General features: G+C 38.5%; 1 protein-coding gene and 1 pseudogene across 1 annotated transcript; one reads left to right on the top strand and one right to left on the bottom strand.

Annotated features, from left to right (window-relative positions):
- Positions 1–11,436: 11,436 nt before the first annotated feature.
- EPHA4 (EPH receptor A4) lies at positions 11,437–216,130 on the bottom strand. The gene is made up of 18 exons (XM_070753287.1): positions 216,040–216,130; positions 212,630–212,697; positions 207,878–208,541; positions 144,504–144,659; positions 109,500–109,838; positions 66,590–66,714; positions 63,949–64,108; positions 60,513–60,624; positions 50,352–50,410; positions 47,888–48,001; positions 46,981–47,166; positions 41,522–41,583; positions 40,502–40,711; positions 30,853–31,002; positions 23,550–23,743; positions 21,321–21,476; positions 19,219–20,088; positions 11,437–13,846 (listed from the first exon to the last, which is right to left on the bottom strand). The coding sequence occupies exons 1-17, from the start codon at positions 216,128–216,130 to the stop codon at positions 19,974–19,976; spliced, it is 2,961 nt and encodes a 986-aa protein (XP_070609388.1). The 3' UTR covers positions 11,437–13,846; positions 19,219–19,973.
- Positions 65,252–66,331, top strand: LOC139168022 (protein cornichon homolog 4-like; annotated as a pseudogene).
- Positions 216,131–288,358: the final 72,228 nt, after the last annotated feature.

The raw sequence follows: 288,358 nt of genomic DNA on the forward strand, positions 1-288,358 counted from the left end.
TGAATAAACGGAACCATCTTGTACTCCTGTCTGAGTCTCATTCATTTCACTGGCGACGAGAGAACGAAGAATCCACGAGTCAAGCATGAATCACATCCAGATCGGCCGGGCTCCCGACTACTTCGACCCCGAGAAGTCGTCTTGGGACGCCTACATGGCGAAATTTGGAATCTTCCTGGAAGCGGCAGGAATGGGAGAAGCTGAAGACGACAGGAAGCGGGCGATCTTCTTGAACTATTGCGGGACTGAGATTTTCGACCTCGTCCAAACGCTTACCGACCCGCTTCCAGCTAAATCCGTTCCGTGGGACGACCTCCAAGCAAGACTGGCAAACCACTTCAAGCCAACGAAGCCTGCCGTAGTCTACAGACATCTATTTTCCAGGATGACCCAGCGTGAGTCTGAGACAATCAATCAATTCGCCACGAGACTTCGCACGGTGCTGTCAAAGTGCAAATTTGACAGCCCAGAAGCTCGCCTCACAGACGCTCTGATCTTCGGGATGAAGAATGCGACCGTCCGGAACAAAATCCTAACAGAGGACGACCCAACGCTTCAGTCAGTCATCAAGCTGGCTCAAACAGCCGAAGTAGCTGACGCGGCCGCCAAAGAACTCAAGGAACACGAAAAGAAAGACACCGTCTCCAAAATCTCCATTGCTGTTTCCCGCGCCGAAACCACAGATGACCTCAGCCCAGCTGCCACGGACGACGACACCTGTCTCCTGCTGCCTTCCGAGCAAGCCAGACAACCCAGATACCAACGCCCCTCCAACCCATGCCCCGGTTGCCGAGGAAATCACCCACGACAGCGTTGCCCCTTCAGAGACGCCGTTTGCCGCCGCTGCAATCGACGCGGGCACATCGCCGAGGCTTGCAGAGCGCCCCTTCCAGAGGAGTCCTTCTCTACACCCCGCCAACAACGTTTCAACAACCAGGCACAACAACCGCGAGACAACAAATTTTTCAGAGGCTTCAATCGCAGAAACGACTCTACCGCTAACCGTGACTACGCACGAGGTAAAGCACAAACTTACGTAAATTGCGCAACTGCTAAAGGAGGGAACAAGATTATCATCTCACTACTTTTAAATGACAAGCCTTGTAACCTAGAATTAGATACAGGCTCTAAGCATTCTATTATGCCTTGGGACAAATTCAAAATGTATATGCCAAATTTTCTTAAAACTGATTTTGTTAACTCAACTTTAATAATAAGGGATTTTCAAGGTAATGTCATACCTGTTTTGGGGAAAGTAGATGTGCCTGTGAAATTTAAAAATTGTGAATATTTTCTTCCTCTGATTGTGGTTGAGGGAGCCAAACACTCCCTCCTGGGGTTAACATGGATGTCTCCTTTGGGAATTGAAATACTGGGTCTTTGTCATGTAAATGCTGAACCTGATATTCCTAACTTTATCCAAGAATTTCCTGAGGTTTTCAGCCCTACTTTGGGCACCTATAATGGGGCCCCTATCTCCTTCTCTCTAGATCCCAAGGTACCCCCAGTCAGACTTAAGCCTCGCAGGGTGCCCCTACCACTATTGCCTAAACTAGATATCCAATTGGACAAATTGATTGCCCAGGGCATCTTAGTCCCTGTTGAACAAGCGCCATGGGAAACCCCCATTGTCACTCCAGTTAAACCTGATGGCTCCTTAAGGGTCTGTGCAGACTACAAAGCCACTATCAACAAGGCCCTTCAACACCATCCATACCCGATCCCAGTGGTCCAACAATTGCTTCATTCTTTGGGGGAAGGGAGAGTATTTTCGAAAATCGACCTGGCACAGGCATACCAACAGCTCCCGGTCGATGAGGCCACATCCCTGGCCCAGACCATAGTGACCCATAGGGGTGCTTTTAGGTGCACCCGCCTGCAATTTGGGGTCAGTACCGCCCCAGGTATTTTCCAAAGCTTCATGGAACGATTATTAGCTGGTATAAAAGGAACCTCCCCATATTTTGACGATATATTTATATCAGGAAAAAACCAAGCAGAATTAAACATGCGCATCAGAGAAGTGTTGGCTAGACTGCAAGCTAAGGGGTTAAAAGTAAAACCAGACAAGTGTGTGTGGGGAGCAAGTAGCATAGAATTTCTGGGCTATAGAATAGACAGTGAGGGAATACACCCCACAGCAGACAAACTAGAGGCCATAACCAAAGCACCCGAGCCAAATAATAAGACAGAACTCCAAGCATTTCTGGGCCTCCTTAATTTTTATTCTGTCTTCCTTAAACAGAAGGCAACGGCAGCAGAACCACTACACCGACTGCTGCAGAAGGGAGTTCCCTGGACCTGGGGCACAATGGAACACGAAGCTTTTCATAAAATAAAACAGTTATTGACCTCTAAAAGCGTAGTGGTTCAATATAGCTCAACTTTGCCAATAAGGCTCACGTGCGATGCTTCGGCGTATGGGGTTGGTGGGGTATTAGCTCACATAATGCCAAACAATACAGAGGCCCCCATCGCCTTCTTTTCTAAAACATTGTCCATGGCAGAGAGAAACTACAGCCAATTAGACAAAGAGGCATTGGCCCTAGTCTCTAGCGTTAAGAAATTCCATTATTATCTCTGTGGGAGGAGTTTTGAACTAATAACAGATCACAAACCCCTGCTTGGTCTTCTAGCTGCCAATAAACCAACTCCTCCCTTCATGTCCCCCAGATTAATAAGATGGGCCCTTTTCCTGTCAGGATACCAATACCATCTAACACATAAGGGGGGAAAATCAATAAATCATGCTGACGGGTTAAGTAGATGCCCCATGCCCGAGTTAGTCTCAGATCCAACCCCCACAGAGGATGTCTTACTAATTGACCTTGAGGAAAACTGCCTGACCACTGCCAAAGAGGTGGCTGAGCACACCAAGAAGGATTTACTATTGTTAAAAGTAATCAATTGTATTCTAAAAGGATGGTTGGGAGACTCTGAGGAAACTGGGCTGTCAGAATTCAAATCTAAAAGGTTGGAATTATCCTACTTGAAGGGATGCGTGTTATGGGGTGACAGGGTGGTCATTCCCAATACCTTAAAACAGAAGGTACTAAGTATGTTGCATGCAGGCCACCCAGGCATTGTCAGAATGAAAGGGTTGGCCAGGGGCTATTTGTGGTGGCCAGGTTTAGATAGGGACATTGAGCAATGGGTAGCAAACTGTGACCCTTGCCAGGAGTCACGGCCCAATCCCCCGAAAACAACACCTCTGGAATGGGAAAGACCCACTGGGCCATGGTCCCGCATTCATATTGACTTCGCAGGGCCTATTGGAAACCAAAACTTTCTAATTGTGGTAGACGCGTTCTCCAGATGGGTGGAGATCATTGCTATGCAAAACATTACTACTTGTGCCACCATCAAGGCACTATACCATTTGTTTGCCACACATGGGTGCCCAGACATCCTAGTTTCAGATAACGGGCCACAATTGACTGCCAGACAATTTGAGTGTTTTTTGAGCAACTTGGGGGTCAGACACGCACTCACATCCCCTTACTCGCCATGGGTTAATGGTCTTGCAGAACGTTATGTACGTGTGGCCAAAGAAGCCTTGCGCAGGGCAGGCCCAGGGGAAATACAACACAAATTAGATCAGTTTTTATTAATGCAGCACATCACCCCAAATTCTGTCACAAATAAAAGCCCAGCAGAGATTTTAATGGGTCGAAAAATAAGGTCCCCCCTGGACAGGTTGCACCCTCGATATTGTACTCAAAATGTAAATAATGAAACATGTATAACACCTGAAAGAAATATGTACTTAGGGCAACTTGTTTTTGCTAGAAATTTTGATGGGGGGTTGAGTTGGCTGAAAGGAAAAATATTGCAACAAACAGCCCCAAAGTCTTATGTGGTACAACTGGAAGATGGCCGCACATGGAGGCGGCACATCGATCATTTAAGGGGGCGCATAACATCAAATGAAGTGCCGGCCGCTAACGGAAATTCTTCCCAAGCAGACATTAATTCGCAACTCGAACTTTTGGAATTACAAAAGGACTTACCACGGCCAGATGCCTCCTCCAGCGACGCCGAGCCTTCCTCCTCTTCTGGGCACGGTGCACCATCAGCATACTTATCTCCGCAGGCCAGAGCCCCAACTTGGGCCCAGCCGCGGACAGGAGACAACGACGAGCCAACCTCCACCATAGACATACCAGCCGGTAATGATCTGCGCAGGTCTGAGCGCACGTCACGCCGGCCCAATCGATTGGAGGACTACGTCACTTGGCTCACTGAGTGACAGTTGTCTCAACTAATGAGGGAGGGGTGTTAAGTCTGTATATAACCAATGTAAAATCTGTAAAAGAAAATGCCTTGTAAATACTGTTTAAACTATGAATAACCTTGGCCGCGTCTGATTGGCTAAGACGCACGGCCGTTTCTTTTAGGCGCGAGCCTTAAAGGTATAAAAAGGGCTGTTCTGACACTGACAGCTCAGATGCGTTCCTTGCTGAAGTCACTTTCGAGAGAGCTGAATAAACGGAACCATCTTGTACTCCTGTCTGAGTCTCATTCATTTCAGATTCCTATGGGAAAAATTGCTTCTTCTAACAAACGTTTCTACTTAAGAACTTGGTCATGGAATGAATTAAGTTCGTAAGTAGAGGTACCACTGTATAGTAAATTTCATAATTACAAATTTCATAATTATTAATCTGGAGATTTTACAAGTGTTTATATTTTGTTATCTTCTTCAGTTCTTTCTTTTCTTGTCTGCTGTCTAAAGGCATTGCTACATCCACCATCCAGACATTTCTGTCTTTCTTATCAACAATTTTTAAGTCTGTGATGTTTTGCAGCTAAGGACAACACCACAGGATAATTAGGAGGTTGAAGGCTAAAATATATGAAGAATGGTTGTTGGAATCAGCTTTGTCTTGCCCTCTGGTGTTTAGGAGGACCTCTTCTTCTTTATTGAAACATTCAATATTATTCAGTGTTTCAATAGTTGAATAATATTGAATGTTTCAATAAAGAAGAGGAGGTCCTCCTAAACACCAGAGGGCAAGACAAGAAGCAATGGATGGAAAGTAATCAAAGAGAGAAGCACCCTAGAAACTTCCTGACAGAACAATTAATCAGTAGAATGTAGTTGTGGGTCCTCCAACACTTAAAATTTTTAAGAAGAGATTGGACAACCATTTATTAGAAATGATATGGATTCCTGCTTAAGCAGGAGGTTGAACTAGAAGATCCCCCAAGGTCTCTTTCAGTTCTATTATTCTGTTGGTTGCTGTCCTCTGGTTTCTGGATTTGTATGCATTTTTTAAAGGCTTAGTCCTCCTTAAAGAAACAATGTATTTTTCTGAGTTTTTCTAACTATGCAAATCCAGGAAAATACCTATTGGCATTACAAAAGCTTTAAGGGAGAAGCAGCAGGCTAAGATGATCATAGTGGTCCCTTTTTAATTTGAATGAACAAATGTCACAGTTTGTTTCAGCAGTACAGACAAATGCATCAAGCACATAATTTCACACTTTGAAGCATCCTTCTTGCTTTGAACCTGAATAATTGCATATATCTATGCAAACTCTTTATTCTTTGCCTCCTGATACAAAAAGAATTAATTTAGATATCAACAAAAAACAATATTACAATCCACTATTATAAATCAAGTATAATTTTCTCCTTTCTCTTTGTGCAATTATTTTCATTCTTCTATCAAACAAAATTCTTGACATTTGAAAATTCAAATATTGGAGATATAACCAAAAAGTATATATGTATCTTTAGCATAATGATTTATTCAGAATCATACTGCAATTCTATCTCAAATGTATCAGTTGGATAAGATCAAAAGACATGAATTAATATACCATCTCCTGAGTTGTATCTCCAAAAACAAGATGACTATAAACAACCCTTATTAAGTATTCTTTAAGATATTCTATATACACAAAGCAACTCATCATTCTAATCTCATTTTAACATTTTAGGAAATGAAATTCCATATTGTTTATAGTGATCTGCCATCAGCTGTTCAGGACAGGACATTCAAGTTTATTATTCCAAAATTTGTAAAAATAACTAAAATACTTTAATCAATTTATAATAAAAAAGGATTATTGGCTTAGGAGGTATAGCTACCCTCTCTAGAACTCCTGTGGTTTCTGGACTAAATAAACTAAATATTAAATGTTTCAGTTGAATAAATTGCTGAAGCACTATGTAAATCAAATATTTTTTTTAATTTGTCAGAAGTTTTAAAAATATTTTCTCAAAACCCATTTAAAAAGAAGCCAAATTCACCTTCTGTGTGTAAGAGAGAGAGAACAAGAGAGAAAGGAGGCTGGGGAGTGTAGATGCTATTTTTAAAAAATTGTGAATATCTCATAGTAGTCAAAAAGTAAAAAAAATACAGTGGTACCTCGGTTCTCGACCACAGTTTGTTCTGGAAGTGTGGTCGAGAACCGATTTGGTCGAGAACCAAATTAATTTATCCCATAGGAAATAATGGAAATGGATTTAATTGGTTCCCAGCCCATTGACTTGCTGGGAACCAATTAAATCTATTTCCTCTATTTCCTATGGGATAAAGATCTGAGGGGACGGGGTGGGAGGGAATGGGAGTCGGGATCTGAAACGCCCCTCCTAGCCGCCCTCTTAACAGCCTCCCAGTCTCTACCATGTAACTGCTCCAAGCTGCAGGAAGGATACGGCTGGCTGCAATACCGGTAGCTTCGGGGGGCTCCATTCCTCAGCGCTTCGGTTTGTTACCTCCAGGCAGCTGCACCAACTTTTTCTTTCCCGGTGGCGGCAGCTCCAGCAGCTTCCCTTTGAGGAGCAGCAACAGTGTCGGGAACGTCACGTGATGAAGGGAAGCTGCCGGAGCCGCCACCGCCGGGAAAGAAAAAGTTGGTGCAGCTGCCTGGAGGTAACAAACTGAACCGCTGAGGAAAGGAGCCCCCCGAAGCTGCCAGTATTGCAACCAGCCCTATCCTTCCTGCAGCTTGGAGCAGTTAGACGGTAGAGACTGGGAGGCTGTTAAGAGGGTGGCCAGGAGGGGCGTTTCAGATCCCGACTCCCATTCCCTCTCATCCCATCCCCTCAGCTGCTTTGCAAAGATGCCCTGGTCACACATTTCAGATAGTAAACAAAATTTTATGTTCAGTATCCGAATTTTTTTCGGATACCGAAGCAAATTTTTGCAGAAAATTTTGTTCGGTATCCGAAATGTACGAAAACCAAGGCGTTCGAGAACCGAGGTATCACTGTATATCCAGTGTTGTCCACATTTGTTTTTCAGCACTGAAATGTATTCCAGCACAAACACATCCCAAGATTTCCCAAAAATTTTATGGCCTCAAGGTGAGACCGAAGAACAGCTGAATTCTGAAGTTTCATTTACTTGTAGAAATGTGTTCCTTCTGACAAATATTTCCCATATAATAAATATTTGATTTTAATAATTTCTGCTGCCATCATCCTATTCATAATATTATGGAAGAATGTCATAGGTTTTCTCACAAAATGACTGCAATGAGATGATTAGAAGTCACAAAGCATCTGTGTAATGTTCTCTTTGACCTAATCTTTGCCGTTCCAGCTGCTATTTTCTGTCTTTTGTGTGTAAATAGCCTTGCTTTCAAAGAAACTGATCTGCAACCACTGATTTTTTTTAATTTTCAGAAGCTTATAGAAGAAAAAAAAATGTGGAAAGTCAATTTGGAAAAGGATTCCAAGATTCCAAGAGAATTAATTGTGTATTTATTGATCACAGATCTTGAGTAGAAGCAGATGTTTACAAAAACAATATGATTTCCACTTATGACTAATTTGTTTACAATCACCTGAATATATTTCTAATCTAGACTGGAATATAGTTTATAGATAAGACATGATCGCCTATATTTCTCATTTATGGTATCGTTGTGCCATTACCTCCGGAACCGCCTGCTACTGCAAGAATCCCAGCGACTGATAAGGTCCCACAGAGTTGGCCTTCTCTGGGTCCCATCGACTAAACAATGTTGTTTGGCGGTCCCCAGGGGAAGAGCCTTCTCTGTGGTGGCCCTGGCCCTCTGGAATCAACTCCCCCCGGAGATTAGAACTGCCCCCACCCTCCTTGTCTTTCGTAAAGTACTCAAGACCCACCTATACCGCCAGGCATGGGGAAGTTAAGACACCTTTCCCCCAGGCTCTTTATATTTTATGTTTGGTATGTATGTGTTGTTTGGTTTTTTAAATATGCTTCTTTTAAAATATTAGATTTGTTTCGCTATAATATTGTTTTTTATTATTGTTGTGAGCTGCCCCGAGTCTTCGGAGAGGGGCGGCATACAAATCTAAATTATTATTATTATTATTATTATTATTATTATTATTATTATTACTACTACTACTACTATTATTATTATTATTGCTTTAGATATTACTTTACAAAAAATGATTAGAAGCAATGTGATTTAGTGTTCCATCTTCTTTAATTTACTTTTTAAAAAGAACTACATTAACATATTCATAGAAATCTCTTGGCACTGGCTGTAAACAATGAATTATGTTCACGACTGCAGCCAGAAATAAGATATGTCAGAGGTCTATTACCCATTCAATGGAGAATCAGTAAATTGCCCTAGGGCATTTCCTTAAATGAGAAAGGGTAAAATAACTGAAACTGAGTCCCCAAATATATCTGGAACTCAATCATATTGTTGATTTAGAATATACCAGGCATTTTTTTTGGGAGTTGTCAGACTTAATTTAGCTTTTGCTGACATGTACGGACTGGCTTAAGATTTCAAGATAACAAAGGTTTTCTTTTCCCCAAATTTTTCACCTACATGCAGCAAGTAGTGTGATTTTTAGGATAACTAGCATAAACATTTGGATTTCTGTTAAACTGTACAACTATAAAGCTGATCCCTGGACTGAGGGAACTTGTTTTTAGGCTTTAAGAGCTAATCCAGATCTGAGATAAGACCTTATGCTTTGATAGTGTCGTTGTTCCAGTCCAATAGAAAATAGGAAAATATAAATGTTCTGACATATCATATTCTGCCCTTTTAACTCAGTAGACCACCTGGGTTGGGTTGAGACCCAGGAGAAATATTTAAGTTACTTCATGGATTTGACCTATTATTATTATTATTTTATTGACATTCTAGGATTCTGTGTCTTGTTAGACAACATTAGTTCTTTAGAAAAATTCTAGGGAAGAGAGAGATGGGGTTGAGGTTCTGACAAATACTGCATGGGCTAGAGCTTCTGTAACATTAATTTTCTAATTTTGAGCTACATTTATTTCTACAAAGAGGTACAGTGATACCTCGTCTTACAAACCCCTCATCATACAAACTTTTTGAGATACAAACCCGGGGTTTAAGATTTTTTTTGCCTCTTCTTCCAAACTATTTTCACCTTACAAACCCAAGCCGCTGCCAGTGGGATGCCCCGCCTCCGGACTTCTGTTGCCAGCGAAGTGCTAGTGGGATTCCCCTGAGGCTCCCCTCTATGGGAAACACCACCTCTGGACGTCCGTGTTTTTGCGATGCTGCAGGGAAATCCCAGCAGCGCAAAAAAGGGCGCTTCGGCTGGCAAAAGGGGTGGGTTTTGGTCTTGCACGCATTAATCACTTTTCCATTGATTCCTATGGGAAACATTGTTTTGTCTTACAAACTTTTCACCTTACAAACCTCGTCCTGGAACCAATTCAGTTCATAAGGCGAGGTATCACTGTACATTCATTTCTTCTGTGTGCCATGTACTTGTACAACATAGAATCTTAAAATCTTGACATGTATCACAATTTTACTTTTGAGACCAAAAATTATATTTAATAGTTTTTGGGGAAACTAAGGTAGATATAAGGAAAAGCAATAATACAATAAGTAGGCTAAAGTCATACACGTGGGTATAATTTTTCTTTTTTCCTTTCCTCATTTCTAAAACATTTGAATACGTTTATTTTAAAAAACCGCCCCACCTTTCACAAGAAAAATAAATGCTGGAAATCATAGTGCAAAATTTGTTAGGAAGAATTAGAAAAATTCTGATCGGTAAGGCTCCAGAAACTGTAAAATACGGCTTACAAAGTCCCAGTATTGCAGGTTGTCCACTTCTATAATCTGTACCTTCCAAATACCTTAAAATAATGAAATGTATTTTTAATATTCTGATATTTACCACATTATTGTGTATATTCAAGCTGTTTTGGAAATTATGTGCATCATATTGAGAACAGTGACATGGTAGGATGATGAAAGAATGGTATAATAATGCACAATTACCAATGATTATATTTTACTATGTGCATAAAGTGACATTTTTGTTACTGCAAATTCTGATGTTTGGTTTTCCTTGAACAAACCCAACCTTAATGAATTAAAGTTTCAGAGATTCTAATATATATCTTAAATTACATTAGATTATGTTTGTTATTTAAAATGTTTAGATGCATATAAAGGTTGACCATATGTTCAGTCCCATTAATTCATTTATATAACTTTTAAAAATGTATATATATCCTCCAGCAGGACTAGATAACCTAAAATTAATGGCTGCTTATGGACCATGATCTTAATATAATTATTATTATTAACACATGGCATTGTTGTATTAGCCAGGACATCACATTATTAATGCAGAATAGTAGTGTGGTTTCCAATTTACTAGCTCTGTTGGGATACATGCTCACACATTTTCCATTTGCCACAGGAGGATGAGATAGCTTCACGCCAGAAACATGAGTGACTCTTCCTGCAATGTCATTCAGGCATCACAACTGGGAAGACACAGAGGAAACAGGAATCTGACTGCCTGTACGAAGAACCAGCTTGTTGTTCAAAGAGGAACCTATTTATCTACTCCCATAGAACATGCTCCAGCATAGAAACTGCTAGGTGGGCATTGGCTAAGGCAAGTGATAGGAGCACATCTTTCCACATAGCACCAGAATCATTAAGACACTATCTTCACAGAAGGAAGTGGAAGATGTAAATCTGTCAATGAAGCAGGATGAATAGATGTGATTTCCTGTTGTTTCTTAACAGTAAACAACAATAATATATACAAAAGCAGAGGATAAATAGGATAACCACTTCCTTTCCCCTAAAAGATAGAAAAGGGAGGAAAAAACAAACAAATAACCAGGTCTAATCTTCAGTCTAATTTTTTTAGGAGAGACAAGTTAACATTTTTTCCAGACTTGTAATGCTAAAATATGGAATGGTTTGTTCCTCAATATTATTTATAGTTTGGCCATTCCTTTTATGCAGAAATTCTCAGCTGTGCTAATTCTCACCTGCAAACTAAGGTGGTGAAAGAGTTTATCATATCTTAACTAATTAATTGAATTGGGACAATGTTAATTCAGACAAATTGTTTAATAAAATTTTCTAGATGGAAACACATATAATAATGAGAAATATATATCTGTAAATAACCAAGTTAAAGCTTACTATATTTAATATCATGAATCACAAGTGAGATTTGTACAGCAACTACTTTATTATTTTCAAATGCAAACTTTTGCATTTAGTTTGCTATTTTACAATTTTACAAACTAGGTATAAAAGACCATAAATAAATGACATAAGTTATGTGTACCTAACATTGATGGAGAGGGAAAATTACAAATTAAAATAAAATAGAAAATCTATATTTCTATCTGAGATATTGTTCAAATCTGCAAACCCAAGCAATGCACTGTTAAGATTTCTTTTCCCCTCAGTATGGACTAAAGTATCATATGCCTCATACATTCTAATTTTTTAAAACAGTCCTTGCATATTCCAACATATTTGCAGTGATACAAAAAATAAACACACTCTCTTTTTTTTTTTACTTCTTAATCTGTCTAATTAATATTCAGGATGCTTTCTTTCTGGTTATGAAAATGCATGTAAAAGAAAAATACTGCTTTGAAGTTCTGGTTACTGGCTAGAACCAGCTTTTTTTGTTTTATACATATATATATTTATATATTTAATACACAAATCCATCACAAATTTAATACAGCAAGAAACCTGGACAAACATTAACCAGTGAGGTTGTAAGCAGATATTTCCTTAATGTATAGAGGTTTGCTGTCTTAAAATAGTCCTGTTGATGTCTCTTCTGTAACCCGGAAGAAATGAAGGCCAGTTCTATACAATATTCTGGCTTTTACTGGGCAATGTGTATTGTTTGTATATTTGATTGCAATTGTGTCCTGGCTTTGCAGTCCATGCAGCTCATGGCTCCTTAATAGTGTTTCATGCCTCTTTATTGCCAACAGCACAAATACCTGAGCCCCAAAAATTGGTTTTAGACTTTGCATCCATGAATACAACAAAAATGGGGGAGGGTAGAGAGAACTGTAGGAATGGAGAGAGAAAAGGCAAAGACGTTTTCGTAAAAAATCCCAAAAATGCTAGAAAATTTTAATGCAAAATTTACACATTCTTTTATTTTTCCTCGCTCAGAAACGTTGGTTTGACTGTTCTGTTTGACTTGTTGTAATGCACTGTATTTCAGCAGAGAAAAGTATTCTGCAGCCAGAAAACAGATCAAACACATCAATGGCTGAGCTCAAAATATGGAATGGCAGTATAGTCTCCAGGTTGTCTCCATTCACTTGCTTATTACCCTGGTCACTTTTTTTTCATATTTAAGTGTGTTTTGATCATTTTAAATGTTTTCATATTATTCAGCTGGGTGGGGATTGGGGTGGGAATGAATAATTTGCTCCACAATCAGTTTATAAGCCCAGAAATTCTTGCAAATGGTACATGGGAAAGTTCATTTATGTAAATGGTTAAAGATTGCATATTTCTGTTCGTGTTCCACAAGCCTTTTCAATACTGTTTTTCCAGGAAAAGAAAAATAGTTCAGTTCAAAGCAATCTGCTGATGGGTGAAGACTTATATTCTCTATCTACTTTACCTTAAGGTATCACTGATTCAATAATGAACAACCTTGGCAAGACTAATGTTTATCAATGCTGTTCTTTAGCCATTATGGAACTCATGATGGATCACTCCACAGCCAAAGTGAAAGTGTCCCTGCTCTAGGCTAGAGGACTAATTTTTAAGGTTAGTGTGGCAGCTACATAATATATCTATAGATACAGAACTGGAACATTCAGGAGTATGCGTGTTTTCTCCCTACTGTTGCATAGCTCACCTACTGGCCCGGTAACTCAACAGCCCAGCCACAAACTGTCAAATTATCTTGAGATGCTATCTGCATATTTACAGGTGGCCCTGTGCAACAGGCAACAAGCTTATTCCATGTGCATGCGTGCATGCACATACATGTACACACGCACGCACACAATTTAATGTCATTCATATCCTCACACAATCTTGGAAGAAATAAGTTACTTTCCATTCTATTAAAAAATATTGACATTTTAGCATTGGCACACTTTCTATAAAGTATCGCTGGACTAACATATGTAGTTTCAGCTTTTGTTAACCAAATTCTGCACAGGGGTATGTTGCCCTGGTATCCTTATGGCTCCGACACTGACATTTGAAGAGACATAGCAACAACATGCAATGGGGAAAAAAATACACAGCATGTAGGGGTTTGTGTGTGTGTGTGTGTATGTGTGGTGCATATGTATATATCGTATGTCTGTAGGGCTTTTATACCGTACATTCCTTAAGTGGAAATAAAAGAACTTTATCTGGATCTTATATTTGCTTTTTGTTGCTGACGAAACCTTTTCAAAAGGAAGAAATCCAAAGAGATACTCTTCAGGAAATAAAAGCTGCTTATTCACGGTCCATTTTCTCTATAGTCAGTGTTGAATAAACTGAGACAATTGAAAGTGCTTGTCTCTAGTCTGTTATCATCCAGGGTTCAGATGATCACCAGAAAGGCCTGATTCCAAGAAAGCAGGGTCCATTTTGCCTATCAAAGGAAACAAACAAATTCCAATTGATATTTTTAATATTAAAAGGAGAAATAAAATGCATATTTTATCATAGACATAACGTACATTGGCTATTTTACTATTCTCCAAATAGTTTTTCCTATAACAGTTACAATAAATGTATCATTTCAGACACTGAAAACATTGGATGCTTTCCAATGGAAAAGAATCCATTATCTAATTAAAAAGGTATCTGATGTGAGTTTGCCTAGCTTAATCTACTACTTTCTGTATTTTAGGAACTTTGTGATCCACTTACAAGTCCGTTCAGGTATTGATAGCTGATTTAGTTAGAAGAATGTCCGGTATGATGGCATTGAATGCTTAAAAAATAGAGCAATATTTGATCTAGAAAATATGCAGTCAATATGTAAGATTAATGTAACGAGTAGTATGAGATACATACGTGAAAGAAAGGATGGAAAGAGAAGTTGTGAAAACCAAAGAGGGAAAATATTCATAAAATGTGGGGGGGGGAAAACCTTCATCTAATTCATGGCTTCTTGGACAATGAAATCCATGTGTAGGGAAAGCAAGTAGGATGCTTGGCTGCATAGCTAGAGGTATAACAAGCAGGAAGAGGGAGATTATGATCCTGCTATATAGAATGCTGGTGAGACCACATTTGGAATACTGTGTTCAGTTCTGGAGACCTCACCTACAAAAAGATATTGACAAAATTGAACGGGTCCAAAGATGGGCTACAAGAATGGTGGAGGGTCTTAAGCATAAAACGTATCAGGAAAGACTTCATGAACTCAATCTGTATAGTCTGGAGGACAGAAGGAAAAGGGGGGACATGATCGAAACATTTAAATATATTAAAGGGTTAAATAAGGTCCAGGAGGGAAGTGTTTTTAATAGGAAAGTGAACACAAGAACAAGGGGACACAATCTGAAGTTAGTTGGGGGAAAGATCAAAAGCAACATGAGAAAATATTATTTTACTGAAAGAGTAGTAGATCCTTGGAACAAACTTCCAGCAGACGTGGTAGATAAATCCACAGTAACTGAATTTAAACATGCCTGGGATAAACATATATCCATCCTAAGATAAAATACAGAAAATAGTATAAGGGCAGACTAGATGGACCATGAGGTCTTTTTCTGCCGTCAGACTTCTATGTTTCTATGTAGAAAGGCTTTCTGGATAATGAAAGCAATGGTTGATGACTTCCATTATCAAGAAAGGATAAGGAAAACTGTCTGAAAGGAATGAGATAACTAGGGGTGACAGGGAAATCAAAACAATTATATTTATCACATTTTAAATCACACAACAATATCTAAAAGTTAGATATTCTTCTAAAGAAGTTTTAGAATTGGAGAAATAGTAGTGATCAGAATAAAAATGAGGCGAAGATGTAAATTCTCCCTGGAACTGTTTTATCTGAAATACTAAATATGAGAATGGAGGAGGTGATGGCAGAAATCAAAATAAGAGGCTGAATTATTAACAACTTGAGATGTGCTCCTTATAATACTTTGTCTATTTAAAATGAACACTAAGAAAAGGTCATTATTGAAAATAAAATCTGTTAAATGAAAAATCTGAGTTATGCCAAAGACAAATATGTTGTTTTCCTTTCTATACTTTTTATGCTAAGAAGACCAAGTTAGTGTTTATTAGTATTAGCTACTGAGTTCATAACTGATAGTAAGGTACTGACAGTAGTAATACCAAATATTAAAGTATGTCATCATAATAATTTGCCTTATTTACAAAATGTGACATCATTTGCATATTTTAAAATCTTATGGAAAATTGCCCAACTGTTTGCAAACACCATTGCTTCCAGTTCTGCTATATCAAAGGTTTTGGGTTTTCTTATTCTTGGGCTTATAGATAGATAAAGATGGACCTGGTGATTTTTTTGACAAAAAGACCAAAAGCAGTGATTTTCCACTGGTAATATGTGGCTATGAAAAGAAGACAAATGGAAACAAAGGAGACACACACCTTCAGATTATGGATTGGAGATGACAACTAAAGTATGATGGGCTGCAAGAACAATCAGTGAATTCCTGACCAAACAAGACTGATTTCTCCACTCAGAAATGATTGTGAAGCAGAAAATAGGCACATTATGTTAGATGGCAAAGATACCAGAAAGAAGACTACTATGCTTGGCAATGAAGTAGTACAAGTAAGGTGGTGGAATGTATAAAAGAGATTATAGAAATTGTCCCTGAAACAGCTACTAAATTGAAACAACAAATGTTCGTCCATGTAATCACCAGAAATAGAACAAGTTGATGAAACAGATAGCCCTTGAATTATGACGTTCTTCTTATAGATCTTGTCTCATATGCCATGCAAAAAGCCATTTTGATCTAGTGAACATATGTGGTATTATGCAAATTGAAAGCCAAATTAGCGTGGTGATTAAAGTGATGGTCAAAAGCCATGGCTTTAATTAAGTTTCTAGCATTCAGCTTTGATTTTAATATTTTGCGGACCCTCCACATGTATTCCTTTTGTGTTGATTCTTTGACTTTTCCATTCAAGATGTTATCTGCTTCCAATATGCCTAGGTATCTGTAACCATCATCCTTTGCTAATGTTTTCATTATGCATCCATTTTCTGGTTCTATTCCTTTTCTCCTCCTCCGCCCCACTGAATGGATAATATAGCACATTTTTCAAGTCCAAAATTCATTTTGATGTCACTGTTGAACAGTTGATCTGTGTTGAGTATGGATTTAAGTTCAGTGGGACTTTTTGTATACATTTTTAAGTCATACATGTAGAGTTAGATGGTTTATCGTGCCATGTCTGCGGAGAGGGGCGGCATACAAATCTAAATAATAAATAAATAAATAAAATAAATGTTGGCTTGAGATTTGGTATTCCACTTTTGTGTTTCATAAGATTATTGTCAGTGGAATTAATGCAATATTGAACAGTAGTGGTGAAAGTGAGTCCCCCTGGAAGATTCGTCATCTGATGTTGACTTTACCAATGTTCTTCCCATTTGCTGTTAGAATTGTTTTTTCATTATTGCATATTTGCTTTAAAAAATGTAGAGATATTTTTGCTGATTTCAAAGTTTTCCAGGCAGGTGTTAATCCAGCTTTGGGTAAAGAGTCAAACACCTTCTTGTAATCAATCCATGCCATATTTAAATTCTTTTTTTTAATTTTGTGTTTTTAGTATCATTTTGTCAATGAGCAACTGATCTTTTGTTCCTATTTTATAATTTTATTTTTGTTCTACTGGATACAAATGGTTTTCTATCAGATTATTGAATACTGAATTTGCCAGTATTCTTCTAAAAACTTTAAACATTGTTGGCAGACAAATAATTGGGCAATAGTTGCTTGGTTCTGTGTCCTTTTCTAGATCTTTCATTATCAAGTATGTTTGGACAGCTGTTAGCCATTCTTCCCTTGTTGCATTTTGAAGCATTTTGTCAAATTCAGTGGCCATGCAATGATGGTGGTTGGTCAACTGTTTTAGCCAGTATTCATGCAATATGTAAAGTTTTAAAGATCTTCCTCTGCCAGCAGGCTTGGGGTAATTGAAATGTTAATATCCTACCCTGCTCAATACATGATGTATGAATCTGTTTGTTTGATTTGTAACTATGGGAATTTTTAGTTTGTAATTTTCTTGTGGTGTGAGTGTGTGTGTGTTTGTGTGTGTGTATTCGCCCTAACACAAGGACAGAAGCACCAGCCTGAAGATGACGAGTGAGCTTGGATGATTTATATATATATATAAATCATCCATTTATATACATATAAATCATCCATTTATATATATATATAAATCATCCAGGCCAATATTTTCCATTTTGTTTTGTACTGTTTGCTATTGAATATCTTTGATATTGTCCACTTCCTTAAGAGCTACAAACTCACTACAGACAATCTTACAAGGCTACTCCAAATAATTCCAAATGACAAATAGATAAATTTAGACAATCTAGGAATATTTAGTACTTTCTCTACTCCCAGTAATGTTAAGATAAAGTCATCAACACTTTTTCATATTCATGTATCCCATTCTTTTATATGCAAGTAATGAATTTTAACATTTGAATTTATGATTTTTCTAGATTGTTTTGACACTGATAGTCCAGGACAGTGATGGCAAACCTTTTTTTCCTCTGTTGCCGAAAGCGCATATGTGTGTGTCATCGTGCATTCCCGAGTGCCCACACCCATAATTCAATGCCTGGGTAGGGCTAAAACAGTCGTCCCCCCACCCCCGGAAGCCCTCTGGAGGCTAGAAATTGCCTGTTTCCCAACTTCTGGTGGTTCCAGTAGGCTTGTGTTTCACTCTCCACAAGCTCTGAAGGCTCCCCTAGAATCAGGGGTAAAAACGCCTTCCCCTATGCCCCTGGAGGCTCTCTGGAAGCCAAAAATGCCCTCCCAGAGCTTGTGTGAGCCAAAAATCAGCTGGTTGGCACACACATGCACATTGGAGCTGAGCTAGGGCAACATGCCAGCAGGTATGGCTCTAAATGCCACCTGTGGCACCCGTGCTATAGGTTCGCCAAGGCCCAGGACATACTCCTTATTATTTTGGTTCTACAATTCTGCAATAAGTCATTTAAGATAAATTGACTGAATTGGTTAATAAAGCAAAATTAATAATTTAAAATGCTTTGCAGGTATTCATTGTCTTAAGACTGGTTGTTCAACAACGTTTTGGAAATATAATAGTTTCAATTGATGATGGCCGTCTAAAGGTGGCATACGGCCTAGAGCATTTCCAAATATTATGCACTGCCCCATTAGTGGTCATGTGAATACATTTCAGGTGTTTTAGATACTGGCTAACTGTTTTTACCTGTTGTATCATCTTGTGGTCACCTAGCCATGATTTTCAACATTTTCTGCTGCTTTCCAGCATTATTTCCCAATGTAAATTTGGGATATGGATTCAGACTTATGACCATGCGATTCACTTTAGAAACATTGTAAAATTGTTTAACTTATGCTTAATCTAGAAAACTAAAATAGAAAAATGACATTTTATATATATGTAAACGGCTCCAAATTGAAAGAATATGGATATATATATTTAAATCCATGTTCACCCTGTAAATTATTTACTATGCACATGCTTAAATTTCCAATGGAATCATTCCATGCTTTCTAACAAATCAATAAGTATAAAAGTGAGAAATCCAAGGCCCAATTTGCACAAAGTGATAATCATTACAAATATGTCAACAAATTATTAAGGGGAAATGGAGCCAATTGGTAATATCACAATGTCCTATTAAGCATGGAAAAAAGTATAATAAACATTTTTTTAATGATTTCCCCTTCATAAATGCATTGTTTTATTATCATTAATGAAAATTGAAACAACAGGGAGTAGAAGACGTCAACTGACCTTTTCAATATTGCACTGCCAGTGGCCTCTTGAAGGATGGTTAGATGCAGATTTGGAAAATCCATCATAAAGAATGGCTGACTAGTAAGATGATTTCTAGATCCATGATAGATATATTCAATATAATGCAACAGCAACCAACATTCTTCCCTCGATAAAAGAATATAAATAAATCCAGTAATCCATGAAGGTTGCTCCATGTCTTAGACTGCAAGTGGATAAATCTTGAGGAGGCACTGATCACCCAAACATTTTCCTTTAAGCTTTCTGCAGAGTACCATGGAGGCCTAGAATATGCCAACATTTTCTGGTTCAGAAGATTTTTTTTTGTTCCAATAAAAGATGAAGGGGAAAAAAATGGTTTATCCACAGATCAAACACAATAATTGTAATCCCATGGCTGCTGGGGAGAACAACAGTATTTCCTTTGTTTAAGCACAGTATCTGGCAGGAAACACAGCTTCAGAACTTGAATGGATGTTTTATAGATACAAGTATATTACATAATGCTGATCCACATATAAGTATATTCCAGGAAACAATTTGTTCCAGGTTTGTTCTCAAACGACGACCTGTCATTATTATAGGTTCCCTCCTTGCAGCACTATTAGCAATTTTTATATATCAAACAGTGCTGCAAATCATTATTACTGTTATTTCAATGGCAAGGAGAAGTAAAAAAGTGCAGTTCTTCAATTAAAGTGCATGGATGAGGTAAACTAATTTCAAGAGTTTAGAGTTTATTCAGTACTGTCTCAAACTGGAACCATTCTGCCGTGCATTTGTTGCATTTGGGTCCTCATTGCTTGGACGCTGGTCAAAATCTTATTCTGATGTGCAATGGTAGTAATTCCGATTCTTGCCAGATCACTACAGATAAAGAAATAAGCCAATAAATAAGATCTTTATGCCAAATACGTATCTATCATTATCAACAAATAATAATAATAATAATAATAATAATAATAATAATAATAATAATAATAATAATAATGTGTTGGTTATGACCTATAAAGCCCTACATGGCATTGGACCAGGATATCTGCGAGACTGCCTTCTGCCGCATGAATCCCAGCGACCGGTTAGGTCCCACAGAGTTGGCCTTCTCCAGGTCCCGTCGACTAAACAATGTTTTCTGGCGGGACCCAGGGGAAGAGCCTTCTCTGTGGTGGCTCTGACCCGCTGGAACCAGCTCTCCCAGAGATTGAGATTGCCCCCACCCTCCTTGCCTTTCGTAAACTCCTTAAAACCCACTTCTGCTGTCAGGCATGGGAGAATTGAAACATCTCCCCCTTGCCCATGTAGTTTTTGTGTATAATTCGATTGTGTGCTTGTTTTTTATATATTGGGGTTTCCTTTTTTGGACTTTTTAACTTAAAACTGTAATTTAGATTGCTAAATATTAGATTTGTTACTATGTACTGTTTTTTACCATTGTTGTGAACCGCCCTGAGTCTGCGGAGAGGGGCGGCATATAAATCCAATAAATCTAAATCTAATAATAATAATAATAATAATAATAATAATAATAATAATAATAATAATAATAAAAGTTAAGTTTATATAAATTCTTAATTAAATGTCCAAATGTGTTGTATTTTGCATGTTTTATTGAGGTTTATTATAACATAAAATACAATGAAAATAAAGACTAAGAAAAAAAGGGGGGAATGCAGGATTTTTTAAAAATAGTGGTTAACTTCCAATCTAATTACCTATAATTTGCAACATGGTAAAATGTTAATATTGCTTACATTTTTTTCATTACCTATGATTATTAAAAGCTTATTCTATTATGACACAATCCGAGTCTACGGAGAGGGGCGGCATACAAATCTAATAAATAAATAAATAAATAAATAAATAAATAAATAAAATCTTTAAACTAAATTCTAAAATTATTTCAAGCATAAAAACCAGAAGCAATCTGCCAATAGAATATCTGAGTGACTATAGGAGATATTTTCAGATTCAATATTCCACTTCCATTATTCCATTTCAATATTCCATTATTAAAGGTATATCAACATTCTAATAACTAATTAAATGTAATCTTATTAAATACAGTTTTATTGTTTTTGTTAATACTCCTGAGTACTTACTCCTGGTTCATATGCACCACAGCCTCTAAGGTAGTGTAGCTGGCAGCTGTGAAGTTATCCTTATATCGTTCCATTTTAATAGCCTGAAGCCAATCACCAACAGAAACTACATTTGAGAATTCAGGAGAACTTGGATCCAGCAAAGCAGTATTAGGCCTAGGACCAAATACAAACACATTGTTTTAATTAACAAGAAAATGTCTAGATTTTAAACTTTTCAGTTATTTTGTATAATTAGAAGAATAAGCTTTATGCATATTTTCAGGGGAGGGGGGTTGTCTGTATTTTGTATTGATTGAAAAGAATTTAAATTTGTGAACAGCTGAAATACACACAATTCTTATTTTTAAAGCAATCTTTAACACATTACAAACAAATAGAATCTGATCCTGTGTCAAAGCTGTCAGAGGTTTTGATGCCTAATGGAGGACAGAAACCTTCAATGGGTACAGAGAACAGCACACACTGTGCTAGGGAGACGTTTTCTGAGGCTCAAGAATAGATCCAAAAGTTCAAAAGACAAAACTTCTAGTCTTGATGACCAACTAAGATTGAATCCTGCAAAGAAAAATCTTCATTAATAGTATTCATGAGATTCTAAGGATGATGGTGAACTATGAATTAATTACATCCTCTCCCATATATCAACAACAACAACAATAATAAAAACCTTTACCACACACACACAAATGTTAATTTAATACATCTGAAACATCAGCGATGAAAAGGATTGCCTTTCATAAAATGTGGAAGTATAGAACTTAGAAAAGGCTTCCACCAGGCCTCTTCCTGGACAGATATAGTTAAATATTTCCATAGAAAGCAAGTACAATGAGGAATTAATCTCTTTCAATCAATTTCACACACACACACACACACACAAATGCTACGACTGAGCACTCATGATTCAATTTTTATATTATCAAATGCAATTTCTTTTTAATGTATGTAACTTTTTACAAAATATTTTAATATGAAAAGACCATATAGTAATAGAAACCTTTAGATATTGTACACCATTTTTAAATAAACCACAACAGGTATTTATTATGATTAAAATAAACAAAAGTTTAGTGCTCTGATTTATTTCAGATGTGAGTAATCAAAGATTGCAAGCATCGTGTATGAGAAAAATATTCTTTTTAATCTTTATCTTTGCCAATTCTTTTCAATAGCCTTAAAAGAACACTTCTTTGGTAGTCTGCATTGTTCAAAGCTGTATCTAAATATACACACACATTCTTTTCAGGATATTTGATGCTGCTGTTAAAAGGAACTTCATAACAATATGCACTGAGGATCAGATTCTACCTGACAGGAAAAGCTAAAATAGTGTAAGATATATGCTTATTAGAAAATTAGAATTAAACATTTCTGGTAGAAATTAAACAATTATAATATACAGGCCTTCCTTCTTAAATAATTAAAAAATTGCAGATGAATACACTTGTCATAGTACAGGTGCAGTTTGAACAAACTAGTAGAAACATGAAAATAACTGAGTGATTTTATCTGATAGAAATTGAGTAAACTCCTCAACTCTACCCCACAAGGGCTCCTCCGTTCCCCCTACATTAAGGAGGAAACAAATTACCCTAAATGGGCATGAATCAGTGGGTGCAATAAGTGTGGAAAATGTGAGCGTTTTGCCACCTGTATTGCCACTAAATAAGTCCTAATAAAGGCTCTTAAAAGTGTGGTCAGACTTGGAGTTACTAGTCCTCCAGCATCGCTCTATATGTGAATAACTATGTATTTCATTCTGCTTTATGTATTTTTCATTCCACTGAAAGTATTACATATTATTCTGTGCATGCATGTTTGTGTTGGCTGGAACCAGAAGTCTTTCTATACAGAGAATACAGCCATCTATTATATACTTTCTATAATTTTTAAAAAAATGTTCAGGCGCAGCTGGCCAAGGCAGCTACTTAGATTTACCTTGACATAATCATTAGACTCCTGCCAGGACCTTGAGTATAGAAAGAACCATCAGAACAGGATATAATTAAAATATTTATTTTAATATTGTGAAAATGTAAATGGTAAATATATAAAGTAAGGTTATTTTGGAAAGTATATCTACTATTTTATACTGGTAAAATATCAGTAGTCTGGTCAGAACTGTGAAACATAATTCAGTTTAGCACAACTATTGAGCTGAATTACAGGTGGCTGTCACTACCAATACTTTCTCTCATCTATTACCATTAGAAAAATACAACTGACCTGGAGTTTTCTGAGCCTGTCCTCTTCAAGCTATTGGGATTGCGGATGAGTTTGTCTAACATGTTGACAATCTGTCCAAATTTAGGTCTGTCACTACGTTCTTTCTGCCAGCAATCCAGCATCAACTGATGTAGAGCGATTGGGCAGTCCATTGGGGGTGGAAGTCGATAGCCTTCTTCAATGGCTTTAATAACCTAAGAAACAAAAAAAACAATGCTTTAGGACAGAGGTCCCCAACCGCCGGTCCGCGGACCGGGAGCGGGCCGCTGGGGTTTTCCAGCCGGTCCGTGGCGCCGCTGCCTATCTGCTGGATACGGGCGATGAGTGGGACAGAGCGGTGCGGCTTCCCACTCCTCGCCCGTATCCAGCAGATAGGCTTTGAGTTTTTGGCTGGGGGGGGGAGAAGTAGGACCTTCCTAAGTCCCCCCCCCAGCCAAAAACTCAAAGCCGATCTGCTGGATACGGGCGAAAAGTGGGACAGAGCGATGCGGAAGCCTCTTCGGCGCCGCTCGTCCCGCTTATTCTCCGTGTCTGGCAGAAGCTGCTGCCCGAGTGCTCTTGGCCGGCGGGATTCAAAGGGGAGAATAAGGAGGCTCCTTATTCTCCCCTTTGAATCCCGCCGGCCAAGAGCACTCGGGCAGCAGCTTCTGCCAGACACGGAGAATAAGCGGGACGAGCGGCGCCGAAGAGGCTTCCGCACCGCTCTGTCCCACTTATCGCCCGTATCCAGCAGATCGGCTTTGAGTTTTTGGCTGGGGGGGGGGACTTAGGAAGGTCCTACTTCTCCCCCCCCCAGCCAAAAACTCAAAGCCTATCTGAGAAAGAGATAGCAAGAAAGGGAGAGAGAGAAAGAGAGAGAGGGGGGGAGAGAAAGAGATAGCAAGAGAGGGAGAGAGAGAAAGAGAGAGGGAGAGAGGGGGAGAGAGAGAGAGAGAGAAAGAGAGGGAGAAAGAGAGAGGGAGAGAGGGGGGAGAAAGAGAGAGAAAGAGATAGCAAGAGAGGGAGAGAGAGGGAGAGAGGGGGAGAGAGAGAGAAAGAGAGGGAGAGGGAGAAAGAGAGATGGAGAGAGGGGGGAGAAAGAGAAAGAGAGGGAGAAAGAGAGAGGGAGAGAGGGGGAGAAAGAGAGAGAGGGAGAGAGAAAGAGAGAGGGGGGAGAGATAGCAAGAGAGGGAGAGAGGGAAAGAGGGGGGGAGAGAGGGGGGAGAGAAAGAGAGAGGGAGAGAGAGAGAGAGGAGATAAAGGAAGAGGAGAGATAGAAAGGAAGAGAGAGAAAGAAAGAGGGATAGAAAGAGAGTGAGAGATGCTCAGTGAGCCTTTCTTTGAAGTTGCCTTTCTTTCTTTCTTTCTCTCTTTCTTTTGCTCTCTTGCTCTCTTGCTCTTTCATTCTTTTCTCTCTCTCTTGCTTTCTTTCTTTCTCTTGCTTTCTCTCCTTCCTTCCCTCCTTCCATTTCTTTCATTCCCCCTCTCTATTTTTATTTCTCTTTCATTCTCTTTCTTTCTTTCTTTCTTTCTTTCTTGCTCTTTTTCTTTCTCTCTTTTACCTTCCCTTCCTCTATTTCTTCTTTTCTTTCTCCTTCCTACCTTCTTCCCTCCCTCCCTTCCTTCAGTCTTTCCTCTCTTACTCTCCCCTTTCATAAGTTTCCTTGCTTCCTTCCTCTGTTCCTGTCCCTTCCCCCTTTCTTTCTTTCTTTCTTTCTTTCTTTCTTTCTTTCCTTCCTTTCCTCCCTCCATTTCTTGCTTTCCTTTTCCTTCCTCCCTTCTTTCCTCCCTCATTCCCTTCTTTCACTCCTTCCTCTCTTACTCTCCCCTTTCACCCCTCCCCAAAGAAGGTAAATTTCATACATAATTGGTATGTCGCAAAATAAAGTAGTTTTAAAATGGCAGGGAGGGGGGCCCCCAGACACTTAGGCTGTATGGGGCCCCAAAATTCCTGATGGCGGCCCTGGCTCCACCCCTCCATAACCCCACCCCCATATGACCAAAGCCCCCCCCCCCCCCACCGGGCCATGGAAAACTGGTCTAGCTTAAAGCCGGTCCCTGGTGCAAAAAAGGTTGGGGACCTCTGCTTTAGGAGACAGAAGATAAACAAAGCAAATTTCATTCAGTTTTGGCATGAATCAAAAATTATGTTTATATAAGAAATCCGTCAATATATTTTTATTTAGCTACTTATAGTATTAAAATAATGTCATAGGAAACATACAGATAATACACATAAGCGAAAATACACACCTTAACATACAGATAATACACATAAGCGAAAATACACACCTTAAAATTGGAATTAGAGGAAAAAAAGGTTAGATAACAGTAATAATGCCAGAGTATTTTTAAAAAGTTGTTAGATTTTGATAGAGATTTAACTGTTGTGTTGCATGCTGCCTAGAATTATATATTTATGAGAAGGGTGGCTATATAAATTTGACAGATAAGGCAAATATCGTTTTAACTACAAAAAAGTAAAATAAAGGAGCTGTGTAACTACATTCTAGTTACCTTGGTATTGTTATTGGGCAAAATGTCTATTAAACAACGTACAGTATTTTAGAGGTGGGATTCAGCAGGTTGTGACCAGTTCTGGAGAACCAATAGTGGAAATTTTGAGTAGTTCAGAGAACCAGTAAATACCACCTCTGATTGACCCACCCCTATCTATTCTCTACCTCCTGAGTCCCAGCTGATCAGGAAGAAATGGGGATTTTGCAGTAACCTTCCCCTGGAGTGCGGTGGGAATGGAGATTTTAAAGTATCCTTCCCCTGCCATGCCCACCAAACCACACCCACCAAGCCACACCATGCCCACCAAGCCACGCCTACAGAACCTGTAGTAAAAAACTTTGAATCCCACCACTGGTATATTTGTAAAAAATTATAAAATAGTATACATCTTGATAGGATGAAAATAAACTATATGACTATTAGGTCCAGAGATGCCCGATGCATTCTACTCAAGGGTTGTTTGTATATAAAGGCAGGATGTCAAATGAGGAATTCAGGATTTCATTCTAGCCCTGATATCATTCAAAATATCTATAAATGTCTTTGTAAAATTTAAGAAATAGCTTTATCTTCCAATTTGTGGATGATATAAAAATTGTAGATATAGCAAATGCTAGAGACCAGGAGGATATTGACAAATTAGAACAATGAAATTAACAAGATATTTTCTACAAGAAAAATATAAAATATTTCATTTAGGCAAGTAAAATCAAAGACATGATTGTAACATTGGACGGAGATACAGCATCAAGGTCAAGAGAAGCCATTGTCCCTCTCTATTCAGTTATTGTCAGAGTATGAAGAGAATAACTGGTCTAGTACATTTTAGGAAGGAGATTGATGAATGGAAGCATTTTCAGAGGTCAGTTTCCAAGATGATAGGGGACTAGGGAAAAAAAAGTTTATGAAACTCACTGGAAATGTTTTATATGTTTACTGCGGGCAAGAATATGGAATGCATGACAGCTACATTCAAATATCCAAAGGGCAGTCATGTAAAATAGAGGGCAAAATATAATGGACTTAGGTTACAAGGAAATTCATTATTTTGGGGCATCAGAAATAATTTCCAAATAGTCAGAGTTTTCAACAATAGAACAATCCTGATGTAATGTGGATTCTTATTTGCTAAAATATTGGATCACAGGCTGGTGGCCATCTGCTTAGGATACCATCATTGAGAATTTGATGAGATACTCTCCAAAGTATTTTTTTTTTTTAATCTATCTCATATTCTATGATTTTATCATGGATTTTTCTTCTAAATCTCAAATACTCCCTCTCCTTCAAGAAAGAACAATGGAAATGTACTTTAAGGAGTATAGATATTAAATGTTTTCAGCGGCTGTATCAAAAATTTTGTTGTTCCAGGGATCATTGATCTTCTGGCTACCAGTGAAACCCTGAAGAGATCAACATATAGCCATATATATTCCAGGAACCAGACTACAGTTAGACTGTTATATGATTTTTTGTGTCAGTCTCACTGTTAATAACACCTGGCTCTTTTTAACTCACCCAAATCTGTCTGTCGTGAAGTGTAGGACTGGTGCAATTGTTCACTACCCTATACCCAAAAAGGCCAGCTGCAAATTTTCCTATTGTGGAGTGTGGAATGTTATATGTGTGCAGTGATGAATTATGGCAATATGATCTCAAACCAGTTTGAATGCAAATCATATAAACTCTTCCATACATGCATCTCATTATCACATTTGCCTATTTGGCAAAGCTACTGAGAATAAGCTCATGCATAATTGAGACCCAGCTCCCAACTGCTGGGCATGCCTAGTTCACAATACTTCATGCCATCACAGCTGGCACTAATGGGCACTTTTGCTGGCAATCTTTACAGGCTGAAGAAAGATTAATTGGCCACACACATTGATTCACACAATCATACAATTAGTAGTTCAGGTACAACGGCTAGCAATGTGGGTTCATACTTCTAGAGTACCACTACACATTAAGAGAAACAGAGAAGAGCATTGTCTTCCAGGCTTCTAGAAACCGTACTTTATTCACGAAAATAAAATTAATAATTTTACAAGTCTTATTTACATTTAAACAGAAAGAAAAAAAAATGGATATTTTCTCATCCCCGTTGTCACTAGTAAGCATTTTCTCCATCTAAGTGACTATTTGAATTCTGTGAGAATTTTTTAACATCTTTTCTGATAAAGGCCTTATTTTTAAAAATCAACTTTTATTATGATCATGGACCAGCACACAAAAAATGCAAAAATTAAAATAAAACAAAACTGTACCAAGTGAAACAGCACAAGGCATAATAATATATTACACTTTAGAGTGAAATCAAGGGGTGACCAAAGTTTGCCTAATTTTACAGGCAATTCTGGTAAAATGCATCAGAACTGCACCACAGTCCAATTAATCTTGACATTCTTTTAATATGAACAAAAGGATAGCACTAAATCTAATTTTCTTGTGGATAAGAATGTATGTTTATAAGATTCCTCTGATACTTCTTCTTTCCACATTAAATCTTAGTGACCTTGTTTATTCTGAGTTAAAAGCACAGGATGTTCCAATACTGTCTACTCTGAATAGGCCTACTCTTTTAATTCTGCTACTTAAAATCCCTTATCTTCAAAGTATGTGCATGATCTTATACAGTTATTTTATGTTTTATATCAGTAAGATAAAATTTGTCCCTTTCTATATTTCACTTCTGAAGGGTATTAAAAAGACATCTGACTGATGTGATAAAACACATTTGTAAACATTAGCAACTTTTAACTTCAATTAATGGGTGAAGGTCTTAAAATTAGTGTACTTCCACTTGATAACCAAAGGCTTTTTTGTTTTATATTTTAGGAGTTAATTCAGCAAGAAATGTTGAGCTGTTTATAAATCAATCTGATAATGCCTATTTCTTATCTCACTGGATTGTCTTCCTTTTAAGATTGTTCTGTCATATTGCAGTTGCATTCAGTCTTGTTTAGAAAAACAGAAATTTTATTAACTCCCACTTGGAATGAAGTATTCCAGATGGTAGAGTAAAAAGAAGTTATATAATGTACATGGGGTCATTGACTAAAGCTCATTTATTAACGTACTCCAAGGAGATATCTTCTGATGTTGTTATTCTTCAAACTTTCACACAATAAATAATAATAAAGACATCACTAAAATTGTCAGCTCAAAATAGGAATTAAACTCACATTTGGTTCAAAATATCAACAGAAAACTTGCTTTATAGATATAATAAAATATTTTCAAATGAAAAAGGTGATGCTGAATCAATATCAGCAATTTTGTCTCCACAGTTTGAAATGCTTTATAAATGGAAACATTTTTTCTTGAGATAATGCATGCCTTCATTCTTATGCTGTGATTAAAATATGTAAATTGATATTGAAACTTAACTACCTATATGTAGACCTATATAATATGTTGCAGAAATAAATTTTCTCACTTATTTCTATGTCTTGTCAACATTTATCCTCCCTGTGCATTTGCTATAAGAAGTAAGATATTTTTAAAGGGTATATGTATGGGTGAAATGAATGATTCCCTTTCTAACCAACAACAACAGAAACAAAGCTCATGAGCAGTCCCTTTAATCATTCCCTTAATCATGCCATTCTCTAATCAAATTCATGAACTTTGGAAAATCTGCAGAAAGTTAAGCACTTCCAGTTAATTTTTCACCATGACTTTTTTCTTGCTTTGTATAATTTGTAAGAAACTTTTTAGTAAAATTATATTTTATCTCAACAGAAAATATGCTTCATTTACTTCAACTATAGAGTGATAAAAAAAATAAAAAATATAGCATTGTTTCTGAGATCCTAGAAGATTGCCCTATGGGCCACTGAAACTAAGAAAAATATCCAAGTGAGGTAGCATGTTATCAACATCTCTTGCAGGGGTTCTGGCACCTTTCTGTTGTGGTTAGCTCTGGCCCAGCTCCTGCCCCAAGGACTGTGGATGTGGGGGAGACATCCACATGCTGCAGGCCTGTTTTGCCCCCGGTGGAATCTGCTGATGAAGGCTCCTCTGACCAAGAAGACATGAGTGACAGGGAGGAGGAGAGTGTGGCAGGCAGCTCAGAAGGAGATCAATTATTTAGCTCCTCCTTGGATTCAGAACAAGAGTTAATGATACAGCCACGCATGCGGAGAGCGATGCGTAGGCAGCAACAACTGAGAGATTATTATCAAAGAAAATGAGGCCACCTGTGGTTGGGTGGGGCTGTGGGTTTGGCCATAGTGGAGGATTATCTGATCCTTGTGTTTCGTGACTGCTTTACTGACTTTGACTTTTTGTGTGCTGATTTCTCCCCGCTTTGAAACTAAACCAGAGCAAAGTGTGTTTCACTTTGTGAAAGAAGAAGGACTGTGAATTGCCTCACAGCTGCAAGATAAGTATCACAGTACTGATAAGGGACTTGTACAAATTACCAGTTTGGTTGGAGACGAGTGCTGTTTGCTATACCAAAAGAGGACTTAGGCTAAGTGAATTTTCATTATAAAGAACATTGTTTTGAATTTTCAAATATGTGTGTGTCTGAAATTTGTACCTGTGAATTTTTGGGAGGAGTCTACAGAGAGCCCGACAGAACACTTTCGCACCCATTTAAAGTCATTTAGATCCATGCCAAGCTCACCTTTCTAATTTTTCATAAAGGGTGGTGTGTTTCTCTCTTTCTCTCTGCCTCTCCCCCTCCCCCCCCTCTCTCATGATACTGAATAAAATGACTATCTATAGTCTCACTCATGTTCAATTCCATGGCAACGTATCACAAAAAGCCGTTCCCATGAAGGTGACAGACACTTACATCTTGATTGGACATATCCCAATAAGGCCTCTCTCCATATGACATCACTTCCCACATGACAATTCCATAGCTCCAGACGTCACTAGCAGATGTAAATTTACGATAGGCAATTGCTTCTGGTGCAGTCCATCTGATAGGAATTTTACCACCCTACAAATAAATCAACAGAAGCATTTATACAACTGCAAATGTTTAAGGTTTGCTTATTCATTTATGCAGGCTTACAATTATATATATAATGTTCATAATTACTTATATAAAGAAATAGTATATTTATGAAAAGATAATAGAACAATCTCCCTTTCCCCACAACTCCTCCAAAAGACATACTTTTTCTGTAAGAAAAAGAAATTTGTAAGCAAGCAGACTTAAGAAGGAAAAGTTCAATCTCTTCATCAGAAAGAAAATAAATACTTTTCTCATCTTTGTGCTTAACTCAAATAGTATTTAAAATATGAGATAAGTATATAGGCGAGAACATATAATACAGGTAGTTGTCAATTTATGATCACAATTCAGCCCAAAATGTCTGTTGCTGAATGAGATATTTTTAAGCGAATTTTGCCCCATTTTATGACTTTTCTTGCCCCAGTTGTTAAGTTAATCACTGTAATAGTTAAATTAGTGACATGGTTGTAAAGTGAATCTGGCTTCCCGACTTTGCCTGTCAGATGGTCACAAAAGATAATCACATGATCCTAGGACATTGCATAAATCTGAGTTTGCCACGTTTCTGAATTTTGATCATGGGACACTTTACCGGTTGTGCAAAAAATGGTTTTTTATGTGTCGTTGTAACTTCAAATAGCTATCAAATGAGCTGTTGTAAGTTGAGGACCACCTGTAAACATTTCAGTGCTTTGAATGGGTTTTCCGGGTCCTTATAAGGAAAGGAAAGCATAAGAGCTCACATTGTTATTTTAATTATGATCATGGCTTGCAGATTATTAAGCATTAGTGTTGGGCGAACCGAACCTCCAAAGTTCGGGTTCGTGTCGAACTTTGCAGTGTTCGTCATGCCGAACCCGAGCCCGAACTTTTTCAAAAGTTCGGGTAAAGTTCGGGTTCAGGTTCAGCTGAACACTGCGAAACGCCGCTCACCCCGGTAGGAGAGTGGGGAATCCCATCGTGGGATTTGCCGCCTTCTTTTGCTTGTGGCGCTGCAAGCAAAAGGAGGTGGGAAATCCAACGAAGGGATTCCAGGGGCGGGCTCTGACGTCACAGAGACTACTTCCTGGCCGCTTGAAACAGGGAGGAAGGAGTCTCTGTGATGTCAAAGTCCCGCCCCGGGAATCCCTTCATGGGATTTCTCACCTCCTTTTGCTTGAAGCACTGCTGCGGCATCTTTTTCTGTAAAAATAAAAGGAAGCAAAAGGAGGTGGGGAATTCCCCACCTCCTTGTTCATCTTTACAGAAAAGGACGCTGCAGCGGCTTGCTGCAAGCAAAAGTTCAGTTCACAGCAAAGTTCGGGTGAGTTCGCCGAACCCGAACCTCGTTGGGTTCACCCAACACTATTAGGCATACATTTGCTATTTAAATGACACAAAACTATTTGCTCCTTTTAAGGAAAATGCTGATGGAGTTTAAGATTTCTGCATTTTATAAAATTCTGCTTTTCTACTGAGCTCTCTCTTTTATTTATTTATTTTATTTACAATCCCACCTAGATTGGCTACACTCTAACTACTGTGCCTATGGGGGCCCCAGTAGACTCCCAGAGGAGGAGCAATCACTCACTCATAACAGAGAGAACTCAAGCCGAGCAAGACTTACCTAGCAACACTCATGCTGGGGGGGGGGGATGAGGTTCGAGCGAACCATTCCTTGAAATTCCAAGCACACCCTGGGCCAAAATCCAGGGACTTCCATTGGCCAAGGCTGAGAGCAACAGAAGCTCATCTAACCTGACTGATCACCTAGCTCCGATTGAACTGTGCAGGTCTGAAAGACCAACTTAATGCCTTGCCTATCTGCATGACTGCATCATATGTTAAATTAGCCCATTCTGGAGGAAAAAATACTGACTGCTGATTGGCTAGACTGTCTGGCAGCTCCCTATAAAAGGGCTATCCTGCTGGGTTGTAGATAGTTGCCAAATAAAGAGCTGTTGTTTTGAAGCCACGTCTGTCTGTCTCTTCCATTCACCCTATCTAACACCCACAAAATATGGTTTTATAAGATTAGCATTACGTTCCTATCATTTAGATGGTTGCTAAGAGGAGTAACAGGAGTTCTGTTACTATAGCCTTTCTTGTGTACTGTTCCTGCCAGGCCTGTTTTTCATGAACTTATCACATTTATCAAGCCACTCGATGGCTTGTTCACAGTCAACAAATCAGTTCAGGAATACCATTTTGGAATGCTTCAGAACATGAATACTGTTCTAAAACTGAATAAAACATGTTTCTATTACAATTCTAATGTGTGCTTTCTTATTACCAAATGTGGCAAAAATAATGGCTTGAAAACAGTACCATTCCTATTATTTGCTTTAGCCTCTCTAGATTAAACATGACCGTAAAAAACCTAAATTTTATTTGCTTAAAAACAGACAGAATCACTTTTCATTTTTAAAATCTGATCTGGTACAATACAACACATGTTTGTTTATGAGTAGCATATTTTTACCACTGGTTAAGTTGACAAATGCAAAAATAAAAATATTAATGCAAACTAAGAATATAAAAAAATAGTAAAAAAAAGAAAATTTTATTTTAGAAACGATTTCTTTTTTCCCCAAATAAGTACAAACAACTTCAGGAATTTATGACATTTTCTTATATTATAATAAAATATTTGTACTTTCCATCACTCATCTCTTATTAATTGATAAATTACATAATTTCACCATATACTCTGAATCAGTAAAAGTCCATTAAGAGCTATAATAATAACATATATACATGTGTGTGTGTGTAGATACAGTACACACACACACACACGGTACCTACAGGTATTAATCTTGATAAAATAAGTCTACTTATATTGTTTTTTAAATCTACTTTTAAAAGCTTGATCTTTAATACCTTAAAATAATGGCCCACGACAGAGATTCTCAATCATCCACAGCATGGTTGTCTCAAAGGTGCGCCTTTTTTTCTCTTCAAAAGGCAACTGGACTTTCTGGGTTTTGTTTATGGTTTGAAAATCTTTTGCTTCTCATGCAAGGAGCCCAAGAAAGTCCATTTGCTTTTTGAGAGAAAAATTAAAAAGTATCATTTGGACATTGTCCCACAAGTTGATTTATTATTTTCTCTTTGTCTCATGTCAGAAACCCCTTCACTAGGAGTTTAAAACGTCTTTAAATCCAAGATAATAAAGCTACCCAAGTCATTCTTATGATTCATTCTTTGTATGTTCCCTTTTATTATTGTTTTTTAATGATTAAAAGTTTAGTCAGTTCATTTGTAAATCCAGAGTAGCATCAATTCTGAATATCATTCTTGTGGGCTGGCATTTTTAGATCCAGTTTCAGATCCACATAGAAATTAGCTCAATCTCTGTTTTGTCCACTAAAGTTTGTTTCTTTTCTGTAATATCTTTTATATCCATTATTATAGTAGCAGATGATCTTAAAGACAAATTTCTGAGTAGATGGGTTCTCAAATATCCTTGAGTTCTTCGATGGTGAAATAATATTGTTCCATATATTTACATGAAATCCGCAACAAGATTTTTTTAGAATTATTTTCAAAATCTTCCTATATATTTTTGCAAAATTTTAAACAACTCTCAGGAAATATTCTTTGAAGACCATATGGCCTGTTTATAACTTTCCAAAATCAACTTGTCACCTTTATGCTGTTTAATCAAAAATAAGTTAAAAAATAAAATTATTTTTTATTCTTTTATTGTCCTTATTTTGTAAAAATATATATTTAAAGATAAAAGGAAATTCAGTTGGTATAATGAAAATTAGCCTTCTGAAGATTCTTAACATCCAAAAAAATCATTAACAAGCAATATGCTAAGGTAGTTAAACGGGAAAGTGGGCGGGTATCTCCACTTGGAGACAAGGAACAAAGAGGAGTGGCACCACGAGCAGGCCCCTTATATAGGGCGCCTCCCTGGCCGCTCCTCGACCAATCGGTGCCCCGCGAACTGCAATGACATTACTGCGGCCCCTGTCGATGACGGTGGGCCGCAGGCTCCGCCCCCAAAATAGAAGCCTCCTTCCACGCCCACGCCACAAACACTGCCGGCTCAGTAAGAGGCCGACGGCCCTTGCGGCAAAGGTGGAGTAACACTCGGACACAGAAAGTTTGGGTATAACGGGGTCACTTTATTAATTCATTATCAATTAATTAATTAACCAATTAAATTGCGTGACCTGCAGGGGTGCATAAATCAAAATGGGGGTGGAGTCAACTGTCACAAACCTTTTCTGAGCAACTCTCGGGTGAAAGCTCCTTGCCTGGTTGTAGGGGAGTGGTATCCTTACACCTGCCCCCTACTCCATGCCACGCCCCCATGGCGTGTGGAATGGCTCGCCGCTGGTCTCTGGGAAGCCCCAGCCATCGAGCCCCAGGTGCAGCCCCCTTCCCATACCAAAGCCGGTCGAGCCCTGTAATACGAGAAGGAGGTCGTCCCTCACCTCACTAGAGGTGCCCCTAAAGGAGATCACACAGTTGCTGCTTACGCCCATTGAGGAGTTATATGAACCTAGTAACAATTTAAAGACATAGAACCATGGTTTAAGCGAGATGTCATTCACCCAGGTCCCAGAGCTCTAATACAGTCTTATAGTCTCTTAATGGGAAACCTCTGCATGGAGCATTGTGAGCAAACCAGGCTTTTCCTTATCTGTAGAGGAACGTGGAAGAACCAGAGGATTCACTGAATTTCTTTTCTCTCATAGCATCAGCTCTGTCCTTCCCAGTACTGACTCTTCCATTACTTCTCCATAAATTTGATTTTTATGAATAACACATTAAGTTGCATTATAACCACTGCTATCAAAACCAAATACAGTTTTTTTTATATAACTTGTTTGTAAATCTTGGGATGATTTTCATGATGCTTTATATTATTTCATGATGCTTTATGATAGCAACGGAGGATGAGGGTGGTTGGGGAAATCCAAACTTGGAGTATTATAGGGACGCATATCATATTGATAGGCTAATGGAATTACAATTATTAGAGGAAAAACCATGGGTAGAATTAGAGAAAGAAATTAATGATATTAAGAATCAGGAATTAATATTTAGGAAATGGAATAAGGTAGAAATAAACAGACTATTAGATCCTACTAAAGCGATAATAGAGAGTTGGATGAAATGGCAAGATAAATTGAAAATGACAAACTCTAAATTAGCAACGCTGCATGTGATAAATACAAAGAAAGAAAGTAACCTCACAAAGATAATATGGGAATTAAGGAGGAAAGGGTTACAGAGAATAGAACAGTTATATGAAAGGGACGGAAGAATCAATAAAAATGAAATAGAGAGGTGCCTGGGACAACAAAACTGGTTACAAATTAATGCGATAAGTACATATTTAAGTAAAAGGGAAAACAAAGAAATATTTATGAGACAAGAAACAAATTTAGAAAAGATACTAAGGGATAAGTGCAAGAATATAAAAGCACAAACAGGTAATATATAGAGAGAATTATTACAAGTGGAAGAACAAGTAGTAAAAGGATTGACGAGATATTGGCAGGATAAATTTGATTTTTATGAATAACACATTAAGTTGCATTATAACCACTGCTATCAAAACCAAATACAGGTTTTTTTATATAACTTGTTTGTAAATCTTGGGATGATTTTCATGATGCTTTATATTACTTGCCCCTTTAAACAATAAGAATTTATGGCTATATGGGATTTTTATAATAAACACATGAAAAACTGGGATAATGGCCCAATGCCAATTAAGCAGCAGTCTATATTTATCACAGAGCAAGATACAATTGACAAAGAAACTCAGGCCACTATCTAATTTTAATCACAAACTCAAGGATTAAGCCATATGTTAAAATGATGTGGGAAGTAAAATACAATGGTATTTCCTGTGCCTGCCACATCGGCGGATTAGAAGAAAATCGTTGAAACACTGTAAGAACTGAGGGTGAGGTCCTGGCTTAGCTTCTATCCCAAGAAAATGATGGAAAACGGGATTAAACTAGATTTACTGTATTTAAAGAAATTGGAAAAAAATACCTTGCTTTCAATAAGGTGAAATTCTGTGTAACCAACATTACTTGCAATTTAAGAACATACGAACACAAGAAGACCTTTACTGTATCAGGTCAAGAGCGTATCTAGTGCAGTAATCTGTCAAGCACAAGGTTAGGCAAAGTTGGCTCTTCTATGACTTGTGGACTTTAACTCCCAGAATTCCTGAGCCAATCATGCTAGCTCAGGAATTCTGGGAGTTGAAGTCCACATGTCCTAGAAGAGCCAACTTTGCCTACCCCTGGTCAAGCACATCAGGTGCATGAAGGGGATAATTCTCTTCCACTGCTGCTCCTTAACAACTTTTGAATATGCATAAAAGACATTTTCTATGTTCCAAGACTGCGTTGCGTCACTTTTAAAATAATCAAAATTGGTGACCATTTTATCTGACATTACAACTTCAACTATATGTTGCATTGGCCCTGATTTTCTCCACATTTTCCTTTGGTTAATAAATGAGAGGAGAAAACCTTCTCTCCATATTTACAAGTTATGTATGGTTTTATAAACCTATAAAAATTAGAGAGCCAGTTTGATCTAATGATTAAGTTACCAAATTAGAAACCAGGTGATTGTGGATTATAGTCCTGCTTTAGGCTTGAAAGCCAACTGGGTCACTGAGCAAATCCCTGTCTCTCAGCATAGCCCAGCCCATTCCACAGGTTTGGCAGAAGAGGAGAAAGGAGTATTAGGTTCATTGGCTAGCTTGAACTATGTATAAAAATAATTAAAAAGGATATAAATAAAAAAAAAACCCTTCCAGAACATTTTTGGAACATAAAAAACTTGTCGCATTATGCTGTTACATAGCATTAATTTAATTACTGTAACTAGTCACCATACCAGATCCTCTAGCCCACATGCAGGTATTTATATTATTATTAGAGTTGGAAGGGATCTTGTAGGTCACCTAGTCCAACTCCCCGCTCAAGCGGGAGTACTACACTATTTCGAACAAATGGCAGTCCAATATCCCTTTGAAAGTCTCAAGTGTTGGAGCTCTGCGGTATTTAGCCTCTGTCTTTTTCTCTCCTCTTTTGGTAAATGGGCAGATGTTTACCCAAGACATAGGATTAAAGCAACCAATCCCTTTTATTTTTTAGAAAAAATTCACAGGGTCTTTATGGGTCTAGAATAATTCTTTAAAGTAAAGTGATGGTCTGCTTTACTGAATTTCTAAAGATATTCTTTTTTCTTCTTTTTTTCTGGGAACAATAACTGAAAGCAAAACATTACAATGCCATAGGCTCTTTTTTCTGTTTAATTCACTTAATTGTTGTGCATCTGGTATATCTATGTCTACAGATATATTTCATTTTTAGTATCACCTGCACCAACTCCTGGAATTGAAAACGTTCAATGACTGGTGATTGGAACACAGTCTTGCACTTTAGGGTTGGCAGCTGCTCATAGAAATGATGAGAAAGACACAAAGCACGTGAGCTGATTTCTTGCACTCATGGTATTTGATACTTTGGATGATAGCCAAGTTAAAGCTTTCTTTTTCGTTTATTATGGTAATGAGAAAAAAAATACTTTTTATCCCTACAACCCATATGGTTATCTTGGCTTGTATCAGTAGCATTAAAAAAAAACTATAATAATTTGAAATTAATTGTGGTTACTATGGAACTTATCCAAACTGTCCTGAATAGTGATATCAAAAGAAGACAATATACTGTGATGCAAATTATATATATGTATTGCTGTTCCATTGGAAGGGAAAACCCTTCACTATATTTGCATTGCTGAATTGCAAGAAAAGCTTTTCAATCATTTCCTCCTGACCTTCTGTTTGAACACAGCTCTCTAGAAATCTGTCTTGGCTCAAAACCTCACTGCCCTTGTTAGTGGGAAATTACAGGGCTGGACAGCATTAAAATACTCAGAAGGCAGATTGCAATTTTCTCTCCCCTCCCCTGTCTTTTTAATGAACTGCATGCTCATTATAGGGGAAGTCTGAAAATTAAACAGCACAAACTAGATTTTTCTAACAATCTCTGTACTTGGGAAAACAGATGGAGAACTGCTGGCATTTAAAAGCGAAACATCTAACAAAATTATACTTCTTCATGATAAACCTTGCACCACCTTTTATCCTAATGCGTATAAGCTTCAAGGATGTTTATTATCACCAGGATAGTGCTGTATAAACTGTGATTTTTGCCTCATTAGACTTTTATGCAGTCAACAAAAACTCATGAAGCCACTAAAGTAAGTATTGTTCTACCAGTTATAAACATACTCATGTTCATGAAAATGTCACTGATCTCCATAAATAAGCAAACAGCATATGAAAACATAAGTCCCCCCCCCTTTGCTTATTAACTATAGTTTGAATGCTGCTCAGTACCAAATGGCTCTGGGCCACTTATATCAAGCAACACAGCAATAAAATCCTGAAAATAGAACAATAATCAAAATAATATCAATCACTTCTTAATCATAAGATAATTAAAATAGTATAAACTACCAAAACCTGTTTAACAGAAACAAATCATCTTTACTGTCTCTCAATGTTTTCATTAAAGTTGTATTTTTTCAAGATCCCAATGAGGAGGGATATTATATAAATATTGTTCTGTCTGGGTCCCCCCAGACGCCAACACCAACCAAAAAGAGTATCCAGACACACTGGTAAAAAGCAAAGGCAGTTTATATACTGGAAAGCAAACACAGGTAACAAAAACTATTCTCACAGACAGGAACACGATGAAGCTTCACAGAGGTTTCACGAAGGCCAGGCAATAAAACAGGATTCTTGCTGGCAAAAACAACACTGGAGAAAATAAAACCCACGCCTCCCCCAAATCTTTCAGCCTTCTAGGCCACAAGCCAAGATCAGAGACGCCAAGAATCGAAGCAAGGTCACAGGACTCCCAATTGATAACTCTCCACGAGACTGTAACGGCGGGCCGGCTTTTTAACCCTGCTGGGGAGAACCACACCCAAACCCAGCTGTTGCCAATTCAGGGATGGAAATATCTTTCTAATTGGCCCCTTCTTTGAGCTGCACGTCTCTGCCTCATGTCTATTATAGCCTGTGCGTCTTCATCCAATGAATCCAGGCTACTAGCCTGGGGGGTCTCAGGATGCTCTCCCTCCTCCTCCTCCAGACGTTCCTCTCCCCCGTCTGCCTGGTCCTCCCCCTCCTGGTCACTGTCCTCCTCCTCTGGGCATGGATCCGGCAGAGCTCCAGCCGGTCCCTGAGGAGCCTCAGGCTGAATCACAACAAATATTAACCAGGAAAGGAGATTTACAGGTATCTGTCTTTAGATAATATTACATATTTTGTAAGTATATATATCACTGAGAGCATATGCATCAAGGCAAATTTCTTGTGTGTTAAATCACACTTGGCCAATAAAGAATAAAGAATTCTATCTTTATTAAGTTGGAAGACATATACGACAGATAGCCAGACTGACAGATAGAGATGTTCAGACAGATTTTGACTTACCCTAGTTGTGTAGGCTGCTTCTGGATCATCTTCTAGAACCCGGGACATACCAAAATCAGAAACTTTACAGACTAAGTTGCTGTTAACTAGTATGTTTCGAGCAGCTAGATCTCTATGAACATAGCTCATGTCAGACAAATACTTCATTCCAGAACCAATTCCTCGGAGCATTCCTACCAACTGGATTACAGTAAATCTGCCATCATTCTTCTGAAGGGAATGAATAAGGAAGATAAAGAAAAAAAACATATTTGTAATCAATTATAAGTTCTCTTTCCAACTTTTTGGTGTCTCCCTGAACACACCATCAGAATTATATTTTAAAAGTGTATAAATAGCGGTCTTTATGAGAAGTTGTGCTAATGTCTGTACTGACTAAGAAAATTCTAGTAGGCATTAGATAACAAATTGGTGCTTTCTTATCCTTTCCCTAAGCTACTTATAGGAAAAGATGAATATATCATACTAAACATGCTGACTTTGTTGATAACTTATTTAAAAAGTGAGGTAATAAGGGTGAACAATTTCTAAAAATCCAGCAGCGAGTATTCAAACTTTATTGGTGAGAAAAGTGATTTATTCTACACTTGAGGATTGCATTCCCCCTTGGGAATAAAACCTCCTGTTGCTCAGTTCTCAAGAGATGATGCATCTTTTAAAAACTCTTGTACTGTACTACATTACTTTTTTTCTTGCCATTGAGACCTATAATTAACTGGCAAAATATAATCCTGTGCTTTTTGCACTAGCTTCCTGGGATATGTGGAATGTTCCCATTTTAATTAACCAACAACAATGTGAGACTTTTAATAAGCATTTTAATCAAACCTGCTTCTGAGTAAACATGGATTATTTAGAGCTGATTTTATGGTTCATTTACCCTCCCAGCAATAGAAATAGGAAAAAATAACCTAGTAAGCATTTCCAAACATAATTCTATTTCATCTTGAAACCCCAATAGATAAACAAAGATATTAAAGTGTTTCTCTCTTTAGGTTTTATAAAACGCCAAGTACCTACCCTGAGAAAGGCATCCAAAGAACCATTCTCCATGTACTCAGTTATAATCATGACGGGCTTACCTAGAAGTTGGAGATAAAAAAACCCAGAGTTCATAGATGCAGACAATTGTGTCAATGGATAGGGGTTGTTGTTTTTTTTAAACTTTTTAAAAAAAACTTACAGAACAACTTCCAACCTATAGAATGAGCCAGAAAACAAATAATGTAAAAGTGTAAGTGAGTTCCAGCCAGAAAGTTAGCACTTAAGCTAACCCACTGATAGAGTCTTTAACTATAGTACACATCATAATCTCCAGAGAGTATGAGAATCCATAATTGCTCACTAAAGAGAAATGGAGATGGAGTAATAGACCAAATAGGCCTATTTGCACTTGGAGTAATGTAAAGATAATTGCATCATTTTACTAGACAATTTGTATGTTTGGCTGGGGAAAAAATCAAAGTTATGGTTTGAGAGATGCAGACTGACAGCTGTAAGCAAAGATCCAGGTATGGCATTCAAGAGTAATTTTCTTCCTCTTTTATTTAATTTATGATTTTTAATGTTTTAGTCTTAATAACAATAATAACAACAACAGAGTTGGAAGGGACCTTCCAACCCCCTGCTTAGGCAGGAAGTCCTACACTACTAGTCTTCTAGTCCAACCCCCTGCTTAGGCAGGAAACCCTACAATACTTCAGACAGATGGTTATCCAACATCTTCTTAAAAACTTCCAGTGTTGGAACATTCACAATTTCTGGAGGCAAGTTGTTCCACTGATTAATTGTTCTAACTGTCAGGAAATGTCTCTATAGTTCTAAGTTACTTCTCTCCTTGTTTCTACCCATTGCTTCTTGTTCTACCCTCAGATGCTTTGGAGAATAGGCTGACTCCTTCTTTGTGGTAAACCGGGAAATATTGGAACACTGCTATCATGTCTCCCCTGGTCCTTCTTTTAGAAACATAGAAACATAGAAGATTGACGGCAGAAAAAGACCTCATGGTCCATCTACTCTGCCCTTTTACTATTTCCTGTATTTTATCTTGCAATGGATATATGTTTATCCCAGGCATGTTTAAATTCAGTTACTGTGGATTTCCCAACCACGTCTGCTGGAAGTTTGTTCCAAGGATCTACTACTCTTTCAGTAAAATAATATTTTCTCAAGTTGCCTTTGATCTTTCCCCCAACTAACTTCAGATTGTGTCCCCTTGTTCTTGTGTTTTCATTAAACTAGCCATGCCCAGTTCCTGCAACCTTTCTTCATATATTTTAGCTTCCTGTCCCCCAATCCTCTTCGTTGCTCTTCTCTTTATTTGTTATCTATTTGTTATTTATGTGTTGTTTATTTGTTGCTTTATCCATTTATTCTATCCTGAAAAGGCATGGCAAATTAATGATCAAACTCTACTCCAGAAAAGGCTAACTTTAATACAAAACTAAAAACTAACCATGGGTTGCCCATAAGTGATGCCACGCTAACCATTATGTTTTGAATCCATTTTTATCCAATTTCAGCCATTGGTGTATTTATTCATAGACTATCTAAACACTGTTTAATTCTTAAAGTGTCTTTTATGCATATTCAATTTTTTTTAGAATCATTTGAGTACCCAGTTGTGTCTACCTATTTTTTTTATATATAGATACATGCTCCTTTGTAGATAGACTTTCTAAGTTAAGTGCATCAACCTGGGAGGGATACAAGTAACTTTTCTTTTTAAGAAAGATCATGAACTGGGATAAAATTCAGAGGGAGGAAGGAAGGAAGGAAGGAAGGAAGGAAGGAAGGAAGGAAGGAAGGAAGGAAGGAAGGACCCCAGTAAAATCTGTTGAAACATTTGTCTGTGAAAATTGGGTCCTGGAAAACATTTTCATACTGAAAAACTGCTATAATTATTTCTAGATTAGCATATATTTCACCCAGTATGTTATCTCAGCATGTTGCAATTCTAGTCAGATTCCTCTTTAGAAATATTTTTATTAGAAAACAACAGAACATTAATAAGCTGAAGCTTTTTTTATCATTTTAAGAGAGGGACACCTGATTTAATGCCAGTTTTTTTGACATGTGAACATTCATAGCCCTTCACACTTCATCCATTGCCAAAACATTCTATCCCTGATCTTTTTTCAAAAAATGTTTTGTAAGAAACATTTTTGTATGAATTACAAATCAGACATCTATGATACTTAACTATCTTATTTGCACAAGCAATGATTTCTTTTTCACCTTATATGCAGAAATCAAAGACAGGCATATTAGTATGAATTTAGACATTCTGACTAGGAATTCAATTATTTAAAGACAAAGGCTAAGCAAAGTCATTTGTCTTTATGTGTGAACATTCAGCTCCCCCCACATTCATCATTGAAAATTGAATCTACTTAGTGCCAATCTAGGTATATCCGTGACACAGGCTCTTTGTAATATGTCTAAAGTCATGTAACAAATATATTTAAAGGAATTTTAATTAAGTTTCTTCAATTAAAAGACATTTTATAAACTTAAAGAAGTATCATAACTTTTCACAGGACTCTAATAACTAATGGCTCTACTATACCTAAACAGAGGGTAGCTGATACAAGAATAAGGCTGGAGACAAGGATGACATGAAAATATTGTCTAATTCTATTGAGCTTTGATTTCTGCTTCAACATATGATATAACCTGTAGGGAAATAGGTGGTCTAAAGCAGTGTTTCCCAACCTTGGCAATTTGAAGATATCTGGACTTCAACTCCCAGAATTCCCCAGCCAGCATTTGCTGGCTGGGGAATTCTGGGAGTTGAAGTCCAAATATATTCAAGTTGCCAAGGTTGGGAAACACTGGTCTAAAGGACTATATTCCTGGCTAAGTTTGATTTCAAGTCTGGGCAGTAATTGCAAAATGTAATATACATTATAGGAGGTTAACGACATTCTTAAATTTCAGAGCAAGTAGAAAGTATGCTGAAAACATAGCTGTCATAGGAGATTTATATATTCACAAAATAGCTAATCACATTTTTCCCCCAAAAGGCAAACATTTCAGTAAAAGCTCTGTGAATCTTTCTTCTTTCATTAACAAATTTTTAAAAGGTGATACGAAAAACACAGTAGGCATCAGCATAAGGAATATAGTAGGTATCGAGGGAGGAATTTGAAAGTCTGATAGTATTTTGTTACCTGCTGTATTAAACATGATGATGATCTACTAGACATAGATAACCATATAATATCCTCATCATTTATCCATAGAATATAAAATGAAAAAAAAGAAAGAAATAGAGTCTGGTCTGCAGGCTTTTGGTAAATATGGTAAATATGGAACACTAGGTATAGCCAGAGGTTCTGATACCATTTTACTTTATAGGTAGGAGATGGAAACGGGACAGAATTATGTTAAACTCAGCAAAAATGTTACTGTTTATTTTCACTATAAAAAGGGGTGGGCTCCTGCCTGAATGGTGGGGAACGCAGTGGGGTAGCGAAAATGGAGCTCCACCCCAGAGCACCCAATCTGCACTGAAAGATGTTGAAAGAAAATGCAGGGCGTTCAGCATAAGCCAAGCCCACAGTGTGGTAGTAAAAATTTTGGTAGCCCTTCACTGACTGTAAACCAGGAAAATTGTTTATTTACAGAATGCTACTAAAATTCAGCAGCATGTTTCTTGAGTCAACTCCCAATCCAAAAGAACAAGTTTAAAATTGAAATGTAAAATTTAAATTTACCACTAGTGGTGCATCTGTAATACCTTGTTCTTTCTCCTATCATTTTGATCACAAACATTAAAGACATTCCAACAATCTATATTATATTATAATTTCAGGATTCATAAATGAACTATATGGCAACCAACTCCTAATAATTCTACAGAGAAAATTGATATGGGTCTATTTACTAAAACATGGATATGTTTATAAAGAAAATCAGGCTTCAAAATTCACTTGTTTTGGCCTACAACCTTCTGTTGGGAATTTTAAATCATTTTAATGCAGTGACAAGTACATTATGCAAATACTATCTAGTCATTTATAACTGTTACAGCTGTAATAGCTTGGAGGTTAAAAGCCTCAGTGGGGTTTCAGTATAAATATTCCCCTGTTGATTGTCTGGTTTATTAAGGTGATATAAAAATCACTATAGCAAACATGCTGTGGACCAAGCAGAAATGTCTTCTTTAATGAAAAATACTTCTAAAACCATTTAAATTGTTTATATTTTAATTGAAAATACTGTAGAAACTGGGAATCTGTTTCTTACAAACACTAGAAATTTGCTGCAAAGAAATTTAAGAACTTCTTCAAAATGCTAAAACTCTAACCAGTCTATCACTACCGGTATATGTTTTTAAATACATTTTAAATGTTTAAAGTAGGCAAAGTTTATAAAGAAGAATCAGCAAGATATAAAGTAAACACTGATTTCAAGATAATATGTTCAAAAACGTACTTATATATCTTGCTTAGAAAACATATTACAGCTTTAGACTCAGAAAGTAAAAAGCGGCCATTTTGGTCATGTACTTCCTGCTAAAGTCCAATCTAAAGAAAATTTCTAAAATTATAATTTGGGGAGCTGATTAACAGTCTGTGTTGGAGAAATTTGAGTATTTTTAAATCTTTCCATTCATCATTATGGTTTACAGAATTATATTGATTCGCTGATGGTAACTTTCTGTCTTAAAAGCAAGAAAAAGAAAGGGAATACTGTATATATTTAACTAAGTTTTGTCTATGGGAGAAAATGCATAAATCAGCAAATGCCTACAAAATATGTGTAATATTATGGGCAAAGATGATTTTTTTTGGGAAAAGCTTCCTGTCTTCTTCACAGCTGAATCTAAAATCTTTTTAAAGTTTTCAAGTGAGCCAGCCTCAGGAAGGGTGAGGAGACATACTACATTCGCGTCTTTTAATTTTTTGTCTGTATTGTACTCAATGTACTGTAAGTTGTTATTGTTTATTTGTTTAATTGTTTATATGTAAATAAAAATCATTTTTTAAAAAATAAAATAAAATCTGTTTAAAGTTTTCAACATGGCACTGTGCTTCAACTTTTATGAAGTAAGAGACAGGATGGGGGGGCCAGGTTATTTTCCTTCCTCCCTCAATTTCACTTTTAAAAATAATGGGTAACTTTTTTAACCGTTCACAATTTCTAAATCAAACAATCCTTCTACCATTTTCTTGCTGTTCTTTTAAAAGTTGTGGTATTATGTTCCTTGTTAAATTATGCATCAGTTGCTTCAAGATAAGGTATCAGCTGCAATGATAAAACCATTTACTGCTGACAACAAGATGAATGACTAGTCCTGCACTGATTTCCTACTATTAGCACTCAGTGGATCTATTCCATCTGTCATTTTACAAAAAGAAATGAGAGGAGAGGGGGAAGAACCTCTGCGCTGATTTAATGGCATAGAAACTTTCAGTTTGTAATGCTTAAGATATGGCCTAATACACATTAGTGACAGATCATGGCCAACATACATTTAGTGACTACTCCTTCCAAATGGATGATGTTGGGATGATCAAATTGTCCCATTATGCTGGCCTCACTCAAAAAGTCCCTTCTTTGCTTGTCTGTGTAGCCAGCTTTCAGAGTTTTGATAGCCACACAGATCTCCCTCTTCCCTGGAACCTTGAGACGGCCACTGCAAACTTCACCAAATTCACCTGCAGAAAAAGAAGCACAATCAAAAGGGATCTGCTGACATTCATACATTGTTTTAATGCAATTAAGACCTGTCTGTATTCCTTCCATTAAGCACAAAGAAGCTTTTGTCTGACATAGGCTGCAAATAATCCCAAAGTCCCTTTGCAACTTCCAACTGTGCAGTTCCTGTAGCTTTCATTTAGCATCGTTTAAAACATGGTGTGCCATTAAAAATGGAAAATTCAATATCCAATTGTATTTATGACCTAGAGCTATATATTTTACAGCACTGTTATGTTTATTGCATTCGTTTTTCCTACTTCTCCTCTCCAAAATTTAGGCATAATCTGTGGGCACACAAAGACTGTCCATCTTTATTCAAATGAGTATAATATATAATTTGGTTTATGGTATGCCAACTTCACTTGGATTTATTCTATTATTTGCTCTTTTTGTTTATTTGGAAAAAAAATACTATAGAAGTTATATTGCATAACAGAAATATAATAGACTTATTCCAGTCATCTAAATTCATGTGAATTTAGATCACTGAAAACTTAAAAACTGGGTCTTCTTAGAAACACTAAAATATTTTATTCAAAAGCTTTTGAAAATTTCATGAAGACTGACAACATAAAGATGGAACAGAATGTTTAAATTTAAAAAACCCCCAATAATTCAACACTCTAGTAAGCCTTCCACCATTATAAATTCAGTGCGAACATGATGTCTTGAGCTTACCGACACCTATGACTTTTTCAATCTTTATGCATGAAGCATCGATTTCTTTGGCAAATTCCCGCACAGCTTGGTTGGGATCCTCATAGGTAAAGGGATCTACATAGGTTCTGACACCTAGAATGCAAACATGATTTTCTGAAAATTTTAGGATTATATACAAGATAGGAAAATAGATAGGGAAGAAACATTGCTGCGTGTGTGGACCTGAGGCTTTTTGAGCATATTATTTTCTTATAGTTTTTATAATCCTATGATTATAAAACCCACAGAGGATTATAAAAACTACGTAAAGAAAATAATATGCTCAAAAAGCCTAATGAATACATTATACAGATGGATGGAATATATGAAAGTCAGATCCTATAACAAAGACAATACCTTTGCGGGAGGTGGAAGATGTTTTCTTGAGTTCCAACAAGTTTGAGTTTTTAGCAGCTTACATCAAGTCAGCTGCTGAAAACAATAAGTATGCACATCCTTAAATTTTCTATTGATTCCTCTGCCCATGTAGAAAGGACTCCAATGAGATTTACAGAAAGGAACAATTCCTATTAGTTTTACATTTTAGAAACCTTTTCATGTATTAATCATTTAAAATCATATCTTTAAAAAGAAAAATGTTCAGGAACATGGGAAAGCGAAAAGGTGAAGGGTAATTTTCTTTCTGTGTTCAAATACTATACTAAGTCATATTTGCTTAAACTGTATTTTGACAATCTTAAATGGCATGAATTAACCCAACTCATTAGGCCATAAATCATGTTATATATTTTTTTAATAGTTTGGGCCATACTATGTGTTAACAGGCAAACCACTTTATATCTGAAGGATTTATTTATTTATTTATTTGCTTGTTTGTTTGTTTGTTTATACCTCTATGCCGCCCAATCCCAAAGTATTCAGGGCAGCTAAGGATGCAACATGTAATTCCAGGTTATATATCCCAAGCCTAAAAATGTTTTTTTCCCCCAAATGGTATACTTTACTTAAAAGAAGTAATATTTTTTAAAGTAACATCTGAATAAATTAATTCAACTCCTACCTTCAAAATGATGCTTTAGAGCAGTGTTTTTCAACCAGTGTGCCGCGAGACATGGTCAGGTGTGCCACGAAGCTCAGAGAGAGAAAGAAAACAAGAGAGAGAGAAAGAAAGAAAGAGAAAGAGAGAAAGAAAGAAAGAGCAAGAGAGAGAGAAAGCAGGCAAGAGAGAGAGAAAGAAAACAAGAGAGAAAGCAAGCAAGAGAAAGAAAGAAAGAAAGAAAGAGAGAAAGAGAACAAGAGGGGAAGAAAGCAAGAGAGAGAGCAAGAGAGAGAAAGAAAGAGAGGGAGGGAAGGTGGGAGAGAGAAAAACATAGAGGGAAGTAGGGAGGGAGAGAGAACGAGAGCAAAAAAGAGGAAAGAAGGAAGAGAGAAAGAAAGAGGGATGGAGACAGAAAAAAAGAGGGAGAGAAAGAGGGAGAGAGAAATAGAGCGAAAGGGAGGAAGAGAGAGAATTTTTTTGTCCAAACTTTTTTTAGCCCCCCCCCCCCTCAATGTGCCCCATCGTTTTGTAAATGTAAAAAATGTGCCGCGGCTCAAAAAAGGTTGAAAATCACTGCTTTAGAGCACTGAATACTAAGACAACTAGACACAAGAATAAAATTTTATTGACCAAATGTGACTGGACACACAAGGAATTTGTCTTGGTGCATATGCTCTCTGTGTACATAAAGTAAAAGTTCATCAACAATCATAAGGTACAACACTTAATGATAGTCCAAGTCAGGGGTGAACTATTGCCCAGACAGGGGGGAACTCAGTGGGGTAGCGAAAATGGTCCACTCATTACTTGTATCCTTACAATTAATATTAATATTGTTTCCTGATTGCTATTTGTACCCTATGACAATCATTAAGTGTTGTACCTCATGATTCTTGACGAATGTATCTTGTTTTTTTATGTACACTGCTACTATATGCACCAAAGACAAATTCCTTGTGTGTCCAGTCCAATAACAGTTATTTATTTATTCGATTTTTATGTCGCCCTTTTCCTTAGACTCAGGGCGGCTTACAACATGTTAGCAATAGCACTTTTTAACAGAGCCAGCATATTGCAATCCGGGTTCTCATTTTACCCACCTCGGAAGGCTGAGTCAACCTTGAGCCGTTGATGGGATTTGAACTGCTGACCTGCAGATCTACCGTCAGCTTCAGTGGCCTGCAGTACAGCACTCTACCTGCTGCGCCACCTCGCCACTTGGTCAATAAAGAATTCTATTCTATTCTATTCTGTATGCATATACATTTTCTGCAACAATTATGAGATTAATAGAAATATAAATTAAGTTTGAATGAAAAAAAAAGCTCCAAGTGAAGAAAACTAAGCCATAGAACTTGAAAAAAAGGGGGGGAGAGTTGCTCAATATAGACTAACTTTAAAAATTCATGCAACAGAAGAAAATCAAGCACTACTAATTTTTACCTTGATTTAAATGTTTCTCTTCATCTGCTTCTTGCTTAGCTTTACTGTATTTGCTCCTTCTGTAGAAATGGGGTTGGGGTGGGGAAGAAGCATTAGGGATTAAAAGAATCATCTGACTAGTGAATTATCATGCAGAGAGATTTCTGAATTCCTTTTTACAGCATGTGACAAATTTTATTCTGTCAATTATTACAGGTTTGGGTTAATTTAAGGCCTACATGAAATACGACATTGCTATATAGTTTGCAGTGTACTCTTATTATCAACATCTATGATACATATAATCAATGGATATTTGGAGAAAACGATATGCACCAGTACCTTGCTATAAAACAATATACTTCTATGATCAGACTCATTTCTTTTGATTTCTGCTAATCAAAGAGTATAGTGGTACATCACATCTGTGAGCTGCATTTGTTGCCAGCTGGTTTATAAATATTATTCAAGGTGCTGATTATCCCGTACAAAATCTTTTGTGGCATAGTGCCTAGTTACTTAACGACTGCTTATCTCCATATTTTTCACATCTAGCAAGCTATGGCAGACTGGATGTAGTTCACGTCCTCTCAATTAAACAATGTCAAGTGTGCCTTTTTCATTGCAACCCTTGCCCTCTGTAATAGTAGTGCTCCATAAGATGTTGGAAAACTGCTTATTCTCTCACACTATGAGATAAGATGGTGGTGACCCTTCTAATATTTGGTTTTGCTTGGCATACTTTTTAAGACAAATGAGCGGCGTGGTGGCCTGATGGCGAAGATCCTCGCCTTCCACTTGGAAGGTTGAGAGTTCAATCCTAGGTAGCGGCAGATGTTTCCTAGGGTGCAAAGAAAAAATATCTGCTGCAAACTCTGCATGATGTCAGGAAGGACATCCGGACAGTTAAATGCTCAGTTCCATCCAGTCATCCCCAACTCTACCCTGAATTAAGAATTATAGGGTCATAAATGGAAGGGTTTAATAAAAAAAGCAGCAATAGAAAGCGCTCAGGCAGTAATAGTCTTTGGTTGGAAGGATGCGACAAAATGGACAATGCAAAATTGGTATAGGTACATGGTAGACCATATTCAATTTGAAATTATGGATAAAAGGATAAATTCGGAAAATGAAACTGAGTTGGGACAACTGATGGGACGGTGGGACAAGGTAAGACGATATATAACAAGCAGAATCCGAGACCAAGCTACAAGAAATAAATTGGAATCACTCTATAATATGTAAATAGATATATTGCTCTTGGGTCAAGTGGACTATACACCCCCGATTTGGGGTGGTGGGGAATGTGTGAGTGTCTGGGTGGGGGGCACATTTCACTATGCACTGTTTTATGTTGTGTGTAATATGAATTCGTTAAAAATTAATAAAAAAATGTATTAAAAAAAATAAAAATAAATGGAAGGGTTTATTTTTTACTTTTTAAGACAAATCTTTGTTCTTTTACTTTATTATTCTGGCTTTTAACTATGTAATGTATCCAGAGTCCCTGGGGAAGGCAGGGTTTCCTAGCATTTTTTAAAAATGTAAATAAGTGTAGGAAAGACTAGAACTAATTATTATAGCCATCAGATTTGCAAACAGAATAGCTAGTTGTCGGCTGATATTTGGGTAGCATTTCAATGGCAACTGCTAACATGTACTTGATTAAGCTGCACAGTGAAGTCTCCAGACTATTCATTGTAATATGTGGTGTATCTTTAATCTTCAAAGAATCTTCAGCGAAGATTAAACAATAAACAAAAGCAGCAAAGAGACAGAAATGTAATATTTAAGGAAAGGATTTCCACATAGTTAGAAAGAAATGACCATGTGATCTTAACATACATCTCTATAAATTATGAGAGTCTCAAGAATCATTTCAGGGAATGTTCTTTAAATACAAATCTCATTAGATATAATTCAAAACATTCTTATTCTGACATTATGGTGTCTTTTTCCTCTTTTTGCTCTTTTGGGATCTATTAATATTTCCCAGCATCAGGACATCCAGTTATCCTAAGGAATAGTTTGGAATATATGGGATACATTTGCAGATAACAATGAAAGTAACAATCACTTGTAGCCAATTATAATATTCTTTCAAAAGTGTTAAGCCAGCTAGTCAGCCATGGGACTTTGGAATTCCAGGACTTTACACATTTCAAAGAATCAAAATGGCTATAAAGTTGATTAAACTATATTAATTATTACTAAACAGATATTTTCAAAATAAAATACTAAAAAGATATCACAGGAAGACACAAAGTAATACCAAATTTGATGTCTCTAAAAATGACATGAACAAATTCATTCTGCTCCTGAGGCTGTGGACTCCTGCATCATAACCATGCCAAACTTTCACAAGTACATGACAGATTTAACATTATATCAACATTTCAACATCAGAATCTTGACACAAACCCATAGACTTGTTCAAATGTGGAAGAGAAAGGTTTACCATGCAAACATAAAGTATAATATGTATTTAGTCATAGTAAACAGGCTTCTGACTTTAATACATTCCTATTATACCTATACCTATTATATCCTATAATGATTGGAATAAACATTTTGATATACAGTGGAACCCCGACATAAGAGCTGCTCTACTTAAGAGCAACTCGAGATAAGAGCTGGGAGGGGAGAGATATTTTTGTTCTACTTACAAGCCCAAATTCGAGATACAAGCGCCAAGGAGCTGTCTCCTGAAGCCAAACGCTAACTTCCGCGTTCGGCTTCAGGAGACAGCGGCGAAGCGGCGCGCGTGTTTTAAAAGGTTGCAGCCGGCCTGGGGGGCTCGGGGGGGGGGCTTGCAGCTTTCTTTCTTGCTCTTTTTCTTTCTCTCTTTTACCTTCCCTTCCTCTATTTCTTCTTTTCTTTCTCCTTCCCACCTTCTTCCCTCCCTCCCTCCCTTCACTCATTCCTCTCTTACTCTCCCCTTTCATAAGTTTCCTTGCTTCCTTCCTCTGTTCCTGTCCCTTCCCCCTTTCTTTCTTTCTTTCTTTCTTGCTCTTTTTCTTTCTCTCTTTTACCTTCCCTTCCTCTATTTCTTCTTTTCTTTCTCCTTCCCACCTTCTTCCCTCCCTCCCTCCCTTCACTCATTCCTCTCTTACTCTCCCCTTTCATAAGTTTCCTTGCTTCCTTCCTCTGTTCCTGTCCCTTCCCTCTTTCCTTCCTTCCTTCCCACCCTCCGTCCATTCATTCACCCATTCCTCTCTTGATCGCTTAAAGCCGGTCCCTGGTGCAAAAAGGGTTGGGGACCTCTGTCCTACAGGATTGGGTGGCAGAGAAGTTGAACATATGTAAATTTAAAAGTTTAAGAAAGTTTACAAGTTAAGTGAAAGAAACTTCATTATTCATTTATATGTACATGTACATTTCTTCATTAAAAACATGTCTTTCTGCATAATTTAGACTAACTTTGTGAGTTTTTTGAGGGCTGGAACCAATTAAAATTATTTACATTAATTCCTATGGGGAAAAGTCGTTCGAGATAAGAGCTGCTCGACTTAAGAGCCCAGGTCCGGAACGAATTAAACTCGTATCTCGAGGTACCACTGTATTTATGAATGATACATTGTTCAGAGGAAATAAATCTAATACTTTTTAGCTTCAATTAACAAGAACATCTAAAAAAACAAACTCTAAAAATAAAAGAGGGCAAGGACTGATTGTCAGTCCATTAATTATACTCTATTAAGGTCTAACAGACCCACTCTTTACTTATGTTCTATCTTTATAATCTGTTGAGCTTTTACCCAGAATTGGAGACTACTGGGGCTTTTTGTTTAGAAAAGATACTCCTTCCTTCTTTCCTTCCTTCATTCCTTCCTTCCTTCCTTCCTTCCTTCTTTTTCTCCCTTTTCCTTGTTTAATCATCAAGAGGTTTAGAAAATGCTCAGGATAGATGCCTGAGGAATTCTGGACACAAACTGACATTTGTAGACAGCTTACCTGAATGACAGCAAAGGAGGCTTTTGTCATATTCAGTTCTATAATTATAGGGATTTGGGTGACAGTGATTAAATGAAAGGCAGGGTTCAGGAAGGGAATACAAGCACTATGAAAAAACCCTAGGGGTCAGAGATTCAGGCAAGTCTACAGGTGGGATTTAGGGATAAAGAAAAGGTGGGTCTTAAAGCTGGCAGGCACAATACAGCACAAGACAAAAAGTAAGTGCCAAGGGTATTAGCAGGTATTGTAAAGAAGCAGCATGCTATCTACATTATTCTTGCCTAGTCAATGCATCAGTTTGTAATGTCAGCATTCACAGAGCAAAGTGGAAACACAAAGGCCAACAAAAAGCTTAAAGAAGCTTGGATACTCTGTTGAATTAGAAGAGTGTGACCATACAGGTTTTCCCAAATTATCACTACAAGGCAATGGAACTCTTGGTTACTGAATCTTAAAGTATTTGATTTAGTGATTATAATAAATAGCCTTCAGCAATACGTCACCTATTAAATAAAATTTAAAAAAACATTGAACTATTCAATTTACTTTTAGAAAGCAAAAACAATGAAAAGCACTTACTGAAAAGTTTTCTATTTCTTTTTTTTTAACCAAACTACCTTTTATTTATTTATTGAAAATTTTATATCCTGCTTTCCAGGGGCAATATAATAGCAATAGCACTTAGACTTATATATTGCTTCACAGTGTTTTACAGCCTTCTCTAAGTGATTTACAGAGTCATCATATGATTCCCAGCTGCTGGAATTTAAAGCATGCTATCCAGTATTCAGGCAATATAGGTACTGTATTTAGGTAAACAGGCATTGGTGGTTTTCTGAAATCTTTTTTTCCCCAAATACCTAAATTTAAGGTTAGCACAATTTATTGTGGAAATACATTCTATAATATAACTTAAGTACGAATCTGTGTATTATACACAATTTTTCAAACCTACATGGCATAGAGGTCCAGAATGTGCAAATGTGAAATAGGTAAGTATTGATTACATACAGTAATCATCATCATCAATAAACTGTTTGTATGACACAAATAAGTATAATTACGTTACATATAAACTAGTTCATATGTAAGGTAACAAAGAAGTAAGCTATTTATTAACTCTGAATACTTCATGTTTCAAAAGAGTTGACTTCCAGGTAATTTCTTCCTCCTGCAGATTATCAACACTTTCAAATATGATATCATTGACAACCTATTAGATGATGAACTCCATATGTCTAACATACTCTATATAGAATCATATGCATCAAATCAAGCACCTATTTGATTCAGAATTTTGTGTCCATCTACTGATGTCTTTGGTAAGCTATGAGCAGCACAAAAGTGTATCAACACATTTCAGTTCCTGCCAGTGACAGACATGTTACATTTGATACTGTAACTATCATGATCAATACTCATAAGCTCAGTTAAAAAAAAATTCTGCCACACTAGGGGTGTTTGTGTATGTGTGTGTGTAAGAAGACTGTAAGCAATTTAGCTTACAAGTACATTTGTATTAAAGCAACAAGAGAGGGTAGTGTATTAAATCTAGTTTCAGGAAATAATTGTTTTCGCTTCAACATAGAATGTGAAAATCTTATGTAGAAACTCTTTTGTCTTTAATAGTTTTTAACAGCACTCAGCACAACTTTAAATATCGGTAACATGCCATTATATTTGTGTTTCAATTTCAGAGGAATACAGTTCAATCCAATGGCCATTAGAATATTTTCATAATAAATTCACGAGTGGTTGGGCCAAGCATCCAAGCTTTTTATGAACCACTTATTTGTTTTTGTCTAATAAGGGAGAAACATATACGGTACATATCAAATCAGTTATCTGGTTTCAGCTTTATGCTGCTATCAAAGAGAATCAATAGGAGGGCAAGGGGCTGACATTTCATTTTCTAAGAAGTGATCCATTGAAGTCCAATTACTAGAGTATGTTTATCTGACTTCAGAGGGGATAATTTAAATAAAATAAAAATGAGGAAGTAGGATGGGAATTATCTTAGAGAAACTCAACAGGGACAATTCTCTAAGGTGCTGACTTGTAATTAGAAATCCAAAGCATCTAAGTATCAATCCTGTCTTAAATAATAAGGCAATCAATAAAAGCAGGAGGGAATTCAAGTTACCAGGCTCAGCAACACTATTTTCTGTTTGGAATAGCTTTCACTAAAGCTATTTTCTCTGTGCTGTATTTTCATAAATTATTTTTCTCTTATTAGCATGGAAGCTGGGGAAACAGCTAAACATCTACTGAAATCTATTACAGTGAAGACCAGTGCTCGGTTTTTATAACTGCATGAATTATATAACTGCTTTTGTTTTTTTAAAAAAAAGCTGGGGGGAAAACAAATAGAAAGTATATAAGAATGCGTTAGAAAATATATGATCTTATTCACATAATCCTGGATTACATCATTCAGTTTAGATTCTTATTTTCAGCTGACTTTATGAGAAGACTAGAAGCAGATCATGTTTAGTATCTTAGTGTTCCAACAGAACATATTCAGAAATAAAGCTTGAGTCATAGAACATATGGATCAGGAAATGCTATGTTAACTAGACTTAGATATTGACCTTTCTCAATACAGTATGAATAATATAACCTTCTGTTTTATTTACTGACTTTGGAACAACATTTCACCATCACCACCACCCCAAGAAAAGAAATAACCAATGCCAAGCACTAAAACTTAAAATTTGTCATCCAGGGTACTTTTATGGTCATTAGAATAGCAATACAATCTTAGAAATCCTTCAGTAGTATGGAGCCAAACATATTCATTCAATCTAGGAAAGCATTATATATGCATACTCTATTACTATTATTATTTTGAAGGAGGGGGGAAGTGATGGATTTATCAATCCTTTTCATTGAAATGAAAACAGGACATCTGTTGGAATTAATATCCTCTAATGAACAATGGAACACATGGGGCAGTGGAAGGCTGCTATTGGAAATTACTTCTGCAGTACAGTATAGCATAGTAATCTTTAGGGGTATGCAAAATGTTTTGAATTTGAACCATTTCAAATTTGAAACAATTCATCTTGACTTCAAAATGTCCTGCTTCAAAGAGAAACAGCTGCTTCAAGTGTGAAATGGGCTGTTTCCCTTAGAAGTGTTCTGAATTTGAAACAGAATGTTTTACTTCTGGAACAGAGATGTCTTCTTGAAACATTTCTACAATGGTTCAGAGCAGCCTAGTCTGCATTGGAAAATAGTAGTTTTGCACTCGTAGCAGGGTGTTTCCAATTTAAGCCAGAGTGAATTTCAAGCACTATGCACACCTCCAATTTTTATTTCTACAGTTTATGCATCATATATCACAGTTCTAAAACCTCATATATTTTCTCTCTCTGTGTTCAGTGGACTACTGGGAAAAGGGCAGGAAAATCTTGCCAGAGGTAGAATAGCTTCGTAAGCACTTTTAAAATGAGGGCAAGAACTACATAAAATTCAGTAAAAGGCTATCCAACCTTGTTTTAATCATATCTGAATTCATATTTGATATCCCTACATTAAATAAGAGAATATCAGCAGATTAGTACCACACTATGAATTATTTCAGGTATCTTTACATTTTATTTGATCGGTTAGTATTTATCGTTAATTCTTGCATGTATTCTTACAAACCACTAAATAATTTCTATTCAGCCATGGAATGGGAAGAAAAGGAAGGAAAAAATAAAACCTGGTAATTTGAGAAATCACTATTGGTATAATCTGAATACAGTAGATTGCCTAAATGATACATTCCAATAACTTGGTGCTAAAAGAATAAATGCTATACATTTCCTTATTAACATAGCATATATTATTATTATTATTATTATTATTATTATTATTATTATTATTATTATTCATCTTCATCTTCATCATGCGGCTCTTTCACCCCTCTTCTGCAGCTCCCTGTGGCCCTGTCACAGCAGAGGGATGAAAGAGCTGTCGCCCTGTCATGGTGGCGGCGATGGGCAGAATCTTAGTACAGGAGCAAAGTGCCTCTGTATTTGCCTTTGCACTGCAACAGCATTCCACCTTCTTCAGGATACACTTGTTGTTCTCATCTGCTAAGAGGGTTGGCAGAGAATGGCGGGGCAGATCTTGTGGGGTGGGGGCCATCTGCCAAGCCTGGCCTTCCTCTCTCATTGGCGAGGCCAAGAAAAAGAAGGGGGCAGCATGGGGAAGTGTTCCCCTTCCCCAGCTGAGTGCCGGGAACAAAAGATGGGGGGAGGGGGGCTGGGCTGGGCTGGCAGTATTGCCCCATTGGCAAGCCAGATGATAGAGAGGCCTGGCCCGGTTCTCGCAGCTGTCCAACTTAAGCTGTCACCTTTGAAATGCACCTTGCCTCTGAGGCAGCAATGGCTAGGACTGGGGAAGGGGCAGCAGAAACATCAGGGGTGCTCCATTCCTCCTCAGCAAGCCTGGCCTGGAGGAGCGTGGAGAGTTGCAGGCCAAGCACCAGAGGGTCAGAAGATGCTGTCCCACATCATCCCAACATGCATGCTGCTCCTGAATTAGATTTGAGTGGAGGAAGGAAGCAGGGGGCAGGGGGAAGGGTAGGGGGATTCCTTTGGTGTGGGGCACGGGGAAGACCCAATACCCCCTCCAAGCCCTGTCTACTGTTCTCAAAGCAGCACAGTGAAAGCACACTTCACAATGGGGAGACTGCGTCCCATCCTCCTCCTGGAGTCCATTTCCTTCCCCACTCACCTCTGGCAACTCTCTCAAGGAGGAGAGCATCCAGCACCAACAAAACTGGAAATAGCCACCTGCCATTTCCTGTTGCAGCCCAGCAGCAAGAAAGAAACAGATTTGGCTCAATTCGGCTCCATCTACTCCCCTCTCCCTGCCTTTGCACAGTTTTGCAAGGATTCAAGCAGATGCTGCATTTGTGATGGGAAGTGGGGGTGTCATCCCATACTTTGCCTGCCAAGCGTCTTTGGAGGTGCCCAAGGACTATATTTTCCAGTCACTTTGGACTGAATTTCCAGATGCATATGCATGCCTGTGTGATTGTGTAGCTGCTTGGGAGGATGTTTCTCTGAAGTGCGTAAAGCAATCTAAGGCATCAATCTCTTGGTGCTGTGATATAATAGCCTGTCACTTCTTTTGCAAAGCAAGATTTACTTTTGTATCTTTCCAGAGACAGAGAGAACATGGCCTAATTTCCTTACAGTTATTTCCTGGGTGTGGGGGTTGGGAAGAGGGAGGTTGGAAGGTAGGGAGAGAGTGAGAGAAAAAGAAAGAAAGAAAAATAAAGAGAGAAAAAGAGATAGATAAGAGAAACAGAGATGAGAAAGCGAGGGTGATGGAGATAAGATAGAGAAAGAAAGAGAGAAATGAGAAAAAGAGATGGAATCAGAGAGAGGGAGATAGAGAGAGAAAGAGAGATGAGAAAGAAAGAGATAAGAAAAAGACGAGAGAGATGAGAGAGAAAGGGTGGGAGGGAGAGAAGGAGAAAGAGAGAGATAAGAAAGAAAAAGATGAGAGAGATGAGAGAGAAAGGGTGGGAGGGAGAGAAGGAAAAAGAGAGAAATAGGAAAGGAAAAGAGGGAGAGAGAGAAGGAGGGAGGGAGAAATAGAAAAAAAGATAAAAAGATTTGCCCAAGAAGAAAGCAAGATAATTTATGCTATGGGAAAAGTATGAGTAAAAGCTTTCTTTTCCTGGACTTTTAATTTATCCTGGCTGGTATACCCACTATGGAATATAAAAGTGTTTCTCACAGCTAACAACAACTGATGTGGCCAAATGCAGAAGTGATTAGAAAATCAAAAAAGGCATTCCTTTTTCCGGGTATAAGCTCAAACACAGGAGCTTGTTTCATTCCATCTCCCCAGAACCCCTCCTTTGATCTGGCACTCTTAGCACAGAACTCATCAACCCAGAATACTGCATTCATTAAATTCTACATCAAATTACAGTCTCTCTCTTCAGGTCTCATGTTGCTGGCTTGCATCTTAAAACTTCCCACCACCACCCCGGTCGCTAAAACTGGTTTTGCATCTGAACAGCAAATAATTCTAGAACAGTTACCATTACATTACATGCTGCGGTGGTACTGATGCTGAGAGGATCAAAGCAGCCCAGGAGAAGTTTGTGATGCAAATGCAGTGTTTACGATGCCAATCAAAGAATTTAGCTTTGTTTCAAGGTGGTAAAAACTCCCACATGAAAGAAAAAGGGGAAAGAACGGGAGCTTAAACCCTTACCTCCTACTGATGACAAAGGCAGCAATGAGAATGACCACAAGGACAACACTGCCAGCCACTGAGACCAGAAGGACGGTGGGGTTGGTGCCTTCCCCAATGATGGGAGAAGGAACTAGGAAAAAAAACAACACACCAATATTTGTTAAGTTTCCACAGTTATGTCACAGATAAAAATATCACAGGAACAGCAATATTGACAATGCAGTTTATGTGAAGATGAAGACAGTTCATCTTTGTCAAACTTTGTCAAGAATTATTTTATCACCTTTTCAGTAGAGATATTCATTTGTAATTCTTTTCCAGGAAAGCCCTAATTAGTATAAGACATTATGCTCCATAATGAATTTTGGGAAAACTCTTCAGTTTTCTCCCCTCACTTTTAACTTTTTAGAATATAATGCCTGATTTAGTGCCTGCTGAGATGTTTCCCTTTTTATTTAATTTAAAAAGGACCAGATGCTCATTCCTTGACTATGAGCATAGGAAGACTCAAGCAGAACAAGATGTTTTCCACTGTCTTTAGTGACATAGAGCACTTCAAATCCTCACATGCTCTGCCTGAGGGTTGTTAACACTGAACAGCACAACCTGAAATGATTAAAATTTCTCCATGCAATGAACATTAAACATCTAATCTCTCCTATTATTTCAAGAAGCAACTTTGTTTTTTTAACATTTCCCAACAGAAACACACATGCAATATTGACATTTTATTTATCAAATGAATCAAAGAAGAGAAAAGAATAGTTAGATCTATTATATTGAACAAAGTTTTCCTCTTTGGCCAAGAAAGATGGCAGAATGACATGATTGTCTGATTGTTTGGCAGATGAACTGGAATAGGAAGGAAGTGAAGATTCAAAGTTGTTAGCTACTGGCGTATCCAGCATGATCACTTCATGGGACAAAGTTATCTAGGATTCCATATACTGTATTCTCATTCCTAAATGTGCTCTATACCAGAGAAAATGCAAGGTATATTGAGTCCTGAAGTCAAGCACAAATTGACATCTATCAAAAATGTATGCAAATTAACTGGACTGACAATTAAATTAAAATATATGCAAATTAACTGGACTGACAATTATTAGTGTTTTAGGGTGTTGTACATATGCACAGTATACCAAAAGTCAGGAATGTTCAAAGATTCTGTGTTAAGCAAGCACGGAACTATTTAGAAAAAAACTCCAATTCTTACATTAATATAATTTAAAATAGTCTATGGGGCCTAACTTTTAGTATACTTTTAGTATACTTTGCAAATCTACCAATAGTCAATAAATTGAATAGCAAAAATAATATATGTTTTCTCCTTAAAATATTAATGAGAATATTTAACTATTGAGGGTACAGATAATGATTATCTGGGCCCTCAATAGTCCAGTTTCAGACCCGGCTACAGCATGGAAACTGTTTGTTTCTGTCGCACTGACTGGTGATCTCTGGCGGGTCCGGGACAGGGGTCAATCTTCTATCCTGAGGCTTCTTGATCTTTCAGCGGCTTTGGATACTGTTGTGATTCCGTCTGAGGCCCCTCAGGGAACGGCTGATCCTCTGCCGGCTTCCTGCTCAGAGGGGGAGGATGAGGAACAGGAGGTTCAGGCAGACGGGGAGGAGGAATCTCAGGCTGAGGGAGAGGGAGGACAGCCAGAGTCCCCCGAGAGGGAGCTCTCCCCAGCAAGCAGCCTGGATTCCTTAGATGAAAATGCACAAGCAATAATCGATCTCCGGCAGAGAAGAGCAACACAACGAAGGGGACAATTAGCCAGGTACTTTCAGCACTAAAGAGGCAACAGCTGGGTTTGGGTGTGGTGCTCTCTGGAAAGGCTGAAAAGGCAGACCCACCCTTCCTGGCTTGTGGAGTATTATCTTTGGAAGTCCTGGGACCTGGCTGTGATCTTTGGCGTCTTGGAATTCTGGTTTGTGACTTTGAATACTGAAACCTTGGGGGAAAAAGGTGTGGGTCTTATTCTCTACAGTGGTGGGTGTGCCAGCAAGAAGTCTGCTGTATTGTCTGGCCATCAGGACTCTGCTGTGAAGTCTCATAGCCTGCCTGTTGGGAAGAACAGGTTTTTCTCTGTGTTTATTTTTCAAACTATAAAGTGCTTTTGCTTTTACCAGCGTGTCTGGATGCTTTTTCCAGTTGGTGTTGAAGTCTGGGGGCACCCAGACAGAACAGATACCATCGACCCTGGTATCCTTCTGTGCTGGCTGGAGAGGTTGGGAGTGGGAGGCACTGTCTTATGGTGGTTTACATCCTACCTCTCAGGTTATTTGCATTTGGTGTTGGCAGACCCCCCTTTGTGGGGTTTTTCAGGAGCCAGTCCTTTCCCCCCTGCTGTTAAATATCTAGATGAAACCACTGGGTGAGATCATGGGTTGAGTTACCATCAATATGCTGATGATACTCAGTTATATATCTCCACCCCATGTCCACTCAGTGAAGCAGTGGAAGTAATGTGCTGGTGTCTGGAGGCTGTGGGTGTTAAAAGGCTCAGACTCAATGGAGTGGCTGTGAGTTTTGATTCCCAAGGACAATCTCATCTGTCCGTCCATTCCCGGGGGGGGGGGGGGAGGGAAATGCATTCTGTAAAGTTTTAAAGACCCACCTCTGCCATAAGGCTTGGTGCTACTGAAATTTTAATATATTTTCCCGTCCAATAAATGAAGGTAGGCTGTATAATGTATGAATCTGTTTAATTTTAACTATGGGGAGTTTTAGACTGTAAGTTTATTTAGATTTCTAATATGTGTATATTATTTTTGTTGTAAGCCGCCTTGAGTCTCATGAGAAGGGTGGCATAGAAATGAAATAAATAAATAAATATAAACAAACAAACAAATAAATAAAAACAGTTTTCCTGTAACATAAAGATAACAATAAATGTAAGCAGAGGGATTATGCTGTTATTTTATTTTTTCTCTTTTGCTTATGGCATTCTAAATCTATGAACTGAAGTTTATACTTATGTTTCGAAGTCTGAAATACTGAAAATTTCCAAACACAAATGACTCAATATAATCCAAGGACCTATTTCTTTTTTCATAAACATGTATGAGGATGTTAAAATTGAAGATCCCTATTTTCATCTCTGATAATGTTAGTAACATGTTTCTTTCTCTCTCTCTCTTTTTTTTCATCACTGGAAAAGGTTTGTTGAGTATAATGTGGACAGAGCAAAGGAAACAACATCCTTGCACTTCAGGTGAACACAAAAGATCACGCTTCCAATTGGACTCTTGGTAAAAGCAATAAAAACAACAAAAACACATGAACACAGCATCCTTTTGTTTTCTTAGTCAAAGCTTGGTAATGAATTCCAAACCACCACCTTACAAATCATTCATATTCAACTCAAGTACCTACAATATGCTTTTGAAATAGTGACAAGGGAAAATGCCTCCATTACCCCAGTGAGAGATCTATTGTTATTACCTGTGTTGGTTGTGAATTCAAACGGTCCACTGAAGTCTCCATATCCAGCTGCTGTCCTTGCTCGCACATGAAAGACATATGAAGTCAAAGGATTCAAGCCCTTGATATCGGTATTTCTGGTTGCTGTTTTCACAATGCGATAGCTACGCTCGTTTTGGTCCTAGCAAAGAGACAGAAAAATAAAAAGGAGGAGGAAAGTGAGTAAGGAGGTCCCCTGAAGGTCTTGGATCTTTGTATTTTACTTATTAGAAAATGTAGATAATGACACATTTAGATAATGAATGTGATTTTTCTTTTAGTGTTTCTATTATGGGATTTAATGACATGAGTGTTATGGACTTTTATATTTTGTCACAGGATTTTTCTTGCCTGAAAAAGCAAAAAAAAAAAAGGATATCTATAATTTAAGCTCTGCTGAGAAAAGAAAGGCAAGAAAGAAATTTTTGGTAAAATAACAAAGAAGTTGTCATCCTCCTCTTGATGAACTAACAATGTTTTATTTCTAGTAGACTTTTCCTTTGCAGTATAGAACTATAAGACCTAAAATAGCTGAAGGGATGGCTGCCAATCTTCTCCAACTTTATTCTGCTTTTCTGCCTGGCAAATACCTCAGGAAAAAAAAAGCTGCAATCTTGTCCAGGGAAAAATCTAAAAGTCATTTTTGATACAATTAGGAAAGGAAATAAAGGGATTATATTACAAGAAATATAAAGAGAAACCAAAGGAAAAAATAATTGTTCATTTTGCAGACAATCTTGAGAGGAAATAGATCTTTTTATAGTTCTGAAATGAAGGAACAACAAATTATATTATAGAAATAACAATTCTGCACAATTTAGAAGAGGTGAAGAATGTAATTTTCTTTTCCCTGCTTCCTATTAAAATTTATTAAACCCCCACTATAATTCTGGGCAAAAGCTATCAGCTCATACAGAGTTCATTATTATTACTATGTTATATACTTCATTATTACACATTTCTCTCTGTTGTAAGGCTAATGTTGTACTGCTTCTCTGTTCTATCAATTCTCATTACTAATAGCCTTATTAGAATCAGACAGTTCCTAGCAAAAGAAAAAATGCCACCATTATCACCCAGTAGGGAAAAAAATATGTGTAAGTTGTTATTCAGTTCAATTTCTTAGATATAGAAACAGTCAAAATGAGTATGATTATAAAACCATTTTTTTCTTAATAAAGCCCTTTTATGTGATGTGGGCTTTGAAGAGAAGGAAGCGCTGCAAATAGTTTAGAGAGGTGGGCACTATATGGTGGCTGACAGGGGCAACTGCTTCTGCAGCACGATGGATTTGATGGTGTTCATATTTTCACTCATTGATTGCTGTGCCCTGGTTTTCCTTTCTGTTTACTTTATAATTACATTATAAATGTAATGTGACTACATTTACGCCAGATCTTGCTCTTCGAAACTAAAAAATAGGTGATCCCTGAATTGATTGGCCATACCATTGTCATTGAATTAATGCTTATTTCACTGCACTGGTTCAGCTTCCTCCTCAATTTTCCTGTGGCAGCGTGGAACGCTCTCTACATGGGGCTACCTTTGAAAAGTGTTTGGAAACTTCAGATCGTGCAGAATGCAGCTGCCTTCCTAAATATGCCCATGTCACACCAACACTCCACAGTCTGCACTGGTTGCCGATCGGTTTCCGGTCACAATTCAAAGTGTTTGTTATGACCTATAAAGCCCTTCATGGCATCGGACCAGAATATATCCAGGACCGTCTTCTTCCGCACGAATCCCAGCAACCAGTTAGGTCCTACAGAGTTGGCCTTCTCCGGGTCCTGTCGACTAAACAATGTCGTTTGGCGGGACCCAGGGGAAGAGCCTTCTCTGTGGCGGCCCCGACCCTCTGGAACCAACTCCCCCCAGATATCAGAGTTGCCCCCACCCTGCTTGCCTTTCGTAAGCTCCTTAAAACCCACCTCTGTCGTCAGGCATGGGGGGAACTGAGATATTCCCTTCCCCCTAGGCTTATAAAATGTATGCATGGTATGTCTGTATGTATGATTGGTTTCTTAAATTGAGTTTTTTTACATTACGTTTAATATTAGATTTGTTCATATTGTCTTTTTACTGTTGTTAGCCGCCCCGAGTCTACGGAGAGGGGCGGCATAAAAATCAAATAAATAAATAAGTAAGTAAGTAAGTAAGTAAGTAAGTAAGTAAGTAAGTAAGTAAGTAAGTAAATAAATAAACAAACAAACAAACAAACAAACAAACATATACAGGTGTATATCATGGTTATCAGTGGAAACATGGGGATATTTTACCCTACAAAAATCCACAACTGAGGGCAGTTAAAATCGTTTGTTTCTTCATGTATCTTTACAGTATGATCTTGTCTTTAATACATGATTGAAAATGAAGTGGCCAAATTAAGTATTATAGTTGCCAAATTGATGTTACCCCATTGAAATACTCCAATGAAGCTACGAACAATTCTCAAGAAAATCCAGACCAGTGATGTCATGCAGTATATTTTTTTCTATTTGAACAAAACATATTTTTGCTGTATTTTTAACATATAAGATATTTTTAAAAAGACAACGATGTGCTTATTTGGCTCAGTGTTCAAACATACGGTAAAATGGGATTTATCCACAATGAATAATAATACCTTTTCGTAGTATTTGACTTCATATTCCAAGATGACTCCATTTGGCCGGTCAGGTTCCAGCCAAGCTAATGCCACACTATGTCTTGTTATTTCTTTAGCTTGGATCAAAGCAATTTGAGAAGGAGCTGCCAATAAAGAGAGATTGGGAAATGTCAGGCAATGTTGTCAGAAGAAGTCCAAGTACTGAAAAATATTTGAATTTTGGTTTTTTTTTAGCACACACATATATCTTGCACATATCAAATAATACAACTTAGAACAGTTCTAGCTTTAGGCATATTGGAATGATTGGCAGATTATTTCTACACTAAATTATATTTTAAACCCATGGGCTTTGATGGCTCCTCCTTTTTTGCTATGCTGATTTTATGGCCTTATGCCAACTCTCTTTTAATACAAGTATTCCAAACTATTCTGGCAAGGGGAAAATAATGAAACATTGTTGAGTGACATCAGCAGTACAATTTAATTGATTAATTATATCTGTTGATTACATCAGAAACTGAAACTAGCAAAAACATTTATGCTGTGAGGAAGGATTAAATGATATCAAACACACACATAAAATAATAGGTTGGTGAAATGGAGTTTATTTCATCTACAGGCATTATTTCAAATCATCTTTTCTCTCAATGATGTCGTTTTCACTCTATTTTCTGCTTAGAAATAACAGGAAAAATCAATGCCAAGAAAAACAGTCCCATGAAAGAGCAAATGGATAAGTAACATGTCATGAATTATGATATCATCATACAAATGGTGAAAATTATGTATTTTAATCATAATACATCTGATGTAATCTTCAAATGATGGCATTGTGGCTTTTATTCACAACGATTTTATACGGCCTAAATGTTTCCCTTCCCTCATATTAATTACATTTTTGCTGGGGTCCTTCCCTGTCATTGCCAGACAAGAGAAATAATCAAGAATGTTCAAGAAAATGATGTTATAGAACCCTTGCCTCCTAGCAAAAGGTTAGGAAGTCAGTTTTCTCTTAAAATGAATTTTTAAGCAACAATAAAACTGTATCTGATGTAGCAAAACCAGCTATTTTACTTGCTGTTTGTATTGGTTATACTGTATTGATTATATATCTTATGTGGCACTTGGGATAGAGATCATGGAGACAATATAGAAGTAGTTCAAGTATATAAATTTGAAATTGTTTTTGAAAAGAGATACAGGGAACCTGTCCCTTATTAATCAAAAAGTTTCCACATTATGTGCTGTTTGGTTTTTAATTGATAGGGTTTTTTAGTTTTTTCTTAATATTAGATTTGTGCCTGTACAATATTGTTTTATCGCTTGTTGTGAGCCGCCCCGAGTCTTCGGAGAGGGGCGGCATACAAATCTAATAAATTATTATTATTATTATTATTATTATTATTATTATTATTATTATTATACATATACATTTTATTTTTAGAAACATAGAAACATTGAAGTCTGACGGCAGAAAAAGACCTCATGGTTTTTCTGGTTTTAGTCTAGTGTAATAAATAGAAACACCAATTATAATGGCCAACCCAGTACTAAAAGCCGTTCGCCTGTAACTTCTATTATTTCCTTCTTTCCCCACCCTAATACCATAAGCTGTCAGCTCTTCTGAGCATAAGAGTTTACTTCCAATTCAGCTGTGGCTTAGCAGGAAACATACTCAATATATTTATATTTAAAGTTGGCTTTCCCGAATTAAAATAGTGGACCTGTTTTCCACTGGCAAGGACTCTGCTTTCCAGTTCTTAGTTCCCATTTCCCTTGTAAGAAACAAAGTTGTTGTACTTCATCTTAAGATGTCTTTCATTTGTCAGACAACGTCAGACAAACTATGATGAATTGGTAGTTTCGCAGGTTTCCAACAAACCAACAAAAATGCCAAACCTGGACATGAGTAAAGGAGTAAGATGCTAGTCATTTCTTGTCCTTGCCTTTTGCTCAGCTGCATCACTGAATTTTGTCATACAATGTTATTAATACTTCACGAATAGCAATGCTAAGGGCAATTGCAGTTTTAAAATGTGTCAACATGGCTTGGCACTAGAAACAGGGACCATGTGGAAGTGTCCGAGACAATTTATTTCACTTTGACATTTTTGTCTCATTTTCAATCCCTTTTCCAAAAGACAATAGATTTCTTAACAATTTAACCAGTATTATAAAATTGATTAAATTCTAAGCTTTCTTTTGAATTACTGTATATATTCAAATGCAATACGGAATGCTAAGATAAAACAAACAATGGAGTAAATAAGAAAGAAATGTATCAATAGAAGCTTCTGAAGGTCTCCTTTATGGTATCATTGGTGCCTGAACTTCAGATGTTTAAAAGGCCAGGGGACAATGCTGTTTCCCTTAACTATGACAGAAACAGATCCACAGTCCTACTGGACGAATGGGCTGTCAGAAGATTTATGATTCAAGCTGTCCGGTCCTTATTTTTCTGTTACTGTGTGGTCATGTCTCTAGCCAGCTGTTATCAAGTCCTGCCACAACTGACACAGCTTTGATACAAATGGTGGTGGTCTCCAGGGAAGAACAGATATATTTTTTTTAATCTTATCAGCAAAAGCTGTGCTGTATACCCAGAGATTAGACAGCTTTCCAAATTGAATATATTCCTTCCTTTGTCCCTAAAAAAACACCTAGAAATATGCAGGTGCTTATTTTTGAAACAAACAAAACAAAACCAGCAATCAACAATCATCAGAACATTTATTAAAACCTTTCAATAGAAATTATAATATAAATACCCCATAAAAAAGGGAAAGAAAGAAAGAAAGAAAGAAAAAAGAAAAAAAGGACGCAAATATAATTAAATTTGTCTCTTATTTTATGTTTTTCTATATAATTTGTAAACCTCAAGGAACACTTTAAATAACCTTATAAATATATGTCACAAGGAATACCAATAAAAATTGGACATGTAAACTTCAGAATTACTTGACATATCAGACAGACCTGATGGAGAAAAACTAAGCAGCAGGCACTCTCTGTCAGGAAGGCTGTTTTCTGATCTACATTTTGACAGTTTGGCATCTCTGTTAAAAATTATTCTGGAGCTTTGCTTCTGCATCCTTCAGCACATCTGCCAATCTGTCTGTTTGTTCTTTACCCTGAAACTTATGTGCATGAAAATATACTGAGTGACAGAGTGGTAGGATCCGTTAAAATGGATTAGATCAAGTTATTTACATGAAGTAACCAGTACCAACAAATAGAATTACACTAATTTGATAACCCAGTTGTGACCCTGATACAAGGACAAACTTTTTTGCAGTGTTTTTTTTTCATTTATTTGCAAGTGTCAACACTCAATGAAGTAAATCTACCATCCTCTTCAAACAAGAAGAGATTAGTGACAATCCAGCCATAAAATCAGATTTTCCAGTTAATCGGTACCTCTTGAAGACCAGTTGTATTACTCTTTCATGTAAAAATATACAAGGACTGGTCCCAGTAATCTCTGAGTGAATTTCAATTTTCTTTCCCTCATTTCTATATAGTCACAGATGTTTAATGTGAAGACTGTGAAGTGATATCCCAAAATATTTGGGCTGAAGGAGTTTTCTCCTGGTACCATTCAGGTATATTTCGACTGCAGCCAATGTAATTTTGGCTGAAGATTTATCTAAAGGTTCATTTCTGCAGTAAAAGTATTGTGCTATTCATAATCAATCACTGACCACAAAACTCCCTCTGTTTATTTAAACTTGAAACTTCCTCCCAGACAAAAAAAATAAACAGTATCATTTCATTCTTTAATTTTTGTCTCACTTTCAAGTATTTTAGTCCTTCTTTTTTTAGGAGCACTTGGAACAAACCTCTAGCTACCATCCATTACTATAAGTCGCTTTAGACGTATATCTATTATGTGCAACTGAAACATTTCCACTTAGTCTTCTTTTCCTAATTATTTCTATATTAGTAAAAATAAAAATAAAAAGAAGTGCTGTAATATGTCAGGCACTGATGGTGCTATGAGCCGTGGTGGCATAGTGGTTAGAGTGCAGTACTGCTGTTGTGGTTAGCTCTGGCCCAGTTCCTGCCCCAAGGACTGTGGATGTGGGGGAGACATCCACATGCTGCAGGCCTGTTTTGCCCCCGGTGGAATCTGATGATGAAGGCTCATCTGACCAAGAAGACATGAGTGACAGGGAGGAGGAGAGTGTGGCAGACAGCTCAGAAGGAGATAAATTTCCTAGCTCCTCCTTGGATTCAGAACAAGAGTTAATGATACAGCCATGCATGCGGAGAGCGATACATGAGAGATTATTATCAAAGAAAATGAGGCCACCTGTGGTTGGGTGGGGCTGTGGTAATTAGTGAGGCTGCTATAAATAGCAGCCTGTGGGTTTGGCCATTGTGGAGGATTATCTGATCATTGTGTTTCATGACTGCTTTACTGACTTTGACCTTTTGTGTGCTGATTCCCCCCCCCACTTTGAAACCAGAGCAAAGCATGTTTCACTTTGTGAAAGAAGAAGGCCTGTGAATTGCCTCACAGCTGCAAGCTAAGTATCACAGAACTGATAAGGGACTTGTACCAATTACCAGTTTGTTTGGAGTGCTCTTTGCTATACCAAAAGAGGGCTTGGTTTAAGTGAATTTTCATTATAAAGAACATTTGAATTTTCAAACGTGTGTGTGTCCGAAATTTGTACCTGTGAATTTTTGGGAGGAGTGTACCAGAGAGCCCGACAGAACAACTGCATGCTACTTCTGCTGACTGTCGGCTGCCTGCAGTTCAAATCTCACCAGGCTGAAGACTGACTCAGCCTTCCATTCTTTTGAGGTGGGTAAAATGAGGACCCAGATTGGGGAAATATGCTAATTCTGTAACTGTTTATATATGGCTATAAAGCACTGTAAAGTAGCATATAAGTCTAAGTACTATTACTATTGCAATAACACTTTTAGTATCACATCCTACTTGGCTACACTTGTACTTTCCCACACCCATGTTATGCTGATTGTCTCTGCTGGGTTGCAGTGCTTATCTGTGTATCACAGTACCACCTTGCTCAGTTGCACTAGTGCATGCCGTACTGTCCACCCCTTGCTCACCTGCCAACCTACTTGCGAGGAACCTAAATCAAAACTTGTCCTGACCTGAACTTCCTACAAATCCACACTGATTTTGCTTGCTGGAAATTAGCAGGACGCAAGCTGTGGTCATATGACATCCTTGCTTAATGACTACAATCCTCACTTAATAATAAACAACAGGGACTGAGGGGATTGCCATCTTGATACTGTAAAACAGTGTTTCCCAACCTTGGCAACTTGAAGATATCTGGACTTCAACTCCCAGAATTCCCCAGCCAATGAATGCTGGCTGGGGAATTCTGGGAGTTGAAGTCCAGATATCGTCAAGTTGCCAAGGTTGGGAAACACTGCTGTAAAATACCAGAAATCAGTTTAGAGCAGGAGAGATATGTCATTCAATCTATCAACCTCTGGCAAAAGGATTTGATATCAAGTATGAGGAATAGTCTCTTCTGGTGGTTAAACCACATATAACTTTTAAAATAAAACAGAATAAAATGGAATGAAAAACAGAAAAATCTTTTTGTTTTTAATCTAAAGACACCATGTCAACATGGAAGAAACCAGTATGCCCTTTTACTTCTTTGAATTACACTTTTCCTAGCTTGAAAAATTGCATAGAATACCATCTATCTTCTATGTTAGCTCTTACCATTCTGATTATAATTCAAAAAGCTTTTAAGATAGAAGAAGGTTTGATTGTTCCTATCGCAGCTAGGAAAATCTTTCATGATGAGAGTGGTCTTCATGCCTAATGGAAAAGTCATAAAATGCTAAACCAGCTCTTTCTTCCTTGCATGAACCTTTATCAGAGGTCTACAGATCTGAAAAAGACTGCTTGATAATTTCCCTAATGCTTCTTTTCCTCTATCTGAAAAGGATGGCCACTAAAGATAGGGGAATTACAATTCTTTTTCAAGTTTCTCCAGTCTAAGTAAACGCATTCCCTGATCTTCTGAAGAACTTTCAATTGCTTTATTCAACAAATAATTTAAGTTCTTTAGATGACTGTGGCGTAAATCTTAAAAGGAAACCTACTAGAATTCCAATGGGAATTAATTTTCCTAACCATAAATTTAGAGAAACAGATGCTTGTGAATTCAAGCTGCATGCAGTATTGGTGGGTGTTATCAATTCAGTAATGACAGAAATAAGCATAAATAATAAAAATGTTGCATTGTCGATAAAAATAAATCAATTGACTTAAAAAAAATGAATCTATGATAGTAGAAAAAAGAGCAAGTTAACCAAATGAAAGGGTTTAGACTGCTAGAAATGATAAGTAAAACCTTTTTAAATATATAAATATATATAATGATGTTGTTGAGTAACAATACACAGGAACCTTTGCCCAAGATATCTCTTTAGGAACACATATTCCTAGATATGTGTTTTATGCATATTTTAATGCAGTCCTACAGCATATCTGATTAGTTAATGCTGCCCAATTATGGTCAGATACATTCAGTAAAATGCTTATTTTCATACACATTCATTAGATGATGGAGCCAGAAATTTATATATAACTACAAAGCAAAAAAGTTCTGACTACTAAACTGGTAATTACAAGGACTTGTGCCCATGTAGATTTTCTTGGAAACACTTTTTCAGAAATTATTTGCCACTGTCTTCTTCTTAGGCCAAAAGTTTCACGCCTAAGGAAGAACTAGAATTCACATTTTGTGGTTTCTAGCTTTAACTACCACACTAAACTGGCTCTCATCTACTTTGCATATAACACTATATTCAAACATTTAATTTTACTTAATGTCTACTTATGACTTCAGTTTTAAGAGGTGCTCAATCCCACTTGATGCTTTCAACAATTTGGCAAGGATCAAAATTAAGTGCTTGAAAGTATAATAATAGTATTATTTACCCTATGAGAAAGATGCTGAAAACCTTATTTATTAATGATTGTTTTAAAAATGTCTAAACATTATAATAGGATAAATACTCCTTTCTGGGATGATTAACAAAATTAGATTAATTCATTCATATTAGATGCATGTCACAACTTTCGAGCACCCTTAATGTTTGGAAATCGAAAGATGAAAAATTTGATATGCCCTAATTTTATATAAAATATACAAATGCTATATTAATTTAGTTGAAAAACACTGCTGTCCAAGATGGTGGTGTTTCTTTCTTTTCTCTGGTTATTAACAAAACCAGATCTATTTAAATAGAGATGTAAGTGAGTACTGATCATGTGAACAACTTTCTGGAAAGTAATCAAATTGAGTTAGATGGTTCAATTTTTTCCTTCCACCATTTTTTTCTTTAAAAAAAAATAATTGGCTTATCTTGAGATCAAGAATAAATAAAATAGCTCCTGTCCTCAGATTTGCAATTTGAATCACACAATGAAAAAAGAAAATAAGAAAGCAAATGAACCTAGATGCTACTTTAGATAAATTATTAATTTTTTATTATGAACAGTTTAAATGGAGTTAGGGAAGTGGAGAAATCTTAGCTTTGTATTGACACAGAAGATTCTATTTCCTAGACTACCTCTGTATTCCTAGCAATGGAATGCAGGCCTATTAGTTTGGGTTAGTAAAATTGCTTATTTCAAGAGCAAAGGAAGAAAGGTGGGAGAAAGAGAGATGAGAGAGAAGAATGACGTGGAGCAAATCTATGTTGCTTTGTACTCCCTGAAGGAAACATACATTAAACATAAATTACATATTAATTCCTTTTCCAAATATGTTAAGAGGCTGGTATTATCCTTACAACAGGATACGGAAGATCTGTTCTTGGCATATTCTGATGAGAAGTGTCATATTTCAGATTAATGGCAAAGTTCCAGCAAGTGCTTCTAAACAATGGCTCAGTTTCCCATCATGGCTGTCATCGCAGTGTACAGGCTAATAGCTATATGGATAGGAAATGCAGTGGAAAGAATGGTCTAGAGCAGAGGTTGGCAAAGTTGGCTCTTCTATGACTTGTGGACTTCAACTCCCAGAATTCTTGAGCCAGTCATGCTAGCTCAGTAATTCTGGGAGTTGAAGTCCACATGTCATAGAAGAGCAAACTTTGCCTACCTCTGGTCTAGAGTGATAGTTTCACTTCCAGTAGTATTTGTAGTCTCATCACACGTAATTTCAGATCCTAGATAAGAACATCCATACCTATTTCCTATCCAGTATACAGCAATAACTGGCCAAATTACACATGCTTAAGGTGACCAGAAGTCCTGCTTTTGACAGGACAGTACTGTTTTGAGCAATTTGTCCCACATCCCGCAGCGTTTTTAAAAAGTCCCAATTTTTTAAAAAATGGGATGTCTGGTCACCTGAGCTTTGGAGAATATAACATAGGGTTCTGATTGGTTGGGAGTGCCCGACGCCAACAGAAGCTTTGCCACACTGTGCCAAAAATTAAATGGAGGAATAGAAACAGAACGCAGCGAATAGACTGGAAGAGACTGAGGGGAGGCTGGTTGGGATTGCTTTGAGGCATCGTGGCCGTCGCTCACGGCTTTCACTCAGATACATTTTCAACTTCTCTCTCCTACATTCAGCGGTAAATAAATAAATGTAGCCGAATCTTTCCCCATTTAGTGGAGTGGCTGAGGATTTTTCTTCCTCCCCATCCCCGCCTCCTCAAATGAAGGTACGGGCCACATGGAATGTGTGTGGGAATCGCCCCTCGCTCGCCTGGTCCTCCTGCTCATCCATGCCTACAAGATGGGGGCCCTGGGCCTCCCTGCGGACACCGCTGAAGCAGCCACCTTCCTTAGCAAGCGGCCCTGCATCATCTGGGTCAGGAGAAACCATACCCCCGCCCGCAACTGTTGTCCTAAAGGTATTTTTGCACACACACATACAGAGAGAAAAAAGTCGCCCGTCTCCCCCCTTGCAATGGTGTCCCGCTTTACCTAAAATATAATCTGGTCACTTTACACACGCTATGATATGTACATAGAATGTCTGATTTTGTTAATTTTAGCTTAATAGTGATAGCTGAGAAGAGTCTCAAAGAAGGATACCAGCTCTGGCTGAGAAGGCATTATACATGCTTGTGTTTCTTATCCAAATCTATAATCCACTGAAAACTAGTGTAAGATGCTGATCTCCCAGGAATGTGCATGATGTGGATAGCATATGCTATTTATATAATTTTACCACCTCATCACAGGATAAGCAGCAGCTTTAGTTTTTATTATTGGTTTGGAAATCTGTAATTTGTTTCCCAGAATTAAGAAAAGGAAGGTACATACCAAAGAACAAAGTCAATCAGGGTCAAAAGGTTAAACACGGTGTATCCAAGTACTGCTGCAATTACAGTCTTCGCAAACTTTGGTTCTAAGGTACCAATTTATTTGTACTATTTTTCTTATAAAAGACAGAATATCTAATGAATGAGAAATCCTGTAATTTCAAACATTACACATCAAGCTTTGGTTCTATAAAGTTCAACTATATTAAACTCTAAAACATTGTTATTAGGATAGTGCAGTACTTCAGGCTTGATCCAAAAAAAAAGCTGTTTTAAAGTATGTTAGGGATTATCCTCCTTACATTGGGATGAATGGAGCATCTTTCTGCAACTCCTGAAAGCAGCTGCTTTGAAGAGGTGTGGACAGATAGTACATCCACGGTGTTTTATGCTCCAAAGATGTGCCAAATTAATGAGATAGGAAGCTCATTTCAAGCCATGCTGTTTTTATGTAAATCTCTTTGAGTTAACCACTTCCAAGCAGTTGATGTATAAGATCTTCACCACCTCAGAAAAGAGATCCTGCATAATTTTAGAATTATTAGGACCACAGATGTTACATCCCTACTATAAAACTGTGAAGCAAGGACGGATAAGACAGGGATCCTGTGGTGCAAATGAAGTGAGACATCTGTTTAGTCTGAGGACTAGTCTGCTTGCTTGTTTGCTATGAAAGACAGTTGGCACATTCTTAGAAAGATAACAATTGTTGCCAACAGAAACATGATAGGAAGCAGTGTGTATGTTTCCTGTATGTATGAATGCCAGTTTTAAACAAACAGGAAAACAAGCCTCTTTATAAGAATGCATAAAAAGCTGTCAAAACACTACAGCTGCTTTAGAAATAAAAGAAAATAAAGAAACATTTCCAAATTCTTGAATGACAGAAATTCAGATGACGTGGGTGGATGGAGTTAGCCTTGTGAAATAGAAACATAGAAACAATAGAAGACTGACGGCAGAAAAAGACCTCATGGTCCATCTAGTCTGCCCTTATACTATTTCCTGTATTTTATCTTACAATGGATATATGTTTATCCCAGGCATGTTTAAATTCAGTTACTGTGGATTTACCAACCACGTCTGCTGGAAGTTTGTTCCAAGGATCTACTACTCTTTCAGTAAAATAATATTTTCTCATGTTGCTTCTGATCTTTCCCCCAACTAACTTCAGATTGTGCTCCCTTGTTCTTGTGTTCACTTTCCTATTAAAAACACTTCCCTCCTGAACCTTATTTAACCCTTTAACATATTTAAATATTTCGATCATGTCCCCCCTTTTCCTTCTGTCCTCCAGACTATACAGATTGAGTTCATTAAGTCTTTCCTGATATATTTTATGTTTAAGACCTTCCACCATTCCTGTAGCCCGTCTTTGGATCTGTTCAATTTTGTCAATATCTTTTTGTAGGTGAGGTCTCCAGAACTGAACACAGTACAGTAATACCTCATGATACGAACTTAATTGGTGCAAGGAGGAGGTTCGTAAGTCGAAAGGTTTGTAAGACAAAACATTGTTTCCCATAGGAAACAATGTAAAGTCAATTAATCCGTGCAACCAAAAAACCCCCCGCAAAAAACCGGTGTTCAGCGACTGCTGGGAAGCGGCGCGGCTGTTTTAAAAGGTCACAGCCGGCCTGGGGGGGCTTCCCAGCACCCCCCCAAACCCCAAACCTGGAAGTTCGGCAAAAGTTCTGGGTTTGGGGGGGTGCTGGGAAGCCCCCCAGGCCGGCTGTGACCTTTTAAAACAGCCGCGCCGCTTCCCAGCTGTCTCCCGAAGCCGAACGCGGAAGTTCGGCTTTGGCGTTCGGCTTCGGGAGACAGCTGGGAAGTGGCGCGGCTGTTTTAAAAGGTCACAGCCGGCCTGGGGGGCTTCCCAGCACCCCCCCGAACCCCGAACTTTTGCCGAAATTCCGGGTTCGGGGTTTGGGGTGGTGCTGGGAAGCCCCCCAGGCTGGCTGTGACCTTTTAAAACAGCCGCGCCACTTCCCAGCTGTCTCCCGAAGCCGAACGCCAAAGCCGAACTTCCGCGTTCGGCTTCGGGAGACAGCTGGGAAGCCGCGCGGCTGTTTTAAAAGGTCACAGCCAGCCTGGGGTGCTTCCCAGCAACCTCCCAAACCGAACCCGGGGTTCAGAAAAATTTTGCCTCTTCTTACGAACGTTTTTCGAGTTACGAACCGGTGTTCGGGAAGCTTCTGGGAAGCCCCGCCGCCCGGCTGTCACCTTTTAAAACAGCCACGCGGCTTCCCAGCAGTCTCCGAACGCCCGTTCGTAACTCGAAAAAAGTTCGTAAGAAGAGGCAAAAATTTTCTGAACCCCGGGTTCGTATCACAAGTTGTTCGTAAGACATGGGGTTCGTATTCCAAATGTGGTCTCACCAGCGCTCTATATAAGGGGATCACAATCTCCCTCTTCCTTTTTGTTATACCTCTAGCTATGCAGCCAAGCACCCTACTTGCTTTTCCTACCGCCCGACCACACTGCTCACCCATTTTGACACTGTCAAAAATCACTACCCCTAAATCCTTCTCTTCTGAATATTTGAAGAAATGCTCTAAGCAATTTATTCAATTCAGAATCAGTCCATAGGAAAGCCATAGGAACCTAAAATTTGAGGAAATATTTGTTGTACCAAGTTTGGTATCAGTACATCAGTGACAATCACTACAGTTAATGTTATTACAAAAAGTACCGTAAATAATACTTCACAATAACACTTAGACTTATATACTGCCTCACAGTGTTTTATAGCCCTCTCTAAGTGGTTTACAGAGTAACCATATTGCCCCCAACACTCTGACTCCTTATTTTACCAACCTGGGAAATGTGGAAGGCTGAGTCAACCTTGAGAATGGTAAGATTTGAACTGCCAAATTGCAATCAGCCAACAGTCAGCAGAAGTATCCTACAATACTGCATTAACCACTGTGCCGCCATGATAAAAAGAATTTTAAAAAGTGGGAAAGCTATTTAAGCAGTGGAGTGATGACACTGAACCAAGATATACTTCTGAGTGATTATATTTATCAGATTGCCAGATGGTTCCTGCATAATTACAAGCTTCTAGGGGATTCTCAAAGGCTAGAAAATAAGTTGTTCTCCTCCACTTAACTTCAGACCTTTATATTTTCATATTTCCTGCTTACTAAAAAGTAGTGTTCTCTGACTTGAGATGACAAACGTGCTATCTTCTTTATCCATTGTGCTTCATGTCATTGTAGGAAATGCCTGTACTCCAATTTAATTCTATCTATCTATCTATCTATCTATCTATCTATCTATCTATCTATCTATCTATCTATCTATCTATCTATCTATCTAACTAACTAACTAACTAACTAACTAACTAACAGTCTATCTATCTATATTTGTATGCCGCCCAATTCCAGCAATCCCAATTCCCTCTGGGTGGCTCACAATAACCCCAACAACTAAAAACAATTTTAAAATGTGACAATAAAAACAAATGATACGAAGTATGTAAAAAACCATACATACCCTCAGTCATTCCTAATCCCAGACTTGTCAGAAAAGCCAGGTTTTAATGGATTTCTTAAAGACCGGTTGGGTGGGGATAGTGCAGCTCTCTGGAGGCAGTTGATTCCAAAGGGTCGGTGCCACCACACAGAAGGCCCTTCCACACGGCCCCACTAGCCAACATTGTTTGGCAGATGGGACCCAGAGCAGGCCAACTCTGTCAGGGTCCTTATTGGCTGTTGAGAGGTATGAGGCAGAAATTCCCTCAAACTAATCCCCTTTGTGGTTGCTATCCTGCATGAGGTGTGGTTGCTATCCTGAGGTGCTGGGCTACTTGATTCCTTTTGGAAGGACCTTGACAGGTGAATTCTTTAAAAAAACACGTTCGTGGTATAATTATGAAAGGCTGGGTTTCTCTATTTCTCACCACTACTTCCTGTCACTGTTTAACTGGTTAACCAATGCAATGTTACAAGTTTCCTGGTGAAATTGTGAAACAATGGGTTTTTCTTCTATTTTTAATAGATAAAACTGACAATTGATAAAGAAGGGATAAAACTGTTCCACCACCACCCTTCCCTGCTTCCCTTTCCTCCTTCCTTCTCTATACTATAGAGAGGTGCCCCTTCAGTTATTCTCCTTGAGTAGTTCAAATAACACTATTCTCCTTGAGTAGTTCAAATAACACTAAAATGAGAATGCTGATACTGTGGGTTTTCTCTTTTTTCTTTTTGACCAATACATCAGTGCATGCAACCGATAGGAAGATACTAAGGATGAGTGCCAATGAATGGTTTGTGTGTGGTGGTGGTGGGGACACATATCAGTGGGAACTGATTGATAATTGCTTTATTGCTTGGGATGGAAATCTTTGGTAAATACAATTTGAGTAAAACATAAATAGAAATGTTATACACATTTTTAAAATCAATCATAAAATATCAAATACAAAATATGAAATGAAATTGCTGTTTTGTCAAAATTCAGAAGATTGAGAATTTAACCATCTCGAAAAAATGCAACATGGCCACACTGACATAATTTGCCTTGTCTTGTGCCCCATTTGCCTGGGCACAAATAATAGGACTTATGCCAGAGATTACAACACACTGTAGACGATGAGGATATAACACCACTGTCAATAGCAATCTCACTGCTTCTATTTAGAAAGTGTTGTGTGCCCAATGAACATGTCAGCTCTTGCTTTTAAGCCAGTGTTGCTTTCAGGCTATCCAAATTTGGAGTCATATATTATTCTATCTCCATTAAACACAGAGAACGGCTGAAGCAGGTTCACACCTCCAATTTACAGTTAAATTGAATGACTGCTGAATTTTTAAAATTTTATTAGCTCTGCAGACCATTAAACTGCATTTCTCCCAGATGGATCTGCTGCCAAGACCTAGGAGACAAAGATTAGACACTCTCTGTGAGTATAATACAGTCTGTTGATACAGCTTGGATGGCATAGAAGGGAAACTAATTTTTAGCTATCCTTATATGGTAAAAAAAAACCTGATATAAACACGTGTAGTTGAAAACAAAGAGCCAAAAATTGCATATGCATATATTATCCAGTATACAGAACTATGATAAAAACTGTTTTTGAAGGAAGTAAAATGAGTCATAGAATGGCCCACAATACAAGCCATAATATATTTTATAAATTGGTTGCTGCAGAAATGGTCTCAGAAAACTGAAAGCTGTTCAGCAAGCACCTACAAGTTTACTGATTGATATTTCTACCCCAATATCACCTTAGGGATTTTTGAACAATTCGCATTGAGCCAAGTTAGACTTAATTGTTAATACAATTCCATTACCTCTGGGAAAATACAGGTTCTCTCTCCTTGCCCTGCATTGTGTGAATAATTGTAGTCTTCTGATAATGTACCATATTTTTTGATGTATAAGACGTGTGTTTTTGATGTATAAGATGCATGTTTTTGATGTATAGGACGCATATTTTTTTTATGTATAAGACGTGTGTCAAAAACAGGTGCAACTTATACACTGGATGTGGGGCGAGAGTCAGCAGCCGTGGGGGCTATCGCCAAGGCTGCCCGGCAGTCATCGGCTGGAGGCCGGAGGCTCAGCCCAGGGATGAGTGGGGCACATGGCAGCAGCTTTAGAGAAGTGGGCGGGCGTCACCTCAATGCAGAGGAGTCTGTGGGGTGGCTTTGATCATCTGACGGGACGGGGCTCAGTTCCATCAGCCCGCACCCCAATCTCATGCCTTCGGGGCCCATTTGGGAGGGCACAGCGGTCAGCGAAGGCACTCCAAACAAAGCTGCCTCAGCTCAGGAATTCTGCAGCTACTGCCCTCTGCTCAAAGCGCCTTTGGGAGGGCTCAGTGGTCGGCGAAGGTGCTCTGGGCAAAGTTGTCTCAGCTCGGGAATTCTGCAGCTACCGCCCTCTGCTCGGAGCACCTTTGCTGACCGCTGCACCCTCCCAAAGGTGCCCCTGAAAGCGGGAAATTAGGGTGGGGGCTGATGGAGCTCAGCCCCATCCCGCCAGATGATCGAAGCTGCCCCGCTGGCTCCTCTATCAGCTGGATACATTGAGGGGACACCCGCCCACTTCTTGGAAGCTGGCGCCCCACCTCAACTGCCCGGCAGCGGGCTTTCCGGGTGTTCCTCCCAGGGTCCCTGCTGGTACTGCCGCAACAGTGGTGGCAGCTGTCACCAAGGCTGCCCAGCAGTCATTGGCTGGAGGCCGGCAGCTTGGCCCCAGGGATGAGTGGGTCAAGTGGCATCCAGCTGGTGGAGAAGCACACAGGGCAGCTCTGATCATCCGGCAGACGGGGCTCAGCTCCAACAGCCCCCACCCCAATCTCCCACCCTTGGGGGCGCCTTTGGGAGGGCACAGCAGTCGGCAAAGGTGCTCCGAGCAAAGCTGCCTCAGCTTGAGAATTCTGCAGCTGGTGCCCTCTGATTGGAGCACCTTCGCTGACTGCTGTGCCCTCCCAAAGGCACCCCCCAAAGGAGGGAAATTAGGGTGGGGGCTGATACAGCCAAGCCCCATCCCGCTGGATGATCAAAGCTGCCCCGTGGGCTCCTCCGCCAGCTGGATGTCACACACCCCACTAATCCCCAAAGGATAAACTAAGAAGAATTGGGGTAGGCTGCTTGCTCGTCCCTGGAGAGACACAGATAAAGAAAGGGGGGAGGGAAGTGAGAGGCGGAGGGAATGTGAGAGAAAATTAGAAAGAGAAAAATGAGAAACTGATAGAGGGAAAGAATGAGGGTGAGGAAGAACAAACAAATCAAAGATAGAAGGGATGAGAAGGAAAATGAGAGGGAGAGGGAAGAGAAAAACAGAAATGGAAGGGAGAGAGTGAGAGAGAGATGAGGGAAAGATTGAGAGAGAGAGAATGAGAGAGGGAGAAGAAGGAAACAAATGAGAGAGAGAAGGGAAGAGAAAGAAAAAGGGAGAGGAAGAGGAAAGCGAGAAAACAAATAAAACTGAGAGAAATGAGAGCAAAAAGGGAGAGGGAAGGAAAGAGAGGAAGGAAGGAAGAAAAGAAGGAAGGGAGACATTCCCACAGAAAACACCAGGAGCCACCCCCTCGTGGCTGGAGAGGTTACTATTACACTGCACACCAAGACAACTAGACACAAGAACATTTATTTCCTGAACGCCATCACGCTACTAAACAAATAATTCCTTCAACACTGTCCAACTTTTTACTAAGTCTGCACTACTATTACTACTAGTTTTTTCCCCTCATCATTCCTATCAGCCATTTTCTCCCATTTAGGACTGTATGACCGTAACCTGTTGCTTGTATCTTAAGATTTTTATTAATATTGATTGTTTCTTCATTGCTTATTTGACCCCAGGACAATCATTAAGTGTTGTACTACATGATTCTTGACATGTTGTACCACATGATTCTTATGTACACTGAAAGCATCTGCACCAAGACAAATTCCTTGTGTGTCCAATCACATTTGGCCAATAAAGAATTCTATTCTATTCTATTCTATTCTTACTATTTAATACTACACCATTTGGTTCAGATTACTTTTTTCCTTGTTCTCCTCCTCTTAAAATCTAGGTGCGTCCAATACACCGGTGCATCTTATACAACGAAAAATACGGTATTTAGGAACAGATAAATCTGAAAACCTAATTTTGTGTTATCTCACCTCTTTGTCATGAGGCTTGACATAATCCAGAAATATTTTTTCCCTGTTTGCTGGGAAATATCTGTTTCTCATTTTCCAAGAATGGTTGAATAAAGACTTCTGGTTTAATCATCAGCTTACTACAAACATTACATTGCTCAAGGCTGATCATCAATCCATGAAGAGGGATATGGAAGGCTCATTGACCTAGAATTCAAATATCTAATATTTTCTGTTACATGCCTAAAGCACTGTAAAATTCAACAACAATAACAAAAACAATGCAAAATTCATAATTACATTAAATTTATAATGCAATTGTAATTGTTCATAATTGAAAATTACGGCAAATACAGCTTCATAAGCTAGATTAAACCATTCAGAAGGCCCTAATGGTGAAAGAAATGAAAAGAAAAACAGAAAGTTCAGTAATAATGAAACGTGTTTTTAAAGGTCACTACTCTAGCCTCTGAACCCATCTTTCTGAACACAGGAAAACTTGTAGAATATGTGATTCTTTAAAATCAGACAAAATGCAGCCAGAGTGAGACAGGGAATGTCTTATTTAATTATGCCAAATCCATATAGTCTCTATAAATAATGGTTACAAAGACTTTTCATTGTACAAAATTATCTTTCATAAATGACAGATTAAAGCAAATATCTATGACAACAATCTTGTTCTAGTACCGAGACCGTATGCAGTAGAAATTCCTAAGTTTTCATCTTAACATATTTGTATGTGAGGTGAAGGAATTTATGTATTTATGCGAACATGACCTCTAATTCAGAAGATCTGTTTTGTTTATGGTCTGTCTGTACACTTTTATATCTTGTCCCTATCTATGTTCTTTCTTTCTGAAAGAATGATATAATAATTCCTGAAATTAAGCAGAGTGTATTCCAGTCAAATCTAAGGACAGATCATAAAAAACTTAAAATATTCTGATATAAAAATGATAGAAGTGGGATATAAATAAAAACAAAGAATGTTGCTGTGAAATCTTCATTCTTGAATAAATTAAGTCCTTTCTGTTTTGTTATTATTATTTTCTTGCAAATATATTTAATCTTAGAACACAGAGCCAGTTTGGTGTAGTGGTTAAGGCAGAGTTTCCCATCGCTGGCTGGGGAATTCTGGGAGTTGAAGTCCAAATATCTTCAAGTTGCCAAGGTTGGGAAACACTGGGTTAAGGTATACGGATAAACTGTGACTGGGGAATTCTAGTCCCATCTTAGGTACAACTCTGGTTGTGTAGCCTTCAGGCACTCACTCTGCCCCAGGAAAGAGACAATGGCAAACCACTTCTGCAAAAACTTTCCAAGGAAACTGAAGGGACTTCTCCAGGCCACCTCCAAGGATTGAATACAAATGAATAGGAAGGCAAAATAATTCTTGAACTAAATAGGAATAAACTTAGAATGGTTTTGGTCAACTTTTTCATTTGTTAAACCTAATGTTTATAAGTAAACTGATTTTTCTTGGCATATTTATATCAGTCTGTTGCCCGCTTCATTATACAGTGTTCCCTCGCTTTTCGCGGGGATGCGTTCCAAGACCGCCCGCGAAAGTTGAATTTCCGCGAAGTAGAGATGCGGAAGTAAATGCACTATTTTTGGCTATGAACAGTATCACAAGTCTTCCCTTAACACTTTAAACCCCTAAATTGCAATTTTCCATTCCCTTAGCAACCATTCAGATTATTTATTATATAAATTCAGATTTATTATTTAATAAATATTATGTTTATTTATTAAAGTTTATTTTAAAAAATTATTTATTAAAGGCAGATGAAAGTTTGGCGATGACATATGACATCATTGGGTGGGAAAAAACATGGTACTGTATAGGGAAAAACCCCACAAAGTATTTTTTAATTAATATTTTTGAAAAACCGTGGTATAGACTTTCCGCGAAGTTCGAACCCACGAAAATCGAGGGAACACTGTATACATTAGGGATATTTTTTAATATTATTCCAGACTTTATTTCTAAGTTTAGATTTACAGCTTTCCATAATTTGTACAGCATATTTTCTGCTATGATGCCGTGTCAACAAGATATTGCAAATCATTGTGGAAATGTTCCAATTCAATTTTCTCTGCATCTGTGGATGTAGCATAGGTCTGAATCATCATCCTAATGATAAGCTTGTATTGAATTCATATTGGCATCATTCTGTCATTTATGATGTTTTATCTCTGACATCCTTTTATTAATAAGGATTCTGAATTTCTGCTACGATTCACTTGTCTGCAATGGAAGGACTGAAAGTCCTTTAAAAATCTACTAATTTTCAGAATGTAAATGTTTACTCTTGATAGTTCAGTTTGGACAATATCAGTTTTGCCTTCATTCATGGTTCTGACATCCCCTGTGCCAATTCTATGCATAGCTTTGTAGCATCAAAATATTTTTTTGTCTTTAAATGCATTAGGAACTCTACATCCTTTTAGCTTTTATCCAGCCACATTGTAAACATATGTACAATGATCAGTTTCATGTGATGCACAAGCCCTTTAACTACTATAAGGCAGGGTTTCATTGAAGGGTCCAATATAAATAAGAAGACAGATTCAGGGGCACAGAATATGTCAGAAGGCCAGAATGGCAAAATTCTTTCAAGTCCTTTTGCGCAACATATTAACACTAGCTATAGTGATAAGCAGTGTGAATTAATCATAATATTTGACCTGGCTTTTAGAAGAAAGAAATTTGATCTTAAATATACCAGGAACTAAGAAGATACTCAGAAAAAAAAAAACCACCAAGGAGAATATCCCATAAAAGATAAATTGAGGATTTAAACATGGTGTTAACAGTGCCTTTGAAAAATAATATAGTTGTTTCCAAATGCTAAAAGGTTTAAAAGGGCTTTGTTCATCTTTACAATAAAATATACCAGCTACATGTTTATGGGCCTCTTAGAGTTGTTTTGATTTACAAGGCAGGCATCATTTTGTTTTGTAACAGAAATGTCCACAAATTTATTATTATTATTTTTTTGTAATGCTTAGAGGAAGCTGCTGACATGTGAAAGAAGCAAAGTAAGTGAGCAATTTATAGCACCGGGTAAAGATCAGCTTGTATTTGACTCAAAACATGTGAGAGAATGCCTACCCTGTGGAGCTTTGCTGTTTACTGCATTTGCTACTCATCACTCTTAACAAATGCTTTCTGGTTGAAGGGAAAATCACATGTCTCCTACTGCCACTGAAGCCATATCTCTTTGAGCCCATTCCATTCTTAAGACGACTTCTCCCTTCCATGCTGTTTGCATAATTACAGTCTTTCAAAGTTTTAACACAGCATTGCAGCAAAAAAGAAAAGGCATTCTCATTGCTGAAAATATGTCCTACAGAGCAACTGCAAAATATTGCAGATAAGTCATCGAGCGTGTTAACTGACAAAAGATTATCCTTACTCACTCCTGATTATTCTAACTGATGAGAATGAGAGGCAATTCAGAATGCACAAATGTTTCTGTGTGCTCATTTGGCACCTTAAATGCAAAGGATTTGAAATGTGGCTATCCATTTTCACTGCTGAGCCAGAAATGAAAAATTTCTTCAGCCTCGGCCACAATGTGTGAATACAAGAGATTATAACCAATTGAAAAGCGGTTACTGTAATGTGCAGTAATGCTACAATCCACAAAAAGTTAATTTCAACTTAGATTCACAGAAATAAATAAAAATACAAATTTCAGTACCATTAGTTTTCAGTAGAAAAAAATTTGCTCCTATCCTAGTTTATATGCAGAGTGTGTATCAGTAGTGGGTTCTAAAACCCTTTACTATTAGTTTGTGCGTGCATGATGGGAGCCTGCTGGTGCTATCAGTTCTTAGAACCAGGCCAAAGTTGGAGCAACCCACCATTAGTGTGCATGTATGTTTACACAAATAAGCAAATTACCAAAACCCTCCTGTCTGAAACCTTCAATTGGGCAAAATATGCACTACAGGACAAAATGTTTTCAACAAAAGCATTTCAAATAGCTTGTACAGAATGTACAGAAGGCTGAGAGGCATTACTCCCGAGAAAATGAAATTTTGTGATTTTTTTTTTACCACTTCAGTGCTCCTGTACTACTAATGCTCAGCACTGCATCTCATCTTGAAGCACCCTAGTCATGTAATCATCATTTTCAACATTTCCTGACAACTTCCCACAAGTCATTGGCGAACCTGGAAGGAACTAATATTGTTAATGCCCCTTGCCACCTTCCCACCAACAAAGTAATTTGCTTGTGGGAAGCTTGCAGTAGAAACTCAATAGAGAAATGATACACCTTCTACAACTACCTCTGCGCTTGCAGTGTGTAAGTCACATACATACTCCCTTAATGTCTCCTCCATGCAGCAGTGGTCAGTTAATTGCCTTCATAGAAAGGGGAAAAGGAAAGGAAGGGAGAACAGAACAGAGAAAGAGAGGAGAAAAGAAAGGACTAGGGAGGGAGGGAAGGAGGAAGAAGGGAAAGGAATAGGAAGGGAGGCAGGATGAGAGGGATGAAGTAGGGAAGGAAGGGAGGAACAAAAAGAAAGAAGGGGAAGGAGGAGGAGGAGGAAGAAGGAAGAAATAGAAAAAAGAACCCTCATGAAAAAGCATCTTTGGGATACTTCTAAAAAACCTGGCCACCATCCAGTCAGATCTGAAGATGAGATGAGATTCTTCTTGGATCAGGAGCTAAATGTCTTCCAAGAAAAACAAGAAAGTCCAACTGCCTCTTGAAAAATCGCCTGTGAACCATGATCTGGATGACTGAGAATCTCTACAGGCATTTAGTGATGAACCTTGGGATGAACACTCTTCAAATGGTACAGGGAAAAACTGCAGACTACAGGAACTATTTGCATTTCAGTTTGAGATGCCAACAACACAATGAAATGCTCTCAATTGGTTTCTTTATTTTCTACTATGAACTTATTTTTTTTCTTTTATGTACACTGAGAACTATGCACTAAGACAAATTCCTTGTGTGTCCAATCACACTTGGCCTAGGAAATTCTATTCTATTCTATTCTCAGACTCATCCCCAATAGCATGTGCCTGGGCAACAGTGAAGGGACACAGGGCAGAAAACATTCTGCAGAAAGCACAGCTTCACAACATAGTCCGTTCAGCGGTCCAAAAAAGGCTCCACACACATTTAGCATTAGCATTTAGACTTGTATACCACTTCATAGTGCTTTTACAGCCCTCTCTAAGCAGTTTACAGAACCAGCATATTGCCCCCAACAATCTGAGCCCCTATTTTACCCATGAACTTAAATAAACTAAATATGAATCTATGAAGGCGGTTAAGAAAATAAAAATAATGGAAAATATATGGATAACCAAAAAGAAAAAATAGTGGATACCGATGAGGAGATACTTCACCAGAAGATAATTTGAAACTATAAGATGACTTATAACTTTCCCCCTCACAAGGGAATTTAAATTTACATAATATATAATATGTTTATTGTTATTGTTATTATTGTTTAGTGTATTTAAATAAGTAAATAACTATATTACTAGGATTATTATTTTTTGTTGTTTGTTTGTATGTGTTAGTTTTTGTTTTTGTCTCAATTTATGAATTATCTTATATTTTTGTAAATGTGTATATATGTATTTTAAAAAAAAATATTTAAAAATATTAAAAAAAAAAAAGGATGGAAGGCTGAGTCAACCTTGAGCCGGTCATGGGATTTGAAGTACTGAACGACAGCTAGCAGTTAGCTGAAGTATCCTGAAGTGCTGCACTCTAACCACTGTGCCACTCTGGCTCACCCGAGGTGGCCTCAGCGACTCTCTTAAATAATGCAAATGATCAGTAACCATCACAGGGAAAACATACTTAATAGATTAAGATGTAATTTACTCTATAAGGCATGACAAATGGACTTCAGGCTCTGCTGCTGGCATGCCATATAAACTTAGTTGCTTGCTGAATTGGGAGATATATTTAACTGCAGAAATTTTAAAATAACATCTTTGCATATATCACTGATCTTATTTTACAGAATTCTGAAAATTGTTTATATATAATCTCTTTTACAGAGATAGATAAGCAGCAACCAATATAAAGCCAAAATTTGTTAATACTGTAGAGTTGCCCTTTGGTAATATGGTTAGCCAATAAATTTTATAAATAAAATTATAAAATAGTCAAAATATCCTTCCTGTTGTACTTTAAGAGAGAGATTAAATATATACTTTAGACTGTTATGACATTTATTTTAATTAGCTGAGTATACCTTATTGTTTAAATTATGTTTTAATTTAAAATTTAATTTAATTCCTGAGCCCTGGGAATGATTACATAAATTAGCTAAATAAAGAAATACATTTTATTTAGTTAGAAAGAGTTCTGGAAGAAGCGGATCATTTTGGCATTTTTAGGGCTCAGGCTTGGAGATTGGACTGAAACTACTACACTGATCAGTCTTGTGGACAACCTATAGTAGGATCTGGAGTAAGGGTAACCCTTCCTACTAAATTGCTCAGTGACCTTCAAGAATGCATCAACCACAGTTTAATTCTGGATCACTTATATGAGAGCACTGTGAAGCATTGTTTTATGTTGGTTTTGCTTTTTCTTCAAGAGATATTTCCTGTCAATTGAGTAGGTTAGGACAGGTCAAGTCCTTAGTCTTTCCAATATGAATTTGTATCGGGGTTTGAACCTCTGCTTTTTTTGTTTAAGATCTAGATAAGAGATCTTTGTTTACTAAGAGTTACTTTGTTTACTTAATACTAATATTAAGAAATATTAGGAAAGATCCTCTCTGACATGGAATGAGTTACACTGTATATCTCCATCCATGCCAAAGGATATATTATAGGAATCTTGATCCAAGGTCTGAAGGCTGTAAGGAATTGGGCAAGAAAAAAAGAGAGGATTGGCTCAATCAAAGCTGATCATAGTAGTCTACGTATTTATTAATACTAAATATAGTAACTTCATTTATATTATATTAACTGAACCTATATACCGTATTTTAGGTGTATAAGACGCACCGGTGTATAAGACGCAACTAGATTTTAGAGGGGGAAACCAAGAAAAACGTATTCTGAACCAAATGGTGTAGTATTATATTGTTTAATAAAATACTAGTCTAGCAGAATACTTTTTACAACCATGTATACTTTTTAAAACCATGTACACTTTTTACAAACTTAAAACTTGACAGCTTCAAGACTTGTGGAATTCAACTCCCAGAATTCCTCCACCAGTCATGTTAGCTCAGAAGTGGGAATTGAAGTCCACAAGCCTTAAACTTGCCAAATTTGAAGACTCTTGCACTCCTAACCCCTAACTCAAACAAATAAACAAAACAAACAAGGACAATTCATTTTGTTAGTTGTTCCTTTAGTCACAGAAATGGCTATTGATAGAATCATTTACAATTACAGTTCCCTGCTGAGGTTGCCTTAATATTAATATTATACCATGTGGTTTTCAAAGACCCCTCTCTTGACTACTCCAATTTTCACAAATGAAGTGCATGGAAATATCTGGTGATGATGATAAACCTGAAGTACTCCTTAAAAGGAATGTTTCTAGAGCAGGGATCTCCAACCTTGGCAACTTTTAAGAGTTGTGGACTACAACTCCCAGAGTTCCTCAGCCACCTTTGTGGGCTGAGGAACGCTGGGAGTTGAAGTCCCCAAATCTTAAAGTTGCCAAGGTAGGAGACCCCCATTTTAGAGCACTAAAGATTCAGCTAAACTCCTATTTTCCTTGGGAGAGAGAAGGTTTAAGAAGCTGCAAGATTTACTAGGAAGTTATAAACTGGGAACACATCTTATTCCCTCCCCCCTTATCTATTCTTATCTATTTACCTCTTTCCATTCCCACAATGATCCACTGTTTCGGTTGGGCCACTTGGGTGAGAAAACCGGCTGGCTTCAGAACGGAAGTGCTTGGAACGGTGCGGGCTTTGCGCTTTTCTCTATGGCAGCGTGAAGTTACCTTGTTTTCTTCTCTGGCAGGTCCTGGGTTACGGGCTCGTTCAGTATTCTGAGCGCCACTGCCAGTGCTGCCGCCATTTAAAGGGAGCTGCATGGGACAGGCTTATTTTCTCCTTTGCTGCCTTTCCATGGCAGGAGCAGTGGCGGCGGCGCTTCGGAGCCTGAATGAGCCCGCCCTCCAGGACTTGCCAAACTTTCCTCTCGGGCTGCCTTTCCATGGCAGGAGTGGCAGAACCTGGGACCTTTCCATGGCAGGAGTGGCAGGAATGGCAGTCTCCTGAGCGCTACCTCTGCCACTGCCATCATGGAAAGGCAGCTGCAGGGAACAGGCTTATTTTCCCCTTTGCTGCCTTTCCATGGCAGCAGCAGCAGCAGCAGGGCTAGGGAGACAGAACAAGCCCATATCCCAGGTCCTGCCACTCCCGCCATGGAAAGGCAGCTGCAGGGGATAGGTTTATTTTCCCCTTTGCTGCCTTTCCATGGCAGGAGCGGCGGCGGCAGTGCTTGAGAGCCTGAACAAGCCTGCCCTGCAGGATTTGTCAGTTTTCCTTCGGCGGAAGTGGCAAGACCTGGGATAGGAGCTCATTCAGTCTCCCGAGCGTCGCTACTGCCATGGAAAGGCAGCTGTGGGGGACAGGCTTATTTTCCCCTTTGCTGCCTTTCAATGGCAGGAGCGGCAGTGGCGGTGCTCTGGAGCCTGAACGAGCCTGTCCCCCAGGACCTGCCAGACTCCCCTTCGCTCCCTTTCCATGGCAGGAGGGGCAGGTCCTAGGGGACGGGCTCGTTCAGGCTCCAGAGTGCCGTCGCCACCATGGAAAGGCAGGCTTCCGTTCATACCTAGGGACAAGCTGCCGGCTTCCCGCCGAGCGCTGCCAGGTGGCCTTGGCAAGATTTGGTGTATACCCAACTTTTAAAGCACCTTTTTGAGGTAAAAAAGTGCTTCTTATGCACCGAGAAATACAGTATTTATATTAATTCCATTTGTTAACCAATCACACAATTCTATATGTTACAGACAAAAATAAAAACAACAAAAACAGCAAAGAGCATCCTTAATACAACATTTCTTTTTATAAACAAATGCTTCTTTGATTTAAAAAAATATAATTTAAGGCCTACTCCATCTTCCAAGTATCATAAACCTAAGAAGGAATTTTCAGCAAATCTTCACAAAGATCAAATTGAATGGAATGACTATTTATGCCTTGACGCCATGACTAGTAATAACTAGGACTCTGAATTAAGTTTGAAAGTTGCGGCTTGTGATAAAATGGGAAAACAATAGTTGTTGATTCAAAATCCACTTATTTTATAATGGAATAACTTTGGTTCTGGATGGTGCTCTCTATTAAAGATCAAACTTGAAATCTGGGGATGTGCCTGGAAGATCAGAAGTTCTGGAAGGAAAAACAGTTAGAAGCCGAACTTAGGAAAATGATTTATGGTTATGGTTAATGTATGAGTTGGAGCCTTTTTAAAATGAGAAGCACTGACAACAATTACTGATGATTTCATCACCTTAGTGACTCAATTATTTATTAGAAAGATTATGATGTGTGCAGGCTATGGAGACGCTATAGCTCTATTTGAGAGTTTTGCATCTGCAAAAAATGCTAATTTTGCTGATTCTCCAAACACCATTTACTGTGCTGTACAATAAAGTTTGCATTGGAAGGGGAAGAGCCACACCTATTTTCCTTCTAAGGGATAGAGTATGAAAGAAAGAAGGTGTTGGTCCCATCAGCCCCTAAGTCTACAAGCCCAAGTGCAGTTTCTGCCACCCACCTGCTTGATCTACAGATAATCTTTAACCATTCATTATAGAAAAGAGAAGGCTGGACTAACATTCTCATCTATGGGTATAATCAGGTCAACTTTCTTCCCTGCTCCTTGAATCGCAGTCAGTGGAGCAATGCAGAGACTTAGAAACAGGGTATATTTATTTCTACTACACTGCATGGCATTTTAATTAGTAACTCTGTAGATTTAAAATCTCTGAATGGACACACAGGGACAGTTGTGTAGCATAGCTTTTGTGCTCTCCTGCTTGGAAAAATAAAACCATTTGAGGACACCAGCAGGGGTTTAATAGAAGCTTTGATAAAAGTTCTCTGAATCCTTTTATTGTTGCTCAACTGCAGACTGGACCCTGGTGTCTTTCAGGCTGTGCTCAGGAGATAACAATTAATTTTACTCTGTTGGGGGAAAAGATGGTGGCCTCCATGAATATGTGGATATAGAGGGGGAAAAAGGTATAATTGCTGCTAAGAAACAACAAATATGTCTCTATAGGTTAAATATATATGGGTCCTTTTTAGAAAACATTTTGTAGCTTTCTGCACAAAAAGCATTTTATAGATGAGAAATGATAAGTAAATGCCAATGGTTAATGTACAGTAATGTACTACAATTTTTCAAGCGGATTGCAAAATAAAATAAAAAAAGATTCAATAACAGGATAATATACTTGTCAATGGTTGTCTTACCAAAATTATCAGAAAGGGTTAAGATAGATTTAAAAATATGGTTTTTAACAATGCAATAAAGTTTTAAATAGTGCAATATACAAATGATGAACATGTTATTGCTAAAATGTATACAATGTCAGCCCAAAGCAATCGTTTTGATGTGGAGACTTTGGACTGCCACAGGTAAAATAGTACTGTGGGAATTGGGGATGGGTGGTTGCATGAGAGGGGAAAATACTAGCCACAACAAATTATTTCCAGTGATTCAAGGCCATCCTTTGTTCAGCACCAGCCAGAAGTACAGGGAAGGTTCGCAAACCATCAGAGAACCAGAGTGGTCCATGTGATGAACTTGTGGGTGTGGGTATGAGGGATGAACCTTACCCTGGGTGGAGAACTGTAGGAAAAGTTAGTATTGGGTTGACTACAGTTCGCAACCAACATGGCTCTGTTAATAAACTGGAACTTGGAAGAAGGCCAAGTTTGTGGGTGAGGGAGAAGGATGTGAACTTTCAACTGAATGGGAAACTCAGATTAAGGTTTATAATAATAATAACAACAGAGTTGGAAGGGACCTTGGAGGTCTTTTAGTCCAACCCCCTGCTTAGTCAGGAAACCCTACACTACTTCAGACAGATGGTTATCCACCATCTGCTTAAAAACTTCTAGTGATGGGACATTCACAACATCTGGAGGTAAGCTGTTCCACTGATTAACTGTTCTGATTGTCAGGAAATTTCTCCTTAGTTCTAAGTTACTTCTCTCCTTGTTTAGTTTTTACCCATAGTTTCTTGTTCTACCCTCAGGTGCTTAGGAGAATAGGTTGACCCCTTTGTGATTTTTCAGTGTAGGTGCCAGGATGGCTCCAGCAATAAATTGGAACTTTGAGGAGTACTCTGACTTGGACTCTGATTTAGTTTGGATGCTTCCTGGAACCTTGACAACAAGACCCTTAGCCAGCCACATCTTATTCTAACAAGTGGACAGATCTCTAATTGGAGGAGGTCCATCCACCCTCCTAACTGAATTAGTGGAACTGCAGATGGGCCATCACCATGAATTTATCCTGTTTGCAGTCACCCTAAGATGTCAGAAGCAGTCATATTGGGCCCACCCTAGTTGGATAAATGGACCCCCACCATAAGGTGAGAGGATGAATACTGAAAGCTAACCCTGCACATTGGTCTCATCCCTCTACCAGAAACCTGTGGGATGAAACAGTCCCCTCAAGACACAGTAGAGGCCCCTGTGCTGTTGCAGCCAAGGAGGCCACGTCCCCAGGCCTCAAAAAGGTGCCACTTGAGTACCGAGACTTGGAATGGGGATTTAGTGAGGAGGATTGCAATGAACTTTCCTTTTACCGGCCAACAGACTGCACAATAGAGTTGAACCGGGCTAACTCTCACGAAACCCAAAATGTATTCCATGACACTGAAAGAACCAGAGCAACCGAGGAAATACATAGATATGAATTTGGAGAGGGGTTTTATTCAGTCTGTGAAGTCAAGAATGGCCCTCTTTTTAAAGAAAAGATGGGGGAGGGGTTGTTTGGTAGTTAATTTTTGAAACCTGAACACAGTGTGCGTGCAAAACACTTGCCCCCTCCCCAGTAATGGGCAGCCAAAAATTTTACTGCCACACTGTGGATGTGGCTCATTTGTGGATGTGGCTTAATGGTCATGTAACTGGGTAGGAGTGGCTTGCCAACCATGTGACCAGGTAAGAGTGGCTTGAACAATTGTAATAGTTCAAGTGAACTGTTAAGTCCTCGACTTACAACCTTACCAGTGTCGCTCACTGGGGTGACAATTTGCTTACCTTTCCCGTGCTCTCCTTCCTGAGTCGCCCCCCCCCCGCCTCAGGCTGGGTAGCTAGGCGAATGGGTGCTGCCATAAATGCTGCTAGACTCGCTTCCACACTTTCTGCTTGTACCTCAGGCGAAAGGTTGCCACATGAGGCTGGAGGGGAGCTGGGCAGGAGACTGAGAAGCTCATCTGAGGCCAGGAAGGAGGAAAGAGGAAAAAAGCAAGGAGCGCAGATGCAGCAGCAACAGCAGGGAAAAAAAGGAGAGCCGAGCCGAAACCGGTAATCCAGTAAGTGACTGCTGCTGATCAACTGGAGCTGCGCATGCAGCTTCATTTCCACCGGTGGAACTGTGTTCCAACCCGTCCTGCCTACTGCACACTCCTGTCCCTCCCACTACTGAAGAATTTAGTCAATCATCTGTCCAAGGGGAAAATATTTACCAAATTGGATTTGAGAAAGGCTTATTACTGCATAAGAATAAAGGAGGGGGATGAGTGGAAAACTTCTTTTAATATCCCCTTAGGGAGTTTCCAATATTTAGTCATGCCTTTCGGGCTGCAAGGAGCCCCCACAGTGTTTATGCAGTACATTAATGAGGTGCTGCACCCCTACCTTTACAAGGGGATGCTCGTTTATGTAGATGACATCCTCATACACGGTGAATCCATTGAAGAACACACAAAACTGATACAGCAAGTTTTAAAGAAACTGCTAGCAGCCAAGCTCTATACTAGTAGTCTATTTAGGTTTAGGCCAAACCTAAATAGACTACTTAGGATATCACATTTCAAAGGAGGGTATAGAGATGGACCTGGTGAAAGTGAAAATGATACTTGACTGGCAACCACCTTGCACACGCAAACAACTTTTTTAGGCTTTGCTAACTTCTACAGGCAATTCATCCCAGCTTTCACTGAAGTGGCTTTGCCTCTGACAGAGCTGCTAAAAACAAGACTATCCCCTACCAAGCCCAAGCCATTCCAGCCAATTGGATGGACAATGGAAAGGAACAACTCATACCATGTGTGTATGTCTCTAAGAAGCTCAACCTCACTGAATAAAGGTGGGCAATTTGGGAGGAAGAAGCCTTTGCTTAGCCTAGCACTGTTAACTTGGAGACAATTCTTAGATGGGGTGGAATTCCTTTCAAGGTATGGACTGATTATAAAAACCTCAAAGTTTTAAAGAAAACTTTTTCAAAAGCAAGTGTGTTAGGCACAATACTTTAGATGTTTCAATTTCAAACTGAAGCACATTTCAGCTGGGAAAAATGTCCTAGCTGACACTTTATCCCAGAAACCCCAGTATGATAGTACAGTGGTCCCTCGATTTTTGCGGGGGTTATGTTCCAAGACCTCCCGTGAAAATCGATTATCCGCGATATAGCGGCGCGGAAGTAAAAACACCATCTGCGCATGCGCGCCCTTTTTCCATGGCGGGCGAGCTCGCCGCTCACCACTCGCTCGCCCACTCTCGTGCAACTAATATTAGATAAACATCTATCTAAATAAATAAAATAAACATCTCGCCGCTCGTCCGTTCGCCCGCCCGCTCGCTGCTCGCCTGTCTGCCGCTCATCCGTTCGCCCGCTCGCCCGTTCGTTTGCCTGCCACTCGCCGCTCATCCGTTCGCCCGCTCGCCGCTTGTCCGTTCACCCGCTCGCCGCTTGTCCGTTCGCCCGCCCGCCGCTCATCCGTTCGCCCGCCCGCCGCTCGTCCGTTTGCCCGCTCGCCGCTCGTCCGTTTGCCCGCTCGCCGCTTGTCCGTTTGCCCGCTCGCCGCTTGTCCGTTCGCCGCTTGTCTGTTCGCCCGCTCGCTACTTGTCCGTTCGCCCGCCCGCCGTTTGCCCGCTCGCCGCTTGTCCGTTCGCCCGCTCGCCGCTCGTCCTTTCGCCCGCCCGCTCCACCTCTCTTTCTCCTCTGCTGCAAGAAAGGCGGGACAGGCATTCTCCGGAGGCTGGTGGGTGCACGAGAGTGGGAAAGTGAGAAAAAGAGAGAGAGCAAGAGGGGGAGAGATAGAGAAATAGAGAAAAGGAAAGAAAGAGATGAGAAAGGAAGGAAGAGAGTGAGAGAGAGGAAGAAAGAGAGAGAGAGAAGAGTGGAAGGAAGAGAGAGAGAAATGATAGAAAAAAGGGGAGAAAAAAAGAGAAATGAGAAAATGATTGAAGCAGAGAATGACAGGAAAGAAAGAGAAAGAGACAGAGAAGTGACTCTTGGTGATGACATATGATGTCATCGGGTGGGAAAAACCGTGGAATAGAAATTTTTTTTTTGAAAAACCGTGGTATAGCGTTTCGCGAAAATCGAGACCGCGAAAATCGAGGGATCACTGTAAGAGGAAAGAAGAGATCCACCTGGTCATTTTCTCTTCCTCAAGACAAAACAAAGAAGGTGAGAAAGCAGTGCCAGGAGAGGCCAATCCAAGAGACCCAACCAATGGAGCCAAAGAGAGTGAGGGAACAAATTAAAAGCAGCCTTCCCTAACAACCCCTGGTTCAATAACCACAAAGAAATCCTAACACTGAAGGAAGGACTGGCTTGGAAAGGGACCACGCTTTATATAACGGACAAGAGAAAGAAGGGGGAGTTCAAAACATACAATGCTATAGAGTAGGGGTCCCCAACCGCCGGTCCGCGGACCAGTACCGGGCCGCAAGGCCTGTTGCACCGGTCCGCGGAGTCAGCAGCTGCTGTGGAGCCGGCGAGTGCCAAGCTGTTTCCTGTCTCTTTCCCCTCACGTTCACTTGGGACCGCCATTTGCCTCGGGCTGAGAAAACCTTTGCTTGCTTGCTTTCTTCCTTTCCTGTCTTTCTTCTCTCGTCAAAAGTGGTCTATTTCCTCCTTGCGAAGCCCTTGCAAAGCCCTCGCTCTGCCTGCAGCTCAAACGAAAAGGCTTTGGAATTGTGCAGCTCTTTTTTTGCTAGGCTCCCCCACCCTATTCCCGGGGTCCTGGGTGGGAGCGAAGCCAGGGGTGTGTGTGTGACCATGAAACCCCCACCACCAGCTCTGGTAATTTTCTTTTGGAAGGATTCCTTGCTGCAAGAAAATTACCAGACCTGGCAGTGGTGGGCGCTCCAAGCAGGCAGCGATCGCAAAGGAAGGTGACTGTGTCCGTGGAGGCACCTCCCCCTGCTCTGGGATTCCTTGCTGCAATCCCAGCCGGAACGGGGGGGGGGGTGTCCTCTGGAACTGCTGAAAGGCAAACGGCGGTCCCGAGTGAACAGGAGGGGAAAGAGACAGGAAACCGCCCCCTCCTACCCTTCCTCCCTCTGTCACCTCAACTCCCCCGCAAAATTAAAAGGGGGGGGGGAGAGAGACAATGGAACGATAAGCTAAACCCCCTTTCCGCCCCCACCGGGCCATAGAAAAATTGTCTTGCTGAAACTGGTCCCTGGTGGAAAAAAGGTTGGGGACCACTGCTATAGAGCACTGCATACCAAGACAACTAGAGACAAGAACAGTTTTCTTCCCTGAACACCATCACTCTGATAAACAAATATTTCCCTCACCACTGTCAAACTATTTATGAAGGCTTCATTACTACTACCATTAGTTTTTCTCATTGTTCCTATCACTCATATCTTTCCACTTATGACTCTATCACTGTTGCCTGTATCCATACGATTTACATTAATATTTATTGTTTCCTGATTACTTATTTGTACCCTGTGACAATCATTAAGTGTTGTACCTTTTTATTCTTGACAAATGTATCTTTTTTTTTATGTACACTGAGAGCATATGCACCAAAAAATTCCTTGTGCATCCAATCGCACTTGGCCAATAAAGAATTCTATTCTATTCTACAATGGTTTTCTTAAGAAGTTTTAAAATATATTGTCTCTAACCATTTTTCAGTAACGAATAGAGACAATACCTGTTTGTAAAATAATATTAGCAGCAGAGTGACAAATGAACTTCATTTCCATCAGAAAACTGTCAAGACTATATTATAACAGGACAAAATCTGTATTTAAATATTGTAATCTCTTTCTACTGCTAACTAGTTTCATTTGCCCAAAGTTGTTCACTGACCTCTAAAGCTGTTGATTTACTGAAGGTGGCACAAAGCTTTTCTCTGCTTGCTGATTTAGATTTTACTCTCCTTTTGAATACAAATTCATGGAAATGGGTGGTACAGACGCTTTGCCAAGAAGCAGGCAGTTGTTTATATTATTTTTTTCAGTAAAAAGCATAACCACTTTAAAATAATGAATTTAACCCCTCCCAATAATAGATTTCCCGTTTTTTGTTTTGCTTTGTGTTTGATGCATGCATGTACATTCTGAATAGCACGTCCATTGCACATGAATAAAGTTGGTTGCCAAAGGGAAGGAAAAGAGCACATATTTCCTACCACATTACACATTTTCAAGGACATAATTAAATGACCATGGAAGGAATTTTCAGTTGATCAGCACTATTTACCTTTCAGAGATCTTAAGCACATGCAATAGACAAATTTTAGTTAACCATTTGGTTCAGTAGCATTTAAGCAATTCAAGGCTACAGCTATTCTATTCTCTGAATCTTTTACTATTTTTACTTTTCCAATATTATTGCTTTTTAATTTGCTTTTAAAAATGCTACGTAGATAATTATAGATCATACAGACAATAAAGAAAAGTTAAACTGTAATGTGAACTATAATCGAATAGTTGCTTATGTTTGTTGTGCAGAATTTTAAATATTAGAGGTTATAGTGGGTTTCAAGAAATAACTTCAATTTTAACCACATTATATCTATACTGGATCAGTTGTCACAGGGGGAAACTATACTGGGTCTGTTGTCACTCAGGTCAATAAGGACCAAGTCAGATGCTTGCGTTCCTGGTCATCTGTGAACATGTGACAATATAGAGGTCAGGAACTCCGGTTATAACTCCGGTTATATTGGCAAACAACAACCACCATAGACAAAGTATACTGTAAATCACACCATTATGGTCTTTTGTTATAAATCAGAAGCAGCCAAGTAGGGATACTTCAAAGAAATATTTGTAATGATTTACTAAAACATCTGTAAAAATATCACAAAACAATATAAAGTTGAAAAAAAATAGTTGAAATTGAGCAGGTTAAAATATTATGGAATTTCCAAAAACAAACTGATAAAACTTTTGGTTATAATTAAACTGTGGATTAAAAAAGGAAATTGTGTGTAATTGTTGTGGCAATATCAGATCATGATGGAATATAAGCTAAAGTATTGGAGATCATAAATATCAAAATCTGAAAATCAAAACTAAAGTTGTTTGCAAAAAACATCTAGTGGTTATCAACACATGGAGTATCATACCAAAACATCTTGAATAGCACTTAGAAAATCTGCACAAAAGGCCACACTGCTTCCATCAGCACCAGAGGTGGGCTACTGGCTGGACCAGGAAGGGCGGGGAAATGCAGTGGGGTAGCGAAAATGGAGCTCCATCCCAGAGCACCTAATTTACACTGAAAGATGTTGAAAGAAAATGCAGGGCGTCTTGCATAAGCCACGCGCACAGTGTGGTAGTAAAACTTTTGGTAGCCCTTCACTGATCAGCACATATACTACAATGATACATTATAACATACAATGTCCCTGGAAAGAAATCAATATGTATTAAGGCCAATACCAATTTTTTTAAAATGGTAGCTTTGGTTTCAAATTGTTGATTACGCAATAATAATAATAGTCCGAGCCTTTGACCCTAAAATGAAAATGAATTGAGAAATTCCAGAATTTTCTTCCAAGTTAACTTCATTTTCCAGCAATATAAAGAAAAACAGAATTAACACTTCCTCAAATTTCACCACCATCTGCTATAGAAAATACTATACAGTAATCCCTCGCTACTTCATGGTTCATCTTTCATGGATTTGCTACTTCATGGGTTTTCAAAGGGGGCTTAAATCCATTAATATTGAAAATTTTAAATCCATTAAAAATTCATAAAATTCTTCTACAGTACTACTGTACTGTATTAAAGAAACTGGTAGGATATCACATGTAGTTCCAGCTGAGAAACATTATAGAATGACTGTTTAATGCAAAGGGTGGGTTTTTAAAAGTCCAAATACTCATTAAATACATTAAAAAAATATTTTCCCTACTTCACGGAAATTTGTTTTTCACAGGTGGTCTTGGAACACATCCTCCGTGAAAAACGAGGGATCACTGTATTCTCATTAAATGGATCTCTTTGGTAAGCAGAATAATGTCTTCATTGCAATATCAATAAGACTGCATATCATCAGTCCTTTGGGTGTGCTTGGCTTTAAATATTTATCTGAATTTTAAAAACGTCATCTCTCCCATCTTCCCATCCCCATAATTTTAATCAGTCAGAATGAAAAAGGAAAACAACTTGGTATTTCCAAGAGACAGTCATGAACCGAACAAATTCTAAAATTCCAGGAATTATAACATTGTTCATTCTAATTTCTCCTTTCCCAAACCAAGGAAGAATGACACAGGGAAAAAGGATTATTGTATTAGAGACACAGCTTGGATTCACATACTGCATTAAGTCATAATGTTTGGTTTTGGCCTGGTATCAGTGAAGCCATTCATTGTAGTTTGTGAAAAAATACTTATGGATTAGTGCAACATGTGACCTCACCCTTTGTGGTTTATTCATCTAACAATGGTTTAAAAACCCGTATCTCAGCATGCATGCTATGTATGTGAATGAAGCATACAATGTACTGCCTAAATAAAGCAAAGTCAGATTTCCTGGATTTTTGTTTTGTTTCAAAGTATCATATTTAAAAAATTTCCATTTATATATCTTTTTTGCCAAATAAATGTGTTTTTGTTCTTGTTGGAACAAGACACCATACAGCTACATTCTTATCAAGCAAGACAAAAGCCAACTGGCAGATGGAAGCTCACAAGTACAGGAAATAGAATTCCCAAAAGACTTAACTTTAGTCCTTGCCGGTTAAGTCCCACCAAAAATAAGAATGACCTTGGCTCTTCCAACATTGAGAACTCTACATAACATTCATTAGTCGACTTTAATTTCCTGTTACTGATTTCCTTACACATGCTAAACCAAACATTCACTCAAGAAAATCAAAAGAAAAAAGTATGCACTGGCATTCCTAATGAATAAATAAAACATCAGGTTATTGACATTTAAACATTATATTTTTCTTTCTTTAAAAAAATATACCTACACCATTTACAGAATAAATGGATAAAACATAGAAATCATTGATGAAAATAGGTTGGGGGGGAAAAGAAATTATACCCTAATTTAAATATTTAGATTGTTTAATTTAATATATTTAATATTTAATTAAAAAGGCTCAGGTAGCATCTGGCATATTCTCAATTATTTCCCAACCTAGAAAAATATATTTTAATTTTAAAGCACAAAAATTGTACATGTTTTACAATTATCGGTACTTATTTAAATTGTCCACCTGCATTTCACTATTATGTGTTTATAAAACAGTTGAAAATAAAGAAGATGGTTAATAAAAAGGTAAACACCCTTAGCATACTGTAGTTGGCCTGGAAGATTTTTCTTTAGTACCTGAATTCAAATTAAAGGCCATCTAATGCCTTTGATGTTGGTGTAATTTCCATTATTACCACTGAAAGCAGCATAGCCTCATGGAGTAACATAGTCACAGATCCTCATTTGATTTATATATATTGTACTGTACAGCTCAAATAAGATTGGCAAACCTGTCTGTTTGTCTATCTGTCTGTCTGTTGTTTGTTTGTTTGTTTGTTTGTTTGTTTCTTGAGACCACTCAGGACATAAATTTTGTCCATTTCCTGGGTGTGATGTGCAGGGTGATGCAATGCACATGATATTCTAATCAATATTTGAAAGGAAGCAAGGATTTCTGAAAAAAAACCCATGAAAATACTAATAAAGAATATGTTCTTTATATAGAATGTAGTAATGTTTACCCTATGTTTTTTTTGATTATTCAGAATATATATACAAAAATCTATAAGAACAACACCTTCTTTTGATCCTCCTTCTTTCCCATTCAACATTGTGCTTTAATTAGAATTAGAACAAAGTGTAATTCTACTTCTCTTTGTTTATAACATCCTGATCCTCCAATGTTTACTATTGGCACTGCTTCCAGAAGTTTGATGCTACTGAATGAAAATCAAATAAATATGTAGCTAGTAGAAATATGTGTTCATTTTATACTTTTTTGGCATTATAGATCATATTTGGCATAACAGAAAATTTGAGACAAAAGTAAAAATGCAAAATAATTTTCTTATACAGGTACAGTATATACTTGGATAAAAAAACTATAAGAAAATAATCTACAAATCTCAATTTCTCTAAAATAAAGATTTGCAACAGGCAGGCTGACATTTAGATACATTGACAAAAAAATAACGTGGGCTGAGGGGAATCATCCAGAATATTTTCATATAAAATACAGTGGTACCTCGGTACTCGAACGCTTCCTTTCTCATACATTTCGGATAACGAACAAAATTTTCGGCAAAAATTTGCTTCGGTATCTGAACAAAAATTCAGATACCAAACAGCCAGAGAAAATTTTGTTCATTATCCGAAATGTAATCCCGGCAGCTTCAGGAGGCTGAGGAGCTCTCTAAGAGCTCCAAGCTGCAGGAAGGGTGGGGGCTGCTGCAATCTTGACACTTCTGGGGGCTCCTTTCCTCATTGCTTCCTCTTATTACCTGTAAGCAGCTTCAAAAACTTTCTCCTTCCCTGTGGCTGCAACAGCGGCGGCTTCCCTTCCAGTAGCAACAGCGCCGGGAACGTCACGTGATGAAGGGAAGCCGCCGGAGCCATCTCAGCAGTTGCTGCCGCTCCAGCAGCTTCCCTTCATTACGTGACTTCCCGGCGCTCTTGCTACTGGAAGGGAAGCCGCCACTGTTGCAGCCACAGGGAAGGAGAAAGTTTTTGAAGCTTCTTACAGGTAATAAAAGGAAGCAATGAGGAAAAGAGCCCCCCAAAGCTGCCGGGATTGCAGCAGCCCCCACCTTTCCTGCAGCTTGGAGTAGCGAATTTATTTATCCCATTGGAAATGAAGAAAATAGATTTAATTGGTTCCCAGCGAGTTAACGGGCTGGGAACCAATGAAATCCATTTCCATTATTTCCTATGGGATAAATAAATTCGGTACTCGACCAAATCGGTTCTCGACCACACTTCTGGAACGAATTGTGGTCGAGTACCGAGGTACCACTGTATACGTCTCTGACTAAAGCTGCAATTCTAAAATATCTTTACTAAGTGCTGTGAGGTAAATGTCTGCTTGTTTGTTTATTTATTTATATACTTTTTTCTCTTAAACAATATTAAAGAATCCACTTCAATAGTGTGACTAGCTTAAAAAATACTACAGTTAACCTAACCAGATAACAAATGACACAAATGACGTATACATCTGTTTAAAAAATTAAACTTCAGAAGAACTTAGACTGCCAACAAACCAGGAGATAAGACTAATTTTCTAATGTTCATCTGCATGCTTCAACTGATTCCACATTGAAACCAATATTTTAATGTAATACATATGGGAATTGTTTGCCATTCTTGCATTGTGTTTTACAATGCCTTACCAAAAAACTTAAAAAGTTTGTCACTATCATAGGTAGGACAAAAAATTGTACATTTAACCAACCCACTAAAGTTAAAGTACTGAAAGAACTTTAAAAATTATGTAGTAGAAGCAATTCCATTCAACATGTCATATCACTGATTCCCTTAGTTTACCTGATAGTAGCAATATTACGATTGAAATACTAGTATAATCAACTTCAACTATTTTCCACAATTATACACTGTGGAAACATCGGTTCCTACAGAGTATTATATATATTTTTAATAAAAACTTATCAAGTTAATTTAACAGCAAGCTACCATTTAAATATCAATCTTCAAACAAAGACGCAATCTTATTGAGATAAATGTTTTATTTTGAAGCACATATACTGTATAAATTGGAATTTTTCTGTCAGGTCAAAATCATTTAAAGCAATCTTGAAACTCCTAATATGCCTTTGAGACAGGAAGGGAGGAAACCTAAGGATTCATTATAGAAGGAATCTCTTGAAGCATACTTTTTGTACTTAACAATTAAAGAGCAATCTGGAAACCCAAGTATAATGTTTAAATTTCACCAAGTTGATAAATAAAATAGAAAATATTCATGATTACCAGTCTGCATTTTTGTCTCTATAGTACTATAAAGTGGTACCTCTACTTACGAACTATCCATCCATCCATCCATCCATCTATCCATCTATTCATGATTACCAGTCTGCATTTTTGTCTCTATAGTACTATAAAGTGGTACCTCTACTTACAAACTATCCATCTATCCATCCATCCATCCATCCATCTAGAGGGAACGGAGCTATGGTGGCAGCATCCTGGCTTCAGGGTTTCTGGGGGAGGCTCAGAGAAGCGGGGAACCGCCGACTTGGCTTGGGGGCACCGAGGGGAGGTGACTCCGGACCCCGAACCGGACATCTCCCCAAATGCTTTGTCACCTGCCAGGCAAGGGGGGGGGCAGGCGTGGCCAAGCCGGCTTTGGAGGGTCCTGGCGGGTAGCAGTTGCAGCTCAACTGGCTGATGGGCAGGAGGGGTGAGGAGGACTTGGAGCGGTTTCTCCCATACGGAGAAGCTGCGCAGGTTTGCCATAGGGAGTGAGGCAAAGTGGCGGCCGGATTAGGAGTCTGGGCCGCAACTTCAACTGGCTGCCGCTTCTTTGACCAGGGAGACGAAGGAGAGCATGTGGCTGTCCCCACGGGCTCTGGAAGAGGGGGAGGAAGGGTGGTATATCACCTAGCCACTCCATCCCCGCTTCAGCATCTTCCACCGGCTGGCATATGACCAGCTTCCCAATTTTCCTTGGCCGAAAGCGGGCGGACAAGCCAGGCTCTCCCTGCCCGCTCGGAAGGACCTGCGGATGAGGGACGTGGCTTTCTGAAATGCAGGCGAGCGAGAGCCGAAAGGGTCCTGGCTGTCTTTTGCCCACCCTTAACAGAAGGGTCTGCCTTGGCTTCCCCAGCGCGGAATCAGCCAGGATGCTGCCAAAAGTTTAAAAGAAAAGTTTTGGGGACTTTTAGGAGCTGGCATGGATGGATACTGACACCTATCATTCCCAACCAGGAGGAGTAGGGTCTGCCTTCCCGCTTAGCATCCTGAGCCCCCTCCTTAAATACCCACCACCACTTTCCAGCCACTAGAAAGCAAAGGGAAAATCTCAGGCACTTCGGCCGGCAACAGTTGATGTTGGCAGTCCAGAGGTGGGGAATCCTGGCGGGGGCAGCACACAAATGGGAAATCCCAGCAGTGGCAGTCACAGGGCAGGGGAATCCCTGTGGCAGTAAGAGATCATAAGTGCAGTAAGAGAGCACACGCACCCAGGTTAGGGTTTGTAAAGTGAAAATAGTTCTTAAGAAGAGACAAACAAATCTTAAACACCAGGTTCGTATCTTGAAAAGTTCTTTAGTAGAAGCATTCGTAAGTAGAGGTACCACTGTATTTTCATTTACAGTGGAAACAAACACTGTGATAACTATATGCAAAATGCTTTTTTCCCCTTCTTATGAGCCCCGCTACCTGTTACTTTTAAGCAGAGTATTTTTCTAACATTAATTGAATTGGAATGCTTTGGGAGCAAAAAAGCTGTATCTTTTTTGGCAGCGGGGCAATGAAAACAGCAAGAGATTTCAGAAACTGTAGAAAACTAAGCAAAATCTCCGGGGGAAATGTAGGGAGAATGACTTTCCCAATGCACTGAGGTGGAATTCCAAACTTTCATATTTCTATCAAATGGTAGAAAAAAAATGAAACCAAGTTGGGGACCCATTTTAGCAGAAAAATGTTTTGCTAAAGCAACCTATTAATTTGTTTACAACTGCATAAATATTAATACAAATACTATTACTAAAATATCAGATTGTTCCCATATAGAAGCATATACACTACGCAATTGCCTAGGAAATACTTATATGGTTGGGCTTTGCTTTATTAAAAACTAAATAGCATTATAAATTGTATAATTACAATAGTGATCCAAATAAAAGGTCAGATCTTTTATCTATAATTACTGACAACTTTTCAGTTGTGTTGGATTGCCACCTTATGATTTAGAAGCTAATTTGGTTTTTGAAATGTTGCATGGGGTTTATGAAAGCAAATTATTGAAATATTTACACTGAAATTAATATTTATATTATTTATATTAGCAAATATATTTATATTTTGGTCAAAATAATATGTTTTAGAAAAATGATAATCGTTCATTTAATCCTCAGTTTTCAGAGGACATAATTTTTAGCAACCAAGATTTTTAGAATATGCTAAAACTAATTTATCTGTTTACTTTACTCCTTAGAACTTTATTTATCTTCCGTATAAAAAGAAGCAAATATATGACTTGAAGGCTGAAGAAAGCCTAAGAAAGAATAGGGTACATTTCAGTAAAAGGTAATATTTCCTATGTCATATGATTTCTCATATCTTCACAGCCAAGTACATGCTGCCAAAGAGACACAATGACTGGGAATACATTTCACAATTTTAGCATTGTGTTAGTATGCCATAGAATGTCTTTTCCTTCTTTTTGTTATAGTCTGTTGAAAAGATTGCTAGGTGATAGTTGAAAAAAAAAACCTGTTCTGACTGGGGGATGCAAACAATTTGCACTGGATAAAATATTATTTTCTACACTATTTTTGGATACTGGTGTTCTGATGAAGATCTGATTCACAGAAAAAGCTTGCCTTCTCTCAGTAGCCCTCAGCTTATAATGTATCTTGATATTTAAAGATTTTGTCAGTAGAACAAATTAAGTAAGAAGAATACATCCTTGAAAGCAAATCATCAAACTGCATTTGCAACACTCTCTTATATTCTAAAAACAAGTATTCCAATGGCAGTGGCCAACTTGGGATTCAAGCTGCCTTCTGCTAAATTGGTACTTTGGTGACTGGCCATGCCCACGCTTTCAGCCATTAGGTGAATCTTCTAGAGCAGTGATGGCGAACCTATGGCACGGGTGCCGCAGGTGGCACACGGAGCCAAATCTGCTGGCACACAATCTGTTGCCCTAGATCAGCTCCAATGTGCATGTTTGTGACAGCCAGCTGATTTTTGACTCACGCAGAGGCTCTGGGTGGTCGTTTTTGGCTTCTGGAGAGTCTCTAGGGTGTGGGAGAGGGCAATTTACCCTCCCCTGGCTCCAGGAATACCTTTGGAGTCTGGGGAGGGTGAAACACGAGCCTACGGAGAGGGGGGCATACAAATCTAATAAATTGAATTGAATTGAATACTGGGCCAACCAGAAGTTGGGAAACAGGCTGTTTCTGGCCTCCAGAGGGCCTCCAGAGGACCTCCAGGGGTCAGGGGAAGCTGTTTTCGCCTTCCCTAGGCAATGAATTATGGGTATGGACATTTGTGCGTGCATGATAATGCACACCCACGCTCTTTTGGCACCCAAATAAAAAAAAGGTTTGCCATCACTGTTCTAGGGTAAGAATTTGAAGATCAAATCAAACATATGCTGTTAAAATTTCAAATGTGCTTGCTTCCCTCCAAAATTGTTGCTACTTCCAATGAGTCCCGCAGATGCTTTTTCAAGAGGCAACTGGACTTTCTTAAAGTCCAGTTGCCCCTTAAAACGTTTTGACTCTCATCTATTCTTGGATGAGAAGCAAAACCTATGCAAGGAAAAACAAAGTCCAGTTGCTTCTTGAAAAAAGCATCATTGGAACAACCATGTCCTGGATGACTGAGAATCTGCAAAGACAGGTCCAACGAGTGAGAAAATGAAAGTAGAATAAAACATTTACCTGCTTGGTTAGTGGTCACAGTGACAGACACAGCTTGGTCCTGGCTTGGATTTTGCTTGGACACTCCGTTCACTGCCCAGATTTCAAAAGTGTAGTTAGTATGTGCCAAAAGGTCCGTGATGGAAATCCTCGTGGTCTTCAAACCATTCTGCTGAGGACTGAAGTGAACACCACTCCCGCAGGACCGGCAGCGGTTCAGATCACTAGCTCCACATCTCTTACACACCACATTGTATGAGACATCTTCACGGCCACCTTTGTTCTGGGGGGGACTCCATTCCAAATTCACTGATGTTTCATTGACATTGGAAATCAAGTTCTCAGGAGCAGATGGAGGGCCTGTAAAAGAAAAGCATCCCTTTTTTAAAATTACCTAAATAAAAATTTTAAAAAATAGAAAGCCTCTTTAGAGAAATATCTACACAGGATTATGTAACTTCACTGGATTCAAGAGCTACAATTGGGACTTTGTGCCATTTGCTAATCTCCACAAAGAGATACACTCAGGATAAATACTAGAAACATAGAAACATAGAAGTCTGACGGCAGAAAAAGACCTCCTGGTCCATCTAGTCTGCCCTTATACTATTTTCTGTATTTTATCTTAGGATGGATATGTGTTTATCCCAGGCATGTTTAAATTCAGTTACTGTGGATTTATCTACCACGTCTGCTGGAAGTTTGTTCCAAGGATCTACTACTCTTTCAGTAAAATAATATTTTCTCATGTTGCTCTTGATCTTTCCCCCAACTAACTTCAGATTGTGTCCCCTTGTTCTTGTGTTCACTTTCATATTAAAAACACTTCCCTCCTGGACCTTATTTAACCCTTTAATATATTTAAATGTTTCGATCATGTCCCCCCTTTTCCTTCTGTCCTCCAGACTATACAGATTGAGTTCATTAAATCTTTCCTGATACGTTTTATGCTTAAGACCTTCCACCATTCTTGTAGCCCGTCTTTGGACCCGTTCAATTTTGTCAATATCTTTTTGGAGGTGAGGTCTCCAGAACTGAACACAGAATTCCAAATGTGGTGTCATCAGCGCTCTATATAGCGGGATCATAATCTCCCTCTTCCTGCTTGTTATACCTCTAGCTATGCAGCCAAGCATCCTACTTGCTTTCCCTACCGCCTGACTGCACTGTTCACCCATTTTGAGACTGTCAGAAATCACTACCCCTAAATCCTTTTCTTCTGAAGATTTTGCTAACACAGAACTTAATACTATACTTAATTTCAGTTCATTTACCTACTTGTAAATTATTACTTGAATTGTCTCTATGTTTTCATAATTCTGCTTTCTCTCATATTAAAAATTAGTTGAGGAGCTTTCAAAGAACCCAGCAGAATGTGTGCAGCCTGGAAGCCTCATGGTATACCTCCCTGACCTGCACTAAAGCTTCATACACAATGTATTGCAAAAAAGTAATTCTAGCAGTTTGCTTCCTTGCACTTCAGACAGTAGATGTCTTAAAATAAAAACTGCCCCTGTACAGCTACATCCATACTTCCAAACAGATTTACATTTGTAAATATCTGGCTGGACAGAAAAATGTATAAGCAAATGGACAACATACCATGTGCTCTGCAGTATCAAAAGATAAAAAGCCCACCAACTACATCATCAGTCATTCATTTGAATGATTTGGGGTATTAGAATGAGATGTCATACAATTTTCTGCTACCCACTAACCCTAAGAATAGATTATCACCCCCTACATGCATATATTGTACTTCTTAGTCTGGAAGAAAACAGAACACAGCAGTCAATTTCCGAATGTGTGTGTTGTTGAACAAAGGGCCAAAGTAAGATAATAATATCCTTAACATGAGGAGCAAGTGTCTGAATGAAATAATTTTCTGTTCTTTTATCATGGCCCTTGTTTTGATCATATTCCTAATCTTGGTTTTTACTAGTCACTAAACATCAAAAGTATTATTATTATTCTAATCTCCTATCGACACATGTTTATTACCCCTCTTATATTGTAAGGGAAAGTAACGCACCACATTTTTTTTCTCAGCCTACAGTAATGGGGAAAAAGTGAGAAGTCTGTGCGGGAAAATGTGTGCAAGTATATAAATGTATGGAAAGCCTATAGAAAAATATTGTAAGAGTGAGAAGTATATACAAACATAGATGAGATAACAATAGTACAGTTTGTGAAAAAAACCCATTTAATTGTGCACCTACATGTACCTTATATGCACAATAATGAAAGGAGATTATTCTCCCTATAATTGGAAATAATGTAAATTGTCTTCAACATTCAATTCGTAGGCATATTTGCTGTCAGACATGCTACATCTTGAGCTCCCTGACAAAAGATGACATATACATCAGATTAATCAATTCTTTTTTGATGTCTTGCAAGGATAAAGTCCACATAGAATACAGAGATGCCAGACAACAAGTTGTTGCTTATACTCAATGATTTCTATCTCCTAATTTCAGAATTGGTACTCGTTACATCAATTACAACAGCTTTAGGACTTAATATCGGAGAGGGGCGGCATACAAATCTAATAAATTATTAATAATAATTATTATTAATAACAGGGCATGAGCCACAGTGGTTAGAGTGAATTACTGCAGGCTATGTTTGCTGATCACCAGCTGCCAGCAGTTTGGCAGATCGAATGTCATCAGGCTCAAGGTTATCTCAGCCTTCCATCCTTCTGCGGTGGATAAAATGAGGACTCAGATTATTGGGGACAATATGATGACTCTTTAAAACAGTTAGAGAAGGATTGGTTCAATTTTATGTATGAAAATGTGCTGTTTTGAATCAATATGCACATGGGACAGAGAAGGGTGGAACACCAACAGAGAAGCAGTCAAGCAAAAAACAGAGAAAACTGAGGCTTCCAATAGGCTTGCGTACCTCCATATAGATAGTGTGGAATGGGAATTAGTAAATTCAACCCTATTTGGTGTTAATTCAAAGAAAAAAGAAGGGTAATAAACACCCTTTTTGGCATAGCAATGTTTAAGTAACAGAAGAAAAAATCAAGAATATCCATCCTGGCCAAACAGAAGAAATGAAGTGAGGGCTATTTCAGGTATTTATCACAACTCATGCATATTATACTAAATCCTGGATCTCAAACACAATATGAGGCCTGAAGGCTAAAATTGGTGTTCGCTGACCATTTGACTTAGCATTTTTAAAAAATATATTATTTTAATTTTAAAAAATGGGAAACTAGAATACTACAAAGCAGAATACCAACCTAAAGCCTAGCGTAGTTTTCCATCAATGTCATTGGGCTATACATGGGTACTGGAAGCTTTTGGAAGATAAACAATAGGTAGCTGAGGCTTAAAGTTTCATTTGCCTTCCAGCAAATACGTGTTTCTTCCATTGCTGCACTTTTACGTGGCAATTGTTCTGTATTCCTAATATTCCAAATGTGTCTACTAAATCAAAACACTTGTGGATCTCTTTACTAACACATCAAATTTTTATAGTTATATGCACATATATGCATATTTTATATTTATAGCATATAGGTATGCTGACGGCACTCAGCTATACATCTCCACCCCATGTCCACTCAGTGAAGCAGTGGAAGTAATGTGCCGGTGATTGGAGGCCGTCAGGGTCTGGTTAGGTGTTAATAGGCTCAGACTCAAACCTGACAAGACAGGGTGGCTGTGGGTTTTGCCTCCCAGGGACAATACCAACTATCCATCCATCACCATGGGGGAGAGTCTTTTCCCCCCTCAGAGAGGGTCCGCAACTTGGGCGTCCTCCTCGATCTACAGCTAAGCTTACAAGACCGTGCCAGTTGCAGCCCTATCTGGACAGGGAGTCACTTCTCACAGTCATTCACGCCCTTATCATCTCAAGGTTCTATTACTGCAATGCTCTCTACATGGGGATGCCTTTGAAGAGTGTTCAGAGACTACAAATTGTGCAAAATACAGCCGCATAAGCTATAGTGGGGCTAACAAGATCTGCCCACATTTTAACATCACTCCATGAGCTGCACTAATTGCCAATTGGTCTCCGGGCGCAATTCAAAGTGCTGGTTATGACCTATAAAGCACTACGGGGTTTAGGACCAGATTATTTTTGTATCCCAGCGGCCAGTTAAGTCCCACAGAGTCAACCTTCTCCAGATCCCGTCGGCCAGACAATGTCGGCTGGCGGGGCCTAGGGGCAGAGCCTTCTCTGTGGTGGCCCCAGCCCTCTGGGATGAATTCCCTCTGGAGATACATACCACCCTATCCCTCCTGGTCTTTCGTAAAGCTCTTAAGACCTACCTCTGCCAGCGGATATGAGGGCCGTGAGTGATAAGATTGTCGCCAGCCAATACCATGTATGATTGAATTGGATGAATGTGTACGAGTATATTTGGGGTTTTTAATACTTTTTAGTAGTTTGTATAACTTTTTAATAGTAATTTAGATTTCTTTACATATTGATACATTTAAAATGTCGCCTCGAGAAGGGTGGCATAGAAATCTAATAAATAAATAAACAAACAAACCTGGATGCTGGAATATGATATGTCAGACATTTACCTTGGTTCAAGGATTTTGTTTTTAATGTTTATGGTTTTAGTATTTTAATATGATTTTATATTGTTTTAATGCTGAAACCTTTTACCAACCTTGATTGGGAACCACCCATAGTTGGTATAAGATGGGCAGCTATATAAACGCTACATACAATTGTGCATTTGCACACATACTTACATAAATGTATTGTTGTGGATGCCCTATTTGTTTAAATAGAATCTGTACACCAGTGCCCTGGTGGCATTAAAATAAATCACAGTCACCCTTAAAATCAACTTTTGGATCTTAACTTGCACCATTGTTCACACAGACAAACTCGAAGAGCTAAAAAAATCTTGAGAGCACAACTGTGGGATTTCTTTCTTTCCTACTGTCTCAGAGGACCGAAACAAGGAAATGTGGCACATTGCCAATGAGTGCAATATCTTTTCTGAAGGAAATAGGTCTACCTGAAAAAGAAATACTTCCCGCTTCACATATTGTCAAGCCACCACCTTTATTGAGAGAATCTGCAATAAAGATCCCAGTAGGCTTTTGCAATTGACAAACCAAACAAGCCTGTCCTTTCGTTGACATAAATCTTTTCTGACACATATTACCCTTTAAGAAACAAAACAATAACACATTTCAAAAACATCAGTGAACAGACACTGTTTAGAAAGGCCTCTGAGCAATTACTATGACTAAGACTTTAATAGCGTCTGCCCAGACTACATTTTCATGAATAATCTGCTGAGCAAGTTATTCTGAGTAAATTCCTTGGGTGTGATCAGATGCTATCCTCAATTAAAGCTTTTTACAACTTGACCAGATGGAAAGTTTGTTCTATATGGGATGTAATCTGCTTTTCAGGGCAGTCTTCCACTGAGTTTAGTGATGATCAAAGACATTGTCAAAGTTATTTTAATCCCTCAGCATCTCAGTTTTGAGATAGTCTGTAGACTTTGAAAGACAAAGTAATGGTGAACTACATTTTACTCCCCTTCTTTTTGGGGGGAGGAGTTCATTTGTTTTGATACACATGTAGGTCTTGATTACTAATGATAATGCACCTCACAAAATGGTTGAGAATGGTTGATGTTTTGGGGGAAAATCAGGTAATTGGTTTCAGTTCAATGGAAATATTGTTTTGTTGTTTTTTTAAAAAAAAACACGTGCATTTTAATGAACTATAATATCAAAAGATTAAAAGAATATATTTACAACTTTAAATTATTTTTAATAAGTCTTCCCTCAAAGATTGCTTAGAAGCTGTAGGTAATGCAGGATGTGGTAGCAAGATTGTTACCTAGACCATCCTTCCATTATTTTTTATGTAGTTTTAGCTCATTTCATTTTTTTCTAATGCATTATAACCCCCTGTGAATTCTTATAGATAGAACTAATAAATATTTAAAATAAATAAATCAGGTGGACAAAGGTCAAGCTGGAAGATAAGCCCATATCCCAAACATACTTGCTATCTCCAATATTATGTTCTATTTCTTCAAAACCTCTTCTGAGGTTTTCTTTAGCCTTCTTTTTCTCCATTTTTCACACAATTAGTGTCTAAAAGCTTAACGGCAACTACACATTCAATCGGTTCAACTGTGTTCGTATAGTCTGTCAGTAAGTGAACTTTGACTTGTATTAAACATGACCTGGTATCAGTTAATCCAACCCAAATATTGCACTATTCAGATATGCATTAATCACAACCTATCTGTTTGGCCCCTACATTACCAGAAGCAAATTTTTGGGTTATGAAATCCATAATCCCCTTCTTAAGAAAGATTTCCTAAACTGAATACAGTATTGTCAACTTTCAGTGCAGGTAAAAAAACCCAAAACCTTCAAAAAATTCTTACATTTTTTTGCAGGCATTTTCTTGTCAGTCTTTTTATCAAATTTCTATTCATTTCATGTATACTTGATATACAATATGAATAATATACACAGACACAAAGATAAAATAGCTGAACAAAAGCACAGGATCAGTTCAAAAGAAGTTTTTGCAAACAATTCTAGTTGAAAAATTCTTCAATTTTAGAAGTTTTTCAGGGACCCAGGCTGGTAAAATGTGGCAAAGAAGAAAGCATCCTTCAATCACATAATATTTATTTCCTGGATACACCTACTTGTTCAGAACAAGTGGACTGTTTTAGTTGCAGAAATGAAAGTATCACATTTATTATAGTCTGTAAAAATCTAAGGAGATCCAATTTGGTGTAGTTATTAAGGCAGTAGGACAGAAAATAAGACACCATGAGTTCTAATTCCACCTTGGATACTGTTCTGCCGGCGTGTCCCAACCGTTCGTAATTACAGGGTAATTAGTCAAAAAAGACACACACCACACGATAGAAGGAAAACCAAAAGTCTTTATCAACAGAAAAGCAGAAAAAGCTCCCTTTTTAAATGTCAAAGGGATTTTCTGGTACACACAAGGCACAGGTTAAATGCAATCCAATTTCTCACCCAGTAACTGGGAAATTGAGTCCAATTCCAAAGACCAGAAAGTACACACACAGTCTTGAACAGGGAAACAGCAAAACCACGATCTTGACGAAACTATGAATCAGATAAACTTCCACAAGGCTAAACCAGCACGCTGCTCTTTTTATCTGTAGCACTAATTACAGCAGCCCCACCCAACCACAGGTGGCCTCACTTATCTCCTGTAATAATCTTTCAGTTGTTCTCTCCTATGCATCGTTCTATGCATGCGTGGGTCCGTCATAAGTTCTTGTTCAGAATCCAGGGATGATAAGGATGATTGATCTCCTCCTGGGCTGTCTGCCAAACTCCCCTCTTCCCTGCTACTCACGCTTCCTTCCTCAGAAGAGCCTTCATCGGGAGATTCTATCGGGAGCAAAACAGGCCTGTGGCATGTGGATGCCACCTCCACATTCCTTGGGGCAGGAGCTGGGCCAGAGCCAACCACAACAGATACAAAGTGAATTGCATGACCTTGGACCAGTCACTCTCAACCACAGCAATGAGAAAACGGCAAGCCACCAATGAAATCCTACCAAGAAAACTACAGTGATTACTCCAAGTAGTTGCCAGGAATCAGCATTAAGGGCATCCCTCCAAAGAAATCCATGAACATATAATCTAAATTAAGGTACTTATGTAAGGATTCCCTTCTCCTTCTCTTGATTTTGCATTTTAAAACTGCACTAGCAGTATTAAGAGATGGTTCCTTTAAAAAAGCAAAGCGATTATGGTATCACAATTCTTCTTATTTGCCCCTCAACTTGAGTTACATCAGCATTCCAGAATCTCCTATATCCATCTAAGAATTCAACAGTGAAAGCTATTGTTTTATGGGATCTGCAATTATATATATTTTCAATCTCGAATGAAGTGACATCGTGATCTACTTCAAGGATATTTTGCAGCTTCTTTTATTCAGCTGCCTTTAGTAACATTTGCATGATAAAAATTGTGCTGTTATCTCCCATATCTGCAAATCATTTGCTTGAAGGGGGAATAAACAGAAGTAAAAAAGAGAGGGAAATAAATAAAGGTATTAGTTTGATCTATATTTCTTATTAGAAATTTAATTCTGAAGATGCTAGGCATTAAATAACTGCCCTCATTTGTGAGTCATATCCTATTAAAGTATACTTTAAACATAAGCAAAATTAAAAGAAATTGATCAGGCTAAAGCTCTAGCTGGCAGCTCAAAGTGCTTTTTTCAGATTAGACCTTATGGTGGAAATAAAATAGAAATAGAAAATAAAGAAAATAAATAGAAATAAAGATGAACTTAACAAGAAAAACTGCCCAGTGTCGTTATTGTAGCACAGCAGGTAAAATGAGAGGTCCGATTTACAATACTGCTAGATGATAAATCAGCATTTGAATCTTTTATTTATTGTGGACTATTATAATAATACTCTACATGAGGTTGCCCTTGAAGTGTTTCTGGAAGCTGTTGCAAAATGCGGTTGCACAGGCAGTTATGCAGAGAAAACAAATATTACATCTCTGCTCCAATAGCTGCATTGCTTACCAGTTTGTTTCCAGGTCTGATTCAAAGTCTTGGTTTTGACTTTTGAGTCCCGCATGATATAGAGTCAGTTAACTGATGGTTTGCTTCTCTCTCATTATATCTACCTTCATGTAGGAGAAGTATGCTAAAGATTCCACCTGCCCAAGAATTCCATCTGATGGAAACTAGGAAGAAAGCAGTGGCTTTCTGCAGTGGCCCCTATTCTCTGCAACATCAACACCTGATGGAGGTGAGCAATAGAAAAGATAAATGTATTTGAAAAAAGATTGAACTGGTCCAAAATTATAACTGCTGTATGAATACTGGTAGTCCTCACTCGAAGACAGTAATTGGAACTCAAATGTTCATCACTGAACCACATAGCTTTAAAAGCACACCAGTAGTGGTTTCTAAATTGCATTGCTACTGGTTCGTGCACTCACGTGCAACGCTTCTGCATGTACAGAAGTGTCCTTGGTGGGTGGGGGAAACGCCCTGGGAATAGCCCTTTGCCACCGCTACCAGTTTGCAGAACAGGGCAAAACCCGGAACAACTCACTACTGAAGCACACTATCATATAATGTGCCACTTAGGACTCAGTGGCAATTCCAACACTTTTAGTTGCTGCCACTAAGCAAACTACCACTGGCTATTAAATAAGGATATGACATGGTCATTACTTACAACCTCCTGCTTGCCTCCCTATTGACTTTGCTTATAGGAAGCTGGGAAAAAAATTACTAATGGCAATCATGTGATCATGGGATGCTGTGACTGACTTAAGGATGCATGAAAATAGTCTTAGTCTTAGTCTGTTGAAAATTCAAATGGTCACTGATAAGTAGTTGTTAAGTGATGCCCAGCTGTTGTTCACTACATCTTCTGATTCTTTTTTACTTTTATTATATTGTATTCCAATCTCTTCCCTACTTCATCACCTACTCATGCTTCCATAATTGATGTATTTATTTTTTACATTAATTGATTGAGACTTCCCATAGCATTTCAACTTTGTGCTACAAGAAAGTTCACCTCCACTTGCTGGATAAATGAGAAGTATGGATTCTTTCTTCCATGGCTTCATTCATGACATATTTTCTGAGCTGCCAAGAATGTATCAATACTGTCTTAAGATTGAGAGTTTAAAGCCCTTCGGATCAGCACTTCAATGTTAATCTCTTTTCCTCTTTTCTGTCTTGAAAGAGGTTATAAGCCACAGCAAACAGTGTGGCTATTGCAAGTTTGATTTTGAAGGGGGGGGAAAAGAGCTATAACCCAAGAGTTATATTTGTGACAGTATTTTTTTCCCTTGATCATCTAATATTGGGAGTGAATTTTCCCATTAAAGATTACTCTTACTTTACAGCTGTTTGTTCATTCTTGAACACCGGCCTTATATGTTTTTACAAGGGATACAACTAGGTACACTAAGTGCAGAAGTCATTTAAAATTTCAACCATCAGAGTATGTGCAAACCATCAGTATTGTAAACTAAAGAAATAATCAATCAACAAAGTCAATTTGATTAGATGTTAAAAGTCTTGCGCTAACCCAAGGCTTTTAATTATTGTTGTTGTTGTTGTTGTTGTTGTTATTATTATTATTATTATTTATTGGATTTGTATGCCGCCCCTCTCTGCAGACTCGGGGTGGCTAACAACAATGATAAAAAACAACATGTAACAATCCAATTTAATAAAACAACTAAAAACCCTTATTATAAAAACCAAACATACACACAAACATACATACTATACATAACTTGTAATGGCCTAGGGGAAGGAATATCCTAACTCCCCCATGCCTGACGACAAAGGTGGGTCTTGAGTAATTTGCAAAAGACAAGGAGGGTGGGGGCCATTCTAATCTCTGGAGGGAGTTGATTCCAGAGGGCCGGGGCTGCCACAGAGAAGGCTCTTCCCCTGGGGCCTGCCAAACGACATTGTTTGGTCGACGAGACCCGAAGAAGGCCAACTCTGTGGGACCTTATCGGCCGCTGGGATTCGTGCGGTAGAAGGCGGTTCCGGATGTATTCTGGCCCAATGCCATGTAGGGCTTTAAAGGTCATTACCAACACTTTGAATTGTGACCGGAAACCGATCGGCAGCCAGTGCAGGCCGCGGAGTGTTGCAGAAACGTGGGTGAATCTAGGAAGCCCCACGATGGCTTTTGCGGCCGCATTCTGCACGATCTGAAGTTTCCGAACACTTTTCAAAGGTAGCTGCATGTAGAGAGCGTTGCAGTAATCGAACCTCGAGGTGATGAGGGCATGAGTGACTGTGAGCAATGACTCCCTGCCCGAATAGGGCCGCAACTGGTGCACCAGGCGAACCTGGGCAAACGCCCTCCTCGCCACAGCCGAAAGATGATGTTCCAATGTCAGCTGTGGATTGAGAAGGACGCCCAAGCTGCGGACCCTCTCTGAGGGGGTCAATAGTTCTCCCCCCAGGGTAATGGACAGACAGATGGAATTCTCCTTCTTGGGAGGCAAGACCCACAGCCACTCCGTCTTGTCTGGGTTGAGTTTGGGTTTATTGACACCCATCCAGGCCCCAACAGCCTCCAGGCACCGGCACATCACTTCCACTGCTTTGTTGACTGGACATGGGGTGGAGATGTATAGCTGGGTATCATTGGCGTATTGATGATATTATTTTAAAGATGGGGATGGGAGGCCATATTGATCACTGATACAGAAGGCTTACTTTTTGCATCCCCTCAGGTGACACTGAGTAATCAACAAACCCTGGTGAATGGGAACCCTGCCTGATCATAAAGGATGGGTAGAAATTATAAGAGCCAGCCAATCTCTCACACAGCCTTATGTCATGAAGGGTTTTAGGAGGTGTTCTTTAAATTGCATCCAGAAGCAGATGGCCGGTCTAATCTAACAAATAATGATAAAAGAAACATTAATCATGAACTGACCTAGTATTTTGAAACATCAACTTAAATTTTAAGTTTAAATTATCAAATAACCAAAAGATTGCATCAATATCAAAGATACAGAAGTTGAAAGTTTAAGGAAAAATAGAAAGGTTTGCAGAAGTATATATCCAAGATTAGATAATCTTTGCTGGTGTTTTTGCTTTTTCTATTTAAATGAAGACTGGATATTATCAGTAGAAACAGAATATTGATTATTGTGGAAAATCAATAGAACAGCTGAGAAAACAAGTGTGAATAGGAATTTGTACAAAGAAAGACTATTCACAATCTATGCCAAGAATGATACATTAATAAGTATCCAAAATCAATAAAGATAAACCATTTCTGTATGATGTCAACAGTAAGTTTTTATGAAGGAAATTTTTATTTTTGCCCACGTGACCCACAAAAGAGCTGTAGTTTTTACTTCCTAAATTATCCAGATCTATATAAAATAAAACATATACATGATGAAAGTTCTGCAAGAGCTAACTGCATGTGAAATCTTGTGAATTTATTGGTTGACTGGTGGGAGAGAGGTTGATGGGAGGGAGGGAGCACCAGAGATTATACAAGGTAACCAAGGTAGAATAAAGGTAAATAAAATAGGCGTTGATTGCTTACCTGAACGCCTCTTCTCGTACGGTGAGCGGGTACAGCAGTCACATGGGTTGCTCATGTCCAATCCGGTGGAACTGAGCCTAGTGTTAAAAAAGCTTGCTGGATCCGCCCCTTCCCCAGAATTCGCGAATCCATAGACTAGGCTCAGCTGTGAAGCTCTGTAGTGTTCAACTCTCATTGTTAGAGGAAGAAAGGTTATAGGAATGTAAAGAAGACACATACAAGGGCGGGAAGTGACTGCTGTACCCGCTCACCGTACGAGAAGAGGCGTTCAGGTAAGCAATCAACGCCTATTCTCCGTACTGAAGGAGCGGGTCCAGCAGTCACATGGGACATACCCAATAGATGGTCCCTAGGGTGGGATTAGATTGCTATCGTGTGAGATAACGGATTGGAGTACCCTTCTGCCGAAGGCAGCGTCCGCTGAAGCGTAAGAGTCAATCTTGTAGTGCCTGATGAAGGAATTTGGCGAGGCCCAAGTGGCTGCTTTGCAGACCTCCTCCAACGGGGCTTGAGTCGCCCAAGCGGCCGAGGTGGCTGCGCTCCTGGTGGAATGCGCTGTGATGTTCCTTGGAACTGAGAGGGAGGCCGACTCGTAGGCCTTAGATATAGTCCCTCTGATCCAACGGCCTATTACTGTTGAAGACACTTTGGCACCCATGACTCTGGGGTGATAGGCTATAAAAAGTGCTTCTGACCTCCGAAAGGGTCCTGTGCGTTGGATATAGATTCTCAGCGCTCTAATGAGATCCAGGGTGTGCCATCTAATTGCCAAGGGATGGTCTCGTTGGAGGCAGAAGGAAGGTAGGACAATATCCTGAGTTCTGTGGAACATGGAACTGACCTTGGGTAAGAAGGTGGGGTCCAGTCGCAAGACTACCTTGTCCTGATGAAATTGACAAAGGTCCTGCCTGATTGAGAGGGCAGCCAGCTCCGAAATGCGTCGGGCAGAGGTAATAGCCACCAGGAATGCTACTTTAAAGGATAGGTACCTGAGGGACGCCGATTTTAGGGGTTCGTATGGTGCCTGCGTGAGGGAATGGAGAACCCGTGGCAAATCCCAGGATGGATACCTGTGGACCTTGGAAGGTCTGAGGTTGGCTATGCCCTTGAGGAATTCCTGAACTTCTGGAAAGGAGCGGAGAGGCTGTCTGCGGGGCCCCGCTAGGACAGAGGAAATGGCCGCCAGATGACGCCGGAGGGTGCTGGTGGAAAGTCCCTGATGGAAACCTTGCATAAGGAAGGAAATGATTCTGTGTATGGGGATGCACAGGGGAGAGAGGCCTTCCTGTAGACACCACTGGTGAAACTTGGACCACGTGTGGTCGTAGATTCGATTGGTCGAACCCCTTCTGGCCTTTAAAATGACCTCCACTGTATCGGGGTCGTGGCCACGCAGTTCTAAGTCTCTCCTGATAACAGCCAGGCGGTGAGGTGGAACCACTCCGGGTCTGGATGGAATGAGGCCCCCTGCCGCAGCATATCCCCCGAAACGGGGAGTCGCCAAGGGTCCTGGACGGACAACTGTTGGAGATCCGCGAACCAGGGCCGGCGGGGCCAATGAGGGGCGATTAGGATTACTCGGGCCCTCTCGGTGAGGACCTTGTGAATCACGTCCGGGAGAATTGGAATTGGAGGGAATGCGTAAAGTAGGCCTGGAGGCCATGGGCTCCGGAGGGCATTGATTGCTTCCGCTCCCGGGGATGGAAATCTGGAAAAAAAGCGAGGGAGTTGGGCGTTAGCATTGGTCGCGAAGAGATCCAGAACTGGTAGGCCGAATCTGAGGCTGATTTGATGGAACAGGTCTTGATGGAGGTTCCACTCTCCTGGGTCTATCGTTGCTCGAGATAGCCAATCCGCCTGGACGTTGAGGCTCCCCGAGATGTGGTCGGCTAGGAGCGACCGAAGATGTTTTTCCGCCCAAAGGCCTAACTTGAGGGCCTCCCTCATGAGGGCCTTGGATCTCGTGCCCCCCTGTCTGCAGATATGGCTTTTTGTGGCAATGTTGTCGGTGAGAACGAGAACGTGCCGGTTGGGAATGCGAGGGGAGAAATGCTTCAGAGCCAGGGAAACGGCTCTTAACTCTAGCCAATTGATTGGCTTGGAAGCTTCCTCCGGGGACCACGTGCCCTGGGCTATCATCCCCTGGGCGTGGGCGCCCCATCCCGATAGACTGGCATCTGTGGTGATGACAAATTGATCCGGGCACCTGAACGGGGATCCTTTGTCCATGGCCGGAGACTTCCACCACTTGAAGGATCTGCGAACAATTGGTGGGATGACAATGCGACGACTTGAGTTGCTGTGCCCCGATCTCTGAAAGGGTAATAGGAGCCACTGTAGTTCCCTAGCATGAAGGCGAGCCCAGGGAATGATGCCTATGCATGACACCATCTTCCCCAAAAGGGAAGACAGGGTTACTATGGATACTGAAGGTTGAGATAAAATGCAAGAAATTAACTCCCCTATACTGAATTTTCTCTCAGGAGAGAGAAAGACCTGGGAGGATTCTGAATTAATAACGGATCCCAGGTGTAAGATGGATGTGGAAGGTTGGAGATGACTTTTGTCAAAGTTGATGGAAAATCCATGGTCCTGAAGGACTGACATGGTGACAGAAAGGTCTGTTTTCACTTTCTCTAGGGAGTTCCCATGAATCAAAATATCATCAAGATAACATAAAATGTGAATGGGAGACGCCCGGATATAGGCCGCCAGGGACCCCAAGAGCTTTGTAAAAACCCGAGGGGCCGAGGAAAGGCCAAATGGCATCGCCCTATACTGGAAATGCCTGCCCTGAAAGGAGAAACGTAAAAATTTTCTGTGGCATTTGGCTATAGGAATGTGGAGGTAGGCCTCAGTGAGGTCTAAAGAGACCATGAAATCTCCCGGGTGGATGGCGGCCAAAATGGATGATAAGGAGTGCATCTTAAACTTCCTATATTTGATGAATAGGTTCAGCTTCTTTAAATCCAAAATAGCTCTCCAACCTCCGGAGGATTTTGGAACCATAAATAGGATGGAATAAAAACCTAGACCCTTCTGACCGGGGGGAACCGGTTGAATGGCCCTGATGGACAATAAGTGGGAAATGGCCTCCTCCATACGGTTACAATCTGAGGAGGACCTGGGAGAAGGGCAGGAAATGAAACGTTTCGGGGGGGGAGAAATAAATTCTAAAAGAAGGCCTGTTTGAACAGTGTCAATGACCCAGGGGTCCTTGGAGGTGAGACGCCAATTAGAGGCGAAATGGGCTAGGCGACCACCTATGGGAATCGAGGAAAAACTACCATCTAGGTTTTTTTGAAGCCCTGTTAGAGGACGCTCCCCTTTGGAAGCGAAAACCCCTGCCCCTGGAGTTCCTACCTTGGGAACGAAAGCGGGGGGAATACTGACCTGGAGATCTCTGATAGGAAGCCGCTTGATCTTGCTGACGCCCTGGGCGACGAAAGGACTGCGTCTTGGTAGCCTTTTTGGTGGTTGGACCCAATACTTTCTTCTTGTCCGTGGTTTCCGTGAGGAGTGGATCTAGAAGATCTCCGAAAAGAAGGTCGCGCTTTAAGGGTCCCAGAGATAACTGCCACTTCTGACGTACTCCTGCTTGCCAAGGGCGAAGCCATAGGAGTCTTCTTGCCGTTGTAGAAGCTGCAATAGACTTAGCAGAAAATCTAGTAGATTGTAAAGTGGCATCAGCCACGTACTGAGCAGCTGCAAAGACCTTGTTGAAGTCTTGTTGACCTCTCAAGTCATCGGGAGGAATATGCTGTTGAAGTTGGCGAAGCCACAGAAGCATGGCTCTGGAGAAAAAGGAAGCCGCTGCAGAACTTTTAATGGCCCAGGAATCTGCGGTGAATCCTCTTTTGAGCATTTGTTCAATCCGCTTGTCCTCTGGGCGGAGGACTTCCTCTGCTTCGCCTGGCACAGCAGCCGCCGAGTGAAGGATCTTGACAGGTTCATCCGGTTTAGGAAAGGATAGGAGCTCCTCATAGGAAGAGGAGAGTTTGTACAACTTTTTGTCCTTGGTTGTGGGATTAAGCCCAGAGGCTGGGAAATCCCACTGCTTAAGTAAGGCATCTTTAAACAATTTAGGCATAGGAATTACCTCGTTATCCTCCTGTTCCTCTGTGAAGTAAGGTAAATTCTCCTCCGGGGGATCAGTGGATGTGGAGGCCTGTTTCTCCTGGGCCGCCAATCCCGTAGAAATTCTAGCTTTGAGGAGGAGAGATTTGAACAATTGAGAAGGAAAAATAGTAATTGGAGAAGGAACCTTTATTTGGGATTCCTCATCATCTGAGAGGCCTTGAAAGGGATCCTCATCCTCCTCCATATCCTCATATTCGTCCTGAGAGGAATCTGATTCATCCTGAATAGGAGCTCTAACCGTTGGGGAAGAACCCAAGGGGCGGGAGGGACGAGGAGGTGGAGGAGGTAAGGGAAGCGCATTGATGGTAGAGAGTTTAGCATCAATGGCCTTGGATAACACAGAAAAAATAGATTGGAATTCAGGAGGTAAACTAGAAATATCAGCAGGAATGGCAGAAGAATCCCTGAAGGCCTGGGAGGATCCTGGCTGGGGGGAATCTTCAATAATATCTGGTTCCTCTGGACCTATTCCCCATAGGTTAGGTTGGGGTCTGTCTAGGTTTGGCTCATCCAGAGATAACACAGTGACCCCAGAAGAAGGCAGATTAGAAGCCTCTGGGGGGGTCATGACTACTGAGTAATTGGGCCTGTACTTTCAAACGCTTTGCTGATTTGTCATGGATTTTTTGTAGGGCTAGGTCCCTTCTCTTCTCAGCCCTGGTGACCTTGGTCGAGAGGCGGGCCCCTGAAGAAGAGGAGGTCGAGGCCTGGGGGATACTGGTAATCTCATCGCCTGTAGGCCTGGCCTCTCTGGGACCTTGAGTGGTGCCTCTCTTGGGAAAAGTAGCCATAGTCTGACAATTAACAGAAGACAAGGCTGAGCCAAATAACTGAATAATTAGGGAGAAGAATTTCAAAGACTTCCCAAGAGGAATGGATCCTGCTCCGAGGCCTCGGAGCTGCTGAGACTTGAGGGCAATCTGGGCAAACCCAGAGTTCGTGTCCCCAAATACAGCGTGGCCAGCCTCCCTAAACTTTAATTAAAGTAACCAAGGCACTCTGGTTGGAGGCTTAGCCGTTGGAGAATTAAGCCTGAGCGTCCCAAAGCCCACTCCGGGATCCAAGCGGTGGACTGAGGCCTACGCGGCTGGCAGAAGGCCAACACGAGAGGCCTAAATTTAAAAAGGGCGCGAAGGCCTTCGCGCCGAAAAATCGCTCCGTAATAGAATTCTTAAAGGGGAAGCGATCAACTAAGTCCAGGAGACTAGAAACAAGCGTCTCACTCCGCAGGAGGTATTTCTTAAGCCCTTTAACAATAATACTATAATAAATCAATGAAGCAATACTTGCACCAAGACCTCCAGGCCAAAGGATTAAAGGAATCCACAAGCGGCAGCGGGGATCGTAAACGGCAAAACAGCCGGGGGAAAACGAAACCGCAACTTCTCCCAAGGAAAAAAGCCGAGCCACAAACGGCTGGCGCTATTAGTGCAAGTAAACAAATAAGGATAAACAATTCTTACTACTTTTGAAGGAAAGATCGAAGGGAAGGTGTTAGAATGTTGAACGAGCTATCACAATACAACCGCAGGATATGCGAACTGAGCGAATTCTGGGGAAGGGGCGGATCCAGCAAGCTTTTTTAACACTAGGCTCAGTTCCACCGGATTGGACATGAGCAACCCATGTGACTGCTGGACCCGCTCCTTCAGTACGGAGAATCAGGCTTACAAAAAGGTTGACTAGAAGATCTTTGAAAGGGGAGGAGGAATCATTAAGAAATTCAAATCCAGGAAGGACGTCTCCGTGACGTCAAAGCTCCACCCCCGGAATTCCCTATTGGGATTCCCCACCTCCGTTTGAGCCTCCCGACCGGCCGACAGCTCCGTGGCTCTTCTGTGAAGGTGACAGCTGGGCGGCGGGGCTTCTCGGTGTTCTCCTGAACCCGAATGCCGAACCCGAACTTTTGCCAAACTTCTGGGTTTGGCGTTTGGGAGAACGCCGTGAAACCCCCTGGCTGTTTTGGAAGGTGACAGCCGAGCGGCGGCGCTTCTCAGTGGTCATCCGAACCCGAACTTTTGCCGAACTTCTGGGTTCGGCGTTCGTGGCGGCGGGTTCGTAAGGCGAAAAAAGTTTGTAAGAATAGGCAAAAAAATTCAGAACCCTGGGTTCGTATCTCGAAAAGTTCGTAAGACGAGGGGTTCGTATCACGAGGTACTACTGTATTTGTATTTATTTCTGTTGTAAGTCTCCCTGAATCAGTTGAGAAGGGCAGCATAGAAATCAAATGAAAGAGAGAAAGAAAGAAAGAAAATATAGTCAATATCCTTTCAAGTCTCTTCTTGTAATAAACTGATGTGCCCAACAGAGCGATTTTAAGATTGTGTAAATCGGACTTCTGAAATTGGATTTAAAAGGTATGTTAAATAAAATGAATCTGAATCTTTTGCAATTGTTAAAGAAAAATACTCTACTTGTTTTCTATATATACAATGGCTTCATGAAAATTCCTACGGTCCATTTTCACCTAATATTTAGACTTCTGTCTAGAGCCCTTGACCTTGGAAACAAGGTTAGGGCCATTCACATTTTCACAACAGAGCCGCTCAACCTCTCGTGGAATCCATGCTGAGCTTCACTGTAGATTGCCCATCATTTCATTATGCTTCATTATGCTGATAACTGTCAGAATGCATTAGAAGCAGAGGTTTTGAGTAATAGGACTGAAATGGTAATTTAAAAACAATATCCTTTCTAGGGGATACAAACAACAAGTTACATTTAGCTATAAAAAGACAAAACAACTTAAATTATACCTTCAGTTTATAGGGAAGACCTTTTACAATTTCACAGTAATCTGAAGCGAACATAGAGGTTTTAGAAAGAGACACTAATTTTCTACAGCTTTTGAAAATGTGGAGTCTTTAACGTAAATTCCCTATTGCAAAGGATTTTACAGGGAGATTATTTTATAATGTCAATCAATTGCTCTTTGTTTGGATAGCCCATGAGACCAAATTATTCACTATCATTTACAAAGAGACAGATTTACATTAGGCTTTCAAGATAGATAGACAATATTAATTACCTTGACCTCATTGAGATTAATATGTTTGATCAAACAAGTATCCTTCCAATATGCTAACATAACTCAAAGATAAGACAGATATGTCATAAATAGAAAGAAATAATGTTTGGGTGATTTTTTTAAAATTGCTGGTATACTCGGTTTTATACATAGTTCTGAATTTATTTTAACCCTTCCATTTTATTTTCATATGATTTTCATTTTATTTTTTATTGATGTTATTCTTTTGTTTAGAAATTATCAGAATCAAATTTCATGAAAAATAAATTAACAAAATAAGTCATCAAGATAAATAAAAATATAATTTTAAAATTGATTTAAATGGTATCCATTCTTATTTAGAGAAATATTACCGGTACATTTTTTAGAGATGAGTAATTTTCAAAACAACTGAAAGACAAATCCTTTGGAATAAAGCAAAATATGTAAAATTACACACATACTGTTCTTCAATGTCGTATTTTATCTATTTATTATACTTTGCCCTTAAGCTTATTTCTCTGTGCTGCTGCCAGTCAGCATTCTATTCTTAAAACTATGAGTAGTTAATTAGGCTAGAATAATAACTGGCTGGTTATTCCAGTTTTATCTAGCAACATATATGTTTCAGCTGTCTGTCTGCTGAATTAATATCTGTAAGCTTGGAGATATTTTGTTGCCTATCACGTATGTGTAGGCTTCTTATGAGCTGTTTGTGCCATGTTCATATCTTATTTGTTTGTTTTTTTATTTAATTTATTTATTTATTTATCAAACAAGTATAGTATTATAGTACATATTAACATAACATAAGTAGAACGTAGTAATAGAAAGGATAATAAGACATTAGGCACATATATACAAATATATTCCAAAATTCTGTAAGTATGTAAATCAGAATACCAGGCTCAAATAGAAGCTATTTAGTATATCCTAAATGCCCACAATATAATATTTTCAATAAGGAGAGATAGTCATTCAACAAAAAATCTGAAGCCAGTGTGTATCATCCCACAATTGATGCTTAGAAGGATGTGTGATTAGAATTGCAAGAATGGAACGTCGCCAAGTTAACCCTGATAACTAACTGACCAACAGGATAGGGTCAGTGTGTCCCATTTATTTAGTGGATCTTGAAGTAAATGGAGATTAATATCCCAAGCAAAATGGATTGCACACAGTCATTCTGCACATGAGGCCACCTCCTCCATAACTATGCAAACTTCGCCCCAAACACTCCCTTTGCTTCCTCCTCTTTCATCACTTATCTCCAGGGTTTGTAGTGTTCCATTTTTATGATATATGAGGCTCTCATGTACACTCTTCACCAGCAGGAGCTTGCAAATTTAATCAGTCTTAAACCGCCCACCATATGCTGCCAAACTAGCAGCTCTGGCATTCACTTTGGATATCCACTTTCTGTCTTTCACTTAGGTCAAGCCATAAGCATAAAAACTGTGAAACTGATTTAAAAAGAATATTCAATGGTTATAAGATTCAAAACTTTAAAAAGAGATAGATGCTTAATCTATAGTCTGGATCACGGCAATGCTTGTGATTTTTATTGTGTGCACACTGCATTTACTAGCCGATTCATAAAATTACACCTGAAATTTTCTAATTTATCTTAGGGAATTATATGAAAAGGGCAGTACTAAAAGGATTTCTGGTTTCTTTCCTGCTGCTATGAAATTCAAAGAAAAAGGAGTTAATTAAAGTGCACTTCTTCTGATTTGGAAAATTAAGATGTAGAAGCAAGGTATCTATTTCCATGGTTAAAGCAACTATTACATATGGTACAATAGTGGAAACATGGACATAGCAAGAAACTAAAATAAGTAATTAACAATACAACTATCTTTCTCCCATCTGCAAAACGGAGGGAGAGTAATTTTCTACACATTCCAGGTGTTTTTCTCCAAATTACTCAATATTACGTTTTTTACCTGGCTTAATAGTGAACGGAAACCTGATTTTACAAGCCAATGGAGCAGAGTGTATGTTTTTGCTAGAAGAATGGGTCTTAGATTCTATGTTTTATTTCTTCATTAGGGGGCCGTCACACTGACTGATTGCTAAATGCAAGGCTGAATGAGACTGCTGGAGTAAAAGACAGCATAATGAACAAAGAAGGTTCTTGATTATTATAGCTGTCAGCACACAAGAATTGGGTTTATCACCTGGTTTAACCAACTGGTAAGAAAAACTAAGATAAATGTGAAAAACCCTCTGCTGTTTGTGTGCTTTTCCATTTCTCCTGGTTAAACAAGTTAAGTGAAATAAGCAGCTTATTTTGAATCAAGTATTCAAATGAAGTCTAGCCACCATTACACCCTGCAGACTGATATAATTTTGAATAGCTATTCTTGCATTTTATTTATTTTATTTTATTTTATTTTATTTTATTTTCTATCCTATCTATCTATCTATCTATCTATCTATCTATCTATCTATCTATCTATCTATCTATCTATCTATCTATCTATCTATCTAGTCCAATACACAATGAGGGTTTTATTATTATTATTATTATTTAGATTTGTATGCCGCCCCTCTCCGCAGACTATATATCTATATACACATAGTAAAATACATGATGAAGGTTATAGAGGAGATACTCATAGTAAAATATATCTAAGAAATAATAGAAAAGAAGGTATAGTAATAGAACATATCAATGAAAGAATAGAAGAAGAGATATAGGAATAGAAGAAAGGTATAGAAGATATAGGAGAGCAATAGTGTTGGTTATGACCTATAAAGCCCTTCATGGCACCGGATCAGATTACCTCAGGGACCGCCTTCTGCTGCACGAATCCCAGTGACCAGTTAGGTCCCACAGAGTGGATCTTCTCCGGGTCCCGTCAACTAAGCAATGTCGCCTGGCGGGACCCAGGGGAAGAGCCTTCTCTGTGGCGGCCCCGGCCCTCTGGAACCAACTCCCCCCAGAGATTAGAACTGCCCCCACCCTCCTTGCCTTTCGTAAACAACTTAAAACCCACCACTGCCGCCAGGCATGGGGGAATTGAGATCCTCTTTCCCCCTAGGCCTTTACAATTCTATGCATGGTATGTATGTATGTATGTATGTATGTATGTATGTATGTTTGGTTTTTATATTAATAGATTTTTAATCATTTCTAATACCAAATTACTATTGTACACTGTTTTATTGTCGCTGTTAGCCGCCCCGAGTCTCCGGAGACATACAAATCCAATAAATAAACGAACGAACAAACAAACAAACAAACAAACAAATAGGACAGGGGGCGGAAGGCACTCTAGTGCACTTAGTACTCTCTTGTTTTGTTAGATATCAACCCCCACCTAAACTTTTTACTGTGTGGGATGTCTTTCTTTATAAAATGATATTACTTGCAAACAAAAGTTCATATTCATGGTCTTTTGGAATCAATACAATGTAATGGTTCTGGCAGTGGGATTGTGTGAGAGATTGTGTGTGTTTCAGTTCTAGTGACCCTAAACCATAGAATTTACTGAGTCACTTTGGAACCGTCCCTCTTTTTCAGCCCACCTTACCACAGAGTATTTGGAGTGACAGTGGAGCAGGTCTTGTATTACATTTAGATACAAACACATAATAAAAAATGCTAAAACTAATCACTAACAATCACCACTCTGAATCCTGAAATACAAAAAGAATACATTTTGTGTAAGGTTCCTACCTTCTGATTTCTTTCAGGAACTTCCCCAAATTTAATAACCTCAAAATATATACTTTATAAATTTGAAAAGATGGTAAAAATTAATATACACACAAAACTGTTTGAAATATTTCAAATTAGAATCATTTTACTTTTACTCTCCAGCAATGTTCCCTCTAATTTTTTTCTGGTGTGGGCGGAAAAGTATAGTGTCTGAGCGACAGTCCCTTTGGGACTGGGCGGCATAGAAGAATAAATGAATGAACGAACGAACGAACGAACGAACGAACGAACGAACAAACAAACAAACAAACAAACAAGAAAAAAATCCCCTTCTTTTTTATTAAAAGAAATTAATAATAAAACAAAACCAAAATCTATTTTATTACTATCGTCTCCTCTTTTTCCATCCCTGTCTCCTCCCCCCCCTGTGTGTGTGTGTGTGTGTGAACTCTTAAACCATTTCCAATAACAGGTGAGCTATTGGAAATGGTTCAAGAGTTCTCTCTCTCTCTCTCTCTCTCTCACACACACACACACACACAAACGGCTGGGGGGGGTTTCTGTTATTATTTGGGTGCTTTTTACCATATGCTTTAAATCAAGAGTCATTTCTCTCTTTTTCTTTCTCCCCCTCTTGCTCTCTCTCTCTCTCTCGTTTTATTTCTCTCTCTATTGCTTTCTTTCTCTCTCACTCTTTCTTTCTATCTCTCTTGCTTTCTTTCTCTTCTCTCTCTTGCTATCTCTCTCTCCCCCTTTCATCTCTCTCTCTCTTTCTCTTTTTTTTCTCTCTCTCTTGCTTTCTTTCTCTTCTCTCTCTTGCTATCTATCTCTCCCCTTCATCTCTCTCTCTTTCTCTCTTTTTTTCTTTCTCTTCTCTCTCTTGCTATCTCTCTCTCTCCCCCCCTTTCTCTCTTTCTCTCAGCAGCGGCATTGGGAAGTAGCCGTGGGGCGGCAGCAGGGTGATCAGCTGTGAGGCGGAGCTCCGGAACGCAGGTACCGACGGCGAGGGGGCTGCAAGAGCGCTTTTTCTGAGCGCTTCGGGAACGCCTGCCCTGCCTCTACTGCAGCCCCCTTACTGGAAGTCTGGGACGAAAGTGCTCCCAGCAAAGGGGCTGCGAGAGGGGCGGGGCGGGCATTCCCGAAGCGCACGGAGAAAGCCCTCTCTCGCAGTCCCCTGGCTGGGAGCGCTTTCGTCCCAAGAAGCCTCAACCGCAGCCGCCACCGCCACAGGGGAAGTCGCGCCCCAAGGCATGAGGCGGCGGAGGAGGAGAAGGGGCGGATCGGGCAGGTGGGAGGCAGGTCCGAGAGGCCAGGGGCGCAAGGAGGCCCTTGGCACCATGGGGAGGCAGAGGAGGCCGCGGCTCCCTTCCCTTCTACTGCCGGCGAGCTGGCAGAGGGATAGGGAGCGCGCGCCCGTGGAAAAGGGTGCACGAGGGGGGGTATTTTGGGGTGCACGCACGCACAGCTTACAGGGAACACTGCTCTCCAGATGTCCTGGACTGTCTATTATAATGCCAGTTTCTTGTTGAAGGAATTATGCACTTGAAACTTTGATATATGTTGAAGACAAAGCTGCCTTAAAATGTAGTGAAAAATCAGCATAATTTCATCTAAAGATGGATAGAGGTTACAGTTGTCAAAAATGTAGGAGCAGCGAGGAGAGTATTTTTCAGGCACACCTGTTTCTCTTATTATATTGTATGATGTATTGTATTGATGATACTAATAATAATAACTGGTCATTTCTGAAATTGTTTATAATAATGTTAGTAATGCATCATTAGGGATTTATACTTTACTTGATTATTGTTGGGTTTAGATATACATTGTTTAGTGGACAGTTATTCCTCATGGAACCTTATTATCACACACACAATGGTTCTGAAAAGTTCTGGCTTGTATGAAGAAATATCCTGGATAATTCTTCTCAACATAACTGGTTGAACTCTTTCCAAGGCTATTTAATGAGGTATAAACTATTTGTAACTCTCCAGGAAATACTGAAAGTTTAAACCACGTGACCAGTGATGAAGGATGTTAGGATTTGTAGAATTTCATCTTAGACTGTTAATAGACTGAATTGGGCTCTTTCGCTGATTCTCCCCAAACAATTCAGACATTGGAAATCAAGAAAAAAAACCCTACATTTTAGGAACAAATATAACTGCTCATATGGTTTGTTTAGCCTTTTTTTCTGGAAGAAGCGAAGAGAGAGCATTTAAGACGGTACCATTTATTTATTCTTTTTGGAATGTTTCATCTCTATGGCTTTTTACTCAAAACTGCTATATGTTATCTTTACTCGATATTGTGGATCATTTTGTAGGTAAAGAAACTACTTGGATATGATCCTGTTGTCTACTTAGAAATGATTTGACATGCTTTCTCCCAAAATATTTTTCAATGGCCTCTTTGGCCATTGCAGCCCTGTTATTTTTTGAGTCTTCAATGCAATCAGGACTAAATCTGCATAGTTGTTTTGGGATCAACCAAAATTTGCTACAGGCTGCAACTACTATTTCCATTCAAAAAGGACTGGCTAAGAGAAATAATTTGCTTTGGACAAAACTTACAACCTGTCTCCAAAATAAATATTTTCCTGAAGATTCAATGCAGAAACTAAAGTTGTTATTGCTTTGCCCATCCACATCCTGTTCTTTTTTTTTTTGTCTTGATACTCTCCCACTTTAAATGTTTTGTCTGGTCTATTGAAAAGACGGGAGGAGATGAGAGAACAGATGAGAGAGCATGCAACTGCTGACTTCTAGAAAATCAATTTAAACCTATAGTTTATTTATCAAAACATTGGGATATAGCTTTCAATTTTTTTAACAACTTGCAAAATATATCTATTTTCAACTGCATTTTTAATAAGCTCTCTTATACAACCAGACCATTATTCACTTAAGATTCAATTTATCCTTTCTTCAACTTCCAGCCCCTCAAATTCTTCCAACATCTAACCACATTTCAGTGGGTTTGGAAGTATCTCCTTTTTATTGTGGCATGGCAATTAAATACAGACTAGCTCCTGGCATGTTTAAATGACATGCTTTTTAGAATTTGGCTATTCTCAGCACTATGAATTGATAATTATGTGGTCAGAGAACTAAACAAAAGAACACTAATGTTTCCTGATAGCTAGGAATTTTAATCCCATCTTTGGAATAGAAAATCAGATTTTAAAAAGATGACACACAGAGAGCAAGGGAGCACATTTACAATTTGGAGCAGGTTTTGTTGTACAAATCGAAAGAAAAAGAGCTGGGGAAAAAGAAACAACAGTTTAAATATGGCATTACCTAAAACTAAAGTAAAGGTTACAGAAGATGAAAAAATTCAATCTTTGAAAAACAAGTGTTGAATTCAAAAACATCATTTGGTCATATTTACATAGTTCGCTGTGAAAGAAGAATCTTGAAGAAACCTCAAAGCAATGTTCCCTCTAATTTTTTTTCAGTGTAGGCAGAAAAGTATAGTGTCTTAGCGGCAGTTCCCTTGGGACTGGGCAACACAGAATAAATAAATAAATAAATAAATAAACAAACAAACAAACAAATAAACAAATAAACAAACAAACATCCCTTCTTTTTTATTAAAAGAAATTAATAATTAAAAAAAAACAAAATCCATTACTATTAAAACTAAAACAATCAGCAAAACCAAAAACATAACTATTAATAAAAACAGGTGAGGGCTGGGGATTTTTTCTCTGTTATTATTTAAGTGCTTTTACCATATGCTTTAAATCAAGAGTCACTTCTTTCTCTATTTCACTTTCCTGTCATTCTCTGCCTCAATCATTTTCTCATTTCTCTTTTTTTCCCTTTTTTCTATCATTTCTCTCTCTCTTCCTTCCACTCTTCTCTCTCTCTCTTGCTTTCTGTCTCTCTCTCTCTCTTGCTTTCTTCCTCTCTCTCACTCTCTCTCACTCCCTTCCTCTCATCTCTCTTTCTTTCTTGCTCTCTCTCACTCTCACTCTCTTCCTTCCCCTCTTCTCTTTCTCTCTCTTTCTCCCCTTCTTGCTCTCTCTTTTTCTCACTTTTTCTCCCTTTTCTTTCTCTCTCTCTCTCTCTCTCTTGGTTTCTCTCTCACACACTCTTTGTCTCTTCTTTTCTTTCTCTCTCTCACAATTTTTCTCTCTCTTGTTCTCTCTCTCTCTTGCTATCTCTCTTTCTCTCCCCCCTCTCTCTCTTTCTCACTTTCTCTCTATCTTGCTCTGTCTGTTGCTCTCACTCTCTCTTATTCTCTCACCATTCTTCTCACAGCGGAGGCCGGCGAAGGTGATTATCAATGTCGGGCGTGCGGGCATGCACACTCCCCATCCCCCTGCCAGCCCGCCTGGAACATTCAAAATAAGAAAAACCTTCGCCGGCCTCCGCTGTGAGAATGCCTGCCCTGCCTCTTCTGCAGCCCCCTCGCTGACAGCCCAGGACGAAAGCGCTTTCGGCGAAGGGACTGCGAGAGGGGCGGGGTGGGTGTTCCCAAAGCGATAGGAGCGGCTAGCAGCCGGATGAGGAGGACAAGAAGCCACAGCCACCACCGCCGCTGCGAGAGGAGCCGCGCCCCAAGGCAGGAAGCGGCGGAGGAGAGAGGCGGATTGGGCAGGCGGGCGTGGGGAAGCGACGAGAAGCCAGGGGCGTGAGGGGGCCGGAGGCACGGGGGGGCGGGGGTGTTGTGGGGTGCATGCGCGCACAGCTTGGAATGAACAGTGCCTCAAAGAGAAATCAGTTATTTCTATAGTGAAACCAGCTTTCACCAATGTAGGTATTCTCCCAATTTGTTAGGGCTACTTTTTCCAGAACCTCTCTTTTATTAAGATGTAAGATTCAAACTTTCCTAATAATAACTATGAGGAATCAAAATTGATCTAAAGAGTCCACTATAGAATAGCCAATTATTTTTTATTTTTTTTTAAAAAAAACCTGAGACACATTATGAGGTTTTTCAGGTAGAAGCTGAAAAACTTAAGGATTAATTATCCTGAAATTCAAACAAACATGAAAATGCAAAGCTATATACGGATTTTTAGCACTCAGAAAGCTTCCAAAGAAAGATATAGCAACAAATAGTGTAGCAATGGGGTACAGACAGAATTCAAATTCTATTCTGTTGTCTTTTTTAATAAATTAAGAATCAGGATAAAAGGCAGAATGATTCTAATTAAACATTACAAACACATTATATTTAAGAAAATGCTCATATGATTGCAAACTCAACTGCTAAAATGTTTGCCAGTCACATTCCTATGTGCCATATAGATAAACAAATCAGTCAATCAGAATAGAATATAATGTCAGTGACAGTCAACAACACTATCAACCATAATGTGAAAAATTCAAATAGTTCATCCTTCCTTTAGGACCTTGAAGGTAATTTGATTTTAGAAAACTGACATTGAAACAGAAATGAATGGAAAAAATATTTTTTAAAAGTCAGTTTGTAAAGTTTATTTAAAGGCAGCTGTAACTTTGGAGACAGCAAGGTAAATTTTAAACATGGTAACTGTTAGCAGTTTTATTACAGCTAATATTTACAAACTGAAAAATTCCAGGCAATCATAAGATGGTGGTATAAAGAAAAAGAAATGTTTTAATACCCTTTAGTGGTTGTCTGGATTTCTGTAACAAAAAAAAAATGAACTAGGAAAAGGGGATATAGAAGTTAGACAAAGTAGAAAAGTGCAAAAGTGAAGTGAAAGAGGCTATGCATAAGAGAAAAATGTATATTAGAAAACAATTGCTACAAAAGAGGAAATGAGAGACTGTATGTGGAAGAAAATGTTCTTTATCCTTAACAGTTACGTTATAAGTGAAAAAGAAACAGCAAGACAGTGGAAAAACATTAAAATTTTATGATTTTAATGGAAACAAAGTTGTTAGAAAAATGAATTAAGAAAGCTTACAGCAGAGTGAACTGAAGTAAAAATAGTAATAATAATTTTAAAAATTGATTTTGATCAAAACTAAATGGCGAAATAAGCCCTATAGATGTTAGTGTAAAGAACAACAGCTTGATAAAAATAGGGGGAAAAAATGTGTTACTTTTTCTAAATAGAGAAAACGTAAAACTGAATGCACAAACTACAGGCGATAGAAAGGTGTTTGCAAAATCTGATTAATGTGTATGAGAAGTGGCAATAAGCAAAGGTTGGAAAATAAGTGTATTTATACTGAGCAGGGAGGTCTGCTAAATAATGTTTGCAGATTTCTTTGGCAGATTACTTAGAAATATATAAAAGTGAAAAAGTGCATTGTACGTTTGTTCATTTAGGAAAGGTTGTGATAAGGTAGGAATTATGGGCTAATTTGAGCAATTATGGAATTTAAGGTTGATTGGTAAATGTAATGAGAAGAATACATAATCAAAATAAAGAATTCATAAGAATAGATAAATGCTTAGTAAATGGTTCAGCATAGATCAGTGAATAAGACAGAATGGGTGATATCCATTCACTGCTTACTGAGTTTATAGATAAATATATAAGGAGTCTTTACGGTGAATTTAAAGATTCCTTATTGAGTAGTTGGGTTTGTATACAGATAATACAAATGGGCTGAAAATGGAATGGTCCGCAGTGAAAATAGAATGTACAACATAACAAGCATGCATGAGAAAATTAATTTATCAATGACCAAGGCAGTTGAGTTTGGCAAGAAAAATAGAGGAAAAGATTGATAAATAAAAAAATTAAAAAAATAAATATATATATAGGAAAAAGGTAGAACAAGTAATGAGTGGAGAAATGTTAAGATGTGTAATAGGAAGTATGGATATAGTTAGTAGCTTGTGATATCTTGTGAAAATAGAATATTGAACAAATGAAAATGGTCTTCTGTAAGAACATATTTCCGCCCACTTTGTTATATGGTAGTGAGATTCAGTATGTCATAAAAAAGTTGAATGTAGTGAGAATGGGACACTTAAGAAGCAGATAGTAAAACAAAAAGAAACAGAATGAAAAATATATAGGTTCTCAATGAATGTAGTTTGGATACAAAAATGAAAAAGTATATTGATTTTAGAATGGTCCCACAAAGGGAATAGACCAGGAAACTGGACTGTATGTAAGACAAATAACTAAAGGTAAAAGGAAGAAGAAACCGCTATGGTTTAGCAATGATGTAAGGGCTATAGTCAATGAAAAAAAGGCTGCCTATAGGAGGTATAAAGAGTCTGGAAGTATAGCTGATAGGGAGGTGTATAAAATGAGACAGAAGGAGGCGAAACAGATAATATATGCTGCTAAAGCCTCAAAAGAGGAAGAAATTGCCAAATCTCTAAAGAAGGGGGATAAAACCTTCTTCAGATATATTAGTGATAAGAAGAAGAAAAACTGCGGCATCACGAAGCTTAGTACCGGGAATAATACATGCATTAATGGGAATAAGGAGATCGCTGACCCTTTCAATAGCTACTTCTGTTCAGTTTTCTCAAAAGACACTTTACAAAATAATACTATAGAGGGATATAGCATTGCTTCCAGCTGTACAGATTCAGCTCCAGTGATCTTAGAAGCCGATGTCTTAGAAGAACTTGAACGATTAAAGATAAATAAGGCAATGGGTCCAGATGGCATCCACCCCAGAGTTTTTAAAGAACTCAGATCTGTCATTGCTACCCCCCTTACTGATTTGTTTAACCAATCCTTGTTAACAGGAGATGTTCCTAAGGATTGGAGAATGGCCAGTCTTGTGCCTATCCACAAGAAGGGCAGTAGAGAAGAAGCTGGTAACTACAGGCCAGTTAGCTTGACATCAGTTGTAGTTAAAATGATGGAGACTCTACTCAAAAAGAGGATAAATCAGCACCTAAAAAACAATAACTTATTGGACCCAAATCAGCATGGCTTTACTGAAGGCAAATCATGTCAGACTAATCTCATTGAATTCTTTGACTATGTCACAAAGGTGTTGGATGAAGTTGGTGCCGTGGATATTGCCTACCTGGACTTCAGCAAAGCCTTTGATACGGTTCCACATAAAGAGCTGATAGATAAATTAGTGAAGATTGGACTTAATCCCTGGATAGTTCAATGGATTTGCAGCTGGCTGAAGCGTAGACATCAGAGAGTTATTGTTAATGGCGAGTATTCTGAGCAGAGTCAGGTTACAAGCGGTGTGCCACAAGGGTCTGTTCTGGGTCCTATTCTTTTTAATATGTTTGTGAGTGACATAGGGGAAGGTTTGGTAGGGAAGGTTTGCCTATTTGCCGATGACTCTAAAGTGTGCAATAGGGTTGATATTCCTGGAGGCGTCTGTAATATGGTAAATGATTTAGCTTTACTAGATAAATGGTCAAAGCAATGGAAACTTCAGTTTAATGTTTCCAAATATAAAATAATGCACTTGGGGAAAAGGAATCCTCAATCTGAGTATTGTATTGGCAGCTCTGTGTTAGCAAATACTTCAGAAGAAAAGGATTTAGGGGTAGTGATTTCTGACAGTCTCAAAATGGGTGAGCAGTGCAGTCAGGCGGTAGGGAAAGCAAGTAGGATGCTTGGCTGCATAGCTAAAGGTATAACAAGCAGGAAGAGGGAGATTGTGATCCCGCTGTATAGAGCGCTGGTGAGACCCCATTTGGAATACTGTGTTCAGTTCTGGAGACCTCACCTACAAAAAGATATTGAAAAAATTGAACGGGTCCAAAGACGGGCTACAAGAATGGTGGAAGGTCTTAAGCATAAAACGTATCAGGAAAGACTTAATGAACTCAATCTGTATAGTCTGGAGGACAGAAGGAAAAGGGTGGACATGATTGAAACATTTAAATATATTAAAGGGTTAAATAAGGTCCAGGAGGGAAGTGTTTTTAATAGGAAAGTGAACACAAGAACAAGGGGACACAATCTGAAGTTAGTTGGGGGTAAGATCAAAAGCAACATGAGAAAATATTATTTTACTGAAAGAGTAGTAGATCCTTGGAACAAACTTCCAGCAGACGTGGTAGATAAATCCACAGTAACTGAATTTAAACATGCCTGGGATAAACATATATCCATTGTAAGATAAAATACAGAAAATAGTATAAGGGCAGACTAGATGGACCATGAGGTCTTTTTCTGCCGTCAGTCTTCTATGTTTCTATGTTTCTATGAAAAACAGAAACAAAATGTATGAAGGAAAAATAAATGAGTTGAGTTGAACAGGAAGAAGAAAACTGAGAAATATTTGTGCTTGAAATTTATGGGATTCTGAAAGAAGTTTAAAGATGAAAAGACAATGTATGAATCAATAAAATCAATAAAAAAACAGGTAAAACCATACAAACAAACAAAAAAGCCCAGGTGCTCAGGATGGAATTGCACAACATAAACTTGTTTGGATTTGTCCCTTGAGCTCTGCTTAGAGTATATTCAGGATATTCAGAGTTAAATAGAATCCAAGAATATGGATTAATACAGCTAATACAGTTTAATTTGTTCTAATTAAACATCAATCTTACTTTGACCTTTGTACTGATCTCAGTACTAAGAAGTACCTCATCCAATTTCCATTTTGGGAAGTATCAGACTAATTAAATTGACTGTTTTATGAAAGAAGCAGCTGAATTTTCTCATACAAACACATGAGCTGAATTTTGTTATACAGAACTGCAGCATCAGTGCTCTTTCTCATAAATTGAGCAGTCCAAGGACAATGAAATCATTGCCCTAGTGTCATGAGCATGCTCCAAGTTCCACTTCTCTGCTCCTGCTTGCTACTAGCATTGTTGACAAATTAAGATGTAATCTTCCAACTTGCAACTCAGCATGTATCCTCAAAGTTTTCTCTACTCCCTGAGATTTTAAAGACAGAAAGGCAATCAGGCAAGAAGACATGCATATGTGTATCAGGTTTAATTCATTCTAGCAGAGATACTGATCTTGTTGTGAACAGACCTTTTATGGCTGTGAAAAAGAAAGAAAGAAGGGGAAGGGTATACTTCAGGAATGAGAACTTCTGTTACTCCAGATATTAGTGAAGAATTTTCAGAGAGTTAGCCAACATATAATAGGAGTACCAAAGAACTATTGTTCAGCCATTTCTAGAGAGCTAATTTCTTTGCTATTGATCTAGAAAGAAAAGGAACTTTATATACAGGAGCACCTACTAACCTTTTCAATAAGAAAAAACTATTCTGGAAAATATTTATGATTTTATAGTTCTTGATACACAAAGCTTAATTATTTGTTCATTTAGCATTTTTGAAGTGGTTCAAAACAAGGCAAAAACTCTGTGTCAAATGTAAGGTGCAGCTTAAGACGTATAAAACTCGATATGGACTAAGGTCTTCCTAATTGAAAAAGCTTTCATTGATAACTACCTGTGACCTATAGATAGTAAATAAGGGCTTTTTATCTATACCTAAGCATAGCCCATAAAATCATCTGTTACAACATCCTTCCTGTCAAGGACTACTTCAGCCTCAACCATAACAATACACAAGCAACAGATACAAACTGCTGCAAACTCAACTGCAGGAAATATGACTTTAGTAACCGAGTAGTTAATGCATGGAATTCACCACCTGATTCTGTAGTATCATCACCTAACCCCCAAAACTTTATCCCTAGACTATCCACTGTTGACCTCACCCAATTCCTAAGAGGCCAGTAATAGGCGCGCATAAGTACACCAGCATGCCTTCTATCCCCTGTCCTAATGTTTCTCTCTTACTAGTATTAAGTATATAAACATTGTTATATATTTGTATACTACCAATACGTACTTAACTAAATAAATAAATAAATAAATACCTCTAATTAAATACAGTATGTTGATTTTTTGAAGCCCCTGATCAGAAGACAACAATGATATTTGCAAATTACAATATTGTCACCAATAGAATAACTCAATTCAATCAGAGCATCATAAAATTTCTGCCATTGCATACCTGCATCCAGATGTCTCACACAACTATGTAATTTGCATCATTTGCATGATATGATTGCCATACATTTGTCATTATCTTCCCCCTTATCTCTTCTGTTGACACCATCAGCAAGCAAGAAACTAAACCACATTTAGCACCTAAGTCATCTTTTTTTTCAGCCTTTAAAACAACTTAAAATGATAACTGTTAAAAACTGATGCTACAGTTCTCGGTGATTCTGAAATGGTAAACAGATGAAAACTATAGTCTAGCCATAAGAGTCAAAAGGATACTTTGCAAACTGCATAATATGATTCCTGATCCAGTGCAGGGAGTGATGGTGGTGGTGGTAAACATTTACCAGAACTATCCACAAAGACTTTGTTTATTAAAAACATTTATTCTTCACTAACCTTCTTCAGACTTTTAGACAGCTCATTGCAAATAATAATCTTTTTAATTCTAGAAAGAGGTTAACAATAATGAGCTGCCCTTCCTGGTATCCCTAAATTATTTAGGCTTGTGGCACATCCAAAGATTGCCACTAAACTTTAATTGTGACTATGCTAAGAAATTAACATAATTATTACATAAGAATAATTAGTCTATTTGCCATACTAATTTATTCTATTGGCTTGGTCTCTTACTTCTAGCTTCACCTGTTTTGGGAGTAGTCTTTGGGATGTAATTCATATAGTTCTTGTTCAGGTACCCCTGCCCTACAGGCAGCAACTTTACTGTGTAAAAGTAACTGAGTGAATCAGCTCTTATGTTAAAACAGTGTGTTAACTTTACCCATTAGACAGATTAAGCAGCCAGACAAAAACCAATTTAGAGCTACTACAAATCAACACATTTACAGGACTGTTTTTTCCAAGTATCTCCCCCTACCATCACCATTTTCTGTTTCAAGTTAAGATCTGCAAGCCTACAATTGCTCCTCATTATGCAGCTTTGAGGCACTTGTACAGTACAGGTTTCAGAGTCATAAAAAATGTGGAGGGAAGTGCTGGAGTTCCTGTTCTCACTATTGACCTACATATTGTAATTTAATTGCAAACTTCATTTTGTGATGTGTGCCATGAGAGAGAACCTGGTGCTGACATGCTGTGTTGACTCGTTTAAAAGGGAATTGTTACTGAATGTTCCTGTCACCAACAAGACATCGTTCATAGGAAGATGTTCATCTCTGGGGAGTGTTCCGTGTATAAATTATTGAAACAGCAGAAAAAGAAAGAGAGGAAATTTAATAAATGAAGGCATCTGACTTACGAGTGCAGGGCATGGAGGCAGCATCATTTTCTGCTCGGAAAAAGCCTGGATCGCAGGTGCAAGAAGTAGAACCTTCCCAGATGGAGAAACTGTGAGGTGGGCACTTGGAACAGGCAACATCTGTTGAGAAGGCTTTGTGGTATCCAATCTTACAAGCTTAAAGAGAGAAAGGGGGAAAAGAAAGATTAGTTGGCTAATAAATGGTTCTTTTATTTATTCATATGAAAATATCCATGGACATCCAGGAAATGAATAATTAGCACTCAAGTAATGAACTAGTTATCCTGTTCTTGATTGCAAGCAACTGGGAGAGAGAATTTTAAATCCAATGAAAGCTTTTTTAACAAGCAAGCTTACAATTACACCTATAATCTTATATGTGTACAAATCTGGTGGGCGGAAAAAAAACTCATTTCATTCCTTGCATAGAATGAAGATACTTTAAGAAAATGTTTTTAATAGTGGCCCACAAATGTGTACTTGAAGCAATTGATTAAGCAGAAATTAAAGATAGAAAAGTATGCAACACTAAAAGCCATTCAAAACAGAGAAGGCTACCTGGGAGATTTTTATTAATGACAAAGATCAAAAGAAGAGTGGATGTTTGCCAATATTTATAACTCACTTTAGTGTTCTTAATTTTACCATCTGGTCCAGGTATCAATGACCTTTTTCAATCAAAGACATCTCTTGAACTTTGACTAAATGTGATAGGCATGACTAGGAAATGGCTGTCATGAAAGAGTTGCCATATACCAAACAATGGGTAAGTCAGTTACTCATATCCTTTGAATATAAAGTAAGTTGCCTCCCAAGATGGGGCCTCATTGAACTCAAAGGTATTCCTGAAAATCAACATTAAGCTATAGGCTAGTGCTTTTGTTCTGAAACATTCTCATTTCACATTATTTTTTTTAAAAAAAACAAATATCACCTAGAGTCATTATATGAGATAGGCAGCCATAAATTGTATAATAAACAAATAAATGTCAGACCTCAAGGGAAGAATCTGGGGTCACACCAATCCCTAATGTACCAATGTTGCCTCTCCTGACTTAACTTGTCTTAATCAATTGTGCTTCTGTAACAAGCAATGTATACTTTAGGTTTTCTTGCTATCAGTTTCTCATCTTATCATATCTTCTCTTAATGGTTTTACATTAAGTAAATTTCACTACCAATTGAAACTTTAAATTCCTCTCTAGGGATTTGATTCCAAAATTTTCTCAGCACTCCTTTGCAACATTTATAAAGGAGCAAGTCATTTCAACTTTATTAACAAAGCCATTTATGACATCTCTTCAAGAAGCCCAACTTCACAAAGTTTGGCGCAACATCCATAAATATATATATTGTCTTTGTTTACTTTGATTTTCATTAGGTTAAGGTAACTTATAAAACAGACACTAGAGATTTAAGATGTCTTCTTGCTTTAGTTATTACATAATTAAATAGGGCTCAAATTGCAGGTGAATTTTGGTCATAAGGTATTTTTTTAGATAAAAGCTAAAAATCATTGGACTGATACATATATTAACTTTAAAAAATTGTCAAAAGACATTGGCAAAATTTAACATCAATTTGAAGCATCTTTTGGACTTTTTGCATAAAATAGAAAATATGAAATATTCATATGAATTTGAGTATTAAAATATTTATAGATTATTCAAAAATGGATGTTACATTGTAGTTGTAGAGCAAGAGTTGGATTCAAGTTTAATTTATATCTGCTGTAAAGAAGTTGAGTTATTATTTGTATTTGTATTTTATTTTGTATTTTTGTTTCTGTTTTATATTTTTTTCTCATAAACTTTTTTATTGTTTTCTCCAGCATAGAATAAAAAACAATACATAGTTTCCAGCACAAAATCAAGCTTATTATCAAACATATACGGATTTTTTTCTTTTTACTTTGTAATCATTCAGTGGAGGCTCTTATATCTCTTTCTTTCACAAAAGGACTGTAGAAAATATAATACCTTATACAGCGGTACCTCTAGTTACAAACTTAATTAGTTCCTTGACCAGGTTCTTAAGTAGAAACGTTTGTAAGCAGAAGCCATTTTTCCCATAGGAATCAATGTAATAGCGAATAATGCGTGCAAACTCATTAGGAAAATTCAAAATTTTAAGGCTTAAAAAAAAAGCGGCAAGCCGAAGAAGCAGTAGGCAAGAGGGGACTACCCCCATCTTGCTGCCAAAGTATGTCCATGGGAGCCCTGGCCATCCATCACGCGCTGCCCCCTCCTGCCAGAAGCCCGCGGGGTGGGGAAAGCCGGGGGGGAAGGGTGGAACCTTTGGCTCCTGGACAAGCAGGAGAGCCCGGAGCCACTGCCTTCCCACCCAGTTGCCTTGCCTGTCTCTCCCCCCACCCTCGGCCAATGGAACCCACCATGCCAGCTCCAAAAGCCATGCCAAGGTTGCCTGGGAGTCCCCGCTGCCAGGATGGGTTGGCAGGGCAAGGGAGCGGCCTCCAGCCACCTCCCCTGTGCAGCCCAGGTTAGCCGACGAGAGCTTCGCCTCAGCCGTTTCTTCCGAGAATGCCCAGCTGTCTTCTTTCCTACATGGGGAGCAGTAATGGGCAGCCAAAATTTTTACTGCCACACTGTGGGTGTGGCTTACTTTGTGGGTATGGCTTAATGGTCATGTGACTGGGTAGGAGTGGCTTGCCAGCCACGTGTTCAGGTGGGAGTGGCTTGAATGATCATCATTGTTCATGTGAACTGCTAAGTCCTTGATTACAACCTTACCAGTGTCGCTTGTTGGGGTTACAATTTGCTTCGTGTTTCCCGTGCTCTCCTTCCTGGGTCACCCCCCCCCCCACCTCAGGCTGGGTAGCTAGGCGAACGGGTGCTGCCAGAAGCATAAATACTGCCAGCGCCACTTCCAGCCATGCCTTCTGCTTGCACCTCAGGCAGAAGGTGGCCGCGTGAGGCTGGAGGGGAGCCGGGCAGGAGAGAGGGAAGCTCGTCTGAGGCCAGGAAGGAGGAAAGAAGAAAAAAGCAAGGAGTGCAGATGCAGGAGCAGCAGCAGGGCAAAAAAGGAGAGCCGAGACCAGTAATCCAGGAAGTGACAGCCACCCATCAGCTGGAGCTGTGCACCCATCTTCATTTCTGCCGATGGAACTACATTCCACCCCATCCTGCCTGCTGCCCACCTCTGATGGCGAGAAGACCCCCCCCCCGCTGCTGCCTCCTCTCTGCGGAGCTCTCCCCGCTTACCTCCTGTCAATCAAAAGAATTGGATCTTTTGGGAAGGGAAGGCAGCAGGTGGAAGGATGGAATTTATTGTTGCATTTGACTGATCATATTAAACCATCATCCAGCGAATCGGTGCCTCCTTCCCTGTGCGGGAGGAGTTTGAGCAGTAGGGGATATCGGCAAGGGATTCACCTTCCTCCATGGAGGGGGAGAGGGGGTTCGTGGCACCTCAGGATCTGCAGTGGGGAAGAACCTATTGAAGTTTCAGCTGCTTCAGCTGCTCTAAGGAAGGAAGGACAGGGTGGGGAGAGGCAGGGAGGAAGGGGGAGGGAGGAAGGAAAGGGGAGAGGGAAAGAAGGAAGGAAGGAAAGATGGAGGGACACCAGAGTGACCGGCCGCCTCCCCTTGGTAATTCCCGGGGGCTGTAGAGGCCACCCTTCCCCCCGCCCACCCAGCATCCTTTGGAGTTGATCTGAAAGATCTTCCCTCACTGCCCACCCCTCCTTATTTTCTTATAATCATTTAAGCAAAGTAGATTATATATAAAATAATTATTAAATTATGCTCTGTTTTATATATTACATCTATGTGCCATTTTTCTATATATTTTGACTTCTATTCTCTCTTGACTATTAGTTTTGCATTATTTTTTTTATTTTTCAAAAACTGAATAATTTATTTTGAGCCTTTGATGAATTTTGGCTAATTGTTAACATTTGCAGAAGCTAATGTTGTCAGCATCCCATTTCTTATCCAAGTGCACAGAAAAACATAAAATGTCTCCAGTTGAACATGAATTGTTTCCGATAGTGGGCAACTAAATGTATCTGAGAAATACACATAAGGCAAAATAAAGTTACATACAGAATCAAAATGGGTCATATTATGGACATAATGTATAGTAAACATAAGGCGTAGTCTAGTAAATGTAAGATATAGATAGATGTAAGCAGTGAAGGGCTACCAAATTTTTTACTACCACACTGTGGGCGTGGCTTATGCAGGATGTCCTGCATTTTCTTTCAACATCTTTCAATGCAAATTCGGTGTTCTGAGGTAGAGCTCCATTTTCACTACCCCACTGCATCGCCCCCCCGTCCGGACAGTAGCCCACCCCTGGATGTAAGATAGAATAAATATTGTGAGATTTGTGAAATTAAACAGAAAATGCTATCCATCATGGAATTCAAATTCATATCAAATCCACCTGACCACATCAAATGACTACAGTATCTTTATGTACCTAATGATTCCCTTGGAAAACAAAATTTATTGCTGTACTTTCCCTCCAGAAATATTATATTATAATATTATATATTTTTTCAGAACTGGTTTTTCCAAAGTTTGAAATAGTGCAGCTGGTATTGGTAGTTTTTTTTAACAGAAATATGTAACTGAAGTGACAGCATATATTAACATTCTAGAAGTCATATATTCAGACCAAAAATGTATTTTCTACATTTGCACATTGTGGTTTTGAAGTCTGCAGTATGACATTTCCATATAGACAGTTTGATTCTCAAATTAAACAAAATGACAGAAACCAAAGAAGAAATCTGGAAGGAAAATAATTTAAGGATGGAAATACTAGCAATCTGAGCCCCGTTTACTAACTTTTTACTCTTTCCTCAAAACATCTTCCTTGCACTTAATATGCTTGAAAAGATCTGAAGAAAAATAGTGCAAGAAATGTATCCATTTTCACTTATGAACTGAAATGTGCTTTTTTTCTGCTTCTCTCGTATTATGATACATGCAGATCATTTTAATTCAAAAAAGAAAAATGGAACAAAGCCAATTTTTAACAGAATCTACATTTTACCAATCGTAGGTTTTTCATGCACATTATAGACTAATTTAAGCAGAAACACATTCAAGCTCATCTGTGACAAGAGCCCTTAAGTCACTTTGGAGCTTTGCCTGCTTTATTTCAGTCCAAGTGTTTTGAAAGGGCTGGGTCCAGCATTATCCTTTTCTGGCTCGAGAGAACTCACATACCTATTCTTTGGAAAGCATTTGCTTTTTCCTATATATTAATCCCAGTTCATTAATTTTTTAGAACCCAAGAAAACTCTCTGAAACACACACACACACACTGTCTCTCTCCCCCCTCCTCCGTCTGTCTCTCTCTATCTCCCATGCAGCAGTTTTATTTCAGCTGTAGAAAATCACAACACCAAATGCACAATATCTTCATTTTCTTTATTCATGAATCCCAGTTCTTGGCATCTTACTCTATTTGCTAATCCACTACATTAATTCAACATATCTTTACATCTTAACAGACTTTTATGCCACAATTTAATCTTATTCTTGAAAGATCCCGCTCCTTCTCTTTTTCTGACCTAGAAAAACAGCTAAGGACTTTTAAATTAAACAAACTTAAGTTATTATACAGTATTTTCGCATGTTAACAAAGTGATAAAAAAGCCAAGCTGCATAGATCCCAATCTTTATTGAACATTCAGGACAATCCTCCATTCTTTGTTGGGAGGATTTTCTGGAGAAGACAGTGTGTGAATGGCATCCTTACATGGCTCACAGAAAGATGTATTCTTATACGGATTGCAAAAGATGCCATTGTAAAAAGATTAGGTCACATGAGCAATGCAAACTTTGAATTCAATTCCCTTAGCCTTGCCTTAATTAGTTCTTTCTGTTTGAAAGACACAGAGATTGAACGGGGCCAAGGGGGGGGATTTTTTTTTATTCAGATCACACACTGACATGACAAGGTTATTGTGGAAATATCATTGTCTTCAGGATTTCATAATGGAAGTACTGAATCAGAGAAAAACAAAACCCTAACACCTGTGCAGGCTGCCTGATCTCTTCCAGTATATAATTTTATTACACAGAGATCTTTTTCCCCGATAAAACAATTAATGCACTTTACTCTAGGCTATACTGTAGGGCAGTTGTTGGAATTCTGTTGCCTCTTGGGGCAGTCACATATCAACATAATGGCTTCAGTTCAAATATAGTTATACACAGATTGATGCTATGTGACAATATGGGTCTCTTGAGCCAAAGTAGAATATGGAAATCATATAAGAATATATTTTCCTGATGATTCTAAGAAAGTAAGCTATGGCATTTGGACATTAGAGATTGGGATATATTATCACACAGGGATTAAACAGTCATAAAAACAATAGTACACAATTAAGGCAAAGTAATTAAAAAACAAATGTTACAGAGAATTTGTAACTGGAGAAAGCTAGCAGTAAACATATGTCTTTTTTAAAGAGATCACAAATATACCAGCATTTAAAAGATGACTATCACTATGGCATGTTTGGAACTGATATATTATTATAAAGGGAAATGTATTTACATGAAGATAGAGAACAGGAGTGGGTTCCAATTTACTTCACTGCCGGTTCGCTCCCTCCATGTAAAATGAAAGGGACATTGTCCCCAAAAGGTCTATGTGTTTGTTTTTAAAATGCCATACACAAAACACATAACTGTCAAAAAGAATGTAGCTGTCTTGCTGAATTTTAATTTGATCATTTTTTATTTTTACAATATCAGTAGTACCTGTTTTATCCTTTTAACAGATTATCAAATTATAATAAACTCACATCTGCCACCCCCAAGCAGACAGACCCTTCATACTTCAGGGGATTTTCTTTCTTTCTTTTGGCTCTCAACAAATTTACTGGTGTTAATTATACAACTCAATTATTTGTTTCGCTGCACCATGACCTCCCTCAGCAAATATACAGCAATTTTGAATCCAAAAACTCATCAGGTTTTTTTTTTGACAAGGCACCCCAGGCCAGGCTCTTTTGACTAAAAAGCCACTAATCTCTACTTCAAACAAAATTGCAGGATTTTCTTTCACTATCCTTCATGTCATCTTGAATTCCGTGTCTTTTATTTCCTAGTTCACAGGTAGAATATACCATATTGTTTGGAGTATAAGACGCACTGGAGTATAAAACACACCTTGAGGTTGGGGAGATTTATTTGTTTGTTTGTTTGTTTATTTGTTTATTTATTTAGTGGATTTGTATGCCGCTCCTCTCCGGAGACTCGGGGCGGCTAACAGCGACAATAAAACAGTGTACAATAGTAATTTGGTATTAGAAATGATTAAAAATCTATTAATACAAAAACCAAACATACATACATACCATGCATAGAATTGTAAAGGCCTAGGGGGAAAGAGGATCTCAATTCCCCCATGCCTGGCGGCAGAGGTGGGTTTTAAGTTGTTTACGAAAGGCAAGGAGGGTGGGGGCAGTTCTAATCTCTGGGGGGAGTTGGTTCCAGAGGGCCGGGGCCACCACAGAGAAGGCTCTTCCCCTGGGTCCCGCCAGCCGACATTGCTTAGTTGACGGGACCCAGAGAAGATCCACTCTGTGGTCACTGGGATTCGTGCAGCAGAAGGCGGTCCCTGAGGTAATCTGGTCTGGTGCCATGAAGGGCTTTATAGGTTGGGATTAAGCTTCATTCGCTCGCTGGTTTTAAGATCCTGCCTTGTCTTTTTCTGTTTCACTCATATTTTAATGAAGAAAGAAAGAGAAAATATAGTAGCCAAACAAGGCTACTATACAGATTTTCACATTTTTCACACAAAAAAAATGAAAGTAGCACAAGTATCAGGATCAGAACATTTATGGTAAGATTACTATGAAACAATACTGAAGGGATAGTCACTGAAAATAACACCCACACCCACAAAACTGTTCAGTAATACATTCCTTAGCAAAGAGGAGAAAAGTAAGATTTTGCATTTGTAATATTAAAGAATGCTAAAAATTATGCTAAATATGCTTAGGTTCTACTTCAGGTGCACTGACCTTCTACTATTGCTCCAATTTACACTTTTTTTTCATTCAATTGAGTAACATTTAATACTGGTGTCAGCAGCAAGTGATGCTGAGTGAAGAATAATATCTGTACTAGCTTTCCTATTTCAGACTGCTCAAGCTGCTGCTATGCTTATTATAGGCTTCATCTGACTTGGGAAATTTAATTGCTTTTACAGAAAGCTGTTAAGATTCAGGAAATGAGTCAGCTAGCAAATTTCAGAAAGCTAACCATTAAAAAAAATCTCAGGGCATCATTTCTCACTTTATTCAAGCAACTAGGGGCAATCTATGATGACATTGTTAAATTGGCACTTTTAAAAACTAGATCAGTGAAGCTTTTCCAGTGACATAGGGGAAAAAATGCCAGAGTTTATATCTGATAAATATTACACTGAGTGGTGAGCTGGAACCGGTCATTATGTAGAAAGGATAACAGGAAGATTTTCCTTATCTTTTAAATGAAACACAAATATGTATAAGGGATTCAATGGCAATGTAAACATACAAACATACAATAAGAATAATTTTGGGAGTGACTAGAAAATCCAGTCAGTCAAGAATGCTGATACTGTATAGTTAGCCTAGCTGGGGGAAAAAAGCTTAATTTGTTTTATATATGTATAATATTAAAGACACTTCTAAAGGAGTGAGTGGTGGTCAGTTATTTGGTTGTGACCATCCCCTTTGGTGTTCACCCATGAGAGATGTCTGAGAGCAAAGAAGTAATAATATAGGAAATAATTAAACATAAAGAAGCTACGAATCAGGATTTTCCAGTGACCCCATTCTGATGGTATCTTCAAAATTTAAATGTATAAAATATGTTTCATGATGAATAAGTGTTCCCTCGATTTTCGCGGGTTCAAACTTCGCGGAGAGTCTATACCACGGTTTTTCAAAAATATTAATTAAAAAATACTTTGCGGGTTTTTTCCCTATACCACGGTTTTTCCCACCCGATGACGTCATATGTCATCGCCAAACTTTCGTCTGCCTTTAGTAAATATTTTTTTTAATAAACTTTAATAAATAAACATGGTGAGTAATAATCTGAATGGTTGCTAAGGGAATGGGAAATTGTAATTTAGGGATTTAAAGTGTTAAGGGATGGCTTGTGATACTGTTCATAGCCAAAAATAGTGTATTTACTTCCGCATCTCTACTTCGCGGAAATTCAACTTTCACGGGCTGTCTTGGAATGCATCCCCCGCGAAAAGCGAGAAAACACTGTATATCAATGTTTTCAATATTGTTAATATTTAAATTTTTTGCAAAACACATTTTCAACATTTGCAATTTTTAAAGTTGGTAAAACTACCTTAGTTTGTTACACAGTAAAATTTCTTCAGGATTTATCAATACTGTATCTATGAATATAAAATATATGTAACTGACCTTAGAAACATTCCCTAATATATTTTCTAAATACATATATGCTAAGCACATGTGACATATTATATTATCAGCATATATCAGGAGCATGACAGCTTCTTCATTTATGGACTGTAATGTAGAGCATGCTGATCCAATACATGTTAGTAATATTATTATTATTATTATTATTTATTAGATTTGTAAGCCGCCCCTCTCCGTAGACTCGGGGCGGCTCACACATATAACGTATGGAAGGTTTGGGATTTAACAAAAATTTCGACGACCTGAAAAAGAGCAATTGTTAAATCAGTCATTAAGTTGTATTCTGTGCCCAACGGAGTATTAAAATCCGAGTCTGTCTAATCCTAGTCTAGCACCTTAATCATAATCCAATGCTACGTTTCTATCAATAATATACATGTACTCACAGAATACATAAACATATTTTTTTTTTAAAATTGGGTGTACATTTTCCAAATATGTTTTATATGCATTCTGGGTATAATAACAGATATTTTAATGGAGTCTACTCAAGTTGCTGATCCAAACTGTTTTAAGTCCTTGTTTAATTTGTTCTGAAATATGCAGGGGACATCTTTTTCATGCTTAACATCACCTGCTAGCTCTGAAATGTTCTTCCTAGGAACATTTATCTGGCACCATCATTACTAACTTTTAAATGCAAGCAACTTTTAAATACTATACAGGTTTCCTGATAATGTTATATTACATTTAGTCCAGGAATATTCTGGAATTTTTGTCATTCTTTAACGTGGTATTTATTGATATTATCTGCTGACGTGCTTTTTAACTGTGTAACTAACATAAAACCTTTTGAAGACAATTTAAAGTAGGATAAATTGATACGTAAAATGTTCCCCTATCTTTCCTTTCCAGATTGTATACTCTAGTCCATTATAATTGTTTCCTTTATTCATATTTCCCATGGATTTTCAACTGAATTTTAGTTCAAATTGCAAGATATAAAAAGGGGAAAAGAGGAATGGCAATTCGAAGCAAATTTCCTGTCTTCTAATAATTATTAAAATTACTTGTATCAAAACATTGACATATACATTTGTTCCAATAAATAACAAATAGATACCACCATGCACATAAAAATGAAATTAAGAACATATAAGTAACTCTGCTTTTATGCATATAAAGTATAGAAATGAGCAGAAGTCCAACAGCCAGTGCCAATAACATCCGAATTTAGTGAAGATTAGAAAGTAGCCAATTGCAAAGACTTTCCCCCCCTTAAGATTACTAATTATCTGACTCTTTACATAAACAAATCCTAATCCTTGCTTGTAAGCTTCCTTACTCAATCAGTGAGAGAGTAAAGCAGGGAGAAAGCATTAAAAGCTACTGCAGATCAAAGAGCACAGGCAAATATTTTATATCAAGGCAGACCATTGGTCCAAACTGAGGCTCACTTATTTATTTTATTTATTTTTATTTATTTTATTTATTTATCAAGCAGGTATAAGTAATAGGTATTGGTATAAACATAAACATTAGCAAAGTAAGTATAGGAAAATTAGGCAGTAGGACAGGGACGATAAGCACAATGGTGCACTTATGCACGCTTCTTAGAAATGGGGCGAGGTCGACTGTAGATAATCTAAGGTTAACATTTTGGGGGTTTGGGGAAGAAACCACAGAGTCAGGTAGTTTCATTCCAGGCATTGATTACTCTGTTACTGAAGTTGTATTTTTTGCAGCCGAGTTGAAGCAGTTTAAATTAAGTTCGAATTGATTATGTGCTCTTGTTGCAGTTGAAGCCGAAGAAAGGACATTGTGGTAAATGATTTTGTGAACTACATTTAGGTCAGATAAAAGGCAACAAAATTCTAGGTTATCTAAGCCCAAAATTTCAAGTCTGGTGGAATAAGGTATTCTGTTGCGAGCAGAGGAGTGGAGGACTCTTCTTGTGAAATATTTTTGAACGCTCTCAATTGTATTGATATCTATTATGCAGTGTGGGTTCCAGACAGGTGAGCTGTATTCAAGAATAGGTCTAGCAAATGTTTTGTATGATCTGGTTAGTATATTAATATTGCCAGAGAAGAAGCTATGCAGGATTGGATTATTAAACCTTAGTGTCTTTTTGGCAATGTTGTTACAATGGGTTCTGGCACTTAGGTCATTAGATATGAGCACTCCAAGGTCTTTGACAGAGTGAACCCTATAAAGGATTCACTCTATAACATGTCTTCCAAATTTGTATTTTGTGTTCTGATTCATTTTGACAATGTATAAGATAAAGCATTTATTGCTTGAGATTTAAAGTTGCCAGTTGTTTGACCATTTTGATACTTAGTCATGGTCTTTATTATTATTATTATTATTATTATTATTATTATTATTATTATTATTATTATTATTATTATTATTATTTAGATTTGTATGCCGCCCCTCTCCGTAGGCTAGGGGCGGCTCACAACAGATAAAATACATACACACAGTCATATCATGCATAAAGTTACATAGGCAGGGGGAGATGTCTCAGTTCCCCCAAGCCTGACGACAGAGGTGGGTTTTAAGGAGTTTACGAAAGGCAAGGAGGGTGCGGGCAGTCCTAATCTCTGGGGGGAGTTGATTCCAGAGGGTCGGAGCCACCACAGAGAAGGCTCTTCCCCTGGGTCCTGCCAGACAACATTGTTTAGTCGACGGGACCCGGAGAAGACCAACTCTGTGGGACCTAACCGGCCGCTGGGATTCGTGTTGGCAGTGGCTCAAAAGATTTCAGACAGAAATCTTTGCCAGAAAAACATGCAAATGCCAGAGACAGAATTTGGAGCTGTTTGTAGCATGTTCTCTACACATAGCTCAAACTCAAAATTGGGCTAAACATAACAAAACAACATAATACCCGCAAAAGCATTCAAAACATCTGAAAACAGCATGCAAGAACAAAGCTTTGCTGTTGTCATTATTTCCATCTCCCCATGTGGTAAATGCAAATGACTTTGAGCTATCTGAAACTATTTTATCACAATTCTACCTTATAACTACTTCATACAAATTAGTGACACTTCCTTTTTCCAAATGCCTTTATGATGTAACATACAATATCTTGTAGAAGTGTTATGAAAGAACTGTATGTGGGAATAACTATATCAGCGAAGGGCTGCCCGTCTGGTGTGCTACTGGTATGCTACAGAAGACAGGTGCGTGCGCACACACTGGCATGATATGCAGCTTTTGCACATGTGCAAGAAGTGAAATCTTATGCAATGGCGCTTGCACGTGTGAGATTTCACCAATTTTCAGTGGTTTCTTTGTTTCCGGGTATGCGCGGAAGCAAAAAAGCCAAAAAACTCACATACGTGAGTATCTTCGCATAAAATTTCACTTCCTGAGCTTGCACAAAAGCTGAATCTCACAGGGGCACATGCGTGTATGTGTTGAAAAACACAGAGATGTGTGTGCATCTCCATTTTTCCAACTGGGACTGTGCACCAGACCATCCGTGCAGCAGCCCACTTCTGAAGTACCGTATTTTTCGCTCCATAAGACGCAGTTTTTTTCCTCCCAAAGTAGGATGAAAAATCAGCCTCGTCTTATGGAGCGAAGATGCAGGCAGGGAGGGGGGGGGAGGCTGCGAATTCGGAAGCGCCATCCCGCCGGCTGGCTGGCTAGCTGCTGCCTGGCCCACCGTTCCCCGTAAGCTACGCCCGTGAGCAGGCGTACACCCCCAAATACACCCGAGCGCCCTTTTCCACGGGCGCGTGCTCCCCATCCCCCTGCCAGCCCGCGGGGAGGTGGGCGGGGGCGGGGAGGTGTGGCAATAGGAGTAAAGGGAGCCGCAGCCGCCCCTGCCTCCCCACGGTGCCTCCGGCCAAATGCGCCCCTGGCTTCTCCACGCTGCCCTATTGCCCGCCCGATCCGCCTCCTCTGCCACCTCCTGCGTTGGGGCGCGATCTGCCTCCTCTCCTCCGCTGCCTCCTCCTGCCTTGGGGCGCAATCTGCCCCCTCTCCAACGTCGCTGCCTTCTGCCTTGGGGCGCGATTCGCCCCCTCTCCTCCTCCGCCGCCGCCTTCTGCCTTGGGGCGCGATTCGCCCCCTCTCCTCCTCCGCCGCCCCCTGCCTTGGGTGAGCAATCCGGGAGTCCGGGACAGGGTGGCTTTACGCCATGAAGAGAAAACGGCCGACTTTTCCCTGCTGCCGGAGCCGTTTCCTCTTCATGGCGCAAAGCCACACAGTCCCGGACTCCGGGATTGCTCGCCCAAGGCAGGAAGCGGCGGAGGAGGAGAGGGGGCGGATCGCGCCCCAAGGCAGAAGGCGGCGGCGGCGGAGGAGAGGGGGCGAATCGCGCCCCAAGGCAGAAGGCAGCCATCTGCCCAGACAGAAAGGAAACAAGAGAGAGAAAGTGAGAAGAAGAGAGAGAAAGAGGGGGAGAGAGAGAGAAAGAGAGAGGGGGAGAGAGAGAAAGAGAGGGAGAGGGAGAAAGAGAGTGGGAGAGGGGGGAGAGATAGCAAGAGAGGGAGAGAGAGAAAGAGAGAGGGAGAGGGGGGAGAGAGGGGGAGAGGGGGGAGAGATAGCAAGAGAGAGAGAAAGAGAGAGGGAAAGGGGGAGAGAGGGGGGAGAGAAAGAGAGAGGGAGGGAGAGAGAGGAGATAAAGAAAGAGGAGAGAGAGAAAGGAAGAGAAAGAAAGAGGGATAGAAAGAGAGAGAGAGTGAGAGATGCTCAGTGAGCCTTTCTTTGAAGTTGCCTTTCTTTCTTTCTTTCTTTCCTTCTTTCTTTTTCTCTCTTGCTCTCTTGCTCTTTCATTCTTTTTTCTTTCTCTTGCTTTCTTTCTCTCCTTCCTTCCCTCATTCCATTTCTTTCATTCCCCCTCTCTATTTTTATTTCTCTTTCATTTTCTTTCTTTCTCTCTTTCTTGCTTTCTTTCTTGCTCTTTTTCTTTCTCTCTTTTACCTTCCCTTCCTCTATTTCTTCTTTTCTTTCTCCTTCCTACCTTCTTCCCTTCCTCCCTTCAGTCCTTCCTCTCTTACTCTCCCCTTTCATAAGTTTCCTTGCTTCCTTCCTCTGTTCCTGTCCCTTCCCCCTTTCTTTCTTTCTTTCCTCCCTCCATTTCTTGCTTTCCTTTTCCTTCCTCCCTTCTTCCCTCCCTCACTCCCTTCTTTCACTCCTTCCTCTCTTCCTCTCCCCTTTTTGGCTCAAAATATTTTTTTTCTATTTTCCTCCTCTAAAATCTAGGTGCGTCTTATCAGCAGGTGCGTCTTATAGAGCGAAAAATACGGTATACTGCACATACTTTTGTGATTCTATAATAATGCTGTTGTAGTAAAAAAAGAAGAAGAAGAGAAATTAGAAGATGTACTGCAATCAGTTACCAAGCATGAAATAGTTTCCATCTCTTGCAACAATCTACTTGTCACTAGAGTCATTCTTTTGATATACAGCTGATGAACAAAGGCTACAGGAGTGCCTTTGACTCCTGAAAATCTTGAGTTCAAGCTTTCTTTTACTCTCACCTTAATGTAATAAAGGAGAAAATACTGTTTGTGCTAGAAATAACTATGTTTTCTACATTTAATAAATACTGTACTGTATATTGTACCTAAGTTAGGAGTAGAGAATGTGTGATACCGGTTGCTGAATACAACTTGCAGCAGTTTCATGCAATATGACCAAAAGAGAGGTATACAGTAGTTCAGTCCTACACACCAAATGGCAGCACAAATGTACTGTTGTGTGTTTTAGCACTGCTCTGCAAATTGGGAAACAAATTGTCAGCCTTATCAGAATTTTTATTCCAAAATATCTGAACAGGTACCTCATACAAAACAAAATCTGCTCCCAGGCCTCTTTTACTGCAAGACTGTGGCTTACATGGTTTAATTTCTTAGGTATTTTACATGCCGCTCTGAGTCCTCAGAGAGGGGTGGCATACAAATGTAATAAATAATAATAATAATAATTAAAAAATTATAGAAAGTCATATAAATGAAGGGGGGCATAGGAAAGCCTGCTATAACAATTCCAACTTTTATGGTACATTGTATTAGCTTTTATAGCAAATAAAAGGTTAACAAGGATAAATATTTCATCTATAGAAGATTTGAAAACAAAATTCATTCTAACAGCTTTTGTGTTTATCCTTTCTTCTTCCTCCTCCTCGTTTCTAAAGAAACAAATGATCACAAATTCTAGTAGGTCAATTCCCCAGCCTTTTCAAGTGTGGCTGATTAAAAGCACCACCCTATGGCAGTTTATTTATTATTTATATATTCAATTTGTATTCTGGCTTTATATTCAAGCAAGTATTCAGAGTAGATTTTATTCAGGGGTGATTAATTTAATCTAAGGTAGACTGGCACATAATTATATCTTTAGTATTTATGGTGGCATTTGCACAATTATTGATGATCTCATCAAAACTATACCATGAAGATTCTGTATTTAAAATGGCCTCACAGACCAGCAACTATCAATTAACCATGGTTTGGCAAATGGATAGTAATCATGATTATGAATAGTATTATGGGTTCTTTTTTGTTGATGTTTATATATATGTTTGAGTCACTAATAACTTCTGGAGATAGTATGGATAGATCCTGCAGTTTTCTTGGCAAGCCTACTAAAGTGGGTTGGAATTAAGTACTACTTCTTTCCTAAGACTGAGAAATAGTAGCTCAATCTTTAGCCCAATACTTCAATCATACACCAAATTAATCTCATGGCTTCCTTTTAGATTTGGCAAATACATTTATAAATTGGAAATACTAAAACCTGGGCCCAGATATATAACATGGAAATATAACATGGCTTGGCACTGCCCATCCGAGAATATTCCTAGGCAATAGTATGTTTTCAAAAACCTCTGTTCCTATTATCGGAAAAAGAGATTGTAAGAGATTTCAAAATGAATGTGTCCATAAACTTCCCCAACCATGCCTGTTTATCACCCAGGATTGTAGTGATGACAAAAGTTTATGCCAGGAATCAAAGCCTCAAGTCTTGGTTACTGGAGTACCTAAGAATGTTAATGCCTAGAGAAAATTGAAACTATGTCCTTTAGGTAACAGCTATTTAAAAGTTTCTATAGACGGAGAACAATGGGAGATGTGCATTTATTCTTCCCTTCACTAAGATCTGTCTCCTGCAGTCATAATCTCTTTACAGTTCAGCAAGGACATCAGTCAACAGCCACAGGATTTATTTGTTGACAGAGTATATCTGATATGGAAATTAGAAGCAGTGACACTAGGGATGTTGTTTAACAAAGTGGCTTTCACAAACAATATGCTGTAAAAATGCTCTAAGGTCTTACAACTACTTGCAGCCCTTTATAACCTCTGAATTTGGTTCCGTATCTTAATGATAAGATTAAAGCTATCAGTATACAGTCTCAATGTCATAACTTTTATCTAGTTTCAATAAAAGGTATTAAGGTTTAATTTTACTGCCACAATTAACACAATGCTCTTGGTGACATCCCAATGGTGCTTAAAAAGGCTTAGCAGAGAGAAGCTTTATTGTATCGGCAAGAGGGTAACTTCATACTGGCAAAATTAGCTTTTTGCGTTCAAAAAAAGATGTTGTATAATATGAATCTGCTTTGCCACTGATGACAAACGAATGTGGAGGAAAAATCTGCAGTTATATAAGCCTGACCTCCACCCCACCCCAATCAACCAAAGATAGGTTTGTTTCTACTGCTTGTTAATTTGTATAAAGTCCAGGTTTTTATTCTATGCAAAATAATTCAACTTTCCAGATTTACTTTTGATGACTAAACATACCATCATGCAGTCACTGCACTAACTTCATTTTGATCATTAAATTTGACATAAACAAATACAGTTGAATAATTATAGAATCTAGAGTATAGTGTCTTGTGATCAACTTATCATTTTAGTTAGCATAGTATACTATGTCACATTCATAAACTTGTAATATGTTCAGGTATTTTAAATGCATTTTCTATTTTATTTTGGAAGGTGGTGAAAAATGCAGAAGTACTCATCCCAATAACCCTTTAGGAAATAAATCATAAACTTCACACTGTAACCAATTAACAGTAAGAAATACACAGTGCTTAGAGAATTCATTACATTAGGTGGGTAGCAGTGGCTTTTGAAATATAGAAGCATGGCAGACTGGTAAGGGCAGAATTACATTTGGTACACTAATACCTGTGCCTTAATCATTAATTGTGCATCCTAGCTCATAGTGTACAAGTAGTCCTCACTTAAGCATCAGTCGCTTAGTGACCATTCAAAACGATTATAGATCCATTTCACATGGTATTTACTGTATAGCCCAGTTCCAGAATGTCATGTTACTCCACCCTGGCATCATAGGATGTATTTTGGGTTATTAGAAACTAACTCATTTTTATGGTTAATTGTAAACATTCCACAATCACATGTCATGATTTATGTTTTGCTGGAAACTAGACTTTTCAGCTATTTTCCAGTAAAAAATACACAGAAGAATACATGTCCTTTGACTTACTTAACACTATGTTATTTACTTTGTGACTGTAGTATTTGCATAATAATGGCACAAAAAAGGTTGTAAAATTTTAAAATTAATCATAGGGGTGCTTTAACTTACAATGGAAATTTCAGGCTCCATTACGGTTATAAGTCAAGGACTACCTGTAATGAGAAATGTCTTTCTGTAGATAATTTTATGAATTAACTACCTGAGTGAATATTTTTCAGTTGGTTAAATTCTTAAGTTTTATTAAAACCTCTGGTATTAGTTACGTTTTAGTACACGCTCATCTTCTTTTTACTTTTGTTGGAAATAATACTACTGTATCATCTAGAATACCTGGTACTACTGAAAAGGAAAACATGCTAGCTTAACAGTAAAGTCCCAAATTCTCATCTTAAAGATCATACTATAAAAGTATACAAAGCAATTGAAGTGACCCACAACCAATGAGCAGACAATCAAGAAAATATTTTTGCCAATCATGAAAAAGCTACAAAGTTGAGGAGAAACAGTACAAGTGGTATGACTCTTTCCATCATTAGCATTTGGGCTGCTCCAAAGAAGAAGCGTGTCAAAAAATATAAATCCTCATTTAGCACTAGCCAAAAGAATAGATATATACTAGGATTTCATTCTAAAAACCTCATATTGCCAAATATGGTATTTGTTTTTTAGTGAACACTAACAAAATCAGTCTTGTTTCATCAAATGCAAGTGGTAATACAAAGGAAGTTCATTTTGGGAGGAATAAATTTTTGCATTGACAAGATACTGTATTTTTTGGAGTATAAGTCACACCTTTTTTTCCTCCCTAAAAGAGACTGATAATTTGGGTGCATCTTATACTCTGAATGTAATTTTTTTTCAGCCCTAACTAACTGCTGACAATCTTCCTAGCTCTTTGCCTTGCAAGCTCTTTCATTGTTTCTCTTTGCGAATAATGTTTTCCAAGCCCTAAGTCTTTGTAGGGTTTTTTCATTGCTCTAATTTGCTCTGAATAAGTTTCTTTCTAGCACTAACCAGGTGCTAACAATTTTCCCAGCTTTTACTGGCTTGCAAGCTCTTTCATTCTTACTCTCTGAGAAGAACGTTTTCCAAACCCTGTCTTTGTAGATTTTTATTTTTCATTCTCTACTTGATCCTAATGTTTTTTTACTAGCCCTAACCAGGTGCTAATAATGTTCCAAGCTCTTACCAGCTTGCAAGCTCTTTCATTGTTACTCTCTGCAAAGAATGTTTTCCAATCCCTAAGTCTTTGCAGGTCCCCCCCCCAATTGGTCTAACTTGCTCCAAATATTTCTTTCCAGCCCTAACCAGGTGCTAATAATGTTCCCAGCTCTTACCAGCTTGCAAGCTCTTTCATTGTTACTCTTTGCAAATAATGTTTTCCAAGCCCTAAGTCTTTTTTTAGGGGGTTTTTATTGTTACTTGCTCTGAATGTTTCTTTCCAGATGATAATGATGTTCCCAGCTCTTGCTGGCTTGCAAGCTCTTTATTTGTTTCTCTCTCTGAATAAGGTTTTTTCTAAAGCCCTAATCAGGGCATAAAATAATGTGCTGACCAGACTAAGGACGCTAGCCAAATGAATACCTGGTAATCAGATTCTTTTCCCTATTTTGCTTCCTCAAAACTAAGGTGTGTCTTATTCTCCGAAAAATACGGTATATAGCTCAGTTTTATATGGGCTTTCTGGTTTGTGTTGCTTAATTCAACAATTAAAAATATATGAGTCAGCTGAATGAGAAACTCCAAGAAATTATGTCAACATTTCTCTCTTCTCTTCATTTTTTGCAAGGAGATAAATATTTTGATTTTGAAACTATGGTATCAAAATATCTCAAATAAATTTAGATACAGGCTTATACTTTAGGTTAGACAAACAAGCACTTGGATCCAGAGATTGTTTTATTAAAATAATGCTGTGTAATATAAGCCCTATGCTCACTTTTATGTGTGCAGAAATACATTATATTTGTAATTATGGATTCAATCTTAATAAAGAGTGCATGTCTGTAATCCCCAAAGCAGCAATTCAATTTTCATTCATAGTCTTCAGAAGAAAGATTCTGAAGTTAAATTAATTCAGGATCGGTGCTGTGGTGTTTTAATTTGTGAGCTGGCTTGTATTTATGAAAATCTGACATGTTTATAGTCCTTAAAAAAATTAAGTCTATGCTCCATTTCAAACCTACTAAAATAACATTTCAAAGTTTCTAAAATGTGTTTATCAGGTATATACAGTACAGCAAGAATACTTCATAAAATATATACTTTTTCTTGTTTGAATCCATGAATTAAAATAGCATTTTATATGAACAAACATAAATCTACAATGCAAAAAAAGCAAGAAGAATAAAACATTGTGTTGAAATGAATTAGTTATGATATGTCTATTGTTAAAAGCTTCTCTAAATAGTTCACATTTCTTCAATTTTGCAACCAAATAGCAATCACTAGTAATTCAAGAATATTTGTATATTGTCGATATAAACAGAATCTTCAGGACTGTTTGCTTGATGGAGATAAATCATATACAGTATATTGAAGTGTATTTCACAATGGGAAGGAAGTTTATCTCTGCTTTTGGTAATGTGCTCCCCATGAAACCTCTTTTGCTATGAGTTAGTCATGTACGGCAGTACCACTCCATTCACCTTTGTTAATATAAAGCGAGGCTTGGCTGTGCAAATATTTAATGACATCATTCTCCTAAATGTGTTCTGTTCTCCATTAATACATGATTACCTGGATGTTTGCTTTAAAGCTTCACCAGAGAATAATACTTGAGAGGTCTCAGTGTGATAAGCAAATTCTGGCTGTAAATGAAATTAGTCCCTTTTTGGTTCCCAGTTACTTTAAGTCCCCGAGAGGGGGGGGGGAGGGAGGGAGAGAACAAAGAAGGGCATTCATGAATAAAAGCAGTTTGGTTGTACTTTCTTAGAGGACACAAACCAATCCCCCCTCAAATCATCATCATCATCATCATCATCATCATCTTGTAACATGGCTGTGGCTCAATATATTTCCACTGCAGGCAAGACAAAGTGAGATCCCAACCTATCATGCACATGTCATTTAGAATTATTTATAATTTGAGGAACAAACAGAAATAGATACCCTTCCATCTTTCTATCCATCATGTACAAAGTATTAAAAAGGCTTAAGTATATACCAATTGCTCTGAAAAACAGAAACATTTCTCAGGAATTGCTTTGAGGGCGGCCTACATAAACCTTAATAGCAATTTGTTGGTTAACAGGATAATAAACATAAAGAAGTCAAATTCTGCTTCAGAATTAACTTTCTCATACTTGAATTGCAAGTTCTATCAGCATTTTCAAATCAGAGAATTCTAGAATCCATAACTGGTTCCTACCCATAAAGATGGAATCATTTTAAGAAGATTAAGTAACCTCTTACATTTTTTTTCTTGATGTGGTGGGTATAAAAATAACATAGAGGGTACTTTGTCAACATCTCCCCAAGTTGGTAGTAGTTGTTTTTCTCTTGTTCTAATAGTTTCTTTCTGCCATTACCATTATTACTGCCAGAACTGTTATTATTTTATTTTATTTTATTTGCAACAAATGCATAGAAATGTAATTACAGTCACAGTCAGAGGCTCTGATAGTTGGATATAAGTGACAATTAGCAAGGTGTGTCTGAATGTTTAGGTTATGAGAAATGGTGAAGCGTTTGCAATATTTGCCTTGTGTGGGTTGTGCATTACAGAGTGGAAGGCAAAGAGGGAGGGGAAATATGTTAATGCTAACTAATTAAAATAAACAGATATAAACATATATAACAAGCCTTTCAGTCTCAGCAGGTAATAAATGAGAAAGCTTGCAGGAAACAGTTCTTTGTGAAGAAACGTATCTAGATTAACAACCAACGAATGTGGCCCTCATGTGCTGGAATGTGGCTGTAGTCACTGAAGTAGGTCACATCTCTTTGTATAAATTTAAATATATTTGATTGCTTTTCTTTAATTAGAAAATCTATTGGAAGACCTCGGACAATTTTGGTTAGTTAAGAAATTGGATGTGGGCAGAATGGAGCTGTCTGTGTCAAACCTCTATTCTGCTGAAAAGCAGTAACACCATAGTCAACAGGGACTTTAAACAAACAAAAGAGAACACTGAAATTCTATTATAGAGTTCTGTACCTGCATTACATGATGAGGAAAATATAACACAAACACCAGCATATCTCACTAGCATTCACTTCACCCAACCTTTCTGTCAATAGTAAAAAGCTGTTTTGTTTTGTTTTTCTGAGGCCAGGGATTTTCCATTAATGCAATCTGATTTGCAGCCCTCTCTTTTAGAAAGTGAAGGTGAACGTGAGATAGAGGGGAAGGGCTGTCAGCAAAGCTGATAAGGAAATCTGAATGAAACTCCTCAAGCAGAGCAAGGCAGATGAATAGCTACAAATGGGAAAGCCGAACAAGAAATAGTTAGTGTTTTATTGCTTCAGCGCACATGGAAGAATTCAGAAATGCAGATAGGTGCACATGTGCATATGTGGTGCATGAGTCTGTTTCTGTAAGGTGAGGTAAAGATTATAAAATATGACAAGACAAAGTAAACATTAGGCCCTATGAAAAAAATGCATTCGTGGATAAGATCTTTATTAACCATTTCAACCAGAACTGTATTTTTTAATTTTTAAAATGGAAAAAATCAGTTATACCTTGATTCTGTTTCATATTTAACCAAAATGTAACTTGAAAAATACACAATACTATATCTATTTGATCTTAAAAAAAAATTTAAGATCATTTTTTAAGATCATTTTTTCCTCATACAGAAACCAATATTGTCCAACCTGGATAAGGGTCTACAGAGTGGTCAATAAATGAAATGCTTATGATGATATAAACTTATTAATTCTACTACTTATTCACTTATTTCAGATATAAAGAATATAATTACAAGTATATAATTACAGAATTTTCTTCATCTATCAGATACTTAGCAAAAATTAGCAAAAATTTAATTCAATTAACAAAAACAAAACTGCAGCAACAATAGCAATATAATTTTATGTTTGCACAATTATGTGTACACACACACACATAAAATACAGACACATACGCACCCACACATTACTAAACGTCTGTGTGTGTGTGTCTTTGCGAGATATACTGCATTACATTTTCATAATTAAAGTGAAATACCTTAAGAAACAAAAAGGAAATAGGCGTTGTTCCTTACCTGAATGCCTCTTTTCATCAGGTGCAACCAAGCCTTCAGAATGGGTTGACCTTGACAATCGGCTTGAGCAACGAGTCAGTCAATTTGCACGCATGCCAGCATCTGGTGTAGCCCAGATCTGATGCACCCTGAAGACCAGACTCAAGCATGGCGACTCATGGCTAAGTTGACTCCCTCACCCAATTTATATAAAACAAAAAACCTTATAATACCTAATGAGCTAAAATTAAACTAATAACCTAATATACTACTGATATAATAAGGGACGGGAACTGAAGGCTGGTTCCACAGGATGCAAAGAGACGTCCAGGTAAGGAACAATGCTTATTCTCCATCCTAGAATGGAACCAGCCTTCAGAATGGTATATACCAAAACAGAGGTTCCAGGGGGAGGGAGGAGAGTGTCTTATTACCCTGTTAAATGACCCCCACGTTATAATACTTTCCTGCCAAAGGTGGCATCAGTGGAAGCATAAGGGTTAATTCTGTAGTGAGGAATTAACTGAGATGAGTGGAACCCAAGTAGTCACTCGACAGACCTTCTCTAAGGATGCCTGTGTCGTCCAGGTGGCTGTGGTGGCCGCGCTTCTATTGGAATGTGCTGTGATACCCTCAGGAACAGGCAGATAAGCCAGCTTTTATGCTTTAGCAATAGTAATTCTTATCCAGTGTCCTATATTCATTCATTCATACATTCATTCACTCATTCATTCATTCATTTAATATTTCTATGCCGCCCTTCTCAACCAATCTAATGTGGCCGGTGAAGCCTGGTCTTCTCAGGATCTAAGGTAGAAGCCAACAAAGAGGGTCTCCGTCTTTTGTGCAGTGTAGATAAATTTTGAGTGCTCTGTGCACATCTAGAGTGTTCCAACGATATTCTGATGGGTGAATCAGATGGGTTCAGAAGGAAGAAAGATTGAGCTCTTGAGATCAATGGAACATGGAGTTTACCTTAGGGAGGAATAACGGAATGGGAATGGCATCCACCTCTGGTCTGGTCTCAGAAAATAATGGATTCTCTTGATCGCCCATGAGGATGGGAGTGGATGGACCTGGGACCTTCATCCCTGCCACTGCATGTGCTTTGTGCAAGAGCGATTTGAACAGGCTTGGAGGCAAGAGGCCTAAGGAAGGAGGTTGATCTGTTGACAGGTCTTAATTGAGGAGGAGAAGAGGAAGTGGAGGATAAACACCCCCCCCTCCAGAAAGGGCCCTGGCTGGTTTGACTGCACTTGCTAGAGGACTTCTGTCATGAGTGCCCTAAGGCTGGTTGCATTGAGGGCCAACTGTGGAATAGGTTGAGGAAGTGCACGTTGGAAAGAGGGAAGCATTTGTGAGTGGCTGTAACTTCTGAGTCCTGACTACTCTCTGTTTCCTGTTCTTCCAATGCTCCCCATAGATTTACATTTGCTCTGAGAATATTAGTGGTATCAAGTGCCATGGGATCCTCCTCTGTGGACACAGGTTGTTGTCCTCAGCCTGTTTTGAAGTTGAGAGCTGCCTTCGCCTCTGCTTGTGCTCTATTACAGAGTCTCTGAAGAACTCTATTGCATCTCTGTTCTCCCTGGATAGTAGCTTGTGATGACCTGCTGTATGATCTTCCTGACCTAAAGGTCAAGTGTTCTGAGTACATAGGTGAGTGATCTGGGGAAGAGGCATCCGACAGGTCCCTGTTGGTCTTCTTGCTCCTCTTTTCCCCCATCTTGTCTTCAATGGTGCTACCAGAGGACATAATGTTGGAAGAGGTGGGGTTTGGAAATCCCACCGCTAATGTTTAAAATGGCTGCCCCCAATAATGACCACCTGGTCTGAAAAGATGGCCACTGCCTGCCTCATTATATAGATCTGCTCAGTCCTTTGATGCCTGTGAGTGCAGTGTATGGCGCTTGTCCGATGCTTACCCCCCTCCCCCTCATGCTTGGCCTCTCAGCAGGCTCAGGCATTACCAGTCAGCACTGGAAGCACTGCCAATAAATAGTTGTGTTTGGGCTCCTGTCACATGAGAGAAGGCTAATTAGGTGCTGCAAAGCATCTCAGCAGCTTCCGAATTCCAGCTGGTAGCCCCAGGGGTTTAAAGTGGCAGCCGTCTTGTTTCCTGAGGAGGGAATGGCTGTGCTCTCACCCGATAGCCTGGAGAGTGGTGGTTTGTGTGATAGCCAGGACGGGTGGTAGGGGGAACAACCTGCTCCTAAGCTTCCAATGGCATCGGCTCAAAATGCCATTTACGCTGGCTTGGAGGAAGGAGTGGGAAGGGGTGGAAGCTCCTGGCTCTTCTAATAGTGCTGGCTGGTTATGCTGCTGGTGCTAGCCTCTCTTCTCCGGAAACACATCCATGGGAACTTTAAAATCACGAGAAGTACGAGACTCTCAGAACAAAAGGCAGAGGGAGCAAGGGTTATTTCCTACCCAATCAACATGCTTGTTTCCTGATCTTTTCTGCTGCTGGGTCTCTGTGAGATTAAGCGGAGCCTGAAAAGGGCTATTGGTTTGAAGCAAAAACAATCCTAATCTTTTAGAAAGCCCTCTCTTCCTATAGTACTCTATTTCTTTGCTATTTAATCCCTATCTAATTCTTCTAAAGGAATAAGTCAGATCTGGGCTACACGAGGCGGATCCTGGCATGCATGCAAATTGACTGACTCATCCTCAAGCTGATTGGTCAAAGTCAACCCATTCTGAAGTCTGGTTCCATTCTAGGATGGAGAACATTCTGATATTATTATGATTTATTGTAGATGTTACTAAGTGGACAGCCTAACTTCCCATTGATTTTGACAGTTTAAAATAAATAATAGAATTTTCCATTAGGTTGAAGGAATTTAAAAAACCCTAAGAAATATTGTATATCCTGAAATATACATTATCATAGTTAATAAACATAGCCTTCCAAAATTCATTCCTTTCCCACAAAACATCCTTATCTTAATGTATGATGTAATATCCCCACCATGGTATACATTTCTTGTTACAAACATAGTAGTCTACCCTAACATACTGTATACAGATGTTTGGATGATTTAATATCCCATTCACTTTCTGACTTGTCATATAGATTCATGGATGAATGATTTTCAACCCAGCAACTTTAATATGGATGAACCAACTCCCAGAATCCCTTAGTCAGCATGATGCTAGAGATTTCTAGCAAAGTCCACTCATCTTAAATTTACAGAGGTTGAGAAACAAATTAAACCATACATAGTGTCTGCCAGATGTGAAATGACCTATTAGTATCTCCACAGTGAATTCTGAATTATCTGAAGGACAGTGAACAAGCCCTTTCCCCCTTTTCCTCAAAGTCAAAAAGACGTGGGGTACACTTTCTAAAATAAGCCTTTATGTCATGTGTATTTTCCACAACAAAATTTCAAATGGCTGTAGCTAAGGAAGAAGTGCCATTCAAACACTTGGTATCCAAGATTGTGCCAAAAAAAGGGATTAACCTAGTGATATATATAAAGATTTTTAGTTATTATTTTGCTTATAGGATGAGCAAAGATAATGCTTGATTTATTTTAATGTCTATTGCAAGGTTCGACAAACCCAGGCGCCTGGTCGCCAGTGGCGCCTAGAAAATGTTGTCTGGCGCCTAGAAAATGTTGCCTGCTGTACTGTATGTGTATACAGCAGTGTTTTTCAACCGGTGTGCCGCGAGGTGGCTCCTGCAAGTGGGAGCTCCAGGGCTGAGGCTTCAGCCCTGGAGCTCCCACTTGCAGAAGCCGCCCCCCGGCTATTGCCCGCACACCCCAAAATACCCCCCTGCGTGCCCTTTTCCATGGGCGCGCAGTTCCCATTCCCCTGCCTGCCTGGGGGGGGGGGGGGCGGGGGCGGGGAGGCGCCGGCAGTAGAAGGCGCTGCCCCCGCCCACCCGATCCGCTCCCTCTCCTCCTCTTCCGCTGAAAGAAACGCGCGGAAGCTGCCTGCTTGAGCCTTGCGTTGCTCCACCCCGCTTCTTCCTGCTTGTCATCCTCCGTTGCCAGGAAAGCCGGGTTTGTTTTCCGTGAAAGCAGCGCGCCTTTTAACACGCTGCTTTCCTGCACCAGCGACGTTTGGCTGCCGGGGGGGTGGGGAGGAGAAAATCCTCCCCCCCCCAGGAGCAGCAAAAGCCTAAGCGGCGGGGTGCACCGTTTGCCTTCCGGCTCAGTCGCAGAGGCTTTTGCTGCTTGTGGAGTGGGGGGGGGTTTGGCGGTGCCGATGCCAAATGCTTTCCCTCCGTGGTGGGGGGTGCAGGGCAGGCGCAGTCAGCCCCAGGAGGCAAAGATGGAATGAGAGAAAGGAAAGAGAGAGAAAGGGAGGGAGAGAAAGAAAAAGTGAGAGATGGAAAGGATAGAGAGAAAGGGAATGAGAGAAAGGAAAGAGAGAGAAAGAGAGGGGGAGAAGGAAAGAGTGAGAGATAGAAAGGATAGAGAGAAAGAGGGAATGGAAAGAGAGAGAAAGGGAGGGAGAGAAGGAAAGAGTGAGAGATAGAAAGGATAGAGAGAAAGAGGGAATGAGAGAAAGGAAAGAGAGAGAGAGAGAGAAAATAAGAGAGAGAGCAACAGAGAGAGAAAGAACAAGAGAGAGAAAGCATGAGAGAGAGAAAGAACAAGAGAGAGAGAGAGAAAATAAGAGAACAAGAGAGAGAAAAAGATAGCAAGAGAGAGAGAAAGCAAGACAGATAGGGAGAGGAAAGGAGAGTGAGAGAAATGAGAACAAAAAGGGGAGAAAAAAGGAGAAATGATAAAATGATTGAGGCAGAGAATGAGAGGAGAGAGAAACAAAAGAGAGAGAGAGAGAGGTGATTCTTGAAGCATATGGTAAAAAGCATCCAAATAATAAGAACCCCCCCCAGCCCACACCTGTTTTTGAAAAGGATAAAAGAGAAAAAAAACCCAGCCCTCAGCTGGTTTTGGAAATGGTTGGAGTGTGTATACACACACATAAGGGGGGGAGAGAGACAGGGATGGAAAAAGAGGAGAAGTTTGGGGGTGAAAGCGATGTCAGGTGGAGACTCGGCAAAAAACCAAGTTTGCTTAAAAAAAATTCTGGCTCCTAAATTTTTTGGCTGGCTCCTAGATTCTGAACAACTTTGTCGACCCCTGGTCTATTGACTTAATACAAATATTTGCCATAAGAATGTACTTAGAATAGAATAGATTTTTTTTATTGGCCAAGTGTGATTGGATACAGGAATTTGTCTTGGTGCATATGCTCTCAGTGTACATAAAAGAAAATGTAGATTTGTCCAGAATCATGTGGTGCAACATTTAATGATTGTCATAGGGGTCAAATAAGCAATGAAGAAACAATCAATATTAATAAAAATCTTAAGGATACAAGCAACAAGTTATAGTCATACAGTCCTAAGTGGGAGGAAATGGGTGATAGGAATGATGAGAAAAAACTAGTAGTAATAGTAGTGCAGACTTAGTAAATAGTTTGACAGTTTTGAGGGAACTATTTGTTTAGCAGAGTGATGGCGTTTGGGAAAAACTGTTCTTGCATCCAGTTGTCCTTGGTGTGCAGTGCTCTGTAGCAATATTTTGAGGGTAGGAGTTGAAACAGTTTATGTCCAGGATACGAGGGGTCAGTAAATATTTTCACAGCCCTTTTTGACTCGTGCAGTGTACAGGTCCTTCCGTGTACTTCTGTCATATTAAAAATTATGATTTGAAAGGCTTCCAGACTACAACAACCCTGAATTAACATTATGAGTGCTAGCCTTTCCCCCAGTTCCCATTTATCCCATATATCCTTATACTGTGAACTGTTAGGTGATGTATCATGTATACCATTCAGAAAAAACCTGAAGGATGGGTTTATATCCCTTTCCAGCTGGCAGCTTTGGATTCCTTAGTATTCTTACTTCTTTAAAAAGAGAGGTACTACATTGTTCTTTCAAATCATAAGTCATTTAGGAAGGACTGACCCAGGCATATTGTGACAGTCTCTTCATGTTTTGTATTCATAGTACTAAACTGCTGAAAAAAACTGAACAGCCCAATTTGTGATCCTAAAACAAACAAGCACAAACAAATTTATATAAAACCAAGAAATAATCTTATTCATTAAATTTAGAAACATATATTGAAGGATCTGTATAAGCAGCAGTTAATCAACTCATTTAATTATTATATTTGTTTTAGCTATAAATACTGCTAAATCCACTTAAAAATAATCTATTTTAAAATTTAGCTTTGCCACTAAGATCATGAATAAAATTCCATTCTTTTACAAAAGTTACCTAAACAGAAATAAATAGAAATGAATGAGCAGTTTATAATAAGGAAAAAAAATATTAAAAACCCATTTTAATCACTGGGCTCAGAAACTAAGTCTTTAGTCTACAAATAAAAGGTATTAGTAGTGAACTTGAGAAACTGTGGAGTGTATTAACTGGAAAATACCTCTTAGGTTTTTTGAAATGCAAATCACTGATTGATCCTTCACAAACTCAAGCAATGTGTGTTCTTTCAAGAAGGAGAGTTTCACAGAATGAAGAAAACAATTCAGTGTATTTGAGAGGTGAATTTCAAATACCATTCAGTTGTCACAGTGAGGGTTGAATGGTGCTCTTGAAAGATGAAACAAACTGATGGATTGAGATTTAACAATCTACTCCATGCCCCAAATGCCTTAAGCAGTTTCAGATCAGTTTTAACTTTCGACTTAGGCATGCACTACAGAAATTAACTAGATACTTTGTCAGTATCAATCACCAGTCTTGTCTGTCTTTTCTTGTGGGAATAAAGCAGCAGCTTGTCCTAACTTTCTCCAAGTGATAAACTTAGTTCAGCATTTATATAGAATATTAATTTGAGATATACTGTATATTCTTCTAAAGTAAGATGCTGCTTTCCTAGATGCCCAAACGATACATCTTATTTGAGTAGGTACAGGCTTAGGATGCAAAGTTCTTTGTGGCAGGGAGAAATTTGCATTTTTATTAATCCAATTAGGATTTTATTCTGCCAAATAATAAAGTAGGAGAGGTGAAAATCCTTCCCTTCTTCTTCTGAATGAGTCAATGGTAACAAATCAGAGCAAACGTTCTGCTTAAGCCATTTAAAACAAATGAGCTTTTTTTCCTTTAGCCTATATTTAAAACAGGCACCTTCATTCTATGGCGCATATATATTACTTTTATTCTATACTATATTTAATATATTTGTAATGCAGAATTGCAATAATCATACCAAATTCAATCAGCTGTTCTTTACAAATCTGCAAGAGAGAAAAAAGGTACTTGCAAATCCATACATATTTTTCCAGAGATTAAGCATCAGTAAGATTTGCTTTCCAGTGGATAAATCCATTCATATACCGCCTGGTTATTGAATCATTTCAGAAGATGTAGTATATCACAAAGCTCTAAAGTAAGTGAATAGATGCAACCTTTAATGCACAGAGGGTAGTTCTGTGTTCCATGTGACCTTCAGGAATTTATGATAAGAATAATAAAAATATAATGGCTTTGCATTAAAGTGTTGCAAAATCGAAACCAGAAGCACACACAGATGACTGATTTAGCTGGATTCATAAACTTCTTTATAAACACAGTAACAGATGAATTTACAATATCATTAGCAGAGTTCTTCAAGCAGTTACAGACAGTAAAGAACATTTAGTTTCATTTTAGCAATGTTCAGAGATAGAATTACAGAGTTGATCAAGTGCAGAGTGGAGAGTGAGCCATGCCCAGCCTTATGGTTTAGTTTTGATTCTCTGCACAGACTCAGAAGAGTTCATTTCCCATTGGCTGACTTAATTGCTATGCCTATTAATTGGCTGATCACACGCTCTCCCAGTCATGAATGTTTCAACATTTTATTTCTACAATGAGATGCTGATATTTCAAAAAGAATGTGAAGACCCTTTTCCTACCTTTTGTTGTAACTCCCTCAATATTCCTAAGAGTTAGTATAATTTAGCATATTTTTAAAAATGTTAAAAGATTCCCAAAGCTATATGGGCTTAAAATATCAGAAAAAAGGAAAGTAATTCAGTAGACAAACACAGAAGATGTAATTGTGCAGTTGATATTGTTTTCTGAGATTATAGGTAGTGTTTTAAGAAAAGGATGTGAAGCAGAATAGACTTTAGCAAAGGCTTTACAAAAGAAGTAAGCTTTGATAATGGATTACATGGATGAGAAGAAAATGAACACGTGTGGTTGCAGAACATTTCTAGATACAGAATAAAATGATAAAATGACAATGTTTCTTTAGAACAGTAATAATGCTAATAATAATGTAGATGATGATGACAAAAAGTCTGGAAGAAAGATAACAGAAGAGAAAAAACTAGAGATATTCAAACTTTTACATCTACTTCAATTAGTGAACCCTGGTCTACATAATATGTATTATATGCCATCTAAAAAGAATCTGTAAGCTCTTGCTAGGACAGAAACTTAGTGTATTTATCTCTAAGTTTCTGTCCTAGCGTCTTGTCTTTAAAAAATTAACTACTAAATATAGATGTATCTATTGATGTTTAAATGCTTGCTGGGACATCTTGGGATATTAAGTGCTAAGTGCCAAAAGCAAAGATATAACTTCTTAGTGTCTCTGATCATGCAATGCCGCATGAGAAGATAATATAGAAGTCTGCTTCTGGCTATGCAATATTATTAGTATATTGAAAACCAATCACAGTTACTTTCAGCATAGCAAGGATTCCAGTCCTGATCTATTTTATCTATTTTGTTCTAAGATTATACTGTAAATAAAAAATATTCTGTTTTTCACCTTGGAACCAAACTTGCAAGCTTTTAACTATGGTCAGATTTCTAAATATCTATTTTATTTTGAATCTAGCTCGTCTTTGATTAATGCAAATTGTAATATATCTTCCACAAGAGTTTAAATAATCATTACAGCAATATTTTTTCCAAGATACCCTTCATCTTTACAATGACAGATTTATAGCTATAATTATGTACCACACCATACTGCACATCCAACCAAATTTTCCATCAATAGTGGTAGTAACTATAATACTAGTAATAACGTGTTCTCCAAAATAATAATAATAATAATAATAATAATAATAATAATAATAATAATAATAATAATTCCAGATTACAATGCATGTAAGAAGCTAACTAGATAAGACTCTCATGACACAAATGGTTAAAATATCCTTGGGATTTCAAAGAACAGAAGAGTTTATGCTGGCAAAGGGAATGAAAATTACATGTTGAATTAGTGTTTTGATCCTGTAACTAATACCAGAGTATTCAGGTTCAATTACAGTGTTTAAATTTATGACATCTACATTACTATAGCAAACTAGTGACTGGTGCCACTTTTTGCAGAAAATGTGCATTGACATGAACAGCAATAAAAAGACGACAAATTTATAGAAACATATTTTGGCCCATTTCATGCAGTCCTTTATATATGCTCAATTCATTTGACTGCAGCTTTGTTGAACTCAAGCAGCTCACTCTTGGAAGGATAGAAATGTTTGCTGCTAAACATTATCTTCAATATATATCTATACATTTGTATGTATTTGGGTGTGTAGGCATGTATCACTATTTTTGAAACTAAATTCTCATATAAAATATCAGGTTTTCTCAGAAATATAACTGTGCTCAAATTAAGGTTTAGCATAATATTCCAAGCTTTTATTTTCTAAAAGAGTTTCAGTTTATAGAGGATACAAAATTAAATGTTCCTTTTTTAATATATCTGACCTCTACATCTATAAACAAAAGCAGGGCTAGCATATAACAATTGATTAAAGCAAAGAGAAAAAATAACTCAATACATTTAGACACTGTTTATATTAATTTTTTTTCACTTAATTGCTTGCTTGGTTAAGAGTCATTCAACAGAAGAAAGCTTCGTATATCAGATCAAAGATCTTCTTAGACCAGCATCACATTTCCAAGGTTTATTTAAAATCAGAGTAGTTAAAACAACAGTCAATAATATACAACCATGAAGCCGTAGATCAGGGGTGTCAAACCCGCATTGGCATGCCCTCATCACATGATGTATCATGACTTTTTTTCCTTCGCTAAACCGGGCATGTGCATGACCAGCGCATGATGCATCCAACCAGTGGGCCACAAGTTTGACAGCCCTGCTGTACATGAAGCTGTACTAATGGTATCATGCAAAGGTGGATTTCAGCAGGTTCTGATCAGTTCTGGAGAACCATTAGCGGAAAATTTGAGTAGTTTGGCGAACCGGGAGCAGAAATGTTGAGTAGTTCAGAGAACTGGTAAATCTGACTGGTCCTGCCCCGATCTATTCTATACCTCCTGAGTCCCAGCTGATCAGGAGGAAATGGGGATTTTGCAATAACCTTCCCCTGGAGTGAGGAGGGAATTGAGATTTTGCAGTATCCTTCACCTGGAGTGGGGTGGGAATGGTGGTTTTACAGTATCCTTCCCCTGCCATGCCCACTAAGTCATGCCCATTAAGCCACACCACACCCACAAAGCTACCCACACAGAACTGGTAGTAAAGGTTTTTGAATTCCATCACACCATGGACTTCAAGAACCAATCAATATTTCCTGAACAGAATAAGATTGTTCTTTCCATGAGGCTACAATCAACAAGCAGAATCTCACAAATTTTATTATTATAATTAGCAAATTTGTGGGGGAAAGTAGAGGAAAGACAAAAGATACAATGATTTGCTGGAATTTAAAAAGACATCCAAATGTCATTCAAAGGAATATTTACATGCAAATATTCCCTAGTATATTCTGTACGCTTATTCTTACAAAATATGCATTCATCTGATGGAAAACGCCATCGTATATAATAGAATTTGCTTCTGAACAGATGTGTTTAGGACTGTGCCATAAATTATTTTATTTTATTTTTGTTTTGCCTGAAGTACAACTAAAGGATTGACCCGAAATATTTTCAGCAGTATTAAAGCTGCAATTCTTTTTTTAATTGAAGACTTAAAGGAATTTACGATCATATGGTTTAAGAAAACATCATAACCTCTGATTAAAGCACCTTTCCCTCTGAAATCCATTCTATTTGAAAATTTCTTCAGTATCTGTCACAGCAGGGAGTCTGCCATTCTCATTGTTACTTCATACATGCAAATATATTTTTCTCTTTTTCTAAGCCTTTGGCTTCTTTTTTTTACCTCTGCTGGAATTCAGCCTGATTACAATAATATTTAATCCTGTAGGCCTTCTGGGATCCAAGATGCGGAAATGAGATTTTCCAAAGAACATTACAGATTATCAACTGTTTTATAACCTTCATAAAACCATTAATGCCTATCACAGTATAGGAAAGAATTGCAACTAATGGTTTATTTTAAGTTTACAATTAGCTGCTTGCCTGATCACCTATGGTGAACAAGAATTATCTGCTAGTGACCAGAGAAGACCCTATACTCGCTTTGAACTTTAAGAAGCTATTTAGACTTTGAGCTAGAAAGAAAGCCATGAACAATTTGTAAAACAGAGCACACCATTTAAAAGCTTTGTAAATTATATCTCAGCCATTTTTCTCACTGAATATTACATGCATTTGTGATTGATGGCTTTTAAGGAAGAAGCTGATTATTAGGCAGCTAATATTAGAAAAAATATCACCACCTTTCTATTTTTCTTCTATGCCTCAACATTTGTCTCTTTGATAAACATATCAGAAAGACACAAAAACCCAAAGCTACACATCTTGGATAGCACAGTAACAATTATTTTTGCATCAAGTAATGGGATGCAACAGGTGTACAAACTTTAACTATGTTCAGGAAACCAAACGTCTACCTCCTTCTTAATTAAGAAGCCATTTCGGTTTTTTCCAGATTAATTAACAAAGAATCTATTCTACTATATAAGAGTGTGACATCTTCCAAATGGCTAGATTAACATGAAAATTTACTTCATGCTATTTTCAGCCACCGTATCTAAAAATATAGATGGTGTAATTTGTACATATTTTATCAGCTTTTCAAGTTGCACATAAATTTTGAGCAGTATTGAGAAACAGTCAACATAGCAGATCAGCTACCCAGAAAAGATCTGATGAGCATTACTGATTACATAAACATTTTGTCATCAGTGTGTCATAATTCAGAAAAAAAGTATTACAGACTGACACAAAAATATCTGGATTTAGGTTAACAAAAGTTAAAACAGAATTAATGTTGCACATTAATAAACTTATATTTTTATTTTTTTTCAGTGAAGGATTTGAATGTACTGTATAAGAAAATAATATAAATGCTACTAATTTATTACCCTCCGGGCAAAGTAATCATAAAAATTGTTTCATTAGAAAAACTATAGCATGTACATAAACCTTCACAACTGATCCATTTGTTTTAAGATTTGGAATACATGAGAAATTTGACAGAAAAAATGTGGAGGAAATAACTTGAAAATTCAGTTGTTTTCTCAAAAGACACCTTAGTATACAGTGGTCCCTCGACTTGCGCGTTCTCGATTAGCGCGAAACGCTGCAACGCGGTTTTTCAAAAAATATTATTTAAAAAAATAAAATATTAAAAAATAAATTTTTTTTTATTCTGTTCCCTGAATGGAGACCGCCGGCCGCTCAATCGGGCCGGCAGGGAACAGAATGGAGCCTTCCGCGGCGGGGCTGGGGGAGCCGAGCCCAGCCCCGTGACATTCGCTTTCCTGCCACCCGCAGCCGAGTGATCGTGGGCTCCTTCGCAACCTCAGAGAGCTTCCTGGTTTTCGTGAGCTTTCATGCCCAGGAAGCTCTCCGAGGTTGCGAAGGAGCCCAGGATCACTCGGCTGCGGGTGGCAGGAAAGCGAATGTCACGGGGCTGGGCTCGGCTCCCCCAGCCCCGCCGCGGAAGGCTCCATTCTGTTCCCTGAATGGAGACCGCCGGCCGCTCAATCGGGCCGGCAGGGAACAGAATGGAGCGTTCCGCGGCGGGGCTGCTATGGGGGGGTAGACGAGCCGAGCCCCGTGACATTCGTTTTCCTGCCGCCGGCAGCCGAGTGATCCTGGGCTCCTTCGCAACCTCGGAGAGCTTCCTGGGCATGAAAGCTCACGAAAACCAGGAAGCTCTCTGAGGTTGCGAAGGAGCCCACGATCACTCGGCTGCAAGCGGGAGGAAGGCGAATCCCACGGGGCTGGGCTTGGTTATCCCCCCGGCTCCCCTCCTACCAGCCCCGCCGCGGAAGGCTCCATTCTGTTCCCTGAATGGAGACCGCGGGCCGCTCAATCGGGCCGGCAGGGAACAGAATGGAGCGTTCCGCGGCGGGGCTGGGGGAGCCGAGCCCAGCCCCGTGACATTCGCTTTCCTGCCACCCGATTGAGCGGCCGGCGGTCTCCATTCAGGGAACAGAATGGAGCCTTCCGCGGCGGGGCTGGTAGGAGGGGAGCCGAGGGGATAACCGAGCCCAGCCCCGTGGGATTCGCCTTCCTCCCGCTTGCAGCCGAGTGATCGTGGGCTCCTTCGCAACCTCAGAGAGCTTCCTGGTTTTCGTGAGCTTTCATGCCCAGGAAGCTCTCCGAGGTTGCGAAGGTTACATCTTCCGCTGCCAGCCAGGCCATGCTGGCGGCAGCGGAACAATCGCTGGCTGTCAACTTTTCTTTTTAAAACTGGGCAGGAGCTGACTTGCCTCCCCAGTGCTAAAAAGAAAAGTTGACAGCCAGCGCTGCGAAACCGCCGAAACCGGAAGGGGCGAGGTGGGGGAGAACGGGAGGCTCAGCATTCCGTCAGCCGCAGCGCTGGCTGTCAACTTTTCTTTTTAAAACTGGGCAGGAGCTGACTTGCCTCCCCAGTGCTAAAAAGAAAAGTTGACAGCCAGCGCTGCGACTGACGGAATGCTGAGCCTCCCGTTCTCCCCCACCTCGCCCCTTCCGGTTTCGGCGTTCGGCAACGGAGTCCGGCGCTGGGGCCATGCGGGGCCGCTCATCCAGGGGGGCGTGGACTGGCAAGCGGCAAGTGATCTGGCGGGAAGACCAAGGGAAGGTTCCTTCAGCCGCCCAACACCTGATCCGCTCCGCAGCGCGGCAGCAGCGAGGAGCCGAAGATGGGGTTTCCCCTTTGCCTTTACCCCATCTTCGGCTCCTCGCTGCTTCCGCGCTGCGGAGCAGATCAGCTGTTGGGCGGCTGAAGGAATCTTCCCTTGGTCTTCCCCGCCGCCCACACGCAAACTCCACCATCTGCGCATGTGCGGCTATGAAAAAAATGGCGCACATGCGCAGATGGTGGTTTTACTTCCGCATCCAGTATAACGCGGAAATCGGTTAGCGCGGGAGGTCTTGGAACGTAACCCCCGCGCTAATCGAGAGATCACTGTAGATTGATATAGCATTGCTTCCAGCTGTACGGATTCAGCTCCAGTGATCTTAGAAGCCGATGTCTTAGAAGAACTTGAACGATTAAAGATAAATAAGGCAATGGGTCCAGATGGCATCCACCCCAGAGTTCTTCAAGAACTCAGATTTGTCATTGCTACCCCCCCCCCGACTGATTTGTTTAACCAATCCCTGTTAACAGGACATGTTCCTGAGGATTGGAGAATGGCCAGTGTTGTGCCTATCCACAAGAAGGGCAGTAGAAAAGAAGCTGGTAACTACAGGCCAGTTAGCTTGACATCAGTTATAGTTAAAATGATGGAGACTCTACTCAAAAAGAGGATAAATCAGCACCTAAAAAAACCACAATTTATTGGACCCAAATCAGCATGGCTTTACTGAAGGCAAATCATGTCAGACTAATCTCATTGATTTCTTTGATTATGTCACAAAGGTGTTGGATGCGGGTGGTGCAGTGGATATTGCCTATCTGGACTTCAGCAAAACCTTTGATACGGTTCCACATAAAGAGCTGATAGATAAATTAGTGAAGATTGGACTTAATCCCTGGATAGTTCAGTGGATTTGCAGCTGGCTAAAGCATAGACATCAGAGAGTTATTGTTAATGGCAAGTATTCTGAGCATTCTGGCACCATGACACCATTCTGACAGTGGTGATATTAATATTTAGTATGAATGAAATTTACTATTAGTATTAAAGGTGGACACTTAATTAGAGAGAGGAAAAGGGATTCAATGAAAAAACTGCTGCAATTGTTTTATTATGTTACATATGAAATTGGCTGGAGAAATGTTCACTGTTTAGAAGGTGGTACTGTATATAATAAGTTCAATAATTTTACTAAGAGTGAAGGTTTTCTGTTTTGTTTATATATGAGGATAGCACTTAATAGTAAGATCAATCTACAAAGATGATAAGCTATTTTTTTGATCGAATATAAATTTATTATTAGACCTAATGGGCCAACAATTAAAAACCAGAGAGAATGATAATGGATGAAATTTTTAAAAATTATGAAGATTTGACCATGTCATATGGGAAATTTGACTTGGATGTACTGTATTAGGAAAACTTATTATGTTGAACTGGAAGAATTAAATGATCTGGAATAATGCTAATAAAATAATGAAGACCAAATATGAAAAGTACAATGGTAGTACTTTACAACTATACAAATGAATATTGTTTTTTATGGAGCATTTGGTTAGGATAAGACAAGAGAAAAATACCAATGTTAAATTAGAAGAAACAAAAGTGGCTTAAAATTAAAAATAAGAAGAAGAATAACTACTATGGTAAATTAAGCTATTAGTGATTCGTTTGGAAGGAGGATTGGAAATTAATAGGTACTCCAGAAGACAAAACTAGACTTATATTTTTTTCTTTTGAAAAAATATACCTGGGAAAAAGTGTTACATATATAAAGAATTTATGATTGATTAAAACGTATAATTACGTATTTACTGTAATGATATATTTAAAGGTATATGGATTTATGTATAGATTGAAAAAAATAAAAAAATAGTTGGAGATGACTGAAATTAAATTTAGAATTCCTTTTGGAGTGTATAAATTTGCAAACCCAAATTATACTCTTCAATTGCACATTATTTTGATGTTACATTATTTATTTTGTAGATTAACTTGTATTGCCTATTTCTATTTGTATGGGTATGTGACTTGTTAAATACATTAACATTTAGCCACACATATAACATCCTAGTCAGTTTCTTAAGCAAAGGTTTCTGCCCAAGACCCTAGCTGATGAGCAATCAGCAAAAAGCAACCTGCTTAAAATAATTACTCACCTTGACCTGATGGTTTTCATTGAACTACTACAAGAAGAACACTGGGTTTTTTAGCTCTTATTTTATCTCCCGTTTTATTACATGGCAAAGCTCTTTCATATAAAGACCACCTTTTAATGGTTATGAAATAAATATAGTTTTTCCTGAACCAGGCAACAATTCTACTATGTATTCTATTTAAAGACATATTTCTTTAAACACAGAGGTTTAACAACCACCTTTCTTGACTGATTACAGCTCATCTTCTGACTGCCAGCTCCAGAAAGATTTCTATAAGGCTGTCAAACTTATGAAAATATATCTTTCTTAGAAATTTGGAACACAGTCTGACTTATTTTGGTTTACCCCAATGTTTTGTACTTTTAATTGATGTGTTTTAACCAAGTCATAAATCATGGGTTATTCCTTAATGGTATACCCTCTCCTAGGTTCAATTTAAGTTGGGGTATATACAGAGGTGGGCTGCTATGGTGAAACATGCTCTTCCCCATGGCTCTGAGTGCTAGTGAAGTCCAGCACAATTATGCTACTGCACCTGTGCAGAACCGCAGGTGTACCCGTGTTTTAGTACCTTTTTTTTGCTTCCATCTGCGCCCACCTCTGGGTATATATCAAGGATATCATCTTTCTCTCTTCGTTTGAATTGAAAACATAATCAGAAATTCTGAAGACATCAATCGAAATTTTGTGGAGAAAGAATATATGTTACAACAGACATCAGGGGTGGGTTCCTCCTAGTTCGGACCGATTCACAAGAACTGGTAGAGACCCGCTGATGATGTCACAATGACATCACTGAACTGGATCAGTCAGTGCCAGTCCATGGGTGCCGCCATCTTTTTTTTTTTTAATTTACAATTTTTTCCCTTCTGAGCATGCTCAGAAGCCAAGTTCCGGCACTGTGCACGCGTTTGCCATCTTTTTTTCTGCTTAGGGTTTTTTTCCTGGATTTTTCATTACTGTGCATGAATGCACCCATGATGTGTGCCCACATGGAAAGGGAGAGAGGGAGAAAACAAGCAGCTCGGTAAGTTAGGAACTCACCCCTGCTTTGGCTGTAAAACACCCCCACACTACCACCTTTATCCTTCTGCTTTCCTGGTGGCTTCCCTGATTCTTGCACTACAAAAACATCATTGAAAAATCAAAATGATTGGCCCTATTTGCAGGAAAGGAAGGGAAAGGACTGGCGATGAGAAATAGAGAATCAATATGAGTAAACCTTCCAGTTTTGTAGTAGTACTGCTGAATGTCAAAAGAGAACCCAACAGTTTCTCCCCAAGTGAAATCAGGGAAGCAACCCAGGAAAGCAGAAAAACAACTCCAATGGATAAAGGGATTGGGTGGGGTGTTTTACAGCCCAAAAGATTTGGAGCAACATTTATTCTCAGCAGAGCCATGGTGGACAGGCAGGCAGCGGCACAAAGTTAGTTATTTATTTAGCTATACTGGCTGGGGAATTCTGAGAGTTGAAGTCCACAAGTCTTGAAGTCCTGTGGTTTGCTGCCATTTTCCTGAGTCCTACGCTTGGGATTGGTGAGAAAGAGGTGAGGAGGAGCTGTGGTTCTTGCTCCAGGCCTTTTGGCCAGGATCTTTATAGCTGGATTCAGGTAAAGCCAAGCACAGGCTTGCTTAAACATAGTTTAGCTGCTCCATTATCCCCCTCACCCTGCCCAAACATACAGCTGCCTCTCGACCACCCTGCGTCAGGGGTAGCAGGGACAAAGGGCAGTGGAGCAGTTTCAGATGAGCCTGCATCTTCCGAAGTTGCCATTGTTAGAGCCGCATATACTGGAGGACAAGTCCCAGGCTCAGGCTGCCTGTGAGTCGTCCCCCCCTCTTTCTGAAGTTCGTGTTCGTGCTCTCCCCACCTTGCTGTCCTAGTTCTATGGCTACTCCTGGCCTCCCAGAGTCTCCCGATGTGAGTCCAAGAGAGAATGGGGATGCACAGTCATCCGTACTCCCAAGATGCTGTAGGAGCTGGAGCAAAGGCACCACTGCTGCTTTTCACAAAGTGGTAAGGGGGAAGTTAAGCCGGAGGCACTTGCTTGTCCCTCCGCCACTTGTGCTCTTCTGCTGCATGATATGGGATAAAGCACCTAGAGGCTCATTGGAAAGTGTTAAATCTCTATATCATTATGTGCAAACAGTATGAATGTATTATATGATTCTATGCTTTTTAAATGTTAAGGGGGAATTGGTTGCAGCCAGAACAAATTTTAATACATTTTGATCTCTTTACATCATTCATGCAGCCAGCAGGAGTTATAAGAACTTTAATGGAAATATTCTTTCTTGACAGGAAGCATGGCTAATTCTGGAGAAGGTGTAATACTTTTGTAGCTTCAGATAATTCTAAATTATACTGATTACATGATGTAATTTCAATTATATTTGTGACCAGACTGTGGAAGTTAAGCTATTTCATTTTATTTATTTTATTTTATTATTTTATTTTATTTTATTTATAGGCTGTTCATCTTACCTCTATTTATATTTGAGACAAACCTGTGCTGGACCCTAGAATGCATAAACACACACCTACTAATTCTCCTTGAAACATTATCAGCTTTCAAGGTCACTGATCATAGTATGTTTTTAAACTGCCATGTTTCTCTAAGTCAGTGTTTCCCAACCTTGGCAACTTGAAGATATTTGGACTTCAACTCCCAGAATTCCCCAGCCAGCGAATGCTGGCTGGGGAATTCTGGGAGTTGAAGTTTAGATATCTTCAAGTTGCCAAGGTTGGGAAACACTGCTCTAAGTGATCTTTTCTGCTGGAGTGTAGTAGAACAGGAAGTTGAGTTCGGTGTAATAGTAACCATCATGTTTTGAGTGATACTGAACATGTACATAAAATTTTGGGGGCAGATCATTAGAACTTTGAATTTAAACTACATGAAGCAGTGAGTTCCTTTGAATGGTACTAAAAGGAATCCAACTGAATTTAAATCAAAACAAAAGAGACTTGCTATTGGGAAATAACAAACTGGAGTTTAGGACTGTGATTCAGCCTGTTTTAATAGCGTTCTTTCCTAGATTGTTCCTTTCATATCAGCAGTCTCTGGATTTGCAGATATAACTGGGTGAAGGAACATTTTCTAGTGCACTTGTTGCAACTCTTCCTAAGCCAAACAGATTTGGCACTGGTTATCTATATCTTGATTATAGTATACTAACTATGCAATATGCTTTTGTGAGGCTAAGTGTCTAGAGCCATGATCGTGAACCTATAGCACATGTGACACAGGTGGCATGCAGAGTCGTCTCTGTGGGCACGCCAGCTGCTGCTGTAACCCTGTACATGTGAATGCACCTCCTACCGGCCAGTTGGTCTTCAGGTGGAGTACATGTGGGGGGATAGACATGTGCATGCATGGGAACAGGTAGCATGGACAGGGGGCACTCGCATTGTATTTTGGTGCTTGTGCAGCATCCCTGCTCCCTGTTTCAGCTTCCAGGTTGGTACAGGAAGTTTTCTAAGCCCAAAACAGGTGGTGTGCATCCCCTGTACACCATTTTGGCTTCCAGGTTGGTGCAGGAGGCTCTCCAGGCCCAAAACAAGGGTCAGAAATGTTAGCCATCACTGGTCTGGAAGTTACACGTAGTACATAGGGCAGGAAAGTTGTAACATTGAAGATCATATCATCCCTGCATGAAAATACCTATATTAGTTATAAGTTGCTTGCAAATTATAGGTATTAATTTTTAAAGGCCTAGAGGGCTCAAAGGTTAACTAGCTAAGTGTTTGCTGCTTATTACACACCGATTAGGATTTTCAAAACAGAGCCTACTATTATGTGGAAAATTATTTATTAATTGGATTTGTATGCGCCCCTCTCCGAGGACTCGGAGAGTGCAAGCTTTCTCATGATAGAAACATAGAAACATAGAAACATAGAAGACTGACGGCAGAAAAAGACCCCATGGTCCATCTAGTCTGCCCTATTTCCTGTATTTTATCTTACAATGGATATATGTTTATCCCAGGCATGTTTAAATTCGGTTACTGTGGATTTACCAACCACGTCTGCTGGAAGTTTGTTCCAAGGATCTACTACTCTTTCAGTAAAATAATACTTTCTCATGTTGCCTTTGATCTTTCCCCCAACTAACTTCAGATTGTGTCCCCTTGTTCTTGTGTTCACTTTCCTGTTAAAAACACTTCCCTCCTGAACCCTATTTAACCCTTTAACATATTTAAATGTTTCGATCATGTCCCCCCTTTTCCTTCTGTCCTCCAGACTATACAGATTGAGTTCATTAAGTCTTTCCTGATACGTTTTATGCTTAAGACCTTCCACCATTCTTGTAGCCCGTCTTTGGACCCGTTCAATTTTGTCAATATCTTTTTGTAGGTGAGGTCTCCAGAACTGAACACAGTACTCCAAATGTGGTCTCACCAGTGCTCTATATAAGGGGATCACAATCTCCCTCTTCCTGCTTGTTATACCTCTAGCTATGCAGCCAAGCATCCTACTTGCCTTTCCTACTGCCCGACCACACTGCTCACCCATTTTGAGACTGTCAGAAATCACTACCCCTAAATCCTTCTCTTCTGAAGTTTTTGCTAACACAGAACTGCCAATGCAATACTCAGATTTAGGATTCCTTTTCCCCGAGTGCATTATTTTACATTTGGAAACATTAAACTGCAGTTTCCATTGCTTTGACCATTTATCTAGTAACGCTAAATCGTTTACCATATTACAGACCCCTCCAGGAATATCAACCCTATTGCACACTTTAGAGTCATCGGCAAATAGGCAAACCTTCCCTACCAAACCTTCCCCTATGTCACTCACAAACATATTAAAAAGAATAGGACCCAGAACAGACCCTTGTGGCACATCGCTTGTAACCTGTCTCTGCTCAGAATACTCGCCATTAACAATAACTCTCTTGAAATCCACTGAACTATCCAGGGATTAAGTCCAATCTTCACTAATTTATCTATCAGCTCTTTATGTGGAACCGTATCAAAGGCTTTGCTGAAGTCCTGATAGGCAATATCCACGGCACCACCTTGATCCAACACCTTTGTGACATAGTCAAAGAACTCAATGAGATTAGTCTGACACGATTTGCCTTCAGTAAAGCCATGCTGATTTGGGTCCAATAAGTTATTGTTTTTTAGATGCTGATTTATCCTCTTTTTGAGTAGAGTCTCCATCATTTTAACTACAACTGATGTCAAGCTAACTGGCCTGTAGTTTCCAGCTTCTTCTCTACTGCCCTTCTTGTGGATAGGCACAACACTGGCCATTCTCCAATCCTCAGGAACATCTCCTGTTAACAGGGATTGGTTAAACAAATCAGTCAGGGGGGTAGCAATGACAGATCTGAGTTAATGATAACCATTAACTATGAATTACTATGATATACTCCCAAGCCAAATGGCAGGTTACTCTCATTTGTAATCCTTTAATAGTTATAACCTTCCTTGAATGATGAAATAAACAGAAATATATGGTATAAGCCCTATATGGCTCAGGAGCAGATTATTTACAGGACTATCTCTTGCCACATATCTCCCAGAGACCTATAAGAGCACACTGAGTTGACCTCCTTCAGGTCCCATCAGCCAAGCAATGCAGGCTGACGGGACTGCAGGGAAGGGCTTTCTCTGTTGCTGCCCCGGCTCCATGGTATAAACTCCCCCCTGATGTCCATACTGCTCCCACCCTAATGGCATTCTGCAAGGCCACAAAGACCTGGCTTTGCCGACAGGCGTGGGGGCCATGAACCAACAACAACAATGGCCAATTGTATGAATGTTAGTATGCATGTAGGGTTCATTTTTTGGTTTATTAGGGCTTTTAATTAATGGTTTTATAACTCAGTTTTATATTTGACTTCTTCTATTTATTGTTGTATTTTATACTGTCGTAAGCCGCCCTGAATTCTTCGGGATTGGGCGGCATAGAAGTCAAATTAATAAATAATAAATAAATAACAAATAAATTATTATTATTTAACATTAAAATATACTATATAATACAATACTAACTATTGTAATGAGATTAATGGTATATTAACTATTGTAATGAGATTAATGGTATATTAGCCGCCCTGAGTCTGCGGAGAGGGGCGGCATACAAATCCAATAAATAAATTAGTGGTATATAGCATGTATTAATTTGTATATTAGTACAATAATAAATTATCAGCTGGATTTATTGCTGTGTATTTATAATTAATAAATCACAGTAAGTTATAAGTTTCTTTAGCTGCTAAAATATTGCAATGGGATATAGGCGAATAAATATTGACTTATTTCACATTTGCAAACTGAACTGGATTTTAAAAGTACGAAACCTGCATCTTTCTCTACTTTATTTCCTCATCATCAGGACTAGATTATTTTTTCATCCTACATTATTGCAGCCAGATAGACATATGTTTATTTCTGTGAAAAACTATTTAATTGCAGCAGAAATAAGACAAATAGGGATATATTTTTGAAGAAAAAATACTTCCACTTCTGGTAAAGTACATCCAAATATAACCATCAGTCAAACTGATTTCCCAATTAAAATACCACAATAGTTGGGGAATAAAAGGTCCCTGCCAGCTGAGGAATACTATTCATCTTCAATATATTTATGCAAAGAATCCCAATTCTGTTACTTAATGTCAGCTATGCTTGACAGATGGGAATGTAAAAACAGAAACTCTAAGTTTACTGTCTATATCCTATGCAGCACTCAAGGTCAGAATTCTCTAAGAACAAACTTGTGCCATATTAATAATCAAAAAATGAAAGGTATTTTGGCAGAAAAAGGTAGTTGCAACTTTCACAGAATCACAAAATTCTTCCTTAAGTTCACCACTATACCATGAAATTCTCCATGTTCTTAAAAGTGTAATACAGGAAATTCACATTTTATTTATGTATTTATGTATTTATCCAATGCATATGGCCACCCATTCAACAAAGTTAAAATGAAATGAAACCAGGGTGAAATTCAGCAGGTTCTAACAGATTCTGGAAAACCAGTAGCAAAAATTCTGAGTAGTTTCTAGAACTGGCAAATACAACTTTTGGTTGGCTCCAGGGTGGTAGAGACTTTGTAATTTCCTTCCCCCATGAATGGGGAGGGAATGGGATTTTGCAGTATTGTACCCTGCCATGCCCACCAAACATAGAACAGAACAGGTAGGGGGGGAAATTGAATTTCACATCTGAATAAAACAATTATAAGCATGGATTATGCTTTATTTCTTACTCCACTAAAACTTGCCTTTTCTCTGGAAATGAAAAGTAACATACATATGGGGGGAGGGAGGACTGCCTAATTTTATCCCCATAGCAACAATAAAGTGAAATAAATGGACTAAGATGAAATAACTGACTCTAAGCCACCTAGTAAAGACCATAATACAGTGTTCCCTCGCTTTTCGCGGGGAATGCGTTCCAAGACTGCCCGCGAAAGTTGAATTTCCGCGAAGTAGAGATGCGGAAGTAAATACACTATTTTTGGCTATGAACAGTATCACAAGCCTTCCCTTAACACTTTAAACCCCTAATAGCAACCATTCAGATTATTACTCACCATGTTTATTTATTAAAGTTTATTAAAAAAAATATTTATTAAAGGCAGACGAAAGTTTGGTGATGACATATGATGTCATCAGGTGGGAAAAACCGTGGTATAGGGAAAAAAACCCGCAAAATATTTTTTATTAATATTTTTTGAAAAACCGTGGTATAGACTTTCCGCGAAGTTTGAACCCGCGAAAATCGAGGGAACACTGTACAACAAAGACTCTTGATGTTACTTGTCACTTGATCTAAGTGGTCCTATCAAAATCAGAGTTTATAAAAATGTGGGGAAAAGCAGTATTAATGAAAACAATTAGGAAACTCTAGCTGTTCTCAATTAACAAGACTATTCTAACAGTACTGCAGAACTGCAGTTAATTTATCCACCCTGCTGTCTGAACATTTTATAAAATGACTGAGGGTGGGGAGAGGTTATATCTACATGCCTATAAGAAAAGCTCACGGAAATCTCTTACATATTCATGCTAAATGTTACAAAATTGAGTGCTCCAACATCTAAGAAGTAGTTCAGCCAACTTCTGCCCTTGTATTGATCTCCTGTATCTTCCTACACTTCCTTTCTAATCCTCATCATAATTAAATGAACTGCCTATGCTTCCTAACCTGGCGCTTCTCCTGAATCCATTTGCAAATGACTGTACTTGAGTCTGAGAGGTGGATAAAGTAAACTCAGGTTGACCAAGGTCCTGTTATTCATGCTTCCTCTGCAGACACTCCTAGGCAATATTCTCTTGCCTTGGAGAGATGAGAAGTGCAAAAGGAGACAAAGTATTGATCTACTTCTTTTAACATGCTAATTTCCCTATGATGGTGTCAATCACCAGAAGGATGGCACTTCAAAGGGAATGGTTTCTAAGAAGAAACATCTTCTTCAGCTACAGACAAAAAGCCACTCAGGGATAGAAAAACAAATAACTACAATGTGTAACCTAGACCAGTGTTTTTCAACCAGTGTGCCGTGGCACACTAGTGTGCCGCGAGACATGGTCAGGTGTGCCGCGAAGAAGGAAGCTCAGGTTCCGGTCTTGCAACTTTTTCTTGAGAGAGTGAGAGTGAGAAAGAGAGAAAGAAAGAGAAAGAGAGAGAGAAAGAGAGAGAAAGCAAAGAGAGAAAGAGAGAAAAAGCAAGAGTGAGAGAGAAAGAAGGCAAGAGAGAGAGAAAGAGAGAAAGAGAAAAGGAGAGGAAGGGAGAGAGAGAGAGAGAGAAATGAGCAAAAAGGGGAGGAAAAAAGAGAAATGAGAAAATGATTGATACAGAGAATGAGAGGAAAGAGAGAGAAACAAAAGAGAGAGAGAAGTGACTCTTGATTTAAAGCATATGATAAAAAGCACCCAAAGAATAAGAGAGAAAAAAACCCAGCCCTCACTTGTTTTTGAAAAGGGTTCAAAAGTGTGTATACACACACACACACAAGGGTGGGGAGGAGACAGGGATGGATAAAGAGAGGAGAGTGTCTTAGGGTGTCATTTTGGTTGGTGGTGTGCCCCAGGATTTTGTAAATGTAAAAAATGTGCCGTGGCTCAAAAAAGGTTGAAAATCACTGACCTAGAGTAAGTAGAAGAAAAATGGAAGGGAATAGCAAATAATTTCCACATCATACCATGAAAATACAGCCATTAGAAATTGAGTTCCATGGGAAACCAATGCAATTTAAACAATTTGGTTTCAGAAAAAAATTATTCACTAACGTCCAACTCCTACAGTGCAAAAATATATGGACTTCACAACTTGATCAATAGACACAATTTACATAGACTTTTGTAAAGACTTTGATTCAGTAGTACATGACAAACTATTTCAAAAACTAAAATCTTATGGCATCTCTGGTCCCCTTCATGACTGGATAACTGCGTTCTTGTCAAACAGACAACAAATGGTTAAAATAGGGAGGACCCTATCAAATTCTGCAGCTGTCAACAGTGATGTCCCTCAAGGCATCATTCTACGACCAACACTATTCATTCTTTACATCAGGGGTCCCCAAACTTTTTACAAAGGGGGCCAATTCACTGTCCCTAGGACTGTTGGAGGGCCGGACTATAAAAAAACCTGTGAACAGATTCCTATGCACACTGCACATACCTTATTTCTTTCTCTCTCTATCACTCTCTCTCTCTCTCTTGCTTTCTCTCTCTCTCTCTCTTGCTCTCTCTTTCTTTCTGTCTCTTGCTCTGTCTTTCTCACTCTCTCTCTTGCTCCCTCCCTTTCTCTCTCCCTCTCTTTCTCCCCCATCTTCCTTCCCTCCCTCCCTTCCCTCCTTCCTTCCTCTCCACTTCTTTCCCTCGCTCTTTTCCCCTTCTCTTTCCCTTTTCTTTCTTTCTCTCCACTTCTCCCTCTCTCTTTTCCCTCTTTCACCCTCCCTCTTCTCTCCCCGCAGAGGACTCACCCGACAAGCCTCCACCCTCCAACCCCAGACTCCCATTCAATCCCCATTCAGAAAACGGGAGCTAGCAACTCAAAAGAGGAGGAGGCGGGTGTGTGCGTGTATGTGTGTGTGTTGTGTCCAGCTCGGCTTTCAGCAAGCCTTACTTTACCTCGGGTGAGATAAGATTGAGGGGGATGTTCTCACTGCTTTTCCAGTGCGGCCTTGGAAAAGACCCGCGGGCCAGATAAATGGCCTCAGTGGGCCGCATGTGGCCCCCGGGCCGTAGTTTGAGGACCGCTACTTTACATAAATGACCTTAGTGATCATATTATAAGAAACTGTGTTCTCTTTGCTGATGATATTAAACTATTCACCACCACCACAATACTTCTACCCTTCAAAAAGAGCTAGACCACATATTGCAATGGTCTGATAACTGGCAAGTTCAAATCTCAATCAATAAATGCTCCATTTTACATATTGTCAAAAAGAATCCGAACACAAAATACAAACTTGGAAGACACAACCTTGTAGATAACACTCACTTTCTTAAGGATCCTGGAGTGCTCATATCTAATTACCTAAGTGCCAGAATCCATTGTAACAACATTGCCAAAATGGCACTAAGAATTGTTAACTTAATCTTGCATAGCTTCTTCTCTGGCAAAATTAAACTGCTAACCACAGCATACAAAATATTTGCCAGATCAATCCTCGAATACAGTTCACCCATCTGGAACCCACACTGCATATTGGACATTAATACAATCGAGAGAGTCCAGAAATATTTCACAAGAAGAGCCCTCCCACTACTCTGTTTGCAACAAAATACTTTATTCCACCAGACTTGAAATTTTGAATTTAGAAAACCCAGAGCTACGTTGCCTTCAATATAATCTAAATGTAGTTCATAAAATCATCTACCACAATGTCCTACTGGTCAATAAATCCTTCAGTTTCAACCGCAACAACATATGTGCACAAAATAGATTCAAACTCAATGTAAACCTCTCAAAACTCGACTGCAGAAAATACGACTTCAGCAACAATCAATGCATGGAATGCGCTATCTGACTCTGTAGTTTCTTCTCAAATCCCCAAAACTTTAACCTTAAACTGTCTATAGTTGACTTTATTATATTTTCTGGAAAAGATACATTTTGTTAATTCTTTCAAGGTTGGTACTCTAGTAAAAGAGAACACAAAGAGGCATATATTTTGATTGTTTCACTCATTTTTTTTGCTTCCTGTCCCTATAAGAAACATTAATCTGGGAGTTAACAATGGAAGCAAGTAAAGTTCATACAACAAACACCAGTATATTTCCTAAAAATTTAGATTGTGAAACATAGAAAACCAATTGCTCAAATCATTCACACCTTAGTCAGAACATTCTAAAGAGCATGCTAAATAAAGGCTCTGCACCCAACAAATTTATGTGGAATGTCACCATGATGAAAATATTTGTATAGAGAAAAGATAAAGGAAAAAAGCATTTCACTGACAAGGGAGAAAAAAAGAGGGAATACATGTATTGCAAAATTTAATTGCTCTGTATTTTAACTCAGATCTTAAAAGTACAGTAGTTAGTACCTCTACTTAAGAATGACTCTACTTAAGAACTTTTCTAGATAAGAACCAGGTGTTCAAGATGTTTTTGCCTCTTCCTAAGAACCATTTTCTACTTAAGAACCCGAGCCTGGAAAAATTTCCCAGGAAATTTGAGAGCGTCAAGAAGGCCCAGCCATTTTCCTGCCATTCCCCCTTTAATCCCAGTCATCTCAGGCTTTTCTGGGCTGCCAGAGGAGTCTTTCAATGGCACTTAAGGAGGCTTTGGCAGTCTAGAGCGAACAAAGCATTTTCCTTTCTCTGGGCGCTTGGAGAGGGAATAAACCTCTGCCAGTGCCCAGACAAAGAAACGCTCCGCTCTGGGCGTTTTCCTTGCTCTGGGGGCTGCCTCAGAGACTCTCTCTTAAAAAAAAAAGTCTTAAAGTTTTGGATTTTTTTGATTCCCCTCACCTCACCTTCTTCCTTCAGCAACTACTCTCCTTCTCCTCTTCTTCCTCCTCCTTCTCCCACCCAAATTCCAAGCTTTTATTTCTTTCCTAATGAGTTTGCACGTATTATTTGCTTTTACATTGATTCCTATGGGAAAATTGCTTCTACTTAAGAACATTTCTACTTAATAACCTGGTCACCGAACGAATGACCAGGTACCAGGGAGCTGTTATGGTCCAGATTGCTGATCTTTGATCCTCTTTAAAAGAAAAGAAGAGATAAAATTTAAATAGGATATGCATTGTTCTATTGTTTACAAGCATATCGCAGATTTCTAAGGCTAAAAAAAAAATGCATCAAGCAGAAGAACTCCTTTTTCAAGGAGATAAGATCCAGAATCAAATAAGAGTTAAGTATGAAGATGTAAATCTTAAAAGTAAGCGTATTTCTCCTGAAAAGATATCACTACCTCTTCAGCATGGACTGCATGCTGATCAAGCATCAATCCTGTCTATATTTACCTGCTGTCAATATTGTGGGACGAAATCAATGTTCTGTTTAACCTCTGACCTGACAGAGCTGAAACAAAAAAAAAAACGGATCTGGAGCCATGGGAGAGCACAGCCAACTGGCAAACAGCAGGGAACCAATTGTTAAAGTGACATTTGGCTTTGGCACAGGCAGCCTGTTTGGGGCAAACTGTTATTCTCTCAAACAAGGCATGAAGAGATAACACCATAAAATATGAACAAAATGGAACTTGTTTCCTTGCCACTAAATTGTTAGCTTTATGGGACTTCATGCTGAACAGTATGAAAAAAAAAATCCAATTTGCTTTGAAGCGCATTAGTCTGTCTAACATCCTAATTATTGTTTACATTGCCATTTGACTACTATTAAGAATTGAATAATTACCTAGCAGTTCATAGTTTAAAAATACAAGCAAACAGGATTATCTGGATAATTAAGACACTGTACTGCAGCTTTGAACCAGTGCTGTGTAAAGCATATTTCCCATAATGTAAGTTATTATTAATGGACATTTCAAAATGATGCCGAAACTTAAGCATATGGTAAGATGTGGCTTACAGTAATTTAAACAATGGTATTTACAATGGATCCAGATTTAAGTGCAGAAAAGATTCATTTCTTCCATTTTCCATTTCCTCAAATTTCTTCGTCTAAGCAGTAGCCTTTGAGCAGATTTTTTACATACATTTTTCACATACATTTCATTTCTTTAACCCTGAAATATAGTAGTCTATTGCTTTAATAGAATAATTGGGCAATGAATGTAGATTATTTCCAATTTTCTATTAAATCATCATTCATAATTATACAAATTACTCAAATAGTACAATTTGTGTCATCTTACGTCATTCAGCGATCATAGCATTAAGCAAATTATGAAATAACATAATATCCTTCATTACCAAAATGATGTAAAACTTATTTGTATGTTTATTTACAGGGTTTATGGACTGTTTCAGTTCTAGCTGATGCTAAGTGGTAAACAATAACTCAAGTTAAAAACCACAGCATAAAATTGCTCTCTCCCCAGGAACTGTCCAAAGAACCAGGTCTTTGCACTCTTTCTGAATACCAAATGGGCCAGAGAAATCAAACATTGGGAGAATACTATTCCACAAAAAGAGCAGCAATAAAAAGGGTATTAAAATTCAGCAAAATGTTGTCTTCTGCACCTGAAATTGATTGCACTTAAGTCCACTTAATCAAAGAGTCACTGGAATAATCTCATTTTATTGATGATAATGATTCATTATTCTCCTATTTTACGTCATAACAATAAGCTTATGGATCATGGCAAAATTTCTCGCAAGACCATCCAGTGATCTTCTAAAACTAACAGTGGAGTGGAGCTTGGATTCCCCTTTAAAATTCAATAAATATTTCTAAGCAGTATGTATTCTGCAAAAGAAGACTGCAATATTGTGCCATTCAATACTGTATTATATGCCGCCCCGAGTCTACGGAGAGGGGCGGCATACAAATCTAATAAATAATAATAATAATAATAATAATAATGATGATGATGATGATAATAATAATAATAACAACAACAACAGGCTGAGACAATATTTCCTATCTCATAGTTTATCACTCAGTCACTATGATTAATGTAATACTGTACAGATTACTCTCTTTGGAAAAATATATTAAAGCTCTACATTTTAGTTGGCTGAGAAATGCAATAAAAATGCTCATGAAGAACCAGTTTGGTTTAGTAGTTAAGGTAGAAATCTAGAAATCAAGAGACTGTATGTTTAAGTCTTGCCTGGGTGATCTCTTATCCCAACTCACCTCACAAGGTGGTTGTTGTGGAGTATAAAGGTGAATGAAGGAATATTAGTTATGTTCGCTAACTTTAGTTATTTGTAAAGATGAGATATGAACAAAAAATAAATGAAATTTAGAAGTGGCGTTTAATAAAACTGCATATATTCACACAAACTCTTCATTCCAAATGTAAAATAATGCACTTGGGGAAAATGAATCCTCAATCTGAGTATTGTATTGGCAGTTCTGTGTTAGCAAAAACTTCAGAAGAGAAGGATTTAGGGGTAGTGATTTCTGACAGTCGCAAAATGGGTGAGCAGTGTGGTCGGGCGGAAGGAAAAGCAAGTAGGATGCTTGGCTGCATAGCTAGAGGTATAACTTGTTAAAGCAGGAAGAGGGAGATTGTGATCCCGCTATATAGAGCGCTGGTGAGACCACATTTGGAACACTCTGTTCAGTTCTGGAGACCTCACCTACAAAAAGATATTGACAAAATTGAATGGGTACAAAGATGGGCTACAAGAATGGTGGAAGGTCTTAAGCATAAAACATATCAGGAAAGACCTAATGAACTCAATCTGTATAGTCTGCAGGACAGAAGGAAAAGGGGGGACATGATTGAAACATTTAAATATGTCAAAGGGTTAAATAAGGTGCAGGAGGGAAGTGTTTTTAATAGGAAAGTGAACACAAGAACAAGGGGACACAATCTGAAGTTAGCTGGGGGAAAGATCAAAAGCAACATGAGAAAATATTATTTTACTGAAAGAGTAGTAGATCCTTAGAACAAACCTCCAGCAAACGTGGTTGGTAAATCCACAGTAACTGAATTTAAACATGCCTGGGATAAACATATATCCATCCTAAGATAAAATACAAAAATAGTATAGGGGCAGACTAGATGGATCATGAAGTCTTTTTCTTCCATCAGTCTTCTATGTTCCTATTCTAATTTTTAAAACATTTTCCTTTATTATTCATCTATAAAAAGCACAGAATTATGGGACAGCAGATCTTTAATTCACTTCAGTAAAAGCATTTTTGTGCGCAAGTCAATTCCATACAGGAATCGCACAAATAATGTATTTTATTTTATTTTTATTTTACTTTTATTTTATTATTCTTTCGCAGAGAAAGAATTACCTTTACAAAGTGCTTCACCATTTACAGTCATCATGTCCATAATATACACAATTCCCTCAGTAATTCACGCCAAGGAAAAACTGGTAATAATTAGTTTTTGAAGATAGAAAAGATTCCAAACACAACTAGAAGTTAACTATGAAGCAAATAGTGGCACCGATTACTCCAAGTGAGCAGAACTTAATGTTAAGTGGTCACTGGTGACATTAAAACAAAACTATACTTGTAAAGCAAAAAGATAAGGGCATTTCTCTTCCACCTTTTGGAAGAGTTTTAAATTCTTCTAGTTTCCTCCTGACAATGTCAGATTTTAATTCTTATAATTTCAAAGAGAGAATTAGAGGATTGAATAGATCCAAAGAGGGTTAAATTAGAAAAAGATGAAGTTTAAACAAATTCTACATCAAGCTGTGTAAACACTCTTTAATATAATAATAAAAAAGCCATAATACTGTAATTGGAGCCAATTTGGTCTAGTCTAGTGGAAAAGGTATTAGGATACAAAGTAGGAGACCATGACTACAAATCCTGCTTAGCCACGAAAGCCAGCTCCATGATCTAGAGCCAATTCCTCTCCCGCAGTCTAACTCAGCTTATAGAGTTACAGAGTTGTTGGAGAAGGATGATCTGTTGGAAATGTTCACTGCCTTGAATTATTTGTAAAAATAATAAAGGCAAGAACCAAACAAATAAAACAAATAATAAATCCTATATGGCAGGCTCCACATTGTCAATGTGGATGGTGACAGTGTTGACGATATATAAAGAAAAGATAGGAACCACTGTAGTACAAGATAACAAGAATTGGAAGGAAGGGAAAATTGGCTCAGTTAGCTCTTTCATAGACTGAGAGTATGATCCTAGAATTCACAATCTTACAATTTAACAATTACTATAGAAAATATTTCACAGGCTGTGATAGACAATGGATTAACAGAAAAGTTTGAACAAAGGATGTTTAGTAAGATCATTGAAATCAATTTCCACTCCAACCTTTTCACCCAGCAGATATTTTTTTACAAATATGAAGACCAAAGGAATCTTGAAATTATTTTTGTCAAAACCTGAGTCTAAGAATCACTACCAGGGAGTGTTAACTACTATAGGCAATCCACTGCAATGTGGTGACCAAAATTCTCAGGCTCCAAGTAAATAGGCAGGAAAATCAAGTTCAGAATTATTTGTAACACTGAGGTTAGCCTATGATACACTATATTATTTACTTATTTAACATGCTGCAGTGATTAAGACAGGAGACAGGACTGGCTTGGACAGGAGAAGGACTGAGATTCAAGTAATTGACTGAACATAAAACTAACTTAAAAACTCCAGGCCAGCCAATCTCCTTCATTACATCCTACTTCACAGGATTATTATTGGAGTAAAATTAGAAGAGATGCCCAGAAATCTCTGAGGAAATCAGATAGAAATACAGAAAAATAAACAAAAAATAATGGAAGAGGCAAAAATAGAAACAGAATTTAATATTATAATATTTGTTTGTTTGTTTGTTTGTTTGTTTGTTTATTATACTGACCACTTCATAGAGTGAGCCCTTTGTAAGTTTGGGTAACTTACAAAATAGTAAAAAGGTAACTATAAAAATAGTTAAAATTAAGTGTAAAATCTTCTCTCTTAGCTCCATACTTCCAGCAAACAGAACCAACAAGGATCCAAGCCAGCCAGCAAAACTTGAAAGACCAAAAGAGAGGGTGCAGATCTTATTTCTAGTGGCAGAATGTTCCACAGGATAGAGGTCACAGCAGAAGAGGTTCTTCTTGTAGACCCCACTAGTTGAAAGTCCATGACAAATAGGGTAGACAGCATACCCTTTTCCCTGGAACATGTGGGGCAGGCCAATCCAAATGGGGCAAAACAACTTCTCAGATACTCTGGTCCCATGCCATAAAGGACTTTAAAGGTAACAATCAACACCTTGAATTCAACTCGAAAGCAAATTAGCAACCAATGCAGCTCATGAATCAGTACTGTGATATGCACCACCCCAAGGACCTCCACAACTGTCTACACCATTGTATTATGTATTAGCTGTAGTTTTTGAATACTCTTCAGGGATATCCTTATGTAAAGCGCACTGCAATAGTCCAATTGACAGATGACTAGGGCGTGAGGGACTGCATGTGAGGGCTCATGATCCATATAAAGATTCAACTTGGACAAAGGCTCAAATTGACTGCCACCTGCTCTTTGAGTCAGAATTGTGAGTCTAGGAGAATCCCCAGATTGTGCATCATATCTGCCTGGGGTAGTGCAACACCATACGGAACTAAAGATGATAAACACCCACATCCTGAAGTCCTCCATAACCACAGCCACTTTATCACACCATCATTCAATCAAAGTTTGCTTTTCCCCATCCAAACCCCTACAACGTTCAGACACTGTGAAAGAACAGCTATTAACCCTGCCAGAAAAGGATAACAAAATGGACCCAACAGAAAGTTAGGAAGAACTTTTTAATATATAAAAATAACACTGCCTTATATAAACTCACATATTGCTTTTCACTTGTTAAATAACTAGTCTGCATTACAGGAGCAATAAAAGGACAAATATGTATAGACTGGTGAAATATATTTAGACACATGATATGTTGTCAGCCATCTCAGGTAAACTAGGCAGGAAACATGACTAAGTTGAGCTAATTCGACTTTATTAATTCGAATTTATTATGTCTAAATTTAAAGAATATTGCAAACCTGAAGATACAAACTTCCTGCCACTACTTTTAACTGCCCAACCAATAAGGGTGGATCCTTCCCAGGTATCTTCCCCTGATCTTTAAGCTATTGGAGTTTTTTCCATCTATTGTCTAATCAGCTAATAAACATCTCTTTTCTTTATCCTTCGAGGTAATTCTCATTTACCACTACACATATTAAGACAAATCCAATACACACTACATTTGACAACTGTTTTCCATTTTAGTGGTGAGCAATATAAATTTAATAAATAAATTCATATAAAATAATAAATGCTAATTAAGGCAAGTAAAGATTACCACTACTACTACAATTATTGAGAATAATAACCATTACAAACTAAAACAGTTATTATTTGTCCAAGAGCTGCCATAGACTTTATATTTTTGCACATTTTGATTGTTTATAATTCCAGCTGGTGTAAGAACTGGCATAAAAAGCAAACTCTTAAATCAAGTGAAGACAGAAAGTATTATTTTCTCATTTTTATTTCATGGGTGTAAACCTTTTAATGGATTTGTCCATTATCATCCTTACTCCATCTTTTAGCTCCTTGGAAGAAAAAGTCTCACTATTTCCATTCAATATCTGAAATGAACCATCTCCTTCTGCATGTTTCTTTATTGTTCTAAACCTCTGCTTAATTATGCCACATGGCCTGACACTCTGCAGTTTACTGCTCTGTGAAATTAACTTTGAATTAAACACTAATTGCACATCAAAATGCTTTGTTTGCATATTCGCAGGATGGGGAATCAATACTTCACTGTTATTTTATAGAAGATATCTAGAATGGAGTTTGGTCTTGGTGTCATACTGTTGATATATATGACACAAAATGAAAACAATCAATATTTTCCCCTTTTTTAGTGAAACATGTATGCATAGCATTGTTGTGTAATCAATAACGAACTTTCAATTGATGTGTTCCATGAAAGCTTGCTTGTTGCAGCCTACAGCAAGGTTAGATTATGCTGTAGCAGGCAAAGGATTGTATGATGAACAGAGGGACAGAGATAATAATTATCTGAAATACTGTATAGCTATGTTTTATTGTATTTTTTTTCTTAACAATCACACAGATTTTTCTTTTACAAGCCACGTAAAATTTTAATTGAGTTGATTCATATTAAATTTATGTCTGCTAAAGTCAGCACAACAGCACAAACCTTCTTTTCTGAGGACTCAGCACATCACAATATCATATTAATTGTGCCATATAATAAATCAGGATCTTATCACCTCTCCCACCCCCTTTAACCCAGGTTGCTACTTTAATTTTCTAGCCTTAGAAACTGAGGGGAAAGATCCCACCTAAAGTGCAAATGCTTCACTTCATAACACAGCCATTCTATACAATGTATTGTTAGCACTTTTCCATCACAAAGAGGTCCCAGACCTATTTTACATATATGTGGTGACAATCAAAGCACACTCTTACAGCTGAAGCCCTGAGATGTAAAGAGAAAGTACTGTGCAAATATCACATCCCTATCTCTTAAACAAAGAACTTTAAACCCAAATGGAGTTCATTTGCATGAAATCCAAGACTTCAGCATCTACATAATAGACAGAAGGAGCTTCTCTTCTCCTCCACTCTTTCCAAAGGAAGCGCTTATCTCCTTTGTGAAAGTGGGAAATGGGTGGGCTATTTTGCATGAGGATGTATACAAGATATGTAAATGAGGGATCTGCTGCAAGCAGAAAGAAAACTGGCCAGACAGCTGACAATCCTCCATTCACAGGGGAAACTTCTCTGGCTTCCAATGGGAGTAATGAGAATGGAACAAACATGTTTGCTTCCCAGGGTGGGAGAAGCTGATCCTGAATATTCATAAACTGACCATTTAGTCATGGAAGTGTTAATTATTTCCAGCTCATGAAGCTATGTGACCTCACCTGCTCCCAGAAAGTATATCAAAAGAACGAAATAATCAGATGGAATGAGAGCAGAATTTGATCCCACAAGTTAAAAGTCAAACAAGGAAAGGATAAAGGAAAGAGGGATTCAAAAGATATCAGAGATGGCTTGAAATCTTCCTTTCTCACAGTCTTGCAGCTGCAATAAAGATCTGAGATCACTGGGCCATGCTACTAAACACACATAAATAACCCAGCAAATTGCCAGGCTGTATTTCTCATAATCTTGCCAAGCTTACAAATTAGAATGAATATTTTACTTTTATAAGTAAACTATAAACATTTCACATTTAATTCATACAAAACTGATAGGGCTAGCCACAATTTGCTACACATATTAAATGAGGACAGAAAACAAACTGCAATTATTTCAGTGGTGAACATGAGGGAGGAAGGGGAAAATTGAACAAATGAACTATATTATGTATGTCACAACTTATTTATAATTAATTAGTTTGCAAATGTTAAAAACCATGACTTCACTCGCTACACAAACCTATTCAGTATCTGACACTATTTTACAGTACAATCTTATTGTCAATTTAATAGGAAGCCTTACTAATTTTAAAAGAAGAGATAACAAAATATATTCAAAGATTCTGACTCCTTGAAAATATCTAATTTATAAATGAAAATGTTCTTTTTCCTGGATATATTCAGAAGTTGATCTGTAAAATTGAATCATCTAAGGTCATGGTTGTCAAAAGAAAACAAAACCCTGATTCTTACAACACTAAAGCTTTTGGATTACATTTATGATTGCTTAGATGGAAACAAAATAGGGCTTCATATTTTAAAAGTGTAATGAAAAAAAATAAACTATAGTAATAACAACAAAATTCACTCTCCAGTTATAGCATTGGAAGCTATTTAATATCACAAAATAAGTGCATTTATATAATTCAAGTAATTGAATCTTAAATATTCCACAATTAAAGACAATAGTAGCAAACAGAAGATGTCTCAAAGCCACACTTTAAGGTTTCTAAGATTTTTTAATAATAAACTAATATAAAATAATCTATTTAACATTGTAAGATACTAAATTATTGGAACATTTATATATATCATAATGAATGTACCTGGATTTTTATGGTGTAAAATTATAAAATAAGTGATACTTTTAGTTTCACACAGAACATGATTACAATTTCAGAGAATTAGGGTTTTCCTATTTGTTTAATATATTTATTGCCTTTCCTGTATTTTCTTTCATTTCTTTATTTTAATAAAGAATTAGTTCAGTGTGTTTACTGATTTTTTCTTAGTTTGTATAACAAAATAATTTAAATGTCAATGATAAATTATAATAAAGGAAATATCATCCACAGGCTGAATTTTATCTTAAAACAGTAATTATTTTCACCTTGCAAAGCTAAGTCAATTTCATATTTCTGTAATATATTTCCCATTCATATTTTTTTTTCTCCCAAAAGGTTTGGAAATCAAGTGCACTTTTATCTTTCCTTCCATTTCAAACAAGAAATTCAGCTAACACAAAAGGTTTCTAAATAGGTGTAGTGTGTTAAACAGTATATATAAAATATTTGAGTAAATGGTCTTATAAACAAGTAACAAAAGACTATACTGTATATTATTCAAGATCGAAAGGCTAAATGAACTTGGACCTCTCTGGGGCAAAATGCAGACATCACAAGCTGTACTTTTTATTAAGCATTCTTTGTTTTCACGGTCATCATTATCTAAATTAACATGTATACATAAAAAAATGTAGTTTGGTCTCCAAAGTTCTAATTTTTTCAATAGATCAGTATGCAAATAATAGCAGCACCTTCTGCCTTATCATATGTCCATCAAACCTTTGTTTAGGTTTTATGATCTTAATCAATCTTAACTCTGACGAAGGATCACAGAAGGAAGATGGATGAGGAAATGAATGACCCATGACCTTCTCTTGCATTTATATTCCCAAGTTTCAACACTGAAAAAACAGTTTGGGTAGACAGTTAACAAATATTATAGACCTGATAGGTTTATCTTCCCTTATGTCTGTCTTCCAATTTCGCAATGACACATAGCTATGAAGTGAGAATGTCAGAATATTTAATTGCTAATCACCTATTTTGTGGCAAATATTCAGGATTCAGAATCAAATCTTATTATTCAGAATTACTAAACTTTGGAGTTCAGGAAATGTGTACAAAAAACTGGCACATATTGTCATGCAAATTGAGAGATTAAATTGTGTTCTTTATTGGTTTACATTCACTTCAGGAAACCTTAATGAACCAATATTAACATGGAAGACACTCAAAGAAGAAAAACAGAGTTGGATTTGTTATTTGGAGAGGGGAATAGCCCTATAAAGTAAGCATGCAAGGTGGGTTTTTTTTAAAAGATAGTGAGATGATGTATTTACTAGGTTGTTTCTCCATTTTTGAAGATTTTTATCTTCAAAATATCTTTTTATCTTCAAAATATTTTATGTTTAAAAACAGAGTTGGATTTGATATTTGGAGAGGAGGAATAGCCCTATGAAGTATGCAGGCAAGGTTGTTTTTTTAAAAGATGGTGAGATGATGTATTTACTAGGTTGTTTCTCCATTTTTAAAGATTTTTATAAGAAAGTACTTTCCCACCCAAACTTCCCAAAACAAGGCTTCCTTGTCAGATGATTAAATAATAAAGTGTGGATCACTGACTAAGGAGTGTTTTAATTGTGCATCAATCAGGGTGAGCCAATATTGCCTCAACACTTCCTTTGGGGAAATCTAATAGCCAATATTCTAATTGTATCCATCTGTTTTCCCATAATCAAACTCTATAAAAATAAATTCCAAAAAATGCAGGACCTAGTAAAAACAGAAATACTGATTTCCTACACATTAATTCTCTTGTAAGTATTTTCTTCAAGTATGATATCTGTGTGTTGGGAACAATTTATGAATGATCCTGTCCTTTTCCAGAGAGATAAAATTACTTGCTTTGTGATGATGTCCTATCATTATTATAACCACAATTCAGTTCTCACTCATAATTATACTATCAAGAGGTTATGCTCAGTTCTTCTTCAATATGCATATAAATAACTGATTAATACCTAGCAAAGGAAAATGTTTAGAAAAATGGTTTATTTCAGGCAATAACTAATTTAAAATTACCTATAAAATGATCATATGAACCTATTTTAGATAGGTCAGATGAAATTGCTATGGTATTTAATTTCACAAAATAAAGTAATGGGATGTTTCTTTTGTTCACTAATTTAAAAGATTGGGGGGGGGTAGGTTTTTTTTTAGCAAAATGAAATTAAAATAAATCAAACACAGTACCCTAAATCTTACTACATATTTTAAAAATAAATGAAGCTATTATTTTGGGGGGGAAATCATTAGAGACTGATCTTGAATAGGTGGCTTACAGGGGTAAACTAATCAAGCCCATAATCAGCTATAGTCTACTTATAAAATCATAATAATATATAACTAAAAATCAAGATAATCATAAAGAATATTTAAAGCTCTTTTTCTTTCCTTTCCTTTAAAATAAGCTGCCTTTTATATGAAGGTTAATCCCTAATTCTGTAGAGGATAGGAAAAGGAGGGGAGAAACAGATGACTTCTTGCATTTCTGACTAGTCTCCTAGCAAGTTCTTTTGTAAATGAAACAATGAAGACTTTTTGAGAAATAAAAATATTTCACAAAAGCAGCCATGTCATCCATTCAAGGATTACTTAGTAGAATTCTCAAGTGAGACAGTAAAGTTATTTTGAAAGATAATAATAAGAATTTTAAAATCAAAGCTTTATTTTTATTATAAGAGTAAAAACTAAAAAATATAGACTTGTTATTATTAATATTATTCTTATTATTCTCTTGGCATGATTCTTGCTAGATTTAATTTTTCAAATGAGAAAAAGAAACACTTTCTCTTAAAAGAAATAGCATGAATGGATGACAAATATTTAAATGTGAGTGGCCAAGATGCAACCTAGTTCTAATCTACCCTCTGATGGCTATATTTTTTGCCTTCTGCATCTTATGGTAGCGTCTTTGTTCTTTCAGAATGATGCATCCTTTAGCGTTGCCTCCTGGAACTACTGAATTTCCTCATTAGACCACGCTGTCCCATTGCATTCCCACAGGGATTGCTAATTACTGGCTTTCTTCAATTTAGTCTCCTTTCTGATTCAATTACATACACCATCCTTTAATAAACAGTACGACGCAACAAGGCCTACCTTGGCATTCTCCATTATGTTCTTCATACCCAGCATTGCACAGGCAGTTGCCAATGGGTACCAGCCATTCACCATCTGCCCCACAATACATTTTTGGCACATCCTTCTCTTCTGAGTTGTTGACACATGAACCACGAACCTCGACTAAAGAAGATGTATCAGCTCCGGTAATTGTGTCTGGAAACTGAGCCAGATTACGGACTGTCAGGGGACATTTCTTGTAGAAGACACGAACAGACACCAGCGCTATGCAAGCACCTACGTCCTGGAATGCCAGATAAAATCCCTTCTTGCTCAATGGACCCACATCACGTATCTCTGTGTTTAATTTCATAATCCTGTCGCCAATGTCTACCTGAGTAAAACTCTCATCAGCAGCAATGGTGTCAATCTTACCAAACTGACTTTCTCGAATAAAACGCTCCTTGTCATTGCTTGATTCATAATAGTACAGGTTAAAAGTCTCCTTGCAAGTTCCCATAACACCTGGCAGGCTGTTGCAGTCTCTTAGTGTGAACTTGATTTCAATATAAACCCTTTGAGCCCCTTCACGGGGAATCCAATCAGTCCGTAACCAGTTGTTCTGACTTGGTTCCATTACGTTGCAGACTTGATAAGTGCGGATTGGTGTATTTTTCTCATCCATAATGCTGACTTCCTCCCACTGTGAATAATCAGACAGATAGACATAGATAAAGTCATGTAAAATATACAATGAAGCCTTCATAGAAAAACAATTTTTCTATTATACTATTGGTTTCACTGATTTGCATACCACAGCTATTAATGCTAATTACTAAGATTGCCTCATATAGCCATATCAACTAAAGCAACAAGAAATTAGCTTTTAAAAACTGTATAATTAAAGGTGGTCTGTTAGAAAGTCAGTGATCAATCTTCCAAAATACATTCTATTTTTCATTATTTGTATAGCATAATTTGAATGATTCAGACTGCTAGTAAGAACTGTAGTAAATTAAAGAGTATCAGCTGAACATATATTTTATTTGCATAGACAAAAAACCAAGAGAAGATAAACCATAGGTATCCATCCATCAGAAACAGAGCAGAAATAAGAACTAATCACTTCTAATCATCAATTATTCTGATATTGTCTTCTTTACATTCACCCATCAAGTTACAGACTATAATTAAATACAAAACAGAAAACATACTAAAACAATATCTTTAGAATCCCAAATAACAATTAAATATAATAAACAGCAAGAAGAAAAATATAATCCTGTCATATCTAAATCAGCATTCAGTGTGAAACTAAAGGATTCCTGGTGTGTCAGAAGAGTGTGATCAATACATACATTTGCACAACATAACCTATACATATTGTGTGAGAAATATAAAATATATGGGTATCTCCAAAGAGATTTGCATATATTATCTTTGTCAGAAAAGCATCATAGCCAAGTAACAGAACACAACAGGTGTCAGGTTCAATTACCACTATCTCTGAGTAATCCTGGAAAAGATATTTGCTTGAAATTCTGGAGGGCTTCTGCCAAGCATTGTGCAGGTCTCAAATTATTAAATACATGGAAATGTTACTAGATAATGGAACAATATTTGTAATCCACAACGAAGATTAAGATTCACTTCTTTGTGTTATACTGCATATGCACATTATAATAAAATAAATAGCTTAAATGCTAAAAAGCTTTAATTTTTATTCCATGCACATCTTGGTTTATTTCAAAATTATCTATCTTCGGACAGACAGATGGCTTTCAAGCCAAGACTGTCTATCTTCCTGAAGAACTTTAACAGGAAAAAGGACACCACAGTTATATCCCTGGTGTCTATAATAATAACCTTTCTCTTTAACATTTGGGTAGTTTGTATATACACACATCTAAACAAACATGTGCACTCAACCACACAAAAAATGATTCTGAAGAGTGAATATGATCTTATTTTGCTTGCAGAGGTTGAGTAAAAGTGAGATAAAAGAATATAATCAGTCAAAAAGAGCTTTCAAAATGTGATTATATTAGTCATAGGATTCAGAAAAGTACTATTGTGTCTGTCTGTCTATTTGTTTGTTTGTTTGTTTGCAAAAGAAAAAATAAATTGTTTTGGTTTTGTTGAATTCAGGCTCAATAACTAAGGAAATCATGCTACCCTCCCTCACTTATAAAAAATTAATTAAATCCAATCCTTTTCAGTGAAGCACATAGATCCAAAACAATAGAATAGCCTTATGAAATAGTTTTCAGAGGCTTCATCTGTAAGCAAAATAAATACACTGCTACTGGTGGATGCTATAAGATATAAGCTACTCTTCACTGTATTGTGTTTATGATAATTAAAGTTCATAAGCATTAAAGTGCTCTTGAGTTTAAATACAATGCTGGATAGCTGAAAACACTTTATAGAGCTGTGGCAGTGAGCCCCCAGAGTCAAGATGATAATATTTGAGTTATTGTCTAAGGATACTTGAGAATTCAAGAAAAGGGAGGGAGAGAGAGGGGGGCAGGGAGAGAGAGAGAGAATATCCACCGTGTCAAACTGTGTCACGGATAATAGGGGAAACTGGAAAGCCATCTATCAATGTAAAATGCTAGCGCACAAAGTGAGCAACAAAGTTCCTTAATTTACAGCTGCCATGAAATGAGCATTGTGTTACAATTCTGCCCTTTATGATCCAATACCCTATGGGAGAGGGCAGGAACGAAAAAGGAGAAGGAATAAAAATGGTCAATGGGATTTCCTTTTGCATGTTTACACAAAAGACAAGTCAAATTATAAGGCTGGTCCAAAGCCTATTGAATTCTGTGAAAAGAACACAGAGCCTTTACTGCAAAATTCCTCATAGGATTTGGTCACGACTTCTTCCCTTCCTCAATAGAATTGCATTTTTCATTTAATATTTATATCATTAAAGAGCCAAACATAATAAAATTGCACATTTCCAGATGAAACAAATCATTGTTTAATAAAGTGTGTGGTCGAAAATCAATTTTGTCTTCTTTTTCAGTTTTGTCAAACAGACTTCCTATGTTTTAATAATCCAGGATAAAGCATTCCAGACCATTTCTTTTAACTCAAGTTTTAAAAATAAACCATTAATTGAATGTGTAGGCTAATGCATTTATTCTTTAAGGACTGCCTTTAACTCAGCAATACACATATTCATTTAGTTATAGTGACCTATTTTTGTCTCCAATTTCTTATTAAGGTATAAAATATTTCACATTTCAGAAATAACCACTTCTTAAATGGGTGTCTGTATCATACAGAAACATCCATAAAATATAAGAAGGAAGAAGAGTTTATCTTTAAACAATATGTTGGGGTATTTTGAAAAAAAAAAAAAAAATCTGTCCACACCCAATAGAGCTTGCTAAAGAAAAGGAGGAGGGGGTTCCAGGGACAGCAGAAGCAGACCACAATTTGCCTGCAGTCAAGTTCAGGCATAACAACAATGGAGATAGGACAATTGACTATTTTCCCATGAAAGAATTGTTTCAAATCTTATGCATAATGCATCTCTAAATAAATAACCTTATATTCCTTCCTTACATAAAGATAGTTACATGCAAGCATACAGACACAAATGTACAAGGAATATTAATTAAAGAATAATGCATTTTAGTAACAAGATCTGCATCTGTGGTTATGATATATTTGATGGTGTTTCAAAACTTCTGATTTACCTTCAACTGGTATAATAGTTTGTCTTTTATATAATTAGGATAATATGTGTGTTTAATTTAAAGAGCTTTCTGATCACTGGAAATACCATGCATCTTGATTTACCCCTAAAACTGTTCTCCTGCTAATGTAGCAAAAAGAAAGCTGTATTTCATTATTTAATAACATGTCTGATCCTACAGAGTATTAATGGTTTCCAAAAAATCCAATAAATCCAGTAAGAAATACTCTATCAAGCCACATACTATTTATTTAAAGTTTATTATATTGGATATAATTAAGCAATAATTCAAGTTTCTCTCTGTGTCCATATCTACAAATGTCTTAATTATTTAATTTGCTAATAGATGGCCAAATTTCTGTTCTGCTTGTACAATGCTCTTATCATTTTGACAAAGAAAAAGAATATTTACAGCTAAATATTAACATTTTTAAAAGGAATATTGAACATTCATCTTCCTATTGACTAGGAAATACATTCATGGAATGATTGTGGCTTCACATTTTAGAATATTTTCATATATGGGCAATGAAATTCTAATGAGAGTTTGTTTAAATATAAGTTTATTAAAATATCAAAAAAAAATCTGCTTACTTCCAATGTAAAATGGGATAAAATTATGGGGTTTGCACATAATTAAAACAGTATTAATATAAATTATGAATATAAATTATTACTAATATTACTTATTATAAAATTATAAGAAGAGATATGGATTCCCCATCAAAATGAAAAAAAAAAGGTATTTATAAGTGATTTTTGAAGAAATATTTTACATTTGTGTTGGAATTCACAAATACATATTTGGCAAATTTGCTGCTTTGGTTCCAGTGTGAGTTTCCTCCTCCTGATTCTAAAATTATTATTGATTTTCTTCGTACAAGGCTCTTCCATGACAGGATATCCCAGGTTTATACAAGTAAATAACACAGTTTTATCAACAAAGTATAATACATATCTTAAAGGCCACAGAAATAAAATTGACCTTTCCACAATCAGCAAAGAAAAAGTTATCAAGTATCATTAGAAATTTACTAATCATTTCAAAATGTTATTGATTAGATAAAATATTCTGAACTTACCCCTCCCTCTAGGGGGCTTGCTATCCAGCCAAGTTCACCTTGAACTGATCTGGAATCCAATAAGGTAACTGCAAAAGAAAAGGACACATCAAGCCCCAAGTACTCAAATTAGGCTATGTTTCAAAAAGCATCATTAAATGATCTGCACAAGAAAAGAAAAAAATAAATATATTCCCAATGGTAATATAAACTTTTATTCTTATTTAGAATACTTATTTTAAAACATGCATACAAAAACACATGCTGTGGATCTGATAATGATGATAATAATAATAATAATAATAATAATAATAATAATAATAATAATAATAATAATAATCTTCACAAGTGAGTAAAAATGCCAAATCTAGTCTAAACATCTGCCTGACTATGCAACCAATCATCATCAACATTATAATAATAACCCAGTGAAATACTATCTTCATTTGGTTTTTAATATTATTAAACAACAACATCTGCCTAATTCAAGTCCATGGGAAGGACTTAATAGGTGGAGAAAAATATTAAATCCAGTCTAAACAATTGACTGTGTGACCAACTAATATGAATACAGAACTAAAGCATTTTCAATTTTTTCATTGAAAATAATTTGTTTGAAAACAGAGAGACCCTAGCTAACTAAATAACTAAATAACTAAAGCTAAGTCTACTTCAAATCTAGCATGATACCTAGTGACTTCACGAACACATCCATATCATTTGCTTGAAAACAATATCAAATGGTTTTCTCTTTGCTTCTTTTAATTTTTTTTAACTTCACAGTCTAATTTACCGTTCTAAAATTACCTAGTATTCTCCCACCCAAATCCTGTTCAGGTATACCCTGTTTATTCTTAAGGCCTTTTCATAGATTTTGATTCTAATCCACTGAATTTTCAACTGCACAAATCCCAGCAATTATTAAAACATCCTCTAGGAGAAATCAATACAGTATTACAATTTTTACACTGCAGCCACATAAATAAGATGCAAAATCTCTTTACACTATCCCACTAAGACACATGTTGATTCTGTGGATGGGGTACAACTTGCATTTAGGTCCTCTTAATTCATATCTCAAAGATAATCTTCAATAAGGATTAATACTTATACCCAAAATGAATTGGTTTGGGGATTAAAAAAAAACAAACACCAAAGATAAAATGTTCAGAGATATTCTCAATCTTTGAAGGCTTGTCCTATATGTCTTAAATCAGAAAGCAAGTACAAATTGCTCATTTATGTAAGATTTCCTCTCATATAAATGTGTAAAGAAATCACCTACTCATAATTCATCTTTATTACATCTGCCTGAGACATTGCTACATGATAGATGGGCCTTCCAAGAGGAATTAACATATTAATTTCACTAACTTTATAACCAGATTTGTTTACATCATTTTGCACTTCTCTTTATGAATTGTACATCTCATAGGAAAATGTCAGTGAATCCACAAACAGCTTCAATAGATAACTTAATCTACTGTCACTATAAATAAGGAATGCAACATATTGTGTTGGTCGTGCCATCTTCTGGGTATTTAATGCCACTTGCAAGAAAAGCAGAATGATTTTTCAAGTATCGCTACAAGATAAGAAAGCAGCGAAAATTGGACTCTGTTGAATAGGAAACATTTCCAGCACTGTATGGGGGGGTGGGGGGTGGGGGCAGGTGTCTTATAGGAAACAAAGAGAGAGAACCAAAATCTGAGCAGCTTCAGCACTGCATTCTTTGTACCTCTAGAGGCTCCTGTTAAAAAATGGAGCAAGAGTTGGGGGTGTGTTAAGAGTGAAAAATGGCTCCCCAGTGCAGATAACTTAAAAGATGCTGAGGCGAACTAAATGAAATCTCAGCTGCTCAGCATTCACCCCACCCCAATAAGTCTACAAAAACCACAGGTTCGGGTATAAATCATACAAGAGGTTTTAAAGGCAGCGTTTTAAAAGAGGGCCTATGGGTTATCCTATTTCAACAGCGCATTGTTCTGCTGAAGCCCTTTTGTCTGTCTGTGTGAGAGTGTGTGTGTGTGTGTGTATTGTGTGTACGATTCGGAAATAGACGATCTTTCACTCCTTCAACAGATGAAGCGCTATCAAACCTCTGATTGATAACGAAGATGCTAGAAACCAACGCAGAAGGGGGCTCGAGAGAGGGGGGCGAATACGGAGCGACGGGGGAATTCGTCGGCAATTTATTCTGCAAGATCTTTTCGCTTCCTCTCTTTTAAGTTTGAGCAACTCACCGGCGCTATTTGTCTTACGCGCCAAGCGATTTCCCAGCCACCTCATACCCTAACACCCCCCCCCCCCAAGCTGAAGTTACAGGTATCTTGACTCCCAGCGGCCGAAGCCGGAGTGAAATAAATAAGGACAACTCGTCGGGAGGGAGAAAGTGCGGGAACGCGCATAGCTACACGCGCGCGCCCCCCACCCACTTTCCTGTCAAGCAGGTTCGTGTCACCTCGACGCGCGTGAAGTCACCTCGACGCGCGCAGTCGACTGAAGCCCGCGCTTGTCGCGCGCGTTTGCGTGTGAGGGGACGCGCGTCCGCGGTTATGTAAGATTTAGACTGAGGAGAAGAAGAGGGGAAAAAAACCCAAACCCTGAATGGTTCTTTTCTTCTTTTCCTCTCCAAGGCGTTAAATCAGTAAGAAAATAGCCCCACGGCCTGAGCAAAGAAAGCGCTGAAAGGAAGAATGCGGACGGACGGAGAAGCCCCGGTCCCATTTCGGAGAAAGGCTACTTTGAACTTAAGGCGCCGGGCTGCTCGAATAAATTAAAAGCCTTAACCAAATCCACGGGACTCGCTTGCCTTGGCTGTTTTTTTTAGCAAAGGCAGCTTTTTTTCCCTCTCTCAGGGCGCGTTTTTGCACCAGACAGGCTGGCTGAAAACAGCCCGCCTAGAAAAATCCAGGTCAAGCTCCCCACGCGGGTTTCCGCCGCGCGCAAAAACTGTCACGTCTGCGGCAAAATTTCGGCTGCGGAAGGCGACGATCCAAGCCGACCGGCCGGTCACGAAGCCGGCCGATTCCCCAAACGACACACGCACGCTCCAAACTTTCGCCTCTCTCCGGAGCGGCCAGAGGGGACGGAGAGGCACAAAAGGCGAAGGGCGGGCTAGCCGAAGGGGCGCGGGGGGCGCAGCTTCTTGAAAAGAGCCCATCGGTTTCCGCTGGCTCTCCGCCACCAGCCGAAGTTTTGACGCGAGCTGCCCGCGTTCTTTCTTTTTGCAGGCGAGAGGTGGAACTTTAGGTTGGCTGCCTTGTTCCAAGTTTTTGCCCGGTGTTTTGGTCCGCGGGAGCCGGTGCTGAAAAGCAGGGATACCCCCCCTCGCACCGACCCACGTCCCCTGCCCCATACAAGCCCCGCGAGCAAATGGGGAAAGTCTCGGCTCGGCCCGGGACCCCCTTTTTCCCCCCTGTCTCACTCACCTTCATTGGCCGGATAGATCCGAGAGCCGGTGACCCCCTCGCAAATCCCAAAGAGAAGCGAAAAGACGGCGAAATATACAATCCCAGCCATGGTTTTTTGGTGCTTAGCGCTGCTCTAGACTCCTCTATCCCAGTGGAATAAATGCTTAAATTGGGAGTGCAGCAGGCTGTAGACATTGCCAAGGAGGCGGGGGAGGAAGCGTGACGTCTCGCCGTCCATCAACGCCCTCCGCCTGTCAGAAGAGGCGCTGGAGAGAAAAGCCCGCCTAGGCGCGCCCTCTTTCTCAAAACCACGCCCTCCGTGCTCCAAGAAGCCCCTCCTCCTCCTCCTGGATCCTCTCGTATTCAGAGCTTCTTCGAAAGGTGCAGAAGTGCCTGGCGAACGGTCTGCGCCTTTTTTGTTGTTTTCCTCCTTCGACTGAGGTACTTTCTCGCCTGGTTCAAACCAACGCTCTTCTCTCGCATTCTCGCGTCCACTTACCAGCCAGCAGGTCGCCCTGAACTCATTTGGGTTTCCTAAGAGGACGCCTCTCTCGGAATTATTATTATTTTCTTATTCTCCCCTGAAATTCCTGGACTGACGGAAGGTATCCTTTAATTTAAATGTCCAGCAGGGAAGCGACCTGGGTTGCTCTGACAGCACTGGAATGGCTCCCCCCTCCCCCAAGTAGGAAAAATAAAATCTTCGTAAAAATAACAAAATGTGAGCTTATTCAATTGAGGCTTACTGTCATTGTGCCATTATTTTTTCCCCCTTCTTGAATGGCGTAGATGACAGAGAAGGAAGGTTGCAGGCTTAATTTCGCCAGAGACGCCTGCATTGTGTGCGAACGTGTCACCAGAATTGAAGCAGACTCGCCCGTGCTCTAGTTTTCAGGGAAAGGGCTTGATTTTAAAAAAAATAGATGTTTCAGTAAATAAGAGGGATGAAATTTTTAGAGAAAAAGGGAAAGGAGAAGGATTCCAGTCAGTTCTAGCCGCTTTTAAAGACGCCCGTTCGTAAAGAATCCTCCACAGCCCGCTCGTGTTTTGTTTTTTTATATACCTCGTCTAATCCGGCAGAAATAAATAAGGCATTGACAGGAATCCCGCGATTTAGAAGGGCCTCCCGAAAACCAGGGGAGAACTTTTTAGTTTAATAGGACAAGAGCAACAAGAAACAAGCCGCTTTTCGAAAATATCCTTGTTTGTGTTTGTGTTTGATTTTGTCTCAGGGAAAGAAAAACGCGAAGCGGTGAGCTGGTCCTTTCCGCCAAAGCTCCCCATCCTGGCAGCTCTGCTTTGAGGGTATTCCTCCGAGACCACCAAATTCGCCTGCTAACAATTTCTTTCCACCGGGGACGCTTCGTTCTTAGAAAGCAACTACTTTATGGCTCGGTCCCCCGAGGTCTTTTACGCGCACCAGCAGCTTTCATCCCAAGTAAGAGCGCACGTGGCCGGCGGAAGATCAACATTGCAAGCAACCTGGTGTCTTTGTAGAACACCTTTATTCGCTCGCTTGCTCGCTCGCTCGTCCTCGAGCACATAGGGAAGTGGACTTCCCTTTTGACGGCTGGGCATTTAAGGGATGGACCCTTAAACCCCAAAAAGGCGGGTGGGTGGGGGGAGAGAGCGAAAAAGGATTCTCAAAGCCTTTCCATTCCCCGTTGCGTAATTCCTCTGTAAACCAACAGCGCCACCACGTGGGTTGCGGCTGAGCGAAGAAGAGGTCGGCGAAGTTGGCAATATGGCAGAGTGTGATGACCCCTGGGTGGGTGTTCTCCTGCTTTCTTGTCCCCTAAATTGAATATGTTTCAGTGTTGCCAAAACTAAATCAAGGATTATTTGGGAAAACATAAAAGAAAACTTAATTATTTGGGCTGTGGCACAAGACATGCAAAATCTGAATTAATTACCTCAATTACAAAGCACTGTATAAACTTTCACATTCCAACAAACTCTTAATCTGACAAGATGATTAAAATACACAGGAGAAAGAGGAAACCAAAAAAAGTGGTGGGTGTTAGAGGCTTACAACTGAAGGTTACATTCTTAAGAAAAATGCAAATTGAGGATGGTGATAAATTGCTCCACCAAGTTTCCCAAGCCTTGTTAAAAATAAGAAATGTGCAAATAATTGCTGGGTCCGCATTAAAATCTAACTGATTTATGCCTCGACTCTCTTAAGGCTCTGTTCTCTTTTATTTAACAAATTCAGCTGGACTTACCTTTGATAGAAGACTTATGATACATTGAAAATCAAACTAGAACTGCAAAGACAAGAAGGAATCCAAGTTAATCATCACAATTCAAGGTTTAAGATTTAAGTCAGAAAAGAATCCATTAGATTTTTCCCAAAGGCATTTCCCAGAGAAGTTCTATCACATTTGTGAAATCTGACATCCATTGTTCCAAATAATTTTTTTTAATTTTGTTTCTGCTTATCTAAGGTGAGTTTGTATGATTAGAAGTGGAAGATCCAGAAATAAAGCAGATTTGTTTTGTGGTCTTTCTACATCTCAAGTAAAAAACAAGCCAATTGGTTATATAAAATCCTTTATTAAAAAATTAAGTTGATTTGGCTGATGGCAATTGGCAAAGGAGTGGTTGAAAAAAAACTTAAAAATGAAAACCCAGGACAGGTTAGTGACTTGACTCTGTAATTGCTAATATTAGATTTAGTAACATCTGCCATACCACACATGTTTATATTCATCAGTCCTCTGCAGCATACTTTAAATTACACTTGCATTTTCTCTGCATTTCTACAGATTTCATACATTTCCAGCATGGTATGTAAATTTGTTGCTTTCAGAGAAACCAGCCAATTATTCTTCAATGTCCCAGCTGAATGTAAACTACTAGCCAATCAGTGCTCATTTTTCTGTTTGAAACTGCCCATCAGACCCTCCAATGAGTTAAAAGCAGTCTTTTTTTCACAAAAGAGACCCAAATGTTTCTAGCAAAACAACATGGTCAGTTCATATTTCACATGAGCTTGTGTAAAATATTCTTATAATTTGTAAAATACTCCTATCAATTATCAATTGCAAACAATTGTATTTTCCATTAGAGTTCCCTTCCTTTCTCTTAATTCCTGTGTATGTTTGTTCACAAGCTTGTGTAAACAATGCAAGTTGGCTGAAGTTTAAATATCCAGATTCATTATTTAGGAGATTTTAACAAAGGCAACTTAAGAAAAGAGCTACCAAAATATTTTCAAAATGTCAATTGTCCCCGAGAGGCAAGAATATTTTAGACCATTGCTACACAATATTACAAGATGCTTATCAGTCTTCACCATGAGCAGCTGTGGGACACTGATCATTGCATGATTCACCTTGTACCTGCTTACAGACAAAGATTTAAACCCATGAAACCAACAATTAAATCAGTGAGTACTTGGACTGAGGAAGCAAAGCTAAAGCTACAGGTTTGCCTTGTCTGCACTGACTGGAATGTTTTTGAAGATACCTCTGCAGACTTGGATGGACTCACAGATACTGTAACGTCATATGTCAGTTTGTGTGAAGACCTACATATGCCGACCAAAAACCCGAAAATATAGAGTAACAGTAAAGTTTGGTTCACGGCTAAACTTAAGCACCTAGGTCTTACTAAAGAGGAAGCCTACAGAAAAGGTGATTGCTGTACAATCAGCCAGAAACATATTAACAACATGTAACAGCAAAAAGAAGCTACTCTGAAAAGCTAAGGAATCAGTTCTGAAGGAATGAACCAGCAAACTGGAAAACTCTTAAAAATATCGCAGGTTACAGCAAACCTCTTTCCCATGCTGAAGGAAATCAACAACTGGCAGATGATTTGAATATGTTTTACTGTAGATTTGAGAGAAAGCTACTGCCACCTATCTCCACAATCTATGTCTCAAACATAACAACAACAGTCAAGCCTCCTACAATTGACCCCATCCTATTGAGTCCACCACCACTGGTGATTTCAGAAAATGAGGTGCAAAGTCTATTTCACTCACAAAATCCAGAAAAATCACCAGGCCCAAACAAGATAACTTCCTTGCTTAAAAGCTTGTGCTGACCAACTGTCCCCCATCTTCATCTTATCTCTAAAGACCACATCTTTAGCAATAATAATAATAATAATAATAATAATAATAATAATAATAATAATAATAATTTATTAGATTTGTATGCCACCCCTCTCCAAGGACTCGGAGTGGCTCACAACAACAATACACCATGTACAAATCTAATGTTAAAAACAATTTAAAACCCTTATTATAAAAAGAAAACAATCACACAACCTAACAGACCATACATAATGGTAATTCAGTTATCAGTTGTGGTCATAGGTTAAGGGCTATTTGTAGAAGTTTATGCAGGACTTACAAGTTTCTATTTTCTATTTTCTTTACTGTACAGCCCACCTTCTATACTCCCTTAACTTAACATTTAACCAAAACATTGTAACATGCCCTTTCTGTTCTTTGTTATTGGGGGAGAAAGCTTTCAGTTCCACTGTGTGTCATGCTACAGTCACATGAAATGCTGGGATGCTATATTTCACAGGATTTGCTACAATCCCACTTTCACTGTACTGTGATTTGCAATGCAGATCCACCATCATAAGCCAAAAACTTTTAAGGCTTCTCCATTTAATACTGTAGTTTAAAGCACTATCTATTTTGGCAAACATTCCTCTTGTAGCTATTACAGAATTCTTTATTGTCCAAGTGTGATTGGACAGACAAGGCATTTGTCTTTGATGCATATACTTTCAGTGTGCATAAAGAAAAATAAAATACATTCATCAATAATAAAAGGATACAACACTTAGTGATAGTCATAGGTTACTAATAAGCAATCAATTCATACTAGGAAACAAATAACACAATATAAATTGTAAAGATACAAGTAGCATGGTTATAGTCATAAGTGGGAAGAAATAGGTACTCTGGAGGACGAGAAGAATAATAGCAATATAGTCTTAGTAAATAATTTAACACTGTTGTGGGAATTAGTTGTTTAGTAGAATGATGGCATTTGGAAAAAACCTATCCTTGTGTCTAGTAGTAGTGCCCTATGTTGTCATTTTTAGGGAAGGAGTTGAATAAATTTATATCCAGGATATGATGGGTTTGTAGATATTTTCACAGCCCTCGTTTTGACTCATACAGTATACAGGTCCTCAATGGAAGGCAGGTTGGTAGCAATTGTTTTTTCTGCAATTCTAATTATCCGTTGAAGTCTGTGTCTGTCTTGTTTGGCTGCAGAGCTAAACCAGACAGTTATAGAGGTGCAGATGACAGACTCAATAATTCCTCTGTAGAACTGAATTAGCAGCTCCTTGGGCAGTTTGAGCTTCCTGAGTTGGCACAGAAAGAACATTCTTTGTTGTGCTTCTTTGATGATATTTTTATGTTAGATGTCCATTATAAGTCTTGAGATATGATAGAATCAAGAAACTTGAAGGCCTCTTCTATTGATACTGTGTTGTCTAGTGTTGTAAGAGGTGGCAATATAGGAGTGTTTCTCCTAAAATCTACCAACATTTCTATGGTTTTGAGTATATTTAATTCAAAATTGTTCTGGTTGCAGCACAAGGCTAGTTCTTCAACCTCCCATCTGTAGATTCATTGTTGTCTAGAATGAGACCAATCACTATTGTATCATCTGCAAACTTCAGTACTTTAACAGATTGATCTTTTGTCAATCATTGGTGTATAGAAAGAGCACACAACCTTGGGGGGGCTTCTGTGCTAATTGTACAAGTATTTGATGTGATTTTACCTAGTTTCACCTGCTGCTTTCTGTTTGTTAGGAAGTTTATGATCCATTTACAAGTGTGGCAGCTACAGCTAGCTAACTTAGTTTAGTTAGAAGAATATCTGGAATGATGGTACTGAATACTGAGTTGAAGTCTACAAAGAGTACTCTTGCATAGGTCTTTGGAGATGCAAGATGTTGTGGGATGTAGTGCAGAGTCATATTAACAGCATCATCTGTCAATTTATTTGCTTGGTAGGGAAATTAAAAAGAGCTCTAATAATGGATCCATGATGGTTTTCAGGTGGGCCAGCACTAGCCTTTCAAAGTTAGAAGTTAGAGCAACCTATCTGAAGTTATTCAGTCCCTCAGTGTGTTTGTGTGTGTGTGTGTGTGTTTCTTTGGCACTGGGATGTTAGTAAAGCATTTGAAGAAGAAGGAACATAACACATCTCTAGTGATTTATTAAGGAAGTTGCACCTAATTTTTATAGCCATTAAGCGAATCACTATGGCCAGTAAGCGATTGTTAAGTGAATCCAGCTTGTCCCATTGATTGTCAGAAGCCTTTTAGGGAGATTACAAATGGAGATCATGTCACCCTTTATGCTATATTGTCATCCATGTTGGTTGAAAAGTACTCAAATTTTGAACATACCGCCACAAAGATGCTGCAATTATTGTAAGTGCAAGAATCAGTTTTAAGTCATTTCTTTCAGCACTGTCATAACTTCGAACAGCCATTAAATGAAAGGTTATTAAATCAACTACCTGTAGATAGTTTTATTTGTTTCACTTGTTTTTTTAAAAATGTGAATAATGGTTGCTACGGTTTGGGGACTGTCACTTTTGGAAACTTGCTTCGTAGCCATACTGTCTTGTAAGGTTGTAGTGGAGGGGAGGAGGATGTTTAAGAACCATTTGAGGTAGGATCAGCATCTACAGCGTTGCCAAAGTGGCAAAGAAACTGAGCACATAAGGATGACATGAGACATGCTTCCTTTGTACAGCTCTATATCAGAAATTATTTTAGCTGGTAACATTCTGCAGTTATTCATCTTCCCCCATGTTGGCCAGGCAGAAAATATGATTTATTGAAATTAACTGGGCTCACATTTTTCATTATAAAATGACACCCTTCCCAATGTTACAATATGGTAAAAATAAATAAGTATAACCCTTGCAAACACCATAAAATAAATAGTGAAAATAGGAAGAGAACATGAAATAAAGCAGAAGAAATTTAATTCAAAGCCTGAACAAACAAGTCGATCTTTTCTTTTCTTTTTTGGTGCCAAATGCTTACAAAAAAGATACATGTGTGATTTTAATTCTACATTTAAGGTATCTCTCACACCCACCCACCCCACTACAAGAATATCCTTTCCAGAATTGCTGCACAGTAAATCTCTGGCCCTGAATCTTAATCACAGAGCAGATACATAATGGCAGCTGTGATCATGCTGATTTATAACTTCGTGGCCTGGAAAACACAGTGCAAAATTATGAGCTGGGTGCAAATATGCACACAGCATTGCTGCATGCACAAGTAGCATAGGAAATATAAGTCACATACAGCCCCCTCATGTTCTTCTCCTTATATTTTTCCTTTTCATGTTGCTAGGAGAGAGACGGTTCATTTTGTAATATTCCTGCAAGGGGATGATACTATTCAAAATTGAGAGGAAGTTTAAAAGCAACACAGAGCTAGAACAAACGCTGCTCCCTGAGTGACTATGAACAAAACTAGGTCAACAGCTTGTCTGACTGTCAGAAAGGAACCCCAATTATTAATAAAATAAAGCAAAGTGATGGAGAAACAGAAGAAACTATTTTAAATTTTGGCTTTATTATTTTTAAAATAATTGCAGTATATTTTAATTGTACTAGGAGGGAGTTCATATTTGTTTTTGTTTTTGCCACTTTCTGCAATTAGTCACCACGATTGTCAGAAATGTAGATTTTATAGGACTAACAGCAGCAACCAGCAAATAAAATCAAGGCAATCCTCTCCCTAAGGCTTGCTTTGGCAAACCATTATTCTAAGGATACATTTTAATTAAAGTCTGCAATCTTTAGGTAAGATTTTATGAACTGACGATACCAATACATTTAAGCATAATTAATCCTTGCAATATTTTGGGTAGTTGATCACTGCCTAACAATTACATCTTCTCTGTTCTGTGACAAGTGCAGGGGTGGTGGCTCAGGGATGAAATGCTCCACAAAAACAGCACGAGGCTCTACCCACCCACATGGATAATGCCATTTGGGTTCTTTTACCCTCTGTGCATGCACAGAATGCTTTGCGCATGCATGGAAGCAGCAATGGGCTACGAGCCGGAACGCTAAATTGCGCTCGCCGCCACGGCTCGTAAATTCTTATGAGACCAGTGCAATTTTTCTGCTGCACCTGTGGAAGTAGCAAAATTGAGCCCGTGTTTCGGCGAGTTTTTACCTGTGGCTCCGTGCGTGATTTTGCTACCTCCACAGGTGCAGCAGCAAAATTGCACTGGTCCCACAAGAACTTACGAGCCATGGCGGAGAATTTAGCGCTTTTGCTCATAGCCCACCGCTGCATGGAAGATAATAGAAGCCAAATGGTGGCATCCAGGCTGGTAGGGAGAGCTTCGCACTGCCTTCCTGACCAGCTCTCCGACCACCAACAGCATGAGTGAACCAGGAGCATTTCACTCCTATTGTGGATTGCTAAAACCAGAAACTGTTTATAACAATAGAGAGATCAAATCAATTTTGATGATTCTAATGATAATTTACATGCTGAATTTGTACCACTGCCTGTATTTATTTATTGTATTTATATGCTTCTCAGTCCGAAATGGACTCTGAGCAGCTATTGTCCTGGCAATCTAACTATTCTATTGATTTAATTGTTTTTTTCCTTCTACCTATGCCATTAATTACTTCAAAACTATGGGTTACTTAATTTAAAGATAGGAAGCCTGGAACAAAGACACATTTCTCTGTGTTAAATGTGGAGTAGGGAAGCTAAGGGCTTTGGGGTTCCCCCCCCCCCCCTTGCCATCCTTGATGTATAAGTCATTCATCTAGATGCCCTCTGAAAGCATCTTTGAAGCACCTTAATTTTATTCCTTGGCTCCAAAAGGCCTTTTACTACCTTTTTCGGAATGCACATGATTGCACCAAATGGTGGGTATTTTCTGAAATGCTCTAAAGCTCCTAGCTTTTTTCCTTCCTGCTCAAAATTGCTCACATGAAATAAATGTAAAACAAAGAAGTGAGCTAGTTTCAGAACTCTGTGTTTGATCAATGAACATGTTGAGCACTTGCCTTTTTGTAGCATGCAAATTAAATCATCATTTTCTCTGCTCTGTGGGTAGAAAGTTCTGTTGTAATATGACTGTCCTTTTCAAATGGACAATACCCGAACAGGGGTGGTTTCTAACTTACCTTGCTGCTGATTCACTTCCTCCCACACTTCATGGGTGTGCGGGTGCTTCACACGTGCATGTACATGTGCACAGGGCCAGAAACTTAGCTTCTGCGCATGTTCAGAAGAAACTTAAAAAAAAAATCAATTTTTTTTTTAAAATTAAAAAAACCTATGGCAGCACTCATGGACCGGCACCAACCGAACCGGGTTGGTGATGTCATTATGACATCACCAGCGGGTGAACTGGTTTGAACCCAGAGGAACCCATCCCTGCACTAGAAATATTAGCAGTTTTGCCTTAAAAGGAAATACAGTACACCTCAGTTATTGTTTGTGGAGGTATTGGTTGTCCTGAAGTAAGGTCCTGCAATGAATTATCTACAGTGCTGTCTGAAAGTACTTACTGGATAAAATAAACAAGTTGTTTGTTTTGTTTTGTTTTGTTTTGTTTTATGGCTGGTCAATGGTGTTCATGTAGTGCTTAATTATAATGAGATAGCATCAAAGGCACATAAATAAATATTTTTGTGCTTTATTTTAAATGAATGTACACTGATAAATTTATTTATTTAGCATATGACATGTCATACATGAACTAGTAATATATATTAATATTTAACCTATGTTAGTAAACACAATAAAATATATATGTTAAAAATATTTATGTTCAATACAAATGTCTAGGTCATCTAAGAATAGAAGCACAACATAACTTATTTTTAAATATCATATACTTGACCAGTATACAGTGATCCCCCGGGTATTGCGATCCCGATCATTGCGAAACGGCTATATGGCGATTTTTCAACCCGGAAGTAAAAACACCATCTGCGCATCCGCGCCCTTTTTTCTATGGCCACGCATGCGTAGATGGCGCCGGGCAGGTCAGCTGCTGGGCGGCTTCCCTGGGTCTTCCCCCTCTTGCTGGCGGGAGGGCGAGAAGCCCCCCCCCAGCACCCGCTCGCCCGCCGCTCGCCCGCCCTTCGCCCGGCCACCCGCCGTTCCCTCGCTGCTCGCCCGGCCACCCGGGTTCGGGGGGGTGCTGGCAAGCCCCCCATGCCGGCGGCGATGTTTTAAAACAGCCGCGCGGCTTCCCAACTGAGTCCCGAAGCCAAATGTCAAAGGTGAACTTCCGCGTTTGGCTTCGGGACTCAGTTGGGAAGCCGCGCGGCTGTTTTAAAACGTCGCCGCCAGCATGGGGGGCTTCCTAGAAGCCCCCGGACCCCCAACCCGGGTTTGGGGGGCTGCTAGGAAGCCCCCCATGCCGGCGGCGACGTTTTAAAACAGCCGCGCGGCTTCCCAACTGAGTCCCGAAGCCAAGGCGAACTTCCGCGTGGCCGGGCGAAGGGCGGGCGCGCGGGCAGGCAGGCGGCGGACAAGCGGCGGGCGGACAAGCGGCGGGCGGACAAGCGGCGGGCGCGGCAGCAGCGAGGAGTTTGCGTGGGCGGCGGGGAAACCCCAATCTTCGGCTCCTCGCTGCTGCGGCGGAAGTAAAAACACCATCTGCGCATGCGCAGATGGTGTTTTTACTTCCGCAGCGCTACTTCGCGAAAAACCGATCATTGCGAGGGGTCCTGGAACGAAACCCTCGCAATAATCGGGGGACCACTGTATTCCCTAAACTTACAGCCAGTCACAATGTGATCTACGTTTTGACACGGGGCCCCACAGTCACACTAAATTAGTGCTTCTCAAATAGTGGGGGGAATTCCCCTAGACAGTGTAGAGCGATGCCATGGTGGGTGCGTGAGGCCCCGTGGAATATATGTTGTCCCTCTTGAATGATTCCCCTAGACGAGGAGTGTTTTCCCAGTTGCATGCTTCTCCGAGCGTAAAAGAGAAGACGGTCAGGCAGGGCAGGACAGTTGCATGGGTTCTTCTTGTTTTTGGCGGACGCCTTGGTAGCCATGAATGGCATGGTGAACCTACTGCTGGATGAGAAGGAGTATCCTTTCCATCTGAGTGAAATCTATGACCAGCACCCTAAAGCTTCCTTCCACACCATTCACTGTGAGTGCCCGGCAGATGCGGTGCTTAGAGGCCAGGCTGACGACCCCAAAACTTCGGCTTCACTAAACTGGCCTGGCCCCATATAGAAAAAGGATCTTCACCATGGTAGCCTATGCCTGCCTAATTGAAAACATGCTCCACTGAGTTTAGCATGACTTACTCCCAGGTAAATGGGTAGAGCAGCCTTCCCCAGCCAACAGTTCGCTTGCACCTTATAATAAATAAAATAATAAATATTAACAATAAAATTCCACTGGCGCCCAGATCTGAGAGTTGGGAGGTGCAAGAAATGTTTACTTCTTCCTAGGGGGGCATAACAGAAAATAATTGAGAAGCACTACACTAAGGGCAGGATGCTATGTGCCATTTATACAGAGGGTCCCAGCAGGTGCCCTACAGGCATTGATAAATACTTTCACGGCATAAAGGGTGCCAGAGTAAAATAAATTCTGGCTGTTTTTGAGAGGTACAGCAAAGTGCATAACAGGAGGAAATCTTTCATTAGTAGGGAAGCAGAGAATTCACCAGGCTGCCTCAGAGCTGCTGATGGTATCATCCAACCTCATACCTCATCACCTGGTCCACATATTCAATGGTGAATGCTGCCTGGTCAGACACTTTGTTAATATAAAGTAATTACAGATGTATTTTATAGATTTAACTGAATTGCAGTACTCAACATTTATATGAGCCGAGAAGGAATGAGACAGAACGGGGTAGAATGGCACCACCCAGGAATTGTCAAGATCAAATTCAGTGATGTTGGTCTGCCAGGAACTGCCTGCAATACTGAGAATAGCCAAACTATCTGGTTGGAATTTCCTTCAGAAAGGGTTGGGGGTATTTCTTGATGCAGGTGCAAACCATCACGCAGGGTGAGTTTCTATTGAGAGGTCCATGTGGGTTGTGGATCATTGTTGTCTTGATAATGTCATGGGGGGATAGGTCTAGGTCGGGATCAGGTACAACCACTTTGTCAATGGACTCTGATTGAATCTTCATTCCATGGAGTACATATGACACCTGGTATTTCCAAAGATTGTAATAACTTTTAGTATATTTTCAGATACAGTATATCTGTATTTGTCATATAAATAGTACATTAGATTAAAAACTGAAAATGCAAAAAAGGAGAAGTAGTAAAGCATATATGTCTTAAATATCTACAAGATTGTTGGCTTAATGGTACAATAATTTATTTGGTATATTTATATAGCAATATTCATAATATTACTATTCTTATTTAAAGTTGGATGCTTTATATATAACTTACAATCGTACTTTTTTTCAGTTTAGTTTTCATTATACTGTGGACATTTTAGTACAGATTTTATTATAAGCATCCAACCATGCTCCATGAGTATTTTTTTAATATATTATTTATTTATTTATTTATTCATTCATTTATTTATTTATTTATTTTTATTTGTTTGTTTGTTTGTTTGTTTGTTTGTTTGTTTGTTTATTTATTTATTTATTTATAAAGGGCCCACAGAGTTGGCCTTCTCCAGGTTCCATCCACCAAACTATGTCGGTTGGTGGGACCTTGGGGAAGAGCCTTATCTGTGGTGGCTCCAATTCTTTGGAACCAACTGCCTCCAGAGATACACCCTTCCAGTCTTCTGGAAAGCCGTTAAGACCTGGCTTTTCCAGCAGGCCTGGAATTAGGCTGATTGCAAGTATGTATGTTTTTTTTTATTACTGTTATTGCTGACCTTTACTATTAGATTTTAACTGTTTTTATTGTTGCTATATTTATTCCAATTGTTAGCTGCTCAGAGTCCATTTGGTGTGAGCGGAGTATAAATACAATAAATAAAAATAAAATACAATAAATAAAATTTACCAATCTTGAAAAAAAGTAATGTAAACTGGCTGAAATGATGAAATAATAATAAAATGTGTGTAGAATGTTGCAAGTATGCCAGGTAGTTGAAGGGAAAAAAGAAGCATTGGAAGAATATCTGAAGGGCAGTAAGGAACATGCACGGATGCTAGTATGCCATGAAACTTACTGAATATGGGCAAGACCAAAGTGGCCCACAAAAAATACTAATTGAAGAATAGAAAACAAACATAGCAAATCACAGTGTTACAAGACCAGTATTTAAAATAGCAGCCAAAGCAGATAACAAGACCTGGCAATGACTAAAAGCAGGAAATTTGAAGAGAGAAAGAGGCTAGTGCTGCCTACACAACACTAAGCCTTAAGAACAAATGCATACAAAGCAGGAATTGAGAAGAAAGCAATATAAAGCAAATGCCTCCTCTTCAAAGAAATGGTGGACCACCTGGTTAGCTACTGCAAGAAGATCGCACAGGCTAAATACAAACAACGGCATGAAAAAATAGCAACAATGCTACACTGAAATACAAGAAATACCATTTGCCTGCATGCAACAACTGGCAAAATCATGAAATAGACAAGTTAATAGAAAATGAAGAAACTAAAGGGCTTTGGACTTTAGAATTCAAACAGAAAAGTATCTGCCACATAACAATTATTGATAAGAAAGACAAAAATGTCTGGCAAGTAGATGTAGTGCCTGGAGACAGCAAAATGGAAGAGAAAGAAATGCTTAAAATCTTAAAATGCAAGGATCGTGAATAGAAGTAGAATTCCTGTGGCAAAGAAAACAAAGATAGGTGCAATCCCAAAACCTCAGAAACCTCATTTGAGCACCATAAGAATTGGCAAATCACCATCAGATAATTGCAAAATGCAGATTTATTCAGAACAACCTACATCCTGTGATGATACTTGGATAATCTCAAACACAATGTCTCCCTGTCCCAGTCCTTGGGAAGGATTCGATGGGTGATTAAAAATGCCAAATCCAGTCTAAATATCTGACTGACTTTGTGATTAAGTAGAATAATAATATATTTATAGCAAACTCAGTTCTTATTGTTTAATTCATTATCACAGTCAGCCTTGTCCTGTGTTTATGTTTAACATGAATGGCTAATGTGCATTACTTCTCTGCTCTTATTACATGCAGATAGCTGGCCAACAGTCCTGTTTCAGGTCACCTGATCCCTTCTGAGTAAGGAAAACCCAAAGGAAACCTATCAGGGTTACTGTGTAGTGATGGGCGAACCAAACCCGCACAATTTGGGTCTGTTTATTTTTACGTGAAAGGACCGCCCTTTGCTTGCAGCGCCGCTGCGGCATCCTTTTTCATAAAAATAACAATGTTTATTTTTACGTGAAGATCTCCCTTTGAAGGAGCTGGGGAATCCCTCCCACAAAGAGATTCCAGGGGCGGAGCCTTGACGTCACTGGCAGGTTGCTAAGGACGCCAAGGTGATCACTTTCTGGATTCCATGGAATCCAGGAAGTGATCACCTTGATGTCCTTAGCAACCTGCCGGTATACGTGATGTCAAAGCTCCGGCCCCAGAATCTCTTGGTGGGATTCCCCTTTCGGGTTCAGGTTCAGGTTCGGCCGAATTTTGCGTAAAGTTCGTCCGAACTTGCCAAACCCGAACACCGTTGGGTTCGCCCATCACTATTACCGTGAAGAATATTCTCAGCGTCTGTCAGACACTATCGTTTTGGTTCATTGGAATGGCTGAATGATTACTGAGCATACCCTAGGAAATCAATGAGGCACATCTGGGCTCAGTTATGAACAGATTGATTTTGAATAAGTGGATAGAATCTTTGTGACTGTATTTTGGACACATACCTCTTCTAATTGATCAAGGTCTATTGGGAGAGTCATGTAGTCAGGTCCAAGTGGTGGTTGATACATCTTTGAAGGGTAGTATGCCCATTTTTCATGAGATCACCCATGGATGTGACTCTCTTCGATAATTCATATGGAAAAGGAAGATTCTTGAGAGGGTGGTTAATTTGCTAACACAGTATTGGGCACCTCTTGGTTCGCCCATGTCACAGCATTGCTATGCAAGGTGCACTAACTTTCAGTTGTTTTCTGATTGCAGTTCAGAATGCTGGTTATCACCTTTAAGCTACTATCTAGCATCAGGCTGGGTTAATTTCAGTGTAATTAAGGCTATCTTACTGTTCTTCTTGATAGGATAGAGTGGGAATATTCCAAGTCCTTTCCCTTAAATGTTGCCATCTGGTGGAACCTTTGTAGCCTTCTTTGTATATTAATCATAATTAGTTTTTTTAATATATGAATTTTGTTTATTTAACTAACAAAGATCATGGTCTAGTTCAGTGTTTCCCAACCTTGGCAACTTGGAGATATCTGGACTTCAACTCCCAGAATTCCCCAGCCAGCATTTGCTGGCTAAGTAATTCTGGAAGTTGAAGTCCAGATATCTTCAAATTGCCAAGGTTGGGAAACACTGGTCTAGTTAACGCTTCACACACTTAACTCCTCCAGAAATGCTGAATTAACATTCTCCTACTATCTAATCAGCATATATAAGAAATCTGGTAGTATAACATATTTGGAAAAATGCTTGTATATACATTTACTTTGCAGAAAATTGTGTTGATTTCAGTGGGATGCATTTATAAATAAATAAGCATAGAGTACCCTATATAGTGATTTAACTTTTATCAAGCTTACTTTAAAGGGTGTGATTTTAAAAAAACCAAATTTAGTTATCGTACTGAAATCAATTAGACTTTAAGCTGGAGCCTAGGTTAAGTGATTATTTACACTGGCTTATAATTTTAAAAGAAAAGCTTATTGGTAAGCTTGGGTGTGAAACGCAATCAAATCAGTACTCGGGCCCATTTTATTTAGTCTTTTCAACCCTGTATTTTCCCATGTCTACCTACACACATTGCTCCATCTTCCCAAAGCTTTTTGCTGTCAGTCTAACAACAGCTTAGTAACAGCTATTGTGAGTTCTTGGGCCTCCGGAGGCCTTGAGCTACATTTAGATGAGGGCAAGAAGGAAACACACAATTTTCCTTTAGTATTCAGCCCCACAGTGCAAAGGAAGAGATGGTTTCAGCTTCTTCAGAAACTGCTTTCTCAGAAAAATGCAAGTTTTCTTATGAAACTCCAGTCATAGGTAGCTATTTTGAAAGTGATTTTCTTTAAAAGAATCAACATCATATTTGGAATCCCATAATCATGTTTATTTTGCATCAAGAAACAATCTACAATCAGCACTTTTAGCATGAAAAGCTAATGTGGAATAACTACTCCTAATCCAAAGAACTTCAACATGCTAAACTTTCCTTACTTGCATTTCAATTTACTAATAAATTAGTTGCAGCTTCCACTTGGAAGTTATTCAAGAATAATTTTGGTTTCTTTCTTTCTCTTTCTTTTCTCTTTTTTTATTGCAAAGAAATACTTTTTCAATGTCTTTGTCAAGACTTCCATTGGCATAATAGCACTGCCAAGAAAAAAGGCATGCTTCAAGATGTCAAGGAAATTAATGACTACAGAAATGAAATCACCATGCAAAGGTAGCATGAAGGCGAAACTGATAAAAGAATTAAGCTGCATGCTATCATTTAGAATAAACATCTTAGCTTTTAAAATCGAATAAATGATTTCTAAGCAGCCTTTTATCCAAAGGCTTGACTATATGGTGTAATAATGGCATCAAGATGGGAAGCTTTAAAAAAAGTCTTACACAAATCACAGAAAAGATAACTATGATTATAGGAAAGGTGCTGTAGGAGGAAGCAATCTGTTTAGATAGATGTAGTCTGATCTATTAAGAGTCTATTTATACTGTGATAGTTTCCTTATGCTTTATGTTACTATCTTTCAAACTAAAGTCTTCCTAGCTTCTGGAAGTTTTTAAAAGTAGGTGCTTTCACCCAAGCTCTGATAGCCATGACAGATGCTATGTGACGTTCAAAGTTGCAACTACTGAAAAATATTAATTATGCTGTTACAAATAATTTACACAATTTGGAGAAGTGCACCTATTTCTTTGCGACCTTGAAAGCAAGAAATTAGCAGGATGCATATGTCTTAATTTCCTATCAATATAATTAAGTCCCTTTGCGATAAAAATAGAGTTTTGTTTGTTTGTTTGTTTGAGTCATTATTGATATAAACATTTAGAGTAATATATAATGAGTGAGTTGAGAGTTACATTCTTAGTTTGAAAATCCAGTACCTCTTGCTCTGCAACATGCAAATTGTATAATTTGAGTTTTGCTTGAGGAAAAAACAGCTTCATGGCATTATTCTTTACATTTTTAATTACAAAATATAGAGTAAGCATACATATGAGCAATACCAGGAAATACCTGTTTTCAATACAGTAATCAGGTAAATTGGCTTAGTGAAATATAAAAGTGGAGAAACATCTTAGATACAAGGTTGACATGTAACTACTTGAATTTTAAAATGAACACATAAATATTAATACATAGTCATGGATTCATTTTATTACTTGAAAAGAAAAATATAGCAACCAAAAATATGGCTGCTGACAGCAGTTTTGTTCTAATGACTAAGTCATTAGCAATATGGATGCTGATGAAATATCAAAAGAAGGATATGTTTATTCATTTTTATTACATATTTCTGTTTTGATCCTGAACTCCCAGAACAATTAAAGTAAAACTTATACATTCTTTTAAACATTTTTTTAAATTCATTTTTTAAATTTTGTTTATAACAATGAGTTAATATATTTCTATGGTTTTGTTTCTAAAACACCCAGAGTCACATAGGTAGACTGTATAGGATAAATAAATAACAACATGTACCAAAGATGTGAGAAGTGGAGGAAGTGAAACGTTCCTTACTTAAGAAGTCCCTAAGAGCTTAGGAACCCATTTCCTGTTTGTATTTTAAATTTTCACTTTTTTTCATAGCAGGGAAGAATCACATTATGTAAATCAATATTCTATCATTATTGTACACAGGCAGGCAGTCCTCATTGTGCACAGCATATTTCCAGGAAAAAGTTACAAGGGAAAAGCAACATTTGCAGATGTGTGTGGCATTTTTGTTGTGAACAGAAAAAGAGTGTTGTCCACCTCATATATTTTCAAAAGTAGGTATTCTTGAACTCTTCCCCTTAATGGACCAGCTATTTTATGTCTAGATGCTTTTATTAAAAGCCTGAACATAAATCTACTAGAACACAAATCTTTTCTACAAAGTGGGCAATAAAAAACAATCAGATTTGCACCAAACCACACATCTCAAAATCAAATTGGAGTTCAGCTCTTTCTGGACAGGCAGGGAAACTGTCTATCAGTGGGATGGGCAATATATCAACTGAATCTCATCACCTCTGTCTAAACCTCTGAAATAGTCCAGCTTTGATTCCATTCTATATACCTAGTGATAGCACCCAAAATATAAGCATTATTTTGCTTCTTAACCATTATTTTAAGGATATGTATTAATTTTGGTATGGATTAGATTATTCTATAATTCTTCTATGTTGATGGATGAAGTTATGATCTCTTCAATAGGCTCCATTGCAATTTCAGGTCATGCTCCTATGACTCTAACTTTGAAAATTAATAACTATAAATCAGCTAATTCCAGATGGTACTTGAATGCCTCTCTCCTTAGAGAAGCTCCTCATTTTTCTTATTTTTTTCTTTTTAATTTTTTTGGGAATATATTAAGAGAGAAATTTGTTCTTTCTCTGAAATTAATCAGGGTTCAACTAATACTTTAACTCTCTGGGACACATTTAAAGCATTCATTAGGGAATCCATTATTGCTTTTGCATCAGCAAAAAAGGAGACTGAGGAACTCTAATTTTATACTGTTGAAACAGATGGTTAAAGACTCACTTTTGTTATATGCCAAAAAACCCACAGACAAATCATACCAAGCTTTTACAGCAAGCAGAGTTAAAATTGGGGACTTCACATTCAGAACAATTTGAAATGTATTAGCCAAAAATATTTGGAATTGGAGAGAAAGCTGAAAAGTTATAGGTTATCATTTGAAACAACAATGAAACTTTATGCTTGGAGTACAGATTAATCTTGAAGTTGCTTAACAAAGCACATTCTATTAAACAACAATTTTATTATTTTTAACCTACATTATATCAACTAGAGACTTCTATGGCACAATTCCCTATTATTAATTTCCTAGAACGTATGGAAATGGGAGAGATTGCTCTAAATATAAACCTAAGCTGCCATAAGCATTGATATCACAGCAGATAGACAATGCAATCAATGAAATTGGAAAAAGACCCAGGTTATTTATTTCCATTTGAATTAATATAGAAGTTATTAGTCAGCCTATTGGGTATATTGTTGGAGGTCTATACAGGCTTTCGTCCACTTACAACAATTAATTTAGTGACTGTTTAACGTTACAATGGTACTTTAAAAAAAAATGAATTATGACAGTTTTTCACACTTTTGACCATTGCAATATCTCCAGGGTCACATGATCAAAATTCAGGTGCTTCACCACTGTTTCATATAACAGTTGTAGTATCATGTGATTCCATTTGCCACTTTGTGACAAGCGAAGTCAATAGGAAAACCAGATTCACTTAACAACCATGTTACTAACTTAACAACTGCAGTGATTCATGTAACAACTATGCAAGAAAGGTTGTAAAATGCAGTAAAATTCACTTAACAACTGTCATATTTTGTACCCAATTGTGGTTGTAAATCGAGGATGATCCACAATCCGTCATTTCATCTCTCTATATTTCTTTCATCATTCTATGATGATTACATTATAATAATATTCAAGCCTGAGAAATATCTGACAAGTTGTGGAAACTGTAGACTAGTATATTTCCTTAATGTGAATGATAAAATATTAACAGTATTGATAGTTCTTTCTTAATGGCTATATTTGGATACAGCAACCCTGTCACTAAGTTTGTTCACAATGGACTCTTTGATCATTAATTGCAGATCAGTGTGACTGCAATTTGAGATTTTATTGCTGTCTTCTTCATTGACTACCTTTGTTGGAAGCCAGTTATGAAGTGATTGGTCATCAAATTGTCAGGGGATACTGTCACGGTCCTAAGTATCACTTGTTGCAAAGTCAATCAATGATCCTGAGGATGTTGCAACAGTTGTAACTGTGAGGACAAGTTGTAAAGTTGCTTTTCAGTACCGTTGTATCTTCAAACAGAGAAAGGCATGACCAACATTTAGGTACCACAACGTTTCCCTTGGAATCTCCAAGGGAAACGCTGAATTTCAGAAGTTCAGGGGCCCGGATCCATCAGAACAGGGCCGGAGCCACCCTGGAGGGCAGTGAAGAAGAGAAGCACAGGTCAGTGGTCGGGGGAATTGGAAAGCCCCCAGGAAGCCAGCACCAGCCTCTCAATCAGCAGTTGTGAAAAGGCAATTTGTTGGCATTAGCTGAGACAGCCATAAGGAAATGACTGTAATAGAGATTGTGGATTGCCTGGGTGAGAAGATCTACACGTCTATGCAGGAGTGGAGAGGAAGTGAAATGCTGAAGTCAGGTGAATGACTGGCCAATTTAAAGAAAGCATTCCACACTGGGCTAACCAATGTTAGAATGCCAAACTTCAAACAGAGTATATGTGGCAGTGGTAGTTGTTCAGCCAATAACACAGACCAATAGAGTAAAGGCATAAATATTATTCACAATGTATACAATAGACTAACCAGCATGTACAGTCAGCTACATCCAACCGTTAATATTACACACACAGTTCCATACAGTATTATAATATATTCCATGGACCATTTTTTATTACACAGCAGGTACATAGACTAACATTTAACACACAACAGATATATAGCACACAGCAATATTTAGCACACAGCAATATAGTATATTATTAGCACACAGCAGTATTAATCACACAGTAATATCTTAGCACACAGAGTATTTAGCACACAGCAAAACCTAGCACACAGCTATATAGCAGGCATTATAAACAACCAGCCATACAATGCAATACAATACAACCCAATAGAGAGCATAGAAACATAGAAACATAGAAGACTGACGGCAAAAAAAGACGTCATGGTCCATCTAGTCTGCCCTTATACTATTTTTTGTATTTTATCATAGGATGGATATATGTTTATCCCAGGCATGTTTAAATTCAATTACTGTGGATTTACCAACCACGTCTGCTGGAAGTTTGTTCCAAGGATCTACTACTCTTTCAGTAAAATAATATTTTCTCATGTTGCTTTTGATCTTTCCCCCAACTAACTTCAGATTGTGTCTCCTTGTTCTTGTGTTCACTTTCCTATTAAAAACACTTTCCTCCTGAACCTTATTTAACCTTTGACATATTTAAATGTTTCGATCATGTCCCCCCTTTTCCTTCTGTCCTCCAGACTATACAGATTGAGTTCATTAAGTCTTTCCTGATATGTTTTTATGCTTAAGACCTTCCACCATTCTTGTAGCCCATCTTTGGATCTGTTCAATTTTGTCAATATCTTTTTGTAGGTGAGGTCTCCAGAACTGAACACAGTATTCCAAATGTGGTCTCACCAGCATTCTATATAGCGGGATCACAATCTCCCTCTTCCTGCTTATTATACCTCTAACAGCACATCTGTCTCCCTTTTATGGCCAATTGCAGCCTAGCTCTTAAAGTAACATTATAATATTTCCTCCAAACATACATTGCTGGTTAGTTCATATATTGACAAACTCAACCAGTGCAGTATGTGGTACTTACAAAAATAAAAGAAATTTAAAAGGAGACAGAAAAGTAATCCCAGAACGGAAACTTGCGGCTAGCTAGCAATTGGGAATACAATAGTGAGATCTGAATAAATGAAGATTAAAGCCCAATTACAATTAATCTTTAATTGTAATTGGATTTGGTGAAAATAAGGTAAATTTTGGGGGGGGGAGAATGAATTTGGAAAAAAAAGTATGTGATATCTTCAAACAGTCACTAACCATAGAAATATTTAAGTACCGTATATACTCGAGTATAAGCCAAATTTTTCAGCCCCAAAAATGGACTGAAAAACCCGACCTCGGCTTATACTCGAGTCACCACAAGAGGGTGCTGAATCACCACAAGAGGGCGCCCGCCAGCAAGCTAAACGGGGAGGACGGGGACGGCATGAACTCTCTCCAGGCTTTAGAAGCCTCCAGCCAGAGAGAGAAGCAGATTTGTTACAGAGATCCACTTGGTACGGCAGCAGGGGAAGGAGGAGAAGGGGGAGGAGGACAGCTCTTTCCTTTCCTCCCCCCCCTGCGGCTGTGGGCTATTCTGGCTCTTCCACCTCATTTCCCTGTTGCCGTCCCAAGTGGATCTCTTTAGCAAATCTGCTTCCCTGCACAACACATGGGGCAATAAAGGGAGACGAGGAGGGAGGATCAGGGGTGGGAGATCAAGCCAACGAGCCAGCCAGCAAGCTAAAGAGGGGGGGGGGACAGCATGAACTCTCTCCAGGCTTCTAAAAACTCAAGTTTAAAGAGCCCTGGGTAAGGGTTAGAAATGCAAGAGTCTTCAAACCTGGAAAAAATAGGGCTTGTGGACTTCAACTCCTACTCCTGAAGTAGCATGGCTGGTGCAGGAATTCTGGGAGTTGAAGTCCACTAGTCTTAAAACTGTCAAGTTTAAAGAGCCCTGGGTTAGGGTTAGAAATGCAAGTCTTCAAACCTGGAAAGATTAGGGCTTGTGGACTTCAACTCCTACTCCTGAGGTAGCATGGCTGGTGCAGGAATTCTGGGAGTTGAAGTCCACTAGTCTTAAAACTGTCAAGTTTAAAGAGCACTGGGTTAGGGTTAGAAATGCAAGAGTCTTCAAACCTGGAAAGATTAGGGCTTGTGGACTTCAACTCCTACTCCTGAGGTAGCATGGCTGGTGCAGGAATTCTGGGAGTTGTAGTCCACTAGTCTTAAAACTGTCAAGTTTAAAGACCCCTGGGTTAGGTTTAGAAATAGGTTTTAGCTTGGTTGCTGATTGAGCTACTTTTTTTACTTTTTAATTTATTGTTGTTACCAGATTGCTTTCGTTTACCCTCTTTTAAATTTACAGAGCTAATTTTGGTTTTCTTTAAAATAAATATTCTAAAACATTTAATCTACTGATGTCTCAATTAATGTAATTTTATTGGTTTCCATTTGTATAAGTTACCAGTAGCCACTGCATTTTCTAACCTCGGCTTATACTTGGGTCAATAAGTTTTCCCAGGTTTTTGTGGCAAAAACTGGTGCCTCGGCTTATACTCGGGTCGGCTTATACTCGAGTATATACGGTAATAACACAGAAGCTAATACCATATATCAGTGATGGCAAACCTTTTTTTCCTTGGGTGCGAAAAGAGCATGTGTGCACACTATAATGCATGTGTGACTGCCCACACCATAATTCAGTGCCTGGGGAAGGTGAAAACAGCCTCTCCTGCCTCCCAGAGGCCCTCTGGTGTCCGGAAACGGGCTGTTTCTCAACTTCTGGTGGGCCCAGTAGGCTTGTGCTTTGCCCTCCCTAGGCTACAAAGGCTTCCCTGGAGCCGGAGGAGGGTAAAAATGCCCTGACCCATCCCCCAGAGACTCTGGAAGCCAAAAACACCCTCCCAAAGCCTCTGTGCGAGCCACAAATTATCTAGCTGGCACACATATGCACGTTGGAGCTGAGATTGGCAAAATCTCACGTGCCAGAAGATATGGATCCATGTACCATCTGTGGCACCCGTGTCATAGGTTCGCCATCACTGCCATATATAATTTATTTATTTTTATTTATTTATTTATTTTGTCAAACAATTATAGAGTGGTAATTTGTACAAATAAAACATTAGATAAGTAATGATAAAAAGTAACAAAAGAAGACAATAGGACAGGGATGGTAGGCACAGTGGTGCACTTATGCACACCCCTTAATAGATCACCGAACTGCGCAAGTGGCAGGTGAGTGCATGATGTTTTATTTACATAAACCTAACACTAACACTAACCCTAGCTCTAACCTATAGTTCTAGGGGTTTTTTCAATTATGGTACATTGAACCAATAATTCAATTTTATAAGATATTAAAATGTAGATTGAAGATTAGTAGTAATTTATTTTTATTATTTTGTATTCCACCCTTATTTTTATAGTAATTCAAAGCATAAAAACTATCTATTGCTGCTTCCTCCTCCTATTTTCCCCAGTTACATATTAGAACTATGAAAGGGTTCTTTTCTATAACTATTGCTATACGATGCAAAACTGTCTAGAATATCTTATTCTCCCATGCCTCTGGAAGGAGAGTCCAGCATGGGTTTAGCTCAAGTCTTATTGGTAGGACTGAGTTTTAAATTAACATAATTAACATATTAATTAGGTACCGCCCCCTTGCTGCCCCAAGGAGTCAGTTTTAAAAAACTCAGTCTAGGATAAGGACTTGAGTTTGCTTTCCTCTAGGTTAAGTATGATATTAAAGTAAATAAATTGGTTTGAACCTTTTAATGTTTTTTTCTTTGTTTTACTACAGGTTCCAGATTGGCTTGGGGTCTCTGCCCTCCGCGGGCAGCACCCCCATCTTTCCTCCTTATGGGGCCTCTTCTCTCCGTGGGTACTGCCCTGAGAAGGAGCAACTGGGCTTTGGGTCCCTGACCTCCATGGCCATACCAAGCCCTTACACCCCAGATGGGGGGGTCCGCCCCTCCCCATTGACGAGGGCGGCAGGAGATCGATGCCGGTGCTGCAGTCACAGCCTCAATGTTTTTTAAAAAGCCACCAAACAGCTGATCGCTCCGGAACGGAGATCACAGGGAGACAGGAGAGTTTTCCATTGTTTGTGGCCATGGGGCTCGGCTGCTGAGGCAACGTCCTCGCGCCCGCCATTTTAGAGCTCTCCAAAGGCACGAACGCTGTCAAAGAGGCGTTAAATAGGCGCGAACTGGGCTGGTTGCCAGCGTCTGTGAGGCTATAATCTGCCCGGTAACTGATGATGCAGGTCACGTGGGCCCGGCTAGCCAATAACGTGGAGACTAGCTGTCAGTTGCACTCCGGTCTCACTTGTAGTGAGCTGCTCTAATCTGCCTGGTAATTGACGATGCAGGTCACGTGGGCCCTGCTAGCCAATAACAGTGGAGACTAGCTGTCAGTTGCACTCAGGTCTCACTTGTTAGTGACTTTGCTTCTCGGTGCAGACCAGTGACTTATTTCTTGGATTTCAATTTGTGAGTACGCTGCCCTTATTTCTCATGGCTGATCAACTCGATTCCAGGGAGGAGCAGGCCCAAACACCTAAGGCTCCATCCAAAGGGAAGGAAAAGGCTGCAGGCAAGCCCAAAATAAAATCTTCCCAGTCAGGCTCCTCACTGCGTGAGGCAGAGAGGAAGATCAAGGCCCTAGAGCAATGTTTGGAAGCGGCCTTGTCCCCCCCCACACAAGGGGGACTGACTATAAGCCCATTTCAACCACTTCCTCCATCAACACTCTCTCCTAGTATGTCAATGGGACTCCAAGGCACTACTACAGAAAGAGATTGGTCACCTGACAGGCAGGCATCATAATTTCCTCTTCCACCTTTGCCTTCACCTGCCACCAGGCCTGAGAGACCCTCATCATCCAATAGTCAGCCTATGCCACAGATGGGGATACAGACTGCCTACGCTCCCTCATCTACGTTTACGCCAACGGCAGCGGGTCTTAGAGAGCACGCAGACGCTTGGCAGGCATTTTCTCCTGCGTTACAGGACATTATACGCAGGGCATAGCTGCAGCAACCCAGCGCTCTCATACATTTCCATCTCAGGCCACTCAACTCAGAGATCCTTGGTCAGTTCCACCGCCCCCGACTGGGTTGGGCTCAATGACGGGTGACCAGTCCAATTTTGAGGAGGACAGTGACCACGGGAACGGTTTGTCGGACGACGAATTCAGTTTTCCCGAGCAACCAGCAGTAGCCGGCCTTTTCAAATCCTCCTTGTTCAGGGTTTTGTTACACAAGGCGAAACAGGCCTTGGACGTGCTGGGATCGGCGACTCCTGTAGAACCAGGGGATGGCCTGCGCACATCAGCGACTTTATGCAAGGAACCCGCCAGGGAATCCGACAAGGTTCCGGCGTTGGAAATCTTCCTGGAAAACATCAAGCGCCCCTGGCAGCATCCAGCGGCGGCGCAAGGCCCATCAAACTTAGAGCGCAGATTTTATACGTTTGACGATAACATGGAAAATCTGTTGCAGTTTCCTCCCGTGGACAAACCTGTGGCCACGCTAGTTTCCAACACGGTCGTCCCTTCGGAGACTGCGGATAGCCTCAAGCCTGATGAAAGGAGGGCGGAGACTCTCTTGAAGAAGACTCATCAGATGGCCGCTTGGGCCCTTCGGGCTGCATCTACGGCCTCCTTTTTCAATCGTGCATCCATCATGTGGATCCAGGAGGTACAAGCTAGACTGGGCCCCGATGAGACCAGGTTGAGGCAGGATCTGAATAAGCTTCTGGCGATGGCGGAATTCTCTACAGATGCTACGCTGCATGCAGCTAAGTTTGCCTCCAGGGCTATGGCGTCAACCATCTCGTCACAGCGTCTCCTTTGGCTGAGGAACTGGCAAGTCAATGCCAAGTCGAAGTGGACATTGTCCTCAGCCCCCTTTGAGGGCACAAAACTGTTTGGGGAGGCACTTGATCCCGTCTTGGTGGAAGATAAGGACAAGAGGAAGGTCCTTCCGAGATCTTATCGCCACCAGGACCGCAGGACTGGACCGTACTTTCGTCGTCAGTCCTTTCGGTGGGACCAGACTCCAACCACGTCACAGCCGGCCAGAGCCTATTCCCAAGGCAACTTCTCGACGCCTTACAGAAGTGACCGAAGTTATTTCCAGGATAGAAGTAGAGGATTTCACCAGACAAGGCGCCCCTTTAGGGTATTTCAACAAAGGAACAAATGACTGCCTAGACGGCATTCCCTTGGAGAGCAAGTTACAGCACTTCAGCAGGGCCTGGCACACTACATCCACCGATGCCTGGGTGTTAGCCACTGTGTCTCGGGGGCTGCGCATCGAGTTTCTCCACAGCCCTCTGCATCAGTTTGTAACTTGCCCTGTACCCAAGGATCCCGCAAACAAGGCTCTCTTGGAGCAGGAGATTTTGCACCTCTTGGAGATCCAAGCAATCGAACCGGTTCCGTGCAACCTGGAGGGTACGGGGTTCTATTCAAAGGTGTTCCTCGTACCCAAAACATCCGGAGGTTGCAGACTCATCCTGAACCTCAAACGTCTGAACCAATACGTTCTCTACAGGAGGTTCAAGATGAGCTCCCTTCGCTCCATTCTAGCTTTGGTTCGGGCAGGAGACCTCCTTACCTCCGTCGACTTGAAGGAGGCTTATTTGCACGTGCCCATACATCCGGCGCATCGGCAATTCCTGAGATTTTGCCTAAACAATGCTCACTTTCAATACAGGGCAATGCCATTTGGCCTGTCATCGGCCCCGCGCACCTTCACAAAACTTTTGGATGCGCTGATGGCCAACCTACGATCCCAGTCGATTCGGATCCTAGCTTATTTGGACGATATCCTCCTTCTTTCTGGAGACCGCGTGGCGGCACATCGAGATCTGCAGACCACGTTGGCCTTGCTTCAACATCACAGTTTCACGATCAATGTCCCAAAGAGCCACTTGATACCTGCAACCAGGCTCATCCATCTTGGTGCAGTAATAGACACGGTGTCCCGAAGAGTGTATCTTTCTCCGGAGCGACAGCTCAACGTTCGCTCTCTAGTGGCCAGACTTCAGCGGCAACGGAAGGTCCCGTTGTCCCTCCTGTCCAAGGTGCTGGGGACTTTGGTGTCGTGTGTGGACATCGTTCCTTGGGCTCGCTACCATTTTCGGATGCTTCAGTGGACTCTACTCCCTTACCAGCGAAGGCGCATAAGCCATACACATCAGCTGATCTCGTTGGGACACGATCTGCGACTCTCCCTCAAGTGGTGGAGATCCCCGGCACTGCGTCAGGGTTCGTCTTTTGGCCATTTCCGGTATACCATCCTTACCACGGATGCCAGCCTCCTGGGGTGGGGCGCCCATGTCAACTCTCAGGTGACACAAGGCTTCTGGAGACCCCAGGATCTACACCCGGTCAATATCAACTTCCTGGAATTGCGGGCAGTCTGCTTGGCACTACAGGCCTTTTCAACACTACTCGAAGGCCACCATGTGCTCGTCCGCACGGACAATGTGGCGACCAGGGCACATTTAAATCATCAAGGGGGGACGCGTTCGCTCAGACTAATGGAAGAGACTGTTCTTCTTTTCGATTGGGCAGAGCTTCACCTATCCTCATTACACGCAGAACACATAGCAGGAGAGGACAACAAGCAGGCGGATTGGCTCAGTCGACAGGAGCTGGATCCAGCGGAGTGGAGACTCGATCCTCCTCTCTTCGAAGAGGTCACCCGTCGGTTTGGGGAGCCAACGGTGGATATGTTTGCCACACCCCAAAATGCTCAGCTCCCGAGGTTTTATTCCCGGTTTCCATCTCCGGGAGCCAAGGGAGTCAATGCCCTTCACCTTCCGTGGCCAAGGACCTTATTGTATGCCTTTCCTCCAATTCCACTTATCCCGAAAGTGTTAGGAAAGATCTTGCTGGAGAAGGCGGAGGTCATTCTATTAGCACCACATTGGCTTCGAAGGCCCTGGTTCGCGGACCTCATGGGACTGTCCATCTCCCCACCGTGGAGAATTCCGGACGACCAGATCTCCCTCAGCCAGGGGTTTGTGCATCATCCAGAACCTCAATGGTTCCATCTGACCGCCTGGCACTTGAAGGGGACAGGTTGAGGAGTTGTCACCTTCTGGAAAATGTTATTGCCACAATTCAGGCGGCTAGACGGCCTTCCACCACCCGCATTTATCAGGCGACATGGGCCGCCTTTACATCCTTCTGTGCCAACAGACATTTACATCCCCAGGACTCTTCGGTGCTTCCTGTCCTGGAGTTTTTACAAGCAGGCTTGGACAAGGGCCTGGCACCCAACACATTGAGGAGACAGGTGGCCGCCTTGACTACCATTATAAAGGGAGAAGATGGGGGCTCCTTGAACCACCACCCTTGGATTAAGGACTTCCTTTGCGGGGCTACTAATACACGCCCTCCACCGGTTCGACGGTTTCCCACATGGGATTTAACGCTGGTTCTTCAGGCCCTCACGGGTCCACCATTTGAGCCCTTGAGATCAGTTCCATTAAGTTTCCTTTCCCTTAAGACGGTCTTTTTAGTAGCAGTGACCTCGGCCCGGCGGGTGTCCGAATTATCCGCTCTATCAGTTAGACCAGATTTGTGTAGGTTTTATCCAGACAGAGTTGTTTTACGTCTGGATCCCACGTTTATTCCAAAGGTCAACACACACTTCCACAGAGCCCAGGAATTAGTATTACCAGATTTCTGTGCTCGAGGTAATCATCCTTTACAACTTAAGTGGCACAAGGTGGACGTGCGCAGGGCGTTAAAACTGTACATCAGGCGCACCTGTGCGATACGAAAGACTGAGGCCTTGTTCGTGTCCTTTGGTTCTCTTAGACTAGGTCTCAAGATATCCTCGAACACCATTAGTCAATGGGTCAGGTTATGTATAGTCGAGGCATATAAGGCGAAGTCAACCAGTCCACCTCCGGGGATTCAGGCTCATTCAACTAGGAGTGCGGCTTTGTCAGCGGCTTGGGCGACGCAGGCGCCCATTGAGGACATCTGCAGAGCCGCGGCGTGGACTACACCCACAACCTTTATTCGCCACTATAAGTTGGACACTTTCGCTTCGGCTGACGCCGCCTTTGGACGATGTGTTCTTCAGAAAGTGTGTGAGGAAGCACAGCCCATGGTTCAGCAATCTCCCTCCCTGGAACTTTAACTTGGGTATATCCCATGCTGGACTCTCCTTCCAGAGGCATGGGAGAAGAACCGTTGACTTACCTGAACGGTCTTCTCGATGCCCTGGAAGGAGAGTCCAAACCCTCCCTATTGAACCATGGGGGATTTCTGGTTACGTTATTCTTGTTATTCAATAAATTGTTGAATTATTCCTATTTCGTTTTTTAAAACTGACTCCTTGGGGCAGCAAGGGGGCGGTACCTAATTAATATGTTAATTATGTTAATTTAAAACTCATTCCTACCAATAAGACTTGAGCTAAACCCATGCTGGACTCTCCTTCCAGGGCATCGAGAAGACCGTTCAGGTAAGTCAACGGTTCTTCTCTTGCAAAGTGTTCTCTTTCCAAGCACTGTCAAGTCTTAAATCTTTCTGGAATTTTTCTCTTTTTCTTATCTGTTACTGGCCAGCATACTTTCCATATTGTGCTTTTTATAATTACACTTTTTCTTCCTGTGCTTCTATACAACTTTTCTTCTGAACTATTCATTCTCTTTGAAGGAAAAGCATCTTATTTTATTAGTCCGCTTTACTCTGTTTGCTGGTGGTGCAAAGCTTGCAAGACACACACAAGTCCTCCCTCACCAGTTTCAAGGTTACAGCTTTATTGGCAACATTGCCATTCTGGTGCTGAGGTGAAAGCTCAAACAGGAAGAAAAGAAGGCAGCACAGGTGCCTGCAATTTTTATGAGCAGTCTGTTCTTTCTAAATAACCACATGAATGTAATTACCCATCTTTTTTTCCTTTCAATCAAAGCTTATAGGCCATTCTGATGGCATAGAGAAATTTACTTGGAGGTAAGAAAGATGATTAGATTATAATTTTTTCTATGACAGTGTTTCTCAAACATTAAATATAAATGCGCACGCGCACACACACACAATATTATATATATATATATATATATAAAATACAGTGATACCTCTACTTAAGAACTTAATTTGTTCCATGACCAGGTTCTTAAGTAGAAACATTCTTAAGAAGAAGCAATTTTTCTCATAGGAATCAATGTAAAAGCAAATAATGGGTGCAAAACCATTAGGAAAGAAATAAAAGCTTGGAATTTGGGTGGGAGGAAGAGGAGGAGAAGGAGAGTCACTGCTGAAGGAAGAAGGGGAGGGGAATCAAAAAAATCCAAAACTTTAAGGCTTCAAAAAAAAGGACTCTGAGGCGGCGAGGAGGAGTATGCGCCGTCAATACACCTGGCACGAGGCTGCCTCCCAAACAATGCCTCCCATACACTGGCTGCTGTTGCTACCTGCTGCCTCTTCCTTCCCATGCTGAAGGGCTCCCCTCTCCTGTCACGCCTTTCTTTCGCTGTGGTAACTCCTAGGCTGCCCAGAACGAAGGGAGCATTTATTTTCTCTGGGCGTTGGCAGAGGTTTATTCCCTGTCCAAGTGCCCAGAGAAGGGAAAATGCTTTGTTTGCTCTGGCCTCCTTAATCGCCACCCAAAGGCTCATCTGGCAGCCCAGATAGCTGGGATTAAAGGGGGAATGGCAGGAAACTGGCTGGGCCTTCATGCAGCTCTCAAATTTCCTGGGAATTTTTTCCAAGCTCGGGTTCTTAAGTAGAAAATGGTTCTTAAATAGAGGCAAAAAACCTTGAACACCCGGTTCTTATCTGGAAAAGTTCTTAAGTAGAGGCGTTCTTAAATAGAGGTATCACTGTATTGGTATCACTTTTAGAAGAGTATTATGAAAGAGAATATAAAACTATATAGGTCTGTGCTCCAATAGTTCACATAAAGTATCAATAGGTAAAGTTCTTAATGTCTAAATATTTTAAGACCTAATACAGTGTTCCCTCAATTTTCGCGGAGGATGCATTCCGAGACCGCCCGCGAAAGTCGAATTTTAAACCCCTAAATTACCATTTCCCATTCCCTTAGCAACCCTTTAGATTATTACTCACCATGTTTATTTATTAAAGTTTATTTTAAAAATATTTATTAAAGGCAGACAAAAGTTTAACGATGACATATGACGTCATTAGGCAGGAAAAATCGTGGTATAGGGAAAAACCCCGCGAAGTATTTTTTAATTAATATTTTTGAAAAACCGTGGTATAGACTTTTAGCGAAGTCCCACGAAAATTGAGGGAATACTGTAATGCCATTCTTATCTAGCCTAGATTATGTCAAAATTATTCTAACAGATTAAATTTGTGATTTAACAAGACTGTTGTTTTTATACAGCACATACCTGTAACCTTCTATTCTTGCTGTTCTTTTAAAACCTTTGTATTGGAAGCAGGTATTTTTGGGAGCCAGTATAGTATAATGGCTAAGCAGCTGATCTCCCCCACCTCCCATACACACACAGTGATCTGGGTAATCAAAAAGTCCCTTGTCTAAACTGCATTTAATTTTGTGTAATTTTGTGTAGTTGGCTGTGAAATAAAACTCCTTGTTACATATGCATTGAAAGAAACAGACCTGAAGCCAAGCAGGATAAATGCTACAAACATTAATAACACTACAAATAGGCACTTCACAGAGATCAAGGCAGAAGGATCAACAAAGATTACTTTTTGTTAAGGTAAAATATTGGTCCATCAAGCTGGAATTATTAACACTGGCTGGCAATGCTTAAAGCATTCCAACATCTAACTGTGCATGCAATTTTCTGTGATTCATGGAAGATGATCTGACTGATTTATTCTTAATGATGAATGTTGCAGAAATGCTTATGATGAAAACACTCTCACTTCTTGTAAGTGGCCTCAATCCAACAACAACAGTCTAGAGGGTACAACAGTACTTGACATAGATCTACTGTTGCTTGAGAAGCAAGCTGCTCTTAAGAATGGAACATTCTCTTTGTCCTCCCAGTTATACACAGTATATTGCTCATGTATTCAGTCAATATAGGTTACTCTTTCCTTGACTCATATCTAACTATTAAAAGCTATTACCCTTTTAATAAAATTTCATCTCCTTTGCCTAAGCAGCCTGTCCTGTTCTAGCACCAAGACCCCCGGGAATCAAATGCAGACTACTGGGTTTAAATAATAAAGGGTTTATTCTGTACAAGGAATATTTACAAGTAAAGTCATTTCAAATGAAAGTAAACGGCTTTGCCAGAATGAGCAGAGAGTCTTATCAGCTGGTTAGAGTCCCAGTGAGAGATAAACACTGCAATAATTATCCAGAATAATATTCATAAGTATAGATATACAGAAGTAAGCTTGAAGTCTGGAGCTCTTCTGAAAGCCAAGAATGTGTTGTTTTAAAACACAAGCTGAAATAATTTGAAACTAGATGCTAGAATGAAACCCGTTGTTTTCTGCAACGAAGGATGGTGTGACCCACTCTTAAATACCCTGAGGGTGTGGCCCATTAGTCTGCAGTGTTATCCTGCGTGCTCTAGCATCAAGCCGAGGCTCCCTCTCTTCTCCTGAGTCACTCATCTCATGAAGTGCAGAAGGTCCTGGTTGTTGTTCAGACTCTGACACCACTTCTTTTTCACTGTGAGTTTCAGGTGCAAGGAACACAGGATGTCTGCACCTCACCCCCACTGTCTCTGAGTCCATCACTAATTGTACAGGATGTGAGCGAACCACAACAGAACCTTTACACAGAAGCACAACGGCTACACTGCAAAAACATATGGAGTTCACAACTCGGTCAAGGTAAATCAATAAACACAATTTACATAGACTTTTGTAAAGCCTTTGATTCAGTAGTATATGACAAACTACTATGGAAACTAAAATATTATAGCATCTCTGATCCCCTTCATGATTGGATAACTGTGTTCTTGTCTAACAGGCAACAAATGTTTAAAATAGGGAGTGCCCTATCAAATTCTGCACCTATCAACAGTGGTGTCTCTCAAGGCAGCCTCCTAAGACCAACATTTTTACATAAACAACACTTTTACATAAACAACTTTGTGATTATATTAAAAGCAACGGTGTTCTTTGCTGACAATGTTAAATTATTCAACACCACTGACAATACTTCTACCCTTCAAAAAGACCTTGACCATATATCTCAATGGTCTTATAACTGGCAACTTCAAATCTCAACCAACAAATGCTCTGTCTTACACCTTGGCAAAAAAAATACGAATACAAAATATAAACTTGGAAGATACGACCTTATGGATGACCCCCACTCTATTAAGGACCTTGGAGTACTCATATCTAATGACCTAAGTGCCAGATCCCACTGTAACAACATTACTAAAAAGGCACTAAGAGTTGTTAACCTAATCTTTCATAGCTTTTTCTCTGGCAATATTACACTGCTAACCAGAGCATTCAAAACATTTGCTGGACCTATCATCTGTCTGGAACCTGCACTGCATATCAGACATTAATACAATTGAGAGAGTCCAGAAATGTTTCACAAGAAGAGTCTTCCATTCCTCTAACCATAAAAGAATACCTTATTCCACCCACCAGACTTAAAATGCTGGGCTTAGAAAGAGCTATGGCGCCTTTGATCTGATCTAAATGTAAATCTGCCACAATGTCCTAGCTGTCAATGAATACTTCAGCTTAAACCGCAACAATACACGAGCACACAATAGATTCAAACGCAATGTAAACTGCTCAAAACCTGACTGCAGAAAATATGACTTCAGCAACAGAGTAATCAATGCTTAGAATGCACTACCTGACTCTGTGGTTTCTTCCCCAAACCCCCAAAACTTTAACCTTAGACTGTCTGCAGTCGACTTCATCCCATTTCTAAGAGGTCTATAAGGGATGTACATAAGCACACTATTGTGCCTACCATCCCTATCCTACTGTCCTATTGTTTACCTACTTTACTTTTGTTTATGTTTCTATTTGCTATCTTGTACATGTTTTTAAAAATAAATAACTAAATAAAAAGTAGATTTCATTCTGCTATGCCAAAGGTCTCTGATAAGAGCAATTGCCTTTAGCACTGGATATGAAGAGGCTTTTCAGAAATGGAATTATAACAAAAGTCTTTTGTATCTTTTGGTTATATCCTGATTGCATTGCCCATCTTAAACAGTTATCTTTCGGGATACTCAAATGTTAATATAATAAAAATGCCAAACTCTATGAAAAAAAAACTTTTCAACAAATTGCTTTTTTGGCAAACTCATTTAAAAACCAAAATGACAGATGTGAGAGCTGTGGAGCTTTAATTTTTGTTTACTTTATGTGTTTGGAGACAAAAATTCTCTGGAAATGATTTATGCAATGATAGCTCAAATCAAACTACATCCAAGCCAAGTCTCAGTACGAAATACTGAACAAATGCCTTTCAGTCTAAAGGCATCCACATCCTAATTCTCTTTTTAATGATCTCAATTAAGCTATTTTGACAAGATTGTCCCAAGAGTAAGATTCTTTTGTGATCATGTGGATGAAATAATTCTAGCTAGCAATTAATTCATATGCATACAGAGCATTAAAAATAATTTGAAAAAGCAAGCAAACAAAGAATATTCAGAAGGCAATGGAAGAAATCTACACTTGTTATCTATATGCATATATATAGATACATATAAATATATAAATTTGTTTGTACAGATATAAATATAAAACTGCTAGAGTAACCCGATAGTGAGGTAGGGAACAAATAAATTTATCAAATAAGATAATTTTTATTGTCATAATAACAATTAAATATTGAAGCTCGACAAAGACATACACGAAACTACAGTATATCATGAAACTATATTATAAAATATATATTTCATTAAAATAGTTGTGGCTGCTGATGTATTCAGGAGTGGAATCTGTCGGCATATACTGTAGACTCAAGAATTTTAATATGTTTGTATGGCTATATATATTTGTTTCTGAAAAGGTAAGTGGGCCATGTAGAGGATAATATTTCACAGATTATATGTCAAAACTCAGAAGTTTGGCAATATAGGCTAGGGTCCTAATTTAATGACCTACAGGTATGTACATATACATGTACAAACAGATGTATCTCTAGGCAAGACATCAAATTGTTGTATTACAGTAGTTGTCTTCTATCATTCTGCAAATGTTGAATAGTCTCTTGTCTGGATAAGATCATTTTTGCACAACTAAAATGTTTCCCAATTGGGTAAAATTCCTTCAAGGTACTTTTCAATAGAAAAAGCAAATCAGTTTTTATAGAAACAGTAAAATAACTATAATCATTTGTATGACATCTCCAACAAAGAACTCTGAAAATGAACTTTAAAGTAATTTGTCCATCCTACAGATTTATAGCCTAAATAGAAAATAGATTTAGGATGGAAAGCAGTGAAGGACAATTTCTCCCACCTGAGTTTGTCACTGATTGAGTAGTTTTAAGAATTCAGGAACAAATGAAAATAAAATTAATAAAGTTATGGGGAAAATCATGTTTTTGTATGGTCAATATATTCGGTAAATGGTGTTCATATTTACTACTAGTTATATATCTCTAGGATTCTTTCTCTCAGAATTTTCCAAAGCAAAATCTGGGTTTAAAGAAGACTGTGAACTATTTATTTTTATTTATTTATTTGTTTGTTTGTTTGTTTGTTTGCTTGCTTGCTTGCTTATTTACTTACTTACTTACTTACTTACTTACTTACTTACTTACTTACTTACTTACTTACTTACTTATTTAATTCAATTTCTTTTTATGCCACCCTTCTCCTTAGGCTCAGGGCAGCTTACAACATGTTAGCAATAGCATTTTTTACTACTTATTACTAATGTTTTCAGCATATTTGCAGCTTTTTCTGTAACTTGAATTCTTTTCCTTAGATCTGAGCTGTGTTAGATGTCAATGAAACATTATTTGAAATCAGTACTAACTACTTGGCCTGTGTGAATTAGGTCTGCTACAATTCAAATTGGCAATATGATTTAGATTGTTGAGTCAAAGTAATTTTAATCATTGATGTGAGTTGGGAAACCTGTCCCAATTGATTTAATAGTCCAAATAGATTTGAATGAATTCATATATTAAAAACACATGCTTAGGTATCTAAACTGGCTGTAACAAATCTTCTTCATGGTATCCAAATCAGTATGATAATTCAGACTATATTATTGTTTTTATTCAAAAACCCAATCCGATTTAGAGATCCAATCAAATTGCCTTTGAATTACTTTTCTAAATCAAATATTCAGACACTAATTGTCTATTCTTGCCTTTTCAGCAGATAAATTAACATGATTTGATCTATGTACATTGGATTTCATAGTTTTAAAGACAGCAGTGGTCCAGAAAAATATATTGTATTTGAAGATTGGTGCACTCTCAGTTCATGCCAAGATCTGGTAATATCTACTGAGAGGTGCAGAATTTAGTTCAGACATTATATTGCAAGGAGGAGTAAAAGTAAGAGTTTATAACGAGTTTATAAAGCTAAAAGATAGGAAAGATAAGTCTCACAAAGTTCAATTGTCATTTCATAAAATGTTGGAGAAAAGAGCTGGATGAAAAGGAATATGGGAACCAAATTCTATTAGGGTCATTAAAAGCACAGCAAAACAAAACAAAAAAACTCCTCCCATCAGATGTTTAGTCTATAAAAGAAAATAAGATTCACGACAGACATGTCAGCATTGATATCTAAAAGACTGCCACACAGAAGTTGGAACTCTTTGTTCTTTGTTGCTACAGAAGGCAGAAATAGAATTAATATGTGGATATTGCAAAAGATGAAATTTCAACTATATTTAAGAGATGTCCTAAAATTACAAAGTGTTCAGTAGTGAAACAGACTGCCATGTAATGTAGTAGACTTTCCTTGCTGGAGAAAATAAACAAATGCTGAATGGCCATCTGTCAGGTATGTTGTAATTGCCTTCTGCTTTATGGATCCTGAATTGAGCAGGAAATTCGGGTAGATTCCTTCCAAGGGCTCTTTTAATTGCATGATTCTATTACTATCAATGTGTTTTCACCTTTATTATAGTGAGAAATTAGCTAGAACATAATTTCATTTTCTCCTAACTTAATATGATTCTAATTCCAAATATAATTTTCTACATTATATAGGAAATTTTCACAGCTGAAGAAGTTAAGATCTACAAAGTTTTTAAAGACTTTTGGTTGAAATCAGTAGCAAGGCTCATGTGTTAAAAACATCTAAATATTTCTAACCCTGATTTTTGTAGTGAATTTTTTTTTCCCAATGAAAATTCCTTGTTAAAACCGAATGTCGGCTAAAAAACCTCGCTGCTGGAAGGACGTCCTCATGAGATTCTCGCTGCGGCACTTAGAGTGGCAGCTGGGGCCAGCATAAACATTGGCCTGCCCAAACTCCAGCAGCGTGGCTTGCTTTCTACTCTCCCATGCCGCAGGCAGATGCCTATGGCATGGAGAGAACAGAACAAGCCATGTGGCTGGAACTTGGAGCCGCACGGCCTGCTCCCCATGCCACATGACCTCTTCCTCCCTGCGCTGCATGCAAGCATAGAAAAAGGTAAGGCAGGTGGAGGGCGGGGAAGCACTTGGGCAATGAGCAGCAGACCCACCATTCACAGCAGGGGAGGCGACAGACAGAGCCGATGCGAGCGGCAGGGGAGGTGGCAGGCAGGGAAGCTTTCAGGCCACGAGCAGCAGAACCGCCACTTGTAGCAAGGGAGACGGCAGGCAGGAAAGCACTCAGGCCACGAGCGGCAGAGCTGCGGCAAATGGGAGGGGAGGCGTCAGGCAGGCAAACGGGCAGGGCATGTGGGGGGATTACTTACCTGCTTTTCACTGTTTTCAGCTTTTTTTGCTTCCGTGCATTCGCAGAAGCAAAAAGCCAGAAATTGCGTGTCCTCTTGCAAACTTCTGCTTCTGCGCTTGCACAGGGCTTAAAAATTAGTCCAATTTGCAAGAGATGGATAATTCACTCAAGTCAGCAGCCCTAAGCACACACTCAAAATGGATCAAGTAATTGTCTCAAGTCTCAGTGGCTGGTTCAAAAGAAGAAAAATAAAGGCAGAGCAATCATTCTAAAAAAACAAGAAAACAGCAGCAGCTATGATAGCAATATCTCCTCAACCCTAAAAAAACTGGAATAGTAATTTATCTTAGGGTGAGTATATCAGAAACAAACAGCAATCTGACAGAAAGAGAAGAGAAAAAAGATACATAAAACCCTTGCAGCAGCAATGGTCAACAAAGGCTTGTTTCTCCTCCTTAGTCACCAAATGTTAAAGCCGGGTGTCCGCTAACGAGAGAAAAAAGGCAGGAAGCAGCTTTGCATAAAAATAGCTGTTTATTCAAGGATTTGGCTAAAACAGTTAACAACATAGAAACATAGAAGACTGACGGCAGAAAAGGACCTCATGGTCCATCTAGTCTGCCCTTATACTATTTTCTGTATTTTATCTTAGGATGGATATATGTTTATCCCAGGCATGTTTAAATTCAGTTACTGTGGATTTATCTACCATGTCTGCTGGAAGTTTGTTCCAAGGATCTACTACTCTTTCAGTAAAATAATATTTTCTCATGTTGCTTTTGATCTTTCCCCCAACTAACTTCAGATTGTGTCCCCTTGTTCTTGTGTTCACTTTCCTATTAAAAACACTTCCCTCTTGGATCTTATTTAACCCTTTGACATATTTAAATGTTTCGATCATGTCCCCCCTTTTCCTTCTGTCCTCCAGACTATACAGACTGAGTTCATTAAGTCTTTCCTGCGTAAGACCTTCCACCATTCTTGCAGCCCGTCTTTGGACCCGTTCAATTTTGTCAATATCTTTTTGTAGGTGAGGTCTCCAGAACTGAACTAGGGCTGACAAACTTCTAATTATTATTTATGATTTATGGGGAAGAGACTAATAAAAACTATCCAAGTCTCCTGCATGTCCTCGGAGAGGGGCAGCATACAAATCTAAATAATAATAATAATAATAATAATAATAATAATAATAATAACAACAACAACAACAACAACAACAAGCAACAACAACAAAACAACAACAATTATTATTATTATTATTATTATTATTATTATTATTAAGTTTGACCAATCAGGCAGCAGTCAGGGTGGTTAAGTCAGGATCAACAGCATCACTAAAGGCAAACCAAGGCAACACTTTCATCTAAGAGCTAAAAGTTCAACTAAAACAAGCAATATTGGTGGCAGCAATGAAAGAGGGGAATAAAATGCTGCTAAATAAAAGCACTAGAACAGAAATTGTTAAAGGTTTTGTGTTTGGTCATGTCAGAAGAAAATGGGTATGTATGCTTATAAAGTTAAAACTGTGAGCTGTTTTTACAGATTAGAAGCCAAGATTTGAAGACTTTTTATAACTTATGAATTCAAAAGGATTTTGTTGTAGATAAATGTGCAGAGCATTGCATTGCTCTCTTAAACCTGCTGAATATCCTCTTCTCTAGTCAATTTTTGATAGTTTGACAAGCTAAAGGATAATGTAGAAGTAGCAATTTACATATAGTTATTTTATTGTGAAGATTGAAAGGCTTGTCATTCACGCTGTCTATACTTAACTTTAAGATGGAGGCATTGTTCAAACTTGGAATTTCAAATCTGATTTAAAAACCTTAGATGAATTATTATTGCTGCCTTGGCATAGAGTGACTCATGAGGACTTATAGCTTTCTTGTCATAAACTGTAAAAAACTCAATTTAAAATATAAATGGGTTAATCTGATAATTCAGTACTGTTTTATATTTCATTTTATCTGAAAATTAAAAATTTCTAATATTATAATTTTGTAAATCATTTTGTCTTTAATATATCTTACTCCTAAGTAAACATTTACATTTTCTCTTAATTCTTTTTGTTTCTATTAATTCAACTCAGATATTTAAAAACACTGTTCTTACCTAACAATAAACCTTATAACTAATTTTTTTCAATAGACGTTTCAGAATATTGATATGTTTTTATGGAAAACAGCATATGTGAGTGATTGTAGATACAGATGTTAATATAAGCATACTTGATTTTCCCATAGATTAATGATTATACTTCTTTTGTTTTTAAATCACCATCTTGTTATTTAATTTTTTTATTTAATGTCTTGAAAAACTGATTTATAGTCAACAAACTGAGCTCTCATTTGAAAATGAAATGCTCTGATTTAAAAGATCAGCCATAAATCAGGTAATCATAAAGTAGGCTTGGAGACTTCTCATACTCTTGGTTATCTTATATTGCCCCAAGGTCATTAAGCAACCAAAATAGTGCTAACTTAATTATGAGATAGAGCAACATCTGGCAAATTCAGCACCCAGCTCAAGATCTATTGTCCCTCAGAGTCAAAAGATGAATGCATCGCGAGTGTATGTTAGGGTGCGCAATCATAAAGACCGCATTAGTGAGCAGTGATCACTATGGCAGTCTTCATCCAATGAAATTATTGCCTTTCCAAAACACAGGGGCAGAAGGCACAAAAGTGCTGGTGCCAATGAGACACCCTGCAGGCAATGGCTGACACCAAGGCCGTGGGCTGTTGTGTGTTGTGATTTATGTCAGTGGTTTGATGGATGGTTTTTAGATAATTCCTATTCTATAATATCTTTGAGAAATTCCCCTCTTCTTCAAACATCTTTTTTGTTCGTCTCTAGGCTGCAGATGGCATCAACCCACACACTCTATTGTGTGTAGCCCAAAGGGAACATCACCATTCTTTTCGATGGTTGAGATTTTAGAATCCAATTAAAGCTTGAAAATCTGACTTTGGGCACTTTAACCTCTGCCATTAGGTTCTTTTTTTTCCAGTTTCCATTGGTTCTACTATCACTATTCCATAATGCCATCAAAAGACCATGAACCGAGGAAAGAGGAATGAAAAAGGAATAACACTGCATTCTGTTGAGATTATTAGTGATCATGATATGTGTACAATTCAGGTCTCCATTTCAAACATAGCATACTTCTTGGAAGTTTCAGTCATAAAAGTAAGAACTGCTGTCAGATATTTCTCTGTATTTCAATTTAATTCAAACTTGCCTTTATACTTTTATCTGAACGCCAATTTATTTCTGATAGTGTTCTGCACAAGTCAGATGTAAAAAGTAATCTCTAAACGTCAAGATTCAACTTGTCATTGTCATAATTTTAATTGTACAAAAGTTAAGTATGGTTATTAAATGAAAGGATAAATTGAGTATTCTATTCACTTACAGGCATTTTTTAATCCCAATAAGTTATTAACTTTCTTTTAAAAAATTCCTTGTTATAGAATTCTGTTTTTATTTTTCCATATGATGGAAACATTACTGGGTTGTTGTTTTTTTCTGTAATACAAATTCAGCAGACAGATTCTTTTTTCCATTATCATCTCTTGCATTTTTGCTGATATCCTTCTGGTAATTGTGCTACAGGAAGAGTTACAATCATTTTCTGGAATATTATTTCCAATCTAGAGTTAAGACAACTGGCAAAATATTTTGCACCATTTCACATTTTAGAATGCCTGCAGGATTGCCTTCAAGAAGTTCACTAAATTATTGTCACTGCTTGTATTAGCTTTCTGAAGACAACCCCTTTTCAGTGTCATATGTGGTTTGTTTTATTTATTTATTTTTGGTTTGGGATATAAAATTATTATTTTTTTGTCCTTTCCAACGTTACTCAGTGAATATTCTGGGAAAACATTATTCTTCCCAAACATTTATATCATAATTTAATATATTTAGAATCTTAATAGCACCTTAGCAAGGAGAAATTATTTAGTCCTCCATATTCATGGAGTTTATAAGTAAAGTTAAACTATTATTTGGAACAGATTTTAAAATTAGATGAGCAGAAAAATCATTTTTTTCTATCTATTTCGATCCTATATTCATAAAATATATTTTGTACAGAAATTGCAATGAAAAAAAATTCTATTAAATTCTTATAGGAACAGTGTGGTTTTCTTGAAATATTTATGTTTTCTGTGCAATAATAATAATAATAATAATAATAATAATAATCATCATCATCATCATCTCTCCATTGGTCTGCAGCCTCCCTGGCTTTCTATACTCCAATTAAATCACAAGGGGAAAATCCCCCAGTTGGGCTTTTTCAGTAGTGATATTAGGGTTAATACCAGTAGAGGATTGTACTCTTGGAAAATTGTTGGATACTTTAACTGCTCTGTAAGGGAAAAAATGGAAACATCACTCATCTGATTTCACTGCCTGCACCTTAGGTGCTAAATATGGAATGCTATTTATGTACAATTCCGGGTTTGGGTCTGGGTATGGATATAATGTGGGATTGTGTATAAGTACAGAAAAGTGTTATTAACCAATTTAAATGTAGAGTCATTCAAAATATTTTATTTTCTATATAAAATATGTCTTTCCTAAATAAATGCGTCTGAAGATGTATCTTATCATATTTCCCATAAAGACAAAAAAGCTAGCAAACACTGGAAAAACTGAAAATCTATCAGGATTTTGAGTAGGATGGTTCTATCAGCTTTATGAAGCTTCGCAATTACTGCCATTTCTGTTTTTTAAACACATCAGCTTGTGTGTGCAGTGTTGAGTCTGTAAGAAGCGTCTGATCTCATAATTATAGAGGCTTTGGCTTGCAGTTCAAAGTTTATAATCAGAAACCAGACTTTTAAAGTATTATTTTTTATTTATTTATTTTCAGGTTAACTTTCTTTCTTCCTGTCTGCAAATGAGCAGTGCACATAGCCTTGGCTTCAATGTTACAAAGATATTAGGAAAATTCTAGCCATTCTGAAAAATATATGGCAAGTCAATGTGTCTATTTTTAAAAATCAAGATCCATTGGTACTCTTTATTTTTAATGTAGCTGTTGTTTTAATACTGCTGAAAAAAGCCCTGCTGCATGTATGTTTTGCATATCTAAGGTAAAAAGAATACATTGTCAATAGTACATATGCTGTGATTTATAATTCATAAAGTTATATTTGTAGAAGATTTTTGTTGCTTTTCATGGTTTTAGCTCCACAGAAATGATAAATGGATGAATTTCATCCTGAATTTCATATAAAATATTGGGGTCTGGATGGGTGTCAACAGGCTCAAACTCAACCCTGACAAGTGGCTGTGGGTTTTGCCTCCCAAGAATAATTCCATCTGTCTATCCATTACCCTGAGGGGGGAATTACTGACCCCCTCAGAGAGGGTTCGCAATCTGGGCGTCCTCCTCGATCCACAGCTCACATTAGAGCACCATCTTTCAGCTGTGGCGAGGAGGGCATTCGCCCAGGTTCGCCTGGTGCACCAGTTGCGGCCCTATTTGGACCGGGAGTCACTGCTCACAGTCACTTATGCCCTCATCACCTCGAGGTTTGACTACTGTAATGCTCTCTACATGGGGCTACCTTTGAAAAGTGTTTGGAAACTTCAGATTGTGCAGAATGCAGCTGTGAGAGCAATCATGGGCTTTCCCAGATATGCCCATGTCACATTAACACTCCGCAGTTTACATTGGCTGCCGATCAATTTTTGGTCACAGTTCAAAGTGTTGCTTATGACCTATAAATCCCTTCATGGCATCGGACCAGAATACCTTCGGGACCGCCTTCTGCCGCATGAATCCCAGCAACCGATTAGGTCCCAATGAGTGGGCCTTCTCTGGGTCCCATCAATAAAACAATGCTGTTTGGCAGAACCCATGGGAAGAGCCTTCTCTGTGGCAGCCCCGACCCTATGGAGTCAACTCCCCCTGGAGATTAGGACTGCCCCCTCCTTGCCTTTCGCAAACTCCCCAAAACCCACCTTTGTCACCAGGCATGGGGAAATTGATGCCCCTCAGCTGCTCCGTTTTATGTACCGTTTGTTTGAGTTGTATGGTTGTTTTAATTAAGGGTTTTAAAACTGTTTTTGCTTTTAACATTGGATTTGCATTTTGTACTACTGTTGTGAGCTGCTCCGAGTCTTCGAAGAGGGGTGGCATACAAATCTAATAAATTAGTAGTAGTAGTAGTAGTAGTAGTAGTAGTAGTATATTTCCTAAATTTATAGGAAATGCAGAATGTCCTTGCAGACCCATATTTGGACTTTTCAAAATTTTTGATATAATTCAAATTTAAAAAGCTATCCCCTACCCCTAAAATATGCATAAAATGGATACACAAGGAAAAATGCTTACAAACATGCAAATATTCAAAGAGGAAATCCTAACATTCACACATCCATAGATACTTTTTTTAAGGCAGAGACAAACTTCAGTAACATGGAAAAATGGACAAAACTAGAATTGGCAGACATACTCATCTCTACCACAAACAGGAATCTACCCTTTGTTTCACCTCCATGTTACCTTCCTTAACTCTTCCTTTACCTGAGTAACTAATAGAGAACAAAAACAATTAAGAGATTTGTGGTTAGTCTTCAGGGTGCCACAACGTTCTTTTGTTATTATTGCTGAAGCAGGCTAACATGTTAATTCTCTGAATCATAAATTGGTATAGATTTATGTAACAGAATAGAAAAAATACAACTCAGAACTGCATTTAGTATCTTGTAAGTCTTAAATTATGCTTCTTTCTAATTTACATTCCTGCTCATTTGTCTGTAGCCTTTATTTGTTTAATTTCCTGTGTGGAATTACTTTGAATGTAAGCTTTCTATAGCCCAGAGACCAGCTCTGTCTGTTCGGTGTTGATTGTAAAGCCTGTACATTTCTTCCCAAACCACAGAATAATTCTTATCGGGATATTTTATGTAAGTAGGTCAAAAGAAAACAAAGGCTGTTCATAGCTGTATATACAGATAACTTTTCCAGAGGAACTTTATATGTAAACATTTATGCTCACAAATGGAATTGGTTGGCTGGCTAGTTTATGTGTCTTATAATGGAAGTAAAATATATGTCCTGTTGCAAAACCCTATTTTACTTTATTTTGATTTCATCGTTATGCAACTAGGAGTTTGAGGTTAATTAACTATGTCAATGACATTTTACCAGCATTTAACAATCTCTCCTTTCCACTCTCTCTTGAAATGTATGTGGAGGCTACTAAAATCAGCTTCACTAACTGTGTGACCAGAATGTTGATATATGAGCCAGAATTAGAAGACAGCAATGGCAACTCTTTTCCAAACTGCTACTAAGAAATAGATACACATATGTGCATGAAATCACTGGTGTCAAACTCAACTGGAAAGATGCCTTTCCTCAGTAATAAAAAAATACAGGTTTGCTTTAACTGCAATGTTATACTTTTGAATGATATTGTTATTGCTGTTAATTATGGCCACCCACTCCAAAAGATATGGATAGATGGAAATATGGATAGATGAATCCTAATATTGGGCATGCTTTTGAGAAAAATCATTGGAACACTTGGGATTGTTCATTGTTGATTGAAAATGACTTTACGCAATATAACAAAGTAGTGGTGAATATTGTTTTGTGTATTATTGTATAAAAGGAATCCCTTTGGATTTTACTTTGGTAATCATTGTCGATTAGAAGGGGAGTGCTTCATCTCCATTTCAAAACCATTGAGCCAGTGCAGTCCAAAGACATTTCTATGGTGATGTGGCCAGCATGATATCATGGAGTGCTATTACCTTTGTACCAAAATTATATTTATTTATCTATTTGCATTTGCATGCTTTCGAACTACCAGGTTGGCAGGAGCATGGAACTTAGGTCTTGAACCTTGACTACCAGCTTTCCATCAACAAGCTCAGCATCCTAACAATTGAGCCACTGTGCCACACATATTATTGTATATATGAGTGTATATGTGTAAGTAGATTTATTTGTTTGTTTGTTTGCTTGCTTGCTTGTCAAACTTATATAGCTACCTATCTCACACAAAGTGAATCTGGATTCTGTACAATAAACCCTAACCCTATTAAATAAACTCTATTAAATAAAATCTATACAATAAACCCCAACCCTACTAAAACTTACTACAAAATAAATTGGAAATTATTAAACAGTAAACGTAGCTGAAAACAAGATCACAAGCAAGAGAACACCATAGTAATACAGCCAGCATGGAGGTTACCTATTACCAGGCTTTTTATCTCCAGTCTTGTTGAAAAACCTTGTTTTTAAAGGCTTTACAGAAATACCTTGGGCTTACCTTGAGAGACATGATGTTCCAGAGGGAAGGTGCCATGGCAGAAAACGTTTTCTTCCTAGATCTCATTAGATGAAACTTTTTCACAGACAGAACCTATAGCAGTGATGGTGAACCTATAGCACGGGTGCCACAGGTGGCACACAGAGCCATATATGCTGGCAAACGAGCTGTTGCCCTAGCTCAGCTCCAATATGATTTTTGGTTTGCACAGAGGCTTTAGGAGGGAGTTTTTGGCTTTCAGAAACCCTCTGGGAGGGATTGGGAAGGTAAAACACAAGCCTACTTGGCCCACTAGAAGTTGGGAAACAGGCCATTTCTGGCCTCCAGAAAGCCTCCGGGGGATGGGGGAAGCTGTTTTTAATCCTCCCCAGGAATTAAATTGTGTCTGTGTGCACTTGTGCAAGCACAATAGCTTGCCTGCACGCTTTTTTGGCACCCGATGAAAAAAAGGTTCGCCATCACTGACCTATAGCATGCTTCTTCTGATGGATCTGATGGAATTGGTAGATATAATCAGAAACAGACTATTAAATAATATGGTATTCTATACAGTTTAAAGGTCAAAATCAGCACCTGAATAGGATCTGGGAGCAAACCGAGGCAGCTCAGAAACCAGACATGTAATGTGTCTTTATAGGGACACATGTAATTGCTCAAGCTGCTGCATAGCCATTACATATAAACATAGAATTCCAGATTCATAATAGGGACAAACTATCATAATGTATCTCTTTATCTAACATTTATAAATGTGAACTATAAAGTAGCCCAATAATTGTATCTCATTCTCCTACCAAGTATCTATATGGCATTTGTCTTCTCCAAAATAATGTAAGCATTTATGTAAAAAGAGACCAATGGTCTCCTATTTTCCTTTATGCCCTTGGCAGAATAACAAGTATTAAAGGAACAGAAGGTGCTTTTTGGTGCTTTTAGCTACTTAGAGAAACTGATCCACGAAAGAAGAAAATAGGATATTCCATGCTATTTCAGTAGTTTATCCATAGAACATCTCCCTCCCTCCCTCTCTGCCTCTCTCTTTCTCTCTCTCTCTTTCTCTTGTATTGTGCATACTAAAATCCATCTTGACTCCTGGCGAATGCCCAGACAGGTTCATGTAGATCAGTGTTTTTCAACCAGTGTGCCGTGGCACACTAATGTGCCGCGAGACATGGTCAGGTGTGCCGCGAAGCTCAGCAAGAGAGAGAGAGAAAGCAAGCAAGAGAGAGAGAAAAAGAGAGAGAGAAAGCAAGCAAGAGAGAAAGAGTAAGAGAAAGAAAGCGAGAGAGAGAGAGAGAAAGACAGGCAGGGAAGGAGGGAGAGATAGAAAGAGCAAAAAAGAGAGGAAGGAAGGAAGAGAAAGGAAGAGGCATGGAGAGAGAGCGAAAGGGAGGAAGAGAGAGAGAGAGAGAATTTTTTTTGTCCAAACCTTTTTTAGCCCCCCCCCACTCCCCCCCCCCCCCCGGTCAATGTGCCCCATGATTTTGTATATGTAAAAAATGTGCCACAGCTCAAAAAAGGTTGAAAATCACTGATGTAGATTAGTGGTAACATTATTGCCATTGCCTTCCTTCTCAGAGAGATTGGCTCGTCCAAAAAGTATTGATTTCTAGCTTCGTAGCTTTAGCAATTACAACAAACAGGCTCTCTATGATTTTGCTATGCCTATGTCTAACCTTTCGACCTTGGTTTTGCTGAAGATTGTTTTATAATGCTAAAAATGACAGTCTTTCTGATTTCCCCTTGTGCTGCCCTACTGATCTCAAGTTTTTTTTTTTCTAGCCTACCTGAGATATATTGTTGGATAGCATTGAAAAGGTGCCTACCTTTGGCAAAAATTATATAAAGTACACACTGCTTAGCAAAAAAGTGAACCTCTACTCCTAAAAGCAAAACCCTGAGCCCCCCTGGGATAGTTTTGCTAGCTTCACTGGACTCTGACAGCAAGTTGTCCCATTCAGTGTCCCTGTACACGGAATGGGACAATTTGTCACAGCCAACTCATCAGGGCCAATTCGCTGCTGTAAATTTCACCATGATCAACTCATCACGGAACAATTCATTGAGGGACAATTTAACAATTGTATTTAATTATTTTAATTATTACATTGGGTATGGCTAGCTGATGAGGCCAAAATAAGGCCAAAATAGATCTATCCTAGTCTCCCTTAATTTTCAAATTCAGCAAAAAAAACATGTGAGATATATATATATATATATATATATATATATATATATATATATATATATATATATATATATATATATAGGGTGTGGTTTGATGGCTCAGCAATTGCCTGCTGTGTAGAAACTTCCTGGTGAGTCAGTGGGGTAACATCTGGGGTTGTTGATGTAGCTGAAGTATGCTGATTAGTTAATGGTTGTTGATTAGGCGTGATATCCTGAGTAGTTGGAGCTTGCAGGCTACTTGATTGTTTTGCAATATGTGTTCTGAGTCTAGTTTCTGTTTTTATGGCTGGGTTAAGTTTGAGGGCTGGTTTCCAGATGTCTGGTAGGCGGGAGATATGTATATGTATATATGTATATGTATCCTGCAAATGGTAAAAAATATTTCAACTTAAAATCTTTGATATTCATTCAGTGCTAACAGCAACAACTCTCCCATATGTTCCCAAAGCACAAGGAGATTCAAGTGAATTCCCCTTGTACTATTATCTAGAGTTTACTGTTACAAGGATATAGGGATCTTTGATAAGCATTGATGGTATAGGAATTGTTTATAGTTAACAATAAAAGGTACCAAAATAAAATGAAATATGGTTAATAGGGCAATGTTTATAAATCTTGGCAATTTTAAAATGCATGAATTTTGGGAATTGAAGTCTACACATCTTAAAGCTGCCAACTTTGAGAAAAAAAATGCTAAAAGTGAATTAAATGCTTTATGTTTTTACTTCAAAGAATGATTAAAAATGGTAAATTATTTAAAGTAGAAATATTTTTAAAACAGGACTACAAATACAATACTCCCAAGAGTATCCCCCCCCTTGTCTTCCCTTTTATTGCAGCAGTTACTAAAAATGGTTCTAAGTACAGATGGAATTCAGCTAAGCCTTTTTTGTTACTGAACAGCAAGTGTTGTATAAGCCTATTCAACTTTTCATTCATATATTAAACCTTTTGAAGTTATACTCTGCAGTAATATAGAGGCCTTATCAGATTTACAAGCATATTTGGCTAAGTATATGTTGGAGAGTATAATTTATTTGAAACCTCCATTACAACTGCATTCTTCTCGCTATGATTATCCAGTAAAAATACAGCCATATTTTAGTTGTTAGGAATAAAGCCACAACAGAAAGCGTGTGAAACCTAAATGTTTGCTTCTGAAATAATATTTCTTACCAACAGCATGATTAGTTTATTCATTTTATAAACCATTGTGCTGGTTTTCAGTCTTAACATGTAGTTTACGCAACAATTAAATAAAACACTATGCAATCAGGGAAATAGATTCATTTAGTTAGTCTGTCAACTGTTTATATCAATAGAAGTTTGAGAAGTTTTCAAAACTAAAAACATGACATGTAGCAATGATCTTTCTTTTCTTTCTTTTTCTCTACTTGGTATGAGAACACCACACTTTGTTTTAAGCAGCATCTTATTTTATTTATTTTATATATTAGATTTGTATGCCATCCCTCTCCGCAGACTCGGGGTGGCACACAACAACAATAATAACAATATACAATGTAACAAATCTAATAGTAAAAGAAAGTATCTAAAAGCCCATCATTTAAAAAAGCTTACAACACAAATATACCATACATGAACTCTATAAGCCTGAGGGAGATGTCTCAATTCCCCCATGCCTGGCTATATAGGTGGGTCTTAAGCAATTTACAAAAGCCAAGGAGGGTAGGGGCAGTTCTGATCTCTGGGGAGAGTTGATTCCAGAGGGTCGGGGCCACCACAGAGAAGGCTCTTCCCCCTTGGGCTTGCCAGATGACATTGTTTAGTCGACGGGACCCGGAGAAGGCCAACTCTGTGGGACTTTATCAGTCGCTGGGATTCGTGCGGTAGCAGGCAGTTCCAGAGGTACTCTGGTCCAATGCCATGTAGGGCTTTAAAGGTCATTACCAACACTTTGAATTGTGACCGGAAACTGATTGGCAGCCAATGCAAGCCACAGAGTGTTGGAGAGACGTGGACAAACCTAGGTAACAATAGCCCTCGCAGCCGCATTCGGCACGATCTGAAGTTTCCGAACACTTTTCAAAGGTAGCCCCATGTAGAGAGCACTGCAGTAGTCGAACCTTGAGCTGATGAGGGCATGATCTTACAACTATATGTACACATTCAAGGTGCTGGTTATTACTTACAAGGCCCTACTTGCAGCGAAGGGCTACCAAAATTTTTACTCCCACACTGTGGGCATGGCTTATGCAGGATTCCCTGCATTTTCTTTCAACATCTTCCAGTTCAAATTGGGTGCTCTGAGGTGGAGCTCCCCACTGTGTGTGTGTGTCTCCCCCACCACGTCCCGGCAGCAGCCCACCCCTGCCTACTTGGTAAGGGGCCCAGTTGTTTGAGGAGTTGTATGTCTTCAGCAGACAGTTGGCTCAGTATACCATGATTGTGGTTAGGGTTAGTGTTTATTATTCACAACAGTATAATGTGACATATCATTATTGATGACATGCATGTTATCTCTTTCATTAAGTTAACCTATATCTTTATTTTCCTACATGCATTATAGATACCATTTTACAAGTTCAGATCTCAGATCTACCATTCAATGAGATCTCCAATATCATTTCCCCTACTTTTAGTCACAGGAGATCAAGATGTCTATTTTTTAAAAAATGTCTTTTACCATTTAGTAGTACATTTCAATCACACACTTCCACAGTCCTTAATCATCACCAAATGGTATATATTTCAACACCACGGACAACACATCTACTCTCCAAAAAGACCTCGACTCACATTGGTCTAGCACATGGCAACTTCAAATATCAACCAGCAAATGTTTTACCCTCCACATCGGCAAAAAGAATCCGAACCTCATATATAAACTGAATAAACAAAATCTCACAGCCAACCCCCACTCAGTAAAAGACCTTGGAATACTAATGTCAAATGACCTAAGTGCCAAAGCCCACTGCAACAATATTGCCCAAAAGGCTTCTAGAGTTGTTAACCTGATCCTACGCAGCTTCTGCTCTGGCAATCTCACACTACTCACCAGAGCCTACAAAACTTTTGCCAGACCCATCCTTGAATACAATTCATCTATCTGGAACCCATACCACATCTCGGACATCAACACCCTTGAAAATGTCCAAAGATACTTCACCAGAAGAGCCCTTCACTCCTCCATTACGAAAGCAGACCTATCAATCCTAGGTCTAGAAAGCTTAGAACTACGTCGCCTAAAACACGATCTAAGTATTGCCCACAAGATCATATGCTACAACGTTCTACCTGTCAATGACTACTTCAGCTTCAATTGCAACAACACAACAGATTCAAACTTAATATTAACCACTCCAAACTTGACTGTAAACCGAGTTGTCGAAGCGTGGAACTTCAGCAACCGAGTTGTCGAAGCGTGGAACTCATTACCTGGCTCAGTAGTGTCAACCCCTAACCCCCAACATTTTTCTCTTAGACTATCCACGATTGACCTCTCCAGGTTCCTTAGAGGTCCGTAAGGGGCGTGCATAAGTGCACCAGTGTGCCTTCCGTCCCCTGTCCAATTGTTTCTCCTTATTTCATTCTTTTCTTCCTTTCAAATATGTTTACCTATACTTTTATATCTTTTCTTCTATTCTTTTCTTTACTTATATTATTACATATCTTTCTCTTCAATGTGTATTATGTATTGGACAAAATAAATAAATAAAAATACAAATAAATATTTGCTTTTGCTGTCAAGGCTTTCATAAAATGTCTTTCTATAAGATAGAGAAGGTATGGACTAAACTACCAGATTAATTTTATCTCTACTGCATGCTAATAGTAAGGACATAATTGGTCAGTTTTACCCAAACATGGTCACAGTATTTTATGCAAGTAGGATCTCTGCTGCAGATATTTTCAATATTATTCCCACCTCCACAAATATGGAGGAATACGCAGTGATCTATAGAGTTGGATAATGATCTGGGGAATATGAAGTGGGAAATAGCCTTTTTTTTGCTTTGGTAGCCTGACGATCTATTTAGAAAAAAGTGTGTGTGTGTGTGTGTGTGTGTGTGTGTGTATACACACATACACTACATATGTATAGATACACACACATATACAGTATACATACACACATCTTCCTTCCCACACTTCTGTATAGCAATATAAGACACAGAAGATAAATTATTAAAGCCTTATTTTGAATTCTTCTGTGAGGAAAGTTGTCTGAAAATAGCAGCATTTAAAGCACATGTATTTTATTCTGCATCCCTGCTGAAGTGATTAAAATGTTCAACGTGAAGTCAACAGCCCCTTATTCCCTGGCAGCTGTCATAGCTACTGAATAGAAGTACGTATAACCGACCAAGGAAGCTTTCTTGCTTCACCTCTTATGTAGTGCCAGAAAAATAAGCCCTCCATTTTGCACAAGCATTTTTTATCTGTTGTGTCCTTATTACGATAAACCAAGGTGAGCCAGCGTCACGACTAAGCTTTTATTTAGCAGTAAGGGAAAACAGCAAAGAAACCCCAAACTGAATGGCAAGCAAGAGCTCTTAGCAACAGTTCTCCTCATTCGTGATATGACAGCTCATTTTATATGTGGCTGTCAGACGTGGCAGCCAATAGGGGGGAAGAATTCTCGCGCTTTCTAGTGGACCAATTAATGCATCCCAGGCTATTTACTGTAAGATGCTGAGATGCAACATTACCTTATTTTATTTCTTCTGCACCCAGTTCATATGAAATTCTTGATGTCATGCGCATATCCCTGCTCTTTATCTTCATTTCATGGGCGTTTTTTAAAAAATGATGATTAGAAAATTTAACTTCATTAAATCTTCAGGAAAAATAAGAGTTCCCAGCCTTTCAAATCTGGATGTAGCATGAAAATAGGACCACTGGTGAAAATTAGTCAGTTTCTGCTACTTTTTTTAACCCTGCTGTTCTGTTCGGGTCGTATGTGACCCGAAGCCAAGTTTGAGTCCCTGTAAAAAATTTTCCCTGCATATCTGAAACTTGAAATTTCATGTTGGTTCATCATTTCAGGGGTTCTCTCTATGAGAATTTTTTTGGGGGGGTGGGGGGCTTAGTTTTTGCTGGGCAAAAAAAGTTACAAATCTTATGTTCCTGGGTCACCCTGACCCGGACCGAAAACTCTTCATTTGCAGTGCTTATGTTTGGTCTTTTTGAAAGCTTTTTTCACTTGGAAAGTAGTCTGAACATTTCTGCACACAATGATATGAAAATTGAAATGAAAAAAGTAAATCTTATTGGTTTATTTTGCGGATATAATGCACGCCCCCCCCCGTTTTTGTGAAAAAATTTTCAATTTATGGATAGTTTTGCTTGCAAAATGCATTCTATTTTACTAAAGTTGGTGTGGGATTGGTAGGTTGAACATTTCTGAATATAAGAAAAATATAAAGGAACTGAAAAAAATGATTCTTATTGGTTTTTTAACATCAGAAATAAGGCCTCCCCCCCCCCTTGGCTGCTTGCAACCATTTTCACTTTTTATTTTTTTATGCTCCAAATCCGAAATATTCTTTAAAATCTTAGGCATTCATTTACTCAATTTAACAATGCTGATCATCAAAAAATATTTTTGGGGTGGTGGCTAATTGTTTTCTGTGCAAAAAAAAATCATAACTTTGAATCTGTTTCTGTTCGTATGGGACCGGACCAAAAATATTTTTTTTAGGTACTTGAATTTGATCTTTTTGAAAACTTTTTCAACTGGAAAACTAGTTTGAACATTTATGAACATAATGATATGAAAATTGAACTGGAAAAATTGAGACTTATATTTTTATTTTGATCAAAAAGCCCCTCCCCCCATCCTTTTTTAATTTCGTGTCAATTTCTATTTTTTAAGGCTACAAATCCCTAAGGAATTTTCCCCCAAAAGGTTTGATATACTAAATTGAACATTTCTGAATATAAGAAAAATATAAATGAACTGAAAAAAATGGTTCTTATTGGTTTATTTTTGCCACAAAAGGGCCCCCCCCCCCTCGGCCTTGCTGTGTGCCATTATTGTCACTGTTTATACATATTTGTCTAGAAATATTTGGAATATCCTTTTGAAAATCAACCACATTGTAGCCAGAGAACTAATTTTATGAAACAAATCCATTTTACTAAAAAAAAGTATGTAAGTTTGAAATTAACAGCATAATTTTTATATAAATTGAAATAATTGAGGCATACTTTATGTGCAAAATAAACCAATATGCATCAATTTTTCCAGTTCAATTTTCATATCATTATGTTCAGAAATGTTCAAGCTACCAATCCCACACCAACTTTAGTAAAATAGAATGTATTTTGCTAGCAAAACTATCCATAAAGTGAAGACTATTTAAAAAAAACGGGGGGCGTGCATTTCATCAACAAAATAAACCAATATGCAGCAATTTTTCCAGTTCAATTTTCATATCATTATGTTCAGAAATGTTCAAGCTACCAATCCCATACCAACTTTAGTAAAATAGAATGCATATTGCAAGCAAAACTATCCATAAATTGAAAAAAATTTCACAAAAACAGGGGGGGCGTGCATTATATCCGCAAAATAAACCAATAAGATTTACTTTTTTCATTTCAATTTTCATATCATTGTGTGCAGAAATGTTCAGACTACTTTCCAAGTGAAAAAAGCTTTCAAAAAGACCAAACATAAGCACTGCAAATGAAGAGTTTTCGGTCCGGGTCAGGGTGACCCGGGAACATAAGATTTGTTACTTTTCTTAAACAGAACAGCAGGTTAATATAGCAAACACTCCTTGTGGTTTACAGTTTTCTTACTTAGCTAACCCTAAATTAATTCTACTTATCCTGCTTATTGCCATTGTTGTATTTAAAAACACAGAAGTGTACAGTAGAATTTATCAGTAATTGATCTTTTTGCAAATTAAAATGTTCAGAATAATTGCTTGAGATCTATCTTCTATAAACTTCTGAAAAAGTGTTATACAATATAATAGTTTAGTCTTAGGATTCCTTATTAGGATATAGAGTATTACTTCAACCAGAATCATCTATTTATTTATTCAAAATTTAGTGTAGTCTGAATTCCCCAAATCATACCTAAGACAGCTTCTTTATTCAACAGAGAATAATCCCTTCCGATTTTCATGTAAGAATGCTTTTGCATGGGTAGAATCTGTCCTGATTTTTTTAAATCCAATAGCCTTTTCTACATTTATCCATTTGATGTCAACACAGAGCCGATAGTGGGGCCATGAAAACAAAAATATTCCCATATGTCACCAGTACTCTGTAAACAGCTCTGGTTCCTAGTGAGTTTTCAGATGAAAATAAAACTGCTGCTATTTTTTAAAAAATTGTCAAACATATATAAGATAACAGATACAGGAATAAACATGATTATAAATACAGGATAAGGATACAAATAAATAGGTACAGTATAACAGGGACGGTAGTGCATTAGTGCACTTATGCACGCCTCTTACTGATCTTTTTGGAATGGGATGGTCAGTCTAAGGTTAAAATTATGGAAGTTTGCAGAAGTAACTACAGAGTCATGTAGTGCATTCCAGGCATTGACCAATCTGTTGCTGAAGTTTAATTTTCTGCAATTGAGTTTGTACCAATTTACCTTAAGTTTGCATCTACAGGGTGCGTTCCAAAAGTAATGCATTTTTATATAAAAAAGTAATTTATTGAACAGATTTGCACAAAAATTTAAATTCTTCAAAGTACTGTCCTTGGGCCTTTACACATTTATTCCAGCAACTCTGCCATGACCGGTACGCGCCCTGGAAGGCATCTTCGGGGACCTCAAACAAGGTGTTAGTCACGGCTGATTGGATCTCTTCTATGAATGAAAAACGAGTTCCTTTCAGGGCTGACTTAATCCAAGGGAACGAAAAGAAGTCTGCTGGGGTGATGTCAGGAGTATAGGGGGTGTGGGGCAGCATTGGTACCTGGTGTTTGGCCAGAAACTCACAGACTTGTGGCAAGGCACATTTTTCGTCCATAGAAGAGAACCAATCAACCATGACGAAGACCTTGCAAGAGCTCCCCAAAGATGCCTTCCAGGATGCATACCGGTCATGGCAGAGTCTCTAGAAAAAATGTGTAGAGGCCCAAGGACAGTACTTTGAAGAATTCAGTATACTTTGATAAAATATGTCAATCAAATATTAATTTCAGTCATAGACTAGCAAGAGAATGTTTCAGGTTGAAATGGGAATTGAACTTTTAAAACTAATTTAATTCTGATATGACTCACTTTCCAGAACTGTTCTTTACAACTTTACTATCAGAAATAAAAAAATAATCCAGCCCGCTTATTACATTTTTAACTATTTTTAAAAAATTAATCATCCTTTTTGGTGATTGTAACTGGAATACTTTACCAATGATAAATAACCAATTTTCCTTTGAGCATAACATTTTGTATTCTATGGACATTTTCATCCCCCTCCCCCGCTACCACTATATATCCATTAGTAAAACAACATTTTATTTGTTCAGCTTCAAGTTAACATTTATAAATCTTCAGACCAGTTGTGAGTTTCTTTTTTTTTCAGTGCTCTTGTAACTTTGAACAGTTGCTAAAAGAATGGTTTCAAATCAAGGATTACCTGTATTGCATTAACACTATTAAGGAGTCATCTGAAAGTACAGCCCATAATTTTTAAAAAATGAACATGGAACAATTACAGATAAAATAAAATTTGTGATGAATTCATTTCAATGTGTTTATGACTTTAATAAAGTAATAAAATTTTCTAGATATAAAGTTGACTGTACATATTTTCCAATAAAAGTAATAGAATAAATAAGGAAAATTCAAAATTACTCTACAGTACCTCCCATCTCTCTAATACTTAGCTCCCACTTTGCAAGAACTTTTTATGTTAAAGAATTTTCAACCTACTCCTCATGTTCAAAGATCTTCTCTGTCTCCCATCAGTTCTTACCTTTTGGTAAAATTTATCTCCTCACACTTAATTTTAAAGACAAGCTCTCAGAAATCTCACATAAGTGCCACCAGTCAAATGTATAGTCACTTTCACATTTGGCTAGGAAACCAAATGTGTACAAACATCATTTGTACAAGGGTTTAGGCTTTAAATGAATTGGTCTTTAAATGAAGAAAAGCTGTGTGTACTGGAGGAGGACTATGATAAAGTTCAGTCCAACTTTCCCTAACTAGGAACTGAATATCCAGATATGAGTTGATTAGTGGATTATGAGGGTTAAAGATTAAGGGGAAGCCACTTAAAAGAGAAGGCTATTTAAGGAGCCACTGTAATTTCAGTAGAGTTTGGGTCAGAAATTAATTCTAGCTTCTATGAACAGAATATCAATTTTCCTATTCAAAGCTTTAACAAAAATATTTTAGAACACAAAAGAATTCTGGCATCGGACCAGAATATCTCCGGGACCGCCTTCTGCCGCAGGAATCCCAGCGACCGATTAGGTCCCACAGAGTTGGCCTTCTCCGGGTCCCGTCGACTAAACAATGTCGTTTGGCGGGCCCCAGAGGAAGAGCCTTCTCTGTGACAGCCCCGACTCTCTGGAACCAGCTCCCCCCGGAGATTAGAACTGCCCCCACCCTCCCTGCCTTTCATAAACTCCTTAAAATCCACCTTTTCTGTCAGGCATGGGGAAATTGAGTCATCTCCCCCGGGCCTATACAATTTAAGTATGGTATATCTGTGTCTATGTATGCTTTAATAATGGGGATTTTGATGTTTTCTTTTTTAATAGTTAAAATTATTAGATTTGTTATGAACTGTTCTTCTATTGTTGTGAGCCGCCCCGAGTCTACAGAGAGGGGCGGCATACAAATCTAATAAATGAATGAATGAATGAATGAATAAACAAACAAACAAACAAACAAACAAACAAACAAGAGGTTTTGTATAATGAAAATGGGAAACACTGAAATTAAATATGCAAATCCCCATTATTTTCATTATTACAATTCTGATTTTAGAAGAATGCTCTTGGATGATACTCAGACCTATATTTTGGATAATATTTGGTTGCTACCTTCTTGATTTTCGCTTTTGTTTCGCATTTTTATCATGCCCATTTTATTGTATTGTATGTTGTATTTTTATATCTCTTTGTACGATATTGTTTTGTTTTTATTTTAGGGGTATTGAATTTATTTTTAAGCATTTTATACACCGTTTACCCACACTGATTTTCATTGTTATGATATAGTCAAGCCTGAGCTTTCCAAAAGGCTGAAATGTTTCTTCTAGAACAATTTTCTTTATAGAAAATGCCACATAGACACACATGCACAATACGCACTCACAACCCCTCACATGGATACATAGTCCTTATGTCAGGCCAAAGCCATTTTAGTTGGGGTCTTTGGCCTGCCACACCTCAAGCTATAATAAAATACATTCTTTGCTATGGGAATTTAGGAAAGGTAATTGCATGATGGATATCTGCAGGTAGCCATAACAAATTCTTTCTAGATTGTCAAGGTCATCCTTTGTCTTTGCACTCCTGCACCTGCATTGAAGGAGATGGGAGTTGCTTCCACGTTGACAGATGAAGATTGGTCAATGTGATGGACTTGGGGGTGTGGGGAAAAGGGTTTGAACTTTCAACTGGGTGGTGAAACCCCTGGGACTTCAGATTCTGGTTTCTCCCAGATGTGCCAGCTTGGGTCTGCTAATAAATTGGAACTTTGAGAAATGCTTTGCTTCAGTCTCTGGTTTGATTTTGGATGCTATTTGGAACACTGACAGTCTAATTTACAGAGCATATTTGTTCTAAGGAATTCCAAGTCAGTGCCAAGAATAAAAGAAGGACCAGTTGTAGAGAGTTTGTAATACAAAAATATCGCTAGTGTACGGTACTGTTTGTAAAAAAGATCTGACTAAAAAGTATGTTCCCAGACTGAGAAAGAAGAAATGGGTTGAGGTGGGGGTGGGAACAGCTAATTAGACCCGAAGCAACCGTGAACAACCATGTTAGCAGAATCAATACCTGGAACTGATCAGCTATTTCTTCAATTGTGCCAGCCGGAGAATAGTGATTGCTTCGCAGAACATAATTACCCATTTTAGTTATGCAACAGCAGAGATGTTTTCTGTATCTCCCTCCATCCCTTCCCCCCACTCTTTGTGATTTATGTTTCTCTATTGCAACTTTTCCATCTCTTTAAATTAGTAAATGAGTGTACACTCTTTTGAGAAAAGGCTACTTTCAAAAAAATGAAATAGGAAATGACATTATACAAGTCTTACATTTTGAAGATTAAGCTGTATTGTGACCTAATCAGAAAGTGAGTCACTATGAAATTTGCCTATTCTTATTTTAAGGAACATAGTTTATTTAGATGCAAAGCAGCAATGTGAAAAATTAGAACTATTCTCATTCAGGTTGTGGTGAACTAATTTGTAAAACTGTGATTTATCTATAAATAGTTACATCTGATAGTATATCACTAGCTTTGTAACAGAAGTCTTAACAGTAGCAATAATAGGTAGCTGATATTTGTATCCATTATAGTTAAATAATTATAGAAGAAATTAATATGCGACTGATATTTGTATTTGCAAGAGCTGTTTCAAAGGAATCCAGTTAAAATATAACTTGTATAGAATAAACTATGTAACACCACATTGTCATTAAAGTAATGGCCAAATGTTTCTTCTTCAGGTTAGCACCTCTTTAACTACACCTATTTAATAGTTATCAGTGGTTCATGGTTTTCTAAAAAGGTTAGAGGGGGGTGCCCAAAACTGTCTCATACTTAATGACCATACAATAATCGTTACTTTTTAGTGGAGAAAAAATACATAAACTTGGCAAAGAGCCCAGCTGGCAGGCTACAATCTGGAACAGAAATACTCTTCTCTAAAGTATTTTGGGGCAAATCTCACATGTATAATAATATATATAATATATATATTATTTTAGTTCCTCACTGTAGGGGTACCATTTGGTTGGTTGGTTGGTTGGTTGGTTGGTTGGTTGGTTGGTTGGTTGGTTGGTTGGTTGGTTGGTTGGTTGGTTGGTTGGTTCGTCCGTCCATCCATCCATCCATTCATTCATTCATTTGACTTTTATGCCACCCCTCTCCAAGGATTCCAAGGACCTTACAACATACAACATGTAGCGGAACAATATATAATGTCCTAAATCCAATTAATTCAAATTTATAATCTAAAAAACCCCAAAACCATAAAAAGACAGTCATTCCCATTCAATCGACTTACTCTCAATAAATTTGTTGGCCGGAGGGCTACAGTCTAGTGGAACCTAACCGGTCGCTGGGATTCCTGCGGCAGAAGGCAGTCCTGCAAGTATTCTGGCCCGGTGCCATGTAGGCCTTTAACTTAAATTAATATGATCTTAGTATCTTATTTTTTGTCTCTCAAAATACCATTTTTAAAGAACAGAAATTTAGATGCATGTTTAACAACTTTTTGATGTGTATGACCATTTCAACTCTCAAAATGTTCGTATTGGGGAGGAAAATGATATATAGAAATTTGTGGACTTGTTTATGAATTAGAAAAGGCTTTGGATGAAAGAAATGCATTAATGTTAACAAGCTTTATTTTCATAGAAAATAAAGAATAGCACAGAATAACATTGGACCATATGGAAATAACTTTTGCCTGAAGTATAAACCTTTCCCTCATTTGACAAGAAATAAGTCTATCTTCATTTTTTCAGATTTGAAAAATATTCCAATTATTTTGTAAAAAAATTATTGAGTTCTCGGATGAGAAGTGAATGCCTTCAAGGAAAACATCCAGTTGCCTTTTGGAAAAGCACCTTTAGGATAATTATATCCTGGATGACTGAGATTTTCCAGACATTGAAAAATGATAATACATTTTTATATAAATTTCATATATATAAATAGTAAATTATGTCATAAGAATTGTTGATCCTTTTCTATATCTATCTATCTATCTATCTATCTATCATTTTAAAGAGTAGAAAAGGCATATCACATGACTAATGTTCATTCATCATTATCAGGTATCCTGAAAAGCAAGGTACACAGCTAGAGTAGAGATGAAACTTATATACAGTATATTTAATTTTATGTACATATGAGTCCAAAGTTAACCATGCACAATTGGCAACTATGTATGACAAACAAGGGGAAAAATGATTGCATGTATTATCCTACAAACTCTTCATTTAGACATGAATAAGGCCATTCATCCATTAGAATATAGTGGCACTAGAAATCTATAATGATTATCCTTTGCATAAAATGCTATCAAGCTTCTGAAGTTAAAATGATTTAATTTTTTTCATATAAAAATTCTAGCACATATTTTTCTTTGGGTTGCAGTAAGACTAGGTTGCAATATTATAAATATCTCTAGCGATAGATCTATACTTTTTCCAAGCACATTTCAAATGGCATACGCTTGTGGAAGATATTTGTAGCAATAGAGAACTTGGGAGATTTGTGCCAAGGGTACCCTCTACTGGTAATTTGGTCATTACCCAAGGAAACAAAGTTCCAGTAGTTAAGCATAAATTGACTTCAATTTGTTTGACAATTATTACATTCTTTTTTATCCAGAAGTCAGACAGAAAGGATTAAAAAAAACAGTATGAATCTATACAAAGATATATGCAACAGTAAATCCAGTCTTTAATTATACTTCTTCATGCTTCAGGAAGATAGAGAGTGAGTGAGCTCTTTTCTATAAATATCTATATTTTTTCCTGACAGGCTACTTTTTTTATTATAAACAAAGCATTCCATCATGCATTCTCCCATAGTTCACAGCCAACCCAATTCTTCTTGTTAAATTGCTTATAATTCTCAGAATGTATTACCATTTGATTATGCTAGTTGAAGCATAAAACTATTGCACTCTAAAACAGAAACTCGGAGAACACCATGTTGATTACCTATGATAGTACATTATCAAGGATTTTTCTGTATCATGTGTATACATTAAGATGCTATATAATCAAATTGATAAATAATGTTATTGTTGCAACTTTATAAAACAAATTGATTTTCCCCACAAACATTTATTTCATATGATACCAAAATGACATAAAAGATCAAGGAATCCATATCTAAAAGTATACTGTAACTTAAAATTAAAAAACATGTTATTTTGCTTTAATACTTCAACAAAGCTGGACATTTTTACTTTGCAAAAACCTGTTCATAAATTCTAAGGCATGCTATCTTTTTCTTTCCTCCTCCTCTTCCTCATGTCAAAGAGTTAATTATATCCTAAATTAAGATTTGTATTTAATATGGACATGTTTAGTTATTTTAATAACTGTAATAATCAAAGAAGAGAACTACAGTACTTTTTTTAACTATTTACACCTATATTTTGTTTAATCTATAATTGAATCAGATGAAATATTTTCAATGGTTATACACATGTACAAAGTTTTAGTCATATCTTCATTAGATTTTTATGTTGGTAAAATTTAATAGCTTTATCTTACTTTTTTTTTAAATTGCTTTTTTAAAATATTGGATTTGTACTTTGTATTGCTTGTTGTGTGCCGCTCCGAGTCCTTGGAAAGGGGCGGTATACAAATCTAATTATTTATTATTATTATTATTATTATTATTATTATTATTATTATTATTATTATTATATTTCCTAATCTCATATCATTGATATTCTAACAATTTGTTTATTTTTTATTTTTTTTTACTATGCCAAATATCTGATCTGTGCTGTAAGCCTCTGAATGGCCACTACATGCAACCAAAATATAAAACACTAATTTTCTTATTTCCAGATTGGTCATCCATATCTTTGCATATGGTATTTATTGGCCCTTACTGCAGTAAGAATCTGAACAGAGTAGAGAGAGACAGGAGGGAGAGAGGGGGGGAGGAAGGAAGGAAGGAAGGAAGGAAGGAAGGAAGGAAGGAAGGAAGGAAGGAAGGAAGGAAGGAAGGAAGGAAAATTGTTCAATAAAGGTGATGTCAGAAATTACTTATTTCGGTGGAAAGTGGTTTTCTTCTTATATCATATAACCAGCTGAGCAGAATAATGACCATGAGTTAATCAGCTAGTTGTCTAATAATTGAATCAGTACATTGATAATCATGCAATATGCCTATAAAATAATACAAAAATTCAAGTGATAAGAAATGCACTTTGATTAGTTTACAGCTTTCATGCCTGAGTGCCTTATAAAAATGTTTTACTTAAAAGAAAAGATAGCATGCAGAGAGCTAAAAAGACAACATGCAGAGAGCTAAAAAAACAACAACCACCCTGCCATTTAAAAATAGGGAAAGACAATGTATGCATTTACAAAGAATATGCTGTATCACCACAGTATTTTACATGGGCTGAAATTTAGTTCTCATAATTCCAAGCTCCATATTAGATTTAAATCTAATAAATCTGGAAAGAATCATAATAGAAACATGATATAATTGCACCAGCTGGTTGGGGAATTCTGGGAGTTTAAGTCTACTCATCTTAACAATGTAAAGTTTTGGAAATACAAATAATCTTGGAGAACAAGTAGTCTGGAGACAATTTGAATTTTATCATTTGAGGCCACCATCCTATTGTTAGTAGTAGTAATAGTATAATTGTGTTAGAAGTAGTAGTGCTGTTATTTTAGTCCTTTTACATACAGTGAAGTTGTCAAACAGTTCTTTTAAAAATTACATATGAGGTAATTTTGTAGGTAGAGGCAGTTTAAGTTAACACTTAAAAAAAATCCTTAAACAAAGTTTATCTCAGCTCACCAGGTTTTCATTTTGAAGTGAATATGTGTTAAATTGCAGCCTAACATTCATATTTTTATTTTAAATTCATGCTAATGTAATTTCTCTCTTTTTAAAAAAATTAAGTAACTTGTGCAGAATTGCAGTGCTACACTCCATACACAATCCATCTCTGTAATGGGCATTAATCAGCTTTTAAGAAAAAAGAGTAATGTTGAAGTGAAAGGTATTTACAGTCAAAATTACATATATAATAAAAACCTAACAGGGTAGAAAAATTGAACAAATGTGATATTTCCACTGGACTCTAATATATTTGTTCTATGATTCTTGTTACAATAGAGCTTTCTTAAATTACCAGTGGCTTTAAATTCTTTGTGACAAGCCTATTTAATTTATCTCAGTTAAATAAGAAAATTGAAAAAGTTAAAGGGAAACATTTTAGTTTCATATTATATTTGTTTAAAATTCTGTCCTTGATACTGTCATCAGTATTTATCAGAATGTAAGCATTTTAAGGCCTCCCTTCCTTTCCAAGACAGGAATTAAATATAACCTTTATTTTCCATATCAAACCATGGAACCAAAAGGTTTTAATGTATAGTTAAAGGAAATCTATGATTCAAAATTCTGAAGCGAGGAATTGTTGGTCTCACATGTGCTACTAAATTACAACTCCGAGCATTCCTACTCAGTCATGCCTGTAGTGAAGAGTTGAAATACAACATCTTGAAAGCTTAATGCTGTGCACCTGAAGCTCTCTCATACTGTTTTCTCCAAGCATTAAAAATATATATATATGGCAATAATTACATAGACTAAAATGAAAAGAACTCAGTTTTTAAAATGTATACAGTCCTATACCAAATAAAATACAAGTAGGAAAATAGGAATCACCTTTGGTGGGAAAGTAACAGCATTCCGTGCACCTTAAGCATTTAGTAATGCCGGCCACATGTCCATAGTGACCTCTTTGGACAGGGATGACTCTTCAGCTTTGAAATGGAGGTGAACACCACCCCCTAGAGCAGTGATGGTGAACCTATGGCACGAGTGCCACAGGTGGCACACAGAGCCATATCTGCTGGCATGTGAACCACTGTCCTAGCTCAGCTCCAACGTGCATATGTGTGCCAGCATATATAGAGAATTATTACAAGCAGAAGAACAAGTAGTAAAAGGACTGACGAGATATTGGCAAGATGAATTAGAAATTGATGAATGGGATATGGAAAGTATAATTGAAAATATTAAAAGAATTAAAAACACAAGAATAAGAGAGATGAGAAGAAAAATATTACATAAATGGTATTATACACCAGTACAATTAGCACGTTTTTCAAACAACGAAGAAAGGAAATTGTTGGCATGGGTGTAAGGAAAAAGGAGTATTTATGCATGTTTTGGAAATGTAATAAAGTTCAAAATTTTTGGAAACAAATACAAATGAAAGTGAATAAAATTACGAATGGGCCCACCAGAAATTTGGAAGCAGGCTGTTTTCGGCCTCCAGAGGGCCTCCGGGGATTGGAGAAGCTGTGTTTGCCCTTCTCAGGCATTGAATTTGGGTGTGGGCATTCGTGCATGCGCAATAGAGCACACGCATGCTCTTTCGGTAACTGAGGGGGAAAAAGGTTCCCCATCACTGCCGTAGAGTCAGGAATGATTAACACATACAGTTTCCGGTCACAATTCAAAGTGTTGGTTATGACCTTTAAAGCCCTGCATGGCATTGGACCAGAGTACCTCTGGAACCGCCTGCTACCGTACCAATCTCAGCGACCGATAAGGTCCCACAGAGTTGGCCTTCTCCGGGTCCCGTTGACCAAACAATGTCGTTTGGCGGGCCCCAGGGGAAGAGCCTTCTCTGTGGCAGCCCCGGGCCTCTGGAATCAACTCCCCCTGGAGATTAGAACTGCCCCCATACTCCTTGTCTTTCGTAAATTACTCAAGACCCATCTATACCGCCAGGCATGGGGGAGTTGAGACACCTTTCCCCCAGGCTTTTTTATATTTATGTTTGGTTATGTATATGTTGTTTGCTTTTTAAAATATGATAGGGCTTTATGTGCTTTTTAATATTAGATTTGTTTTTTGCTGGAATATTGCTTTTATTATTGTTGTGAGCCGCCCCGAGTCTTCGGAGAGGGGCAGCATACAAATCTAATAAATTGAATTGAATTGAATGTGTGAGGGGAACCTTTACTTTTATGCTTATAGCAAATGGTTAAGCACACATTTGATCTGAATTCAGGTTCCAGGTTTTAATTCAGGTTTATGAAAAACTGTATAGTATCAGATTAAGGACCCATTTGGACAACACTCTATATATTGGGAGCCAACCAAATCTATTTGGAAAATTCATAACCTGCAGCACCAACAGGAAGCAAAGACATAAGATGGCAAGCATGGCAGAAGAATCCAAGCTCTACCTATTGGTAGATATGTAAATGTTCCAGTTGTGTTCATAGGGCTTAAATCACACTGAAGCAACAACTGCCTGTTTTGAAATTCTCTTCTTTCCCCAAGGAATTCATGGCAATTCAAAATCATTAATAGGAAGGGAATAGCTGCCTTTCATTCTTGTAGCCAGAATCACAGATGACAAACTGGGATTCCAGATTTTCCTTCCACTGGTATCTTCACCTCTGATGAACAATGATAGAAAAATCAAGAATTCATTAAGGACAAAGAAAAATAACAGGATTAGCAAGATGTAATAATTGTTAATGAGCTATTATTTGTAGTATTATACATGCATTAAAAATCTGTGGACTTAAGGTTTGTTACAGAGGTGCTATCATTTATAGTTTCTGTTGTGGTTAGCTCTGGCCCAGCTCTTGCCCCAAGGACTGTGGATGTGGGGGAGACATCCACATGCTGCAGGCCTGTTTTGCCCCCCCCCCCGTGGAATCTGCTGATGAAGGCTCCTCTGACCAAGAAGACATGAGTGATAGGGAGGAGGAGAGTGTGGCAGACAGCTCAGAAGGAGATCAATTATCTAGTTCCTCCTTGGATTCAGAACAAGAGTTAATGATACAGCCATGCATGCAGAGAGTGATGCATAGGCAACAACAACTGAGAGATTATTATCAAAGAAAATGAGGCCACCTGTGGTTGGGTGGGGCTGTGGTAATTAGTGAGGCTGCTATAAATAGCAGCCTGTGGGTTTGGCCATTGTGAAGGATTATCTGATCGTTCTGTTTCGTGACTGCTTTACTGACTTTGACCTTTTGTGTGCTGATTTTTCCCCCGCTTTGAAACTAAACCAGAGCAAAATGTGTTTCACTTTGTGAAAGAAGGAGGACTGTGAATTGCCTCACAGCTGCAAGCTAAGTATCACAGAACTGATAAGGGACTTGTACAAATTACCAATTTGCTATACCAAAAGAGGGCTTAGTTTAAGTGACTTTTAATTATAAAGAACATTGTTTTGAATTTTCAAACATATGTGTGTGTGAAATTTGTACCTGTGAATTTTTGGGAAAAGTCTACCAGAGAGCCCGATAACAGTTTCCATTTCTCTCTTGTTTGCCTGGATGATCTGAAGTGAAAATATAACTACATCCAGTCCAAATTTGTTGATAGAAGTCTGTGTTCAGGAACAGTATTTTGCCAAGATTCTGAATCCCTTGGAGATTTATGATCATATCCAAACACTGAATCCACCCGACAAAATACCACTCACCACTCCACCACCCCAACCTCAACCACTTCCAATACTCCAAAAACCCACTAATTCTACCACTGATATCTCTACCCTAGTCAAGGATGCCATGGAACGTGAACAAAAACGCCAGAATGCTATCCTCTTTGGTCTTGATGAAAGTCATGAATCAGATATAACAAGAATAAGAAATATCATCCACCAACATCACTCACATGCACAAACATTCGCCCAAGAAGACATTTTGGAAGTTACCAGAATTGGACCTGAGCACAAGTATAACGATGGCTCAATAGCTCCCCGCTTCTGCAAAGTAGTATGCAAAACTGAACAAATAAAACAGCAATTCATCAACACCATTAACCACATTGCCAGAAATAACAAGTCCTTCAACAAACTCAGATCCAGACCAGATCTTTCTCTCCTCCAACGTATTCGCTCTCGCGAACTACGGGCAGAACTCAAGAGACGCTATGAACTTGGTGAAACAAACCTTTACATAGATTACCGCACAGAAAGCATCAAACCCAAAACCCATAATTCTCCCCACATCTTCCGGTCTAACTTTCAACCTACCATCTCACAACATCAAACTGACACCAGCCAGACCACCATTCCACAACAACAAATGGACAACCCTACCACCTCAAACCAAGAATAGGAAAGCGTGCCCCTTACTTCCTCTAACCACCCCAAAACCAATTCTCAACACAAGACCAATCTCAAATGTAAACTATTAAATGCTAGAAGTTTAGTCAACAAGATATCTGAATTCCTCCTTCTACTTGACACCTCCAATTTTGATATAATTTTTATATGCGAAACATGGCTAAATGCTTCCTACCCAGACTCCATTATCACATCAAAAAACTACCATGTTTTCCGATCAGACCGTGAATCCCGCAGAGGAGGCGGAGTAGCTATATTTTACAAAAAATCGCTGAACCTAAAAATCCTTAAAGTTGCACAGGATTTATTGGTACCTGAAATTATTGTCTGTGATTTATCCCTAAATACCACAATTCGCTTCTTACTCTGCTACAGAGCCCCGGACTACGACATCGAACATGCTAACAAATTATCCACATTACTAACGTGGGCAACCAACTGCCCATACCCCATTATCTTCCTCGGAGACCTCAACCTACCACACATCAACTGGTCCTTAAATGAATGCAGCACGGAACCCATCCATTCTACTATATATAATACCGTCACCCAACTGGGACTTGACCAACTAGTAACTAAAAATACCAGACTTGATAACTGTCTGGATCTCATCTTCTGTAACAGCAAAAGTACAATATATGGCTTACAAATAACAGAACCATTTTCCAACAGCGACCACAGCATGATAAACTTCAGTCTCAACTTAAGCCACACTATGAACCACCAAAATAATACAACACCAAAATTCAATTTCAAAAAAGCGAACTACGAACTCATTGAAGCCCACCTCTCAACATTAAACTGGAAAACTCTATTCTCTGAATGCTACACTACTGATGACCTCTACAACACATTCCTACTCGAAATGAAAATTATCATCAGACTTCATGTACCTCTAACATGTACCATAAACAAAAAAAATAACCTCCCCATCTCAATAAGAAAATTACAAACAAGAAAAAAATCTCTCTGGAGGAAAAACAAAAAAGGACAAGTTTCCAACTTCAAAAGCCGATATAAAAGCATTTGCAATCAAATAAAAGCAGAATGCCTTAACTACTACAGCAAACAAGAGGAAAACCTCCTACGCACCAAATCTAATAGAGCTTTCTACAACTTTGTCAACAATAAACTCAAAGACTCTAGACCAATCCCACCTCTCAAAGGACCCAACAACAAAGAATACCATGATGATTCATCCAAAGCCAACCTCTTCAACTCTTTCTTTGGCTCTGTCTTTGTTAACAGCAATGGCTCATCCCCCAATTTCATCAATCGCACCTCAAACTCCCTCAATGATTTAACCCAAGTAGACTTCACTGAAGACCAAGTTGAAAAAGCATTACGTGACCTTAAACCTTCTCTATCAGTTGGACCAGATGGTCTATGTGCATACTTTCTAAAAAAGCTCTCTTCTGCCATAGCTGAACCACTAAGCATAATTTTTGAAAAATCCTTCAGAACCAGCACACTTCCTAAGCTATGGTCAAAAGCAATGGTCATCCCCATCTTCAAAAAAGGAGACCCCTCTCTTGTAGATAACTACAGACCAATTTCACTATGCTGCGTCCCATGCAAAGTCATGGAATCAATTATAAACAAATCAATTACTCTCCATTTAGAAACTAATAATTTGCTCTCTAATAAACAATTTGGTTTCAGAAAAAAACTATCCTGCAACCTGCAGCTCCTCCACTGCAAAAATATATGGACAACTCATCTAGATCAAGGGAAATCTACAGATGCAATTTATATTGACTTCTGCAAAGCCTTTGATTCAGTGGTCCATGACAAACTACTCCTAAAACTCAAATCCTATGGCATCTCAGGATCCCTCCACAGCTGGATTACAGCATTCCTATCAAACAGACAACAAGTGGTCAAAATAGGAAGCACCATATCCACCCCTGTCCCAGTTAAAAGCGGTGTTCCCCAAGGTAGTGTACTGGGACCAACGCTCTTCATTCTCTACATCAATGACCTTTGCGATTACATCACAAGCAACTGTGTCCTCTTTGCCGATGATGTAAAACTCTTCAACACCACCGATAACACAACTGCTCTCCAAAAAGACCTTGACGCTGTTTCTGAGTGGTCTAACACATGGCAACTTCAAATCTCAACTAGCAAATGCTCTGTCCTACACATTGGGAAGAAGAACCTGAACTCCAAATACGAACTGAATAATCAAATTATCACAGATAATCCCCACTCGGTTAAAGACCTTGGTATACTAATAACAAAAGATTTAAGTGCCAAAGCCCACTGCAACATTATAGCCAAGAAGGCTTCAAGAGTTGTAAACCTAATCCTACGTAGCTTCTGCTCTGGCAATCTCACACTACTTACCAGAGCTTACAAAACTTTTGCCAGACCCATCCTCGAATACAGCTCATCTGTTTGGAACCCATATCGCATCTCAGACATTAACACCCTTGAAAATGTCCAAAGATACTTCACCAGAAGAGCCCTTCACTCCTCCACTCGAAATAGAATACCCTATGAGACTAGACTTTCAATCCTGGGCCTAGAAAGTTTAGAACTAAGACGCCTTAAACAAGATCTAAGTATTGCCCACAAGATCATATGCTGCAACGTCCTGCCTGTCGGTGACTACTTCAGCTTCAACCACAACAACACAAGAGCACACAACAGATTTAAACTTAATATTAACCGCTCCAAACTTGACAGTAAAAAATATGACTTCAGTAACCGAGTTGTCGAAGCGTGGAACTCATTACCGGACTCCATAGTGTCATCCCCAAACCCCCAACACTTTACCCTTAGATTATCTACGGTTGACCTATCCAGATTCCTAAGAGGTCAGTAAGGGGCGAGTACAAGTGCACTAGAGTGCCTTCCGTCCCCTGTCCTATTGCTCTCCTATATCTCCTATATACCTTTCCTCTATTCCTATATCTCTTCTTCTATTCTTTCATTGATATATTCTATTCCTATATCTTCTTTTCTATTATTTCTTAGATATATTTTACTATGAGTATCTCCTCTATAACCTTCATCATGTATTTTACTATGTGTATATTGATATATACCCACTAAAACCCTCATTGTGTATTGGACTTTTATATCCTTTCTTTATATATAATAACTCATGTCTATCCTCTTCAATATGTATTGTGCATTGGACAAAATAAATAAATAAATAAATAAAAGTTTAATAAGATTTTCACTACAGACTTTCCAGAGAAGTCACCAAAGAACTGTCTTCTGTACTTACATGATGAGATGTAAGCACTGACAACTTTTGGCCAGTATCATTGGATGAGGACACTTAAATGGAAATCAA

Source organism: Erythrolamprus reginae, chromosome 5, assembly GCF_031021105.1.
Source record: "Erythrolamprus reginae isolate rEryReg1 chromosome 5, rEryReg1.hap1, whole genome shotgun sequence".
NCBI lineage: Eukaryota > Metazoa > Chordata > Lepidosauria > Squamata > Dipsadidae > Erythrolamprus > Erythrolamprus reginae.

Bases quoted from the DNA above. Each gene is read 5' to 3' on its own strand.
- EPHA4 (XM_070753287.1), bottom strand. From the start codon at position 216,130: ATGGCTGGGATTGTATATTTCGCCGTCTTTTCGCTTCTCTTTGGGATT. The intron at 144,660-207,877 runs GTAGGCCTTGTT...TCTCTCTTTAAG, and splicing joins ACATAATGGAGAATGCCAAG to CTTGTAAGATTGGATACCAC. The intron at 21,477-23,549 runs GTCAGTTGTATT...ATTTGGTCCTAG, and splicing joins ACAGGCTCAGAAAACTCCAG to GCCTAATACTGCTTTGCTGG.